This window comes from Schistocerca piceifrons, chromosome 7 (genome assembly GCF_021461385.2).
Source record: "Schistocerca piceifrons isolate TAMUIC-IGC-003096 chromosome 7, iqSchPice1.1, whole genome shotgun sequence".
In the NCBI taxonomy this organism is placed as follows: domain Eukaryota; kingdom Metazoa; phylum Arthropoda; class Insecta; order Orthoptera; family Acrididae; genus Schistocerca; species Schistocerca piceifrons.
In genome coordinates, this window is record NC_060144.1 from 106,153,752 (window position 1) to 106,399,759 (window position 246,008).

Here is a 246,008-nt window from a genome sequence, read left to right on the forward strand (position 1 = left end):
CAAAAGAAATTTTTATGAGCGCGTAATGGAACAGGTATATGTAGATTTTAGATGGGTCTAATGCATATATACCTACATAAACAAGTATTGGGAACTCTACTACATGACATCCAGTATGACGAATTATTTATTTAATACTGTGACTCATTTAAAATTTGACCTATTGACGTCAAAAGCCTAAAAGTAGGTTAAATTAGAATGTGAGTGGTGTTTTGCAGGATTATAGTGCGAGTCGTCTATGAGATATCGTATTTTGAAAAGTTCCCACATTGACCATTGTACAATACCTGTGGCAGACGCAATAAAGAACAACACAAGTGCATACACTAGTCATGTGGAGTCTGACCAGTAACGAGACAATTGACCGTCACTGGTTGTGTTGAAAATGACCACTGTCAGCAGCAATACACGCTTCCAGTCTGGTATCCTGAGGGATAAAGCTCCTTCCAGTGTGTGACTAAGCGAATTTCGCAGTGGCCTCTAACATTCTACATAGTTTACCTGAAACATGCATTACTCATATTTATAAAAAAAATTCTAAAATAAACACATCAGGAAACTTAACATTTGGTGTTTACATCAATGTATTCTTCAACCACGGATGCTGATTGAATGAAGCAGTGTGGGTGACTCTCTGCAGTTTCAACGCTAACTTGAGGCACCGCTGAATATTTCGAAATATACTAACGCAAAAAAAGGTCATAACACGAAGAAGATATTGCACAACATAAACGAAAGTCGGTCGTCGTCCTACTATGAGGATGCAAATCAGGTTTTCTTAAATTCACGTTCGTGAGCGTTAGTTACCTTTGAGACTGCACATTGTGAATTGATGTTAGAGGATGCCTTTAAGGCTACAAAGACGCCATTGTCGACACCTCACTGAGTTTAAACGAGGTCGTGTAATAGGGCTATGAGAAGCTGTATGTTCCTTCTGCGATATTGCAGAGAAACTTGACAAAAATGTAGCCACTGTACATGACTGCTGGCACCAGTTGTCACGAAAGTCTATGGCCGCAGGAAGACTAGGCTCTGGATGGGCACGTGGCACTACCTAGAAAGAAGGCCACGTAGCACTACCTAAAAGGAAGACCATCGTGTTCGGTGTATGGCTCTGGCGGATTGTACTGTATCTGCATCAGCAATCTGAGCATCAGCTGGCACCACACTGACACAACGAATTGTTAAAAATCGTTTACTTCAAGGACAGTTCAGAGCCAGATATCCTGTAGCATGCATTCCATTGACCCCAAACCACCATCATTTTCGACTTCGGTAGTGTCAAGCGAGAGTTCACTGGGTGGCAGTGTGGAGGTCTGTTATGTTTTCTAATGAAAGCTGGTTCTGCCTCTGTGACAGTGATGTCCATGTGCCGGTCAGGCGGAAGCCAGCTGAGGACCTGCAACCGACCTGTACTTATGCTCTGGGAATCGATTTCGTACAACAGCAGGAGCACTCTCGTGGTTATAACTTGGACAGGATTTGTGATTGGTGTAAAGAATGGCAGCTAACTCTAAATATAGATAAATGTAAATTAATGCAGATGAATAGGAAAAAGAATCCTGTAATGTCTGAATACTCCATTAGTAGTGTAGCGCTTGACGTAGTCACGTCGATTAAATATTTGGGCGTAACATTGCAGAGCGATATGAAGTGGGACAAGCATGTAATGGCAGTTGTGGGGAAGGCGGATGGTCATCTTCGGTTCATTGGCAGAATTTTGGGAAGATGTGGTTCATCTGTAAAGGAGACCGCTTATAGAACGCTGGTGCGACCTATTCTTGACTACTGCTCGAGCGTTTGGGATCCCTATCAGGTCGGATTGAGGGAGGACATAGAAGCAATTCAGAGGTGGACTGCTAGATTTGTTACTGGTAGGTTTGATCATCACGCTAGCGTTACGGAAATGCTTCAGGAACTCGGGTGGGAGTCTCTGGAGGAAAGGAGGCGTTCTTTTCGTGAATCGCTACTGAGGAAATTTAGAGAACCAGCATTTGAGGCTGACTGCAGTACAATTTTACTGCCGCCAACTTACATTTCGCGGAAAGACCACAAAGATAAGATAAGAGAGATTGGGGCTCGTACAGAGGCAAGTAGGCAGTCATTTTTCCCTCGTTCTGTTTGGGAGTGGAACACAGAGAAGATGATAGTTGTGGTACGAGGTACCGTCCGCCACGCACCGTATGGTGGATTGCGGAGTATGTATGTAGATGTAGATGTAGATGAAGATAACACGTACCCTGACTGAAAATGTGTTCGTCAGTCTGCTGATTCGACCTGTTGTGCTGCCATTCATGTATAGACTGTGTGATCAAAAGTATCCGGACGCCTGTCTGAAATGACTTACAAGTTCGTGGTACCCTCCATTGGTAATGCTGGAAATCAATATGGTGTTGGCCCACCCTTAGCCTTGATGACAGCTTCCACTCTCGCTGGCAGGTACTGGAAGGTTTCTTGGCGAATGGCGGCCCATTCTTCACAGAATGCTACAGTGAGGAGTGGTATCTATGCCAGTCGGTGAGGCCTGGCACGAAGTCGGCGTTCCGAAACATACCAAAGGTGTTCTACAGGATTCAGGCCAGGACTCTGTGGAGACCATTCCATTACGGGGCTGTTGTTGTCGTGTAACCACTTCGCCACAGACCGTGCATTATGAAGGTGCTCGACCGTGATGAAAGATGCAATCGCCATCCCCAAATTGCTCTTCAACAGTGGGAAGTAAGAATGTGCTTAAATCATCAGTGTAGACCTGTGATGTGATAGCGCCACGCAAAACAACAAGGGGTGCAAGCCCCCTCAATGAAAAACGCGACCACACCGTAACACCAGCACCTCCGAATTTTACTGTTGGCGCTACACACGCTGGCAGATGACGTTCACCGGGCATTCGCCTTTCCCGCACACTGCCATCGGATCGCCACATTGTGTACCGTGATTCGTCACTTCACACAACGTTTTTACACTGTTCAATCGTCCAATTTTTACGCTCATTACACCAAGCGGGGCGTCGTTTGGCAGTTACCAGAGTGATGTGTGGCTTATTAGGAGCCGCTGGACCATGAAATCCAAGTTTTCTCTCCTCTTGCCTAACTATCATAGTATTTGCAATGGGTCCTGATGCAGTTTGGAATTCCTGTGTGATGGTCTGGTTAGATATCTGCCTGTTAAACATTACGACCCTCTTCAACTGTCGACGGTCTCTGTCAGTCAACAGACGAGGTCGGCCTGTACGCTTTTGTGCTGTACGTGTAACTTCACGTTGCCACTTCACTATAACATCAGAAACAGTGGACCTAGTAGGTGTGGATATCTCGCTGACAAACGTATGACGCAAGTGACAACCAATCACCTGACCACGTTCGAAGTCTGTGAATTCCGCGGAGAGCTCCATTCTGCTCCTTCACGATGTCTAATGACTACTGAGGTCGCTGATGTGGAGTAGCTGGCAGTAGGTGGCAGCACAATGCACCTAATACGAACACCGTATGTTTTTGGGGATGTCCGAATCCCAGAGGGTATTTTCCAACGGGAAAACGCTAGCCTGTATAACTCTGTTGTAACCCAATGTCACAAGTAGCCTTGACCTGCTCGATCACCAAATCTGTCTTCAGTGGAGCACACATGGGATATCATCGGACCACAACTCCAGCTTCATCCAGAGCGAGCATTAAAGTTTCCTGTATTGACCGACCAGTTGTAACAGGTATGGAACTCCATTCCACAAACTGACACCCGGCACCTATGCACGTCTGCGTGCTTGCATTGAACATTCTGGTGGTTAAACTGATTATTAATGTACCATCATTTCACATTTACAATGGCTTATATCACGCTTACATTATCATGTGATCTTGCCATGTTAATCACCTAAATATGTTACCTAGAGAAATGTATTTCTAAAGTGTCCTTACTCTCCATAAATCAATTTTTGTGTTGTGATTTTTTCCGTCAGTGTAATATAATGCACCTTGCTTTTCCCTCCAGTGTTGCCAGGAGTTTGGGGTGGGAGGCGTTTTGCAGATTTTTGTACTCTGGACAGAATTTTAAATCACTGTGCACATTATGCAAACTATGAGGATACATTAAAATTACCCCTGAAACGTATCCCACTTCATAGTCGCCTCCACAGATAATAAATCACATTATATGACGATGTCATCATCAGACAGCCTTCCAATTTCTCCAGTAGGTACAGATTGTCGTATGGCATGTCCATATAATTTTTGTTCACCTAAGTGCGTCATTTAACTTAAATATCTGGAAGCTGAATCGAATTGGTTATGCATTTGTGTTATTTCCCTTTACGTGCCTATGGTCAGATTGACAAAATCCCCCACGAATTCCTTTGTTGAAGAACAATAGCATATAGACACCAGTTAAGATTTCAATATTGACACATGTGAGTTTCAACATGACATCCCACCACGTAAGACCTGGTAGTGTCAAGTGCAAATTCTAGAGAGAATATATTTCCAGGCATACACTCTGCAGCCGCTCAAAACTGTCACCAAGTATGCATACGTCTGTTTCCATGTGCTACTGCGCATATTCCCCTAAATGAGAGATGTTAAATTATTGCCAAACACCCACTTTATGCCATCACTCCGCATCCAATGAGGCCATTTCTCTAACTTTATTGGGGATGTGAGTATGTTGGGGAATTTGGTTTCGTTGAGCTTCTCCACTGAATCCAGATATACGTATTGGAACACCCCATTGTTCATCATGAGCTGAAACTTAACATCACAGGCAAACGCAGCTTGAGTGTGGTGTTAATCCTCCTGATGCGTTGTTCGAGCAATTTTCTGCAGTGGCGTCTGCATGAATCTCACCAAGTCCAGTATGTTCAGTGTAATTTTTCTTGGTGATTCTCTTCGAAAACGAAATATATTTCTCTGTGCTGTCAGGCTGGAACAAACCTGACTATTGGGTAGAGTGAAATCAGCAAGGACTCTACACGGAAATGAGTCCCATACACACATAAAGAGTGGATGAAAATAAGTATGTGTCGATAGCGTTTGTAATTCACATTGTATTAATTGTGTGTAGCAGGATCGAATTTGCTGATTAGATGGCAATGATCACTATACAGTGTTTCAGCTGTATTAGATAATGTCTGCCCACAGACATGGCAATCAACTGCATTCTTGTAGAGTGTATTGTTTACCTGCGTGTCAATCGTAGGAATGCATGTTCAGTAAACTTTCCTTCCAAGCTCTTCATACACAGAGATAACCATCTCGCACGATCATTTCGAATGTAGGGCCCAAAATATGTAGGACTAGTTTACTGCCACAAAACATATGTGCCGTTCTGTAAAAGTAATCTGTGAGACAGTGTAGTCACCCCTACATCCCACCACAGAAGCGAGAAGGCACTCAAATTTGGTGTGTAGAGCAAAGGGTGCTCGCTCCTTATAGAGAAATTCATTAAACTTTAAGAATTTAGTCAGTGGACATTTATACATATACCAGGACTTGGGTAAGTGCGTCCTAGCTGATACTGTACTAATTGAGTCCAGGCATCTAGGACAAAAATTTCGTTTGTAACATGTTTTAATCATTAAGTGGAAAAGAGGGATGCTCATGTTTCTGACCCAGCAGTAGCGTTGTTTCTCATCCCTGGATAATAACAACAAATCTGCATGTGATACAATCTGTCTAGCAAATATGAAGAAGTGAAAAGATCCAGTAACTTTATACAAAACATTTCCAACATTTTACTTGCATTCCTTCAGGCTGTCTGTATGAAATGATACATAGGGATTCTCCCTCTCAAATTTACCTATATCCTTAATGCTCGTGGGGAATTCAACACCATCATATTTTTAATACTCATGAATATCCACTTAGTATTCATTGTAAGCTTTGTATGTTAGCCGACAAAGCAATATTGTCTATATTTTGGACGTTAATAACTCTCTTTCTTGCCGCTACATGCTTTGGGAGAGGGATATCGGAAGACCGCCCATGTATTTGACCAAACACAAGCACATAAACGTCCAAATACAGGACTCTCCGAAGATCATTTCCAGCATCACTTTCTTGGCATTCTGAGTCAGGCGTGTGATGGTTTCAGGATAAAGCACTGACTCTCTCGGTAACTAAGCTGCCCCATAATCATCTCGGAATTATCATCTGCTTAAGGCAACGGCGGCTTGGAGACACACTCCTTTGGTGGGAGAACAAACACGCAGCATGTTGTTGTACTAAACTTAAAGACGACATACCGCAGATTGTTTAAGATCTTGGATATTTCCCTCTCCAAAATTGGCAGGCATGCACTTAGGAAAAGCGTAACGTCATGATGCGAAACCCTATTACAGATGTTGTTTGTTGTTGTGGTCTTCAGTCCTGAGACTGGTTTGATGCAGCTCTCCATGCTACTCTATCCTGTGCAAGCCTCTTCATCTCCCAGTACCTACCGCAACCTACATCCTTCTGAATCTGCTTAGTGTATTCATCTCTTGGCCTCCCTCTACGATTTTTACCCTCCACACTGCCCTCCAATACTAAATTGGTGATCCCTTGATGCCTCAGAACATGTCCTACCAACAGATCCCTTCTTCTAGTCAAGTTGTGCCACAAAATTCTCTTCTCCCCAATCCTATTCAATACTTCCTCATTAGTTATGTGATCTACCCATCTAATCTTCAGCATTCTTCTGTAGCACCACATTTCAAAAACTTCTATTTTCTTCTTGTCCAAACTATCTATCGCCCATGTTTCACTTCCATACATGGCTACACTCCATACAAATACTTTCAGAAATGACATCCTGACACTTAAATCTATACTCGATGTTAACAAATTTCTCTTCTTCAGAAACGCTTTCCTTGCCATTGCCAGTCTACATTTTATATCCTCTCTACTTCGACCATCATCAGTTATTTTGCTCCCCAAATAGCAAAACTCCTTTACTACTTTAAGCATCTCATTTCCTAATCTAATTCCCTCAGCATCACGCGACTTATTTCAACTACATTCCATTATCCTCGTTTTGCTTTTGTTGATGTTCATCTTATATCCTCCCTTCAAAACACTATCCATTCTGTTCAACTGCTCTTCCAAGTCCTTTGCTGTCTCTGACAGAATTACAATGTCATCGGCGAACCTCAAAAATTTTATTCGTTCTCCATGGATTTTAATAACTACTCCGAATTTTTCTTTTGCTTCCTTTACTGCTTGCTCAATATACAGATTGAATAACATTGGGGAGAGGCTACAACCCTGTCTCACTCCCTTCCCAACCACTGCTTCCCTTTCATGTCCCTCGACTCTTATAACTGCCATCTGGTTTCTGTACAAATTGTAAATAGCCTTTCGCTCCCTGTATTTTGCCCCTGCCACTTTCAGAATTTGAAAGAGAGTATTCCAGTCAACATTGTCAAAATCTTTCTCTAAGTCTACAAATGCTAGAAACGTAGGTTTGCCCTTCCTTAATCTAGCTTCTAAGATGAGTCGTAGGGTCAGTATTGCCTCACGTGTTCCAACATTTCTACGGAATCCAAACTGATCTTCCCCAAGGTCGGCTTCTACTAGTTTTTCCATTCTTCTGCAAAGAATTCGCGTTAGTATTTTGCAGCTGTCACTTACTAAACTGATAGTTCGGTAATTTTCACATCTGAACATCTGCTTTCTTTGGGATTGGAATTATTATATTCTTCTTGAAGTCTGATGGTATTTCGCCTGTTTCATACATCTTGCTCACCAGATGGTACAGTTTTGTCAGGACTGGCTCTACCAAGATCGTCAGTAGTTCCAATGGAATGTTGTCTACTCCGGGGGCCTTGTTTCAACTCAGGTCTTTCAGTGCTCTGTCAAACTCTTCACGCAGTATCGTATCTCCCATTTCATCTTCATTTACATCCTCTTCCATTTTCATAATATTATCCTCAAGTACATCGCCATTGTATAGACCTTCTATATACTCCTTCCACCTTTCTGCTTTCCCTTCTTTGCTTAGAACTGGGTTTCCATCTAAGCTCTTGATGTTCATACAAGTGGTTTTCTTACCTCCAAAGGTCTCTTTAATCTTCCTGTAGGCAGTATCTATCTTACCCCTAGTGAGATAAGCCTCTACATCCTTACATTTGTCCTCTAGCCATCCCTGCTTAGCCATTTTGGACTTCCTGTCGATCTCATTCTTGAGACGTCTGTATTCCTTTTTGCCTGCTTCATTTACTGCATTTTTATATTTTCTCCTTTCATCAATTAAATTCAATATACTGTTACCCAAGGATTTCTACTAGCCCTCGTCTTTTTACCTACTTCATCCTCTGCTGCCTTCACTACTTCATCCCGCAAAGCTACCCATTCTTCTTCTACTGTATTTCTTTCCCCCATTCCTGTCAATTGTTCCCTTATGCTCTCCCTGAAACTCTGTACAACCTTAGGCTCTTTCAGTCTATCCAGGTCCCATCTCCTTAGATTCCCACCTTTCTGGAGTTCCTTCAGTTTTAATCTACAGGTCATAACCAATAGATTGTGGTCAGAGTCCACATCTGCCCCTGGAAATGTCTTAAAATTTAAAACCTGGTTCTTAAATCTCTGTCTTACCATTATATAATCTATCTGAAACCTGTTAGTATCTCCAGGCTTCTTCCATGTATACAGCCTTTTTTTATGATTATTGAACCAAGTGTTAGCTATGATTAAGTTGTGCTCTGCGCAAAATTCTACCAGGCGGCTTCCTCTTTCATATCTTAGCCCCAATCCATATTCACCTACTATGTTTCCTTCTCTCCCTTTTCCTACTACCGAATTCCAGTCACCCATGACTATTAAATTTTCATCACCCTTCACTATCTGAATAATTTCTCTTATTTCATCATACATTTCTTCAATTTCTTCGTCATCTGCAGAGCTAGTTGGCATATAAACTTGTACTACTGTAGTAGGCGTGGGCTTCGTATCTATCTTGGCCACAATAATGCGTTCACTATGCTGTTTGTAGTAGCTTACCCGCATTCCTATTTTCCTATTCATTATTAAACCTACTCCTGCATTACCCCTATTTGATTTTGTGTTTATAGCCCTGTATTCGCTTGACCAGAAGTCTTGTTCCTCCTGCCACCGAACGTCACTAATTCCCACTATATCTAACTTTAACCTATCCATTTCCCTTTTTAAATTTTCTAACCTACCTGCCCGATTAAGGGATCTGACATTCCACGCTCCGATACGTAGAACGCCAGTTTTCTTTCTCCTGATAACGACATCCTCTTGAGTAGTCCCCGACCGGAGATCCGAATGGGGGACTATTTTACCTCCTGAATATTTTACCCAAGAGGACGCCATCATCATTTAACTATACAGTAAAGCTGCGTGCCCTCGGGAAAAATTACGGCCGTAGTTTCCCCTTGCTTTCAGCCGTTCACAGTACCAGCACAGCAAGGCCGTTTTGGTTAGTGTTACATGGCCAGATCAGTCAATCATCCAGACAGTTGCCCTTGCAACTACTGAAAAGGCTGCTGCCCCTCTTCAGGGACCACACATTTGTCTGGCCTCTCAACAGATACCCCTCCGTTGTGGTTGCACCTACGGTACGGCTATCTGTATCGCTGAGGCACGCAAGCCTCCCCACCAACGGCAAGGTCCTTGGTTCATGGGGGGGATTTCAGATGTAAGGAAAGAATATCCTTTCCACAAGTACACCGAAACGTTTAGTATGGCAATTATGCATGGCATAAATAATCACCTTCCTCCTATCAGGACAGGCAGAGATGCCTGCATCTGACCAATAGTTAATCATCACTAAAGCTATGGAGATTCCACAAGATTGTCCGAATGTCAGTAATGGTGCTGCTGCTCGCAGTGGTCCAAGAGTTGGCGATGATGCCACAGACGTTCACATCCCTCACGCTCGCTGCAGACCAGGAGTTGGTTCCTGACAGCTGCCGTAGTTCGGGCACGTCATGTGCTGCAGCCGCAGGTGACACCGCTGGTATTGTCGACAGCGAACTCCAAGGTGCTGGTGTAGGCAATGGAAATAGCAGTTCCAATTCATCCAGCATATCTGAAACAACAAACTCTGAGCACTATGGGACTTAACTTTTGAGGTCATCAGTCCCCTAGAACTTAGAACTACTTAAACCTAACTAACGTAAGGACATCACACACATCCATGCCCGAGGCAGGATTCGAACCTGCGACCGTAGCGGTCGCACGGTTCCAGATTATAGCGCCTAGAATCGCTCGGCCACCTTGGCCGGCTCTGAAACAACACAACAGTCTATTAGTATCATGCGAAAAAGTTACACATGAGTAGAAAGATAGATATATACTTACATAAAAATGATAACTCTCCAAAATCAGTCATACATGCACAATCCTACTATTCCTTCTCTGGTATATTCGTTCATCATCTGTGACATTCGGTTGCCGATCATCAGCATCCAATAAACCACCATGAAATGTTGTGAATTGATACTCTGGGATGTAGCGATCCATCTGCCCTGTGTTGGAAGTTTCTGGCTCACTAGAACAAACAAAATAACGACTCTCACACATATATACAGAGGCAAAGATATATATTACTTGCCATCTTCATCATTAAGCGCTGGAATGGTGCGGCCAACACCAGCATACATTAGGACATCATTCCTCTGATACTCACGATGACAAGAACGGAACTGTTGACACAACATCAGCATTAATCGATACTAAAACAACGACACAAATGAAATGTGATAAATAGTCACTAACACAGATATGTATATATGACATCCTGAAAGGGTGTTGCCAACATCTCTATGCGCAGATTAATGTTGGTTGTGGGCGGAAAAACATCAACATTAATCAATCGTAAATCAACAATGACAGAGAATAAGTAAAACGCGAAAAATATATGCACTAGCACAAACCATGTATACAGGTCACTCACCTTGAGATTTTGTGACCATATCCGCAGGGTTTTCCATAAAAATTATCACTATCAAATGTTCCTGAAACAGCATGTAGGGAAGCAGCCTACTCACGCTGTAGTAAATTCACATCAGTTTCCATTGTGTGCCAGCCAGTCTGCTGTAACTAGCTCTGACGTCATAAATGTTGCGCAATACCTTAAAAATCAAGCAAATGAACTAAAACTTTTCTAGCATGTCAGAAATAATACTAAATTAATGTGTGTTAAATATCAGTTCGATAACTTCAGCCATTTCCGAGATTTGGACGTTCTTCTGGAAAAATCATTGGCGCAACAGAAAAGAGCTAGAGACTTCAAAATTTATATTTAGATTCATCTTTCATAATGATTTAATAAAAACAGTACTTTGGATTTCACAAATTAAGACTTTAGTGGAAATTCATGATTTTCTGGTTTTCGTCTCAAAACTGAAGGAAGCAAGATAGATTAAGTAGGCTAGTAAATAAGGCTAGGATGTTTAGATTTAAATAGGTTGGAGGTCCGCTATGATTATGAAGATGTGTAAAGTTTCCTTTTAATACCTATAAAATTATAACGATAGCGGATCTCAAAAGGGACAGTTCAGAGCTCATCTGCTGCGTGCAGTGTAATTTAATTAATTCTCTCGCTCAAAGTATTTAACTTAGCCACGTCAAAATTTTATTATCAATACTTACCTGCGTGCTGAATGCACGTTTAAATTAAGAGATTCTTCGGCCATCAGCCAAAGAAGCTATAAATTATTATGTATCTTGAAGTGGTGCGTTACTAGCCCAGCGGCTAGTCGGGAGAGCGGATTTGATCAGGCGATCCCTCAGCCGTCCGCACCGCGGCTTTATATATAAGAACACTGCGCGAGGAAGAAAGGCCCCAGTTCTCTCCAGACGCTGAATGACACGCCATCTGTGTCGGTAGTCGCGTCGCATCAGTGTATCTGCTACAAACAGCCTCGGGTGCCGTATTAAGTTACTAGAGATATGCGGAACCATGAAAACATTTTATGTGAAGTGTTAATTCTGGAATGATTTTCATTATCTAGCTTCAGTTTGCGCTTTGTCGTATTTTCACGTGCCGTCGCGGGACAGTCATTCTACCAAATATTTAGCGTGGCGTTTGATGAAGTATTTTCATCAAATTATGGCGAGCATTCTTTTTAACATTTGATTCGGACATTTATAGTTGCATCAGCGCATTAGACTCTGAACTGCTCTGTTAGTTAGGTTGTAGGGATACTTGTGGTTTTTTTGAGTGAATTTCAGAATATACTCAACTATTTTGGAAAACCGTTTTTGATTAGAAATCCCGGACAATCTCCTAATTCCTCAGAGCTATAAGCTGCAGCTATAAGAACATTCTCAGGTAAAGTGGGCACTAGGATATCTATTTACTGGCTCCAAGTTTTATTAAATCACTTTCTGGGGGTCACGGAGTAAATAGAGAGCCGGTGTTGAGAACGGCAAAAGACAGCAATAACAACATTCTAAAAGCTAGAAACTGATTCAACACGCAAGCATATATACAGCAAGTTATATTTTTACAAACTTTTATCCGCCGCCCCACAAGCAGTAGCCTATAAGTATCAAAAATTGACACTCACACGCACACAGATTTAGAAAATAACTGCTACTAACGTGCAAGATCCTTGTCTGCACACATTCCGTATGTGTATTCATCTAAGAGGAGTGACTGGATGTTATTAGCATCGTCCCCCTAGAAATGAGAACACTTGTTGCCACTGATGCTGCGGCTGCCGGCTACCTTCATAATTATGGTGTTTCTGATGCTAACGACACACATGAATGCTATGAGCAAACTGAAGTGCAACATGCCCTGCTGGCTGGCCATACAAAGCCGATGCAGACAATCAGCTGTGTGAACTGTTTTCAATCAGTAGCAATGTAGCTTTCAGTGGGGATTGACTGAAGTTGCTGCTGTTGCAGGCGAGGTGAAAGCATGTAATGTACATTTGTGAAATGATAAGATAACGAAGGTTGTTTTTATAATAAAAAATCATTTATTTGTCATCTAATTTAATAGTAATTTTATATTATCTGATACCTTCTTCATCCTAAAGATATGTAGAGAAGACATCCACATCTAGATACCTTACTCTGGCATTCTAACAACTTTCATCTACCCATAAGGTTGGTTATTTGATTTGGGGGAGAGGAACAAACAGTGAAGTCATCGGTTTCATCGGATTAGGGAAAGATGGGGAAGGAAGCCTCAAAGGAATCATCCCGACATTTGCCTGAAGCGATTTAGGGGAATCACGGAAAACCTAAATCAGGATGACCAGACGCGAGTTTGAACCCTCGTCCTCGCGAATGCGAGTCCAGTGTGCTAATCATTGCGCCACCTCGCTCGGTATATCGATAAAGATTTGCCACTACCTCTCTTACTTTGTTATGCTAATTATTGCTATTCTGATCAGATGAAGTGCCATCTGTCGGACATTTTTTGAACTTGTCTTTTTTTGGTTCTAATAAAACCCCATGTCATTCCAAGCATGTGTGTCAATTTGTACCTCTCTATCTACATTATTCCGTGATTTATTCAGCTTTCAAATTTATACAGACTTTTTGATCACTCGGTGTATCTTCTCTCATTTACGTGCTAAAGTTTGCTCAAGGTAACAGTGCAGCGAGCACGAGTTCTACCTTAAAGTTGTCACCACACGTCTGCTTCCTCTGGGCAACTAGCTGCGACTCACGAATTTTTTACTACGCGCGCCTGGCTCTCTTAACCATCAAAGATCCTCCTACTCAAAGATATTATACTCATTCCACCTTGCGGTTGGCAACTACCGACTTTATTTTCTGGATCCACCCTGATCAGACCTTAGCATGTGACCCAACTGTCATACGAAATCGAACCCCAGACCATAACTCCATTGCGTTCAGCAAACAGACAGGCTGGTTTCAGATCAAAAAGTGGTCAACTTCTAACTAGCACATGGTAATCACTGGGACCGAGGCACAACCAGGTTTCATCAGAAAAAACAACAGACCTACACCATGCCCTCCAATAAGCTCTCACTTGGCATCACTGAAGTCCCATGTGGCAGGGGTTTGGTGTCAGTGGACTGCACGCCACAGGGCATCTGATTCGGAGCTCTCCTTCAAGTAACCCACTTTTAACAGTTTGTTGTGTGATTGTAGTATTAACTGCTGCTCAGATTGCCGCTGAAAATGCAGTATGATCCGTCAGAGCCATCCGCTGAACATGATTGTTTTACCTCTAGGTAGCGCCGTGTGGGCATCCAGAGCCCAGTCTTCTAGCGACCGTACATTCTCATGTCCACCACTGCCAGCAGTTGTGAACAGTGGCTATATTCCTGCCAAGTATTTTTTACAATATCGCAGGACAAATATCCAGCTCCTCGTACCCCTGTTACACAGTTTCGTTCAAACTCAGTGTTTATAATGGGTCTTTATCGCCTTAAAGGCAATCCTTACTACCATCAGCTTATTACGTCCAGTCTCGAAGATAATTAACGCTCAAATTGTTACAGCATGTATTTTAAGCTTTCTAATAGTGGTGCTACTAGCAACACTCTTATGCGACAGGTGCGAAATTGAATAGATATTATTCTCACATGTAGTAACAGGCCTACTTTCGTTCATGTTGCACAAATCCTTCTTCATGCTGCGATTTTTTTCTCTCACTCTATTTTGGGCTCGTCTTCTTTTAACATATGCGATCCAGCGAGTTCCAGGTTCTTCCTGAATTTCTAAATAAATCTCTTCAGTGCAGATGCACATCAGTCTCGATCTCTTACTAGAATGGGCGTGATGTCGCGAGCAATGAAGATAATAGAGAGGGGCACTTCATCAGTAGTGCGTGGATGAACTGACAATTTGGGTCTATCGGCGGGCGTGCTAGGATAGTCCATGCAATGACCACTGCGTCCAGATCGCTTAGTGGTCAGAGCAACTGCCTAGTAAGAACGAGACCCAGTTTCGAATCCCAGTCTGGCACCAATTTCCAACTTCCTCCATTGATTTCATTCAATACCCACTTGCTGCCAATGTCTCTAAATCCTTTGCGTCTTAATTCTTAATGGCGGCTAGATCAAGATCTGAAAGAACAGACACTGGGTATCTACAGGGTGGTCCATGGATAGTGACCGGGCCAAATATCTCACGAAATAAGCATCAAATGAAAAAAATACAAAGCACGAAACTCGTATAGCTTGAAGGGGGAAACCAGATGGCGCTATGGTTGGCCCACTAGATGGTGCTACCATAGATCAAACAGATATCAACTCCGTTTTGTTCTAAATACGAACCCCCATTTTTATTACATATTCGTGTAGTACGTAAAGAAATATGAATGTTTTGGCTGGACCACTTTTTATCGCTTTGTGATAGAAGGCGCAGTAATAGTCACAAACGGATAAGTACGTGGTATCACGTAACATTCCGCCAGTGCGGACGATATTTGCTTCGTGATACATTACCTGTGTTAAAATGGACCGTTTACCAATTGCGGAAAAGGTCGACACCGTGTTAATGTATGGCTATTGTGATCAAAATGCCCAACGGGCGTGTGCTATGTATGCTGCTCGGTATCCTGGACGACATCATCCAAGTGTCCGGACCCTTCACCGGATAGTTACGTCATTTAAGGAAACAGGAAGTGATCAGCCACATGTGAAACGTCAACCACGACCTGCAACGAATGATGATGCCCAAGTAGGTGTTCTAGCTGCTGTCGCCGCTAATCCGCACATCAGTAGCAGACAAATTGCACGAGAATCGGGAATCTCAAAAACGTCAGTGTTCAGAATGCTACATAAACATCGATTGCACCCGTGCCATATTTCTATGCACCAGGAATTGCATGGCGACGACTTTGAACGCCGTGCACAGTTCTGCCACTGGGCATAAGAGAAATTACGGGACGATGACAGATTTTTTGCACGCGTTTATTTAGTGACGAAGCGTCATTCACCAACAACGGTAACGTAAACCGGCATAATATGCACTATTGGGCAACGGAAAATCCACGATGGCTGCAACAAGTGGAACATCAGCGACCTTGGCGGGTTAATGTATGGTGCGGCATTATGGGAGGAAGGATAATTGGCCCCCATTTTTATCGATGGCAATCTAAATGGTGCAATGTATGCTGATTTCCTACGTCATGTTCTATCGATGTTAGTACTTGATGTTTCACTGCACGACAAAATGGCGATGTACTTCCAACATGATGGATGTCCGCCACGTAGCTCGCGGGAGGTTGAAGCGGTATTGAATAGCATATATCATGACACGTGGATTGGTCGTCGAAGCACCATACCATGGCCCGCACGTTCACCGGATCTGACATCCCCGGATTTCTTTCTGTGGGGTAAGTTGAAGGATATTTGCTATCGTGATCCACCGACAACGCCTGACAACATGCGTCAGCGCATTGTCAATGCATGTGCGAACATTACGGCAGGCGAACTACTCACTGTTGAGAGGAATGTCGTTACACGTATTGCCAAATGCATTGAGGTTGACGGACATAATTTTGAGCATTTATTGCATTATTGTGGTGTTTACAGGTAATCGCACTGCAACAGTATGCGTTTTCAGAAATGATAAGTTCACAAAGGTAAATGTATCACATTGCACCAACAGAAATAAAATGTTCAAACGTACCTACGTTCTGTATTTTAATTTTAAAAAAACCTACCTGTTACCAGCTGTTCGTCTAAAATTATATGGCATATGTTTGTGACTATTACAACGCTAGCTATCACAAAGCGAAAAAAGTGGTCCAACTAAAACATTCATATGTCTTTACGGACTACACGAATATGTAATAAAAAATGAGGGTTCCTATTTAAGAAAAACGCATTTCAGTTTTTATGTTTCAGTTCAAACATTCCAGTATATCTGCCTACATCTGAGAGACTGTGATGTATTCCATATCGTTTCATTACCATCTTGAAATATCTATGATAAACCTCGCCACCACTATCTGTGTGAAGATTGTCTGGGTTGGAACTGGTTGCTGTCTGCAGTAATTGATCAAACACCTATGCTACTGCCATCACCATCTTTGTTTTCACAGATAGCACCCACACAAATTACATTTAGCTCTCAGGGTACTGCTATTCTGTCTTTCTTATACACTTCTGTCTTATGTATATTTGTACATTCTTTGGTGAACAGTCGTCGAGTTTTGTAGTTTATAAAAATATCAGATTCAGTAAACCAGGTGTTCTTTCAAATTCTCCATCACTGATATGTAGTGCATTAGTAGCTGAAGTTAGAGTACCCAGCATATGTAGTTTCTCCCTACTTACTCCATTGTTTTATCTGAATATTACTGTAATTTTAATGAAATCTCCAATAGCTTCTTCAGAGTCGTTTGCCTTCGAGAGTTAGTTAATATATTCTGTAACTGGCCAAAAATTTTCCCTGAGTGACTTGTCTCTTTGCAAACACTGTAGCATCAGCAATCATAATTTCTCTTGAGTAGCCTTGCCTGCTTTAACAACTTTGTTGACATGTTGTTGTGTAATAACCAAACTTTGGATCAGTATCAACTTACACACTCTAATTTTCTTCTTCTCAATCATATCAATCCTTGCATTCTATTCACAGATTAATCTCAGAATGGCCTGATGACGAGTATTTGCTCCCTTGATATTTTTGCTGAGTGCTTCAAGTCTAGCAGTATGGCATTTAATACTATAGTCGAAAGTGTGAATTTTTGCGTCAATGTACAGACAAATCTGCCTAGTGCTCTCTGACTAATTGTGGGTGGATTTACACACAAATTTGTCCAGAACATGTTGTATAATGATATTATTACCAACTTTTGGATCCTTGAGTGCTTGAACTCCTCTGTGTTGGCATAAACATAAGTATTTTCATATTTGATCTTGATTTACACTACCATATCATCAAATATAAACACAATATCTGTATCGACATCCACATGCATACTTCACAAGCCACTGTATGTTGCATAGTAAAAGGTACTCCGTATCACTTCTACTCATTTTCTTTCCTGTTCCAATGGCAAATAGAATGAGAGAAAAATGACTGCTACATGCCTCTAGCTTATGATTTCGGGCAGGAGGACACAGTAACTTTCAGATAATGTTTCCTATGTAATAGCAATACCTGGAAGTATGTATGTATGTCCTGTAGTGACTGGTACTTGAACTCTAATAGTGTTTTTGAAGATACATATAGATTCTCAAAGAGAACACCTTCTCGCTGTTTTTTGTGGTATTCTCAGACCAGTCAGTTACCAAAACGTTTTGTGAAGTGGATGTGTCGCCTAACAACTCTGGCCAACATTGCTTTTTATAGGATCGAAAATGAAACATAGATGTTACACAAGAAACTCATTTATTTTTACATGAAGCTGGGGACACATACATACACGCTAAGAATGCAATTCCGTATCTACATCAAGTATTGTAAACTCATACATAATTCCATGTATTGGCTGGCAACAGACATCGAAATATTGGATTAAATCTTCTTCCATGGAATTTGTTATTTACTGCTGAAACGGTAAGAAGTATGGAGGTAGGGGAGTTGAAGGTGCTGGTGGTTTCGCTGGACAAATTTAACTTCATCACTTATTAATAGAAACTAAAACTGAACTTTACACATCATTGCATGAACAAATTCACGCTGACTGATCACAACAATTAGATCACAGAATATGTTTATGACACTTGGCTGCAAGACAGCAAATCTTTACACCTATAACATATATGAAAACATATGCCTGTAATCTTTCATACACATTATATTAAAACAACGAATAACGAACTCAGGTATACACATATTTTCAAAACACAGTTATAGAGGAAACAAGATAAGTAAGTCCAAATTAGCAATATTAAAACCCAAAAAATTAAGACAAATGTTTCAGCAAATTCTTTAAAGTGATTATCCACACAGAACTTTACATCAAAAGAGACATGGCATGTACATCAGTGCACTTTGGACATCTAAAGATACTTGCACACTCCGGCACAAATGGCGTACTAAACTTAACATGTTCACAGGAAAAGTCTACCTAAGAACATACACAGTATACACACTAATTAACTTGAGACACATAGGTCTTCGCATCTAACCTAAGCATGATAGTTCTTTGCAGCAATTAAACGCCTGGTTACAGGCAACATACATGACAGCTTGCACCTAACACTAATTTTAATAAACAAGAGCAAACGAGAGCGAAACTTAATATGCTATAACACGCCCCCCTGGCTTATATGAGAGACCAACAAACTGACATACTCAGTTTAACAAGACACAGACTCACGTGCAGCAGGCAACACCAACACAACTCAGTGAACATGACATAGAAGATTGCTAACCCCCTCCCCCCCCCCCCCCCAAAAAAAAACATATTTGCAAAGCATAATGACCGACAGCACAAGGTTTCTCATATACATGATCGACCAATAACAGTCTCAGCAAAGCATCGTTATACGTCCCCAGTGTTCTGTAATCCATACACAAAGCAGCTAGAAAATGGGAAGCCCACAGCTTATAGCTATTGCTGATGAATCCATAGCGTCCATCCAGACACAATATTCAGTACACGGCATTGAGATAACGATAGGCCAACAGCATGCTCCCGATGCCTATTACTCCACGACATCCACGCTCGCCCTGTCCTCCGTGCATGACAGACAAATAGCCTGCACTCGATGAGCAGAGCACAAAAATCTCCAGCATGCTCAGCGATCGCGGCCACAAATTCAATAAACAGGCCAGCCGTTACTTAAGGCACTGCCGCTTACCATGTGCTTCCTCCCTCATTCCCAGGCACGCTCGTGAATGAGGCCGCTCACCAGCCAACGCTACTCGACTTCCACCTCGGCCACAGATCACCAGCGGCACACCACACTCGCAGCAAACCACTGTCAGAGAAGCGCTGGTCCGTTCAGCCATAAAAGGTCTAGGAAGACATAAACATAATGCTTCCAGAGCGGTCTCTGTTCCAGCGCATGCTGTAGGTATAACTGCTTTAAACAACCCTGTTGGAAGAACATCCGCAACTGAGCATTATAGCAAAATACCGCTTCAGTTGTAAATTACTTTATTTTTACACGACCGGTATCGGACTGTTATAAGCCCATCCTCGGGTGTCGTAGCTGTGCTGTGGTCCCCGAGCGCTGCGTGTACCAGGCGCGGTGTGCTGCCAATGAGCACAGAACTGTTCTGCGCTCATAGGCAGCACACAAGCTTCCAAGTGCATTCATCGCGATGTCGCCAAACACGGATGCGACCATCATGATGCGTAAACAGAACCTGGATTCATCCGAAAAAATGACGTTTTGCCATTCGTGCACCCAGGTTCGTCGTTGAGTACACCATCGCCGGCGCTCCTGTCTGTGATGCAGCGTCAAGGGTAAACGCAGCCATGGTCTCCGACCTCATAGTCCATGCTCCTGCAAACGTCGTCGAACTGTTGGTGCAGATGGTTGTTGTCTTGCACATGTCCCCATCTGTTGACACATGGATCGAGACGTGGCTGCACGATCCGTTACATGCGGATAAGATGCATGTCATCTCGACTGCTAGTGATACGAGGCCATTGGGATCCAGCACGACGTTCCGTATTACCTTCCTGAACCCACCGATTCCATATTCTACTAACAGTCTTTGGATCTCGACCAACGCAAGCAGCAACGTCACGATACGATAAACAGCAATCGCGATAGGCTACAATCCGATTTTTATCAAAGTCGGAAACGTGATGGTACTCATTTCTCCTCCTTACACGAGGCAACACAACAACGTTTCACCAGGCAACGCCGGTCAACTGCTGTTTGTATATCAGAAATCGGTTGGAAACTTCCCTCATATCAGCACGTTGTAGGTGTCGCCACCGGCGCCAACCTTGTGTGAATGCTCTGAAAAGCTAATCATTTGCATATCACAGCATCTTCTTCCTGTCGGTTAAATTTCGCGTCTTTAGCACGTCATCTTCGTGGTGTAGCAATTTTAATGGCCGGTAGTGTATGTTTTACTCAGGTAACATGCAACGACTAGTCCACGTTCGATGTCACCGAGCTGTCCCGACTGATCCATTCTGCTGATACTGCTGACGATGGTCGTCAGCACATTTCACACTGGAACATCCGCTTTTTGTGACATCTAGTGGTCCAGGAGTTTCTGGATACTTATGATCAGACAGTGTAATAACAGTCCTTCTTGGTTCTGTAGACAGTCCAAACAGAGGGTACAATGGGCACTTAAGTTCTCGGGCACAGTCACATACAGTCACTTACCTGTTATGTCCTGAAGCCTTTGGACCACGCCACTTGATACAGTATCTGACCGCAGTTTGTTGTACGGTTTCTCCCTTTTAGTACTCTCTCTGGATTGATCTTGTACGCTTATGGTGACGTTGCTCTGCTCTGGACTCCTTTTTCTAGCTAGTAACTCATGGTGTGAACTTGCTCGTTAGCAACCACTTACAACTGCCACCTGTTCCACCATTTCGTGCTATGTGATAGTGAACTTCTGCTGCATATGATTAGCAGAATAGTAAATTAGTGAAAGAATAGAATGAATTCACTAGTCATCGTTTTTTTATCATCTTGGAGATGTCGTTAACTGGGACTCCTGAATAGAACAGCTACCATTGCACACCGTTTGAAGTTCACTAAAGGCCAACATCTTGCGACGTACTCCGCAGCTTTGTGATCTCTGGTATGCCTGACACACTGTAGGAAAGAATGCATAAGTAGCGTGTGCTAATCTGTCGTAAAGGCATAAATTCGTCGTGATACTCTGTACGAAACTTACTGACTGATAGTATGTCCATTGGCTGATTCCACTCTCAATTTTATCAGTTATATGCGTCAGCTTTTGTTCTCAAGAAACCTAGTAGTGAGCCTATTGAACCTTTGAAGTTCACTGTCTCTTGTGTTGTTCTCATCTCTGTTTCAAACTATTAACAGTTGCATGTAGCTCAAATCCTTTTACAAATCCTTTTATGTCTGCACTTGAATCGTCAATACTGCCTAGGAGCCGGGGCGTATTACCACAACTTCCTCACTCCCTAGATTCTGTCTATTATTTACCTGAGTGACATAAAGCTATGCTGTTGTATGTTTCCAGACCGATCAGTGCTGTACTCCGCTTCCACGTGCTCAGGTCTACTGGTAGAAAGTAGTCTGCTTTTAATTTAGGTGAATGTTCTTTTAGAGTTAGAGTGAAAAACATAACATCTCAGATGATGCAATGATGTGCATCCTGCTTATTCACATGCAATTGTCAGGAGAAAAATTAGACAGATATGGACATAGAGGAATGACCTGGACTCCTGGTAGCGTCGAAAATTGTACAACAATCTGTAAAACGACTTAGTCAGTGAAATAACAACACAATTCTTAAGGAGGTCTTAAATCGCTGAATGAGTCAAAGTAGTAAATGGTATTCCGTTTTTTTTTTTTGTTTTTTTTTTGTGACATATGTAATCTAATGAATTGCCTACTCTCCAGAACATCTAAACTGACAATCTCACATTCTTTGGATTTTTGGATTTCCAAATTGCCTCAGACAATGTATCCCACATAAACACGCCGCTAAATCTAGGATTTTGTATTTTCTGACTAGTTTAAGCACATCTATTTTTGTAAATGGTCCATCTGATAGTATCGTTATGAGCTTTTTTTCTGTTTTTGTGCCATATTGTGTTTTGAACTTCTTTTAATTGCTTCTCAGCATTTTGGGCATTCTTTACTTCTTGAGTTATGGCAGCAGCTGGCCTCGCAAATGAACTAGCGACCAAGAGCTCAAAAAACGCAGGGATCAGAAAAGGAACTATTCCACCGGTTGTGTGTGGTACTGGCAAAATACTGGGTGTTTAAACACATTTTTCCTTCTTCTTTTCTACCTCAAGGTACTTTTCGCCACTGTCACTACTGATTCAGTGCAATTTTTTGAATATCTCATAGGTTTTTTCTTCTTCTTTAGTGTGCGATGACCTGCATTCATTATTGGCTTGAGGGTTAATTCAAAACCCTGTTTAAGTGTGACATGCATTGCCTTTTCGAGCACAAATGCAGCATTACGTTTTCAGATACCAATATCCCTTCTTCAATGTATCTGTCTAGCCTTATCAGCTAATATTTGGTCTGCAGTGCCGTGAGCTTTATTTGTAACGTAAGCGATGTTGTTCTTCTTGTGCGCTTTATCTAGGATATTAATTCCCCTTATCACCACGAGCTAGGCACTGTTTCTGTTTCGTTACAGGTCCACAAAAATTGTATCCAGGGCTATGAAGTCTGAAAGATAGATTCTCAGGAACAACGCCTCCACGTCTGTTGATATATTTCCTAGCACTCATATCATGTTACTGCGTAGTTTGAGGTTTGTGATTCTGATTATATAGCAAAGTGTGAGTGTTCACGCTTTGATGAGAAGCCCATCCATTTTATCAGTCCCCTGTTCCCTGAATGTGGTACGACGCGTTCTACAAGGAACGCATTTGTTTCAGAGCTTTTCCGTAATTCCTCCATGAAAAAAAAAAACTTGCTGCAATTTCTTCAGAGTCACTGTCTTTAAAAGTGTTCTCAGGTTTGTGTGCTGCACCTTGAAAACAGTGAATATATCTGTTGACGAGTTCGGTAGCACCTCATCTTCGTGGTGTAGCAATTTTAAAGGCCAGTAGTGTTGATGTTAATCCTGAACCCGCGGGTCGACATGGTTCAAATGATAACAGTTTCTGTAGAACATCCTAATGTACATGTCCTATGAATGTGAGCGCCCTGTCTATAGTGTTTTAAGGTACTTTGTTTTTCCTGGACAAATTTCTTCCTCAGATTAAGACCTATGTTTGACACTACCAGAACAGGAATGTTGTTGTTTCCTGTGTTAGTCTACTTTTTATCCCGTCCTTGCTTCGTCCGCCAGTGGCTTTTTGCTTCCAAGGCAGCAGATTCTTAATTTTACCTATTTCATGATCACCACTTTTGATATTAAGTTCTAGGTATTCTATTTTCTTCGGCTTCTAATTAATTTCGTCTTTCTTTTATTTACTGTCAATCCATATTCTGTACTTATCAAACTGATCATTCTAATCAACAGATCCTTTAATTCTTCTTTACCTTCACTGAGAATAGCAAATGTCAACAGCGAATCTTGTCACTGATATCTTTTCATTCCAAATTTTACTCCCACCCTTGAAAATTGCTTATATTTCATTTCTTGCTTCTTCGATGTATAGATTGAAAAAAAACACCCCTGTCTTATGCTGTTTTTAATCCGAACGCTTATTTGTTAGTCTTACTGTGCAGTTGTTTACTCTTGGTTCTTTCGCTGTAGCTCACTCCAATTTTTTTTCAGAACTCCCCAGGCAACGTTAAATAATGGTCACAGAGTTAGGTGCCAACAGGAAAGTTAACCATAGCACATATCGCATAGAGTAATGACTTAAGTACTAAGTTTGAATCATACTACTGGATATTCATACTTGTATTTGCATACCCACTCTGCACACCGAGAAAAAAATAATGCGATTCATGTTTCTAAAGAGTTTGTTGCGCAACATTCTAGAGTAACTCTTGAAGTGCTCTTGCTGCGTTATACACAACACAATCACATATACGGCACGTTATTCTTCATCGCATTTTGAGAGGAGAGATAACGAAGTTCGGCCCAAATGCGAGTTATCTGCGGTACTCGTCCAGAGAAGCGCGTGACCGCAGGGACTGTGCAAAGATAGTCTGACATGTTCGCACGCTTCGCATTATCCTGTCTCTTGGCTGTATTTTCCGTCTGTGCGGTAAGTGCCAGATCCATCAGAGATGACTTTGGTGCAATAAGTATATCCAGGAGAGGAAGGTTTTGCATTAAATTTGCGTCTTAAATCAAATTACTGACATACAAAATACATTCCACGCGTAACTGGTTGAAGTATCACTTGCCCATGCAGAATTTTTGAGTTTCGTACTTCGTCGGGCAATTGGATACCGCAATGGAACGTGGTTTTGTGAGGTGTTAGGTGCAACTCTGTTCTTCTTTCAGTCAAGTAGCCTCTTCATCAGCAGATATGGTCCCAAATTTTGTGTATTCTATAAAAAAAAGTCTTTTCTTGAAGTTTTGTCTATGGTTTCAATACTTTTTTTGAAAATTGATCGAATTATCACATTTAAATAATATAAGGGAATAGTTGTGCCGCTTCTTTTCTGAAAACTATGTAGCTCACATTTCCTCCCCTTTGAGGTACAACTGTAGACTTGGACGACCCCTACCACAATACGATGGATCAAATATGAACCCGACGATGATCGCGATTTGGTGGTAAAAGCGACCGTGCATTTATGACCCCCTTACGAGTATGACCAAAATAAGTAAAATATTTCTGATAGAAAAGTAAATTTCAGTTGAGCTATTAATACACAAAGTGTTGCACGATTTTTAAAAACGTTGTAAATAAAAACCAAAAGAAATTGGTAAAATTTAAAACAAAAGTAAAATGATGAAAGGGTAAAAATTGTAAGGCAGTGATGTGATTCTTCAATTGCTCCAGGCGTATTTTATGACGAAATAAATCTCGGGTGAACAGCCTGGTATGAGTGTGCATAGGACACAATATTTCTGCAATCGACCACGTTGCCATCATCAGGTGCGTTGATGTACTGACCGGCGGTAAAAATGGGAGGGGGATTGCCTTATATATACATGGCGCAGGCCCTCCGCCGGTCAGTACATCAGCGCACCTGATGATGGCAACGTGGTCGATTGCCGAAATATTGTGTCCTATGCACACTCATACCAGGCTGTTCACCCGACATTTATTTCGTTGTAAGGCAGTGATTTGATAGTTATGGACTGTTGACCAGTGACTGAAAAAAGTGTGAAGCAGCCGCAGTGATGCGGATTATAGTATCCCGTCTAAGAATTCGGATGAGAGCCTAAGCCGCACACTACATATACCGGGGTGTTCCACAGTTTCTATTGCAGGCCTATTGAGTGGATTTAGTTGATAAAGTTTTGACCAGATATCCATTGTTGGAAATGTACCATATGAGTATAAAATAAGTTTGAATAGTAGATCACTTCAAAATATGCTGCTTTAAGGTCCACAAACAGCAGAGACATCGAGACGAGACAAGTGTGCTCTACAGGAGCCCATGGCATTGTCAACGTTTCGAGTAACCGTCATTGGATTTTATTCAACTTTTCGTAGCCCCCGGCTGCTTTGCCCGAGCAGCTCTAGGCGCTTCAGTCTGGAACCGCGCTCCTACTCCAGTTACAGGATCGAATCCTGCCTCGAGCAAGGATGTGTGTGATGTCGTTAGGTTGGTTAGGTTTAACTAGTTCTAAGTCTACGGGACTGATGACCTTAGATATTAAGTCCCATAGTGCTTAGACCCATTTGATTTTTTTTTTCGGAGCCTTCTGGTTGCGAACGTAGTGGTTTCTCACTGCTGTTGTTGTAGTCGGACGAGGATGGTGCGTGATGTCACAAGCAGACAGAGACTGACGACGGTGACTTCTTCTCAGTTTGAGTATGTACCGTGAGGCGGAATTCTCGAAAGTGATCCAGTTTTCAAAATTATTTTATTTCCAGTTAATACGTTTCCGGTTATGGATACCTTAACTTTTATCTACAACCACTAGAAGCCTGTAACAGAGTTTGTGAAACACGCTAAATACACTACTGGCTATTAAAATTGCTACACCAAGAAGAAATACAGATGATAAACGGGTATTCATTGGACAAATATATTATACTAGACAGACATGTGATTACATTTTCACTCAGTTTGGGTGCATAGATACTGAGAAATCAGTACCCAGAACAACCAACTCTGGCCGTAATAACGGCCTTGATACGCCTGGGCATTGAGTCAAACAGAGTTTGGATGGCGTGTACAGGTACAGTTGCCCATGCAGCTTCAACACGATACAACAGTTCACAAACAGTAGTGACTGGCGTATTGTGACGAACCAGTTGCTCAATCACCATTGACCAGACGTTTCCAATTGGTGAGATATCTGGAGAATGTGGTGGCCAGGGCAGTAGTCGAACATTTTCTGTATCCAGAAAGGTCCGTACTGGAGCTGCAACATGCGGTCGTGGAATATCCTGTGAAATGTAGGGTTCCGCAGGGATCGAATGAAGGGTAGAGCCACGGGTCGTAACACATCTGAAATATAAAGTCCACTGTTCAAAGTGCCGTCAATGCGAACAAGAGGTGACCGAGACGTGTAACCAATGGCACCCCATACCATCACGCCGGGTGATGCGCCAGTATGACGATGACAAATACACGCTCCCAATGCGCGTTCACTGCGATGTCGCCAAACACGGATACGACCATCATGATGCTGTAAACTCGATTCATTCGAAAAAATGACGGTTTGCCATTCGTGCACCAAGGTTCGTCGTTGAGTACACCATCGCAGACGCTCCTGTCTCTGATGCAGCGTAAAGTGCACCGCAGCCATGGTCTCTGAGCTGATAGTCCATGCTGCTGCAAACGTCGTCGAACTGTTCGTGCAGATGGTTGTTGTCTTGCAAACATCTCCATCTGTTGACTCATGGATCGAGACGTGGCTGCACGCTTCGTTACAACCATGCGAATAAGATGCCTGTCATCTCGGCTATTAGTGATACGAGGCCGTTGGGATCCAGACCGACGTTCCGTATTATCCTCCTGAACAGACATTTGATCTCGACCAACGCGAGCAGCAATGTTGCGATACGATAAACCGCAATCGCGATAGGCTACAATCCGACCTTTATCAGAGTCGGAAACGTGATGGTACGCATTTCTCCTCATAACACGAGGCATCACAACAACGTTTCACCAGGCAACGCCGGTCAACTGCTGTTTGTGTATGAAAAATCGGTTGGAAACTTTCATCATGTCAACACATTTAAGGTGTCGCCACCGGCGCCAACCTTGTGTGAATGCTCTGAAATGCTAATCATTTGCATATCACAGCATCTTCTTCCTGTCGGTTAAATTTCGCGTCTGTAGCACGTCATCTTCATGGTGTAGCAATTTTAATGTCCAGTAGTGTAATATCCCCATACCTAACTTGCACGTTGTTGTCCTCATAAGAAAGTTCTCTATATTCTTACCTAAAATGGGTGGAAGTTCGTTTCCAAGCGAAAATATTGTCCGGTTTTCGGGATATATATTTAATCGGCTAAAACTTTGCGCGCCGAAAGTAGACCGACGCAACCTGCCGTGCCGTCGACTAATGAAACTCAAAGCCAGAGGTTGACAACCGCAAAGAGGCTGTAAACCAGAGCAGCAATCCGTGCAGGCCTCACGCCACTCCCCTCGGATTTCCCAGGCGCCACAGCCGAGCAGAATTCTAATGATAACGGCGGCAGTGGACAAGTAGTTCTTGTGTTCTGCTCCGTAAGGTAAGGTGAGCTATAGATTGGTGCTGCAGCTAATGTCGTAGGAAGCTAGACAGGAGCAGAAATGATCAGCGAACAAGTAAATACATGAAACAGAAGTCTTACTGGTAGCTTTCTCCAAGCGTACGAAGACCTTTTACAAACGAACACGTAAACAGGTAAGTCCAGCGAATACAATAGCAACAAGGACGAACGATGGTGTTAGAGTTGCAACTAGGCAACGTCTGTGTAGCATCAGGCAACGAAGTGGCTCCGAGTGTGAGTGACCTGTGGAGGTGCCATCAGCCGCCCTACACCAAAGCAGCAGGGGCTAAAGGTACAGAGCCATTTGGGGGGGGGGGGGGCGTGGGTTCAGCGGGCGTGCTCCATCGGGTCTGCCAGATCCCGCAAGACTGCTATCGCCGTCTGATGGAAACTTGCAGTTCCATGGCCAACTTTAACATCTAGGTAGGGTCGTGTCAATATACCACAGTTATAGTGTATTGGAAATTCACCTCGCTATGGATTTATGTGTTGGACGCTAGTGTGTGTCTCGAGTGTCGTCAATTAGTTACCATAGTCGATCCAGTTTCAGAGTACTATTCTCAGGCTCATGAATGGTATAGGTTCTTGCTGTGCATCGAACGTAAAGTTCTGAGAAGTGTTCACTGTACTACTGTATGTTACAGTACTGGCTTCAGAGTATTCGTATTTACTGATTCTGAACTGTTCATCCACAGTATCGGGGTGGACTTGTCTTACTATCCTTACCTCGCAGCAAGGTCATTTGGGGCTTGAAACCGCTTCCCGAAACTTTTGACATGCCACTGTTCTTTGGCTAAGGAGGTTTACGGACAGTTCTCAGACAATGTTTTCCTCCTCCTGTAACTGTTTTCATTGTATTCAAAAGCTGTTTTTCCTAATATATTACACTACTGGCCATTAAAATTGCTACACCACGAAGTTGACATGCTACAGACGCGAAATTTAACCGACAGGAAGAAGATGCTGTGATATGCAAATGATTAGCTTTTCAGAGCATTCACACAAGGTTGGCGCCGGTGGCAACACCTACAACGTGCTGACATGAGGAAAGTTTCCAACCGATTTCTCATACACAAACAGCAGTTGACCGGCGTTGCCTGGTGAAACGTTGTTGTGATGCCTCGTGTTAGGAGGAGAAATGCGTACCATCACGTTTCCGACTTTGATAAAGATTGGATTGTAGCCTATCGCGATTGCTGTTTATCGTATCGCGACATTTCTGCTCGCGTTGGTCGAGATCCAATGACTGTTAGCAGACTATGAAATCGGAGGGTTCAGGAGGGTAATACGGACCGCCGTGCTGGATCCCAACGGCGTCGTATCACTAGCAGTCGAGATGACAGCCATCTTATCCGCATGGCTGTAACGGATCGTGCAGACACGTCTCGATCCCTGAGTCAACAGATAGGGACGTTTGCAAGACAACAACCATCTGCACGAACAGTTCGACGACGTTTGCAGCAGCATGGACTGTCAGGTCGGAGACCATGGCTGCGGACACCCTTGACGCTGCATCAGAGACAGGAGCGCCTGCGATGATGTACTCGACGACGAACATGGGTGCACGAATGGCGGAACGTCATTTTTTCGGATGAATCCAGGTTCTCTTTACGCATCATGATGGTCGCATCCGTGTTTGGCGACATCACGGTGAACGCACGTTGGAACCGTGTATTCGTCATCGCCATACTGGCATATCACCCGGCGTGATGGTATGGGGTGCCGTTGGTTATCCGTCTCGGTCACCTCTTGTTTGCATTGACGGCACTTTGAACAGTGGACGTTACATTTCGGATGTGTTATGACCCGTGGCTCTACTCTTCATTCGATCCCTGCGAAACCCTACATTTCCGCAGGATAATGCACGACCGCATGTTGCAGGTCCTGTAGAGGCCTTTCTGGAGCAGAAAATGTTCGACTGCTGCCCTGGCCAGCACATTCTCCAGATCTCTCACCAATTGAAAACGTGTTGTGAATGGTGGCTGAGCAACTGGCTCGTCACAATACGCCAGTCACTGCTCTTGATGAACTGTGGCATCGTGTTGAAGCTGCATAGGCAGCTGTACCTGTACACGCCATCCAAGCTCTGTTTGACTCAATGCCCAGGCGTATCAACGCCGTTATTACGGCCAGAGGTGGTTGTTCTGGGTACTGATTTCTAAGGATCTATGCACCCAAATTGCGTGAAAATGTAATCACATGTCTGTTCTAGTATAATATATATGTCCAATGAATACCCGTTTATCATCTGCATTTCTTCTTGGTGTAGCAATTTTAATGGCCACTAGTGTAATTCCGTTCTTTTTCGGCACTTTAATGCTATTTGCTTTTGGCAGATGGTATGTATGAACTGCTGTATCAGTTCGCAGCATTTCCTGTGTATTTAATTTATTACCTATTTTTATACCTCTGTAATTAAGCTCAGTCTCTTGTTATAGGAATTTTCATTGAACTGTTTTCTTAATTTGCGCCATGCTACGGGACCCTTAGGTGGCGACTGCTGCGCTGTTTGCACGTAGCGGTGTAATCACTTGACGAACTTTTCAGTTTGAGTGTTGCGTTTACAAGATAACTTTTACTTATTTGAATTGAGCACTGCAGCTTATACAGTTTTGTTACCTCTCCATGCAATGTGAACCTATGCAAGTACTACCAGTTCTGATTTTAATACTTCTTGTGCTACTTAAGGTTTCTGATACTTTTGTTTTCCTCCTATGTTCATAATTTTTTTATAGGTAACTATACTTATTCTGATGCAGATACCCTTAGTCAGTATCGTGAATGCAGTAAACTTTGTGCAACGGGTTGGCTGTTTTTGCCCGTTGAAACTTAAATACGGTTACTGAGCGCCAGACATGTTCGAGGCTGATTATATTTACCACCATAACTGACTGATTAGGATAACTGCGTAACATGATGATGCAGAAGACGTAAACCTTCCGACAAAAATTGGGTCTCATGGCTCTTCTCCAGGGACAGATGACAGATGAGCCCCATGCCACACTGTATGATTTGGAATCTCCACACATGCTGTATGATCGAAGGAAATCTACTATGATGTCGACTAGAGCCCCCAAATCTACAGTTCGATGAGGGCGCAGATAGAGGGAACATACTGCATACTGTTAGATGGTAAAGGGAAAGAGTAGAAGAACCGTAAGTAGCATTTAAAAATATGGCAGTACCTTCAGCTTTCACCACTGATGACGTCCTTTCTACGTTGATTTGTCCATGCTGATCTTACCCTAAAGGAATCATTTGATCGGTGAGGTTCTCCTGCCCTTCCGCCTAGGTGGGGATCCTGCGACGGTGATGGCTTGGTTGAGGGTCAGGATGGTTCTGGCAGGGATACTTGCTTTCCCTGGTCTTTGCAACGTAACAGAGAACCGTAAAACATAAATGGATCTACCTATTATGAAAGTTTTTGAGGTCTTTTATTCTACGTCTGCTTCTCCGAAGGAGACACTGGAACTTTCCCGACACTGGCAATGCTTGCATGTTTCCTTGAGTCTGTCTGTTAGCTGTCAGAAGCTTTATTATGCTGTTGCCCACGATCTCTACGCTCTTCTAGATGTAGAGAGGTCATTCTTTTCGAAGCTGCGGTCTCCTCTTTTTGTGTTTGAGTATAGTAACATATCACACACCGGCAATTTTCAGTTTATGTCATTGAAAAATGAATATGAAATTCCTCAACGTGCACGAAAACCGCCACATCTGTATCTAGCAATATTTTCCACGTCAGGGCAGTTTGTTGTAGACTACTTCATGATTCGCCACGGCGAGAACAGTATCACTACTATCTGCTCCTGGCAAGTGTGCGTCGGTCATTCAAGAGTAGCGGCGCATTCTAAATTGGACACTTTTCATGTATAAAACAAATTGAATGCAATTTTTAACATCATTGATTATTACAAGTGTGTGTCTATACAGTGTTTGTATCGTACATTACAGTGTCCTGCTGTTTTGTCGATTACAGTTATTGTAGATATTACGAATTTCGTGCCTTGCAGCATACAAGAAAAAAAATAGCAATTTCTACTATAAAGATAGTTCATGCAGAATTCAGTCTCTCGGCGAAAAGCATTACTACGTTATATAAGCACATCATGATTCTATGTTTTCGTAAATTGTGTTCTTTAAATTGTATCTAATTGATGGTCCTTATTAAATCATAATTTTGCATCTTGCGTTTTTCTAATAAAAGAGTATCAACTTGTTTTTCATTTCCAGTCCTAACTTAAGCTCTAAATTTTGCCCGATGGAGATTCGAATGTCGTACTGTATTACAGTAAACAGATATATATATATGGTTGGCCCGCTGTATGGCGCTGAGATAGGTCATAGATCAAACGGATATCAACTAAGTTTCTTTTTAAATAGAAACCCTCATTTTTTATTACATATTCGAGTAGTACGTAAAGAAATATAAATGCTTTAGTTGGACCACTTTTTTAGCTTTGTAACAGATGGCGCTGTAGTAGTCACAAATGTATGGCTCACAATTTTAGACGAACAATTGGTAACAGGTCGGTTTTTTTAATAAAAATACTGAAAGTAGGTACGCTTGAATTTTTTATTTCGGTTGTTCCAATGTGATACATGTACCTTTGTGAACTTATCATTTATGAGAACGCATGCCGTTACAGTGTGATTACCTGTAAAAACCACATTAATGCAATAAGTGCTCAAAATGATGTCCGTCAACCTCAATGCATTTGGCAGTACGTGTAACGACATTCCTCTCAACAGCGAGTAGTTCGCCTTCCGTAATGTTCGCACATGCATTGACAATGCGCTGACGCATGTTGTCAGGCGTTGTCGGTGGATCACGATAGCAAATATCTTTCAACTTTCCCCACAGAAAGAAATCCGGGGATGTCAGATCCGGTGAACGTGCGGGCTATGGTATGGTGCTTCGACGACCAATCCACCTGTCATGAAATATGCTATTCGATACCGCATAAACCGTACGCGAGCTATGTGCCGGACATCCATCATGTTGAAAGTACATCGCCATTCTGTCATAAAGTGAAACATCTTGTAGTAACATCGATAGAACATTACATAGGAAATCAGCATACATTGCACCATTTAGATTGCCATCGATAAAATGGGGGCAATAATCCTTCCTCCCATAATGCAGCACCATACATTAACCCGCCAACGTCGCTGATGTTCCACTTGTCACAGCCATCGTGGATTTTCCGTTGCCCAATACTGCATACTATGCCGGTTTACGTTACCGCTGTTGGTGAATGACGCTTCGTCGCTAAATAGAACGCGTGCAAAAAACTGTCATCGTCCCGTAATTTCTCTTGTGCCCAGTGGCAGAACTGTACACGACGTTCAAAGTCGTCGCCATGCAATTCCTAGTGCCTAGAAATATGGTACGGGTGCAATCGATGTTTATGTAGCATTCTCAACACCGACGTTTTAGAGATTTCCGATTCTCGCGCAATTTGTCTGCTACTGATGTGCGGATTAGCCACGACAGCAACTAGAACATATACTTGGGCATCATCATTTGTTGCAGGTCGTGGTTCTGTTTCACATGTGGCTGAACATTTCCTGTTTCCTTAAATAACGTAACTATCCGGCGAACGGTCCGGACACTTGAACGATGTCGTCCAGGATACCGAGCAGCATACAAAGCACACGCCCGTTGGTCATTTTGATCACAATAGCCATACATCAACAAGATATCGACATTTTTCGCAATTAGTAAACGGTCCATTTTAACAGGGGTAATGTATCACGAAGCAAATACCGTCCGCATTGGCAGAATGTTACGTGATACCACGTACTTATACGTTTGTGACTATTACAGCGCCATCTAGCACAAAGCGAAAATAGTGGTACAACTAAAACATTCATATTTCTTTACGTACTTCACGAATATGTAAAAAAAATGGGGGTTCATATTTAGAACAAAACACAGTTGATATCCGTTTGACCTATGGCAGTACCATCTAGCGAGCCAACCATAGCGCCATCTGGTTTTCCCCTTCAAGGTAGACGAGTTTCGTCCTTTGTAGTTTTTCCGTTTGAAGCTTATTTCGTGAGATATTTGGCCCAGTCACTATCAATGAAAAACAACTTAAAGAACTAATTAGTTAGTACATAATAATGCTTCACATTCGACGAGAAAAGAACTACATGTCCATATTACTATTTATAGAATACAATGGAATTTACTGCCAAAAATACTTACTTGTAATTTAAACGAAAGCTCAGGCTATTTCAGTATACAACTATTTAAGTCGAGTGTTGCATTTGCGAGTTGTGTCACCGTTCTTGCCGCGATGCGATGTGTTCTGTTAGTCTTTCTTGAACCTTTCTTTAAACCAAATTTTCTGAATCCATAGTTACATGCGGTCACAGTTTTGAAGATGGCAGCTAACAGCAACTTTGACTAAACTTCAATTGCTAAAGTAACCAGCCAGTCAGTTGCAGGAAGTTTATTTATCTAAACTCATTTTTGATACTACTTTGAGCATCTTCTTCAAAAGCACATGTAATGCAAGCAAATGACATCATGTTGGCTGGTTACTATGGTAATTGAGGCCTCTAACTTTATTATATGCTACACTGTGGTACGCCCATCCTACCAGGAAGAATTCCATGGATCCATCTCGTTCCCATGAAAAGCCGTGAGAATCACAAGTTGAATCAAGCAGAATTTGGCATATTTTGGCAATTTTTCGACAACTAAGATGTAGTAGATACTCCAGAGGTTGCGCACTAACGAATGTTTCGTTTCAACAGTCATTCCCTCCGTCATGCAGTACACCGTGATGTTGTGAGGTTTGCCCTTATACTGGTTTTTCAAGATTCTCATTCGCTGTGACACACAACGTACCAACGCCTTGCAGTACGGTGGTGGCTGAAGCGCGCCCAGAGCTTGCGGTCGCGGCGGATTGATGAAGCTCACCAGTCCCAGTTCAACTGTCCTTTGCTCGCTGGACCAGTAGGCTACACAACCAATAAAGACGTAACTCTCTGAGATACTCACCGTTTGGCATGACCCAGGAAGGATGAGTGGTTTATGAAATTCTGTGTACGTGACGAGCATCACGTGCATGGCTGCCAATACACCGATGATGTGTTTAATAATTGGGACCTGGGCATAAAAATGGTGAAGTGTACTTAAAATAAGGCAGGTTGAGTCTGCATTGTTTGTCAACCAGCTGTTACTGCTGTACACGCTTGCAGATTGCGCAGTTTGGCTCCGCAACAGCAACAGATCTAGTACTTCGTCTAGCCATTCATTTCAGGACAGTTCTCGCATACAATCAACGAAAACTTTGTTTCCTTGCAGCAAGACAATAGGACCACCGTTTCACTGTCATCTGGTCTGCAGATTGTTGGCTTAAAGACGACAACCGTGAGGGGAGTCCCATACTTCAGCTTTCGTGGGATTCCTTACGCCGTTCCTCCGACTGGAAAATTGCGCTACACGGTAAGTTCTCGCATGTAAGCTGCAATTTCTCTGAGATCCACTGGTAAGCCAATATATTATGAACAGCCTGCTTAAAAGCATGTCCCTCTGCCTTTGTAATGCAATAGAGCAAGGATTCAGCGTACCACGGATTCGACAAGCCATTGGTAGGTTTTGGAGCTATGTGGCATCAGATATCTGCGCACAGATCAAGTTACTCCCGTAAGTGCGGGCCGGTGGTTTCATCGGGTACAAATCAACCAAATTTGGTAGCTGAAGCATCAGTTACTACGCTTCTTAAACCAGTGTAGTACAGTTCTGGCCTTGTGACACGGACGCTTATCCTCCTGGAAGATGCGTGCGTCACTGGGGAAGACATGAAGCGTAAAGACATGGAAGTGGTCCACAATAATGTTCACAATAGTTCGTACCTGTCATGGTGCCTACGACTACTGCCAAGTCCTCGTGGGAGCCCAGCTGACTGTCTCCCATAGCATAATACTGACCCCAACAGTCCGCGTCCGTGCAGTGCATGCTTTGAGTAGCTGTTCGCCTTAATGACGTCGTATCTGGACACGACCGTCGACATGGTATAGCAAGACACATGATTCCTCCAACGAGGGTTCAAGTTTCCGTTGATCCACGGTCCAGCCTCGATAATCCCGTGACCAATGCTGTCGTAATTGGCGGTGTCGTTTCATCAAGTTTGAAAATATTGAGGTCGTCTGCAGTGAAGCCAGATGTTCATCGAGAGAAGGGTCTGATACGTGAGTCACCGACTTTGATCAGTTTTTGTAAGGATTTTTTATACTGAAAATAAAGTGACAAGTGTTTCGATATTTTGCTAGTAACTACTTAATTTTTGAAAAAATTTATGTAAAAGTCGGTGACGAAAAATCGTAGTTCAAATGCAATACATCGAAATATATTCTGAAAACAGATATTTTTTAATATGCAGTCAGGCCTAAAACTAATAATGTTCGAGATACTAACGTTACTGTATTTTACGCTGTAGCTAGGGCATCCGTGATTCTACATCTCTAGTAGATCGAGGGTGGCGGCCGAGTGTTCAATGCGTTACACCACAAAACCGCTGGTCTGTGTTCGAGTCTTCGTCGTAGCACTTTTATTGGACATTTTTTCAGTATATCTGATAATTATCTTTTGCCTTTTTTGGAGTAAAACTCGGGAGCTATGATTAATAATGAAATACGTATATCTTATTATGAATTGACAGTTATTTGCATCATGATACAAGATGCACTAGATAAAGCTTTATAGATAATGATACTTAAATGACCTGCATTGTGAAACAGATACCACCTAAATGTACCTTTCTTTGCGAACCGTGTGACATTTACTTTTTGAGACAAGTAAGGAATTTCATCGCTCAACTTCAAAATCATGGAATGCACAGTAGAGCAGAGAATTACAAGATAGGGCAGAAGTAGTGGAACACAGAGAGAACTGTGGCAGTTGTAATTTATTCAAGATGGCGGCTCTCCCTTTGGGGCGGGGGGTCCTCCCTCCTCCCTTTATGTAGATGTGTGCAAATCACGTTGTTGAAATCACCACCCCTATTCCTTCCCCCCTCCCCTACTTCCCCACCCCTCCCTCCCCATTTCTCCTTCCTGCCCCACTTGTGAAGTGGTGGAAAAAAGATGCAGTCTCTGCTGAGCTACTGGAGAGGAAGAAGGCACTTACTCTCTTTATTTATTTACTTTAGTTATTTTGAGGGAGTTATCCGATTTGTGGATATTCCTACACGTGCCTCCACTCACCCCACATGTGAATTGGTGAGGAAAAAGACTGTATTGATCTACCAGAGTGAGGGAAAAAAATGGGAGGTAAATTCGAGCAACATATTGTTTATTTACTTAAACATTAATTAATTAAATGGTGGGAAATGTTGGGTTGTGGCTCTATTTATTTGGGCAGTAAAAATGGCACACTCTCATGACATCACAGAACAAATGGGTAGCTGGCACATTAGCAATATCAAAAATGACAGGAAATAGTACATTTGCACTACCCTATCAAATTAACTATTTAACAATTTACAGGAGACAAGATAGGTAAAAGAGATCTGGAAGGTGTAAGTCAAACAGATCGCTTAAAACACTCACCACCACCTTATGATGATTCATTTTCATGATAAAATATATATGAGTACTTCAACATTTGAGAATGACACACACGCATTCACACATACAGTTTGCAAATTAAGTAATTAAACTCTCACCACAAACAGAAAGTAGCGCTAAATACATCAAAAGTCTTGCATGTACCAGCGTTTGAGAACACAAGCACCCTCCGCCACACGTTGTCCGGCTCACCACCACCACAACGTTCCCACTTTACATTAAACATACGTGGGGAAAAAACCTTCCTATCGCACACACACGTGATCACGAAGCATCGACTGCAGGAGCCTGGGGGGCTACAGCCGCTTTGGCTGGGAGACTACTAGAGGTTTGCACACGTGTTGGCCACACCAGCAGTTGCTCGTGCATCTCACGTTATCCACATACTGGCCGTACCAGGCGCACAGAGCCCGGAGAGAGTGTCACGGTGACTACCCAGCCGTCAACCGATCAATTTACATGGGGGCAATAATCTTCCAGCATATTGAATCCATCTTGAATCTTCTCAAACTTCCATGTAAAAATTCGGAGAGTAAATACGAGTCCGCTTCTGTCGCCGCTCAGCCAGCATACTGGTTAGTTTGCTATTCAGCCACGAAGAGGGCACTGTGATCACCGCCGCTAGGTCTTGTCCCCGTGGCTGCAGGCAAGAGCCAATAGGTCATAGCCTTTCTTTATAACTGCCAGTAGCGAGAGGCTGAGCCGTGGCTTCCAGTCATCCAAAGCATCGTGACCACTCCTGCCACTGGCTGCGAATGGGCATGCCTAAACCCCAACACACTTAAGACAGGTGCAGATTGGACATATAGTTCTAACTGCAATTCCATCTCGATATTGACTCTCCAGTTTAAAAATATCTCCTTTAAACAATCCAAAATGAAAATGTTGTCCACACACCCCGAATTTCTCATACGAAGTGTAGATTCCTCATTTTTATACGAGTTATTTTCAAAGACAGAAGAAACTGGAGGATACGCACGTTTCCACGTCGCTGAAGTATCGTTACTTGTGAAAATCCTCTACAATAGTGTAGCATAGGCTATATTTCCACTTAGTACTCTTTCATCAGCTAAAATATTTGTTCTTATCAGCTTAATATGTTACACCCTGCATCGCAGGACTATAATATCAAACTCATTTTTGACTCTTGACAGAGTGGTAACCTGTCACAGGAAGCCACGTTTTTGACTCTTGACAGAGTACTAACAGCGTGCCCTACTTGTGTCACAGGGTGCCACGTTACATTCGAAATACCCTAAGGTAGCTAAATGCTTGGTCACCTGCGAAATCTCTTAAGGAAAGAGCAGCATAGAGGAGTTGGAAATATCATGTTCACACGATCACTTCATAACTTAGGTAACGTAGTTGATTTTTTATGATTGCCATCTCTCCCTGTGTAGATGAGCGATTGAAATTTCCTTAAAAGACCTCACTGCAACGAAAATACATCTGATTCTGCTCCAACTCGCGAATCACAGCTGTGATACTGTTGCCCTCACTTCCACCAATCCAGCAGCGCGTCATTGATATCAAATTGATTGACTAATTAATTAAATTAATCATGAGAGTCCCTTTGCAAGATGAGAATCTTTTTCCTGCAGTTGTATTACACTCGCCAGGTAATCATTAGAGACGCTTCTTTGACATCTCTGGAAGCTTCCCACAGGCTAGGTAGTCACTTCCTCTGATGCCAAAACTGGTGGTAACATTCGTTATGTAGCATGTGGATATCCAATACTAATTATGTTCTCTCTGTTATTTGCCTTGAAGTCGCTTAGAATTCCACTATACTGCCCCTAAACCAATCCTGCTGAGATGTCAGACTGTGGGGGCAGCCAGATGCTTCACTCTCCTCTACACCATGATGCCTCCACCCCCATTCCCTCCTCCGCCTCCAGGTCGCATGCGAACAGTTGGCACCACCGTCACCGGGTTGCAGACCTCTGCGCACACATTAGGGCTGGATCATTTCTGGCCTACAAGCCACATCTCACCTTGGACAACTGTAAATGACTCCGGGCTCAAAAAAGTTGTCCTATCCTTCTCAGAAGAATTGGTTGCTTAAACGTCGCTGACCGTAAATACCAAGATATTGAACAATATGCTTCCAATCCTCCCACCTGCAATCCGAAACGTTGTCAGATGTGATTTTGAAATATGCTGGAAGGGTAGACCCATTGAGCAAAAGCAGAATATCTGTTCGCTGACGACCCCATCCCAAATGTGTGTGATCCCTGGGTTTCTCTGAGAATACAGCTCGGAAGAAACGTTCCTATTGGTTCTCGCCAAACTAGTGGACGGATGCTTCGAGAACTAAGATAGGAAACCCTGGAGGGAAGGTGATGTTCTTTTCGAGGAACACCATTGAGAACATTTCTAGAACGGACATTTGAAGGTGACTACAGAGGATTGTGAAAATTACCGAACTATCAGTTTAATAAGTCACGGCTACAAAATACTAACGCGAATTCTTTACAGACGAACGGAAAAACTGGTAGAAGCCGACCTTGTGGAAGATCAATTTGGATTCCGTAGAAATATGGGGACACGTGAGGCAATACTGACCCTACGACTTATTTTAGAAGCTAGATTAAGGAAAGGCAAACCTACGTTTCTAGCATTTGTAGACTTAGAAAAAGCTTTTGACAATGTTGACTGGAATACTCTCTTTCAAATTCTGAAGGAGGCAGGAGTAAAATACAGGGAGTGAAAGGGTATTTACAATTTGTACAGAAACCAGATGGCAGTTATAAGAGTCGAAGGGCACGAAAGGGAAGCAGCGGTTGGGAAGGGAGTGAGACAGGGTTGTAGCCTCTTCCGGATGTTATTCAATCTGTATATTGAGCAAGCAGTAAAGGAAACAAAAGAAAAATTCGGAGTAGGTATTAAAATCCATGGAGAAGAAATAAAAACTTTAAGGTCCGCCGATGACATTGTAATTCTGTCAGAGACAGCAAAGGTCTTGGAAGAGCAGTTGAACGGAATGGACAGTCTCTTAAAAGGAGGATATAAGATGAACGTCAACAAAAACAAAACGACGATAATGGAATGTAGTCGAATTAAGTCGGGTAATGCTGAGGGAATTAGATTAGGAAATGAGATACTTAAAGCAGTAAAAGAGTTTTGCTATTTGGGGAGCAAAATAACTGATAATGGTCGAAGTAGAGAGGATATAAAATGTAGACTGGCAATGGCAAGGAAAGCGTTTCTGAAGAACAGAAATTTGTTAACATCGGGTATAGATTTAAGTGTCAGGAAGTCGTTTCTGAAAGTATATGTATGGAGTGTAGCCGTGTATGGAAGTGAAACATGGACGATAAATAGTTTGGACAAGAAGAAAATAGAAGCTTTCGAAATGTGGTGCTACAGAAGAATGCTGAAAATTAGATGGGTAGATCACATAACGAATGAGGAGGTACTGAATAGGATTGGGGAGGATTTTGTGGCATAACTTGACTAGGAGAAGGGATCGGTTGGTAGGACATGTTCTGAGGCATCAAGGGATCACAAATTTAGTATTGGAGGGCAGCGTGGAGGGTAAAAATCGTAGAGGGAGACCAAGAGATGAATACACTAAGCAGATTCAGAAGGATGTAGATTGCAGTAGGTACTGGGAGATGAAGAGGCTTGCACAGGATAGAGTGGCGTGGATAGCTGCATCAAACCAGTCTCAGGACTGAAGACCACAACAATGATTCTACGGCCACCAATATACATTCCGTAAGATATGAGAAATTAGTGCTCATATGTAGGTATATAGACAGTCTTTGTTCCCTTGCTTTATTTGGACTGGAATAGGAAAGGAAATGACTATTAGTGGGACAGGGTAGTCTCACCCACGCACCGTACGATGGCTTGGCAAGTACGCATACAGATGTAAATGCAAATATACGCTACCTATGAAGATGTTGTTTCAACCATTTATAGGCACACAAGACTGACGGATGAATGTGTCTCTTATTTATCGAGAAAATAAGAGACGAAACTTTTGCTACCGATTGTTTCTCGGTGAAAATCTTCGTATTAGCCACTAATTCTTCACTTTGCGAGATTTATGGGAGAAGCCCACAAGACTTAGCAGCGTTATACAGTTCACTTCTAAACTCCCCTTTCCTCAGAGTATTACTTACCTGCCTAATTCTCACGAATCTTCCAGTCTTCGATATATAGCATTTGAATCCACCTCATTTCCACGAGTAACAGATGTCCACCATGTCCTCCCGCTAAGTTAGAGACCCCTACTAATTCTCTCGAAACTCCATGACGTTCCGACAGCACTATTCCGTTAGATAGAAGGCTGTCTAGTTCACCACCAGGCACTAACTAGATAGAGTTCTATCACAACGAGAAAAATAGCGCACTAACGTACAAGAGGAAAATCGCAGCCATGTTGGATGTAGGCGGACTCCACAAAGAAATTCAGAAGAATAACACCTACAACTCATTGATATTGTATGGTTGCCTATAAATATCCCCCTGTACATGTCATAATATCCCTTGTCGTATTCCTATGGTTACTACATCAGAAATACGACAGTTTAATGGGGTCAGAGTCTTCGTTGCTAGCATAGTTTTTAGTGAGAAATACATCACCTTTTTTCAGATGGAGCATAACTCCGTAATACGAATCTAACAATATCACAGAGCTTCCAGTACGCTATCCATTGAATGATTTAAATTCGTGCAACAGCCTTCCATGCGTATTTCACAACTACAGGGGGAGATTTGGGACTTAATCACAGCATTGCTCAATTTTTACCGATCATGACACTGTATTCTGTCTAGAGCAAAGTATATCGAAACGGGTAGTACTCATAAGCGTAATGCTAGTTCTTTATTTAAAAGCACACCCTCTAGTTACGAGCTTATCCAACTACTGTACATCGCGAACCAATTACCCACCAAGAACAAACAGAACAAATCAGGGTCAATGTTTCCACAAGCAAGAGCAGTCGCCTTGGTACTTTCTACACCTCCATCTGAATTGTAGTGCAACAATCCGTATTGTGACATACTGATGGGATTCGTGGGCACTCGTCTCCTACACCATTACATCTTAGTAGGCGGATCGCATCCTCCATAAAAATCCATGCAGATGAGTTTGAGCCTGACATACTCTTCCGAATTAGTTCACCGACCTGTCAGTTGTTAGTGTTTGGATAGCTTCCCTTAAAATTCTGGCAAATGAAACCGAACCCGACATTTGCATCCTACTTCAGTTCGCCCCAGTTGCTTACTACTAGGCGTTTTACGGCAGTTAACGGTTCCAGTGACAATTATGACTAAAACAAATACACTGCAAGCGGATGTTATGCGCATGGTAGAGGGCACATCTCACCTATATTAACGATTACTCAGCTATCCCAGTCTCACATGCTGATCGAGTAAAACATTGACTTTACACTTCCATATATACTCTAATCCATCTCTGCGTTTCCGGGAGAAATACGTCGTCTTTTCCAGAGAATTTCTTCCCATCACATATTAGAATGGAGTATGCCGGCAATTACGATACTAGCAGCATCAACATGATGCTCCTTCTGCGGAGATCAGTCACATAACATGAACAGATGTGGGCTCACAGGATTGGTAGACAGCGACTATGTAGGATCGAGTTGTCGAATCGATGTTACTGTTCGCCAGCGTGCATGCTTTAACCACAAATGGAACTATGTGTGTTAATGTTGGAATAGGAGCTGACAATGACCTCAGAGCTATAGTGGAAATTAAGAATGTGTAGTGCGGTACGAAGGTGGGCTAGTTCAAATAAAGGGAGAGTAGCTGTGCACCAAACTGACATACTTATCAAAGTGCAATTGACGGTTAAGAACGACACATCCTATCTCGGCATTCTTGTCTTCGACAGCAGCAGTGATAGTGCATCAGTACTTACCATGCTTGGTGTTGCTACATTAAAAGTAACAGCTGGAGAGTCATTACAGCACTAATTTCTAAAGCAACAAAATTCTGTAAACACACATGGTCTGCAGGAAATGGTATGCGCTGCGGTGGAGCGAGAGTAGATCTGTGGTATTGTAGTGGGACAATCATTCTAAGATCAACATAAGTTCGTTGCAAGATGGTATGCCTACTCCAACAGGTTTTGGTTGAAATAAATGTTCAATCTAAAGCGAAAAAAAACAATTATTTGCGAAATACTGTGGCGTAGTTTAGACACATCGCTCAGTGATGCTGTGTGAGTAACTCACGCCCGCCATTAACAAATATTCCATTAAAACTATATTACATACATGCAACTATATTATATACATGCATATAGACTCCATCCTGATTTTGAAATGTAATCTGCTGACGATAAAAATACAATCCATCTAGCGAAGCAATGAAATCAAATATCTGTAACATAGTTACCAAACGTCTTTCAGGACTATTTAAGTAACGCTGTGTGTGGTACTCCCTCCCACAATTAGCAAATGTGTTATTACAACTACAGTCTTCCATGGCATAAACGTGTATATAGATACCCTTCTGATTTCGAATTTTCTTAGGAAGAAAACCCAAGTACCCAGTAATGCAGCGATGCAATGGAATTAGATATGTGTAACTTAATCTCCAAACGTCTGTCAGGGGTATTTAAGTACAGTGATTGCTCCATGTTACATACACGCATACAGACTCCTTTCGAATTTCGAAATGTAATTTGCCTATGAAGAAAAAAATATACGGTAATCCTGTGATACATTGCAATCACATGTGTGTAACATAGGTCCAGAACGACTGTAAGAGCTATTTAAGTACAGTGATACTATGTAGGTTACTCCCTTCCATAATTATTAAATTTTCCATTAAAACTACAGTCTTTCACACCACATACATCCCGTACTGATTTTTCATATGTACTTTCGCATCGCTAACATTCTGACAAAATCGATCTCGAACATTCCATTTCCGTAGATATAAATTAGTTTCTTATATGTACTTTCGCATCGCTAGAATTTTGACAGAATCAGTCTCGAACAGTCCATTTCCTTAGGTATAAATTAGAACTAAAAACCACATTCTTTTTAGCGGAGGAAGATATACATGTTTCCTTCAAACGTTATGTAGTCGCACATATTCATTGTGATTATCTGAGTCCATAAGCCAGTAGTCATCCGTAAAAGGCCATTGCAATAGTATGGGGCATTTCAACGTCTTCAGTTTTGCTTTATATGAATCTTTTATATTCCCGCTGCATCCATACCAATATTTCCTAATATATACCATGCTCCTGACTATGAAATATGGAACAGTTCCTCTAGAATGCATAGCCCTCCCCTATTAAACTACTAATACATGACGTCATCCTTCCATCCAGCATATAGTTCATACATTAGGAAAACAAGCTTCTTCTACCACCATTTCCAATTACATCAGCAGTGTAACGTTTTACACTAAAGTAATACGATGCATGGCAGGAGGCAGCACTCAGATTTTTTTTTTTCTTCTTGCAACACACCACAACACAAAATCTAGTAGTTACTAGTACATGTAGCAAAGCATTTGCTACCGAATCATATGGAACCTTATAGCACACATCTTAACAATAGTACTCTGCTGCGGGGATGAAATGTTTTTTTTTTAACCGCATGGAAGACAGCATACGTTGACAGAATCATAGTATTGTATGTCAGTTCCATGTTTCGACAAAGATCAGGGGATGTTAAGATCAGTGTAATCGCGGCTATCATATTAAGAGCAGATATAAGTGTGATTGATCTAGGAAAAAACTAGAGAAGAGCGCATTTTTACGATAATGCTTCATGCTGCACAGTGTGTGTTAACGAAGTATAAAAAGTACATCATAAAACAACAGTATCTCTTACAGCGTCGTTGCCTTCATCAAAAATGTTCTTACCGTAGGTAATACAGGTCTCTGACACACATCACATCAAGTAAGGGTAGCTCCACATTTAACACGAGCAGCGATATGTCTGCACGGAAAGAATACTACTTTCACGTCTTCTTCGAAGCAGATTTTACACAGGTGAGCATTGTCAGAAGCTCTCACAATCACATGGTGTTCTGTTGGTGCTTTCAGGAGATTTAACGGAGTTTAACATCAGCTGCAACTTGTACTGTCATTTTTTGCGTCTCTTTTCTGACAGATATTATTCACAAAACCCTTACCCCTCACAAGAAGCACAAACAAGCGCTTAGGAAACCACACAACATGTTCAAGCCATGGGATATTCGTTTCATCCCAATATTTCAACCCTCCAGCCACAACGGAAATACGTGGCTTCTTCTCCATCACCAACAACCAAAGAATCCAGCTTAGTTTCTCAGGACGTTGCTTAATTGCTAATGACCAATCTTCGAAAGACGCCAGTCTCACACAGTATCTTCTGTATTTAGGGTGAGCTAACCTAGTCTCCCAAACGTCACACCTTCAACTGCTTAACGATACTGATTCAAGAGATGAATGTGATTGTATCTCCATTCAGCACAGGTTACAAGTGTTGTGCTAGATAAACAGTTCGACCCACCGACATATATCCCCAACACCCTCAGACATCCACTATGTTACAGAGCGTCAAGCTTTCAGAGCTCACTTTATATACATCCAACACTAAAGATCGAAGACGCTGACACTTCGGCTCGTGCGATCATGAAATCACTACTGGCCACATATTCAAAATTTGCTTGTAAATGTAGTACAGTTGACTAAACATAGCGCAACTGCGCTATCTTTCTGCATGTATGTATTTCAGTTTCACATGGAAAGGCTCCCTAAGCCTACTCCGGACCTACCATTGGTGAATCCACATTCAGACATCATCCCAAGCCGGCTGGTGTGGCCGTGCGGTTCTAGGCGCTTCAGTCTGGAACCGCGTGACCGCTACGGTCATAGGTTCGAATCCTGCCTCGGGCATGGATGTGTGTGATGTCCTTAGGTTTGTTAGGTTTAAGTAGTTCTAAGTTCTAGGGGACTGATGACCGTAGATGTTAAGTCCCATAGTGCTCAGAGCCATTTGAACCATCATCCCAAACACATTGTCTGTAGGTTCATCTTCGAACCCCATCCCAAACATTACACGTGGTGAATCCACTTATGAGCTCTACCACGATTCTGTCCTGAACATACCGTTTACCATGGTGGCCCCCAAGTGAAGACAAAACACGTACATGTAGAAAAATAGCGCATTTGCGCTAAGTGTTCACGAAATCATTTCGTACCTCTTCAGGGTACTATTGTTAACATCTATGCTGTAGAATTCCATCTGATCCTATAACAAGTGCTTCTCGACGTGTACACACCACTAAGCTAGTAGCGATTAGATTCTGTATTGGGGTTTATTGCAGGGAGAAAAAGAAAATATGAGTGCTGCCTATGACCATGCATAATATTACTTTAGTATAAAGTCTTACACAGTAGATGTAACCGGAATTGGTGATTGATGGTGCTGGATGGCGGGATGATGTCATGTATTATTACTTTAATAGGGCGAGTCTACACACTTAGAGACATTGTAGCATATTCCACTATCAGAAGGAGAAACTGGTATGGATGTAGTGGGAATATACAAAAAATCATCTAAAGCAGGACGGATTATGCTGAAATGGACCATCACCCGTATTATTGCAGTGGTCTTCTACGAACGACTACTAGTTTATGTATTCAGATAATCAGAAGGGATATGTGTAGCTACATAATGTTTGGGAGAAACATTTATATCTTCCTCCGCTAAAAAGGAACTGGTTTTTAAGCTCTGATTTATAGCTACGGAAATGGACTGATTGAGTGTGATCCTGTCTAAATGCTAGCGATACAGAATTACATTTCAAAAATCCGTATGGGATGTATTTGGTGCGGCAGGTTGTAGTTTCAGTGGAACATTTGTTAATTATAGATGCGAGTAACCTACACAGCGTCACTGTATTTACGCAGCTCTGACAGCTGTTTGGGACCAATGTTACATGCATCTGATTCCAATGCACCATAGGATTACTGGGCATTTTTTCCTCAGGCAGATTACATTTCCAAATAATATTGGAGTCTGTAGGCATGTATATGACATGGAACACTCCGGTTTTAATTGAACATTTGTTAATGACGCGAGGGAGTACCACATACAGTGTCACTGTCCTTAAATAACTCTGATGGGCGTTTGGAGATTAAATTACACACATCGCATTCCATCGCCCTGCTGGATTACTTCCTAAGAAAACTACTTTTCGAAATCAAATGGGGACGCATATGCGCCACGGAAGACTTTATTTTTAATAGCACATTTGTTAATGTTGGAGGGAGCATCATGCACAACATTACTGTATTTAAATAGCACTGAGTGACGTTTGGATACTGTGCGACAGTATTTCGCAAATAACTGTGTTTGCATGCTTTGAATTCCACAATTATTGCATGCGAAATCTGTTGGAGTAGATATACCATCTTGCAGTGAATTTTCATTGATCCTAATTGAGTGACTGAAATCACTAACAGCACATCCCCATCTCAGTGCTCCCACTATCTTAAGCAAAACAATACCACAGATCTATTCTCGCTCCACTGCAGCAAATAGCACTTCCTGCAGACCATGCGTGTTCACGGCACTTTGGTGGTTTGGAAATACGTCCTGTGATGACTCTCGAGCTGTTAATTTTAACATAGCAACACCAAGCACAATGAATATTGATGCAATAATACTGCTACTTTGATAAAGAAGGGAGTGCCGAGACAGCCATCAACTGCTCCTCGACAAATATGTCAGTATGCTGCATAGATACCTCCATCTTCTTACCTCACTACATATTCTCAGATTTCACTATAACTTTGAGGTCATCGTCAGTTGCTGTATCAATAGTGATACACGTAGACCCGTTTGTGATTAATAGATACATACTGGTGATCAGTAACGTCTATAAGACAGCTCCACGCTGCGTAGTCTCTGTCTATCATTCTTGTGAGCCAGATCTGTTCATCTTACGTGGCTGATCTGTGAAGCAGAAGCATCATATGGATGCTGCTAGGATCGTATATGTTGGCATATTCCATTTGAAAGCGTGATGAAAAAAAAATCTCTGGAATTTTTCCCGGAAACGTAGCGGTTGTGATTACGATATGTATCGAAGTATACAGGGTGTTACGAAAAGGTACGGCCAAACTTTCAGGAAAAATTCCTCACACACAAATAAAGAAAAGATGTTATGTGGACATGTGTCCGAAAACGCTTAATTTCCATGTTAGAGCTCATTTTAGTTTCGTTAGTATGTACTGTACTTCCTCGATTCACCGCCAGTTTGCCCAATCGAAGGAAGGTAATGTTGACTTCGGTGCTTGTGCTGACATGCGACTCGTTGCTCTACAGTACTAGCATCAAGCACATCAGTACGTAGCATCAACAGGTTAGTGTTCATCACGAACGTGGTTTTGCAGTCAGTGCAATGTTTACAAATGCGGAGTTGGCAGATGCCCATTTGGTGTATGGATTAGCACGAGGCAATAGCCGTGGCACGGTACGTTTGTATCGAGAAAGATTCCCAGAACGAAGGTGTCCCGACAGGAAGACGTTCGAAGCAATTGATCGGCGTCTTAGGGAGCACGGAACATTCCAGCCTATGACTCGCGACTGGGGAAGACCTAGAAAGACGAGGATACCTCCAATGGACGACCCGAGCGAGGTGGCGCAGTGGTTAGCACACTGGACTCGCATTCGGGAGGACGACGGTTCAATCCCGTCTCCGGCCATCCTGATTTAGGTTTTCCGTGATTTCCCTAAATCGTTTCAGGCAAATGCCGGGATGGTTCCTTTGAAAGGGCACGGCCGATTTCCTTCCCAATCCTTCCCTAACCCGAGCTTGCGCTCCGTCTCTAATGACCTCGTTGTCGACGGGACGTTAAACACTAACCACCACCACTCCAATGGACGAGGCAATTCTTCGTGCAGTTGACGATAACCCTAATGTCAGCCGGTTCTAGGCGCGCAGTCCGGAACCGCTCGACTGCTACGGTCGCAGGTTCGAATCCTGCCTGGAGCATGGATGTGTGTGATATCCTTAGGTTAGTTAGGTTTAAGCAGTTCTAAGTTCTAGGGGACTGATGACCATAGATGTTAAGTCCCATAGTGCTCAGAGCCATTTTTGAACCTAATGTCAGCGTCAGAGAAGTTGCTGCTGTACAAGGTAACGTTGACCACGTCACTGTATGGAGAGTGCTACGGGAGAATCGATCTGTTGTAGGGTTTTAGAACATCTTTTTTGCTCGCGTATCATGTCATTTCTGGAAACCCAGAATCTACTCTGTAGGAATCAACATTGATTCCAGAAACAGCGATCGTGTGAGACGCAACTCGCTTTATTTGTTCATGAGACCCAGAAAATATTAGATACAGACTCCCAGGTAGATGCCATTTTCCTTCACTTCCAGAAGGCGTTCGATACAGTTCCGCACTGTCACCTGACAAACAAAGCAAGAGCCTACGGAGTATTAGACCAGCTGTGTGGCTGGATTGAAGAGTTTTTAGCAAACAGAATACAGCATGTTATTCTCGATGGAGAGAAGTCTACAGACGTTAAAGTAACCACTGGCGAGCCACAGGGGAGTGTTATGGGACCATTGCTTTTCACAATACGTATAAATGACCTAGTAGATAGTGTGGAAAGTTCCGTGCGGCTTTTCGCGGATGATGCTGTAGTATACAGAGAACTTGCAGCACTAGAAAATTGCAGCGAAATGCAGGAAGATCTGCAGCGCATAGGCACTTGGTGCAGGGAGTGACAACTGAGCCTTAACATAGACAAATGTAAAGTACTGCAAATACATAGAAAGAAGGATCCTTTATTGTATGGTTATATGATAGCGGAACAAACACTGGGAGCAGTTACTTCTGTAAAATATCTGGGAGTATGCGTACGGAACGATTTAAAGTGGAATAATCATATAAAATTAATTGTTGGTAAGGCGGATGCCAGGTTGAGATTCATTGGGAGAGTTCTTAGAAAATGTAGTCCATCAACAAAGGAGGTGCCTTAGAAAACACTCGTTCGACCTATACTTGAGTATTGCCATCAGTGTGGGATCCGTACCAGGTCGGGCTGAGAGAGAAATAGAGAAGATCCAAAGAAGAGCGGCGCGTTTCGTCACAGGGTTGATTGGTAAGCGTGATAGGGTTACGGAGATGTTTAGCAAACTCAAGTGGCAGACTCTGCAAGAGAGGCGCTCTGCATCGCGGTGTAGCTTGCTGTCCAGGTTTCAAGAGGGTGCGTTTCTGGATGAGGTATCGAATATATTGCTTCCGCCTACTTATACCTCCCGAGGAGATCACGAATGTAAAATTAGAGAGATTCGAGTGCGCAATGAGGCTTTCCGGCAGTCGTTCTTCTCGCGAACCATATGCGACTGGAACAGGAAAGGTAGCTAATGACAGTGGCATGTTAAGTGCCCTCCGCCACACACCGTTGGGTGGCTTGCGGAGTATAAATGCAGATGTAGATGTAGAACAGCACATGGAGGTAAAAAAAATGAGCAGTGCAGTGATTAAGTGGCGAATCTCCCCCTACTCTTGTAGTAGCAGTGATTTATGCGTGGAGGTGCGAAGCTGTTGCTGCTATGTAAATGATTCAATTGACGGTGTATTTGAAGCTTTGTGACACTGTTAGAATCGTACAATGGAGGTATGCTACATGTGAATACGATAGGATTAGGATACGAGCAGGAGGACATTTATAGACATACAATCGACATCGATAAATTGTAGATGTTATGCTTCAGAACTTCTTTTTGCAGTCCACCTACACTCTACATGGTTGTGATTTTCACCTATTCTCTACATGGTTGTGATTTAGTGTGTTATTTTTCTCGTTGTGATGGCTCTCTGGTCAGTGACGGATGGAGAAGTAGATAATCTTCCAGCTAATGAAACAGTGCTGTCGGAAAGTGATGGTATTTCGAAGAATTAGCAAGAGTCTGTGACCTAGCGGGGGACCTCTATTATTCGTCGAAATCAGGTGGTTTCAAATGTCATATATCGAAGACTGAAAGATCGTGAAAGTATGGCAGGTAAGCGATACTCCCATGAAACGAGAGTTGAGAGGTGATTTCTATACCGCTTATTCTGCGTGTTGTGGACAAACATATTACAGTATCTAACATACGACTTCCGAAGTGACTGTAGTGGGAAAATAAGGGGCTAATACAAAAATTTTCACCGGAAACAATCAGTAGCACAAGTTGCGTCCTTTGTTTTGTCGGTACATAAGAGACAACATTCTTTTATGAGTTTTCTGTGCCGACATATTAATTGTTAAGGTAAATTTACACCTTCACCTGTTCTCGTACTTGATTAGCCATTGTGTGGTGCGTGGCGGAGGGTTCTCTGTACCGCTATTAGTCATTTCCTTTCCTGTTCCGCTCCAAATAGTGCGACAGAAAAAAGACTATCTATTTGCCTCCATATGAGCACTAATTTCTCATAGTAAATCTTTCTGGTCCTTACGGGCTGGTATCTTCCTTTTGTTCACTGGGTCTACCTCTCTGGCATACTTCGAAAATACATCTCGGAACCTTTCGGTTTGCAATTGGGAGGACTGGTAGCATATTGTTCAACATCTTGGTATTTACCCCCAGCGACATTTAAGTGCCCAGTCCTTCTGAGAAAAGCAGTACAATTTTTGTGAGCCTGGAATCATTAACAGATGTTCAGCACAGGGAGCGGTGGCTTGTTGGCTGGGAGCGGTATAGCCCCAACGTGCGGGCGGCGGTGTGCGACACAATGGCAGTGCTTGCAACTACTCGCAAGCGATCCGGTGGCGGCAGTGGGGATGTGGGTGGAGATATTGTGGCGGTGGAGGAGGGAGTGAAACATCCAACTGCCCCCATAGACTGACGGGTCTCAACAGAATTAGTTCGAGAGCAGTACACTGAAATTGTAAGTGCTTGCTTCTACCAGCTAGACAAAGCAACCGACTAACAAACCGTAAGTAGCGTTGTTCATCTTCAGCTATTCGACAATGGTTACTACCCAGTTTGGCATCGTATCAGTGACATATAGACAGGTGGGTGGAAGCAAGGGCAACAGTATCACAGACTTCGTTCGCGAATCGGAGCAGCAACTAGGTGGCTTTCGTTGCAGCGAAATCTTTTAACAAAAGTTCAGTCTCCCGTCTACGCAGGGAAAGATGGCCGTCGTAATAAAATCACCTATATTATCGAATTTATACAGTGATGGTTGGTATTAACCCCATAATACAACTCCTGAAATGGTAAGTGCTTACTTCCACCAGCAAGACAAAGCAACCGACTAACAAAACGTAAGCAGCGTTGTATATCTTCAGCTATTCGACAATGGTTACTACCCATTTTGGCATCATATCAGTGACATATAGACAGGTGGGTGGAAGCGAGGGCAACAGTATCACAGACTTCGTTCGCGAATTGGAGCAGCAACTAGGTGTTTTTCGTTGCAGCGAAATCTTTTAACAAAAGTTCAGTCTCCCGCCTACGCAGGGAAATATGGCCATCGTAATAAAATCACCTATATTATCGAATCTATACAGTGATGGTTGGTATTAACCTTATAATACAACTCCTCTGTCCTGCTCTTTGGCTAACCTAAGAGATTTCGTAAGTGGTAAGGCATTTGGTTACCTTAAGAGAGTTCGAAAGTGGCGAGGTATTCTGTGGCAAAGTTAGTGCATGTACTTAGCACTCCGTAATGCGCCAAAAATGAGTTTATTATTCTAGTCTTGTGACGTAGAGCGTAAAAGTATAAAGCTGGTAAGGACAGATCTTTTTACCTGATGATGGAATACTTGGAAGAAATATAAACTATGTTATACTGCAATAGAGAATTTTCACAACAAGTAACGATACTTTAGCGCTGTCTTTGAAAATAAAACGTATAAAAGGGAGGAATCTACACCCGCACGAGAAGTTCGAGATGTATGGACAGCAAAATTCACATTTTGGAATGGGTGAAGTGGATTTTTAAACTGCATAGTCAGTATCGGGGGTGGAAGTGTAGCAAGAATACTTTTGAGAAAATGTTTGAAGGTTCTGATGAAGGTAGAGTGAGGCAGCTGATACCCCACTTCTTCGTCACTGTTTCTAATAAGCAGGAAGAAATTTGCATTTTTTGTGCTCCGACAGCAGCATTTTTCCGCTGGTTTTGATATCGTCTTGTGCCATTTTCTATAGATTCTGTGTCTCATACTTCGAAGAATGGCACTGAATTTCCCTTCAGTCTTTTGTTGTAGATAAACGATAGGTGGCAGTGGTAAAATACAGGGAGCGAAAAGCTATTTACAATTTGTACAGAAACCAGATGGTAGTTATAAGAGTCGAGGGACATGAAAGGGAAGTAGTGGTTGGGAAGGGAGTGAGACAGGGTTGGAGCCTCTCCCCGATGTTGTTCAATCTGTATATTGAGCAAGCAGTAAAGGAAACAAAAGAAAAATTCGGAGTAGGTATTAAAATCCATGGAGAAGAAATAAAAACTTTAAGGTTCGCCGACGACATTGTAATTCTGTCAGAGACAGCAAAGGACTTGGAAGAGCAGTTGAACGGAATGGATAGTGTCTTGAAAGGAGGATATAAGATGAACATCAACAAAAACAAAACGACGATAATGGAATGTAGTCGAATTAAGTCGGGTGATGCTGAGGGAATTAGATTAGGAAATGAGACAAAGTAGTAAAGGAGTTCTGCTATTTGGGGAGCAAAATAACTGATGATGGTCGAAGTAGAGAGGATATAAAATGTGGACTGGCAATGGCAAGGAAAGTGTTTCTGAAGAAGAGAAATTTGTTAACATCGAGTATAGATTTAAGTGTCAGGAAGTCGTTTCTGAAAGTATTTGTATGGAGTGTAGCCATGTATGGAAGTGAAACGTGGACGATAAATAGTTTAGACAAGGAAACAATAGGAGCTTTCGAAATGTGGTGCTACAGAAGAATGCTGAAGATTAGATGGGTAGATCACATAACTAATGAGGAGGTATTAAATAGAATTGGGGAGAAGAAGAGCTTGTGGCACAACTTGACTAGAAGAAGGGATCGGTTGGTAGGACATGTTCTGAGGCATCAAGGGGTCACCAGTTTAGTATTGGAGGGCAGCGTGGAGGGTAAAAATCGTAGAGGGAGACCAAGAGATGAATACACTAAACAGATGCAGACGGATGTAGGTTGCCGTTGGTACTGGGAGATGAAGAAGCTTGCACAGGATAGAGTAGCATGGAGAGCTGCGTCAAACCATTCTCAGGACTGAAGATCACAACAAACGATAGCCTGTGGGTCATGAGAGCCTCACTTTGCAGTTCAGATGTCCCGACAGAAGCCTGACACGGAAGCAGATCCCCGTTGTGGAATGTGAAATACACACCTTCCGAACCATGTTGAATAATTTCTGTCGATTGTATTTAACCTGACTTTTATAAGATGAGATTGCCCGTTACTAATATCAGATCAGTGGTGCAACTTCCACACAATTGTTCATTCACAATATAATGAATAGATAGTACAGTGTTCTAAAAGCAGCAGTGAGAAACATGTTCGTTAGCACGTCTTTGCCTCCCAGTACCGATAGTATCGCTGGTACGTGGAAAGCACTCTTTATCTGTGATTGATGTGCAGCTGCGTGTTTGACCACAAGAACGCTGGTCGGAAACGGAGATACGTTTAGCGCAGCACATGTGGAGGAAACTCAGATAGAAAGAAAGTGTTGAGACGTATTGCTCAAACGCTGTACCGAGTAAACCCCTGGGAATAAAATTGATGATCGAAAGAAAACAGTTTTTTCTATTCATTTTACATTGCGAAACAAACCCATAAAACGCTCGTAGTGTTTGCAAGTGTTATCACGGATTCTTCTAAAATCTTCGTCGTTATATACAAGCTTACTTCTTTGTGTAATATATTACGCTACACCTCGCATAATTTTGCTGCAAGATTTTTCCGCATTACGTACTTTCATTCGACAGAAGGCTCTCCATTAAACATTAATTGTATTAATACCTAGAAGATTATACAAGTATTGCTGTATAAACATTTACGTCTCTAGTAGTCAGCAAAACCTCAGGCAAATTAGTAGGCTGGTTCACATTGTAGTTAACGTTTTTATAAATTTACTGATTCCTGTCGACAATTTTTACACCAAAATGAAGTGTTCACTATCTCTTCGCAGGGGTGATATGGTGTATCCATCGGACGTATTTAGAACTAATGTTGCATATAGCGTTCGATATTAATTTTTAGTCTCTAAATAGTTGCAGATTATTTTATAGACTATGTAGAGTGCTACTCTAGCCATCGGATCCTTGGCTGTTACTAATCTAGATTATATCCCTTAAGCTTTTTGTGTAAGTCTGACAAGGATCTATCACAGCGCTCTTGACCCTGATGCAGTGTACTTTTCTCCTAGACAGTCATCCTTATCATTACCTTGAGTATGGTTATGTGAATCCTTGTTTTTGCAACGATAACAAGTTATGACCATGGTTAGTTACTTATATGTATACATCTCTGTGAGTGACACGCTTAACAAGCCAAGCCCTTAAAATGTTCATTTCCTGGACACAACAATAATTAGCAATAATGGCAATCACAAGTTTGACATTTACAGATGACCAACAGCAACAGGCACAAAATCTGCCACAAAACCATAAGCTAGCAGCTCTCCAACGCAGGACACATAGACTGGATGAAATCCCACATAACGCACAAAAACATGGAAGACGGGTGGAAACAATTCTACAAATAAACCAAACCAATGGACATAACTGCCATATTGCACTAAAACTCGATTACAGGACCCAGATTCAAATAAAGTTAAACGATAACATGGAAAAGATAAGAGAACCACAAAAGACAAAAGTCCACAAGGATAACGAATACTACAGTACACACAGTCACAGAGAACAGAACCACCGATTGAAAGATAGATCAAAATCAGTATATAAATTATCATACACACACAGATCGTCACACAGATTATTAAATGAACTAAAGAAATAATTATGAGGGTTGGAACTTAAATAGGGGCAACTATTTATTCACAACCGATACAAAAGAGTTACGTAATGAGATATTCACTCTGCAGCTGAGTGTGCGCTGATATGAAACTTCCTGGCAGATTAAAACTGTGTGCCCGACCGAGACTCGAACTCGGGACCTTTGCATCTAGCGGGCAAGCGCCCTACCATCTGAGCTGCCGAAGCACGCCCGGTACTCACAGCTTCACTTCTGCCAGTATCTCGTCTCCTACCTTCCAAACTTTACAGAAGCTCTCCCGCGAACCTTGCAGAACTAGCACTCCTGAAAGAAAGGGTACAGCGGAGACATGGCTTAGCCACAGCCTGGGGGATGTTTCCTTTCTTTCAGGAGCGCTAGTTCTGCAAGGTTCGCAGGAGAGCTTCTATAAAGTTTGGAAGTTAGGAGACGAGATACTGGCAGAAATGAAGCTGTGAGTACCGGGCGTGAGTCGTGCTTCGGTTGCTCAGATGGTAGAGCACTTGCCCGCGAAAGGCAAAGGTCCCGAGTTCGAGTCTCGGTCGGGCAAACAGTTTTAATCTGCCAGAAAGTTTCAAAAGAGTTACGTGTTTGCACCTGTTACTGTCCTTCAAAGTAGTCACCAGCGTTGTGTAGAACCCGTTGCCAGTGATGTGGATGGCGTAGTGTTCCGTTAGCAGTTCCTGTTCTGTTGATGGTGCGAATGGGACGGTCTACTGCCTGTCGAATCTCTGAAACAGTTCTGAAGCGAATGCTGCTAGTGGTTCCTTCATCTTCGGAATCAAATCAAAGTCACAAGGGCTTACGTCCGGGGAGTATGGTAGATGGTACAGTACTTCCCAGTCCCAACGATCAAACAGAGCAGCCACAGTTTGGGCTGTATGCGCCCCCGCATTGTTGTGCAAAATAATGGGTGGGTTGCGCAGAATGTGTCGCCGTTTCTTTCGCAAAGCTAGTCTCAGGTGATGCTCCAAAAACGAACTGTAATACTATGCATTGACGGTCTGCCGTGGAGTAACGCAATCCAAGCAACATATACAGTGTCTATAATAATTAATAGTGAAAAAGACACATTTGCCATTATCTCACAAACGGCTCGTTTGCGAATCTTATTTTATTCGATTATTTTGCTTTTGTTGTATATTTTCACCCATGTCAGTATTCAGTATTAATTACGATACATCCTACACATTCCAGTGAGTGTGTAATCAGTATATCTGGGAACGACAAGCACAAATTATAAGAAATAACGTATAAGAAGCTGAACGTATGAAAATAGACCTTCAACCTTTCCTGTGCCTCTGAAAACGATTGTCCATCAAGCACCAATCCTGCAACAAGGTAAAATTATTATAATAAAGAAATATAACAGAAAGCTGCTAAATATACAGGGAACTTCCATTTACAAGAGGCCTTTAAATGAATAAGAAAGCAATTAACTGCCAAATTAATATAAGTAATAACTTAGTCTCCATGTAAGCCAGAGAGACAACATAAAAACCACGAGAAATAGAACAAAGCTATATGAAACTATAGCTCATACAATCTCACCAACACCACCATCACCTCCTCCATACTTACATAAAAATAAAGCACAGACTACTATAAAACCAATATTATCAGTTCCCAGATTGAGATTTTCACCCTGCAGCTGAGTGTGCGCTGATATGAAACTTCCTGGCAGATTAAAACTGTGTGGCGGACCGAGAATCGAACTCGGGACCTTTGCCTTTCGTGGGCAAGTGCTCTACCAACTGAGCTACCCAAGCACGACTCACGGCCCGTCCTCACGGCTTTACTTCTGGCAGTACCTCGTCTCCTACCTTCCAAACTTTACAGAAGCTCTCCTGCGAACCTTGCAGAACTAGCACTCCTGAAAGAAAGTTTCCATCGTCCAAATCCCCCACCTTACCCAATGCGCCCCTCCCGCTAAAACACATAAACAATAAACAAATGAAATAAAGGAACCGTGTACTCCCAGCATTATGCATCGAAAGGCTACAGAGTAACGGTAGTCAGCAGTTGGTAATACTACAGACGGTATACGCACAAACAAACTAAAAGTTTTAGAAATACCTTCGTGAAAAGGAAATATAGATGTGAAACGTGTATGCAGGTGTCAAGAATAGGACATCGTGAACTGTACAGAACAACCAAGTAATAATTCCATAGTGGTGCATATAGTTACAAAGGACTATACTAAATCGTAATCGGAACAAAAATCTGTTGAAAGCCTAGCGTAACATGTGCTGAGAAACTTGCTGTTAAAGTACATATAGCCAAACAACTATAATGCAATAACATATTTTGCACTGTTTCATAACATACATAATATTTAAATATAGTGAGGAAACCAATATGTAAAACAGGTTGCTGGGGATGCATAGAAAACAAAAGCAGAGAAACATGTTTGGCAACAAAACAGTAAGCCTTTTAAAATACTCATACTGTATTTCACAATAAAAATTGTTGTTGAACTCATATTAATTTTGACCAGTTATTGTCCTGAGAATGATTGCCATTTCTTCAATTTATGTGTTTGGTGGATTCCCTTGCTTATTCCATTTTTGATTATGTTGATTCATATATTGGTTTTTAAGAATACACTGACGTGATATCAAATGACATAAGGCTTTCTTTCTACGCCTGGAATTTCTATGTCTTGATCCTCCTATTTTAACCCTGAAATTTTCTAGGTTTTGTTATTTTCAAAGATGTACATCTTACATAGTATTGTGTGTGTGTGTGTGTGTGTGTGTGTGTGTGTGTGTGTGTGTGTGTGTGTCTGTGTATGTATGTGTGTGTATATATGTGTGTGTGTGTGTGCACGCTCGGTGAAGTTATAGGGTGCAGCATTTCTAAAATTATTGACTGGTCTTAGAGGAATATTTTGTCTCTTTTTATGAACGTGTTTTTGATATTTTTTAGTGTTCGTTGAATGATACTCTGGTATCTTACAGTTGGATCATTGGTCATCTTGGTAACGTAGTTATCAATCAAGAAACCCAGGATTTTGTATGTTTATCCCTTTTCTTTCACGACCATCATTACATTATTATTATCTACTTTTGTCAGTATACATTTGTGTTATTTTAGTGGCTGTTGTACCTTCTTGCATGGTCTTCAAGTACTCTGCTTTCGTTTCTTTGATTATTCGTTTCATTTCTGCAACAGCTCATTTTGTTGTCATGTTTCCATTAAAATTTGGTGTGCTGAGCCTTTCTTTTCCTTTATATTGTGTTCATATTCCGTTTTATATATATATATATATATATATATATATATGTGTGTGTGTGTGTGTGTGTGTGTGTGTGTGTGTGTTCCCTTGTTTGGCGAGATTTATGTTAGGTGTCGATTCTGTCATGGATATTATGTGATTCATTCTTGACTTTTTTATGATTGTGTTGAGCTTTTGGCTTTGTTTTTCCTGTTTGTGTGTGTGTGTGTGTGTGTGTGTGTGTGTGTGTGTGTGTGTGTGTGTGTGTGTTCCCTTGTTTGGCGAGATTTATGTTAGGTGTCGATTCTGTCATGGATATTATGTGATTCATTCTTGACTTTTTTATGATTGTGTTGAGCTTTTGGCTTTGTTTTTCCTGTTTTTGTTACAATTCCACTTACGGTTGTGTGCCTTTACTCTTTCTGTTATTTCGCCATGTTAACTGATATTTCCCACAATTTAGTCTTCAAAAACCGCTGATACTACAGCTTCAAAACAAGACATTGATTGTGTCGAAATTTTTTATTAGTGTCAGAGATGGAGTTCATACACTATTAAGGTAGTAATAAGGAACGACGGAAGATACATAAATGTATGAAAAAATAGTCTTTGAGTGATTTATGATGCACTTATTTCCGACCAACCTAACCAGGCCCCAGTTTAAGTCTCCTTCGAAAACATGTAGAAATCTTTGCAACATTTTTTCTATACAAACTAAGAAAACATGTGGACAAGATAATAAAGAGTAAAACACAAATGTTATTTTACCAACATATTTGTTTAAGAAATGGCAATTACATATTTTCTATGGAATGAGATAGTATGAGATTTGGTAGATTCAAGTTACCTGTTATACCATGTTGCGATTGTCCAGTGTGTGATAGCTGAAGAAAACTGTGTATGAAGCTACCAAAATATTGACGAAAAGTTATCATACTGAGCCTAAATTCATAGTATGAACCTGTTTCGTTAGATATCCTAAGACGACACAATTGTATGTGAGACACTTGTCAAGCCAGGAGCGTTGAATGTCGACACAGACAGACGTACATACGCCACAGTGATTCAGCGTCTTACCAACACTACGAATTACGCTACACGGGCCATTAGCGCTACACATGCTATTGTTTGAAATTTTATGCTATGATTCTCCGCTACCTTCTTGTCGCTACATACGATCCACTTCTGTCTATTACGTTCACGCATACGTCTCCACCGTAACATTAGGCCCTGCAAGAATCAAAATATCGCTGTACGGTAAACATATTATTCTGAGTCCCAGAATTGTTTTGTGTTAGAATTCACTCACAAGCTGAAACTGCACCCTTGGATGTCGACGAGACATAAAAAAAGCACTAGCTTTCACTTCACCACTCCACTTGACTGCGTAGTTGCGTTTGGCTTTTGTTGAACCAAAAGGCCGCTGCAAGGTTTACGACTAAATCAATTAACTTATTACTGTTATACATTCTTTACGCTTCGAGTCATGCGAACAAATCTAGTGTACAGTTTTATGTCAGTACGCCTCGTGATTCAGTTGCTTCTGTTTACGGTAATGGTCTGTGTGATTTCTGCAGGATCCCATACCTTACTCGTCTAATGGCAGCGTGGAGGCACTGGAAGACGCGCCGCACTGCGCCCAAGAGAGCGGCGGAAAGGAGGACTGCCTCTACCTCAACGTCTACACACGGCAGGTCAGTGCCCTGGACGAATCTCTGACAGCATAGTGTTTAGTTCAACAACATTTTCGTTCAAAGCACGTGAATGGTGTTATTTGCTAAGTGGTGAGTGCTGAAATCTAAAATGTTTGTTTTTGGCTTTTGAGCTGAATTTTCTTGAGACACACTACTCTCTTCCTATAGAAACCCTCACTAACGTTGCATATTACTTACTCTTCTTTATCTTAACTTAAATATTCTGCAGATTTAATTGTCAAAAAATAATCGCAACACATACAAGCAATTACCACATATGACTTTCAGTTCTGAAATCTACCTCCAAAAAATGAAGGTGGTTTGGCAGCGCTGCCGATGAGTCATGCTTACGCCGTCGGCACACGGACCGTGCTGTCGGACGTTAACGTTGACCGTGCCAAGTTCAACGTGCTGCTGAACGCTCAGGAACGATGCGACTTGTGCATACGGTACGTGGGCCCCAACGTGGTATACGCTATCGCAACGCACTCCTGTGGCAATTGAGGGATGTTTCTAGTTTGTAAATCACACAGTTTACTCAACGGGCGCGCGTAAAATTCCCACGTTAGCTGCATTAAAACGCACATTTCCTCCATCGTCCACGAAAAGGAAAGTACCATGTCCAGTCAATAAGGAAACAGGTGTACAAAAGTTCCATTACAAACAGTGCGTTACAAATTTGGAATACTTCTGCGCGTAAGATAAACATTATTTCATCATTCCCACATTTTAGTAAAGCCCCAAGGTCAGTCTTACTTGATCACTGTTCCTACCCAGTAGCAGAATCTTTGCAACATGTAAATTACGAAGCGTAAAAGAAAAAGGAGCAAAATATCTTTATACAAGTAGCGCAAGCTGTCTTGTAGATTAAGCCAATCGAACAAAGTCACACCAAAAAAGGTGAACTGATATTTACATAACATCAAATATTATAGTATAGACTTATATTAAACTAATTTATTATTAGTTTAATATAAGTCTATACTATACAGAACCTAATGAAAACGCGAATGTTAGGAAAAAAACCCTGTAAGACTCAAGACGCGAACCACAACTCCACCATTCAATTTTTTTACAGGATAGTGACGCTACCCATCACGCTAAACCAACATCACGCCTGCAGAATCTAATCATATTATGTTACCTGTCACTGAAAACTTTAATCTTAGATATGTTACTAATTGAAATTTAATTATAAAAAATTGTACGAAGAACAGTGCCTTTTGGGTGGATCGTCAGTGTGTCGCTGCCTTCAAATAGCCTACTCTCATAATACGGAAGTTACAATTATTCTTTTGCCACGAATATGATGTTTCTCAATATTTTACCGTAACGAATCACACAGTTAACAACGGGTTTTCCAATGATTCTCAGTTTGCTGGTGCTCAGAAACGGCATATATACATATAGGCTTGAAATGAATGCCGTTATGGCGCCTCACAACTCTGTACTGAAGGAGATGGCGTGCTTGTGACGTAGGTGGCGTTGTGGCATCTCATTGGTCAACGCTCAGACGCACTCTCACAATATCTGACACGCCAGATACCGCTCTACACGTTCGGAAAGACCCCCCGAGCGTGCTATTCCACGCTATGACGTCAGAAACTCGGCACGCTCAACGCTCATCGTTCGGATGCACGGTCCGTGTGCCGACGGCTTTAGAAACGTATTATCACGTTTGCACTTGCATATCAGCAGCAAGAGATCGCAGAATTGTTAGAAGTAACTGGCTGCTGTGCTAAATTCGTGAACGTTTGTGTTAACTCAGAAGAAGAAACGCCTTGTAACTGTGTAAATAGCGCAAATTTATTTTATTATATCTGTGGTAGTTAACTATGAAATTGAAAAAACAGGAAAATCATCTGTTGTAAAAAGGTGCTATGAACTTTATTTCGTTGTAAGGTTTGTTACCTGGACAAGAAATGGGCCATCCCCCTCTCCCCCCTCACCCTTAATGTGCTACACCCCCTACATGATTTAGAGGGAATCAATGGACCACACAACGCACTATTAGCGAAAACACGGAAAATTGTGAGATACCGTAATTTACTATCTGCTATCAGATCTGTACATCACAGTGAAGAATTTCCGATACTAGCTCCTACTGAGAATGTGACAGGCGAAAGCAGTGACCAAACGTCGAAGAGAGCAAAGGAGATGTGCGTGACGTCCTTACGTTTCAGCGCCACTGTGAATCAGATGGCTCACACTTCTTGTCTCAATGATCTTGTTTGTGTTCAAACACTGTCGAAGCTACGGGATGAGCTCTTATGTTATTGATTAAAATGGTGGAACCTGCTTCTTCAGAGTTCACTGTAACATCCATGCTGTGTTTCTTCTGAATACTTCTCCAAGAAAGTTGCCGTAGTTCTTTGTAATGTCAGTTATGGAGATTCTTGACCATGATGAGTGGTGCTTTTTCATAGAATTCCTTTATAGTCAGAAAACGGTACTTCTCCACAGTGGGATCAAGTTCCTTTCTATTCCGATTGTCTTTCGCTTAATGTAGAAGAAACATGAGAACTTTAAACAGCTGTTCACACTTATTCAGACTTTGAAGTACAAACGGGGTGTATATGAAACTCTGAAAGTAACTGCAATTCTTCTCGAGATTAAACTTGAGTATACAAAGCACTGCTGCATTCTATAAAAACCAATAGCAGAAAAATCACTGTTATGAGAAAATATTGCTTGCTCGAAATTATCTACTCACTGGGCTCTCGTTAACTCCAAAAATGTATATCTAACTCTGCTGCGCATTAAAATTGGGTCTCCTCAAAACAAAACTCGACAAAACCTCACGCGGATTCATGAACTTGGGAGAGAAGATTTCATGGGTCCCTGATGCAAAAATAAAGGAAAGAGTATTTATAATAGCCTAAATTATGGAATAATGTCTCATGATTTATTTCTTGATATGTTGAGTAAAATAATGAGTTAAGTTGAGATAATGGCATGACTGATTTTGAGAAGTGTCTGCCGAAACTTTTTGGGCAAACTTAGGACAAACAACTGTTCCGATATTGTACAATAACTATTGAGATAATACCACCTTATGGGATTTTAAATGTCACTCAAACTACATTTCTTGAATGTTAATTTGCATTTCTTGCCGGACAAACTTGGCGCCGTTAGTGACGAATATGGAGAACTGTTGCACCAGAACATCTCAAACTGGAAAGTGTTATCGAGGCAATTGGAACACCACAATTTTGTCCAGCAAATGCTGGTCCTTACAAAATGACGTTCGTGTAACAAAGTATAACAGGAAGTCAGGAAGGAAACATTTTTAGGTACGATTCTTTTCTTTACTTGTACGTTACTCGTTTCTTAGATTCCTTTACGTAATACCAGTGATTTTTCTTTCTGTTGGCATTTGCAAGTCTTGTTGCGAGAGTGTCTCATTTTGTTGGATACATGTAATACATATGTTGTCTAAACAAATCCATTATTTCGGAAAACTGAGGCCGATACACAAATTCTGAAATTAGATCCGGATTCAACAGCGAATTATATACCAAAATGTGTTTATATTGTTCTTGTAAATAAAATAAAACAGATTTTTTGTTGATAATTGATCTTAGAGCATTTGACGGCAAATTGAAGCGAATTTCTTGCTTGAACTGGCTACACGTATGTTCATTCAATCGTTCAAAAGCTTTAATAATACCACCACATTTTCGGGTGACGACTTCTCGGATAACTTCAGAAGTAGTGAATTTTGAGCATCTCATTCTATAATAACGGCGGATTCACAGGCCGTCAGGTGATAACGTTGGTTCGTAAGTATCATCTAGGCGCATTATATATAGTAAGGAGGACTGCTTCGCTTCTGAACGCCTCCCGTTTTCCGCCAGAAGCTGTGCTGGGATTGAAATAGTCAGCTTCGATGCAGTGTCGTTGTTCACAAAGGTTCAGATTTCAGCTTTGTTTGAACATGTCTTCACCTTTACATATCTTTTATTCCACAACGAATTTTATGAACAGACTGACGGTGTCGCCATGGGTAATCCTTTGTCGACCTTTGTGGGCAACTGCTTTATGGAGGACTTCGAGGAAGAGGCGCTGTAATCTGTTAGCTTGAAGCCCACAGTATTTTGGAGGTGTGTTGATGATACGTTTGTAGAGTGGCCCCACGGTGAAGATAAATTAAAAGAATTTTTAAATCATCTGAATTCCATCCATAGACAAATTCAGTTCAAAATGAAAATCGAAAAAGAAGGATGCCTTCAATTTTTGGATGTTTTGTTATGACGCAAAGATGATGGCACTTTGGGACATGCTGTATATCGGAAACCGACCAGTAAAGATTTCCATTTGCTTGCAAATAGCTGCTACCACCCTTCGCAGGCAATGAGTGTTCTCATAACTCTGGTACACAGAGCACACGTCATTTCTGACGAGGTCTAGAGAACGAGCTTCTACATTTGAGAAGAGTTTTTGAAGCCAACGGATATTCTCCACAGTAGATATGTAAGAGACATGAATGAAACCAACAGTGGGCATAAGGAATGCTGGACAAGACACGGCAAGTTTTAAATCCATGACTTTTCTAACATACATGGGTAGCCCATCGACAAAAATAGGACTGATCCTCAGAAAATACAAAGTGAAAATGATTTTTCACCCTCCGCCAAAGACAGCAACACTCCTGGGTTCCGTTAAAGATGATTTGGTGCGTCGGAATCCAGGCGCTTACAAGATTCCTTTCGAGTATGGCCGTTCATACATCGGACAAACGACCCGTAAGTGCATGAAGCATGCTCGGAGCACCGCAGGTATACCTGGCTCTTACAACCTAATAAATCGGCGGTGATAGCACTGTATTAACATTGGGCATTGAATGGTGTACGATAACGTCAAAAGTTTAGCTTCGACTACATCTTTCTGCGACTCAACAGTGAAAGAAGCAATTGAAGTTCCGTTGGCAACGAATTTCATTAATAGATATAGTGGCTTCAGCATGGACAATTCATGGAATCCGGCACTTTCTGTAATAAACTCACAAAGCTGTCGCAACGGTGCAGCTCGCAGTGATACATTGATACCACTGTGCGCAGCCATAGATCTGATTTCATGCATGTGTTGTACCTCTTTGCCGCCGATCAACGTCCCTGGCACCTTGCATACCTGTGGCCGCATGCGTAGTAACGCGTTCCGCAGGTTTAAATACACGTTGCAAGTGCTGGAGTGTCAGTCACCTCGCCTCACTCTGAAGATGGCTGGACGGTGTACAGCCGAAATATCAGAAGATAAAGTGAAATTTATGCGGCTGCACGCCCGAAATTTTATGGAACAGAAAAATTGCCAGTAATTCGACGCGCATATCGCCGAAGTGGCGTCAAATCGAAAGACTTGCACCCGGCGAACGGTCTTCCCGACGGGAGGGCCTCGTCACACGACATTTAAATTTTACCAGTAATGCTATGGAACAATGAATCGGTCCGTTATAAAAGAGTCTTTCCTCAAAACTACTGAAAAAATTATCCGAAAGATAAGACATAGAAAGTGCTAGGCCCAGAATGTAACTGCCACAAAATTACTCATACATCTACACAATTTCTGGATACAACTTCTTCTGTTGACTCTCTCTGGACAGAAGTGGAAGACAGAGGCCAGTTTCATCAAGAAAAAGATTAAAGAATAGGTCGAATGTGAAGTGGTTCAGCACCTAGGGACAATACGTCGTGCAAACTGCCCGGAAATGTGTAACGGTTTGAATGAAGTAGTAAGAAGACAGTGGTACCAACCTAAGACTGTTGCCCATTTGTATGTAGTAATATGACCTATTTTGAAAATGGTATCGGTTTATAGCCTCTTCGTTAATACCCTTCATTTATATATGCCAACTTCTTTGTTTAACTTTTTTGTTCGTGTATTGTAAAATTATATAACTTGCTTTGTTTTACGCAAAACAATATCTTAATATATTATAATAAAATCTAGACCATAAGGCTGCTCTAATAATAAAGTGAAACACTGTACTATTTCCAGCTCCTACGGCTAACCTTCGAGTTTTGGAAGCAAGTTATGGCATGTTTGACGCTAACGCTCCCTTCGAAGAAAGGAAGAAATATAGACTATAGTCCTATGTTCCGTCGACGAAGTGGTCTTAAAGAAGGAGTACAAGCTCATATAAGACAAAAATATGGGAGAAAGTCTACTGTACCGTTTTTGAAGGAACAAGATCAACATAAGCCTTAATCAACTAACGGAAACCACAAAAAAACTGAACCCGGTTGTTTGTATAGGGCTTTGAACTCTTCTTCTACGGAATTTGATGACCTAATCACTGTTCCACCTGGCTTAATGTTGACTGAGAGATATGTGAGGGCACTGTAATATCTGAAGAAAGCGATTTACAGGATATGATAAGACAGCAGTCGTTCGATCAGTTACTATGATAGCTGATACCTCTGGGAACTCCACACTGTAATCTCACGACTGTTGACTCCTTTCTGAACGTCGAGTGGCAATCGAAAATTAGAAGACGTCATTCATGAGCAACTGTAGTCTGAGAGGATCGTTACTTCTTCCTCACAGCACGTCGTATCAGTTGGGAAAAGATAAGAAGGGTGAACAGTGTCATCCCAAATCGCCCTCAATCGGCCAGACGAAAATTACAGTTATGTATCTGGTTTGTATCCCATTAACAACGCAATAATGTGTAGAGTGAATGTCTTTGATGGTCATGGTTTACTGCTAACTCAGACAACCCAGACGGTTATATCTACATAGATCGAGAAACACTAACTTACCGTGTATTTGTGTGTTGTATATGTCCATTATCGTGAAGTCATGCGTATGGCGTAGGCAGGAATCAGCAGAGGTAGATGAAAGGCTCTCCGAGTCATTAGAAATGGTTCTTTAATGTGTGTGGGATTACAATGTAAAAAAGTCTCGATAATTAGTACTCAGTTAAGGTGGCAGACAATTATAAACCTGAAATCAGGTAATGTGATAGAGGCAAGAAGCAGCGATGCTAACAGCGTGTTTGCGAGATGTTCCCCGGCACAGAGAAAATGTTGCTAATAGAAGACACCTACCCGTCATCGAAATTAATCCGCATTGCGCCTGGTCACGAATCGAAAGCACCTCAAAACTGCTAACAGGGAAACAAAGTGGTCATGTATGTGACTGCACTATTAAGACCATTATGTAAGCATGTCTTGTAATGCACGAGGTGTGACAAAGGTAGAATGGTACAGTACGTACTGCAATACGAGAATAAGCATGTTACAGATAGGGAAAGAATATTGTATGATGTCTTGAGCATGGTACCTGTATCTCAGAAACTGACCACTTGATATGGAACTGTATTCATCAGGGAAACTGACGAAAGTGGGAGAGGGGATCTAGAGGACATTGTGTGGAGGACAGCAAAGGCAAAGGAGGCAGAAACCGACAACACAGAGTAGAAATGTAATTGAAGATGGGGGGGGGGGGGGGGGGGTTTGGAGGGAACGAGGAGGAATCACATACAGGTATTACGGTAGAATGGCAATAGGCGGAACCTCAGTAAGCCTAGAAAGTTTATGTCGGTGCCTTGATGATATCGAAGGAAAACAAATGCAGTGATGGCCTGAAAAACTGATAAGTAAATTGGACACCATAAAAACAAACAATTCCTTCATGACATTCATTCGAAAAAACAATTTCCATTTTCAATAGGCCTGTCAGAGATGGGAATAAACAAAAGCTGTTTGTCTTGTATGTCATTCCTTGTATCACTTAAGAATGTAAGACGCTATAAAATGCTAAATTTGGTGGGAAAATAAGTTTCGACGAGAGCAAATATCACATCATAGAATCAGTACATAGAGTACGTAGGAGATGAGGGAGCACGAGTGTCCCTGAGGGTTTTCACAGGATTACAAGACTCTCTCGTTGATACCGGCACGAGATGTTCAGATATGAAGTAGCTAGTACAAAAATATTAAGATGCAAGATTAATGTACTGGTGTAATATTAATTTAATAAAATCTGTGTCCCCAGCAGATTTTCCATATCCAATCATTTATTCAGATTAGTTGCTCGTAAAACTTAGCGTCAGAGAGAGAGAGAGAGAGGCATGCTAGACCATGACCGAATCCGTTGCTACAGAGAGCGTTAATGTGTTCCACCGCCAAGCTAGATGTGGTTTCTCGACAGTTTTCTTCTAGAATACCTTTCAGATGAGAGTATACCCAGAAATACAGTACACAAGATTGACAGAGACATGACGCAAGTAGCTTAAATGCCTTAGAAAGCCTAACAACTTTTATTGTAACTGACGTTTGAAGCACCTAAAACGGCACTCAGCCATAGATTTAAAATAAAGAATGAAGTGTCATCCTGCCCACGATTCTCTGACACAGCTACACCTGGTGTGGACTCTGATTAACAGATGTATTAGTATTTGTCTGACCATCATCTAGAACGTGTTATAAATTTTTCAGAAACCATTTGGTCCCAGAGAATTTTACTTAGCTATCCACAGCAACCCAAGCCGCCTAATTAAAACTCAGAAATATCTTACACTAACAGTCGATCAAAAATTAAGATGAAACTCTCGTCTGCCGATGCTAAAAAAGAAATAAAAACCCAAAACAGACTGGCACTACTAACCGACGAACATGGGTATTACATATAGAACCGTCAACCGTCACAACCTTACCTATGTTAATGTAGCATCAGCTTCCACTCCTCCCAAGACTTATTGGTTCAATCAGATCCTGGAGCGGCATGTACTCCGCCTCGTATCTTTTACAGCCCATAAAGTTCCCATACCTCCTGAAACAACAGAACACCTTCGCCTTTTCTATATCTCCATAAGTTTGAGTCCCAACATCCTGCCGTCCCTCACATCCATGAAAGCTCTGGTTCACTGCTGCACCTCTATCAACACATCCCACCTTTCCCTTCATCACCAAACACTCCATGACCCTTCCCAGCATAACTCAGTCGCCTTTCCTTCTCAGACGAAGAACTCATCCCTGAAACCTACCATTCCCTTCAACCACAACCTACCATACCCATCCCAAATGAAGTCTAGAGCAAACCCTATGCTTGTCTAGTTCACATCCCACACACATTGAAAACATCAGTTCCTTCACACACAGACACCCCACATCCTTTACCATATAACATCATCTCCAGTGCTTTCTACATCACAATCCCTAGCCACAGTTCAGAGGAACCTCATCATATCATCTTCATAATAAAAAGATTGTACATCACAACATCATCATCTTGTCATAAACACCCTTCCTTTAAACTCTTAAATTAGTGTACCGGGTGATCAAAAAGTCAGTATAAATTTGAAATCTGAATAAATCACGGAATAATGTAGATAGAGAGGTACAAATTGACACACATGCTTGGAATGACATGGGGCTTTATTAGAATCAAAAAAATACAAACGTTCAAAAAATGTCCGAGAGATGGCGCTTCATATGATCAGAATAGCTATAATTAGCATAACAAAGTAAGATAAAGCAAAGATGATGTTCTTTACAGGAAATGCTCAATATGTCCACCATCATTCCTCAACAATAGCTGTAGTCGAGGAATAATGTTGTGAACAGCACTGTAAAGCATGTCCGGAGTTATGGTGAGGCATTGGCGTCGGATGTTGTGTTTCAGCATCCCTAGAGATGTCGGTCGATCACGATGCACTTGCGACTTCAGGTAACCCCAAAGCCAATAATCGCACGGACTGAGGTCTGGGGACCTGGGAGGCCAAGCATGACGAAAGTGGCGGCTGAGCACACGATCATCACCAAACGACGCGCGCAAGAGATCTTTCACGAGTCTAGCAATATGGGGTGGGGGGCTATCCTGCATAAACATGGTACGTTCCAACAGGTGTTTATCATCCAGGCTGGGGATGATGCGATTCTGTAACATATCGGCGTACCTCTCACCCGTCACGGTAGCAGTTTTGCTGTCCAGCGCCATCTGTCGGACATTTTGTGAACTTTGTTTTTTTTTTTTTTTTTTTTTTTTGTTCTAATAAAACCCCATGTCATTCCAAGAATGTGTGTCAATTTTTACCTATCTACGTTATTCTGTGGTTTATTAAGTTTTCAAATTTATACTGACTTTTTGGTCACCCTGTATATTAATTCCGACACTGTCCATCTTAAATGCTAGAGGAGCGATTCTGGAGATAAGTGTTCTGGTTGTTTATCATATACAACAGACACATGTGAGGACTTAATCTACAGCTACACGTTTCCTTCGTCAAGCTCCTTCTTCTCGCTGCCTGTGTTCTACTCTTCACACACTCTCACTTAAAAAAGCACAAAACAGAAGTAAAATCAAAGCAATTAAAGATATTTGGACATCAGGTCCTCGAGTTACTTTAAAACAAAAGCCCAAAAGTAATAATCACACTTCGTTTTTGGATCTTTAGGTTAGGCATATAAAATCTTTAGAAAGCGAACAGCAACAGATCTGATTGTTAACGAGTCATGCCACCAGCATATTTATGAAGAAGTGGCCTTCAGAATTTTAGTAAACAGAGCCATTAGTGTACCAGTGAGCTCAGCAGATTAACTGAATTAAACGCTATTAAACATGCTGCAGTAACCAGTGGATATGATATAAGTATCGTGAACCGACTTATCTACAGGAGGAGAGGAACGAGCTAAGTATAAAATGATCGTTGCTGTACCATGTAATCGAAAAATATCAGAAAAATTTGTGAACATATTTAAAACATTCAATGTCCAGTAGGCATTCAGAGTGAAAAAAAGTTGTATGTAGTTTAAAGCATGAGATTGGGAGCAAGATAAGTAAATCAGAACAAATGGTTGTATATCAAATAGAGTGTACATCCTGTAACACGAAATATATAGGGTAGGCGGGAACATAATTTGCGATTAGGTATAGAGCGTACTACGACGCCTTCAGACTGGGCTGACAGCCTAACTTATACCCTACTAATAGGTTTTATGCAATCCGCATCATCTTCAAATACCACATGCAATGTTTTCATATTCTCTCACTCACTAGGTGCAAAATATTAGCACTACACAAAAAATGAACAGGACATTTATATAGTAAATTTAATACCGTTAAATTTTGTACTGGGATACATTTTCACAAAAGAATCAAAATATAATCAACCTAATAAAGATTTTGGACACAAAGTTCTTGTCTTATTTTAAAATAAAGAAGCCGTAGTTTTCGAATTATTCAAGAAATACGTGCAAAAGTGACCTTATAACGCGTTTTTCTTTAATAACTCGAAAACCGTGGCCTCGAGCGAAAACGTATCACAGTACAAAATCTAAAAACGTTAAATTTCCTACAGAAAAGTCCTGTTCATATTTTTTTCTGTATGGACAACAGTTTGTGCGTAATGAGCAAGACAGTATGAGATTTTTGCAATTGGTATTAGAAGGCGTTGTGGGCTGCATAAAACCCAGCGGAAGGGGCAGCTGAATCCCACCGTGTATTAGGATTTAGAGGTGATGCACTTAAAGAAAAAGAGGAAATAACTTCTTCTAATTGAAAAACTCAAAACTGCAATTCACCAGATAGATTTGATAATGTACAAACAGAAGAGAACAGTAACGCTCTGTTCCGCAGGTTTATTGATCTTTTTTGAGATCAGCGGTAATATGATAAGCCTATCAGCTTCGTTTTTTTAAATAAGAACCCCCATTTTTATTACATATTCGTGTAGTACGTAAATAATTATGAATGTTTTAGTTGGACCACTTTTTCCGCTTTGTGATAGATGGCGCTGTAATAGTCGCAAACCCGTAAGTACGTGGTATCACGTAACATTGCGGACGGTATTTGCTTCTTGATACATTACCCGTGTTAAAATGGACCGTTTAACAATTGCGAAAAAGGTCGATATCGTGTTAATGCATGGCTATTGTGCTAGGTATGCTGCTCGGTATCCTGGACGACATCATCCAAGTGTCCGGACCGTTCGCCGGATAGTTACGTTATTTAAGGATAAACAGGAAATGTTCAGCCACTTGTGAAACAGAACCACAGCCTGCAACAAATGATGATGCCCAAGTAGGTGTTCCAGCTGCTGTCGTGACTAATCCGCACATCAGTAGCAGACAAACTACGCGAGAATCGGGAGTCTCTAAAACGTCGGTGTTGAGAACGCTACATAAACATCGATTGCACCCGTACCATATTTCTATGCACCAGGAATTGCATGGCGATGAATTTGAACATCGTGTACAGTTCTGCCACTGGGCACAAGAGAAATTATGGGACGGTGACAGATTTTTTGCACGCGTTCTATTTAGCGACGAAGCGTCATTCACCAACAGCGGTAACGTAAACCGGCATAATATGCACTATTGGGCAACGGAAAATCCACGATGGCTGCGACAAGTGGAACATCAGCGACCTTGGCGGGTTAATGTATGGTGCTGCATTATGGGAGGAAGGATTATTGCCCCCATTTTCTCGATGGCAATATAAATGGTGCAATGTATGCTGATTTCCTACGTAATGTTCTACCGATGTTACTACAAGATGTTTCACTGCATGACAGAATGGCGATGTACTTCCAACATGATGGATGTCCGCCACATAGCTCGCGTGCGTTGAAGCGGTATTGAATAGCATATTTCATGACAGGTGGATTGGTCGTCGAAGCACAATACCATGGCCCGCACGTTCACCAAAAACCTGTTACCAACTGTTCGTCTAAAATTGTGAGCCATATGTTTGTGACTATTACAGCGCCATCTATCACAAAGAGGAAAAAGTGGTCCAACTAAAACATTCATACTTCTTTACGCATTGCAAGAATATGTAATAAAAAATCGGGGTTCCTATTTTGGAAAACGCAGTTGTTATCCGTTTGACCTATGGCAGCGCCATCCAGCGGGCCAACCATAGCGCCACCTGGTTTCTCCCTTCAAGCTAGACAAGTTTCGTTCTTTGTAGTTTTTTCGTTTGACGCTTATTTCGTGAGATATTTGGCCCAGTCACAATCAATGGACCACCCTGTATACGTCTGCCCCCGTCAGAGGTTCGAGACCTCCCTCGGGCATGGGTGTGTGTGTTGTCCTTAGCGTAAGTTAGTTTAAGTTAGAGTAAGCAGTACTTAAGCCTAGGGACTGATGACCTCAGCAGTTTGGTCCCATAGTCCTTACAACAAATTTCCAAATTTGAATATATACTATTGGTATGTTGTTTTCTTCAAGTCCCCTGAGATTTCTCTGGAATACAGTGGGATGATTGATGACTCAGTGGAGTTACTTGGCCAGTGCATGTATAGGAGCGAGTGTGACTTACAGCAGATGTAACTGGTGTTACAATTATATGAAAGGAGGACGTTGTTGGTTAACGGCCGGTAGAATAGAGAAGCGAAACAAAGGATCAGCTGTTGCCAATTTTAAAATAAGACAAGAAATTTATGTCCGAAATCTTTATTTGTTTTTGTTTTGATTATTTTGTGATTCTTAAGAGCTTTTGTCTGAAGGGTAGAATACAAATACCCAGATGACTTGGGCGCAACTGTGGATTACATTCCTCACATTTGTGGGTCGTAAGCTAAATAACGATAACTATTGTATGTAAAGCTTTAGATTGTGGATAATACCCCTTACATTTTTGTGCTGTAGGCTAAATAATGATGACGGTTGTATGCGAAATTTTAAAATTGTACAATAAAGGTCATAAGGCAGCAAATTAGGCGATGTCTGCCCACTTGTACGAGGGACACTCCAAAATAAATGCACACTATTTTTTTTAATCCATCTTTTATTCTACATGTTTGAAAGTTTTGCAGTGTGTAGATACATCCTTTAGGAATAATATTTTCATTTCTCCATATAATTTCCATCCCTCTCAACTGCCTTACGCCATCTTGGAACCAGCGCCTGTATACCCGCACGGTAAAATTCTGGACTAACCTGTTGGAGGCACTGTTCGGCAGCGTGCACAAGGGAGTCATCATCTTCAAACCTTTTTCCACGAAGTGAGTCTTTCAGTTTCCCAAAGAGATGATAGTCACATGGAGCAAGGTCAGGACTGTAAGGCGGGTGTTTCAGTGTTGTCCATCCGATTTTTGTGATCGCTTCCAAGGTTTTTTGACTGACATGTGATCGTGCATTGTCGTGCAACAGCAAAACATCCTGCTTTTGCCGATGTGGTCGAACACGACTCAGTCGAGCTTGAAGTTCCTTCAGTATCGTCACATATGCATCAGAATTTATGGTGGTTCCACTTGGCATGATGTCCTTCGGAATCGAAAAACCCCATAGCCATAACTTTTCCAGCAGAAGTGTGGTTTTGAATTTTTTTTTTCTTGGGTGAATTTGCGTGATGCCTCTCCATTGATTGCCTCTTCGTCTCTGGTGAAAAATGATGGAGTCATGTTTCATCACCTGTCACAATTTTTCCAAGGAATTCATCTCCACCATTCTCGTACTGTTCCAAAAGTTCGCTGCATACCGTTTTTCTTGTTTCTTTGTGAGCCACTGTCAACTTCCTGGGAAGCCACCCGGCACAAACCTTTTTTTAACGCCAACGCTTTCAGTATTCTGCAAACACTTCCTTCCCCTATCCCAACGTAGCGTGACAATTCGTTCACTGTGATGCGTCTGCCAGCAGTCACCAATTCGTTAACTCTCTGCACATTGTCTGGAGTGTGTGCAGTACGAGACCTGCCGCTGCGAGGACAATCCTCAATATTGCCGTGCCCACTTTCATCACGTAACCTGCTTACCCACCGACTAACTGTACTGCGATCGACAGCAGCATCTCCATACACCTTTTCAACCTTTTGTGGAGGTTTCCCACTGTCTCGTATTCACAGCACAGGAATTCTATGAAAGCACGTTGTTTCTGACGAACGTAAGTGTAGCAGCCATTTTGAAGACATGCTGTGACGGCGCCACTCTCGGGAACAGGTTGAACTAAGTTTGAAAACAAACGGGAAACTTTCACACATGCAGAATGAAAACTGTATTTTTACAAAAATAGTGTGCATTTCTTTTGGAGTGACCCTCGTAGTAAGGGAATATAAAAAACATTTAAATAATAATAATAGCAATAATAATAATTGTTGTGACGTAACAAGACTGTTACGCCACACGGTAGTAGCCAAAAGAAAGACAGGCACGCGTACACACACACGCCGACGGGCGTGAAGTCTGGAACATGAGAACTTATAAATGAATAAGAAGAAAAGTAGGTAGATGCTTTTTACTTATCTTTTATTTATCCTTGGAATACATCTGTCTTGAATACTCGTAAGCTATAGGCACTGATACAAATGGCTCCTTGCTAGTTCGTTGCCATTAACTTAGCTGATGGCTATTCTGTCTCTCGGCTAATGAGAGAGAAAGGCTTCGTACAACTTGGCGATAGCTAGGTTCGCGTACAACTGGGCGGTAGCTTGGTTCTCGTACAACTGGGGCGAGTCCACTCTCGTATCACGAGACCTGCCTAGGTGGTGGCGCTAGGTCTGCGATCACAGTGGCGACACGCGGGTCCGACATGTACTACAAGGACCGCGGCCGATTTAAACTACCACCTAGCAAGTGTGGTGTCTGGCGGTGACACCACATTCCTCCCCCGCAAATCGGCGAACGGTCGTGTAATAAGGCTTCCGCCCGCCGTGGGGAGGACCACATGTTGACGTATGCGATGAGGTGGGGAGCCTAACAACAGGCGAGGCTGTGCCACCCGCACCCGGCCATCCGGTCCGAGGGGAGCTAGGAAACGCCTGCAAAACTAGTCCAGGGTGCACGTCAACATGCGGTGTATGCGCCCGTGAGAAGACATGAGGGACCGAAGGGTCTATTTCCATGGCGTCGGGGTAGCCGACGCGCGATGACGTCATGTGGTCCGGAGCGGGCTGGAGTTCCATGGCGGAGGACAGCTGGTCACGGGAAGCGATCGGCGGCGCGTGACCCTGGGAGGCGCCTGGCGGCTGCAACGAAGCGTCGAATGCGGTCGGCGGCGGCGGCGGCTGCTGCTGCTGCTGCTGCTGCTGCTGCGGCGGCGGCGGCGGCGCGTCGCCATGGGGCAAAATGGAAGGCATCGTCGGTAACACCTGGGGATGAGGCGAGCCAGTAGATGGGTCCCCAGGGCGCTGACCGGACGGCACCGTCGCTGAAAGCAGACGGGGAGCGGCAGAACCCGAGCGACGACAGAGGCGCAGCTGATTGAGATGCCGACGCACCTCACCAGAGGCCCCCAAAACCAAATACATCGCGCGGCCGAGGCAGCGAAGAATGCGCCCTGCGAGCCAACGCCGTGAACCTCGATAGTTGCGATAAAATACAACGTCGCCTGGAGCAAAAGCAGGAGTCTGCCGCTGCGCAGGAACCTGATGCGGCGGATGCAGCAAAGACATCAAGGTGCGATGAGGACGACCGTGGAGCAACTCAGCCGGCGAGCGACCATCTCGGGGCTGAGAGCGATACGAAGACAAAAAGAGCAACAATGCGTCCTCCCGAGAATGCGACTCTTTCAGTTTCAACATCTGCGACTTGAAAGTCCGGACCAATCGTTCAGCGGCACCGTTGGACTGAGGCGAAAACGGCGCGGATGTCAGATGTTGAATACCATTGGCCTGGCAGAATGACTGAAATTCTGCGGACATGAATTGTGGGCCATTGTCGGAAACAATAGTCTGCGGAAGACCTTCAATGCAAAAGATAGCAGACAACGCTTGGATGGTGGCGGAGGACGTCGTGGAAGACATCCGGACAACAAAAGGAAAATTACTGAAGGCGTCGACCAGAACCAACCATCGAGCATTCCAGAATGGACCAGCAAAATCAATGTGCAAGCGTTGCCAAGGGGAAGTGGCTTTGGGCCATGCAAAGACTTTCCGCGGCGGTGCGGATTGTTGTTCGGCACACGCCGGGCACGAAGAACACATATTCGTAATCGCAGCATCGATTCCGAACCAAGTACAGTGCTGACGAGCAAGTTGTTTCGTTCGCACTATACCCCAATGTCCTTGGTGAAGAATCCGTAAAACAGAGGACTGTAACGAACGTGGGACCACGACTCTGGACTGATCATTATCAGAACGCAACAACAAAACACCACGTCGAACAAAAAGTCTCTCCTTGTGAGCAAAAAATCGGCGAACCAACGGATCCTCGATCCGAGACTTTGACAAAGGCCATTGCGTAGCAACAAAACGTAAAACAGTAGCAAGGACAGGGTCAGCAGCTGTGGCTGTAGCGACACGACGAAAATCAATCGGAAACGATTCGACCACTTCATCGGTTTCCGAATCAATGAACATGCAAGCAAGTTCGGAAGAATCGAATGCTTTATCCTCAGCAACAGGCAAACGGGACAACGCATCGGCGTTTCCGTGCTTAGCAGTGGACCGATACAAGATATCGTAGCGGTACTGCGAGAGGAAAATAGACCAGCGAATGAATTTCTGCGCTGTACGTGGAGGTACAGGCTTGGACGGATGAAAAAGCGATGTCAAAGGTTTGTGGTCTGTGATGATGGTAAAGTGACGACCATACAAGAAATCATGGAACTTAGTAACACCAAACACGAGAGCCAAAGCTTCTTTCTCTATCTGTGAATAATTTCTTTGCGCAGACGAGAGCAATTTGGACGCAAAGGCAATAGGGCGATCATGTGAGCCAACTTTGTGCGCAAGCACAGCACCGATCCCGAAATCTGATGCATCGACCATCAACAAAAGGGGTTTCTGGGGATCGAATGGCGTAAGGCAAGTATTAGAAAGCAACGCCGATTTCAACTGGCGAAAGGCGCGTTCACATTCCGTCGTCCAGACGAACGGAACACCTTTACGGCGTAAGCGATGAAGCGGAGCTGAAATGGAAGAGGCATTGCGCACATATTTATGGTAATAATTAATTTTACCCAACACACTCTGTAGCTGTTTCACATTTTGTGGGGAAGGCAATTCTTGTATGGCACGGAGGTGCTCTGGACTCGGATGTATGCCTTGGGCATTAATGACATGTCCCAGGTATGGTAAGTCACGAGCAAAAAACACACATTTGTCCTTCCTCAAGCGAAGACCATTTTGCCGCAAGACCTGAAATAATGTTCGTAAATTCGCAAGATGTTCTTCTTCTGTCTGTCCGGAGATCACTATATCGTCCAGATAGTTTGCTGCAGTAGGGACCGACGCACAAATAGTTTGTAAATATTGCTGAAACAAGGCAGGGGCGGATGCACACCCGAAAGGCAGTCTTTTGAAGCGGTACAATCCAAGATGCGTGTTAACCACCAATACGCGCTGGGATTCGTCGTCCACCGGTATTTGCAAGTACGCATCGGCTAGGTCCAACTTTGAAAAATATTTTCCCGGGCACAGTTTAGCAAAAAGATCTTCCGGGCGGGGCAAAGGAAAAGTAGCAGTCACTAGCTGTGGATTCACTGTGGCCTTGAAGTCCACGCAAAGTCTCAATTTTCCGGAAGGTTTTGGCAAAATTACTAAGGGAGAGGCCCAGAGAGCAGCTTGCACACGTTCAATTACACCCTGTGATTCGAGATCGTGTAACGTTCTTGCGACCTCATCACGCAATGCGTGGGGAACATTGCGCGCCCTGAAAAATTTCGGTTGCGCGTGTACCTTCAGTTCTAAATGTGCTTCATAGTTTTTAGCGCAACCTAAGCCCGGTGCAAAAATGTCTGCAAATTCGTCACACAGCCGAGAAACACTGTCTGTAGGCACAGTCTGATTCACGGATAGGACCTGATTTACAATAGACATGTTAAACAACTTAAATAAATCTAGACCAAATAAGTTCACTGCAGAAGAAGAACGAAGAACGTAAAATGACACAAGTTTTGTTTGTCCCTTGTATGTGGCAAGAAGGCTGCACTGTCCTAACACAGGAATTTTCTGTCCGGAATATGTAGTTAGCTTAACATTTGCGGCACGCAACGGAGGTGCGCCCAGTTGTTTGTATGTGTCGTGATTGAGCAATGAAACTGCAGCTCCGGTATCGAGCTGGAATGGTATCACTTTGCCTTCAAAGTCTAAGTCCACAAAAAGTTTATTGTCCTGCTGACGACAAGAGCGACTGTTTTGTGCAATTGGAACAGACACTGGTACAGAATCACTTGCTAATTGACGTGATTTCCGGCGACGTCGACGCACAGTTTTTGTGGGACGATCATAGTCACTGTTAGAGAAAGTGTCACTGGACGAAGTGGAATTAACGACATGAATGTCCATAGGCGAAGGTCCACGAGCCTGAGTGTCCTTGGTTCGATTCCGGCGCGAAGCAAAGGGCCTGGAATGATTGTGATTGTCTGATCTGAGCTTTTTCTGGCAAACACTTTGAACATGTCCTTTCTTATTGCAGAAAAAGCAAATAGCTTGGCGTGACGGGCAATGTTCACGCGAATGTCTAGTAGCACACCGCGGGCATGATTTCACTGCATTTGCGGGCTGGCGCGGCACACCTGGCTTAGCACGCGGCGGTCGCTGTGTGTCCGTGCGCGAGGCCCGGTTACCGGGTCGCACAGCGCGTCCAGCGGGCCGGTTAATGTTACACACGGCTGGCGAAGTTGCAAAAGATTCCTGAGCACAGTCCAGTGTGTCCTGTCTATCCAATATGTCTATCACTTGTTGAAGGGAGGGATTAACTAGTTTCAAAATTTGCTCCCGTATGCGAACATCAGAAACGTTCTGTGCAATTGCATCACGCACCATTGTATCTGAATAAGAAAGACCACAGTCACATTCAAAGGCACAGTCCCTAGTAAGTCCTTGCAATGTTGCTACCCACTCCCTATTAGTTTGACCGGCCGTACGTTTTGTACGAAAGAACGTATACCGTTTTGCAACCACATTAACTGTTTCTTTGAAATAGACATCTAATGCAGACAAAATTTCCTCGTAGGACAGAGTTGCTACGTCGCGTCGGGGAAACAATTTCACTATCACACGGTATGTGGACACACCGACACAAGAAAGCAAAAACGGCTGCCGCTCATTACCTTGAATTCTGTAGGCAGCCATGTGGAATGCGAACTGACGAGACCACTCTTGCCAGGTCTCATCGGCTGCCACGTATGGTCGAAAGGGAGGTGCAACAGCTGGTTGTGGCGGCGGTAGCGGTGAAGCGGCTGCGGCCGCATCGGTGTGCAGCGCACGTTGACCCTGGACGAGCTGTCCAAGGGCATCCAGTAACGCCTGCGTCTGCTGATTCTGCAAGCGATAAAATTCGGACAGTACATCTGGAGAATGTGGCGAAGCCATGACACAATGAAATGTAAGCAATCAGAAATAAGTTTTTACTCGTCGCCAATCTGTTGTGACGTAACAAGACTGTTACGCCACACGGTAGTAGCCAAAAGAAAGACAGGCACGCGTACACACACACGCCGACGGGCGTGAAGTCTGGAACATGAGAACTTATAAATGAATAAGAAGAAAAGTAGGTAGATGCTTTTTACTTATCTTTTATTTATCCTTGGAATACATCTGTCTTGAATACTCGTAAGCTATAGGCACTGATACAAATGGCTCCTTGCTAGTTCGTTGCCATTAACTTAGCTGATGGCTATTCTGTCTCTCGGCTAATGAGAGAGAAAGGCTTCGTACAACTTGGCGATAGCTAGGTTCGCGTACAACTGGGCGGTAGCTTGGTTCTCGTACAACTGGGGCGAGTCCACTCTCGTATCACGAGACCTGCCTAGGTGGTGGCGCTAGGTCTGCGATCACAGTGGCGACACGCGGGTCCGACATGTACTACAAGGACCGCGGCCGATTTAAACTACCACCTAGCAAGTGTGGTGTCTGGCGGTGACACCACAATAATAATGAAAAATATATGTCTGTCACATTGTAATACCACAGCTCGACGGATCGGAGGGAGGTGCAGCAGTAATGGTGTATCTCCATGGGGGTGCACTCACCAGCGGTTCTGGAGATTCGACTGTCTACGGTCCTGATTTCTTCCTCGAAGTGGACGGTATCGTATTCGTCACCCTCAACTACAGACTCGGCGCAATAGGTAAGTACTTATGAAACATTTCTTACGTCATGCAGTTTAACTTAGTTTCAATATTCAACGATCATTGCGCGTTGGGTGTGTTTCCTTCAAAATTTCGCAAGCAAGAATCCCCATGTCTTCGAATATTTTCACTTTATTCCAAATATGGAGAATATTGATATTCACATCCATACTTCAAAATACTGATTTTCACTAGCTGCGACATAGTCGTTTAATATAAACAGTGATCCAGGTACTGTTAAATGTTTTTTTATTCCAGCCTTTGATCACAATATTAAGTCCTTCGACAATTACCGGTTTTAGGCAGTAATGCCCATCTTCATTACTACATGTTGTACAACAGATCTGAAGATGGTCATTACTGACTGAAACCGGTCATCGTCATCGTCGAAGGACTTCATATAGTGATCAAAGACTGGAATAAAAAATATTTGTACTGATTTTCTTTAGTTGGATAGGGCTCAAATTATGCCTTATTAATATTTCTTGTTGTCACTGTATGTTTTATATACCTGATGTTCAGTTGCTTGAGCAAGGGGTATATCTACAATCTACATCCACATCTTTCCTTCACAAGCCAATTTACTATCTTTTCCGCCTTTCATGTCCCATTCACGGACGATGTATGGAAAAATGACTCTCAGTAAAACTCCGAATAACATCTAATTTCTCTAATTTTCTTGTCAGTATCCCATCGCAAGACGTATGTGGGAAATGTAATGTGTTGAGCGATCCATCTTGCGACGTACGCACTCGGAACTTCAACAGTAAACCTCTCTGCGATGCACAGCATACCTCTTGCAACGTATGCCATTGGAGTTTGTTGAGCATCCCATACCGCTCTCCAACCGACTAAATGATCCCGTATCAAAACACGCCGCTCTTCGTTGGAACTTCTCGTCTATTGAAACTACTCGGTAAGACAACCAGACTGATTAACAGAACAGAAGAATTCCAATGAACGTTTTATCAACCACTTCTTCCACGGGTGAATTACATTCGCTTAAGATCCTCCCAATGAATCTCAATCTGGTATCTGATTCTCCTTCTGTCTATTTGGCCACTCCACATGTTCTGGATGGTTACTTTTGCGACGTAGTAAATTTCGCGCCAGTAGCGTAACCGAACAGTAGTGGATCTCTGCACCTATTTATGAACAATACCTTGCATGTTTTTCCGTTCAGGCTCCACTGGCGATCCCTGCGCTTAACTTCGATCCTCGCTACGGACTTCTGGCGTTACAACCTTCCTATAAACAACGGCATCGTTCGCGAGTATCCTCATAAAGCTTCGAATGTTATCCACTAGATCATTAACATTAACTTCTGTAAGCAGTCCTATAACTCTCCCTCGTGATACTACCTTTGAGGTATCTGTTGAACCGTTTAGCATACTCGTAACGTGGTACAGATCCGATACCTGGTGATCTACTGGAACTGGAAGCTCCGTATAAGATCATGCGAATTTAAGAGAAACAGTTTCATGCAATGAATAACGTCTTCTTAAATCAAAATTGGTAAGAATTGATCTGTATTAACGATGTATGAGACAATCTGAGTAGCCATCTTAGATTGTGTGCAGATGATCCTGTCATTTACCGTCTTGTAAAGTCATCAGATCATCAAAACTACTTGCAAAATGATTTAGATAAGATATCTGTATGGTGCGAAAAGTGGCAATTGACCCTGAATAAGGAAAAGTGTGAAGTTATTCACATGCGCACTAAAAGAAATCAGCTAAATTTCGATTACGCGATAAGTCACACAAATCTGAAGGCTGTAAATTCAACTAAATACTTAGGGATTACAATTACAAATAACCTAAATTGGAACGATCACATAGATAATATAGTGGGTGGAGCAAACCAAAGACTGCGGTTCATTGGCAGAACACTTAGAAGGTGCAACAGGTCTACTAAAGAGACTGCTTACACTATGCTTGTCCGCCCTATTCTGGAGTACTGCTGTGCTGTGTGGGATCCGCATCGGGTGGGATTGACGGATGACATCGCAAAAGTACAAAGAAAGGCAGCTCGTTTTGTGTTATCGCGAAATAGGGAGATAATGTCACAGACATGATACGTGAATTGGAATGGCAATCATTAAAACAAAAGCGTTTTTCGTTGCAACGGAATCTTCTCATGAAATTTCAATCACCAGTTTTCTCGTCCGATTGCGAACACATTCTATTGGAACCCACCTACACAGGGAGAAATGATCATCACGATAAAATAAGAGAAATCAGGGCTCGCACAGAAAAATTTAAGTGCTCGTTTTTCCCGCGTGCCGTGCAACGGTAGAGAGACAGCTTGAAGGTGGTTCTTTGAACCCTCTGCCAGGCACTTTTTGTGGATAGCAGAGTAATCACGTAGATGTAGCTGAGTTGTGCATGAAAGTACGGGTACCACACATCACATGGATATGCAGCGTGAACATTAATAAAACCTAAACACCCTGGAAAGGATTCCTGACTGTAAATGTAGGAAGAAATGTCTTATGGACATGTACCGGAAACGCATCATTGCCACCGTTGATGGCACTGACGAATGACAGTTCCTCTGACCGAATGCCGTGTGTTCCTCGCGTGTTGGAGGTGATAGGGATAGTAGCGATTGTCACGCAGGATACGCATAATCGTACTTTGGTTTGCACTATGTTGGCTGGCCACTCGCCTGGACCTTCTTCTATTGTTATTCTCAGTATTCTGTAGAACCCAGTCCTCCAGATCACACTTTCTGCAGACTACTGGCACGACCGTCTGTCTGAAAGAGCCCCTGATCACACTTCTTCTTCTTCTTTTGCTGGTGCCTTGTCCCGCGGTTTCGCAGGGTCGGCACGGTTAGGAACGGATTTGGCAAGGTTAGTTTTAAGGGGTGGCCAGATGCCCTTCCTGCCGCCACCCCGTACCTCCCGGGCCAGAATTAGTGTACTCCAGCTATCTGCGTCTAGTGTAATCCATGGAATAATGCGAACGTGTTCAGATGTCTGCGAGTCATGTAACTGAGGCGGAACGTGGGGACCAGCCCGGTATTCACCTAGCGGGATGTGGAAAACCACCTAAAAACCATATCCTGGCTGACGGCTGACCGACACACCGGCGGACGTCGGTAATCCGCCGGGCCACCTACCCGAGTCCAGGAAGCAGCGCGTGTCTGTGAGAGCAGTTTCTTTCTTTTTTTTTAATTTTTTAATTTTTTTTTTAGCTTAAAGTACGCTGCGACGATCACACTGCCTGCAACAGACAAGGAACACTGACCACTTTGTCTGAGGAACTGTCATTCGTCAGCGCCATCCATCGTGGCAACGGTGCATTTCCAGGCACGTGTTCATAGGACATTTTTCCTCTATTTCCAGTCAGGAATCCGTCCCTGCAGTTTGTCGGTTTTGTTAACCTTATTGGTCTCCCTCTACGATTTTTACCCTCCGCGTTGCCCCCCAATACTAAATTGGTGACCCCTTGATGCCTCAGAATATGTCCTACCAATCGATCCCTTCTCCTAGTCAAGTTGTGCCACAGATTCCTCTTCTCACCAATTGTATTCAATATCTCCTCACTAGTTACATGATCTAACCTTCTAAATTTCAGCATTCTTCTGTAGCACCACATTTCGAAAGTTTCTGTTCTCGTCTTGTCTAAACAATTTATTGTCCACGTTTCACTTCCATACATGGCTACACTCCATACAAATACATTCAGAAAAGACTTCCTGACACCTAAATCTATACTCAATGTTAACAAATTTCTCGTCTTCAGAAACGCCTTCCTTGCCATTGCCAGTCTACATTTGATATCCTCTCTACTTCGACCATTTATTTTGCTCCCCAAATAGCAAACCTCATTTACTACCTTAAGCGTCTCATTTCCTAATCTGATACCCTCAGCATCACCAGATTTAATTCGACTACATTCCATTTTCCTCGTTTTGCTTTTGTTGATGTTCATCTTATATTCTCCTTTCAAGACACTGTCCATTCCGTTCAGCTACTCTTCCAGGTTCTTTGCTGTCTCTGACAAATTACAATGTCATCGGCGAACCTCAAAGTTTTAATTTCTTATCTTAAGGCTCATGAAATATTTTCCGGATCAGTTTCATTTAGCATATTTTGTACGTAATCCCTATCGTATGTTCCTCGACTTCTCAGAACATCCGCTACTACTGTGTAGTCCCTATCGTATGTTCCTCGACTTCTCAGAACAACCGCTACTATTGTATACTACACACTGATCAGCCAGAACATTACGACCACCTATCTTGATATGGATACCAGCAGCGACGAGTCGAAACATGGAAGCAATGAGGCCTTGTTAGGTCAGCGGAGGGAGTTGGCACCACATCTGCACATACAAGTCACCTACTTCTAGTAAATTCTGGGGAGGGGCCGATGAGCTGTGATGCCTCATTCAGGCATGTCTCAGAAGTGTTAGATTAGGTTCAGATCTGGCGAGTTGGGGGACAGCTCATCAATTGGAAATCGTCACTACTTCATCATGTCCCTAGCCTTGTGTCACAGAGCATTATCTCGTTGTAAAATGCCTCTGCTGTCGGGAAACATGATCGTCATGAAGGGGTGCACGTGAGCTGCAACGAGTGTCCGATACCCCCTGGCCGTCACGGGGCCTTGCACGAGCTCACCTGGACCCACGAATGCCCACGTGAATGTTCCCCAGAACGTAAAGGAGACGCCGTCAGCTTGTCTCCGTCTCGCAGTAAAGGCATCAAGGATCTGTTCCCCTGGAAGACGACGGAATCGCGCCCTCCCATCAGCATGATGAAGAAGATATCGGTCTTCACCAGTCTGTGCAATGCTGTGCCATTACGTAAACGTCCAGTGCCGATGGTCACTTGCCCATTTCATTCGTAGTTGCCGATGTCGTGGTGTTAACATTGGCACACTTAATGGGTCAGACTGCAGAAGACCATCGTTGTTCACCGCACTGCGTGTTCAGACACATTTTTTCTTTGCCAGCATTAAAATCTGAAATTATTTCCGCCGAATTTCACCACCTGTGCTATTTTACCAATCTGCCCAACCTACGACATCCGACATGCGTAATGAAGGGTTGCCGCCCAACCCCACAACGTCTCGACGTGGTTTCACGTTGGTTTCGCCACGTTTTGTAGACACTCACCATAGAGACTCACCACAACACTCTTCAAACACCCGGCAGGTCGTACAGTTTCCGAAATGCTCGAGTCTTGCCTCCGGGACATCGCAATCTGCCCCTGGTCAAACTCAGATAGAACGCGCGCCTTCCCCATGCTACGCACGGACACCACGCTCACTGATACTACACTACTGGCCATTAAAATTGCTACACCACGAAGATGACTTGTTACAGACGCGAAATTTAACCGACAGGAGGAAGATGCTGTGATATGCAAATGATTAGCTTCTCAGAGCATTCACACAAGGCTGGCGCCGGTGGTGACACCTACAACGTGCTGACACGAGGAAAGTTTCCAACCGATTTCTCATACACAAACAGCAGTTGACCGGAGTTGCCTGGTGAAACGTTGTTGTGATGCCTCGTGTAAGGAGGAGAAATGCGTATCATCACGTTTCCGACTTTGATAAAGGTCGGATTGTAGCCTATCGCGACTGCGGTTAATCGTATCGCGACATTGCTGCTCGTGTTGGTCGAGATCCAATGACTATTAGCAGAATATGGAATCGGTGGCTTCAGGACGGTAATACGGAACGCCGTGCTCGATCCCAAAGGCCTCGTATCACTAGCAGTCGAGATGACAGGCATCTTATCCGCATAGCTGTAACGGATCGTGCAGCCACGTCTCGATCCCTGAGTCAACAGATGGGGATGTTTCCAAGACAACAACCATCTGCACGAACAGTTCGACGACGTTTGCAGTAGCATGGACCATCAGCTCGGAGACCACGGCTGCGATGGTGTACCCAACGACGAACCTAGGTGCACGAATGGCAAAACGTCATTTTTCGGATGAATCCAGGTTCTGTATACAGCATCATGATGGTCGCATCCGTGTTTGGCGACATTGCGGGGAACGCACATTGAAAGCGTGTATTCGTCATCGCCATACTGGCGTATCACCTGGCGTGATGGTATGGGGTGCCATTGGTTACTCGTCTCGGTCATCTCTTGTTCGCATTGCCGGCACTTTGAACAGTGGATGTTACATTTCAAACGTGTGGCTCTACCCTTCCCTGCGAAACCCTACATTTGAGCAGGATAATGCACGACCGCATGTTGCAGGTCCTGTACGGGCCTTTCTGGATCCAGAAAATGTTCGACTACTGCCCTGGCCAGCACATTCTCCAGATCTCTTACCAGTTGAAAACGTCTGGTCAATGGTGACCGAGCAACTGGCTCGTCACAATACGCCAGTCACTGTTCTTGATGAACTGTGGTATCGTGTTGAAGCTGCATGGGCAGCTGTACCTGCACACGCCATCCAAGCTCTGTTTGACTCAATGCCCAGGCGTATCAAGACCGTTATTACGGCCAGAGGTGATTGTTCTGGGTTCTGATTTCTCAGGATCTATGCACCCAAATTGCGTGAAAATGTAACCACATGTCAGTTTTAGTATAATATATTTGTCCAACGAATACCCGTTTATCATCTGCATTTCTTCTTGGTGTAGCAATTTTAATGGCCAGTAGTGTACATGCACCGTGCGCGTGTCTGACTAGCAGTGACTCCTCGCCAAGTGACACTGCTATCGCGTTGACTGGTTTAGCTGGTTTATATCGATAGTAGGTCTTCGGTCATAATGTCCCGGCTAGTAATGGTATAGAGACAGACAGCGGAATAGCTCCTGTTCTTGGGGATTAAGAAGCTGCTTCAGCTGTAGTCTTTTTTATTATCAGATCAGAACCTGTTTCGTGACACTGAAAACCACATCCTCGTGTGACATGTAACTAACGAGGGGAAGAAGATAGTGGTGGTCGTGATTTTTTAATATCTTTATTGCAGATCGATTTCAGCTACTGTCTAGTTATCTGTGAAACCTACGTTCGTTATCTGTAACGTGAAGTTGCATCATGTGTCGTTTATGAATCGTCGTGACTTGGAGAAAACGCACTTAACATAGCTACATGCCGGCCCGTGTGGCCGAGCGGTTCTAGGCGCTTCAGTCTGGAACCGCGCGACCGCCACGGTCGCAGGTTCGAATCCTGCCTCGGGCATGGATGCGTGTGATGTCCTTAGGTTAGTTAGGTTTAAGTAGTTCTAAGTTCTAGGGGACTGATGACCTCAGATGTTAAGTCCCACAGTGCTCAGAGCCATTTGAACATAGCTACATAGTGGCTGAAATCCATCTACAATAAACAGATTAAAAGGTTACGACTGGTGCTGCCCTTCCACCTACCGCGGATCTCATTAATACGGCAGTTGAGCACGCTGTTCGTGATGAAAACAAGCCTTAAGGTACTGCCATTTAGTGATTTATTAGTTGGGACCGACAACGAGTATTGGATACCATGCCCTAGGCTACTAAGCTCGTATGACTTACTTGTATGTTAGCTGAGGATGTGGTTTACAGTAACACGAAACCGCTTGTGAGCTGATAATAAGCAGTTAACACCAGTTGAAGCAGCTTCTTAATCCCCAAGATTATTAGTGATAGCTTTGGTTGCCCTGTCTACAAGCTTCTCTGCTTCTGTTCTGTTTTAAGCCAAATTGGGGTACTTCTGGCTGTCAGCTCGTTCTGAATACTACAGAAATTTATCGGTAACGTCCTTCTATCTGCTGTGGCGACTCTGATACACGAACTATTTCCTTCAGCTTATGCCGGCTGGTGTGGCCGAGCGGTTCTAGGCACTACAATCTGGAGCCGCGCGGCCGCTACGGTCGCAGGTTCGAATCCTGCCTCGGGCATGGATGTGTGTGATGTCCTTAGGTTAGTTAGGTTTAATTAGTTCTAAGTTCTAGGCGACTGATGACCTCAGAAGTTAAGTCCCATAGTGCTCAGAGTCATTTGAACCATTTTGAACCTTCACCTTATAGAATGATTGCTTGGGAAATGTTTCTTTTATACAGCGATTCGGGTGCAACTGCAATGGTTTCGTGCACTTTTTTGAGTGTAGTGTGCTTACCCCTTCTAGAGTTTGTCCAATTTTTGTGGTGTAAGTACCCTCAATGATGTCAGTACCGACTGAGATACGATGTGACCGTCCTCGTAACAATCGCCTCGGACAACGTTCCTGCTGGGGGGACAGCCATAACAGGAATTACTCAATTTGGATCCTCATCTGGAGTGTGTTGCCTAAAATTTCATTTGGCTTGGTTTCAGCAGTCTTACCTCTTCCTCTCTGCGATACACTTCACTTTCGCTTCACTTATCTGGTCAGTACAGCTGCTTCGGAAGTAAAGGAACATTCATAACGGCCAATAAATGTTCTGTCTTCTAAGTGTCCTCATAAGAAGGCTAATGACGCTGTTGCTTGTGTATCAAGTGACGCGCGTCCCTTGCAATTGAGTATCTCGCTACTGCCTGCCTTGTTGGACGCATATCTCTCTAGCTGCAGCTAATACTGTGAGGATGTTTTTTCCACTGCACCTACACGTACCTTACAGTGAGTCTAATGACGCTTCTGCCCTGCGCGGCAGGTTTCTTGAGCACCCAGGATTCCGTCATCCGAGGGAACTACGGCTTCAAGGACCAGATCGTCGCCCTACGGTGGGTGCAGCAGAACATCGCCGCGTTCGGCGGTGATCCCGGAAGAGTGACGCTGATTGGGGAGAGTGCGGGCAGCGCGTCCACCTCCCTGCACCTGATGTCGCCTCTCTCTGCAGGTAATCAGTACGTCCACACTTCTTTCCAACTTACCGTCAGATCCTGTTTATAATTAGGAGGTGACCAGCTCGTAGTCGACGGGCTAAAAAACGCGTACAATAGCAACATTCAGAGGAAAGCTGAAACAGCATTCCAAGCTGTATGGCTTGTAAACGAGCCCTCATTACCCTACTCCTAGGCCCGCCCGGTTGGCCGTGCGGTCTAACGCACAGCTTTCCGGGCGGGAAACAGGGCCGGTCCCCGGCACGAAGCCGCCCGGCGGATTTTTGTCGAGGATGGTTTTTAGGCGGTTTACCACCTGCCTCGGCAAATGTGGGCTGGTTCCCATTATTCCGCCTCAGCTACACTATGTCGGCGATTGCTGCGCAAACAAGTTCTCCACGTACGCGTACAGACTCTACCACGCAAACATAGGGGTTACACTCGTCTGGTGTGAGACGTTCCCTGGGAGGATCCACCGGAGGCCGAACCGCACAGTAACCCTGGGTTCGGTGTGTGGCGGCGGAGGGGTGAAGTGGACTGCGGCGGTCGTCGTGGGATTGTGGACCACTGCGGCTGCGGCGGGGACGGAGCCTCTCCATCATTTCTAGGTCCCCAGTTAACATAACATAGCCCTACTCCTCTCCTGACAGTCTCTAAAACATGAAATTCATTTCCTACAACAGGCGATTTTCGCGCTTTTCTTCACAATGACAATGAACTACAGCAGATGTAATGATAGATCAAGAACAGAAGGGGCTAGACCAACTCCACGTAAATAAGAATCGCCTATTGACTCAGTAAAATTGGAAAGCTCCGCAGAAATATAAACGATGAAGCTCGCACTATTGGCAGGATAAAATGACACTGAATTACGCGTACCTAAAGACTGGAAAGTTGCGCAGGTCACTCCATCCGATGAATTACAGACCCATACCACTGTCGATTTCCAGTAGGCTTTTCGAACATATACAGTATTTGATCGGTATGAATTACCTCACCGGGAAAACAATCTGTTGACACACCGTCAGCACAGATTCATAAAATATCGTTCATGTGGAACACCGCAAGAGGGTCTCAGATTTATTTCATATTTCCAGATTCCAGAAAGGCTTTTGATACCGATCCTCACAAGTGGCTTCTAATCAGATTGCCTGGCCACAGACTATCGTTTATATTGTGTAATTGGATTCGCGATTTCCTGTGAGAAAGGCGACAGTTCGTAGTAGCTTAAGGAAAGTCATCTAGCTAAACAGAAGTGATACCTGGCCTTCCCCAAGCAATCTTTATAACTGATTTAGAACACACTCTGAGCAACCATCTTAGATTGCTTGCAGATAATGCTTTCATTCACCATCTAATAGAATCATTAGAAAATCAAAACCAATTGCAAAATTATTAAGACAAAAAGAGGCAATTAACCCTAAGTAACGAAAGTGTAACGTCATCCACGTGAGTACTAAAGAAAATCGCTTAAATTTCGGTTACACAACAAATCTAAAGGATGTCAATTCAATTAAATACCTAGGAATTACATTTACGAAGAACTTAAATTGGAACCTACACATAGATAATGTGCGGTGTAATATGGGATCGTCACCAGATAGAATTGACGGAGGACGTGGAGAAAGATCAAAGAAGTGCAGCTTCTTTTGTGTTTCATGAAACAGGGGAGATACATGGATATGATACATGAGTTTGGTTGGCAATCGTTGAAACACAAGGCGTTTTTCGTTGCGCCGAAATCTGTACACAAAATTTTGAATCACCAACTTACTCCGAATATTTTATTGGCGCCCAGACACATAGGGAGAGGCGATCATTGTAATAAAATAAAAAAATCAGATCTCACTAGAAAAGATTTAAACATACGTTTTTACCGCGCTCTGTTCGGAAGTGGAACGGCAGAGGGATAAGAGTGAAAGGCATTTAAAGTTTTCATGTAAAATATTCATGTAAATGTAGATAAAAACTGCCTAGGAACAAGATAGTTATTTCCGCACTGGGGGACAATAATAGGTCACTCAAGAAAGACAACACTTAAGTTATTTGGGTACACAAAATGCAAGTATAAAACACGTAATTGAGGTCGATCAAGATATGTACCGTATTGGGATGGCACATGACATTCGAATGTGGCAGATTAACTTAGCGACAGCACGGGGGCGTCGCTGGTCCGGATGCTTTAGTAAATAAAGTTCGCGACCGTAAACCTGGAATGATCTGACAGTCGCAGCTGGGTAGCAACAAGGTCATTAACTGTTCTCCCAGTTAACCGACAACGTTTTTTCGACCTTATAGCACCTGTAGCACTCAGTTAAACCGTCTCAGCATGGCACCTAAACAGTAGGGCCAAGTGGTCTGAAGACTCACTGTACGAGCTACCGAAAATACGTCTTTGTGGCCGAAGAACTCTGAGCTCAGTCAGGCAGATCTCCTGCTGCGGGATTATTTAAAACCTCCTGTTTCGAAGAAAACAGTCGACTGTGTAGAGGGCATTGCTTTTTACAGCCATTCTAACTCTGTTCATTTGCACACTTTTGAACAGGGTGATTACTAACGTTAGGTTAGTAGAGACTGACTTATTCCAACGGCAAGAACCACTCCTCTGGCGCCTCTCGTGTATCCATACGCGAAGAACTGTTCAAATTCAGACCCTTACAACGTAAAACCCGGTCTTGGTGAAAATTACTAACTTCTGAGTTAATTCCAATTATGGTCAGCAAAAATTCTGGACAATACCTCTATATTGGCGCACCGTTACTGTCATTCGGTACCTTGTCCACCTTAGCAATGCACATAAAATCACGAATCAGATTAAAATCAAAATTAATTACTTCATATAGGACTGTAATTGCTGGGCTCTCTAATTAATCTGATTATGACGTTTTGATAATGATTTGCTGCCGTTGGACGCTGTGGCACCGCAATTATATGTTCAGGTTTTCGTGGAGTACTGCATGATGTATAAAATAATGAGAAATTATGTCTCCTGTGCTCGCTTTTGAGCTGAAACGTAGGACTGACGGCGCAGCCCTCCCGCTCGTGTTACAAACGCGTTGCGAACACTGCCGCAGCAAATTCACGTGGTTGCCAGAGATGCACACTTCTATCACGCCCCCCTGTAACCGACACCGTGCCACACGTTCTGCTTTATAAACGCTAGGCACTGACGACAGCGATGCTCTACCGTTGCCTTTGAGACCTGTTCCACATTTTATTCGGGTTAAAACAGCTATCACAATTAGGCAAATCGTTCATCACAAGGATTTTCATGGCTTCCTGAATCACCTAGTTGGATAATGCAGACATTAGCTCATCAACGTTTTAATTTCGTAACAATCACTATCACGTCCTCAACTCCTGTTTGTCCTATCAGTTTACTTGTTCTTCTGTCCCTTTTTGATATGGTCAGAACGCTTCTTTTCATGGCTCGAATGGGGAGTGTCAATCTTTGAACAGTTTGAACATTCAGTGTCAATGTTTCATTTCTTTGTCTTACTCTGGCAGTTTACCGTGGTCAGACACGCTCTTTAAGACACGTAGCGAATTCCAAATCAACTCGAAGACCACTCCTATTTATTCGCAAAGTCTCCATCCTCTTGTTCTTTTTACTTATTCCAAGTATGTTCATTTTTCCACTATTCTTATAACTTTAACAGTAATTTTTTTGTTATAGGGAAAGTTGACGAGTTTATATATGCAGGAAAACTGGAAACACAACAACACTTAAATAAGTAAACAGGAGGATAGAAATGGCATGCAATTCATTTGGGAAACTGAATGCACGAATCAGATTTATATTTCTAAAATGTCTCAAAAGAAAAGTCTTACTGTGTTGGGACATCCAGTTCCTAAAAATTATAAATTAAAGTTACGCGGTGGTAATATTAACAAGAGTACTCGCAAATTTTTCAGAATTCATACAATTCTAGAAATTAAAGAAAAGACTGAGATCTTGTTTTAGTACATTTGTGATTAATATGCACACAACTTTTGTTAGTAAGTAGCTACATGGTAGTGCGTAGGGAATTCCTTGGACATAGCTACTTCCTAAAATTACAGGTTACAAGTTGAAGAAAAAATTCATATACACTACTGGCCATTAAAATTGCTACACCACGAAGATGACGTGCTACAGACGCGAAATTTAACCGACAGGAAGAGGTGCTGTGATATGCAAATGATTAGCTTTTCAGAGCATTCGCACTAGGTTGGCGCCGGTGGCGACACCTACAATGTGCTGACATGAGGAAAGTTTCCAACCGATTTCTCATACACAAACAGCAGTTTACCGGCGTTGCCTGGTGAAACGTTGTCGTGATGCCTCGTGTAAGGAGGAGAAATGCCTACCATCACGTTTCCGACTTTGATAAAGGTCGGATTGTAGCCTATCGTATCGCGACATTGCTGCTCGCGTTGACTGTTAGCAGAATATGGAATCGGTGGGTTCAGGAGGGTAGAATGGAACGCTGTGCTGGATCCCAACGGCCTCGTATCACTAGCAGTCGAGATTACAGACATCTTATCCGCATAGCTGTAGCGGATCGTGCAGCCACGTCTCGATCCCTGAGTCAACAGATGGGGACGTTTGCAAGACAACAACCATCTGCACGAACAGTTCGACGACGTTTGCAGCAGCATGGAATATCAGCACGGAGACCATGGCTGCGGTTACCCTTCACGCTGTATCACAGACAGGAGCGCCTGCGATGGTGTACGACGAACCTGCGTGCACGAATGTCAAACCGCCATTTTTTCGGATTAATCTAGGTTCTGCTTACAGCATCATAATAGTCGCATCCGTGTTTGGCGACATTGCGGTGAACGCACATTGGAAGCGTGTATTCGTCATCGCCATACTGGCGTATCACCCAGTGTGATGGTATGGGGTGCCGTTGGTTACAAGTCTCGGTCACCTCTTGTTCGCATTGCCGGCACTTTGAACAGTGGACGTTACATTTCAGATGTATCACGACCCGTGGCTCTACGCTTCATTCGATCCCTGCGAAACCCTACATTTCAGCAGGATAAAGCACGACCGCATGTTGCACGTCCTGTACTGGCCTTCCTGGATACAGAAAATGTTCGACTGCTGCCCTGGCCAGCACATTCTCCAGGTCTCTCACCAATTGAAAACGTCTGGCCAATGGTGGCCGAGCAACTGGCTCGTCACAATACGCCAGTCACTACTCTTGATGAACTGTGGTATCGTGTTGTAGCTGCATGGGCAACTGTACCTGTACACGCCATCCAAGCTTCTTTTGACTCAATGGCCAGGCGTATCAAGGCCGTTATTACGGCCAGAGGTGGTTGTTCTTTGTACTGATTTCTTAGGAGCTATGCACCCAAATTGCGTGAAAATGCAATCACATGTCAGTTCTAGTATAATATATTTGTCCAATAAATACCCGTTTATCATCTGCATTTATTCTTGGTGTAGCAATTTTAATGGCCAGTAGTGTAGTTTCATGGTAACATAGCTTTGTGATCGCGATAAATGAGAGGATGTGGTAGTACTGGTGGTCCTCAGGTCTGTTCCAGAGGGCTATCATGCAGTCGAGCAGCGCCCTCGGACCGCGGGGAGTGGCCACGACTGCTCGGGACAGAGCCTTCCGGTTGGCGGCCTCCATTGGCTACCGGGGCGACAATGGGTCCTCAGAAGAACTTTTGGCCTTCCTACGGGACGCAGACGTTGCTGACCTTGTCAGAGATGATGACCGTGCTCTCTCGGATGAGGTAAGTCGCGGATCACTACCTTGCTAGCCAATAAATTTGCAGCACCGACAACAATAACAAATTGCGAAATTTTTTATTTGTTGTACCTACACATTGCTATACAGGAAGTACGCATTACAAAGTTTGTAAGTGGGTTAGGGGTATATAGGGTGTATTAGTACACAGAGGTGCCACGTTTGGCAGCGTAAACAGCTCTCACGCAGCTGGGCATCGAGTTGAACAAGGCCTGGATGGCAGTTATCTACGCCACTCGCCACTCAGTCGTAGTGGTTTGTGAGCGGTGGCTTACTAGTTTCTCGGCTCCCTTTGATCACATATTTTCATTTGGTGAAAAATTTGGGGAATGTGCTCGCCTGGGTAACAATCTCTGTATTGAGGTAGGTCAGAACAGTACAGGCAGCACTCTTGCGTTATCTTGTTGTAAAATAATATCACGGAAACCTCGAAGGTAGGCCAGAGCCTTAACACGTCTCAAATGTAACAGCTGCTGTCCAGATTATCGGTTACGGGAGCAAGTGGTGATAGTTTCGTGTACTCTATAGCACCTCATACCATCACACGATGGGCCTGTCCGACGATGAATGACGTTTGGCAACGCTCGTTCTCTCCAGTGCGTCCACACACAGATATGTGCAACACAGTGCTGCACACAGACACTAGACTCGACTGAAAAGACGACGTAATGTTACCTCAGTGTCGAGAGCGGTCGTCGGTTCGTACCCTGTTACCGTGTCAAGGGGACTGACAGTCAGTAGTGTGGCTGTAGGCTGGCTCTTAGGATAAAGAAAAGGGTGGAACCTACTGACTCAGTTAACTTTGTAGCAGTATTCATTTACTGATAACAGAAAAACAAATGTAATTTGATTTACAGTGACTTACACTACTTAAGCTCGTGAAAATATTAGGCCGAAACAAAAAATGATAACAATGACAGAATAACAGTTGATTAAATATCTGCACTGTCTTCGATATTGCAGCATTAAACGTTCATAGATAGCGTTACTCCAAAATTCAAGACCTAACAAGACGCTTATTAAATTTTTAATTTAAATTCAGCACTGTTTCCAGTATTATAGCATAGGGGACAAACTGGTGCATCAAAGTCACAAGGGGAATTGAACCGAGAGCATCAGTATTCGCTTTGTGTATAATCAACGAATAAAGAAGAATTTTAACCAATTAAGGAGAATAGTTACAACAAAGACAATAATTAGGAATGACTCTTCTCTTGGCAGGAGCCCAATTATTTCCAACCAGAATAGCGCCGTCACTTAAGTGTTGGTACTGGAACCTCAGTCCACAAGTAAACACGCACCTAAGGAAAAGTCACAGGCTACCCTGAAACAACGGAATGTTAACAACAGGAAACTAGTACTAGTTTAACAAAAATGGTTCAAATGGCTCTGAGCGCTATGGGACTTAACTTCTAAGGTCATCAGTCCCCTAGAACTTAGAACTACTTAAACCTAACTAACCTAAGGACATCACACACATCCATGCCCGAGGTAGGATTGGAACCTGCGACCGTAGCGGTCGCACAGTTCCAGACTGTAGCGCCTAGAACTGCTCGGCCAACCCGGCCGGCCCTAGTTTAACAAACCAACTGCTCATCAACCATGTGCCATCCCACAAGGCTTCAGTTATAAAATAATTATCGAACAGTTATTGAACAACATCAAAATATCCGTCTAATTCAAAGACGTTGAAGATAATCGTACAACTTTTTTGAATAGATGAACAGTCTTGGCTGCAGAACAGGATTCATTATTTTATATTTTGCCAATAACGCATTTCGCCTTGTTTACGATACACTATGTGATCAAAAGTATCCGGACACCTGGCTGAAAATGACTTACAAGTTCGTGGCGCCCTCCATCGGTAATCCTGGAATTCAATATCGTGTTGGCCCACCCTTAGCCCTGATGACAGCTTCCACTCTCGCATGCATACGTTCAATCAGGTGGTGGAAAGTTTTTTGGGGAATGGCAGCCCATTCTTCTCGTAGTGCTATACTGAGGAGAGGTATCGATTTCGGTCGGTGAGGCCTGGCACGAAGTCGGCGTTCCAAAACATCCCAAGGTGTTCTATAGGACTCAGGTCAGGACTCTGTACAGGCCAGTCCAGCACAGGGATGTTATTGTCGTGTAACCCCTGCGCCACAAGCCGTGCATTATGAACAGGTTTTCGATCGTGTTGAAAGATGCAATCGCCATCCCCGAATTGCTCTTCAACAGTGGGAAGCAGGAATGTGCTTAAACCATCAATGTAGGCCTGTGCTGTGATAGTGCCACGCAAAACAACAAGGTGTTCAAGTCCCCTCCATGAAAAACACCACCGCCCTCCGAATTTTACTGTTAGCAATACACATGCTGGCAGATGACGTTCACCAAGCATTCGTCGTACGCACACCCTGCCCGTGGATCTCCACATTGTGTATCGTGATTCGTCACTCTACACAACATTCCACTGCTCAGTCGTCCAATGTTTACGTTCCTTACACCAAGGGAGGTGTCGTTTGGCATTTATCGGCGTGATGTGTAGCTTATGAGCAGCCGCTCGACTATGAAATCCAAGTTTTCTCACCTCCCGCCTAACTGTGATAGTACTTGCAGTGGATCCTGATGCAGTTTGGAATTCCTGAGTGATGGTCTGGATAGAAGTCTGACTATTACACATTACGACGCTCTTCAACTGTCGGAGGTTTCTGTCAGTGAACAGACAAGGTCGGCCTGTATGCTTTTGTGCTGCACCTGTCCGTTCACGTTTCCATTTCACTATCATATCGAAAACAGTGGACCTAGGGTTCAGGAGTGTGGAAATCTCGCGTACAGATGTATGGCACAGGTGACACCCAATCACCTGACCACGCTTGAAGTCCGTCAGTTCCGCGGAGAGCCCCATTCTGTTCTCTCACGATAACTAATGACTACTGAGGTCGCTAGCAGTAGGTGGCAGCACAATGTACCCAATATGAAAAACGTGTGTTTTTGTGGGTGTCCGTATACTTTTGATCACATAGTGTACTTCTGTTTGACTGGCACAACAGGCGTTAAATACATAGGCTGCCGTCCATGAAAATGTCTTAGAAGGCAATCACCTTTGTCAATATCGTAAGAACGATGTGTTGAGCATATGGGAAGTCACGTTTCAAATACATATAAGACCTCAGTAGATACTTGGCCTTGTCGAGTTTTAAGAGGCTTCGGGCTGTGCACTTGTAGAGCATAAGGTGCAGCCTGTTTTTAATGCCTGTTGTGCCAGGCAATCTGAAGATGCCTTAAACAAGGCGAAATGCAATATTGACAAAATATAAAATAATAAAGCATCTTTTGCAGCCAAAACTATTTATCTCTTGAAAATATTTATCGCTGATTGATATATCATCCCGCCATGAATTGGAAAATGTTTTAATCATACAACACTCAGGCAAGGTCCGTCGTCGCATAGAACTCAAGGACAGAATATTCAGTCAAGTCCTCTCGGCGCACGATCTCTGAATAGCAACTAGAAAATGATGCTATATCCACACCAAGACACAATACTTCTTTCAGTCAGGTGCATACATGGATTTAATCCATGCTACATACCTGAGTAGACGCGCGATAGTCACTGCACAGTAGTCACTGCACCGCCTCCAAGCCCCATACAACTGAAAGGAATGGAAAAAGGTCTTCCTGAGAGAGCAAACAACCACGTTTCGTCTCAGGGCACCGATCAGCAACCATCTCACCCCTTTCTATGTTGTGTCCGCCACCACATAAACACTTCCGCTTCCAGAGAGGGAAGGGATAAACGACTATGAAGTATAGCCAACATACGTCTGCTAATACCAACCTAGGCATCTGTGTCATAGATGGCATAGTGACGCCACAAGATTCGTCACACTGTCCATGTACGTATTTGTTTTGCTGCAAACAAACGCAATTGCTGACACACGGTACATGACGTCGCTGTATGATTCTACACAGATGAGCGAACAGTATATCTGTCCTCTTGGGCGCTAGTTGCACTGGGCTGTTGAAATGGCCTTGAATATGGTCTCCCTAAACCCATCGCTCCAATATCTTCATGACAGTCCGGTGATCCCGACGAACCAATATAGCAGAATGATAAACTACAGACTAGGTAGGCAACTGATCTGCTGGTAGAGAAGAAGGAAGGGATGTGCAGAGAGTGTAGTCCACACCAGGCACCAGCTCCATGGGAGTGACAAAACTTGCTAGGTTCTGTGGCAAGAGTTGTCGGAATATTTTAATGGTCATTTCAGTCTTGACCCTTCTGAGAGTGAGTGGACAACTAGAGAACATACGAACTGTGCCGCCTGCATGCGCGCATTTTACTGCTAAAATAGCATACATGTCTGGAACAGTGTAACTGGGGTCATTATTGATATTACTGTTTCACATTAAACCGCCATTATTGTGCTTGTGACATTGACGTAGGTGTTCACATCCTTGTGTTGCTATGCGTGACTGAATGCGTGTGTTTTCTTCCGCAAAATATAGCTTACAGAAGATCGAATTAAATATTTATTCCTTTGTTCTTAAGTTAATAGAATCATTTTTGACAAGTTTTCTATATATCTGTCTTCTTCTCTTAGTTGTAAGGAAGATGACTAGAGGGCTGATAATTCTTGCAGAATTACATTGCGACAACGACGATGATTATGATGAATCTCTGAGGTTTCTCTGATCTTAAACGTAATACGCTTTTAAAAAACGTGAATACGAAACTTGTTCAGATATTATCACCACTCTTGTTGTTGAAATGGTCACTGTGAATAATGGTTCCTTTTCTCTGATCTGAAAGGTAAAATCAAATAAAATGAGCAACCATTTAGCCAAAGGAGCCCTGCTAAAAAACACGATATTATTACCACACATTCACCTGGAGCTAGGGCGACCAAGTGTTCAGATGTGCAAAAGCAGGATACAACGATAAAACTAGTTTAGAATATATTGTATAGTCCAACAATAATATAGTGAAAATTACAAAAGTCAAATAGTGGTGTATTTGGTATTTACGTATTATGTATGTGATATGAAATGAAGAAATTTGTCCATTAATTTTAGTCATGTTGACCACCACAGCTGATACTGTTGGTCTATTGTTTGCTGTTTGAGAATTTCTTACTCTTATAGTAAAATAAAAAAATAAAAACATGGAACCATATTCTCCTACAGAATACCTGACGAGTGAATATTAACTCACTTCATTTCGAAAGCATTGCTGTTTATGCATTATTTGCCTAAAAAGCCAAAGAAATTTGGAATCAAAGGTGGTTGCTAAAGTAGACCATAGAAATTTCTATTTGCACGCATTTCAGGGGTACGCAGACATGCAGTCTGGCGGTTTGTTCAGGCAGTCTAATCGTCTTTCAGGTGTTCTTAAACATCTTGTTACTCACGTAAAAGATTTGAATGGGTAAAGGTCAGAATGGTACAAATAGCATAAAGGTTATTCCAAGAAAAACGACCTTAAACGTTTCAATGTTAATATAAAGTTACAGATTACACAAAATGAAACAAGAAATTTCACAAATTTTTCACTTAAAGTACATACAGAAGGTAAGTAGCTAAAGGTCCATGATGTAAGGCATCACTGCTTAAAAAAATTAATAAACTTCGCTTGTACCATTATGACTTCAAAATGTCTTCATAGAACGTCACTTGTATCACTGTGCTTCTAATGAATACATCCTTCCACTTACTTTCATTCATTTGCTGACTTTCACAATTATCAGTGTGGCATTCTTCATTACTTGATTGTGCAGAATCATTTGGCTGGGAGATGTACTGCGAATGTATGAAACATATTGTTGAGCTCTACCGCGATACAAGGACGATTGCAAAGTCCTGGTCGGATCTGAGTTCTGTGTTGCTAATAGATTCTCGTAGGAGTTATAGTACACTGGAGGAATAAACTGTAGCAACGACATCAACTCATCAACTTTTTTTTCTTTCTGCAAACGTACTGGTCGATATTGAAGAGGTGGACGATGGTCAGGTATGATATCAGGCCTACATGGACACTCAAGGTTTACTTTTCGAAATTTTATGTCTTCATTCAACGTTTTCTTGAAGAAGAAATCCCTCCGTTCATCTTTTCCGAACTGCACCTATCTCATTGTCAACGAGTTAACCTTTTGCTTCTCAGTGTCTATTTTTCTATTGATCAGAAGTTCTGCAATTGGTTCCATAGATAGAAGACCATCTTTAATCATTTTATACACATGAAATGTCGTCCTGGCATTTTTACAAGCTTCATCCAACTCGTTTGGTACAAGTAAAAATTGAGTTTTCTTTTTCTTCCTCTCGATGTGAGAAAAATCAGCAGCAGTGTCAAGGTAAGTATGACGAGGCATGAGAAACTTATGATCAATAGTTTCAGTACGTGTATAGCGATTATTTGATTTCTGTTTCGCCCACCACAGCTATCACTGAAGGCAATAATATGTTTAATTTCAGATGGAAAGGATTTTACATACTTCAGTAAGCATGACCTATTTCAGAAGGGGCATGTGAAGCTATATTCTCAGAGTACGAGTATATACATACGAAAGTGTGTTCTGGGTTATAGTCATGATTCCAAGATTAAATGTCAACACAGTTCTCTCTTGTTGTACATAACACAAGACGTTAGCGTTGGAGTTGACCATGCTTTTTTAAAATCGGAAGTAATTACATGTGTTGAGCCTCTTGTTTGATCGTCTCTTCTTAGTTGAAGCTCTCTCTCAAGCATTAGACTGTTTCTTTTAATGCCGTCTACCTCCGCTTTGATTAAATTTTCTTATCTGTCACAATTATTGCAGTTGTCACTTCTTAGGCTATAGAATAACAGATTAAATTCAGAAATGAACATCTTACGGTAAATGCAGGTCTTCACTGGCAAAAGATTTTCTTCTTCACACTTATCAGTATTAAGCTTATACGTTTTTGAGATATATAACTCCAGTGACATGTATTTCCTGTTAGGGTTATGTTTACGTGAATAGTGACTTGTGTAATTAGCTACGCTTTTTACTCAGTCGCTTATGGTTTTGAGCATGTTTATCACGTTTGTCAACAGGAGATATGCTTACCATTCTTGGTTTGGTTAATGCAGATGTGGTAAACCGACTATTGCTTATAGGTCCTAGTTAGTGCCTTAAGGAAGAACTCCTTACACACTCGCTTACCATCCAGATCAATCACAGTAAATTGTGTTTTTGACTTCCTACTATTTAGTTTCGATTGGTACGGTAGATGAAACACATGTCACTATGAAGGACGTTTGTTGCTGCAAAGAACCAGTTTTCCAATACTACTCATGGAAAATTGTTCGTCTTTCTTATAAGAATGGCGGCTGGTCCCGGCGGAGGTTCGAGTCCTCCCTCGGGCGTGGGTGTGTGTGTTTGTCCTTAGGATGATTTAGGTTAAGTAGTGTGTAAGCTTAGGGACTGATAACCTTAGCAGTTAAGTCCCATAAGATTTCACACACATTTGAACATTTCTTTCTTATAAGAATGTCTTTTATTCATATCGGCAGGTACGTTGAAATGGCTGAATGACTCTCCCACGCATAACATTTCCTCTTGTAGATGTATATTCTTGTACAAGAGTCCTTAGCGTTCTCCGTTATTCACTTTCCAGGACTCCACATTTCTGTTTCTTCTTCTTGGAACAATGTTTTCTCCAGTTTCTGCATGACGTGCTTCTAAGCAAAACGTTTCAGCTGTAGTTTGCATTTTGCCGTTGCTATGTTTTGTTTGTCGGTTGCTGTTACCTTCGTTTTCATCCTGAGATGATGCGTCTGGGTAGAAGACATACTACGTAGGGCCGACATAAAGCGAAAATCAATATAAAAATCTGTTTCACACATAAAATGCACTTCACAATCATGTCATTTTGGCGAATGTAATTACTTCAAGTGAATGTCAGCGTACCTTAAAGATGTTAAGCATATCAGTAACACACCAGTGTAAGTGACAATATTTTCGTGACAATAATTTTCATGAGGAGCATAATTATTGTTGGTAACAGGGAGACGTTATCATGCTAGTATAAAGTGTGGTAGTAAACTAAAAAATAGTTCATGTCCTTTTCATCTTCCTCAAAAGTCATTAATAATTTGGGAACATAACGTTACGCAATTGCTAAAACGTTAGACAAAAGGCATTCCCTTTAATTACCTTGATCAGGAACATAACTTCATCTGCGACTGAATAATTATCTGTTACATCTTCGTCAATCGTTTCTGAACAGCACTGAATATCTTGCAAGGTAGAATTACTCACTTTTTTACGAGAATACGTTAATAATTCAGAATTTAACCCGTCTTTCTTAGGAGCGTCAACCATGTCTAGCTTGTACCATACTGACATTGGCTATCCGTTTTGATTCTTTAAATGTCATTATACCACATGCCGCTAGATGGCAGAAGTTAACGGGTGGCAGTATCTTTCTGCTACTAAAGTGTATCCCTTCGTTCAGGTTCTGAAGTGAACTTTACTTACTTTTTCAAAAAATGTTACTTACGCCGTAGTGGTTTTCTCCCATTCATTTGTGACAATCATAACCACTCGCCAGAATATTGACCTTTGTTGGTATCTTTAGCGAGAGTGTTACCACAGTCTAACATAACAATCATGCCACGTCCCTATTTTGTTACCTACTGCGATTGCAGCGCACCATGCAGCCACGAAGTTATATTGTTGAGTTTGGCATGATCTTAATGAAAGCGAATGCGAATCGTAATTGTTCACATTGATCTGTAAAATGGTTTTTACAAACTGGAGCATTTGTAGGACAATAAACTTCAGTGACAACAAGAAGATGCCACATTTGTATTTTTTTAGGTTTCCTAACGATCTTAGGAAGTGTGAACCGCTAGATTGCAGAACCGTTTATTTAAGATTTTCTTACAACCTAGAAAAATTTACGGTACTGGAGAATGCCGTGTCCTTTAAGAAAAAAAATTGCTAGTAAACAGCTGGAGACTTGATATTTTGCAGAAAGGCGTCGTCCATCTACTCAAAAACAATACCAGTCAAATCAGTGAATGCGGAACATAGGTAACGTGTGTGGGATGCAATATCTCCGTTATTCAACGTAGCCGATAAGCTACCACAACTGTAACTAAAACAAAAACCTCACAGACGAGAAAATAAAAGAACAAAAGCAATAAAAGTGTTAAAATGATAACTAACTAAAAACCTCAGCTGCCGACAGGTGTTGTTGATATACGAGGGCTGTCCAGAAAGTAAGTTACGATCGGTCGCGTAATGGGAACGACTATGAAAATCCGATAAAGCTTTGCAAAGATGTGTTGGGCAGTGTATCTTGTATGACTCTAGGTAGAATTATGTCGCTCTTTTCATTCCTGAGCTCTTAGTGAGCGCGTAAAGATGTTATAGAAAATAGTGTCTCCCGCCAAGTACGAAGGCCTGGTGAGAATTTTCCCCTGAAGCTATGCAACCAACATAACATAACTGTCGTGCGGTTTCTTCTTCAAGACAATTCTCAGCCTCATTCTGCAGAGGCAATGAAGATGTTCCTGCTTCGTTTCAATTGGAAATGTTTGGTTACCCACAATACAGCCTGTAATTGTCTCCCACTGAGATTCATCTCTGCTCAAACGAACTGCTGGCTATGAAGACAACATTTTGGCACAGACAACGAGCTTTAGGCCAGCGTAGAGAATTGGCGGAAAGCACTGGCGGCTGCCTTCTATGATGAGGGTATTGGAAAGTTGGTACAACGCTACGACGAATGTCTGAGTCAGAACAGCGACTACATAGAGAAGTAGCTGAAAGGTGTAGCTAACTGTTCCAAATGAAACATTTCTGATTTTCACTGTGATTTTCATTTCGCGATCAATCGTAACTTACTTTCTGGACAGCCCTCGTACCTCGATGTGGACAGCTGAAAATGTGTGCCCCGACCGGGACTCGAACCCGGGATCTCCTGCTTACATGGCGGATGCTCTATCCATCTTTTTTTTAGACAGTCCCTTAATAAAATGGAACTACCAAAAAAAAAAAAAAGAACCTAAGTGCCACCGCCACTTTTCATCCTATAACAAAAAAATCTGGTCCACTTCAGGCGTTGGCTCTTGACTAAACCTACTCCAGAGAGCTACCTATATACCAGGGGAAATACGGGAAGTCAAGGTGAAACGTCCCCTTTTAACAATTTATACACGAGACTTCCCCTTAGAACAATTATACACGACTGTGCTTAACCTGACACACAATATTTTTAGCGCAACGCAATCTGACTTTCAAAATTCCCTACAAAACAATGGCCCTGACTAACATTTAACTATACCTTTCACAAATCACTTACCTCACAAAAATCTTCGCTGCTCAAGCTACTGCAATACAGCGAGCGCCACTACTGCCAGCTAAATAAAAGATTCAAACTATGGAAGGCACTAACTACTGATAGGGATAGTTAGCAAATGAAAGATATTAATAGAGAACGAACAATGTATTTACCTTGATATCATCACAAGTCATAATATATATATCAGTTCATGACAAATTACAAACCTCCGCCATCTCTCTCCTCACATCCACCACTGCTGGCGGCTCACCTCCAACTGCGCAACGCTACGCGCTGTTCACAGCCAGCTGCCTCTGCCCAACACTACAATGGCGAGTATTACAACAATGCAAAGCAGCCACAGACTGCACACAGCACAGCCAGTGATTTTCATACAGAGAGCGCTACTTGGCGGCGGCGTTACCAATATAAGAACCTAAACAGCCTACTTACATAAAGAAAACATAAACAGCCTACTTACATAGCCCCCATGCTCCCCACAAAAAATTTTTACAAATGGTGTTGGGCACTGGCCAATACAGATTTGACAAAAATTTTTCACAATTACAATAACAAAGAAATCAAATGCACACACTTATTGATACAATGTTGGTCAAAAGCTAAAAATATCTCACAGTCCATAAAGACAGTCCTCATCATTCGTCACAGTAAAATTGCAGTGTTTTTCTCAAAGTCTGAGCAGTAAAAGAAAATGCACACGGAAGTAGTGGATTTCCATGCAGTCTTGAAGAAATAGTGTTGTCCTTCCAACGGAAAGACAGTGCTGACTCTTGACATGCTGACAGATAATGGGCCACAACAGAGCAAACCCACAGCAGAGTCAGTCGTAGTTTGGAAGAATATTGGTAGGTAGGTCATCACAGAGCAGACCCACTGTAGTCCTGGTAGAGAGTATGGTATTGGTGGGCCACCAGAGGTGCAGACCCACTGCAGACCTTGTAGAAATAATGGCGTTGGTGGGTCATCAAAGATGCAGACCCACTGTAGTCCTTGTAGAAATAATGGCGTTGGTGGGCCACCAAAGATGTAGACCCACTGTAGTCCTTGTAGAGATGGCCAGCAGCCATCTGTTGTGACTGTGCAGGTGCACAATCACCATTGAAGAGTCTTGCGGATAATATAGCAAGTCCATAACCACCACTTGTGCACTCACAAAGTTTTTGGAATTGTCCTTAGAACCAGCAATGCTGTTATCCAGTCCCTTGCTGAATTATTAACACACGTGCAAAAACTAACAGTCTCAACTTCTCACATATTGTCCATATACTATGACCAACAGAAACGTGTGCAGTGAAATGTAACTTAATTTGAAGAACTGGTGTCTATACAATTATAAATTTACAATATGAAAATACAATTACAAAGGTACAAAATACATCATTTAAGAACATAATAGTACAGATAACATTTGTAGTAATATGGGCTTTACAAAAGAATCGAAATAACATATACATCAGTGTTACAGGAATTATGACATAAGTGAATATATAAAATATTGAGAATAGTTTTCGAAACATTAATTTCACATAATATATATATATAGCAGTTCATGACAAATTACAAACCTCCGCCATCTCTCTCCTCACATCCACCACTGCTGGCGGCTCACCTCCAACTGCGCAACGCTACGCGCTGTTCACAGCCAGCTGCCTCTGCCCAACACTACAAAGGCGAGTATTACAACAATGCAAAGCAGCCACAGACTGCACACAGCACAGCCAGTGATTTTCATACAGAGAGCGCTAGTTGGCGGCGGCGTTACCAATATAAGAACCTAAACAGCCTACTTACATAAAGAAAACATAAACAGCCTACTTACAAAGGTTAGGGCTAGCCTTCCAACAAAACACTATCTTCCTTTTTCTGAATTTTATTTTTATTGTTTTTATTTTGATTTTGATTTTTACTTTAATTTTGTTTTTTAAGTTTTGTTGTGTAATTGATCAGAGGCCTTCTGCGCCCCGCTGGTAATATGCTGAGTCACGTCTTCTCGAAATTGATGTGTCCATCTGAGCCACTGAGGACGCAGATGAATAGCGTGACTGCAGGGACTTATCCCTTGCACGCTTTCCGTGAGACTCACATTCCCAGCTGTCCACAGTTCTACATATGTATTGTACCTTATAGACATTTGCCCACTCACTCATTACTCGCGCACGCTTTGGCGATTCCCGTAAGAGTTTGGGCAACCTGTGCGCATTCGCACAGACGAAGGTCAATTGCTGGGTAGCCTTTTAAGTAATGCGTGAGTGGGCAAATGTCTATAAGGTACAATACATATGTAGAATTGTGGACAGTTGGGAATGAGTGTCTCACGGGAAGCGTGCAAGGGATAAGTCCCTGCAGTCGCGCTATTCATCTGTGTCCTCGGTGGCTCAGATGGATAGAGCGTCTGCCATGTAAGCAGGAGATCCCGGTTTCGAATCCCGGACGGGACACACATTTTCAGCTGTTTACATCGAGGTATATCAACAAAACCTGTCAGCAGCTGAGGTTTTTAGTTAGTCATCATTTATTCCAGGGAAAAGCGGCACGGTCATCAACAGTAACTGTTCTTTCGAGAACAAGTTACTGTCTACGTATATATAATAAAAGTGTTTCCCAACACAAAAGAAACCAGTTCCACAATTGTTGCTGCATTTGAGGCACAAACGGAAGAATCTTCAACATATTCGCTTTTGGAACAAAGTAATTACGTTTACAAAAACAAATATGCGTTAGAAAGTCGAGTGAAGCGCAAGACTGTGCGATACATTAAGCACCCTAAAAAATTTTACGTGTCATTAAAAGTGCCTGTCATAATACGAACAGACAAAAAAAGAAATATATTTCCCTTATGCGTGAAATATGTGTTTATACTTTTTCCTTTTTAGTGGAGTACTCTGCAATTATAAACATATTCGAAAGTATTTCATCACAATTAAGTTGTAGCTTATGTCACTGAACGAAGGAGAATCGGCTGTTTTTACATATGTTTTATGATCATTCATATCGGCTGTTAATTTAATATCGTTTAGAACACAAAAATTTAGAAACTATTCCGCTAATTAACTAGAAAAATAATTAAAAACTGACTTTAATTTTACGGCTGCTTTCTCACCGCTTGATGTGCATGCGTCGAACCAACTCTCAGATGACAGCAGTTTTCACAGCAGTGAGCGTCGCGACTGTATGTGTTAGACTGTGGAATTACGTAAAAATAAACGTGAAATGCCTACTGAGCTCCTGCCCAATAACCACAGAAATGAGTGTAGAATTCACTACGTTTTTGACTGAACAAAATTTTCCATTCCGTAACCACAGAGGTACATGCTGGCAGAAATGAAAGGAAATTTTTTGCAGCTGATAAAGACTGTTATCCAAATGTGACGCTGTGCTAAGGAAAAATTTGATCACACTAAAACTGGTTCCTTGGTTTTACGAGGCAAATGTGTAGTGCACTGCAAGGAAGTCATAGCGTTTAGTTCTAATATAACCATACAACGTAACGTCAACGTAAATGAAGATACATATGCCCATAAAAATATGTGACTTTCTACAATTGCACTCAGGGAGGATTGGATAAATGAGGACATTTATGCAGCAAGTAAAGCGTTGGGCCCAAAACAAGCACACGGTCCCTTGCTGTGTTCTAATCTTTAAATGTCTGCGCATTGAACGTCTGTGTCATTTACAAAATGAACTCTAGTAAATATACGCAAAGAATAATATTTCTCAAGGAGACTAAAACCAATATAACATAGAAAACGTTGTCAGGAAACTGCTAATGGCCATGTATCGCATATTATTAGGGTGAATGAAGTTGTTTCTGATGGGCAGAGAAACGGAATTACCTACTTAGCAGCAGTAGGAAGAGCAAAAAAACACGAGGAGAACAGCGTCAACATTCTACACCCACACAGCTACTATACAAATCATACTGAAGTGCCTGGCAGAGGGTTCATCAAACCAGCTTCACACTGTAGAAAATGAAGAGACATCTTCCCTACACAGGTGTTAACCAGTGTTCACCATAGTGTGGTACTTTCGAAGGAAATGTGTTTGAAATGCTTTCCAAAGTTATATACACCAAATGCTTAGCGAACTGAAGTATATTAATGTAACAAAACATATTGTTCTACAATGCTGAAACACTGTTTGCGTACTAAGTTAGATTTTCTTTGTTTTGTACTTAATAATTTCAGTATTATTAAATGTTTACAAATAAATGTTGTTTGTACTTAAGGAATCAACAGTTTTTATAATTATTTCGTTTTCATCATTGACCTATAATTGTTCTGAGTGATCTGAGTGACTGCAATAAACAAACTCTTACATAAAATTTCTTTTTCTTTGTAGAAATATGACTTAAAATATATACACAAAACTGAAACATCAAAGTCCAATTTGAGGACGTGTCTGACGACGTGATAGAAGAAGAAACGAGAGTCGACATGGAAGATGTAGGGGATCTAGTCGAAATGTCACGATAGCCAGGAGCTAGGTAGTGGAGTGGTGGGGGACTGGGTAACTAATAAACACATAATAATTTAAAATACATTTATCACAGACTAAATTTCCTGTAGGATAAACCGAATGTTAACTTCACATTTAATTGATCCACAGTGGACTTAAACAAGTGAGTATTTCAGAAGAAAACTCTGTCGCAACTTCTCATTTAAGCCTTGAAACACTCAGTTTTAAACTCCAGAAAATTACTGTGGCTACAAGTAATGAGCTCTTCCTGCGACAAAGTTTATAGTATAACTGCAAGAAAGTAACTAAGTTAAAAATTAAGTAAAACCTTACACAGGATTTTATTAAATGTATTACCTTTTGACCCACTTAAAGACTTAAATTTTACACGTCCGTAATGCTGCACGTTGTCTCAAGAATTACAGTAATAGCACACTTAGGCAGCACGCCCAGAGCTAGTGGGCGTAGCTACTGTCATCTGTTGACGGAATTTAAGGATTGATTGTAATAAGGGGCCACTGAGCCATGTCATACACAGCGCTCGTCAGCCGTCCGTAGAAGCTTCAGGATTCACAAGCACAATTATTAAGCTAGATGAAACACATGAAAGGAATATAAGCATTGGCTCAGAACAAATTAAACCAAAAAGGAAACCCTTCAGATATCCACAAATAACGAAAATTTAACCATTTGGACTCTAGCAACTGTCGTGCTGATGAAGGAACCGGTGACTCAAAAAGAAAAGAAAATGTACCGACTCGACTCATAAAAACCCTTTGAATGTATCAACGTCTGCGACCACTATCTTACACATTTATGTAATTATTTAACCACTCAGTCACCACACTTGCCCATGCTCAGCACACTTCAGTTACTTTGCAAGTCTCAGGACAATTGTTGTCACAGCCCTGATAACTACACTCATCTCGTTCTCACATTTTCCACACTATCTCCTTAAAAACAAAACAAAAAACAAAAAAATACGGTGGCAGAAAATGAGAGTGCGATAAGACTGGTAGATTTCTCCATAAGACTAACTGCTTCCCGGTGAAATTTATCAGAGCTCACCAGTAAACGAAGGAACTCTCCAAAAAAAGCACACAAATCAAACCAGATTCACAGGATTTTCGTGATCCAGGTAAGAAGCTACCATCGCACTTTCGTGATAGCAATCACAACACAAAAAACAAAAAGAAAATAACATCTTCCATACAATCCCCTTTCTAGGTAACATTTCATACCAGATTGCCAATGTCTTCAAACGAAAAGGCATAAGCATATCCTTTACAACAGACAACAAGATTGGACAGAAGTTACCCCACAACATGGGCACACGAAACCCACTTCATCACACAGGTGTGTACAAAATTGAATGTTTGGACTGTGTCTGCTTCTCCATAGGCCAGACAGGCAGATCATTTGAGATTAGATTCAAGGAACACATGGCAGCACTAAAAAACAAAAAATACCACACATCAGCAATAGCTACCCACCTATATGAAACAAAACAACATGTTAACAACACAAGTATTAGCATCCTACACATCCAACCAAAAGGCAGAAAACTAGACATCCTCGAAACACTTCAAATATACAAACACCAAACGAAACAACCAGAATCCATCTTATATGACAAAAATGACAATATTTACAATAGTATCACCTCTGTTTTCAGCAACTGCCTACACTCTTAAAAATGCGCGCGCGCACACACACACACACACACACACACACACACACACATGTGCACACATCTTGATATTTACCATAAATATTGACAGCCACCAAGAGTACAAGAGATTGACCACATTTACAGATAATTCATCACACCAACAGCTTGTACCCCTTGTCAGCTTGAAACTGTATGTACATCAACTACTGGCACAAATTGTATATCTATCTGGATATTTTATAGCATTAACCAATGTATTACCTCAACCTGTAGGCAACTAATATATGCAACATGTAATCTTAAGACTCTTTGCCATGTAAATGTTTGCTCTCATACAATCACTCTTTCCACCCTCTCTCTCTCTCTCTCTCTCTCTCTCTCTCTCTCTCTCTCCTCACTTTCTCTCTCTCTTTCTCTCCTCCACCAGCCTCTCACATCTGTTTATTAATCCCAATCAAATAGTGTCATTTATGTATGATTTTACTGCTGTAGCCAATATGATTATTGTACTTCAAGTCTGTAACATTTCACCTGATTGTTATTAAAAAGTATGACTTTTAAGCCATTTTAACATTTCACCTGATTGTATAAACGGTTACGAATGTTTAGCTGTTTTAATTTGTCAAAATTGGATTTATATACCACCTGAAGTACACGCATATGTATTCGACACCTCAAAACAAACACCTCCAAATGCTTTAAACAATTATTATGTAATAATGTTGTTACAATGTATATTCTTTGCACTTTGCGAATATGTCTTCTCTTCTGCTATACAAACCTTGCACCCAGCAGATTCCAGACGCCATATTTGTTTACAAATGTGACAGTATACTTGTAATGTGTTACGACAGCGAAAGGAACCTGTGACCACTGGAGGTACTCTAGTTTACTTCTTTTATGTCTACCATTAGATATCAGTTTAATTTTTTGTCAAAAGTAATCCTAAACCATGTTTTGAAATAGTGTCTTGTTTCTCCATTAGGCAGTGCCACAAGTTCCTTCAAAAAATCGTAACACAACACACACACAAATATCAAACTAACTAATGTAAATCCATCCGATGATGGAGGTTTAAACCTTTGATACGAGTCGAAAATAAAAGACATAATAAATAAAACGGTGACTGGTAACAGTAAACTTGTTGTTTCATTTAATGTAAGTAACAGTCACGGTAAAGCCTAACCCTAAAATGTTCGCATTTAAAAATAAAGAGCTAGTTGTGTTTCATAGGAGGATAGGGAACAGCAAAGGGCCTATAACACTACCCTGTGGAACGCCAGAAATCACTTCTGTTTTACTCGATGACTTTCCGTCAATTACAACGAACTGTGACCTCTCTGACAGGAAGTCACAGATCCAGTCACATAACTGAGACGATATTCGATAAGCACGCAACTTCACTACGAGCTGCTTGTGTGGTAAAGTGTCAAAAGCCTTCCGGAAATCCAGAAATACGGAATCGATCTGAAATTCCTTGTCAATAGCACTCAGCACTTCATGTGAATAAAGAGCTAGTTGTGTTTCACAAGAACGATGTTTTCTAAACCCATGTTGACTGTAAGTCAATAGACCGTTTTCTTCGAAGTAATTCGTAATGTTCGAACACAATATACGTTACAAAATCCTGCTGCATATCGACGTTAACGATATGGGCTTGTAATTTAGTGGATTACTCCTACTACCTTTCTTGAATATTGGTGTGACCTGTGCAACTTTCCAGTCTTTGGGTATGGATCTTCCGTCGAACGAATGGTTGTATATGATTGTTAAGTATGGAGCTAATGCATGAGCATACTCCGAAAGGATCCTAACTGGTATACAGTTTAGACCAGAAGACTTGCTTTTATTAAGTGATTTAAGTTGCTTCACTACTCCGTGGATATTTACTTCTACGTTACTCGTGTTGACAGCTGTTCTCGATTCGAATTCTGGAATATTTACTTCGTCTTCGTGAAGGTATTTCGGAAGGCTGTGTTTAGTAACTCTGCTTTGGCAGCACTGTCTTCGATAGTATCTCCATTGCTATCGCGCAGAGAAGGCATTGATTGTTTCTTGCCGCTAACATACTTCACATATGACCAGAATCTCTTTGGATTTTCTGCCAGGTTTCGAGACAAAGTTTCGTTGTGGAAACGGTTATAGGCGTCCCGCATTGAACTCCGCGCTAAGTTTCGAGCTTCTGTAAAGGATCGCCACACTATGCCGGGACCGTGCTAAGCATAGCTGTGGCCAGATACAACACTTCGCTGCTGTGTGGTCTGTGGGTCGAAGTCAACCTTCCAGCCCCGCCTGAAGTAGGCCTGAGTTGTGCTACGAACTGCTGGGTGTAATAAACGGATTATATAGCCTCGGAGGGGCTTCTGATCCACTCCGACCCACCATCTTCCACAAAAATATACCCACACTCTACAAACCCTTGGTTAAACACAACACAGAAATCCCTTCGGCAACTGTCGCTATGGAAGCATAATAGGCGTTCGAGACAAGTAAGGGAACTTACAAGGAACAGTAAAATACGGCCAGACTGCAAGACAACAGTTTGTCGTTAAGAGGAAAATGGTTCAAATGGCTCTGAGTACTATGGGACATAACTTCTGAGGTCATCAGTCCCCGAGAACTTAGAACTACTTAAACCTAACTAACCTAAGGACATCACACACATCCATGCCCGAGGCAGGATTCGAAGCTGCGACCGTAGCGGTCGCGCGGTTCCAGACTGTGGCGCCTAGAACCGCTCGGCCACCTCGGCCGGCTAAAGGATCGCCAATCTTGGGGATTTTGAGTCTGTTTAAATTTGGCATGTTTGTTTCGTTATTTCTGCAAGAGTGTTCTAACCCGTTTTGTGTACCGAGGAGGATCAGCACCGTCGTTTGTTAATTTTTTTGGTATAAATCTCTCAATTGCTGCCGATACTATTTCTTTGAATTTAAGCCACATCTGGTCTACACTTATATTATTAATTCGGAGTGAGTGCAGATTGTCTCTCAGGAAGGCATCAAGCGAATTTTTATCTACTTTTTTGAATAGGTATATTATCCACTTATTTTTCGAGGATTTGGGGATTACAATATTCAATCTCGCTACGACAACCCTGTGTTCACTAATCCCTGAATCGGTTTTGATGCTCGTTATTAACTCAGGATTATTTGTTGCTAAGAGGTCATGTGACTTTCCACAACCGTTTAATATTCTCATGGACTCATGAACTAACTACTCGAAATAATTTTCAGAGAATTTAGCACAATATCGGGTGATATTTTATGTGTACCTCCGGAATTGAACATGTATTTTCGCAAACATATCGAGTGTAAATTAAAGTCACCACCAACTATTATCGTATGAGTCGGGTACGTGTTTGAAATCAAACTCAGTTGTATCAACTGAATTGGGAGGTCGGTAAAAGGATCGAATTATTATTCTATTCCGGTTCCCAAAAATGACCTCTGCCGATACTAACTCACAGGAAGCATCTACTTCAATTTCAAGACAAGTTAAACTACTACTGACAGCAACAATCACGCCACAGCCAACTGTGTTCAGCCTATCCTTTCGGAACACTGAATTGGGAGGGCGGTAAAAGGATCGAATTATTATTCTATTCCGGTTCCCAAAAATGACCTCTGCCGATACTAACTCACAGGAAGCATCTACTTCAATTTCAAGACAAGTTAAACTACTACTGACAGCAACAATCACGCCACAGCCAACTGTGTTCAGCCTATCCTTTCGGAACACTGAATTGGGAGGTCGGTAAAAGGATCGAATTATTATTCTATTCCGGTTCCCAAAAATGACCTCTGCCCATACTAACTCACAGGAAGCATCTACTTCAATTTCAAGACAAGTTAAACTACTACTGACAGCAACAATCACGCCACAGCCAACTGTGTTCAGCCTATCCTTTCGGAACACTGAATTGGGAGGTCGGTAAAAGGATCGAATTATTATTCTATTCCGGTTCCCAAAAATGACCTCTGCCCATACTAACTCACAGGAAGCATCTACTTCAATTTCAAGACAAGTTAAACTACTACTGACAGCAACAATCACGCCACAGCCAACTGTGTTCAGCCTATCCTTTCGGAACACTGAATTGGGAGGGCGGTAAAAGGATCGAATTATTATTCTATTCCGGTTCCCAAAAATGACCTCTGCCCATACTAACTCACAGGAAGTATCTACTTCAATTTCAAGACAAGTTAAACTACTACTGACAGTAACAATCATGCCACCGCCAACTGTGTTTAGCCTATCCTTTCGGAACACAGTTAGGTTCTTCGCAAAAATTTCGGCTGAGCTTATATCCGGCTTTAGCCAGCTTTCAGTGCCTATAACGATTTGAGAATCAGTGCTTTCTATTAGCGCTTGGAGCTCTGGTACTTTCCCAACACAGCTACTACAATTTACAACTGTTATACCAATGGTTCCCATATCTACGTTCTCCCTGTGTTCAGCCAGCACCCTTTGTGACTGAAGCCCTTCTTGTGTTTTCCCGAGACCCTCTAACCAAAAAACCACCAAGTCCACGCTACAGAGCCCCTGCTACCGGTTTAGCCGCCTCCTGCGTATAGTGGACACCTGACCTATTCAGCGGAACCCGAAACCCAACCAACTTTTGGCGGAAGTCGAGGAATCTGCAACATACACGGTCGCAGAACCGTCTGAGCCTTTGATTCAAACCCTCCACTCGGCTATGTACCAGAGGTCCGCAATCGGTCCTGTCGACTATGCTGAAAATGGTCAGCTCTGCTTTCATCTTGCAAGCAAGACTGGCAGCCTTTACCAGTTCTGTTAGCCGCCCAAAACCAGAGAGAATCTCTTCTGATCCAAAGTGCCACACATAATTTATACCGACGTGAGCCACCACCTGCAGCTGTCTGCACTCTGTGCTCTTCATGGCATCCGGGAGGACCCTTTCCACATCTGGAATGACTCCACCCGGTATGCACACGGAGTGCACACTGGTTTTCTTACCCTTCTTGTCAGTCAAGTCCCTAAGGGACCCTATAACGCGCCTAACGTTGAAGCTCCCAACTACCAATAATCCCACCCTCTGCGATTGCCCGGATCTTGCAGGCTGAGTGTCAGCGACATTGTCAGCCACACAGCACGTGGAACCTGTTTGTCAGACCAACTGGGGAGGCCTTACGTGCGGTCGCCTGGGAAGTCTTTCACCGCCTGCTTCGCCCTGAGGCGACCTCCTACTCTACCACAGGTGAGGGATCAGTGCCAGTGCTGGGTTGGCCGCCGGCGAGGACAGATCGGAGGGCTCGGACGTGCTGGACGTCTGTTGGATCCCCACAGCCGGCCCACAACGGTGGTGCCCATCCACTACAGCCTCAAACTTGTAACCGAAGCCATCACAGCCTGAAGCTGAGAGCGAAGTGTCACCAACTCAGCTCGCATCCGCACACAACACTCCCACTCCCTGTCCATACTAAAGACCGTGTAAAACTAAACTATGCAGATAAATTGACTATCTGCACTTGCTGCGCAACTCTACTCTAGACCCTGACGAAAACGCAAGAACTGTGTCTAATAATACGTATATTCAAAAACCTAACTACCGAAGCACTCAGGTGAAACTAAATAATTCGCCCCTGATTAAGAACTTGTAAATCGGTTTACTTTCCGACGCAAACGAAAACACGAGAACAGTGGCTATTAGATACTAAATTTACACGCAGAAACTCAAGAAACTAAACTATTAAAGCACACAGATCATATAATAAAATTCGCTCCTGGTTAGGAACTCGTAAATGTCACAAAAGCGGTTACTTCCCTGTTGCTGCGTCTGTCTCGATCGGCTACTACTACTGCCTTACATAAAAATTGTGTAATCTAAATGGTATTTTCTCCGTCAAAACAAGCAGCCGAAGTAGTAAAATCAACTAACACAAGCGTGCCTCAGCGGCGGACAGGATGTTTTCGTGATGCTGAAAGTGACTTTACGGGAAGATGATGAAGGGAAGATATATCAACTAGAAATCGAAAATACTGGTCCGGAAACCACTTAGCCAGAAAAAAATTACAATTTGCATTGAAATGCTGGGGATAGTGAAATTCTAACAATACTCGTACACCATTTCTTCCACATTACTCAACGTAGATCTTCGTCAGTCCGGCCATTTTTTCACGCTTGCTCCCCTAGCACAAGAAGTCATATTCACAACAGTTGTTCAAGTTGACATTCAAAGATTCCCCGTAGGCATCATATTGTCATACAAAGCAACAGGCAGCGAGAATTTGTACCAGGAAATCTTCCTCAGTAGCAACATGTGTGTCGCACTTAAGACTTCGCATGAGACCACAAGAAGATATCAAGTAGGGCCAAATTAGATGAACGTGCTGGCTCTCCTCTCACCATCCACCATTCAGAGTACATCTGACGTAGGTGCTGAGCTGCATTACGTGGGACTCCATCGAGTTGGAACAACTAAAGTGCATGAACATTGAGAGAGATATATTCCAACAATGTGTGGAAACTACATACGCAGAACATCGACCAAAGAACGCTCCAACGCCCTGTAACGACACGAACGTAGTCAGATGGACTCAGTGCCGTAAAGTGGGCCACTTACAGCGATACGCACACCCAGAGTTGCTCAACGGGCGTCGCCGGCTGACCTTGACACTTTCGCACGCAGTATACGACACTTTTGCAGCCACAAAGCCACTACGGGACCGTTTCCACACAAAGAAATACTGGCCCTCCAGACAGGCTGAGCATGCGTGGAAACAGCGAGTCATTGTGTCGTCATAGTGGCGTCATCCACCGTGAGGTCGCTGCCACTCTTCCGTCATCCTGACAGGACTGCCTGCCAAGCGATCCAGACACCGCCTGATGGGTCGAGGGGTGAAATGAGGCCCTCCCGACAACGGACCCACTGGGTCAGTGGCCAGGTCAGTCGCCGCCTGTCTGCAGCTGATCCGAGGTTCGCTCCCTGAACAACTACGCCCGTCATTTGCCACGGCCAGGAAGAAGTCAGTGTCCCACACTCAGCCGGCCCTGTCAGCCTGCCGTGTCAACCATGATGTTGCTCAGCCATGTCTGGGCCGTTTACTACACCTGGACCTCACTATGCCGGGACCGTGCTAAGCATAGCTGTGGCCAGATACAACACTTCGCTGCTGTGTGGTCTGTGGGTCGAAGTCAACCTTCCAGCCCCGCCTGAAGTAGGCCTGAGTTGTGCTACGAACTGCTGGGTGTAATAAACGGATTATATAGCCTCGGAGGGGCTTCTGATCCACTCCGACCCACCATCCTCCACAAAAATATACCCACACTCTACAAACCCTTGGTTAAACACAACACAGAAATCCCTTCGGCAACTGTCGCTATGGAAGCATAATAGGCGTTCGAGACAAGTAAGGGAACAGTAAAATACGGCCAGACTGCAAGACAACAGTTTGTCGTTAAGAGGAAAATGGTTCAAATGGCTCTGAGCACTATGGGACCTTACTTCTGAGGTCATCAGTCCCCTAGAACTTAGAACTACTTAAACCTAACTAACCTAAGGACATCACATACATCCATGCCTGAGGCAGGATTCGAACCTGCGACCGTAGCGGTCGCGCGGTTCCAGGCTGTAGCGCCTAGAACCGCTCGGCCACTCCCGCCGCCGGCCGGAGTGGCCGAGCAGTTCTGGGCGCTACAGTCTGGAACCGCGCGACCGCTACGGTCGCAGGTTCGAATCCTGCCTCGGGCATGGATGTGTGTGATGACCTTAGGTTAGTTAGGTTTAAGTAGTTCTAAGTTCTAGGGGACTTATGACCTCAGTAGTTGAGTCCCATAGTGATCAGAGCCATTTGAACCACTCCCGCCGACCCTAGATTATATGAAGGGAAATATGCCACAGCATATCGACCGCCAAGCGTTGGCATTTCTCACATCAGCCAGATTTAAAACAAACAAGATCATAAGCAGGGAAACATTAATCCAGGAAAATCATATCGAGATCGGATCCTGTAAAGGGAAGTTTAGAGTGTGGGCTACTGTCTGTGCGTTAGTAGCTTAGCATTGCACACGGGAGACAAGGTTCCGAGCTTGTGTCTGATTCCAGCACACAGTTTTTATCTGTACCGTTGTTTAAAAAAATGTTTTTCAACTAGCTCAGCCACAATTCACCGCGAGACCTTGGAAACGACAACCGTATACGTTGAAGTGGTTCAGTACTAATAACAGTGACGATACATTGGAGCCAGAGAGCCAGACGTCCATCCATAGTTGTGGAAGGAGTATTACAGCTGCACAAAACCTGCTGCCGAACGTAAGAACATTGACTTGGTGCAGAAAATTGCTAGGGAACCATATGTACGAAGGTGAAACACCGCATTAATTTGGACGATAAGGAAGGAATCTGTCTCAAACTGATTATTGTGGACTGAATGTGATAGATTAGGTTCTCAGACGTGATAAGAAAATATCCAGCCATCTTACCCTAGAGGTAAACCTGCCCGGATAACTGTGCATGTTAGAGTGCGGCTTCTGGGATGAGGAGATCCACTGGTCCCAGATCGAATCCTGCCAGCAGATTAATGACGAGGGTCGGTGTGCCAGGATGTGGTTTTTAGGCGGTTCCCCACATAATAATAGGTGAATATCGGGCTGGTAGCCAAGTCCCGCCTCAGTTACACGATTCTCAAACACTGCCAGCAGACTGTTGGAGTACACATGACGTGTCCCGGGGGATGACGGGGTGACTATAGGAACGAAATCCGGCCACCTCTTAAACTCACCACGCCACATCCGTTAATAATCGTGCCAACACTGCGCCTAAGCAGGACAAAGGCACAAGAGAAAGAGAAACAGGAAACCTTAGACAAGCGGTATGGTAGAAGAATTTCAAGTAGTTGACGAAAAATGTGAGACCCTGATATTCTGCAAAAGGGTAGCAACAGACAAATAATTACGACATATGGCAGCGAGTGAAACGTAAATACTCCCGACTTCTGACGAGTTTGTACCATAAAAGTACGCGCATCGAACGAAATTCTGAATATGGATTTTTTTTGGGTTCTTGTCTAAAGAAGATTTTGGATAACAATACATGTTTGTAATGTTCGAAGAAATCTCTGGCTTTCAACCAGTCGCTGTCAACTGCACTCCACAATATTTTAGCTGAAACATGCTAGTCATCCTCAGGTGAGTTCTCGGAGATTGACTAATATTTGTATTAGTGGATGGATTTGGCGAGAATATGAGTCTGTACCTAAATGAACAATTGTGATTATCTGCTGCCGACCACTGAACGTTCACTCCAATGTGGTGCTATGGACACAGGTTTTAAAGCTATGAACGTTACTGCAGAGTGATGATGGCAGCAAGGAGAAACAAACCGCATAGTGATTAGAGGTGTATATACAGGTTGGTCAGTTGATCGTGACCGGGCCAAATATCTCAAGAAATAAGCATCAAACGAAAAAACTACAAAGATCGAAACTTGTCTAGCTTGAAGGGGGAAACCAGATGGCGCTATGGTTCGCCCGCTAGATAGCGGTGCCATAGGTCAAACGGATATCAACTGCGTTTTTTTTTTTAATGGGAACCCCCATTTTTATTACATATTCGTGTAGTACATAAAGAAATATGAATGTTTTAGTTGGGCCACTTTTTTCGCTTTGTGGGAGGAAGGATAATTGCCCCCCATTTTATCGATGGCAGTCTAAATGGTGCAATGTATACTGATTTCCTACGTAATGTTCTACCGATGTTACAACATGATGTTTCACTGCATGACAACATGGCGACGTACTTCCAACATGATGGATGTCCGGCACATAGCTCGCTTGATGGCGCTGTAATAGTCACAAACATATGGCTCACAATTTTAGACGAACAGTTGCTATCAGGTAGGTTTTTTTAAATTAAAATACAGAACGTAGGTACGTTCGAACATTTTATTTAGGCTGTTCTAGTGTGATACATGTACCTTTGTGGACTTATCATTCCTGAGAACGCATGCTGTTACAGCGTGATTACCAATAAATACCACATTACTGCAATAAATGCTCAAAATGATGTCCGTCAACCTCAGTGCATTTGGCAATATGTGTAACGACATTCCTCTCAACAGCGAGTAGTTCGCCATCCGTAATGTTTGCACATGCACTACAATGCGCTCACGCATGTTGTCAGGCGATGTCGTTGGATCACGATAGCAATTATCCTTCAACTTTCCCCACAGAAAGAAAAACCAAATTGGCGTGAGGTCTGGAACAGTTAAGGGAATTAATAGTAGCAAATAAAGTACGTAGTTGATATAATACTTAACTTTAACCCATACTTGGAGATCATCGCTCTTGTTTAGACATTATTACAATCTCAATATAACTGGTAATGGCGCCTTGCTAGGTCGTAGCAAATGACGTAGATGAAGGCTATGCTAACTATCGTCTCGGCAAATGAGAGCGTAATTTGTCAGTGAACCATCGCTAGCAAAGTCGGCTGTACAACTGGGGCGAGTGCTAGGACGTCTCTCTAGACCTGCCGTGTGGCGGCGCTCGGTCTGCAATCACTGATAGTGGCGACACGCGGGTCCGACGTATACTAACGGACCGCGGCCGATTTAAAGGCTACCACCTAGCAAGTGTGGTGTCTGGCGGTGACACCACACATAGCACACGCCCGTTGGGAATTTTGGTTACAATAGCCATACATCAACAAGATATCGACCTTTTCCGCAATAGGTAAACAGTCCATTTTAACACAGGTAATGTATCACGAAGCAAATGCCGTCCGCACTGGCGGAATGTTACGTGATAATACGTACTTATACGTTTCTGACTATTACAGTGCCATGTATCACAAAGCGAAATAAGTGGCCCAACTAAAACATTCATATTTCTTTACGTACTACACGAATATGTAATAAAAATTGGGGCTCCTATTAAAAAAAAACGCAGTTGATATCCGTTAGATCTATGGCAGCGCCATCTAGCGGGCCAACCATAGCGCCATCTGGTTTCCCCTTTCAAGCTAGACGAGTTTCGTTCTTTGTAATTTTTTTTTCGTTTGATTCTTACTTCGTGAGATATTTGGCCCGGTCACTATCAATGGATCATCCTGTATACCAAGTGGATCTGGGAATGGGAGTGGCAGCCACAAAATCTATCATTACACAGCAATAAGAAACAGAAGATCCTTGTAGTAGTCAGAGGTAAATTTATTCCGGAACTCAAATCATACGACTGTGACGTGCCTTCCATCCCGATTAAACGTTTAAATATACCCTATGGAAAAGTTTCTGACGCGGGTGATGAGTATAGGTAGACACATTTTCAAATATCCTGCCTCACTGGCGATATGTAGACAGACTCGGTGAATAGCGGCGACACTCTTTGTACTGCGCGTAGTTCCGCCTTCGGAAGCTGCGAATCCAGGCGTCACGGCAAAACGTCTATTGGCAAAGGCTGTTAGCTCTCTATAGAAAAAATGTACCCACCCAGCGAGTTTATTGGCAGCTCAAATCTCGTCGTCTAGGTTTCCGTTAAACTGATTGTCAAATGTACCGTAAGGAAAAATAAAAAGAACTACTGATCATGAAGGTATTATCTGAGACGGAAATCGTATGATGTGATGTACTCGCACATGTACAAACATACAAATGATTACAGTTTCCTAAAAACTGTATAATTTGTTCAAGGAAAAGAGCTTCACAAATAGAGCTAATCAATAACGCGTGGGCCACCTCTGGTCCTTACGCAATGAGTTATTCGGCTTGGCATTGATTCATAGGTTGGTTGGATGTCCTCCTGAGGAATATTATGGCAAACTCTGTCCAAATGGAGCGTTAGATCGTTAACTGCCAAGCTGTTTGTAGGGTCTTTCCCGTTCTCAGTTCGGGAGAGATCGTGTGACCTTGCTGGCTAAGTACAATTTAGTAAGCATGAAGACAAGCAATAAAGATTCTCGTCCTGTGCGAGGGGGTATTATTTTGCTGAAATGTAAGTCCAGAATGATATGAATACCGATGGCGTACCGCTGTGCTCTAAGTGTGCAGCGGATAACGACCAAAGGCGTCCTGCTATGAAAAGTAATTTGCACTCCAGACTATTGCTCCCGTTTGTCGGGCCATATGGCGGTCGACAGTCAGGTTTGTATTCCACCACTGTCCAGGTCATCTTCAGACACGTCTTCGCTGGTCGTCGCGGCTCAGTTTCACAAGCATCGCTGAAGACAATTCTACCCTGGTCAACAAGATACTCTCCAATTAAGAACGTATGGAGCATTATAGGCAGTAACGATTTAACACGAAAGCTGGACAGAATGCGGCACGATATCCTTCACGACACCCGGCAATTTTGTCAATCAGTGCCAAGGCGAATAACTGCCTGCTTAGGGGCGAGAGCTGGGCCAATGCGTTATTGACTTGTAACGCTCTTTCTCTTGAATAAATCGTCCAGTTTTTCTGAAATCGTAAACATTTCTTTGTCTGTATATGTACGTCACATCCAACGTTCTTTTTTTGTGTACAGTAGTTATCTCACTTTCATGCCTTTTCAATGCAAAAAAGTATACAGCCAACCTGCTGGATAAGTTTACTGCAATCGGTTGACTGTATGCTTTGTAATATTGAAAATTTGTTTACGGTTTCTGCTGTCAGCTATGTTTACAATTGTCTGTCTTATGTACCTAGACTTTTCTGGACTCGGTTTGATTGAGTGTTGTTGGGAAAGACGATTCCGACTTTGTGTCACTTGTACTTATTCGGGCTGAGGTAAAGGGCAATCTTGACGCCGACTTCCTACAGTACTCTCGGCCATCGACTTAGCGTCCAAATTGGTTTCCACACGCAACGTGGTTCGCAGTGGTGACCTTCATTCTTAAGTCGTCGGCACACGGACCGTGCATCCAAACGTTGAGCGTGCCAAGTTTCTGACGTCATAGCGCGGAATAGCACATTCGGGAGTCTTTCCGAACGTGAAGAGCAATATGTGGCATGTCATATATTCTGAGCGTGCGTCTGAGCGTTGGCCAATGAGGTGGCACAACGCTACCTACGTCACACGCACGCCGTCTCCCTTCAGTACAGAGTTGTGAGGGGCCATATTGCCATTCATATCAAGCCTATATGCACATATACCGTTTCTGAGCACCAGCAAATTGAGAATCACTGGAAAACCCATTTTTAATTGTGTGATTCGTTCCAATAAAATAATGAGAAACAACATATTCGTGGCAAAAGAATTATTGTACCTTGCGTATTATGAGAGTAGGCTATTTGAAGGCAGCGACACACTGAAGATTCGCCCAAAACGCATTGTTATAGTACAATTTGTTATAATTAAATTTCAGTTAGTATCAAATGTACGATTAAGGTTATCAGCAAGGTTAAAACACTATAATTAGATACATAAGGAGTGTTGTTGGTTTAGCGTAATGAGTAGCGTCATTGTCGTGTATAGAGTTTGTTGGGGCAGTGTTTCGCGTATTGACACTTCTAATTTTTTTCCTAACATTCCCGTTTTTATTGCGTTCTGATTCTTTATTATTAGTTTAATACAAGTATATATCACAATATTTGATGTTATGTAAATATAAGTTTACCTTTTTTTTGAGGGGTGACTTTGTTCGATTGGCTTAATCGACAGGACAGCTTGCGCTACTTGCATAAAGATATTTTGCTCCTTTTTCTTTTCAGAATTCATATGTTGCAAAGATTATGCTACTGGGTAGGAACGGTGATCAAGTAAGACTGACCTTGGAGTTTTACTAAAACGTGGGAATAATGAAATAACGTTTATCTTATGCGGAAAAGTATTCCACATTTGTACCGCACTGTTTGTAATGGAACTTTTTTAAGCCTTTGTCATGGACATGGTACTTTGCTTTTCGTGGACGGTGGAGGAAATGTGCGTTTTAATAGTGCTAACGTTCGAATTTTACACGCGGCCGTTGAGTAAACAGTGTGATTCACGAACTAGAAACATCCCTCAACTGCCGCTGGAGTGCGTTGCGATCGCGTATACCATGTTGGGGCCCACGTACCGTACGCACAAGTCGCATCGTGTCTGGGTGTTCAGCAGCACGTTGAAATCGGCACGCTCAACGTTAACGTTCGACGGCACAGTCCGTGTGCCGACAGCTTTAGGCTACGGTAAGAAATGTTGATCAGGTTAATATACCTCTGAATCTCATTCAGAATGTCCGTCTTCTGCGTTCCAGGACAAGAAACGGTTCAGCACATTTGCTTTCCTGGCCGTCGTGGAGGAGGAATGGGAAGGTGCTTTCATCACGGACATGCCAACTGGAATCCTGGAAAGCGGACACGTCAACCGCGTGCCGCTCATCGCTGGCTTTAATTCTGCCGAGGGTCTGGCCACCGTTAACGGTCAGTACTTATTCCCGTTATCATCGTGCTGCTGATTCAGATATTACGCACAGGATATGTGTAATTTATGGAGTCCGACTGCATCATCTATATATTCTACAGATTCCTCAAAATCTGTCCTAGTTATTAATTCGAGTGCGAAAGTTATGTCCCAGTTTCATAAATATTTGTGGGACATACTGTATATTGAAAACTCTATGACGGACATCCCACTAGCTACAACGTGACGTGCTCTCTTACCGTGAGACACTGTGCAACATGCTAAAAGTAATTCACACAAAATATGTTCTAACATGTGCTGTCTCTTCAATAAGAGTAATTTTGACGCTTCCCATTTTAACCCCTGACGCTGATCTTGATTGCTCCAAAGCCCAACAGGCCATAACCAATTCGACTTTCACCTCTAAACTTGCCCATAACAGTGTACTTGTAGTTGTTGTTGTGGTCTTCAGTCCTGAGACTGGTTTGATGCTGCTCTCCATGCTACTCTATCCTGTGCAAGCTTCTTCATCTCCCAGTACCTACTGCAACCTAAATCCTCCTGGATCTGATTGGTTTAGTCATCTCTTGGTCTTCCTCTACGATTTTTACCCTCCACGCTGCCCTAAACTGGTGATCCCCTGATGCATCAGAGCAAGTCCTACCAACCGATCCCTTCTTCTAGTCAGGGTGTGCCACAAATTTCTATTCAGTACCTCCTCATTAGTTATGTGATCTACCCATCTAATCTTCAGCATTCTTCTGTAGCACCACATTTCGAAAGCTTCTATTCTCTTCTTGTCCAATCTATTTATCGTCCACGTTTCACTTCCATACATGGCTACACTCCATACAAATACTTTCAGGTACGACTTCCTGACACTTAAATCTATACTCGATGTTAACAAATTTCTCTTCTTCAGAAACGCTTTCCTTTCCATTGACAGTCTACATTTTATACCGTCTCTACTTCGACCATCATCAGTTATTTTGCTCCCCAAATAGCAAAACTCCTTTACTACTTTAAGTGTCTCATTTCCTAATCTACTACCCACAGCATCACCCGATTTAATTAGACTACATTCCATTATCCTCGTTTTGCTTTTGTTGATGTTCATCTTATAACCTCCTTTCAAGACACTGCCCATTCCGTTCAGCTACTCATCTAGGTCCTTTGCTGTCTCTGACAGAATTACAATATCATGGGCGAACCTCAAAGTTTTTATTTTTTCTCCATGGATTTTAATTCGTACTCCGAATTTTTCTTTTGTTTCCTTCACTGCTTGCGCATTATACAGACTGAATAACATCGGGGAGAGGCTACAACCCTGTCTCACTCCCTTCCCAACCACTGCTTCCCTTTCATGCCCCTCGACTCTTATAACTGTCATCTGGTTTCTGTACAAATTGTAAATAGCCCTTTGCTCCGTGTATTTTACCCCTGCCACCTTCAGAATTTGAAAGAGAGTATTCCAGTCAACATTGTCTAAAGCTTTCCCTAAGTCTACAAATGCTAGAAACGTAGGTTTGCCTTTCCGTAATCTGTTTTTCTAAGATAAGTCGTAGGGTCAGTATTGCCTCACGTGTTCCAACATTTCTACGGAATCCAAACTGATCTTCCCCGAGGTCGGCTTCTACCAGTTTTTCCATTCGCCTGTAAAGAATTCGTGTTAGTATTTTGCAGCCGTGGCTTATTAAACTGATAGTTCGGTAATTTTCACATCTGTCAACACCTGCTTTCTTTGGGATTGGAATTATTATATTCTTCTTGAAGTCTGAGGGTATATCGCCTGTCTCATACATCTTGCTCACCAGATGGTAGAGTTTTGTCAGGGCTGGCTCTCCCAAGGCTATCAGTAGTTCTAATGGAATGTTGTCTATTCCCGGGGCCTTGTTTCGGCTTAGGTCTTTCAGTGCCCTCATAACGTACATTATCCAAACAACTGAGACGCATCGCTCATAAAAAGTTAAGATCCACCTGATAGCACTGTTATGCTCACTATAGTGAGAAAGAATTGGGGGGGGGGGGGACTCTGAATGAAATAGTCAGTCTAATGAGCATAGGATACGGGCTGTGGGTAAACCGGAAAAGAACGAAAGTAGTGAGTAGTCGCTGAAATGAGATAAGTGGTAAGCTGAACCTCAAATTTTGGGGGAAACGTCGTATATGAAGTGATGGAATTCTGCTACGTTGGAAACAAATGACCCATGATGAATGAAGAAAGGATGATATGAAAAGCAGACTAGTACCGGCAGAGAGGGCTTTCCTCGCTAAAGTAAGTCGGCTAGCGTCAAAGAGGAAATTTCTGAAAACATACCTCTGGAGCATAACATTGAACAGAAGTGAATCAAGGCCTCGGGGAATACCGACAAAGAAGATTCTTATATGTGGTGTTACTGAATATGTAAATGAGTCTAAGAACGTTTCTGTTCATCGCTGATTCATTCTTGCTGTCTTTTAATGATTTCGTTATTTAACAGGATTTATAAGACAAGAAATGAGAAACGTATCTACAGGATAGTTAGGTAAGGATTATGTGTAACACACTGACAACAAGAAGGGCAAGGATGATTGGATATGTGTTGAGACATCATGGAATAATTTCCATGGTGGTAGAAGACGAAGCTGCAGAGGGTAAAAACTGTAGAGGAAGAATCTCTGAGATGAGGAGATTTGCAGAGAAACGGAAGTTGTGGCTAGCTGCATCAAACCAGTCAGAAAGATCTTCCCCCTCCTATCCCAAAAAAAGTTTACCTAGGCTTTCTGGTACACCAAATCTACTAGCTAAACTTGAGAAATTATGTCTCCGCTATACAGCTGTAAATCCTAACTATACCCGCCTTTATTTCAACCAATCTCCTCTGGTTATAATATGACCACAAAGTAAATTCCATTGCTTATCAGTGGATCAGACACATCTTGCAGATAACAATAAAGAAAAAAAAGCTTACAAATCTCAGGAGTGCTGTGACCTGTTTCTCAAGCTAATGTACATAAAATTGCCACTCGAATGAGAATCCAGAGTGAATAATGAAACACTACGAAAATTTTTCTTCTTCCTTTTATACGTAGATGTTATGATACAAATGGGAATAAATATATGAAATATACTATAATAATACGTTATATTTCATCTCGACCTTGGTGCAGATGAACGCTAAGTCCACTCAGCACTAACATATTGCAATCTAGTCATCAAACTATTTAGCCTGCTCCCACTAGTACACTACTGGCCATTAAAATTGCTATCCCAAGAAGAAATGCAGATGATAAACGGGTATTCAAAAAATGGTTCAAATGGCTCTGAGCACTATGGGGCTTAACATCTATGGTCATCAGTCCCCTAGAACTTAGAACTACTTAAACCTAAGTAACCTAAGGACATCACACAACACCCAGCCATCACGAGGCAGAGAAAATCCCTGACCCCGCCGGGAATCGAACCCGGGAACCCGGGTAAACGGGTATTCATTGGACAAATATATTATACTAGAACTGACATGTGATTACATTTTCACGCAATTTGGGTGCATAGATCATAAGAAATCATTACCCAGAACAACCACCTCTGGCCGTAATAACGGCCTTGACACGCCTGGGCATTAAGTCCAACAGAGCTTGGATCGCGTGTACAGGTACAGCTGCCCATGCAGCTTCAACACAATACTACAGTTCATCAAGAGTAGTGACTGGCGTATTGTGACGAGCCAGTTGCACGGCCGCCATTGACCAGACGCTTTCAATTGGTGAGAGATCTGGAGAATATGTTGGCCAGGGCAGCACTCGAACATTTTCTGTATCCAGAAAGGTACGTACAGGACCTGCCACATGCGGTCGTGCATTATCCTGCTGAAATGTAGGGTTTCACAGAGATCGAATGAAGGGTAGAGCCACGGGTCGTAACACACCTCAAATGTTACGTCCACTGTTCAAAGTGCTGGCAATGCGAGCAATAGGTGACCGAGACTTGTAACCAATGGCACCCCATACCATCACGCCGGGTGATGACAAATACACGCTTCCAATGTTCGTTCATCGCGATGTCGCCAGACACGGATGCGACCGTCATGATGCTTTAAACAGAACCTGGATTCATCCGAAAAAATGACGTTTTGCCATTCGTGCACCCAGGTTCGTCGTTGAGTACACTATCGCAGGCGCTCCTGTCTGTGATGCGGCGTCAAGGGTAACGGCAGCCATGGTCTCCGAGCTGATAGTCCATGCTGGTGCAAACGTCGTCAAACTGTTCGTGCATATGGTTATTTTCTTGCAAACGTCCCCATCTGTTGACTCAGGGATCGAGACGTGGCTGCACGATCCGTTACAGCCATGCGGATAAGATGCCTGTCATCTCGACCGCTAGTGATACGAGGCAGTTAGGATCCAGCACGGCGTTCCGTATTACCCTCCTGAACCAACCGATTCCATTTTCTGCTAACAGTCAGCGGATGTCGACCAACGCGAGCACTAATGTCGTGATACGATAAACCGCAATCGCGATAGGCTACAATCCGACCTTTATCAAAGTCGCAAACGTGATGGTACGTGTTTCTCCTCCTACACGAGACATCACAACAACGTTTCAACAGGCAACGCCGGTCAACTGCTGTTTGTGTAAGAGAAATCGGTTGGTAACTTTCCTCATGTCAGCACGTTGTAGGTGTCGCCACCGGCGCCAACCTTGTGTGAATGCTCTGGAAAGCTAATCATTTGCATATCACAGAATCTTCTTCCTGTCGGCTAAATTTCGCGTCTGTAGCACGTCATCTTCGTGGTGTCGCAATTTTAATGGTCAGCAGTGTATATGTGAAATACACTGTAATAGTACGTTATATTTCATCTGGACTTTGATGCAGATGAACGCTACGTCCACTCAGCAGAAACACATGCATATTGCAATCTAATCTTCAAATTATTTCGCCTACTCCCACTAGTAAAAGACAGTGTCTCAGTGTTAGAATGACGCTTGTGCTTTATGGTATTGTATAATTTTCCAGCAAAAAACGTGTTCTTGGACGAGGAAACGATCGCAGCTTTCGACGCCAGCTTTGTCGATACGATCAGCTTGGACGTCACCGCAGGCGATGAGCAATACCGTCAGGAGGCCGCACTGAAGATCCGCGAATTCTATTTTGGCCGTGACCCAATCAGCAGTGAGGACTTCAACCGTCTTGTTCAAGTGAGTAAAACACGAAGTGTTCACTTAATGATCATGTTATTGGAAGTCTTTCTTATCAACATTCATGTTGTCACACACGGCACAGTCACATTAATATGACGACCGCGTACGTTCGACGTAAACGCGTAATGACCACCCACAAACGGCAGGCGGCAGTATTAGCAGTGGAGGTCATGCAAAGCGTGTCTGGGGGACGGATAAATAGTGCAATTGCCTTAACTCTTCGTATTGTGCGTGGATGCTATTTACCGGGTGATCAAAAAGTCAGTATAAATTTGAAAACTTAATAAACCACGGAATGATGTAGATAGAGAGATAAAAATTGACACACGTGCTTGGAATGACATGGGGTTTTATTACAACAACAACAACAAAAAATTCACAAAATGTCCGACAGATGGCGCTGGACAGCAAAACGTCAGTGACTGCGCATGACAATCGTGTGTAAAAGGAGCTGTAATGAGAGAGAGAAGCAACACATCTACCGTTATCGGGCCTTTTTTCTTCGAGGAAATGTGTGATTTTGGTTTTGTAACTGCTACCGTGACGGGTGAGAGGTACGCTGATATGTTACAGAATCGCATCATCCCCAGTGTGGCTGATAAACACCTGTTAAAACCTGTTGTAAACGTACGATGTTTATGCAGGATGGCGCTCCACCCCATATTGCCATCTAGAGGGTTGGATCCCCTCCTTCGAAAGCGTGAGATTGCAAAGCCTGGGCTACTCTCAGGGTGGAATCTCCGTCTTCGAAGATTGTGTTTGTTTGTCTGTCTGTCTGCCCGCCGCTTGCTGCTGTCGCTGTTCGTTCGTCCGTCCGTCCGCCTGCCTGCTCGCTATCCATCGCCGCCGCCGCCGCCTGCTGTTTCGCCCGTCTGTTCGCCGCCGGCCGACGCCGCCGCCGCCTGCTGCACGTCCGCCTGTCCGTCACCGTTCGTCTGCAATGAGTACTCCCACCTCCACCGTCATCTACACCTCCCCCTCCCCCTCTCCCACAGTCACTTCCTGGAGTGCCGCCCCTGGCCTCCCTCCTTCCGCCTCCCCTTCCCTTCCCCCACTTGCCCATCCCCCTATCTCCTCCCCTGCTGTATACCCACACCTCTACACCCTTCCTCCAGCCTCCACACCCTCAACAACTCCCACTACTACCCCCGCCCTCACGTACGCCTCTGTTGCCGCCTCTGCTGCCGCCCCTCAGGTGGTTGGCTTCCCCTCTCTCACCGACCCCGTCGCTTCGTCATATGCATCTCCTGCACGCATCACGTCGCGCCAAGCCACCATCGCCACCACTGAACCAGCTGCTTCTCCCGGTGCCTCCACTACGCCACAGGGATCTGCCACCCGCCACCTCCCTCTCCTCCCCGTCCCTCTCCCCTCCTCCCAGCCTCCAGTCTCCAAAAAACCCCAAAAGCGCGTCCTTACCGACTCTGCTCCTGCCACTTCCCACAAAAAATCAACACCACCTCCCCCTCCCCCTGCCGTCACCATGGACACCACCCCTCCTCCTGCCACCCATACCTTGACCCCCACCCTCCACACCTTTGACCTGTCGACTCCCGATCCTAAGTTCCTCGACACTTGTACCCTCACCAAGGAAATACGAAAGTACGTACCTGGTGCTCCCATCTCCCAACTCATTCCCCGCAGGGACTCAGTCCTTATCAAGTCCCCATCCCCATCCTTTCACACAGACCTCCTGCGCAAACTCCCACGAGTAATGTTTGGCCCCCACACCTCTTTGACATCCTTCCTTCCCGCTTCCACTCCCCATCAGCCCCAGCCCCCCCGTCGCCCCCCCCACCTACACCGCTGTGATCACCAAGCTCAGACCGGTGATCACAGAGGATGAAGTGTTGGTAGAACTGAACTCCCTCCCGGACTTGGAAATCCGCTCTGCCCGCCGTATCCACAATGCCTCTGGTCCCACCTACATCATGCGGGTATTCTCTGAGTCCGCCCCATCCATAGACCATCTCCTCACCCAGGGTGCCCTGATATACCACCGTCGCCACCTTGTTGAATCCTCCAAATCCCCTCCCCAATCCTACCATTGCCAGCGGTGCCTGATGTACAATGACCACCTGACTCCCAACTGCAAACCCCCCCCCACCTGTCCCCATTGCAAGGCCTCCCACTTTCTTAAGAACTGCCCCAACCTCGCTGCTCCTCCTTCCTGTAATACCTGCAATGGCCCCCATCCCACATACTCCCACAAGTGTAAAGCTAAACCCCCTCCAGCCACCCCTGAACTTACAGTCCCAGTTCGTCCCGTCAATCCCCCTGTCCATCCCAACAATTCCCTCCGTCCACCCCCCACAGCCGAGGACATCATCCGGTTCATTACCGTTGTACTCCAAAACATTCACCCTTTTCAGTGCCCCCACACCTTCCAACAAATCTCCCTTGCTGCTCGCTCTGTTTTCCACCTGAACACCATCGCCACTTACTCCCACAACCAAGCCCACTTCATCTTCACCCGCCTCGACACCCTAGTTTAAGTCTCTTCCCTCTCTTCACCCCCCTTCTTCCCGTCATGGCGCGGCACGAGTCTCGCATCCTCTTCCAGAACATTCGCTACTTCCACTCCAACAAATACCTCCTCATGCACACCCTCTCCCACCACCAGGTCGACACCTTCCTCTTGAACGAAACCTTTCTCCAGCCCCACCATTCTATCCACACCTCCCCCTATATCCTCCACCGCACTGACGCTCCTGGTCCTCGTGCGCAGGGTGGAGTTGCGATTGGCCACCTTAAGCGTATCCCCGTCTGGCCACAACCTCTCCTCAATGACCCCACTGAACACCTTATCCTTAGTGTCTTCTTCCCCTCCCTCACCATTACCTGTGCTACCATCTATGTCCGCTCCACTGCTCCTCTTCCTTATGACTTCATCTCACACATTGACCACACCTTCTCCACCTATGTGATTGATGCCGACCTCAACATCCATAGCTGCACTCCTGCTGCCCTTCGGCGGTAGCATCAGTTCCTTTCCACAATCCAAGGTGACCTTGTTCCCCTTCCCCAGCACACCCAACCCAAAAGTGACACCACCCCCAATGTTGTCATTGCCTCCGCCAACCTCCTTGGGCGCATATCTGCCGCTGTCCTTGACCCCACAGGTAGCGATCACCTCCCTGTCCTTCTCACCATAACGTCTGCTCACCGCCCCCCTCTGACTCCGCACCCTGCACCCCCTCCCAAAGTCGTCCATGACTATTGCTGTGCCAACTGGGATGCCTACCGGGATTCCATCTCCACCCAGGTCGAAAGCCACCCTCTTACCTATCGCCATCCTGACGACATCATCCACGCTTCGTCCTTCCTTCAGAAGGTAATTACTGACGCCGTGGAGGCCCATGTTCCTACTAAAACCATCCAACCACACCGTCCCACTCTCCCTCCGCAGGCTGTCCTCCTCCGTGAATCCCGCCGCCTCTATCGCTCCTCCCTGCGCACTCATGACAGGGATACACTCCAACGCCACCGGCAAATACTGCGACACATACGGAACCTTATTACAGCAACGAAACGCCGCGACTGGCGCCAGACCTGCACGTGACTCAACGCCACCCTCCCTATCAACTCCTCCAAGTACTGGTCCGCCTTCCATCGTCTTACTGGTTCCCTTTCCGCTCCCCACTACCCCCTTCTCCATAACGATCGCCCCCTTCCTGACAACCTCAGTAAGGCCAACCTCTTCGCTTCCCACCTTTCCGAGGTCTTCTCCATCCCCGATGATCCCCACTTTGATTATTCTCTTTCCCCCACAGTCATGGAATGTGCCGATACCTCAGTCGCTCCACTTGCTCCTAGTCTCCAGTACTTGGGGCAGTTGCCCCCTCCGACGTAAACACTCCCATCACAGCACAAGACATTACACTTATCCTCCGGTCCAAACGCAACACAGCCCCTGGTCACGACTGTGTCACCTACCGTCACCTTCGTGAAAGCCCCTATTCCTTCCTGACTGTTCTCGCCCATCTCTATAATGTCGTCCTCTCTACTGGCTTCTACCCTGACCTGTGGAAGACCTCCCGCGTCCTCTTATTCCTCAAACCCAACAAACCCCCTTCTGCCGCCTCTTCCTATCATCCCATCTGCCTCACCTCCATCTTCAGTAAGGTCCTTGAATCCATCCTCTCCCACCGTATCCATCAGCACCTTGCTCAACACCACCTCCTCCCCCTTACCCAGTGTGGCTTCCGACCCTCCTTCTCTGCTGACGACCAACTCCTCAACCTTGTTCACCTTCTGTCCCTCCAGCTCAACTCCCGTCGCTCCGCCATTTTTGTTTCCCTTGACCTCCAAAATGCCTATGACCGTGTATGGCATCCCGGTCTCCTCTTTAAACTCCAAACCTACGCCCTGCCTATCAATTTTGTCCATCTGGTCGCTTCCTTCCTCTCGCACCGTCCTTCCTATGTCACCCTCCACAACACCAACTCCCGTATCTTTTATCCCACGATTGGCGTCCCCCAGGGTTCTGTACTCTCCCCTCTCCTTTATCTCTTGTATACAGCTGATAAATATGCTGATGACACCGCCTTCCTGGCTCTCTATCCTACCCTTCAACGATCTCAACGTACCCTCCAAACCCACCTTAACCAGTTCACCACTTGGTGTAACCAGTGGTTCCTCAGTCTCAACCCCTCCAAAACCCAGGCAATCATCATAGGCCGCACCACTCGCTCCTTTCGCCTCCATGATTTCTACCTCACCCTTTATGGTCGTCCTATCCAATTCACCCCCACACTGAAATACCTTGGCCTCACCCTTGACCGACACCTCACCTGGACCCCTCATCTCCTGACCATCCAGCAGAAAGCCCATTCCCACCTCCACCTGCTGAAACTCCTGTCTGGCTGGACATGGGGATTGCATCCTTCTACCATCCTCCACACCTACAAATCCCTCATCCGTCCTATCCTCTGTTATGCCAGCGTCGCCTGGATCTCCACCCCCACCCGCTTTTACAAGGCCCTCCAAATCCTTGAACGCCATGCGCTCCGCCTTGCCTTCCATATCCGCCTTCCTTCCCCCACATAACTCCTGTATGAATTGCTCCCCTTCCCCCACCTCCTCATGTTCCTCCAACATCTCCGCATCCTTTACATTGTTCGCAGGCTTGATCCCCCCCACCCTCTGTTTTCCTCCTTCCTCTCCACCCCCCGCCCGTTGCCGCGCCTCTATCGCTGTATCCCTCCCTCTCTCCACCTCCACACCCTCCATCTCCTTCATCAGGGCAATTTCCAACGCCTCCCCTTCCCAGATGACGAACTTCGTCGTGACATCTACCCTTCCTTCCAACTATAACCTGGCCTTGTTCCCCCCCCCTCCCCAGGGCCCCCTTTTCCTCTTTCCTCCTTCTCCCAGAGCGGATTTTCCTCCGTCCCCCCCTCCCCTGAGACCCTGCACCCCATACTTGCCTCTCTCCTTCCCACATCCCTCCCTACCTGGCCCTCTTCCACGCGCCCCCTGCTCCCCTCCCCCATCTCTTCCCCTCCCTCCCTTCTTCAGGTCTCGCTCATCTCCTTGCGCCTGGCAGATCCTCTGTATTGATCATCATCAGTGTGCCACATCAGTGTTGTGTTTAGTGCTGTTTCTCATGTACGTCAAGAGGTGTGATTTTAATTGTGTATTGCCTTGAGGTTCGCCGTCAGTGTTACGTTATGTGCTATGCCATCCGTCGCTACCTTTATGCTCCTGTCGTACTGTGCCTTGTGTTCTTTTAACCATCGCAGTGTGTGGCTTTTTGTGTGTGCTCCTTTTAAACAGTTTTTTATCTCCATTTTACAGTCACCCCGTTTTTTGTCTATTGCCTTCCATGCTGTTCCCCCTTTTTTATATCTATGTTCGCCTTATTCTCTCCTTTGCTGTTTTTAAATGTCTTCTGTTGTTTTGTTCTATGTCTTTCGGCTGAAGAGCAGCGCCTATGCTGCTGCCAGCCCGCCCCGATGGGTAATTGAAATAAAATAAAGAAAAAAAAAAACCATATTGCTAGACGCGTGAAAGATCTCTTGCGCGTCGTTTGGTGATGATTGTGTGCTCAGCCGCCATTTTCGTCATGCTTGGCCTCCCAGGTCCCCAGACCTCAGTCCGTGCGATTATTGGCTTTGGGGTTACCTGAAGTCGCAAGTGTATCGTGATCGACCGACATCTCTAGGGATGCTGAAAGACAACATTCGACGCCAATGCCTCACCATAACTCTGGACATGCTTTACCGTGCTGGTGACAACATTATTCCTCTACTACAGCTATTACTGAGGAATGATGGTGGACATATTGAGCATTTCCTGTAAAGAACATCATCTTTGCTTTGTCTTACTTTGTTATGCTAATTATTGCTATTCTGATCAGATGAAGCGGCATCTGTCGGGCATTTTTTGAACGTTTGTATTTTTTTGGTTCTTTTAAAACCCCATGTCAAAAAAAATGGTTCAAATGGCTCTGAGCACTATGGGACTTAACATCTATGGTCGTCAGTCCCCTAGAACTTAGAACTACTTAAACCTAACTAACCTAAGGACATCACACAACTCCCAGTCATCACGAGACCCCATGTCATTCCAAGCATGTGTGTCAATTTGTAGCTCTCTATCTGCATTATTCCGTGATTTATTCAGTTTTCAAATTTATACTGACTTTTTGATCATCCGGTATATTCAACGCTCTAACCGTTAGGCTATTAATTCTGGCCACCGTCCCATGCGGCTCGTTGTAGCCTCATGATTACCTCGTCAGCTGTCTGTGAAATGGCCGTTTATTGCAGAAATACGTACACAATCAACTGTGTACTGGTGTTTAGCAGTGTACGATTCTGTGTCAGGGTTGCTCCGAGGCCGGATAGCGAGGGAGTCAACAACCTGCTTGCGTAGCACCTGTCTGCTGGACCTGGGACTTGGATACCGGGGCAAGAGTGTGGCTGGTGCTGAAAGCCTGCAGATGGCCGATCAGTAGAAAGCCGTCAAGACCAGGGAGGTGGTATTGGTGCTAGAAGATGGTTTAGTGGTGACTTGCCCAAACTCGTGGTGGCTACTGGCTGACCCATATGAGTCTAGTGCCCTGCACAGTCTTCTCATTGTGGTAGGTGCTGCAGGATTATGAATACCTCTGCCAGAATTGACGGTTATTTATACTGGTCAGCAGTTCAGTTGTTGTCGCCGGATGACGAGGGAGTCGATACCCTGTGTGCGTGACACCAGTCTGCTGGATCTGGGAGGAGTTTTGTCTGCCCGCCCTACCAGCAGAAATCTCGTTAGCTTACCGCACACACCGAGCGAGGTGGCGCAGTGGTAGGACACTGGACTCGCATTCGGGAGGACGACGGTTCAATCCCGCGTCCTGCCCTCCTGATTTAGGTTTTCCGTGATTTCCCTAGGTCACTCCAGGCAAATGCCGGGATGGTTCCTTTGAAAGGGCACGGCCGACTTCCTTCCCCATCCTTCCCTAATCCGAGCTTGTGCTCCGTCTCTAATGACCACGTTGTCGACGGGACGTTAAACACCAATATCCTCCTCCTCCTCCTTACCGCACAAAGTATTAGCCACCCCCAAAAAGAACTCACTGGTCGCTTTGGAGCAAAGTAGATTTCACATGAACCTCCACCACTGATTTAGGTCGTGCCAGTGAAGCGGTGCGTATGTACCAATTGGTTATGTGGTATTGGCATTACGACTGTGCAGCACATAGTGCACAGCGTACTCAAGATTGTCTCCAGCTACTGTATCCTAATCGTTGCAGTAGACGAAGGAGACCTGCATGAAATTGTCCGGGATGAAGAGCCACTTCTGTGTGGACAGGGTGTGGTAGTAAGTCGTGGCCATGGGTCAGGCCGTTGGCAGCGCTAGAGAACAACATCAGAAAGTTAAATATTTCATTAAGAATCATGCTACTACACTCACAGCGCTGCAGCGCGGCGGCCACACCCCTTTTATCACCTACCATGGTTTACTGATGGTGTGCAGTCGTGGCTAGTTGTCAGTCAGGAGGCCACCCGTGAAGTCCGTGCCCAGGAGCATTGACGTCCAGAAGCCTGCTGAGCAGTACGTGCCTCAGTTAGGTGCAACGAGGCTGCTCGCGGAAAACGACAGCGATGTGGAAGTCTGCTTGAATTCCTGAACGGGATGACAGCCCACAGTTGAGGAACTACGCGATCAAAGACACGAGTCGCCATGTCGCCCTCACCAGCATAGTAGGGCGCCTGTTGTAATGCCCCAGACAATATCGGCTGCCACCAGGGCAGGAGTCTGGATGCTGTTGAGGGTCTGGAGTCATTCCACCAGAGCTAGAAGATGGTCCAGTGGTGGGAGAGGCCCAAACTCGTGGTGGCTGCTTTCTGACCCATATCACTCTGGTGTCTGGCGTATGTGCTCTCGTTGTAGCAGGTGTCGGTCGACTGTGAGTTCCCCTACGAGAATTGAAAACTGGTTAGCAGTTCATTTGTTGTCCTGATGAACTGCTTCCAGCCACATACAGAATACAAATCCGTTACTTGGGACTCCCACGAGAGCCTCGTCTTTCCGCTAATGAGATGGGATTTCGGTGCTCAGCCTGGCTCACTTTTCATTCTTTAAACAGTCCTGTTCCTGCAACCAATATTCCGACACCTGAGTACCCAATGGCTGTTAATGGCTTCTTCAACTGCTGCAGCTGCTGCGCTACCATTGTCCACAGTAACTCCCAAATAATGGTGCTATATGTATCATCACCAGCCTCTTCAGAAAATTTGATCCACTCCATTTTTTTCTCTGAGGAAAGTTAAAAGAGAGTGTTCCCAAGGACGTAACAAGTACACCAGATGATAAGAAACGAGGTATTATTTTTGCCTGCACTGAAATTTCTGATGATATGTTGTGGTGTCTGCATCAGTCTTAATTTGGCAGGCTTGTATTGAAGCTAATGGTCAGTATCATTGATACTATACCTTTGGAGGCCAGTTCTTTTCCTTCTCCAGAACCCATAGCATTTGTTTATTCATTCCTTTGGTTAAGTTCAAAAAATGTTCAAATGTGTGTGAAATCTTATGAGAGTTAACTGCTGTCATCAGTCCCTAAGCTTACACACTACTTAACCTAAATTGTCCTAAGGACAAACACACACATCCATGCCCGAGAGAGGACTCAAACCTCCTCCGGGACCAGCCGCACAGTCCATGACTGCAGCGCCTAAGACCGCTCGGCTCATTCCGCGCGGCCTCCAAGGTTCGACCGACTGTGTGGGCAGTTGCTCCCTTTGTTGAAAGTATGTCTTTCCCTGTTCCGTTAACGCTGTCGCAAATTTCAAAATTTTGGCAATCTAAAGCGCCGAAGTCAGCGCCTGATGAAAAAAGATGGGACCAACAATGCCGCGTGCACACACTGCACACCACTCCCCAAGCTTCTGATCATGCAGTGGTGTTTCGTGGAACTTGTGCCGAGTCTCCGCTGCCCAGAACCTGTGATTATTTGAATTTACATGCCCATTCAGGTGGAACCAGGCTTCATCAGACGTAAAAAACAGGTCCATATCCTAACCATTTATTGGCATCTCAGTGAACAGCTACTCACAAAATTGGAGGCGCTGAGGAGCATCTGCTGCTTTTATTAGATGAGCAACAGACACTCGGTAGGGATGCATCTGCAGGTCCAAGTGGAGTATTCGTCCTCACGATCGAAGTGGTATGCCGATTTCTTGCGACAGGCGTTTGGTTGGTGTGGTAGGACTCTGGAGCATTTTCTGGTAAATTGCAGCCAAATTTTCTGGTGTGTGGGCACATTTCAGAATGTTGTTTGACTTGTTCAAAAGAGATTCTGTCTGACGCCATTTTCGGGCTAAACGTTGCATGACACTCTTTACTGGCACTTTGACACCATTAAACTTCTCAGCAAACAACTGACCTCACCGTTTCCACCACTTCGTTGGCACGCAACTTTCCACAACGAACTCCTGCTGCTCCACTGTGAGTACCATCGTACCCTTTTCAACGCTCCACTTACGCTGACACAGCCCGCACTACTCTCTGAACCGGTGTGGATCACGTGGTGGGTGTACACGTGGTGTGCAGGTCACGGGGTGTGGTTATATGCCTACATTCACGTCCAATGGTGTCCTCGTCTGGGCCACTTTTATTTGCCCTACCCTGTATAACTGTGCGACACTTGTTTTGCTATATTATTATATACGTGAGAATTCGATTCTTTAAATATTCGAAGGTGTCCTTTAATTATATTTCAGCAGCAAGCTGTTAGCTCTTGTAGAATAGTGGAAACTACAGTCGATCCTAATAACGTACTGAACCGTAAAACCACTCTCATTCAAACTTACTGCTCACTTACACCAGTTAAATATTTTTCTTTCAATTCTTGGCAGCTAAGGACCACGTGACAACTTCTTTCTTCTCGTTTCCTCTTTTTTTCTAGAATTCTCTTCCACATTTTCACTCAACCTCTCTGCCTCGTGTCCTCATGTTTCATTCTGCTGCTGCTGCTGCTTCGTCTTTTATGCTGCGTATTCCTGGATCTTTTCTAACTTCTCGAATCAAACTTTACTTTTCTGTGTGCTACTTGAAAAACTGTTTTATCACCTCTTGTCATCCAATCTGTATAAATCTCCAACAAATACCGGTCTTCTTTTCTTCATTATTTCTATCACTTTTTTTAAATATTTTGATATATTTTATCGGTGCTTCGGTATTTACAGGCTTCTAGGCTTCTTTGATTCTTATTCAACCTAAGATTTTCTTCACGATTCTTCCCTCTAACGCTTTCTAGTTTGCCCACGTTTGTATTTCAGTGCTAGGCATTCACCAGCGTTCAGGCATTATTGTTTCGCTTCTCTATTACAAGGAATTACTTTTACATTCCCTGTTGTACACTTTTTAATTCAAATTCCCTTTATTATTTCATTACAAGTGTAATTTTATCTTCGCAGCTAATCAGCGACCTCTACTACAACGAACCTGTCGACATGACTGTACGTTTACTGGTCAATGAATCGGCTGACGTTCCTGTTTACGAATATAAATTCTCATACAAAGGCGAAAACAGCGCATTTCCACAATACGAAGGTAAGATTTAGTACAGAGTATACTGTATAATGATAAGGGACGCTATACGCTACTTTGTGTCTCATAATTAAAATGAATAAAGCGGCAAGATGAACATTTTTCAGACTAGCAGTGAAATTGTCAAAAATGCATCAACGTTTCACTTGTAGTCACTCTGTGCATCTCTGTGCTATGTCCGTTGTCAGTCCAATGAGTAGATCTTTTGACGGTCTGCCACATACCCACCCGCGGCTACCGCGAAGCCTGAATCAGCTCGTTCTTTAGAGGTACTGCCCGAAATCTGTTTAATGCAGAGAATGATGCAACAATTCGTAAATTAAAATAATCCATTCCTCCCATTCGTAAATTTGTGAGTAATTTTACCGTAGCAATGGAAGTTTCTCTCCTTGCGAAATTCGTTAGCTTCTCACCCTCTTCCCCAAAAAAATTTGCTTGAAATTCCTTACAAAAATATTCAGTTTGCTTTCCATTGCAAAAAAAGTCTGTAGCTATAATCTTTGCCCCATACGAAACCTACTTCAAGATTTTCCACTGCGTTCACTGCTATTCCGTTTGTGTCGTGAAGTCTTAACTCAGCGTCCTGAGGGAGTTGAAAAATACACGCTGGACATTAATTGGATTACTTTTGATCTGGATGTGGAATATTTGTGTATTTGGCACCAACGTCTCACAACGCTTTTTAATATATAATTCTTGTATTCTTCCTTGTGATATCCGTAAAGCGCCAGCTGTTTCATACACATTCAATCGCCGATTGTCCAATGCCCTGTTGTACAATTTCTCTACGCTGTGGTCTGTGATTGCAGTATTTTGATGTCTGTGTTATGGACGATATTCGAGACAAGTAAAAGCACTTCCGAAAATTGCCGCTCGTTCCTTAGCTTGCTGAAAATAAAGGAGCAGTCTCCTTCCAAACATTCGCCTTCTTTTGGCGAATTTCTGATTGCGGAACATCGTCCAAAACCAAGAATTTTATGACGGTACGGTATTCCAACTTATCCATTCGAACAAAACTCGAATATAATGAGACCACTTTAAAAACTCTATAAAATTATTTATCAGATCAGTTTACTACGTTATTGCATCGCATGAGCCAATACAACGAGAACAGAATTTTGTTCCAGGCATAGATGAAGACATTTTCATTTTGAAACATACTGCGAGATCAGTACTGTGTGCCTGAACGATATTTGAACGTGGGCTTCTTGTCTTTCGCGGGACAGTAATCTTCCGGCTGAGCCATGCAAGCATGACTCATGAGCCGCTCAGTGGTGGTGCAGTGAATCAGTAAAAATAGAATATTTAAACAAAAAGGATTCGGTATGCATCAGGAAGTACGGTGTTGAAAGAAACTCGCTAAACGCTACTGTGATGGATGCATATGCCCCAACAATCGGATGATCTAACGCAAATCCTATTCTGCACTGCGCCTCCGAAGTTACCCATCTCATCAAGCAAACGAACGTACCGACACAACATAGGTATTCGATAAAGTTCTGAAAATGCTGTAAATACCGTTATGCAATACGAACCAGAAAACAGGGAAAGAGCTACAGCGCTGGATGTGACAATGAACAACAGATTCTGACTTCAGTTCTGCTTAAGTCTAATCCAACCGTAATGCCGTCTCACAACACATGTTGATGCCGATTGTCAACTTCCATCGAGACCATTCTTTCTGCGTTAAAACTAAAAGTTCCCAGAGTGCAGTGCTTTCATTCTGATCGGCCGCCGGAGCTGCCTCACCAGAGTGTTTTCTTCCTTAGATACTCCTAATAAGTAAGTTAAAGACAGACATGCTTTCAGAGATCGATTGCTCGGTACAGAATATAGCTTTCCAGAGTGTCTGCTATTTAGAATACGTGAAAAAAATCAGTACTGAAAGTTATGACTTTGACAGACAACTTTCAAGCTTTTTTCTTGGTAAAATGCGTTTTAATGTAAACTTTAAACACCAACTGAATGGTGAGTTCCTCATTCTCTGATGTGATGTGACGCCTACTTCGTAATATCAGATTGCAAGATTGTATAAAATTGGTATCACTGAACAGAGCTCTCAGAGCAGATCATTTTTGCCTGAAAAGAGTTTTAAATGTTATACCGAGAAGACGGAATCACCAAAATATCACCCTGGATGTGCTTAAAAATAACTATGACGAGCGTAAACTGGGATTCGGGGAAAGATAGGGCGCGTCCCTTTCATCAGCGGAACCACATCGTCATTAAAATTAAACGGTTTTCGGAAACCACAGAAAACTTTAATTTAGAAGAGCGAACGGGAAATCAAACCTGGTCCTCCCACGAGAAGGAGAGAGTCTTTTATAGAGATGAACGAGCCAATTCGGAAAGCATGCAAGTCATTACCAGCAGTAGCCAAACTTTCTGAAAACAAAATGACTGTGCTTAGAATTAACAGGAAAAATAAAACACCATTGGGAAAATTCTTGAAGGCCCAACGGTACTGGCCGGTCGCCACGTCAACCTCAGTACCTAGGCGTCACTGGCTGCGGGTACGGGGTGGTCAACACACAGTTCTTCTGGCTGTGGTCAGTTTTCGTGACTGGTGCTGCTACGTCTCAATCAAGTAGCTCCTCAATTGGTCTCACAAGGGTTGAATATACATCGCCTCCCAACAGCACTTGGCAGACCTGGACGGTGACCCACCCCAGTCATGGCTTAACTTCGGAGGTCTGGCGGGAACCGGTGTTACCACAGCGAGAGCGGCAATTAAGGGCAAAACACTATTTAATATAATATTTTTGTCTGCATTACCATCTTCCACAGCAGTTGTTAAAATCAGCTGTTATTTTTTTTCGCCTAACGCTTATTGCAATTTAATGAAAGAGAACTTTACACCACTAAGCTTAAGACGAAAAAAACGACAATAACTGACTATTTAATTTCTTTTTTTAGCGAACTGAATACATTTAAATGTGATATTATGCAACAATTTCTTAAGAAAAATTTTATTTCTAATGAAAAATTACATGTTTCATAAGCAAGAAAAGGTGTTCACTCGAAGAAAAAAAGTATCACAAAATTTTAAATTATTCTTTCCTTTAAGTACTAAACAGCCCGTCACGGCCAGAAAGATTTCTGGTAGTATCATCAAATCGCTCCAACATAATAAAAAACTTATCAAACCAAAACGACTAGCTTTGTAAGCTCTATTCAACTTCCTTAATTTATAAACCTCTGTCCACTTGAAATTACCAAGCTGACATAGCAGCTAGCAGTTACTAACAGATTTATGGGATATATGACGTTTCCTTTTAACGTTTACCTGAAAGAAATTTTACTCGAGGAGGTTGAGTACCGCCGTTTTCAAGTAAATGGTTGGTGCGGTACACTAGGGCTTACGAAGTCTCACTGATGAGCACTTGCATTGAGTGAGTGTCTCTCTCTATGTTTCCCACACCACCTTGTGTTTGTATGTATGAGTGACTGTGTGTGCTCTGTTGTGTTGAATACCTACACCGTTTGTTTGATACAGGGCGATGGGTGAAACTGCTTTTACACTACACGCTTCCGTTGTTGTAGCGATCTGCTCCAGCTGCTGCTAACATTGCTGAATGTGTTAATCAAAGTTGTGGGGAAATATTCGTCTAGGCTCTGTTGCTTAGCAATCAGATTTGCTTTCAATTCCTAGAAATGTCCAACATTGTTGGATTTAAATGATCCGTAAAATTACTCCTTTTCCGAAGAAAAGCATCAAACTACTTAATTAGAACTGAAAGCTCCCGTCGGAAATGTTCTCGAGCTGGTATTCGTTAATTGATCATAACTGAAGTACACGTCAATTGTAGAATAAACGCATACCTTCTTAAAATGAACAATATTTGTGTCAATGAGATTCTTCTCATAACATGAATTATCTGTTCACTGGCTTATATACAGATATAGAATACAATTTCCTTCAAAATCTAGCAATGGCGTCGATTTCTACTTCACAAGAATAAAAACTCCTAATGAATTACTTCTTAACAAGAACAAAGACTTCCTACACTAAGAATAATTATCTGAGCGCTAAACACCACAAAGTAATAAAGAATATCTTTGTCCCTCTCTCTCACGCTGCTTTCTCTCGTATTGCATGATACATCATAAATGCCCCCCTTGTGAACGAACGTTTTTGCGCAAAAACAAAAACGAGCGTTCACACAACACTATGTCGATGATTGCTCTTGACGCTGCATACTATTGATGTATGCTATATAGAAATAACTGTAGTAACATTTTCTTATTAGTCCATTTACTATCAATTCAAAACTGAACCTAAATTATACAATGGGGTGCATATACTATAATGAAGTACAATATCGTGCTAACAAATCTGCGCTGCTTGAAAATTACTGAAATACAGCTTATATGTATAGCTCATTTAGCTTGGTTTAATTCGTTTCTTGAGGATGGCATGATATATGATCAGAATATCTTTTCATTGTCACTCAAAGATTCTGTCACGCGCCTTGGAATGACTCAAACTTTCAATCCAGCCGTTCGACCAAGCCCCACGAAAGGGAAACCAAGGGTAACCTCGGGCTAGATTCACCATCCTCGTATTTCTCATTTGCAAAAAAAATTAACTGAATAGCAATGGATAACAGAATATTTGCAATGTGAGTATTTTTCGAAGTAAATTTAAAAACTTTTCGCAAAAGAAACACAACACTGTTAATCTTCTGTGTCTTGAGGTGAACAGTCGACGCGTTGGGTTACGTCCATCCACGATTCTCTTCTATTTGTCATCTCCGGGTAACTAATCTGATTTCTATTCCCATTTCATCGTATCCTCGTGAGTATTATTTTTTCGGCATAGGGTTTACATTAAATAAGAGTCAGTGTAAGTTCCGTGAAAATGGTGTTTGATCTGTGGTGAGCTGAAATAGAATCTAATCTAAAGTCCTTTCGAATTCTCTGTCCCGAATTCTAAATATTTGGACGTTGTAAGATGTTCTTGATTCTTATCAATAACCATAGGATGCACTATACACCAAACCAACTGGTGATGCCGTCTCAACTTATGCTTGTCATCTTTCAGATGCAGCTTAATACTTGTTGGTGTGCTTGTAACTGCTCAGCATTCGCTTAGTTGGTAACTTCGCGAGTAACAATTGACATGATAAAATTTACATACACAGGTATGTTACAACAATAATACAATTACAAAGAAAATGTCCATTACAAAAGATTGAAACAAAGTATTAGCGGGATTTTAGCTGAGAACGGATTACCCCTTCTGAACAAAATGACTTCAGCTCAGCGAGTTAAAAATGATACACACATACACTGACATTGTCAAATTTGACGTAAGCAAAAAATATCTTGCCATAGACCAGATTAATTTGAATCACTAACCCATGGTCATTATGAATGGTGAGACATGAATGAAGTTATTATTAATTAATTAATTAAAAATTAAAAGAAATCAGTCATACTATAGCTAAATATTCGGCATTCTGGAAAGAAAACTTAGCCCTACATTGAAAAACAAATACATAATGTCTGCATACATCTCGAACATTATGCCTGAAAAGAAAAACTAACTACTAAATTGCAAGAAGAAACAAATATCCTAAGTATGGTACATAGTTTCAATGTAAAACTGTCTAATAAATGTTATTTGATATGAATAGTATCTTCAATATTCAGAATCTTCAGGCATCGTGAAATTCCTTCAACAAGTGATGAGGATACATTCCTTTCACCTTTTCATTCTTCATATCCTTCAAAACATAGGCCCCTGGATGAGGTATTTTTTTACTCACAAATGGTCCTTGATACAATAACTGCCATTTTTTGTTCCTCCTCTGTATAAGTGAAGCCTTAGGATGAGTTTTTATTACAACTTGGTCTTTCACTTTATATGTTTTTATTCTTCCTAGTCGATTGTCAAAATAGATTTTTCTTTTCTTTGCCTTGTCCATTATATTGAGTAAGGCTTGGTGAGCTTTAGTTTGTTGAGACATTCTGTCAATTGCTACTTTTGGGATTGGTCGAATCCAGTCATTCTGTTCCTGTTTTCCAAACATCAGTTCGTACGGAGTGTACTCTGTCGTAGTGTGTGTGATATTGTTTACAATTTCTTGAAAATCGTCAAGATAATATATCCATTTGGTTTTCTGGTTGTGGCAATGTGTTCTCATGAACCGGTGTAATTCACGAAAGATTCGTTCCCCAAGATTTGCAGAAGGGTGGTACACTGATGTTAGAATTTGTTTTATACCCCAACTGCTTAGTGTTTGCTTCCAACGAAATCCAGTGAACTTTGACCCACTGCCAGAAAGAATAGCCTCTGATTTGCCTACATTGACTATATAATCTTTTACCAGTTTCTTGTCTATGGATGCAACAGTAGCTGATTTTAGGGGATGAAATTTGACATATTTGGTGAATATATCGATAAAAGCTACAATATATTTGCATCCTCCTCTTGATGACGGTAGCGGTTTAGTAGGTATAATAGGCTGTAGGAAATCCATCACACAAAAATTTCCTGGTTTGGCTAGCTGACAAATTTTACATTTCCTTAACTGTTGGTGCACTTTCCTGCGAATATTTGGGAAGTAGCAACATGCTTCAATCTTCTGAGCACATTTTAACACTCTAAAATGTCCCCAAGTGATGTGCATGTGCCAAATTAAGTCATCCTCATTCTTCTCGGGAATACACACCTTCCAATTATCTGAATCAAGATGCCCTTTGAAAAATAAGACGTCGTCCTCAACTTTGTACAATCGCTTCAGATCTTCGTTTCCGGGTTTTCCTAAAGCTTCTTTTGTTGAAAGCTAACGAGGATCGTCATTTTGTAGTTTTCCCATGTTCTTCCTCATTTTAAGAAAATGTTCCCTATGTATTTTATCAGTCATTAACAGAACTTTGAATTCGGATGGATTGTCCGTGATTTGATTGTTGACAGATCATCGTCTGGCATTCTTGACAGTGCATCGGTGATAAGATTATTCTGTCTGCTTATGTATTTAATTTCAAATTGAAACTCTTGGAGTGAGAGCGTCCATCTTGCTAGTCTGGGATGTAATAATTTACGCGTTTGTAAAAGACTTAATGCTTTGTGGTCACAGTATACTGTTGTCTTTGCTCCGTATAAGTAATAGCGAATTACCAGACTACGGCCAATGCTTCCTTTTCGGTAGTCGTATACGTTCTTTCACAAGCAGTTAAGAGTCGACTAGCGAAAGCTAGTGGACAGAAAGTTGGTTTTCCATCTACAGTTTTTTCTTGGAAGAGGCAGGAACTGATTCCGATTTCCGAAGCATCCGCCTTTAAACCGAATTCTTGACTCATATCTGGATGATATAATATTTTTGAGTTAACTAAGGCATGTTTTAATGCTTCAAATGCATTCTGGCATTGTTGCGTCCACATCCAAGGAGTATTTTTACGCAACAGGCTGTACAACGGTTCTGCATTAATAGAGTAGTCGTAAATGAAACGCCTGAAAAAATAGGCAACTCCGAGGAATCCCTTTAATTGCTTATTAGTTGTTGGAACTGCTAAATTTTTTATTGACTTTAATTTCTCGGAGTGCGGTAAGATTCCCTTTGCAATTATAAGATGACCCAGAAATTTAATTTTTTTCTGGAGCAAAAGAGGATTTCTGCAGATTTGCAGTTATGCCTTCTTCCTTGAAACGTTCCAACACTCTCCTCATTAAATCGACGTGCTCCTTCCATGTGATCGTAGCTATGAGCATGTCGTCCACAAACAAAGTTAAACTGCTTCGAAGTGCAGGTCCCAATGCGTAATCTAGAGCATTTATAAAAACTCCCGAGCTCACGTTTAGCCCGAAAGGTAGAACCTTAAATTGGTAGCTTCTACCTGCGTGTACAAACGCAGTGTACCTTCTTCATTGTTCGTCTAGCGCCCTGCCAAAATGAACTCCTAAGATCAGTATTCGGTAAGTGTTTTATCTCTTCGAACTTTTGAATTAACTCATCGATATTTTCCGGATGTGTTCGCACGGGCACGATAATCTTATTTATTTGTTGTGCGTCTAGCACGAGGCGAACTTTTCCTCCCTTTTTCGGGACAACATGAAGAGGACTTAGTATGGACTCGTCGAAGGTTCGATCAGCTCCCATTCAAGCATCTGTTGGATTTCCGAATCAACCGCCTTTCGTAGATGCCACAGTATTGGATGAAAAGTATGGCAGAAAACTTGGTGTGGAAGGAATAACATCTAAATGACATGTGTATCCCTTGATTACACCAGGCTTTTCTTCAAAGACTTTATGATATTCTTGTAGAAGATCGTATAATTCCTTTCTTTGATGCTGCTGCAAATATTCAGATTCTTGAACTCTTCCATATACCACATCTTCAGGTTTTAAGACTGGTTGCAAATAATTAATTTGGTATTCCCATGCAGGTTTGCAATGTATCCATTGGACTTGCAGGTTTCGTCCATGACAATACTTTCCATGGCTACTATGTTCCCTGAGAAGATCCACCTGATGTCTTTGATCCATTATTGTAAAACTGGCACGGCCCAGAGAAAAATGGATATGCCATTTCCTCTCTCTAAATTCATCAGTTCCCAAGATACAGTCCTCAATCAATTTTTCTATTACAAGGAATGTGCAATTTATAGCTACATTTCCTATACCTAACTGTATATGAGTCTGCACTTTAACCTGAGAAGACCTATGACCAGTTGGGCCTACAATCCTACAACACTGAACAGGGAAAATCGGTGGATTTACTTTCTGCAGTATTCTTTGAAATAACTTCTCAGAAACGACATTTACTGCTGCTCCCGTGTCTGAAGTAATGCCTTCAATTTCCGCCTGAATTTTCGCAACAGGTTCAGTGGTATATTCTTCTTGAAAAGGCATCATATCCTGCTGAAGTTCTTCTATTAGTAATTTGTCATCATTATACCGGAAAAAATTGACGCTGGAATTTTCGCCGCTCAAAACTTCCTCGACTGCGCCGTCGGGGCTTCTGACCGTCGAGTCTAGTTTGACGATTGCCCATTATTGGTAGATGTTTGCTCCGTTACATCAGATATTACTGGTGGTTGGTTTCGCCATTCGTTTGCATTGAGGTTTGGCTCCCAACCTGAAGTTTGTGGTTGGTTGTGATACTCTTGGGTTTGTCGCTGATACTGGCGTTTTGGCTGATAAGTCCCCTCTTGATAATATCCTTTCCCTTTCTCATTATTTTTTCTCAATTTCAGTTTATAAGTTTTTCACATTGTTGGTCATGATTACTCTGTTCTGGATTTTCGTTACAAGATTTCACGTTTTTCTGGAAATAATTCACCTGTGGGTTTGTTGAATTGTGTGCAAAAGGTTTGTTTCCATACCCTCTATTCTCTCTGGTTTGTTTATCATACGGTTTGTTGTTGCTGTTATATTTGTTAGGTTGGTAACTTGGTTGGGTATAGCGAACACGTGATTCTTCGAACGGGATGTCTATTGAATCCAATGTGATTAAAAAATCTTCCACATTTTGTTCAGGCACATGTAGAAGTTTTTCCTTTACTTCAAGTGGGTGTTTGGCCTTTAATATTCGAATGACATCCTGTGTCGGGATTGGTTCATTCCAGTATTTACTTTTATTTATGTACTCTTCGAAATAAGTCCTTAGAGACCCATTTTTGAAAGACAATGGTTGTGGATCAAACACTTCCTTGCTTAATCTTTCTTGCACTCCCTTATTCCAGTATTTGTGCAAGAAAGTGTTTTCAAAGTACTCATATTCTTGACACCATTCGGATGCTTCTGACTCCCACATCGATCCATCCCCATGTATAAATCCTGCAACGTAAAATAATTTTTTGTTGCTCAGTCCACATTCGTGGCAGTATCCCTCTAAATTGCTTGATAAAGACCACGGGATTGATCGACTCCCTTTCGGGATTAAATATCAGAAATTGACGATATTTAAGCATTCTCTCTTCATTCATAGTCACAGGTGTATTCCGGTGACTATTTCATGGTGGATGATATTCCTGTTGATTACATAAATACGCACCAATACATGGATATTGTTGCATGGATTCGGTTTAACTGGTTTCGTCAGTAATAATGTCTGCTTTTGATAAACTGCAGGTAACAGGTGCCCCTCTAGTATTAACTAATGCTGGCATGCTTTGAATGTATTTTCAATCTTTGCCTTCCAAGCAGGAAATTCGTCTCCTGTATTCTCCTTAATCTCTTGAATTTCTGATTTAAGTTGTCCTTGTGCAGTTTCGTTGTTAACTTGCACGTTAGCAACCGTTTGTCAATTGATCAACATAATTTCACACCGTCTCGGTTTGCACTTTCGCCCAATCCTCTATGTCTTTGGAAAATGCGATCTTATCTTCGTTGAAAAGTTTCTCTATAAGTTTCTCACCTTACAGACTAAGACTGTCTATCCTTCGAGTAAGACCAATGATTGCTTGCTCGTTGTCTTCCTTAATTGTATTCACGTCCTGTGCAATGGTGTCCTGCACATGGACAACTCCTTGCACTTGATTATTTAGCTTATCTTGACAATATAAGATATCATTGTATTTGGTTGTTAATTCTTTGTATTGCTGTTCTTGCGTAACGTAACACAGAAGCATACCGACAATCCTTCTTTCCACGAACAATACGAGACTGGAATAGAAGGGAGAACCGATAGAGGTACTCAGGGTACCTACACTCCGCCACACACTGTCAGGTGGCTTGCGGAGTATGGATGTAGATGTAGATGTAGAACCTATACGATTCTAGCAGCATCTACATGATGCTTTTTCCTCGCAGATCACTGACATAACACGAACATACATAGGCTCACAGGATTGGTAGAGGGCGACTATGTAGTGTCGAGAAGTCGAATTAACGTTACTATTCACCAGTACGTATCACTTAACCACAAATGGGTTTACGGGTGTTAATGTCGGGATAGCAGCTGACAATGGGCTCAAAGTTATCCTGATAATTTAGAACGTAGAATGAGGTCCGAAGGTGGGGCTCTCTCAAATAGAGTGGAAGAAGCTGTGCGCGATACACGGTAGATATCGAAGGACAGTTGACGGCTAAGTACGACACATTCTGTCTCGGCGTTATGGACGTCCTTCTGAAGCAGTAAAGTGCTGTGAACGCAGGAAGTGGTATGTGCTGTGTTGGAGAGAGAGTAGATCTATGGTGTTGTTTTGTTTAAGCTAGTGAGGACATTGAGATAGAGATGTGCTGTTCGTGATTTCGGTCACTCAATCATTGTAAGCTCAACAAATATTCATTGCAAGGTCGTATACCTATCCCAGCAGGGTTTGCATGCAATAAAAGTAGAATTCAAAGAATGCAAAAGAGAGCTGTTTTTGCGAATTTTTTTTGCGAAATTCCGTCTCGTAATTTTCAAACGCCAATCAGCGCTATTTAAGTACAGTGATGCTGTGTATGTGGTACACCCTCCCATGGCACACCCTCCCACCATTAATAAATGTTCCTTTAAAACTAGAGTCTTCCATGGTATATACTTATATATAGAGTTCATCCTGATTTGGGAATGTAATCTGCTTACGATGAAAACACAGCAAATCCAGCGTAGCAGTGGTATCAGCTGCCTGTAACATAGTTACCAAACGTCTGCCAGCACTATTTAATTAAATTGATGCTGTGTGTGTTACTCATACTCACCATTAACAAATGTCCCATTAATACTACGCTCTTCATGTCTCCTAAATGCAATTTGCTTGTGAGGAAACAAATACCCAGTAACCCAACTGCACAATGGAATGAGATGCGTGTAACCTATTCTCCAAACGTCTTTCGGGGATATTTGATTATAGTAATGTGTGTAGGGTACTCCCTTCCATGATTAACAAATGTTCCATTAAAACTACAGTCTTCCGCACCATGTACATCCCATACTGATTTTTGAAAGTTACTTCCGTATCAATAGCGGTTGAGGGGCTCAGACTCAAACATTAGATTTACATAGTTATAAATGAGAGTTTAGAAACCAGGATTCTTTTAGAGAAGGAAGATGTAAACGTTTCTTCCGAACGTTCTGTAGTCGCACGTATCCATTCTGATTATCCGAATCCATAAGCTAGTAACTATCTATAGAAAGCCATTGCAATAGCGCAGGCTGATGAGCCATTTCAACGCCATACAACTCTGCTTTAGATCGAAACTTTATATTTCCGTTGCATCCATACCAACTTCCTAATATACACCACGCTCCTGACTATGGAATATGGTACAGTGTCTCTAGAATACATGCCTATTAAGGCCCTGATATATGACATCATGCCTTCATCTGCCTACATTATGAAACCAGTCACTTTCAACCACCAATTCCGATTATATGTACTGTGTAATGATTTATACTAAATTGATATGAGTCACAATCGTAAGTAGCACTAGGATTCTCTTTTTCAGCCTGTAATACTCCCCAATGCAGAATCTAGTCGCTACTAATTTATTGACGTGTACATGTCGCAAAGCACTTGTTACTGGATCATATGGAACCCTGTAGCAGAGGTCTTAACAATAGTACTTTTCTGTGAGGAGATATGATGTTTTTTAACAGCTTACGTTGGCCGAACGATGGTATTGTATGTCCGTTCCATGCTTTGACACTAAAAAATCACGATTCTTCAAAACAGATCAGGAGATGTTAAGATCACTGCGTCATCACAGCTATCATATTGAGAGAAGACAAGAAAAGGAAGCGTTTTAACGATAATACTTTGTTCTTCGCAATGTGTATTAACAAAGTATATAAAATACATTATAAAATAGTAGTATCTCTTGTATCCTTACCTTCGTCAAAAATGCTGCTACGGTAACTAGAACAGGTTTCTGACATACAGAACATGAGGAAAGGGTAGGTTTACATTTAACGTAGGCACCAATATCTCTGCAGGGAAACAACAGCGCTCCCGCTTCTTCCTGGAAGCAGAATTTACACAGGTGAGCATTTTCAGAAGCTCTCACAGTGACATGGTGTTCTGATACCGCTTGCAGAAGACTGTTAGTATTAGTTGCAACCTTTGCAGTAATTTTACATCTCTTTTCTGACAGATATTATCAACAAACCCTTACCCCTCGCAAGGAGTATAAACAGGCATTTGGAAAAAACATGCAGCCTGTTCAGCCCGGGGGTTATTCGTTTGATCCTAATATTTCAACCCTCCACCACAATGGAAACACACGGCTTCATCTCCATCACATCTATAAAAGAATATAGCTTCACTTAGTCTGTCAGCACATTGTTCAATAGCTTAAAGATGCCAGCCTCGGATCATATGTTCCGTATTTCGTGGAAGCTAATCTGATCTCCCACACACCACACCTTGAAAGGCATAATGATGCTGACGCATGAGGTTGGAGTACCTCCATTCTGTACAGATTACAAGCATCACTGTGTTCAAATAGCCCGATCAGATGACTGGAGATCAGATTACGCACATCTCATTCCATTGTACCGCTGGATTACTGGGTATATCTTTCATCATCAGCAAATTACATTTAGAAAACATGAGAGCGTAGTTTTCACGTCACATTTGCTAACGGTGGGTGGAACTACCACACACAGTATCACCTTACTTAAATAGCCCTGACAGACGTTTGGTAACTATGTCACAGACAGCTGATTCCATAGCTTCGCTGGATTTGCTTTGTTTTCATCTTAAGCAGATTACATTTCCAAATCAGGATCGGCTCTATATACAAGTATATAGCATGGAAGACTCTAGTTTTAAAGGAACATTTGTTAATGGTGGTAGGGTGTGCCACACACACATCATCACTATACTTAAATAGAGCTGACTGGCGTTTGGAAGCAATGAGACAGTATTTGGCAAAGGACTCTCTTTAGTATGCTTTGAATTCTACATCTGTTGTATGCAAAGCCTGCTGAAATAGGTATACGACCTTGCAACGAACTTTCGTTGATCTTAGAATGATTGAGCGACCGAAATCACGAACAGCACATCTTCATCTCAATTCCCTCACTATCTTCCGCAAAACAACACCATAGATCTACTCTCTCTCCACCACAGCACATACCGCTTCCTGCGAACCATGTGTGTTCACAGCACTTTACTGCTTCAGGAGGACATCTATAACGCCGAGACAGAATGTGTCGTACTTAGCCGTCAACTGTCCCTCGATATATACGTGTGTATCGCGCACAGCTTCTTCCACTCTATTTGAAAGAGCCCCACCTTCGTACCCCACTGCACATTCTAAATTATCAGGATAACTTTGAGCCCATTGTCAGCTGCTATCCCGACGTTAACACGCGTAAACCCATTTGTGGTGAAATGATACGTACTGGTGAATAGTAACGTTAACTCGACAGCTCGACACTACATAGTCGCCCTCCACCAATCCTGTGAGTCTACATATGTTCGTGTTACGCGACTGATCTGCGAAGAAAAAGCATCATGTAGGTGTTGCTAGAATCGTATAGGTTAACATACTACATTCGTCTATGTGATGGATAAAAAATCTCTGGGAAAAACGACGTATTTCTCCGGGAAACATACGGATAGATTAAGGTATATATGGAAGTGTATAGGCAATTTTGTACTTGATCATCGTGTGTGGTTGGAGTATAGGGGTAATCGATAATAATGGCATGATGTAGGTACTCTCCAACATGCACTGTACAGCCGCTTGCAGAGTATTTGTTTTATATGTGAGATGTTCGTAGGTGATGGAGTTGTCTGCAACCAGGCAGAAAGAACGGTGGTGGAGCTGGTTGTTGACCTGAACGTTCCGCCTCATTTGCTCGAATTTTAAGGAAAGCAATCAAAACGCTAGGACGTGACAAGGTGGTGCGCTAAAGTAGAAGAATACTTCAGGATAAAATTCATTTGCTTAGATTTTTCAGGGGAGTGTGATCCACCCATTAAGAAATGACGGTGTAAAAGGCGATTGACTGCAAACCCCGGTGTATATCTCCTGGAGACTGTGGCACTACAATTCCGATCAAAGTGTGAGAGGTAGTAAGGTGACTGCTGTTGCAGGAAGAAACATTGACATTGATTTGGTCCGGCCTGTACTTGTTTGTTGTCTCTCGAAGTATGATAGTTGAATAAGCGTCTAAGTACTGGGTTTGCTTCTAAATAAATGACTACACTAAGTATGTGCATGGAATAAAGTATCATGGTCAGTCCACTATCGAACAGCGCGTAGGAGTAAAAAATGAGCAATGCTGTGATTAAGTTCTGAATATCCTCCTACTTGTGCAGTAGCTCCGCGTTATAAGTAAAGTTGTGAGGCTGTTCCAACAAATGTAAATGCCTCAATGGATAGTGTGATAGAAGATCTGTGAAACTGTTATTACAGGAGGTAGTCTCACCTTGAAGAAAAAGTGATTTATTTCTCATGAAATATTATGCGTCAATGGAGAATCTGACACCGTTACTCCGTCGTAATTCTAGCACAGTAATCACAGAAATGCGATAAAAGAGAATAGAATACGTACAGGGACATATTTATAAGCAATCATTCGATATCTATGAATTGCAGATGTATCAGATTTTCTTTGTTCAGTCATCGTAGAATAAAGGTGAAGCAGTAAGGCTTTATTGGTCATTAAAAAACGTATATCTGGCGTAAAGGTCATACAGGATATTTTAGGATATATGCAGAAGCTACAGATACGCTATTTTAATTGATCACTATGTATGTGACTGGACAAAGAACGAAGAAATCGATAATATTGTTACGACATACTTCACACCGTGCAGTGGTTTGCAGAATACGTATTTAGATGTTGGCTCCTGTCTACAGCACGGTTGCGACACCGATGTATGATAGCGTTTTCCAGAGGATTTAGGATATGTGTGCGTTGATGCTGAATGTAGATAAATCCAGTTATTGCGTCTAAAATAGCCGAAGAGGCATGCTACTGTTCTACTACGACTATTTTCTACAAATCTCTGGAAGCAGTACCAGTAGTAAGAAATATATGGTTGCGAGCGTCCGCATGGTGGTGAATTTTCCTCTTAGCGTTAGTGTACTATTTTTCCTCATTGTGATATCTCTGTACATGGCCAGTGACGGGTAAAGGGCTATACAGCCTTGTAAGTAACGAAAAACTGCTGTAGCAACGAGATGTTACTTCATGAGAATTAGCACGGATCTGTGATTTCGCTGGGGTAAATATCGGTACATCTCGAAGACCGGAATATTCGTGTGAATATGGAGGGTAAGCGATATTCTGGCAAAAGGGAAGCTGAGAGGTGATCTCTTTACCGCTTCTTCTAATCGTTGTGAGCAAACATATTACTATCTCCCACATACGTGTCGTGTAGTGACTGCAATTAGAAAATTAGTGGCTATACTTCGACTGATTGAGGAAGTATAAAAATGTTCATGGAAACAAGGTAATACGGCAATGTAAATAGCTTAGGAAGGAGATAAATATTAAGTGCAGAGTAGCCACGGTGATACGGCTACGGGAAAAATTTGTGATGTGCTGTTTTTTCTCGTTGCGACAGCTCCCTACCTTGTCGGTGATGGGTGGGGGACTATACAGCCCTTAACTAATGAAACAGTGCTGTTGGAGCGTGATGGGATTTCGTGAGAATTAGCAGGAGTCTGTCTGTAACTTACCGAGGTACAACTCTTACTTGCAAAAATTAAGTGGACACAAATGTTATATATCAGTGACTGGAATATGCGTGAGAATAAGACGGGTAAGCGAGACTGTGAGTTGACACATGAGCTACATACCCCTTCTTCTAAGTGTTGTGGGCAAACATTATAGCATCCCACATACGTCGCACGAAGTGATTGCAATAGGAAAATTAGAGGCTAATACGATGTTTACTGAGAGAAAATCTGCAGCAAAAGTTCTGTCTTTCATTTTCTCGGTAAATAAGACAGAACGTGAAACTTCCTGGCAGATTAAAACTGTGTGCCCGACCGGGACTCGAACTCGGGAGTTCGAGTCTCGGTCGGGCACACAGTTTTAATCTGCCAGGAAGTTTCATATCAGCGCACACTCCGCTGCAGAGTGAAAATCTCATTCTGAACTCGGGAGTTCGAGTCTCGGTCGGGCACACAGTTTTAATCTGCCAGGAAGTTTCATATCAGCGCACACTCCGCTGCAGAGTGAAAATCTCATTCTGAACTCGGGAGTTCGAGTCTCGGTCGGGCACACAGTTTTAATCTGCCAGGAAGTTTCATATCAGCGCACACTCCGCTGCAGAGTGAAAATCTCATTCTGAAGACAGAACGTTCTTCCATGAGTTTTATGTGTCTATAAATGGACGGACTGGTAGAATAAATTTACATTTACGTCTATATGCATCGTACGGTGTGTGGCAGAGGGTACTCTGTAGCACTAACAATCATTTGCTTTCCTATTCCCCTCGCAAATGGCGTGATGGAGAAAAAGACTTTCTCTATGCCTCTGTACTAGCGCTAATTTCTCGTATCTTATCTTCGTTGCCCTTACGCGAAACGTACGTATGTTGACATTAGAATCCTTCTGCAGTCATCTTCAAATGTCGGTTCTCAATAGTAATCGTCGAAAAGAACATCGCCTTCCCGATAGGTATTCCCATTTGAGGTACCCGTCGAGTGCAATCCGATTGCAGGAAGAAAAAAATTACTCACCATGCAAAGGGACTCTCATGATCAATTTAATTAATTAGTCAGTCAATTTGATATTCATTACGTGGCGCTAGGCAGTTGAAAGTGAGAATGAGATTGCCCCGGATATGATTCGCGAGTTGGCGCGGTAATCAGGCTGTTTTTGGTTGATGTGAGACCTTTTAACAGAATTTCTACCTCCCACCTACGCAGGAAGAGATGGACATAGTAATAAAAACAACTAAATTAAGGTGATATGTAGCGTTAACCTCATATTTACAACTCTTCTGCGTAACTGTTTGATGACTTACCAGATTTCGTTGGTGACGAGGGATTTGTCTGCTTTAAGAGAGTTCGAACGTGTGGAGACATCCTGCGACAGGCACACAGCATGTTAGCAGTATGCACCAGCTCAGAATAGTCTGGGTCTTTCTCAAGCCAATTCACTGGTGGGGGAGGGGTGGGGAGCGGAAGTGGAGAAGGGGAATGGAAGACAACTGACTGGCGCCCTCTCATTGGCATGATGAAGAAGGTATCAGGATTCATCAGACCATGTAACACTGTGCCAGTGCACCAACATGCAATGCCAGGGGCCCTGTCCCCATTTCAGTCATAGCTGCTGAAGTCGTGTTAACGTGGCCGGGAGTGTTCGGTGCAATGTGTGTTCAGGTACACTTGTACTCTGCCCAGCATTAACGTCTGATGTTAGTTCCACCACAGTTCGCCGCCTGTGCTGTTTATCAGTCTGTCCAGTCTGCAATGTCCGACATCTGTAATGATGGGTGGCTACCCAACTCCTCCCCTCCCCACCCCCACCATCTGGTTGTGGTTTCACCATATGATGAAGACACTCAAAACACCACTCCCCGAACACCCAATAAGTCGCACAGTTTCCGAAATGTTCATGCCAAGCCTCTGAGCCATCACAATCTGCCCTCGATCAAATTCAGATAGATCGCACATCTTCCCCATTATACACAAGGAGAGCACACCCACTGACACTACGTGTACCAAGCACGTGTCTGACTAGCAGTCTTTCTCCACCAGGTGACGCTGCTACCACTTAAATGGATTAATATCAATAGCATGTTGGTGGCCGTAATGTTCTGGCTGATCAGTGTGTAGCTCAGTATGCATTGGGGTGTCTTCACATTCGACTGTCTTGCGTGGATCGCAGGCTGCACTGCAGGATGGTACTTGTGTTATGAAATATCGGTGCATACGAGACCAAAGATACATTTAATTACCTGATTTGCAAAATGTATGTGTTTGATCTCCAATCGCTGAAAATATGTTTTATTACGAAGAAGAAGCATTGTAAGGTATGGTGAGTGGTTTAAGCGATCTATTTGATTTACACCTTCCAGAGCTTTTTTATCTACGTTGTCTGCTGTAAACTGTTAAACAATTACTTTGATAGTGTAGTGTAAATAGACTATTTTCCATCATTTTTAATGTCACATTTGCGATGTCAAGAGAGTGGGCTATTATTCCTGCCCAAATAAAGAGAACCACATCCCAGCATTTCCCACCAATTTAATTAATGAATTTAAATATTAATTAATTAATTTAAATATTAATTGATTAATTTAGATATGAATTCGTTATTAATTAATCTAAATAACTAAACAATATATTGCTCGAATTAACCGCCCATTTTGTATTTCCCCCCCCCCCCCCCCAGTCTGGCAGCTCAGCACAGACTGAGTCCTTTTCCCACCAGTTCACAAGAGTGGGAGACGATGTGAGAAGCACTGTCTTCCACAAACTGATTTAATAAAGAACATGCACAGTGAATTGTGTACATAAACATTATATTATTATGTCCTCTGCAATGTAATTGACATTGATTTGAATTTTGTGTCATGAGATCCTTCCTCTCCAACAGCTCAGCATAGACTGAGTATTTTCCCCGCCAATTTCCAGATGGTGGAGAAGAGGGTGAAGGGAAGGGGAGGGGCAAATGAGGAAAGGGAGAGGAGTGTTGTGGGAATTTCCCAGGATGCAGAAAATTGGCTCTGAACTGCATTGGGGAGGAATGACAGAAAGTGTACTTTTCCCAGAGAGGTGGTGAAGGAAGGAGGGCAGTAGAGGTTTCTCAGAGGGATGGCTGACACCCAGGGGGCCATAAATTAATCCCACAGAGACATAAACCACTTAGCAGAACATAGGTTAAGGGGAAGGGGAGGGGTATTTTAACTGATCAATTAATTAATAAGTACACCAATTTCATATCTAAAGTGAGCCAGGATTTTCTTTGCCCCACTACTTTCACTACAACATACACTGAGAGCCAAAGCTTTTTATGTGCTATATATACAGGTTGTTAAAAAGAGTGTCGAATTTTTTGAGAGGTGGTAATACTCATCCAAACATGAAAAATAAGTTTAATAAACAAGGGCCCAGAAACGCACATTTTCTAAATCCAAAAAACATGGGCCCAGAAATGCATACTTTCTGTGATACCCACGTGTTTACAGAAGGTGTTCAACCTGGCATCCATTGATGACAATACACCTTTCTGCCCTCCAGCATATGGAACGACACACCCTTCGAAGTATACCCAGTTGTTGATGCACCTGCTGGCACACATTGAAGATGTGACCTTGTAGTGCCTGCATATCGTTGATTCTCATGCACTGATCATGCACGAACCACATTTGTATTCGTTGCTGCAATGGTACAGCCTCCAGCAAGGTAGGCAATACATCAATGAGAAAGTCCAGATAATGAGCCCTAGTTAACCTTTGCGGTAGCATATGTGGCCCTGTTACTCTATCAGCAAATACACCTGCTCATACGTTGGTTGATAATTGGTGTTGCTGTCCTCTTTCCTGAACTGCTTGGGGATTTATATCTGCTCATACATGCTGGTTACAGAAATTCACAACACCATCTCTTGTGAATCCTGCCTCATTGGTAAATAAAATCTTGGATGTGAACAGTGGATCTGAGGCACAGTTCTGCAACAGCCATTGACAGAACCTCTGTCTGCCATGATGATCCTGTGGCCTTAGGGCCTGAAAGCGCTGTAGATGGTATGCGTACAGCAAGTGTTCATGAAGTACCCCCCAGATAAGAGAGTGAGACACGCCTTCTGCTGCTTCCAATCGTCGCACACTGCTCCCAGAGGCTTCTTCCACCGAACGTAGCACACGCTCCTCCATGTCAGGCGTGCGGACTGTGTGGGGCTTTCTGCTGTCAGTCTTCCGAGGTGTAAGGGTACTTGCGTCCCTCAGACGCCGAAAAAGTGTCCCGAACAGCTTATCAGAGGGCACTCTGCAGCGTAGAGGGCTCGGGCTCGCAGGCTACGTCCATTTGCTAAACCATAGCAGAATATCATATCCGCCATTTCACTCGTCGAGTAGTAGGCTTCCCATGCTAACAAGTGGTATGTACAAACAGGGTGTTTGGAACAAGGTAAAACACCGTGGTATGTACCCAGGGTTGACAGTACTGTACAGTAAGTAACTAACGTAGCCTACAACACGACTCGAACACCATAAATGACAGCAGAGCACCTAAAGATAGGTGGAGTATTGTGAGTAAAACATCATAATACTCTGCCGACACATTTCACGGGCGACAATGCAACGACTGTGCTAATATCCGCAACCAAGCGTCGAGCAGCCCTTCCTATAAGCATGTGTTTATCCAGGAAAGTATACGTTTCAGGGTCCATGTTTACTGGACTTATTTTTCTTGTTTCGATAAGTATAATCACGTCTTAAAGTATTCGATACTTGTTCCAACATTCTGTGTATGCAATGATGTGTAGATTCGCCAGAATCGAAACGTCACTTGGTTTACACATTACACTATAGCCATCCTTTCCCAGTTGGATAAACTGGCTAGGGGACATATAAGTCCCCTAAGTGACACCCAATTTGAGACCTCAACTTTTCCCGGCGAATTGAATGTTCAAATAACTTACGGGTTTGCTGCTGGGTGACGTCGTCGACCACCGCCGATATTTCGACAGGAGCACACCCAGCCATTCTCAAGGCACAACTGCAAGGAGGAAGCAATGTGCAAGGGAATTTAATACCTCGGTTCACAGACGAGAAAAACAAGGAAGATACCACACACAGAACAAGCAACCGCAGAGTCGACACCAAACCAAAGATAACGAACATCAGAAATATCGATAGTGATTATTAACCAACAGGTGAGATAGCACTAATTCTGTCCCTCTGTTTTTTTATGTGGTTCCTCTTTTCACTAGCGTTCCGCTCTCTGATTCATTGCAGCTAAATAAGGTTAACAAATTTGTTTTGACATGTGCTGACTTCCACTTACTTTTTATTCAATGGTCAGTACTACGAACAGACTGATGGAGTTGAAATTGGAAGCCCGTTGTCACCTATTGTGGCCAATTTGTTTATGGAGAACTTTGAGGAACGTGCATTGGAGTCAGCGACCTAGAAACCTGCGTTTTTTTTCAGATATTTAGACGATATATTTGTTGTTTGGCCTCATGGTAGTGAGAATTTAAACCGGTTTTTGAAACACTTTAATTCAATCCACCCGAATATTCAGTTCACTATTGAGGTGGAAAAGAATGGATGCCTTCCCTTCCTTTGTGTGTTGGTCAGAAGGAAGACTGATGGCATGTTGGGACATTCTGTTTGTAGGAAGCCTACTCACACTGACTTGTATCTGTGAGCTGATAGTTGTCACTATCCTCTCAGCGTGAAGGAGTGCTTCGTACCTTGGTTCACAGGGCCCACGTTATCTCAGACCCTGAAAGTTTGGCAGCTGAGCTGTTACATCTCGAAGTCACCTTTCATCAGAATGGTTATAGTGAGAGGCAGATCAAACGTGCGTTGCCCTATCAGCCTTCTGTGCAACGGGTGAGTGGCGATAGCAACGAAGTGGCACCTAAGTCTACGGCCTTTTTGCCTTACGCAGGAAGCATTTTCAACAGGATTGGCTGTATTTTGCGGAAATATGATGTGAAATGTGTTTTTGGACCACCCTCTAAGATTAAGGCCCTGTTGGCGTCCGTAAAAGATGACCTTGGTTTGCATAAGGCTGGTGTCTATCGTATTGCTGACAGTTGTGGCATGCATATATTGGTCAGACAATCAGGACTGTGGAAGACCAGTGTATTGAACATAAGCGTCACCCACGATTACAACAGCCGAGCAAATCCGCTATTGCAGAACATTGCCTTGACACCGGTCATCCTATGGAATACAACAGCATGGAGATTCTGGCTCGCACGTCCAGCTATTGGGATAGTATTAGTACGGAAGCTGTTGAAATCAAACTATCAAGCAACCTTATAAGCAGAGCTGATGGATTTTGTTTAAATGCTGTTTGGAATCCGGCTCTGTCTCTCATCAAAAAGCAGAGGGACAGAATTAGTGCTACGTCACCTGTTGATTAATAGTCACTATCGATATTTCTGATGTTGGTTATCTTTGGTTGGGTGTCGACTTTGCGGTTACTTGTTCTGTGTGTGGTATCTTCCTTGTTTTTCTCCTCTGTGAACTGAGGTATTAAATTCCCTTGCACATTGCTTCCTCCTTGCAGTTGTGGCTTGAGAATGGAAGGGCGTGCTCCTGTCGAAATATCGGCGGTGGTCGACGACGTCACCATAAGTTATTTGACATCCAATTGATTGCTATTGTTTCAGAACAAGTGCATAAAGAAAAAGTATGTGAGTCCAACACCTGCGTTTTTCACTTATTCATGCAACGAGTAAACGTAGCATGGGATGCAGCTTTATTTCATTTATATAAGGAAGTTTTACAGCAGCACAGCAGATGACTCAGCTTTCAGCTTTCTGGTTTCCGAGAGTCAAACATGGGTGCGAACACGATCCTCTGCGTGGTGGAGTGAAATACATTATTTGACTGGACACTTTCAAGTTATGCAGGAGACTGGTAAACAAACCTCCACTGGTGAGAAAGAGATTTAGGAATTTTGAAGATCATAAAGACATGGGCACGATGGTGAGAAAGAGACTTAGGAGTTTTGAAGATCATAAAGACATGGGCACTATATTCTTCAATAGAATTCAGAAATTTCTTGCGTATGAATACACGAGATTTCAAAATAATTCCTCAGATGGTTGAGGAATGCATTTCGCAAAATCAGGACAATTAGTGCTTACCTCAGATTACCAGGCGCGATTCGCCGTCTTAATTCACTGAAAATTTTCGAATAGAGGGCGATACTCATATGACCAATAACGAAAGGATAACCACCTCATCATCAGACTGGGATATGAGAGTTACAATTTTAAATAATCTAATATTCTAACCAATGTTTCCCGGCAATCGTTTAAGAACAATTCCATAGCCAAAAACATCCGAATCCAAAAAATCTGGGGTTTTAATTTTATGCTTCCAGTAAAACGATTTTCCGAAAAAGTATTTCAGCAACTTTGATTCGTTTACATACTTGTATAGTACGTTCTTTCAGCAGCACCGCAGATGACTAATCTTACAGCTTTCTGCGTTCCTTGAATCAAACCTAGATGTGGAAACGATTTTTTGCGAGGTACAGCCAAGAAGCCTTAAACGATCCACGACAAAGAATTGTAGTAATGAATCTCAGCAATGCATCACAGTATAAGCTAAGCTTCACAAGAGCAGTGTTTTTTTGTGTGCCACTTCAGTCAGCCTCCGATACATATTGAAATATTTACAGAATTAAAAATGGCCACACAGTGACGGACATCTAGACCTGCAGTAAACTTCCCTTGCGGCTTGTAGCTGTACCCTTTACTACTTGACATCCCCCCACGATTCGCGAACGGTATTTACATTGGCTGTACTCATACTGCTTGGATCACGATGTGCTCCCAGCACTGCCATGGCATGTCACGCCAAACGCCATTTCCATATGAACACATAACGTCGGTGCCTCCTCACAGTTTACCTGGCGCGAGCTGCCTACATCACGTAAGTCATAGTTATATGAAGGTGATGGCATTCACTTTCTTATCGTTGTTGTCTGATTGTGCCCACCCCCCCCCCCCCTCACCCCCAAAAAAAAATACACTACACCAGTCAATCAATCTGGCCATAGTTACTTAATGCTACCAGTGCTACTACATATACAGGGTGGTCCATTGATAGTGACCGGGACAAATATCTCACGAAATAAGCATCAAACGAAAAAACTACAAAGACGAAATTCGTATAGCTTGAAGGGGGAAACCAGATAGCGCTGTGGTTGGCCCGCTATATGGCACTGCCATAACTCAAACGGATATCAACTGCGTTTTTTAAAATAGGAACCTTCATTTTTTATCACATATACGTGTAGTTTGTAAAGAAATATGAATGTTTTAGTTGGACCGCTTTTTTCGCTTTGTAATAGATAGAGCTCTTACAGTCACAAACGTATATGTGGTATCACGTAACATTCCGCCAGTGGAGACGGTATTTGCTTCGTGATACATTACCTGTGTTAAAATGGACCGTTTACCAATTGCGGAAAAGGTCGATATCGTGTTGATGTATGGCTATTGTGATCAAAATTCCCGACGGGCGTGTGCTATGTATGCTGCTCGGTATCCTGGACGACATCATCCAAGTGTCCGGATAGTTACGTTACTTAAGGAAACAGGAAGTTTACAGCCACATGTGAAACGTCAACCACGACCTGCAACAAATGATGATGCCCAAGTAGGTGTTTTAGCTGCTGTCGCGGCTAATCCGCACATCAGTAGCAGACAAATTGCGCGAGAATCGGGAATCTCAAAAACGTCGGTGTTGAGAATGCTACATCAACATCGATTGCACCCTACCATATTTCTATGCACCAGGAATTGCATGGCGACGACTTTGAACGTCGTGTATAGTTCTGCCACTGGGCAAAAGAGAAATTACGGAACGAAGACAGATTTTTTGCACGCGTTCTATTTAGCGACGAAGCGTCAGTCACCAACAGCGGTAACGTAAACTGGCGTAATATGCACTATTGGGCAACGGAAAATCCACGATGGCTGCGACAAAAAAAAAAAAAAAATGGTTCAAATGGCTCTGAGCGCTATGGGACTTAACATCTGAGGTCTTCAGTCCCCTAGAACTTAGAACTACTTAAACCTATCTAACCTAAGGACATCACACACATCCATGCCCGAGGCAGGACTCGAACCTGCGACCGTAGCGGTCGCGCGGCTGCGACAAGTGGAACATCAGCGACCTTGGCGGGATAATGTATGGTGTGGCATTATGGGATAATTGGCCCCCCCATTTTATAGATGGAAATCTAAATGGTGCAATGTATGCTGATTTCCTACGTTATTTTCTACCGATGTTACTACAAGCTGTTTCACTGCATGACAGAATGGCGATGTACTTCTAACATGATGGATGTACGGCACATAGTTCGCGTGCAGTTGAAGCGGTATGGAATAGCGTATTTCATGACAGGTGGATTGGTCGTCGAAGCACCATACCATGGCCCGCATGTTCACCGGATCTGATGTCGCCGGATTTCTTTCTGTGGGGAAAGTTGAAGGATGTTTGCTATCGTGATCCACCGACAACGCCTGAAACACGCGTCAGCGCATTGTCAATGCATGTGCAAACATTACGGAAGGCGAACTACTCGCTGTTAAGAGGAATGTCGTTACACGTATTGCCAAATGCATTGAGGTTGATGGCCATCATTTTGAGCAATTATTGCATTAATGTGGTATTTACAGGTAATCACGCTGTAACAGCATGCGTTCTCAGAAATGATAAGTTCACAAAGGTACATGTATCACACTGGAACAACCTAAGTAAAATGTTCAAACGTACCTACGATCTGTATTTTAATTAAAGAAACCTACCTGTTACCAACTGTTCGTCTAAAATTGTGAGCCATATGTTTGTGACTATTACAGCGCCATCTATCACAAAGCAAAAAAAGTGGTCCAACTAAAACATTCATATTTCTGTACGTACTACATGAATGTGTAATAAAAAATGAGTGTTCCTATTTAAAAAAACGCAGTTGATATCCGTTTGACCTATGGCAGCGCCATCTAGCGGGCCAACCATAGCGCCATCTGGTTTCCCCCTTCAAGCTAGACAAGTTTCGTTCCTTGTAGTTTTTTCGTTTGACGCTTATTTCGTGAGATATTTGTCCCGGTCACGATCAATGGGCCACCCTGTATATCGTATTCTCAAACGACAAAATTGTGTGGCATTCACGATGTGAAGTACGATCTGGCCAGTTGAGCATCAGTCCTTTCTACAGAAAAGTTACATCTCATACAGGGAAATACCGAAACGTGTAGACTACTTTCGGAGAAGAAGAAGAGTTCGAGAAAAACATTCTATATTATTGTACGTAGAATGTGGTTAACTTTAATTTCTATTTGAAATAAGTGAAATAAACCGTGTGGGACATGGACCAAACATGTAATCTCTGACCCAAGGGTCTGATACATTACGATCTAACGTACGCAGCCAACAAGTCGAATACGCAACAAAGTTGTCTGTGGTAAAGTTTTTGAAATTAGTGCCTATTACACTATCGAGCTGAAACGTCTTTTTATTGAATCAGTTTATCTTCTAATGATACAGCAGATCAAAATATTGAAAACTGACTAGCGATCTACAAATGGATACCCAGACTCGGTATCATGGAGTAATCTACACTTTGTACTTTGCATACAAAGGACTGCCCTTAAAATTTGACATTACAGCTTGTTCATAAAAAATTATCTGTCTACTTGCTGTAAGCCAAGTTTTGTAATGTGAAAACAGATTTCATTAAATTCTTCAACAGAAAGATGTAGAAAAATAATTAGTGGAAAAATGGCTACCGCAACTGTCGTAACTAAATCAATTGCTTTAAAATCAGGAACTCGTACAGAAAAGACGTAATTAATCATAATAGGTTCGCAGTCACAAAGCACTTACGAACTTATGCTTCCGAAGCTCTTGATACGTAACAAACTATACTGCAAGCATCTGTCCATACTCTCCATCGACAAAACTTTGGGAATATCATATTTTTTAACGCCTATGACAAGGTGGACATGAATGAAATAAGCTTTTTACACAAGGACACACATACATCAACAATACAGGAGCGAGACGTATGGGAAAATACGTACAGCAATCTACAGTATTTTTTCTAGATATGCGCGTGACTTTATACAATGAGCACACAGTAAGAATGATTTCTACAATAAATTCAGTAATTGTGTAGTTTTTAAAACCGTACACGAACTCTCTCGCTTTCAAAACGACTGCAAAATGGTCACGTAAGATACCGGGCCAGCCTGGAACTGCTGTGAGTGCTGAATAACGTGCAAGAGCGTCTTGTTTATTCTCTATTTCTTTGGTACACACAGAAGAGAGATAAAGAACAGAGATAGCTTTATGCGTGTGACGTTTGTGATTGCAGGAACCCAACACCGAGCCCTGTGGACGGCGTGACGTGGCAGCCGTACGGAAGCGACGCCGAGCGCCACTACCTCATCGTCGACACGACGCTGGTCGCTGCCAACGACGTCTACAGTGTCAGGATGGACTTCATGCACTCGGTCATGCACCCTCCTGCAGATGCGCCAGCAAGCACGTCGGCAGCACTGTACAAGAGGGACATAACGGCTTTTATGCTGCAGTTCGTAATATTGCTGTGTATTTCGCTTTAACGTAATAAAGGCAAATGACACGAGGCTAATAACTTATGATTTAAGTCAATAAGTTATGTTCAGTAACATCCACGAATTTACACAGTAAATGTGAGCCACTGTTTAATTATTGTCTATTGTCGACTAAAACTTCCTGACACTTTTTCCTCGTTAAAATATGTCACGAGTGATAATAGTTCTCCTTCCATGTTGTCTTTCGCGGAGGTACCTGAAATATTTTTAAAATTCTTGATGACTTTCTACTATTAAAATTAAATTTGTCGTGCGACCAGTACGTAAGTTTGTTGACAGGTGATGCTGCATCATTGGAATGTATAAAAAGCTGTGAAATGAACCCCAAAATAATATGCCAACATTGCATTAAACACCGAGAAAATAACCCCTGAATTACACGAAACATTGACATAAAAGTAGTCAGTTTAATAACCTCATGCACTGAACATCCTTCAAACAAAAATGCGCGAGGATATGGGAGTTACACGCACTCAAGTGTTCTTGCACGCCAAGGTGCGCTTATCACGAGGACGCGTATTGACTCGTCTTTTTGAACTGAAAGATGAGGTAAAATATTTACACACGCAACTCTGGTGTAATATTCTACAATATTTATTACTTATTTCACAACCCACTTTTCGGCTGTTAAGCCATCATTACAAAGATGAGTATATGGGGCAGTGAAATTTTGCTGGATAAAAGATTTTAAACTAGTGCATTTACAGAGTATCTCCATTTCCAGAGACGAAAATGTTAAGTTTAGGAATAAAACAAGAGGGACTATTTCAGGTTAAATGCGATGTAAGATTATTTAACTAAGATAAAATACGTGACACAGTAACTAATGAACTATATAGAAGATAGCAACAGTTGTTCTTACAATAAAAGAAATTGAAAAATAAACTTTGGTGGCCTGATCCAAAGGTTTGGCTGAACAAAATAATTTTTTCTTTAATAGGTCTCAGATTCCGAACAGATAAAATATACTAGCGAGATTAAACAGGTAATTGAAGCAGCTGTAATTACACAAAGTAAAATTGTTAGTACAACAAGAGAAATTATACTAACGGAAACAAAGCAAAATGGAGCAAGTCAGTGAGAGGGGTAATTTGAGTCATGGTTGGCTGGGATTGTGAGTAATATCTGCAGTTATAAGTGGCGAGTAAGGAAATTGTGTCTGGTCATTCAGTACTAAGCTTGGGCTGCAGGACATTTCCTTTAATTTTTCATTGTATCAAGATTTCATCTTCCTTCCTTTATGGATATGATGTAATAATTAATGTTTCACCATGTAACTATGGCCTCTTTTGAGCAGGTGGTGTGCAAAAGTAGGGTCTCCTTTTTCAAGTTTCTTCTGGCGCGGCAGTTTGCATCAGCTACCACGGAAGTTATTAACTAATGCATCACTGATGCTTTAATCAGTACACCTGGAAAGACGACGTCGATTTTGATCCGATGGCATATGCCACAAGGGAAATGGTAGATGCACTGATAATGGTTTCAACGTCGTCCGCCTATAGATAGCGTAGTGGCGTAGCTACCAGAGCGCCAGCTGTGCCTACCCTTTAATAAGGAATGCTCACAGCCATAGGGCTCATCGCGAGGCAAACGTGTGAAGCAAGCGCGGCAACCATGCCGCGGAGGCACTCTCGTCCTTCTACAGCCAGCTGAACGAGTTTGAAAGGGGCCAGATTGTGGCCTTCCGAGTGGCAGGATGGTCCTTTCGGAGAAATTCCAAACTAGTTGGGCATGCTGAAACAGTTGCGCAACGATGCTGGAATTAGTGGTCATGTGAACTTTCTCACACCCATGGACGAGGTTCTGGACGTCCACTCAGTATAGACGCCTGCCAGCATCGCCGTATTGCAAGTGCAGCTGTAACAGATCGTACAGCTACCACAGCACAGGTAAGGGGCTTGTAAACCCCGACGTGTCATCACAAATAGTTGCGAAATAGTTATGAGCACTAGGACTAAAGACACCCACATCTTTAGCCCGTCTACTACTCACGCCACAGCTTCGAATTACACGTACATTGCTCGACTGGGACCGTCAAACGATCACTTGAAAGATGAAATGCCGCGTCCTGGGCTTCAGCGGTGAAACCAGATTCTGCCTGCATGCAAGTGATGGTCGTTTGTGCGTTCAATGTAGACCTGGTGAAACTTCCTGGCAGATTAAAACTGTGTGCCGGACCGAGACTCGAGCACTTGCCCGCGAAAGGCAAAGGTCCAGAGTTCGAGCCTCGGTCTGACACACAGTTTTAATCTGCCAGGAAGTTCCATATTAGCGCACACTCTGCTGCAGAGTGAAAATCTCATTCTAGACCTGGTGAGCCTGTCTCGTAGAGTACATTCGTCCAAGGCACACTGGTCCCACCCGAGGCTTTACGGTCTGGGGTGCCATAAGCTACAACTCTCCTTCACTTGTGGTGTTTGTGGATGGGCGCTAATCAGCGCTAGCTAAATGCAGAATGTTGTCACACTGGTTATTTTGCCATCATTGTCAAGATGATGTGTTGCTCCAACAGGATAATGTTCGCCCTCACACTGTGGTTGAAACTGTAAGATGGCAAGAACTATGCCCCTTACATGAAGTCATTAAAGATCACCAAACTCACATTGAGTGAACAGTAGGGCTGAACAAAAATGGCTGACAAGGCATAATGCATCTTGTAGAGGGTATAGTATGGACGTATTGGTTCATGGTTTTAAAGTAATCCACGAGACATGAAAACATCGTGGAAACGCGTCGATTTACTGAAGGCTAGTTTATCCCAAGGAAGTGTTCATAGTTGAATGCGGCCGGGCTGGGGAGCGGCGAAGGGAAGCGACAATAGGCAGCTTAGGATGACTCAAACTCTGAGAAAGCGGTAACGGGGCGCGGCCTCCAGCTGCCTTAAGACGAGGGATAGTGAGGGGGGAGGGGGGGGGGGGGTTGACCCCATGCTGGTGTACCGGGAAGCAGACGGAGAACTTGTACGCCTGTTGATAAATGTCCGTCGTCCCGTTTTCAGTGAAACATGCGAGAAAGCCGCGCAAAGCTACGGTGGAGCGGTCAACAGAGGCCAAAATATGCGTATTTGTGACTATAGCAACTTCACGCTGAATTCACGGTCTGCAGAGTCTGAAGCAAATCAGGTGAAGAGCGACAGAATGAAATACGCTGGCCTCCGATGGGAACATAGGATCAAGGAATTTGAAGTACTCTCCTGTGAGTCAGAATCCCGAAAAATTGGTGTTTTGTGCAGACGCTAACCTTGATGGGGGGCCTGGGAGGAGCTAAATAGCAGAAGTGTAGAGGCAGGGAAATGTTGTGGGAATTTGTTCACTTCCCAGAGCAGGCATTGGTCGGCGCTGGGAAGCGACGTATAATTAGCGCGACTTGCGCTGCAATTGGCGTAAGTGATTTTGCTGGAGGGGAAACTGAGGCAAAGAGCGGACTGGCAGAAGTCTCCGTAGAAGTTTTTTGTTCCCAGCTTTCCTAGAGTGCGGAAGTGGCGTTCTTTACTCAGCTTGCCTGAGAGAGAGTGAGCATCTCTGCAGTTTAGGACTTAGCAAATGGAACGATTGAGCTTGGACATAGGAATTTTCGGTTCAACTATGTACTGAGCAAGATAGCTAGGAGTGAATAGGTGAGCGCAACCTTGCAGCACCACAAGGTCGGCCGACGTCCACACAACGACGCCTCTCCACCACGCTGAATTCGGTGATATTGTGTCCGCTCTGGCTTGAGTTAGGCCACTGATTAATTTGTTGGATCACGTCGACAAAGCTTCCACGAGGGTTTCATGGTCCGTGTATTGTAGAATTCTTCTCGTACTTCGCATTACGCCTGGATCAGTCGATAGGAATTAATTTTGATTTATCGCGCTTTACTCCACGCAAACGCAATTTATTACCACTGCCTGTTACGAGAGTCATGTAATGTGATGATTGAAGGTCGTGAGTTAAAATAAATTTGTGCTAATCGACTGCATCTGTTTTCAATCAAGTAGTTGAAATCCTAAGTCACTTTCTTAATTAATTTTATGTTCAACATTTGCATCTGGTGTTCAATAGCTGAATATAACATCAATGTGCATCCCTTTTTAATTAAAAGGGATCAATTCTGAATCAATTAATGTCAACACTGCCACCGCAGTTCAATCTGGAGTCACAGGGCCTTATTACTTTCTTTGCGTTATCCGACATTGCGGAAGTTTTGCACTCTCTGTTGACCTGTTAGTCAATTACCTGGGGTGAACACACGCCAAAACCAGATAAGTTATGTGTGGGGTGTTACAAAACTCATCGTGCTCTGCAAGACATGCAGCAACTTTCCTGGTCAGCACGATCTCGTAACTTGCCTGCAATCGAGTAGCTGTGGGATATGAAGGGACGAGATGTGCATCGTCAAGCGACAACTCTTACAGAACTTCGTGAACAAATCGAGAAGGTGTGCCATAACGTATCGCAGGGCAGTATTCACTATTTGTGTGATCGACTGGATGCCAGAGTCAGCGCGTACTGCTGGCTGTGGAGGTGGTTCAGCATCGGTCGATTCGTAGCACCTCAGAACCGCTTGTGATACTGGTCTGTAAATGTTATCCTTTCATGTAGTCCGTATACACTGTTGCAACAATAACTCTTGAGTGAATCGGAAACTTCTAAAACTGTGTACTAATTTTTTTCCCGACAGCATAGTCAATGACAGTTGAGAACTGTCATGCATTTCTGTGGCAAAGGACTGTATCAAATTAAGTAAGTCTTTTTATAATTCGTGTAATAAAATGAACTAAAATTTCATCTGTTGTAATTCCGATGAGCCATCTCTCAGAGCAATCAAAGAACCCACAGTTACGGCCGGACAATTGTAATTTCGCGCTTTAAGAGTTCGCCTACCCAATGATACACCTTATTTACCACACAGCTCCATGCGACCCTGAAGGTATTGGAGCAGGCGAGGCCTCTTCATAACGGGAAGAATTGTGACATTACCATTCATTTGTTTACGAAAATTCATTTACATTCGTTTCAGTTTTGATAACATTGCAGATGGTGTAACTGAACATATCTTTTATGCACACCTTAGCCAGAAGCACTGAATAGTGACGCACAGCTAAATCGGTATCTCAATGAATACTTACATTCGGGAACATATTCAATCATCCTAGGTGTTCCTTTTGTAGATATGCAGCCCAACCTAGGTGTTCGTTTTGTAATGAAGTGTAATAACCCTTACGGATATTTGAGACTATGTCTATTCTTTCATTTCCAGCAAAACGTAACGAAACTTTTGTACAAAATTTGACTCACCCTTGAACCAAAATGTGATTAACCTAGACTCACATGACTCATAATCGGGCTAAAATACTGGGACTGAGACTGACTCTGATACGTGGCAGACTCTGCCACCTGTGTATTTATACCGTGAAATTATTAAGATGTTTTTCGTGCATTGTACTCTTTAAACCTGATGAAAATCACACTGCATAATCAACTCTGAGAAGATCCGATGACGACAGACTGGGAAACATCAGTTAGTACTCTGTTTCCGGACGATATAACGCTGGAAGACAGAGATCTCCATCAACATCTTCGCTCTGAATTACTAGAGCAGCTTGTGAATGACAGTGTTGTGATTCCATTTGTCCACGGGGAAGTAAGACCACAATGAGCCCCTCGCCGTACAGTTTCAGGAAAGGGAAAGCCGCTGCGAATTTGTTAAATCACGCGATGAATATTCTGAACACCTCAGACGACAAGTAAGTTACAGGGAAGCCCGCCCGGTTGGCCGTGCGGTCTAAGGCATGGTTTTCTGGGCAGGAAGGAGCGCCTAGTCCCCGGCACGAATCCGCCCGGCGGATTTGTGTTGAGATCCGGTGAACCGGCCAGTTTGTGGATGGTTTTTAGGCGGTTTTCCATCTGCCTCGGCGAATGCGGGCTGGTTCCCCTTATCCCGCCTCAGTTACACTACGTCGGCAAACAAGTTCTCCACGTACGCGTACACCACCATTACTCTACCACGCAAACATAGGGGCTACACTCGTCTGGTCTGAGACGTTCCCTGGGGGGGTCCACCGGGGGCCGAACCACATAATAACCCTGGGTTCGGTGTGGGGCGGCGGAATGGAGAAGTGGACTGCGGTGGTCGTCGTGGGGTTGTGGACCACTACGGCTGCGGCGGAGATGGAGCCTCTCCGTCGTTTCTAGGTCCGCGATTAACGTACAATACAATACAATACAAGTTATAGGGATACTGACTGAAAATGCCGACCCGTTTGATAAAATGTGGTGGCCTGCCCTGTTCAAAAGACTGAAACTGATAGACTGTCCAAGGTGTCCCTATAACAGTCTACGAGATTATTGCACAGACATCCAGGTGCAATTAGAATATCCTGGGAAGAAAATTGTGAAATATGTCACCAAATGCTGCCCACAGTGCTCCCTCCGTTTGTGGTCCAGAGTTCTGGGTTGTTGTAATAGAGTCATTACTGAACCAACTTCAGAATATAACAAACACTAAAGGCTGGATCGCCTACGCAGACGATCTTCTAATTCTAGTATGTGCTAACAATAGGGTTAAGTTTGGAGGAAAACAGTAGAGTACTTCTTGAAAGTCTAAGTAACTGGTGCGTAGAAAACAAACTAACGATAGCAGCACGCAAAACATTATATATGTCAATAAAAGGAACATTATCAAGAACAAGAAACCCCACGATCAGTATAAATGACCAACCTCTGTAAAGAAAAGAAGTACATAGGAACCGTGGAATTAACATCGACGAAAAGCAAAGCTTCCTTGTACATGTAGAAATCGTCCGCCAGAGAGGCATTAAAATTTTAAATGAACTAGCAACAACTGACCAAAGAAGTTTTCAAGTGCCACTAGGTGCAATAAGAACGTGCCACAACGCAATCTTACTCGCTATTGTGGGCGACAGGTCGGCGTTTGGGCTCATAGAGCCAGAAAGGTGAGGACAGCACAGGCTCTACGGCGAGCACAGAGGAGTATACTCCTGCGGCTGACGGAGCGGATAGAGCAACACCGACTGAGGCGCTGCTGGCGATATTAGGCTTCCTACCTTTAGACCTAGCAGTAAAAAATAAAGATGCACAATATGGGCTGAAAAAGTACGAATATAACAAGGTAATGGAGATACTTGGCACAAGAGCCATATAGAACAAGGAAATAAAAGCAAGCATTGATAGACAGCGTCCAAAAGTCTCAGTCAGGGCAGAAACCGGGAGAAGAACATACCAGTTAGTTCCTAACACAGAAGAAAGAATAAGAATGACATACTTCGTTCCGACCAATGGAGCTATACACCACCTGTCAGGACATGGTACGTATGCCAGTTGTTGTTGTTGTCTTCAGTCCCTGCTTACTAAAAACACGACAGCCCACGGACACTTGTGATTGTGGAGCAATCAGTACCACAGATCATATCGTCTGGGAGTGTACCGTAAGACAAGATGTAACAGACCACGACAGGAACGTGTTTGAAAATGCAACAGTCTATAATATACACTACTGGCCATTACAATTGCTACACCAAGAAGAAATGCAGATGATAAACGGGTATTCATTGCACAAATATATTATACTAGGACTGACATGTGATTATATTTTCACGCAGTTTGGGTGCATAGATCATGAGAAATCAGTACCCAGGACAACCACCTTTGGCCATAATAACGGCCTTGATACGCCTAGGAATTGAGTCAAACAGAGCTTGGATGGTGTGTACAGGTACAGCGGCCCATGCAGCTTCAACACGATATCACAGTTCATCAAGAGTAGTGACTGGCGTATTGTGACGAGCCAGTTGCTCGGCCACCATTGACCAGATGTTTTCAATTGGTGAGAGATCTGGTGAATGTCCTGGCCAGGGCAGCAGTAGAACATTTTCTGTAACGAGTAAGGCCCTTACAGGACCTGCAACATGCGGTCGTACATTATCCTGCTGAAATGTAGGGTTTCGCAGGGATCTAATGGAGGGTGGAGCCACGGGTCGTAACACATCTGAAATGTAAAGCCCACTGTTCAAAGTGCCGTCAATGCCAATAAGAGGTGACCGAAACGTGTAACCAATGGAACCCTGTACCATCACGCTGGGTGATACGCCAGTATGGCGATGACGAATACACGCTTTCAATGTGCGTTCACTGCGATGTCGCCAAACACGGATGCGACCATCATGATGCTGTAAACAGAACCTGATTCGTCCGAAAAAATGACGTTTTGCCAATCGTGCACCGAGGTTCGTCGTTGAGTACACCATCGCAGGCGCTTCTGTGTGTGATGCAGCGTCAAGGGTAAGCGCAGCCATGGTCTCCGAGCTGATATTCCATGCTGCTGCAAACGTCGTCGAACTGTTCGTGCATATGGTAGTTGTCTTGCAAACGTCCCCATCTGTTGACTCAGGGATCGAGACGTGGCTGCACGATCCGTTACAGCCATGCAGGTAAGATGCCTGTCATCTCGACTGATAGTGATACGAGGCCGTTGGGATCCAGCACGGCGTTCCGTATTACCCTCCTGAACCCACCGATTCCATATTCTGCTAACAGCCATTGAATCTCGACCAACGCGATCAGCAATGTCGCGATACCATAAACCGCAATGGCGATAGGCTACAATCCGACCTTTATCAAAGTCGGAAACGTGATGGTACGCATTTCTCCTCCTTACACGAGGCATCACAACAAGGTTTCACCATGCAACGCTGGTCAACTGCTGTTTGTGTATGAGAAATCGGCTGGAAACTTTCCTCATGTCAGCACATTGTCGGTGTCGCCACCGGCGTCAGCCTTGTGTGAATGCTCTGAAAAGCTATTATTTGCTTATCACAGTGTACCGTATCTTCCTTCGCCGTCGGCGTTGTCGTGGTTACCGTGAGACACCGTTATACCAAGAGGAAATGCGCGTCGATCTTAGAGCATGAGATATGATGACCTTAAGCCATTGACAACACACAACGGTCACGGTAGCACCTGATTCCAGAATAGCTGCAGTAGTTAAGATCTACGAACTATCCCCTGTTGACCAGGTCCCCAAAACTTCACTCGTAACGAGACCCCTTCAAAGCAAATTGTCATAACGATCGTCTATAAAGGCTTCGTACAACGAGAAGAAATGTTACGGTTTATGGAATAATAACAGATACGACCAAACTGTCTTGTCTCTTCTGCTTTATTTAACATAACTTCGTTCACAGTTTCATTTCGCATTCACCACTCATTCACCGAAACCCTTTGATGAACAGTTTTGGTTGCTTAACACCAACAGTCAATGATAATGATACAGCTTTTCTCCTTTTTATAAATTGAAGCCCGCTCTCCGTGATATAATTAAAAAAAAAAAAAAACGGGTCTCAATACCGCGTCCCTCGTGAGATGCGAATAGACTTATCCCGGAATTGACCGCCCTGTAGGTGTACTCAATTTAATGACCACACTTCGCTGTCCGCTATTTCGCGTAACTGAATGTCCATTTGTTAGTCTGATTATACACTGTAGCTATTTAAAATTCACCCCTATATTTTTCACAACGCACAATTAGCACTTCGTTACTTGTTTTTTTTTTTTTCTAAGAGTAAACGGAAAAAAAGACCCTGTATCATCGGCTTAGTCGACATAAAGCAAAACACCTTAATGTGCCCAATTTCACCTCTTCGTATAGGATCGGCTACCTTACTCATTAATTTACTACATATTGTGTCCAATAACACTAAACAGGTATCGCCGTTATATTTTAATTGTATTCAAAAGCATGTTACTACTATTATGACCAACCAAATCGTCACAAATCGCGCGGCGTGCGTTTTTAATGATAACTTTACGCTATTCAATTTCCATTACAGCTATCTTGACTCGTAATGTTACAACAGCATCTTCTTCCTGCCAGTTAAATTTCGCGTCTGTAGCACGTCATCTTCGTGGTGTAGGAATTTTAATGGCCAGTAGTGTAATAAAGAATGAGGAACTATGGCATAAGCTGAACTCACACCCAGAGATCAGCTTATGAACTGCAAGCCTACATGAAGACAACCAAGAAGAGGCGTTACATCGTGACAACGAGACGCGTCACAGCAGAACACACGCGTACAACAACCTTCTGGGAACAGTGAGGAGATGAGCCTCGGGGAGGACCAGGAAGGACAGCCATTTCCCAATCTCGACACTTCGGGTGGCGGTCCTTGTGAATCCTGAGTTGCATCTCAGCGCGCCAGGAGCTAGCTATCCAGACAAATACAGTTTGGTTGTAGTACTAAGTACAGTAGTGTAGTGAACAGTTGTGTAACGTAATACTGTGTAGTATAGTCTTGTAGTAGTATAGTACAGAATTATAAATTACAAAATTAAATGATTCCCTGAAACATTTTTATCTACGATAATGATCGAAGCACAAATTTTAATTCATTTCGTCTGCTTCGATTATTATCGTAGATAACAAAAAGAGCCTCAAATGTCTCAGGGAATCATTTAATTATAAGATCTATAAGATCACCAAATGGTACAAGGATGTCCCATTAGGTCCAATGCTGGGGTGCTTGCCAATATCGGAGAGCCCTGGCAGCAGTGACAATATGTAAGGGGAAAATGAATTGAAGTTTGTGTTGGGGAGGGCACTCAGCTTAGGTAGTTCGTGCAGCAATGTTGACCATCGTCCTGCAGTGGTGTAATGGTTAGCATTTCTGCCTCGCAAGCAAGCCACAGCACAAATTTTAATTCATTTCGTCTGCTTCTATCAGTATGTATTCTTGTTAAATGAAACCTGATGTTCTAATTGTTTTTTCCCTTTTTAACATTGTTATTAAGGGTGTCTGAGCTCTTAGCATAAACATGGGTGTAATGTGGTGTATCCCAATCTGTAAGTAGAGGGCGGCAGGCTGTCACTGATCTTGTGCTAATGGCAGTTACGAATAATTGCTACTAACATGCTTTTATGGTAAGGCTTTAACAGCTATTCCTGTTCACCGTTCACTAAATCAACAGGTGAAGTTTCATTCCATTTGACATATAAATGATTAATTGATTCTTACTCTGTGTGTTCTACTGACAACTTTTCCCCTTAATTCCAGTACTAATGAGTGATGTGTTTCCAGCTCTTTATCGCTACAACAACATTACTGGAGACATTGAATGATGCAAGACAAAACGATTACAAAAAACTCCAATCCCTTCCCATTAACATATGACATCCTAACTTCTATTACAAATGATTGCCAATACTTATGGATACCTACAAATAACATGGACAACTTTAATGAATACATTGCAATGACGGCGGTTTCCCGTCATTTAATTCTTTTGCTTCACTAAAGACTTTTCAAATTAAATACATGGCATGCTGGACCTAGTCCCTGGATCGTAATCCATAGGGGTGTTTTGACCTTAGAGCACATCTAGGTCGCGCTTTAGGCGGTTGCGCTACTTTCTTTCTTGTCTTCTTGGCTGGGGCTACTTGTGTAGCAGGCTCTGCTTCACTGTCAAGCGGAGGTGGTTCGGAACCCTTATACAACTTTAACCTGTCAAAACAAACGATCACTGTCCGTTCTGCTAACTGAATTTTTGCATTTACCGGCGAAGTAAGCCGCATGATGGGGTATGGACCTTCATACATAGGGGTAAACTTCTTCGTCCACCCCTTCTTAACTACTGGATTGCGCAACATCACTAAATCTCCTACCGTGCACTCGGGCATTATTCCTCTCTCATTATTCCTTTTTAACTGTTGAGCCATAGCTTTTGCATTGTTTCCTCTTACTTTCTTCCAAATAGCTTTTAAACGGCGTGCCAAACCTTTCACGTCCGTGGATCTAATCCCTGAGGGCAGTTTTTCAGTCTCAAAATGTGAATTCATGGGTCGGCCATATACTGCTTCATAGGGGGAGTATCCAGTGGCCTCATGGACACGGCTATTATATGTGACGTGACGTGTTGGACGTACCTGTCCCAATCAGAATGCTTTTTATTGATATAATAAGAAAGCATACGCGTAACTGGGCTGTGCACTGGTTCTAAGTATCCGTTAGCCTTAGGGTGAAACGAGGTCGTTCTCCACTTTTTGATTCGCAATAGTCCACAAACCTCTGTAAATAATGCTGACATAAAGTTCGTGCCTTGATCTGTAAGTACAGCTTCAGGACTTCCATATGGTAATACCAAGTGGGTGACAAATGCTCAGGCTACAATTTCTGCTGACATGTCCGGTATGCGGTCAAGAATTAGGAATCTGGAAAAATGATCTATAATTGACAATATGTACCTGTTTTTCTGTGGACTCAAAGGTAAAGGACTGACAATATCTGCTGCTACTAAGGCAAAGGGGTAAGTGGCTTCTGGCACTTGTTGTAAAGGCACCTTCGTTTGAGGCGGCAATGACCTCCTAACGCAGGGCAAACAATTTTGCATTTACTTTTGCACGTCTCGCTGTCTGCCTTCCCAGAAATAACGGGCGGCTATTCGACAGTTGGTGGTGTAAGGACCATTATGACACGCTTGCAAGCTATCATGACATTGTGCTATTATCTTAGGACATAATTCTTTCGGGATTACTACTCGTTTACCCAGTGGAGTTTTTTGATACAAAATTCCATCTTCGACAGAAAATTCGGGCAAAGTTTCATACCTCTGGCACTCAACATCTCTTTGCTGCGCTTCCCTCAATTCTTCAATAGAAATATCAATCGCAACAATTACTGTAACCTACCGGCTTAACGCATCGTCGTTTTGATGCAATTTGCCTATCTTATGTTTTACCTCGTATTCAAATTCGCTCAATTTTAAAGCCCAATGAGCTAACCTGCTGCTGGGATCTTTCAAGCTTAGTATCCAGTGTAATGCGGCGTGATCCACAATGACAGTAAACTTTCTCCCGTACAAATAGTATCGAAAGTAGGTTACACCAAACATGAGCACTAAAAGTTCCTTCTCAGTCGTACTGTAATTTAGTTCCTCTTTGTTAAGCTGTCGAGACGTATAACCAGTTGGTCACTCTTCTCCATCCATTTCTTGTGACAAAATGGCTCCTACGGCATAATCTGAGCCATCTATCAACAGAATAAATGGTTTTTCAAAATCTAGGTAGGCTAGTACAGGGGCTCTAGTGAAAGCATGTTTAATTTGTTGCATCGCTTCATCACATTCCTTGGTCCAGGTGAAACTATCTCCTTTCGTCTGGGGCTTAGCAATAGTAGCATAATTGTTCACAAAACGTCTATAATAATTTTTAAGGCCTAAGAATGACTATAATTCTTTGGTACTCGTTGGTGTTGGAAAGTCCTTTACTGCTTTGGGCAAAAGGGGATCCGGTTTGACACCTTCCTCACTTATTATATGTCCTAAATATTGTACATGCGATTGGGCAAAGGCACATTTCTCCGGTTTCACACTCAGGTGGACTCCTTTCCACCTTTACATCCCTCAATCTCTCTGCATGTTCCTTTATGTTCTTAGAAAAAATGACGTCATCTAAATATATTAAACATGTCGTGGGTTTCAGTCCGCGTAACAAGTCGGCAAGTTTTTGAAAAGTGGCGGGTGCATTCCTCAAACCAAATAGCATTCCTACAAATTCATATAGTCCCGTAGGTACAACGAAAGCAGTTTTATTGTGGTCCTGAGGTGCAACAGGGAATCTGTTGATATCCAGAGCGCAAATCAAGGGTGGTAAAAAACCTACAGTTGCTTAGTCAGTCCAAGGTTTCATCGATATGCGGTAGGGGGTATGTGTCTGGGAGTAGTTACTCGGTTCACCACCCTCATATCTACACACCATTTACTGACTTCTTCGACACGACGACCAAGGGAGACGCCCATGAGCTTGAGGAAGGCTGAATAATTCCTGTTGCTAACTGCTGCTGAATCGTATCTGCGACTACTGATTGCAAATGATACAGTAAACGATATGGCTTTTGCGCAATCGGCCCAGCTTCACCGGTTGGAATTTCGTGCTGAACCAAATCCTTTGCTGGAAGAAACTGCCTCTCTTCAAACAACCAAGAAAACTCCTCTAACACTGGCTGTAACATCTTTTTCTCCTCAATGCATAAAATACTTAACTGACAACTGATTCCGTAATGACCAGTTCTACATAACACACTTCTCTGACTATAAATTTCTTTTTCTTCCATTCTTTCTAGTCTTTACCTTTCGGTATTATAATATTTTTCACGCCAAAATTATCTATACTCACAGGTATTACAAAATCTTTCTGTTTTCTTTCTGGTCGATAAATACTTCTCCTAATATGAATTTGTTGATGATCTAACACATCATTCTGGGTGAGAGGATCCACCAGAATGTTTGTCTTCGGCTGCCTCCGATTCTTGACATGTTTTTGTTGTTGTTGTTGTTGTGGTCTTCAGTCCAGAGACTGGTTTGATGCAGCTCTCCATGTTACTCTATCCTGTGCAAGGTTCTTCATCTGCCAGTACCTACTGCAACCTACATCCTTCTGAATCTGTTTAGTGTATTCATCTCTTGGTCTCCCTCTACGATTTTTACCCTCCACGCTGTCCTCCAATACTAAATTGGTGATCCCTTGATGCCTCAGAATATGCCCTACCAACCGACCCCTTCTTCTAGTCAAGTTGTGCCACAAATTTCTCTTCTCTCCAATTATATTCAATACCTCCTCATTAGTTACGTGATCTACCCATCTATCTTCACCATTCTTCTGTAGCACCAAATTTCGAAAGCTTCTATTCTCTTCTTGAGACTTGACATATATCCAAAGAATTTTTCCACTTCCGGCTGGTCGGTGGTTCTTATCACCCGTATTCACGGTTTTATGGGAGACTGTGAATGGCGCCTTACAGCTTCCTCACATCTGATGGGTTGGTGCACTGCCGAAACGATGAATTGCTTCACCTAACTGCACAGTATGAATTTGATAATTCACTATCCTCTGATAACGGTGCGGGAATTCATTCCCTAATATGATATCGAAATCGCGTTTCTTTAGCCACCTACTTCCATCTCCTGACTATAACTATTCTCATCTATTTGCAGGTTCACCACACACGTACCTGCATGGACAATTGTTTCTTCTCCAAGACCACTAATATGAAATCGGGGTGGCTGCAGCACCCTTCGATCACTTTTATCTACAAATATACAAATAACACACTAACTTCTGCACCAGCATCGATTAGAATCTTAACTAAATTGTTCCCAACTATGCCACTTACACTAATATGTTCCACCTCTCACCGGGATTATTATTCTACACTACTGCCATTAAAATTGCTACACCACGAAGATGATGTACTACAGACGCGAAAATTAACCGACACGAAGAAGATGCTGTGATATGCAAATGATTAACCTGTGGCGACACATACAACGTGCTGACATGAGGAAAGCTTCCAACCGATTTCTCATACACAAACAGCAGTTGACCGGCGTTGCATGGTGAAACGTTGTTCTGATGCCTCGTGTAAAGAGGAGAAATGCGTACCATCACGTTTCTGACTTTGATAAAGGTCGGATTGTAGCCTATCGAGATTGCGGTTTATGGTATCGCAACATTGCTGCTCGCGTTGGTCGAGATCCAATGACTATTAGCAAAATATGGAATCGGTGGGTTCAGGAGGGTAATACGGAACGCCGTGCTGGATCCCAACGGCCTCGTATCACTAGCAGTCGAGATGACAGGCATCTTATCCACATTGCTGTAACGGATCTTGCAGCCACGTCTCGATCCCTGAGTCAACAGATGGGGACGTTTGCAAGACAACAACCATGTGCACGAACAGTAGACGACGTTTGCAGCAGCATGGACTATCAGCTCGGAGACCATGGCTACGGTTAGCCTTCACGCCTCATCACAGGCAGGAGCACCTCCGATGGTGTACTCAACGACGAACATGGGTGCACGAATGGCAAAACGTCATTTTTTCGGATGAATCCAGGTTCTGCTTACAGCATCATGACGGTCGCATCCGTGTTTGGCGACATCGCGGTGAACGCACATTGGAAGCGTGTATTCGTCATCGCCATACTGGCGTAACACCCGGCGTGATGGTATGGGGTGCCATTGGTTACACGTCTCGGTCACCTCTTGTTCGCATTGACGGCACTTTGAACAGTGGACGTTACATTTCAGATGTGTTACGATTCGTGGCTCTGCCCTTCATTCGATACCTGGAAAAAACATTTCACCAGGATAATGTACGACCGCATGTTGCAGGTCCTGTACGGGCCTTCCTGGATACAGAAAATGTTCGACTGCTGCCCCGGCCAGCACATTCTCCAGATCTCTCACTAATTGAAAACGTCTGGTCAATGGTGGCCGAGCAACTGGCTCGTCACAATACGCCAGTCACTACTCTTGATGAACTGTGTTATCGAGTTCAAGCTGCATGGGCAGTTGTACCTGTACACGCCATCCGATCTCTGTTTGACTCAATGCCCAGGCGTATCAAGGCCGTTATTACGGCCAGAGGTGTTTGTTCTGGGTACTGATTTCTCACGATCTATGCACACAAATTGCGTGAAAATGTCATCACATGTCAGTTCTAGTATAATATATTTGTCCAATGAATACCCGTTTATCATCTGCATTTCTTCTTGGTGTAGCAATTTTAATGGCCTGTAGTGTAGTTGAGGGCGAGGGTGGATGACGGAGCGTGCCCCCAGCTCATTTACCTGATTTGACCTCGCATTGCGGCGGTGGCCGCGCATGTGATAAGAAAATAGCGACTTTGTTGGAAAACATTATTGAGATGGTCTACAGTCTGCGGAATGGTGCAGAGAGGTGAGTGACAGCGCATTGCCGCGTAGTTAGGTCTTCCACAACGCTGAAAAATTACTTCCCTTGCTAATACTGGTAATGGTTCTGGCGGATGTGGTGTGGCAGCACAGAAGCACAATACATCTTAGCGTACTACTACCAAACGTATGGCATCAAACAGAGAGGTTGGGGAGGCCGCTTTAACTTCTCCACCAATTCAGGGGTCGATACAGCGAATAAACACATCAATAGCATGAGTTTCGTCTTCCGAGTCCGAAATCCTATTCTTACTGGCGCTTTCGCCGAGCTTGTAGGTACGGCAAGATACGGTTTGTAAGCGATCTGCAAAAGCATCAAAATACTCGTTAGGCTTCTGTCTAAGAGTTGATAACTGATCTCAATAATATCCGATACCTCTGGTGTCGGAATAACGCGTAAGTAATCCGCGGGCCAAAACTTCAAAATCATGAGTATGACGCAATTCGTCCACTGTCTCTATGAACATTCTTGCTTTCCCTGTCAATTTCAATCTGGCTGCGTTGGCCAATAGATAATCCGGCCAGGCACAAGTACAACTCACATCACGAATATTCTGTACGAACATAATCACATTTTCAGGGGACTTCCCAGAAAAGGTGGAAGTGAAAGAAGCATCAGGAAAATTGGTTGCACTTGCCATATTAGCTGAAGTTGTGTTAGTTGTATTAGTGACAAAATTAGTATTAGCTGTCACAGGTTGTACAGTTGTTACGGGTGTGGAGCTAGCCACAGGTGCAGAAGTTTGCACGATGGCTTCGACCGTCTGTTTCAAGACACGGTTTTGCTCGATTAACTCTTGATTTTGTACGAATGATTGGTTCATTCTAGTATTGATAACCTCGAGCGGGGCTTGTGAGGCAACTGCCTCTCCAGGAGTATCCCGTTCCATTGTTTGAGTTCCTATCGCCCGGAATGTTTACTAAATCAGGGGGCTCCAGTGACCATGAAATGAATGTTACAAAGAAAAGAGGGGCCACAAAATAACGAAGTCCAGTGGTGGACAGCCCACGATGTTAAGGTTTGAAGCGACGCTGCAACTTACGTTGAAGTTGAGTCGGCACTACGTGCTGGCAGCGGCGACAGCGTGATGAAGTGGCGGTCGGCAGGTTCGTCGGCGGCTGTCATAGATACAGGCTGGCTGCTGCTGAACCCTCGGGCGGCGGCGGATGTGCTGGTGGCTGATGATGGTGGCTCACCCGGCACTCGGCTGCATGCCCCTCACCCGGCGGCGGAGGGCGCGATGACGTCCGTCTCACATCACTGGTTTTCTCGAACTCAAGTGGCTGCGCCACCGCAGCGTGCGCCCTCTGTGTTTCTACTGACACAGCCATGTCCCGGGCAGTGCGATCGTGACGGATGGCTGGCACATTCTATACGCGCGAAATGCTCGGCGCTAAAATCGTAATGAAGTGGAAGCGTCCCGCCACGGCGGACCGCTCATTGTCCATAGAAAAGTGCTAATGATGTTATGGCATGGGGCTAGTGGCAAGTCGCTATGGGAACGAAGTCCGATTCTGACACCAATTTGTGCGGAAACGGCTCTGTTAGGAGCCGCTAAGGCGGTGGGAGTATGTGTCGAAAGAAATTGTTCTGATACCCTTTCTTGAGATGTTGTTGTTGTTGTTGTTGTTGTGGTCTTCAGTCCTGAGACTGGTTTGATGCAGCTCTCCATGCTATTCTATCCTGTGCAAGCTTCTTCATCTCCCAGTACCTACTGCAACCTACATCCTTCTCAATCTGCTTAGTGTATTCATCTCTTGGTCTCCCTCTACGATTTTTACCCTCCACGCTGCCCTCCAATACTAAATTGGTGATCCCTTCATGCCTCAGAACATGTCCTACCAACCGATCCCTTCTTCTGGTCAAGTTGTGCCACAAACTTCTCTTCTCCCCAATCCTATTCAATACTTCCTCATTAGTTATGTGATCTACCCATCTAATCTTCAGCATTCTTCTGTAGCACCACATTTCGAAAGCTTCTATTCTCTTCATGTCCAAACTATTTATCGTCCATGTTTCACTTCCATACATGGCTACACTCCATACGAATACTTTCAGAAATGACTTCCTGACACTTAAATCTATACTCGATGTTAACAAATTTCTCTTCTTCAGAAACGCTTTCCTTGCCATTGCCAGCCTACATTTTATATCCTCTCTACTTCGACCATCATCAGTTATTTTGCTCCCCAAATAGCAAAACTCCTTTACTACTTTAAGTGCCTCATTTCCTAATCTAATTCCCTCAGCATCACCCGACTTAATTAGACTACATTCCATTATCCTTGTTTTGCTTTTGTTGATGTTCATCTTATATCCTCCTTTCAAGACACTGTCCATTCCATTCAACTGCTCTTCCAAGTCCTTTGCTGTCTCTGACAGAATTACAATGTCATCGGCGAACCTCAAAGTTTTTATTTCTTCTCCATGAATTTTAATACCTACTCCGAATTTTTCTTTTGTTTCCTTTACTGCTTGCTCAATGTACAGATTGAATAACATCGGGGAGAGGCTACAACCCTGTCTTACTCCCTTCCCAACCACTGCTTCCCTTTCATGTCCCTCGACTCTTATAACTGCCATCTGGTTTCTGTACAAATTGTAAATAGCCTTTCGCTCCCTGTATTTTACCCCTGCCACCTTTAGAATTTGAAAGAGAGTATTCCAGTCAACATTGTCAAAAGCTTTCTCTAAGTCTACAAATGCTAGAAACGTAGGTTTGCCTTTCCTTAATCTTTCTTCTAAGATAAGTCGTAAGGTCAGTATTGCCTCACGTGTTCCAGTGTTTCTACGGAATCCAAACTGATCTTCCCCGAGGTTGGCTTCTACTAGTTTTTCCATTCGTCTGTAAAGAATTCGCGTTAGTATTTTGCAGCTGTGACTTATTAAGCTGATAGTTCGGTAATTTTCACATCTGTCAACACCTGCTTTCTTTGGGATTGGAATTATTATATTCTTCTTGAAGTCTGAGGGTATTTCGCCTGTTTCATACATCTTGCTCACCAGATGGTAGAGTTTTGTCAGGACTGGCTCTCCCACGGCCGTCAGTAGTTCCAATGGAATATTGTCTACTCCGGGAGCCTTGTTTCGACTCAGGTCTTTCAGTGCTCTGTCAAACTCTTCACGCAGTATCATATCTCCCATTTCATCTTCATCTACATCCTCTTCCATTTCCATAATATTGTCCTCAAGTACATCGCCCTTGTATAGACCCTCTATATACTCCTTCCACCTTTCTGCTTTCCCTTCTTTGCTTAGAACTGGGTTTCCATCTGAGCTCTTGATATTCATACAAGTCGTTCTCTTATCTCCAAAGGCCTCTTTAATTTTCCTGTAGGCGGTATCTATCTTACCCCTAGTGAGATAGGCCTCTACATCCTTACATTTGTCCTCTAGCCATCCCTGCTTAGCCATTTTGCACTTCCTGTCGATCTCATTTTTGAGACGTTTGTATTCCTTTTTGCCTGTTTCACTTACTGCATTTTTATATTTGCTCCTTTCATCAATTAAATTCAATATTTCTTCTGTTACCCAAGGATTTCTACTAGCCCTAGTCTTTTTACCTACTTGATCCTCTGCTGCCTTCACTACTTCATCCCTCAAAGCTACCCATTCTTCTTCTACTGTATTTATTTCCCCCATTCCTGTCAATTGCTCCCTTATGCTCTCCCTGAATCTCTGTACAACCTCTGGTTCTTTTAGTTTATCCAGGTCCCATCTCCTTAAATTCCCACCTTTTGGCAGTTTCTTCAGTTTTAATCTACAGGTCATAACCAATAGATTGTGGTCAGAGTCCACATCTGCCCCTGGAAATGTCTTACAATTTAAAACCTGGCTCCTAAATCTCTGTCTTACCATTATATAATCTATCTGATACCTTTTAGTATCTCCAGGGTTCTTCCATGTATACAACCTTCTTTCATGATTCTTAAACCAAGTGTTAATTATGATTATGTTGTGCTCTGTGCAAAATTCGACCAAGCGGCTTCCTCTTTCATTTCTGTCCCCCAATCCATATTCACCTACTACGTTTCCTTCTCTCCCTTTTCCTACACTCGAATTCCAGTCACCCAAGATTATTAAATTTTCGTCTCCCTTCACAATCTGAATAATTTCTTTTATTTCATCATACATTTCTTCAATTTCTTCGTCATCTGCAGAGCTAGTTGGCATATAAACTTGTACTACTGTAGTAGGCGTGGGCTTCGTATCTATCTTGGCCATAATAATGCGTTCACTATGGTGTTTGTAGTAGCTTACCCGCATTCCTATTTTCCTATTCATTATTAAACCTACTCCTGTATTACCCCTATTTGATTTTGTGTTTATAACCCTGTAGTCACCTGACCAGAAGTCTTGTTCCTCCTGCCACCGAACTTCACTAATTCCCACTATATCTAACTTCAACCTATCCATTTCCCTTTTCAAATTTTCTAACCTACCTGCCCGATTAAGGGATCTGACATTCCACGCTCCGATCCGTAGAACGCCAGTTTTCTTTCTCCTGATAACGACATCCTCTTGAGTAGTCCCCACCCGGAGATCCGAATGGGGGACTATTTTACCTCCGGAATATTTTACCCAAGAGGACGCCATCATCATGTAATCATACAGTAAAGCTGCATGCCCTCGGGAAAAATTACGGCTGTAGTTTCCCCTTGCTTTCAGCCGTTCGCAGTACCAGCACAGCAAGGCCGTTTTGGTTATTGTTACAAGGCCAGATCAGTCAATCATCCAGACTGTTGCCCTTGCAACTACTGAAAAGGTTGCTGCCCCTCTTCAGGAACCACACGTTTGTCTGGCCTCTCAACAGATACCCCTCCGTTGTGGTTGCACCTACGGTACGGCTATCTGTATCGCTGAGGCACGCAACCCGCCCCACCAACGGCAAGGTCCATGGTTGAGATGAGGCCATTTATTGGCAGAAAAACCAACAGATGTGAATTCAAATTGGCAACATGAGTCAGGCCTAGGGATGCGAGGGTGAGCCAAGACGTAGTGGTGGGCGAAACACAGTTCGCAGCAAACGTAGGCGAAGTTAGGCGTGGCGGCTACAGAAACAAGGTCCTTGGAGCCGCAGCACTGGGAAGGGAAGATAATGTTCACAGCCTCCGGGCGCGCGGCAGAGAGAGAGAGCGTTTTCGGCCGACGGGCGGCAGGGTACGTCCAGCATAACCACGCGATTTCCTCCGCCCTGATTGGCCAGGAGCCAAGAAAACCACAGGCGGGGCATGGAAAGTTCCGAAACGTGGCCTGGTCACCTTCGCCTAAGCGGCGTTATCTCGTTAGTACACAAGGGAGGCGCGTGATCGAGATTGCCCACTTCGGTGCTGACTTGCTGCTGCCAGACCATGGGACGAGAAAGTTACAGGCAGCTGAAGCTACTGAATAATGCCTGACCATAACAAGGAAATGACATAAACCTTTTGAAAAAACAATGAAGCTAGTATCCCCTACTATCTGGCTCAACCTTACATTAGTGCAATGATAAACTATGAAGTGTATTGTGTTACACTCAGGAAACTGAAGAAACGACTTCAGCTTGTTGTTGTTGTTGTTGTTGTTGTGGTCTTCAGTCCTGAGACTGGTTTGATGCAGCTATCCATGCTACCCTATCCTGTGCAAGTTTCTTCATCTCCCAGTACCTACTGCAACCTACATCCTTCTGAATCTGCTTAGTGTATTCATCTCTTGGTCTCTTTCTATGATTTTTACCCTCCACGCTGCCCTCCAATGCTAAATTTGTGATCCCTTGATGCCACAGAACATGTCTTACCAACCGGTCCCTTCTTCTCATCAAGTTGTGCCACAAATTTCTCTTCTCCCCAATTCTATTCAATACCTCCTCATTAGTTATGTGATCTACCCACCTAATCTTCAGCATTCTTCTGTAGCACCACATTTCGAAAGCTTCTATTCTCTTCCTGTCCAAACTATTTATCGTCCATGTTTCACTTCCATACATGGCTACACTCCATACGAATACTTTCAGAAACGTCTTCCTGACACCTAAAGCCATACTCGATGTTAACAAATTTTTCTTCTTCAGAAACGATTTCCTTGCCGTTGCCAGTCTACATTTTATATCCTCTCTACTTCGACCATCATCAGTTATTTTGTTCCCCAAATAGCAAAACTCATTTACTACTTTAAGCCTCACATTTCCTAATCTAATTCCCGCAGCATCACCCGATTTAATTCGACTACATTCCATTATCCTCGTTTTGCTTTTGTTGGTGTTCATCTTATATCCTCCTTTCAAGACACTGTCCATTCCGTTCAACTGCTCTTCCAAGTCCTTTGATGTCTCTGACAGAATTACAATGTCATCGGCGAACCTTAAAGTTTTTATTTCTTCTCCATGGATTTTAATACCTAATCCGAACATTTCTTTTGTTTTCTTTACTGCTTACTCAATATACAGATTGAATAACATTGGGGAGAGGCTACAACCCTGTCTCACTCCCTTCCCAACCACTGCTTCCCTTTCATGCCCTGCGACTCTTATAACTGCCATCTGGTTTCTGTACAAATTGTAAATAGCCTTTCGCTCCCTGTATTTTACCCTCGCCACCTTTAGAATTTGAAACGGAGTATTCCAGTCTACATTGTCAAAAGCTTTCTCTAAGTCTACAAATGCTAGAAATGTTTGCCTTTCCTTAATCTTTCTTCTAAGATAAGTCTTAAGGTCAGTATTGCCTCACGTGTTCCAATATTTCTACAGAATCCAAACTGATCTTCCCCGAGGTCGGCTTCTTGGTCGCCACAAAAATTCAAACGAACTTCTCCTTCTCCATGACAATCCAAGGCTTCACACAAGTCTGTGCGCCAGAGAGAAGTGCACAAAACTTCACTGGACTGTTCCTCCTCATCCACCCTACAGCCCAGATCTGACATCTTACAACTTCCATCCCTTTGGCCCGATGAAGGAATCACTCTGCAGGAAGTAGTACGTGGATGATGGTGATGTTACTGATACAGCAAGGCGTTGGTTCCAACGTCGACCAGCAGAGTGGTACGATGCAGGCATACAGGCGCTCCCAGTGAAGTGGCATAAGGTCATCTCACTGAATGGAAATTACATTGTAAATTAGTGTATATTGGAATCCTGAATAAAATCAATCTGCTCTTAGAAGCAAGAAATTTGCAATACTTACTGAACGCCCCTTGTATATCACCAACATGGAATTTTAAAGTTTTCTCCCAAAGCCCTGAAAATCTGATAAACATTCTTACATATCAGCAAAAATACAATTTATCTTGGAAATTTTAATTTTAATTTTAAATGTGACTGTGCTAAACAACAACTGATTATTCTGTTTTTGTTTTATAAGTGGAGGTATGACAGCCACAGCATATGTAGGCACTAGATGTGTAAATGGATCCGAAACAACTGACCACATATTTATCAACAATAGATGTGAACATATCACGCCGGCCGATGTGGCCGAGCGGTTCTAGGCGCTTCAATCTGGAACCGCACGACCACTACGGTCGCAGGTTCGAATCCTGCCTCGGGCATGGATGTGTGTGATGTCCTTAGGTTAGTTAGGGTCAAGTAGTTCTAAGTTCTAGGGGACTGATGACCTCAGATGTTAAGTCCCACAGTGCTCAGAGCCATTTTTTTAACATATCACTGAAGTAATAGACAAAGGATTCTCTGATTGTAAAACAGTTATATTGTGCTTAACACTATATCTAGTATGGATCAACTAGTCAATGATAGATATGTAGGATGGTAATTATTAATGAAGATAACATAATGACTCTTAACACATGATAAAAATTTAATTTTTAGTAGGGATCAACTTTTGATGTAACTAAAAAGTTTCAGACAATTCTTGCAAGTTAGAAGCGTTGTCATGTCATTTCATTACCTGTTAAATAAGTCGAAATTAAAATTAATACTAACACATAGGAAACCCAGGGAAGAATGGAACTGGCAGAAACCCTCAGAAAGTTGAAACGATATCCAAGTAATATCATACTGAAACTGCATTTGAAGATTTAGAGAAAACTGCAAAGGAAATTTATAACTCGAGCTAGGAAACTTGATAATGACTCATGTATCAGGAAAGGCAGTAAGGAAGTAAAATCTATATAGGAGGTAATGACCATAGAAAAATTAGAAAAAATACTTTATTATTAAAAAGGGATATAAAACTCTGATGAACCCACTGCAGATAGCTAACATGTTCAATAAACATTACATAAACAAAGCAATAAATGTATTTCAAACTAAATGTAATTCCACTGTGAGAACACAGCTCCACATTAACTAAAGGACCATATCTATATCTTATAGTAACATTAGAGCTACAAAAAGCTATAAATAAAGTTAATAATAAAATGTCATGTGGCAATAATTGGATTACAGAAAAAGCAATAAAATATAGAGCACATTTTGCCAAAGTTGTTTCGACTGTGCTGCATACTTTCATTGTGAAATCATTCCACATCCTCCATACAGTCCTAATCTCTCCCCATGGGATATCTATATTTTTGAAGGTCTGAAGAAAGACACCCATAGCTGTCGATTTGCTTTGGATAAAGAGGCAGACACATCGGTACAATCATGTTTCTGTAGACAACCACATTTTGCCATGAAGGCATTGATCATCTTGTTTCACAGTGGAATTCATACATAACAGTTACGGCTATTAAATTTTAAATAATAAATTGCTCTTTTCCCTCCTCTCGTTTTCATTTTACTCTCTCTTCTAGATGGATTTCAAATTTTATGCCAAAATATTAGAGAAAGGTAGATCTCAATCTCCATAGCTTCCAAATACCTTTTAAAGAAAATGACAAAAATAAGTTGAGTAATGCTTTCAAATCAGGCTTCATGGGATTAGTTTCTGCAAGTTATGTCTCAAAAACATGTTATATCATTGTAAATAAAAGATGCTTCTGATTACCATTAAACAGAAGTAACATTGTGAATAATTCCCTAAAAGTAGACTAAAAGCAATAGCTCATATGATACAGTGAGATAAGATAATTTAAATTTAAGTATAATTTCTGGTATTAAAAGGGATTTCACTTAGTTCTATGTTTTAGCCAAAAGTGTCTGTTCTGTTCCATTAGAACTAACTTTTACTATGTGAAAGCCTTGATTATGATAAACAAGGAGCTTTCCATATGAAGAACTTGATTAGATGTCTTGTATTTGTGCGCTACATAAAAACCCCCACTCACCAATTCGCAAAATGTGTCATAAGTGACAGACTCAAAACTTTTCAAAACCAATCTAGTAAACGATAGTTAAAAATTAATAAGAAATTAGTTATACTGGCAAAAGAGATAAAACTGCAGTATTATAATTAAATATTAATAAAATGGAAAAACAGTAGTTTCACTTCTGCCCTAACATTTTGATAAATATATGTAACATATGATAGAGAAATTTTGATAAATTTCAGTTAACAAATATCAGTTGTACTGCAAATGGTAGCTACATAAACATTATTATGTGATCGTAAGGCATATACATTGTTAATAATGTTACTCTAATCCAAAAACTGTACATGCTATCATGCAAACATTTTTGTGTCAATTTCAACAGAAAATAAAATAAAACTACTGATGATAGTAAAACTTTTGTGAGTATTAAACAAGAATCCTATTTCCACAATATTATATTGGAAAGACAATGCAGACAAAAAATGAGCTTCAACCACTCACCTACAGTGATGCAACAAATGTAGTGTTTCATTTTGTTTTGTAATATGACAGAAAATTTATCGGCAGAAAACAGTTCATGAAATATTGTAAACATTAATTATAATCTTACTTTTTTGCACGTCTTCTGGGATGTATTAGAGAACCTTCAATTAGTGTTGTGAATTACATAGAAGGTCACAACATTTAATGGCATATCTGTAGGATTCTGATTTAAACTAAACTCGCGATTTCTACCCATTCAGTAGAATTTCCCAACAGCCCAGTCTCGATTATCCATATTCTGTCCATTATTTCTGAAGAGTCAATTCTTACATATAGCATTATGTACATGGAAGTTCGTTGTTTGTACTGTACTGATAAGATCACAATTCAGATGTGCCTTATAGGTCAAAAGATTACAAGATGATGCTCTTGTAATGCTTAATAATTATAAAATTTGTTAGGGTAAAGTTTCAATGTTTTTCTCAGTTGGAAAATTGTTATTTAATCCAGATGTAATCAGTTTGTATATCACCACCAACAGTGTAACCCCCCGGGAGCATATTTTACTTTCTCAAAAATCTGATATCACTGAAATTTTTCTTCCCTGTCCTATATTTCAGTTTAGTGGATTGTATCCCAATCATTTTAAAGAAATGAATGCCAATAATGCCACGGAGAATCCATAACTGATGTCAGTTATTTTCTGAGAACAACTGTTGTTTAATGTGCTATTGAAAATATCAACAACTGAATTTTGATTTGATTTAAAACATTTTGATTTAGAGAAGAAAACTGGCTAAGAGCTGTAGATGAACAAATTTTGTTGAAATCTTTTCCACATCAGCACATTGTTGGGTTGCCTAGCTCTGTAATTTCTAAGAAGTTATTAATAAAAATGTTTCTAAACAAAAACTCTACCCAAACAGGTCACAAAGGCCCAAGGGTACTGACCAGCAGCAGTGTTATCCTCAGCCCACAGGTGTCACTGGATGCAGATATGGAGGGGTATGTGGTCAGTGCATCACTCTCCCGACCATATGTCATTTTATGAGAACAGAGCCGCTACTTCTATATCAAGTAGTTCTTCAGTTTGCCTCACAAGGGCTGAGTGCATCTCACTTGCCAACAGCACTCGACAGACAGGATGGCTACCCACCCAAGGGCTAGCCCAGCCTGACAGCGCTTAACGTTAATGATATGATGGGAACCGGTGTTACCACTGTGACAAGGCCGTTTGCTAATAAATATGCTTCATAGCTGTAATTATTCTGCTCAGTTCAATTGTGATTTTATCTTGCCTATCGCCTGTAATTATCTCGCTAGAAAATGTTTCATATAGAAATAAAATACTTGTTTTATTCAATTTTGAATAGTAAGCATAGTTATATATCGTCAACAATAATTTCTAAGAAGTTTGATCGTATTTATTGGCCGGCCAAAGTGGCCGTGAGGTTCTAGGTGCTGCAGTCTGGAACCACAAGACCACTACAGTCGCAGGTTCGAATCCTGCCTTGGGCATGGATGTGTGTGATGTCCTTAGGTTAGTTAGGTTTAACTAGTTCTAAGTTCTAGGGGACTAAGGACCTCAGAAGTTGAGTCCCTTAGTGCTCAGAGCCATTTTTTTGTATTTATTCTATGCATGTAACGTAGGGTGTATGCTTACTCTTTTCAACATACAAGTTTGGTCTTCCCTTAGAAGATACTTGAATCAGACTACTGTCTTTACAAACTTTTTTATAGCTCAAATAAAAGATCTTCATTATCAAAGGATGTCTATTGTGTGGGTGCGATTGCCGAGCAGGATTAGCCAAGCAGTCTAAGGCTCTGCAGTCATCGACTGTGCGGCTGGTCCTGGCAGAGGAGTCCCCCTCAGGCATGGGTGTGTGTGTTTGTCCTTAGGATAATTTAGGTTAAGTAGTATGTAAGCTTAGGGACTGATGACCTTAGCAGTTAAGTCCCATAAGATTTCACACACATTTGAACATTTTTATTTGTGGCTGCCATTACTGGTTACTCACATGTTCTATACCATGTATCCTGACTTGACCAGCAAGGCTCTGCCAAAGCTTACAGTGCAAATAATACAAGACCATGGAGACAGGCAAAGTCCTGTGGTTGCCTGATGCCTGGACCCTATCACCCAACTTGCTAAGAAGTCTGTTAAAAAGTTATTTTAATCAAGGTATATTTCGTCACTAACTAGCCCACTGAGAAGCTATTTTCAAATAATGACACAAATTTACAATTGTACACAAAACCTCACAATTGGAGTGTCATGCCCTGTCAATTTCATCCCACTATAGATCCAAAACAATATTTTTACAGTCTTTTGTATGAATTTATTTCCTTATGCAGCTTATGGCCTTTTTGTTTATTCCAGTTGGGTTAATATCAAGTGTCATTTGTAACTACCTTAACTGGATATCTGTTGAATATGTCTCTAGAGTATACCTCACAGCCTCTATAGTTAATGCCGTTTGGAGGGCTTGCATGTCAAGTGTTTAAATCTAGCTTTATTTTTTACATGACTATTGAGTCTGTGTACAGTGCGTTGTTACTGCTAAAGGAAGAGTAGGTAACTGATTATTCTAACTGAAAGCTGCAGTGATAGTTCTCAAGGAAATGGTTTGATGTGCCCTATCAAAAGTAGACACAATTTGTTTTTATATTTGTAGCTAATATCAAATAAAGCCCACATGCAAAATTTAACCTAGTTTTATTAATTAGAGTTTAATATAATTCATGATAAGATAAACAAAAATGAAGTAACATAATATAATAGAGATTATTGCAGAATTACTGCAAAAATAACAACTATTTACAATGTAAATGTGACAAGTATTATTTACAAAATTATTCAAACAATGATGATATTTCATCTACAATTTTAGTGCTGAAATTGTATTTGATATTTATCTTTTCACTTAATAAACTTTGATCATTACTTATGAAATAAACATTAGAGCTCTACATGAGGGCATTTTATGAACTATTTTGTGTGATATTTTAATGTCTGTGTAGAAATTTATTTTGACTTTGGATGGTTTAAACGATTTTGCAAGTTGACATAAGATGTTACCAAGGAAAGTCATAGACGTGTATTTAGTTTCTTCTGCTATTGAGGAGTGTGTTATTGATGTTGATTACTGCTTCTTATTTTTCAATTAATTTATTACTATGAATTGGTCATCAGCATTGTTGTGGGTTATTGTTTTTAAAATGTTAAGTTCTTTGGTTTTCACTTCGTGTTAACCATAAATTTTGCCTACACAGTTCAGTGTTGATCTAAAAACGTTACTTTGTGTTTATTCGATGACATGCTGTGATCAGGATGAGATTTTCACTCTGCATCAGAGCGTGCGCTGATATGAAACTTCCTGGCAGATTAAAACTGTGTGCCGGACCAAGGCTCGAACTTGGGTCCTGGGTTCGAGTCTCGGTCCAGCACACAGTTTTAATCTGCCAGGAAGTTTCGACATGCTGTGATGTTTTTAAACCTCACAAAGTCTAAATATGTTTGTGCACAAACAACAAAATACAAAACAAAACAGTTCATAACACTAGCACAGCCACCCCACATTTTCACAAATCGGTAGATGTTATAATAACCTGTGGTAGATGCTCCTGTCACTACACAGATCATGCAGTAAGAAACTCTCAAATTCGATACACCCAGCATAAAACTGTCATTCAACAATAGACATTAAAACAAATCACAATAACCTACACACTGCAGACAAAGGAATAAACATGAATCTCCTGGAAAAATTAGAGATTTGTATTCATAGCACTAAATTATACCATGCCATCTTAAATGAAACAACTGACTTAGCAAATAACCCATTTTGTGATAATTTCAAAGAATCTTTAAGCTTGAAAAAATAAACAAACCCTACATAGAAACTCACACATACACACACACACACACACACACAAGATTAATTCCCCATATACTGTCCTTCAAAACGCTTATAAAATTTAATGTTACATTTAAAATACAAAAAAAGCCTCAAGCAAAGCTCTAATAGTTATTTAATGAGTGTTGATCAACATTTATTAAGTGAAAAGATAAAATCGGTACAAAAACTGTAGATGGAATATCATAATTGCTGGATAGATTTTGTAAATGATCCATGTCAAATTTGTAATGTAAGTATATTTTATTTTTGCACATAATAGATTATATTTATTTATCAGCCAACCGCAACAGACGCAGCAACAGATAAGTAACCGCATTTGTCATTTACGAGTTCCTAACCAGAAGCGAATTTTATTATATCATCTGTGTGCTTTAATTGTTTAGTTTCTTGAGTTTCTGCGTGTAAATTTAACATCTAATAGCTACAGTTCTCGCATTTTCTTTTGCGTCAGAAAGTAAACCGATTTTGTGACATATTACAAGTTCCAAATCAGGGTCAAATTATTTGGTTTCACCTGATTGCTTCGGTTTTAGGTTTTTAAATAGCTGCGTATTATTAGACACAGTTCCTGCGTTTTCGTCAGGGTCTACAGTAGAGTTGCGCAGCACGTGCCGATAGTCTGTTTATCTGTATAGTTTAATTTTCCACGGTCTTTAGTATGGACAGGGAGTACGATTGTTGTGTGCAGATGTGAGCCGAGTTGGTGACACTTTGCTCTCAGCTTCAGGCTGTGATGGCTTTGGTTACACAGCTTGAGGCTGCAGTGGAGGGCACCACTGTTGTGGGCCAGCCGTGAGGTTCCAACGGACGTCCAGCGCGTGAGAGTCCTCCGATCGGTCCTCACCGGTGGCCAACCCAGTTACTGCTCGCACTGAGACTGACCCCTCACCTGTGGTCGAGTGGGAGGTCGCCCTGAGGCGAAGCAGGTGGCGAAAGACTTCCCAGGCGGCCACACACAAGGCCTCCCTGGTTTGTCTGTGACTGACACTGTCGCTGAGCCAGATGCTGTCGCCTGTCCTGTTTCAGAGGAAACCACTCAGTCTGCAAGATCCGGGCAATCGCAGAGGGTGGGATTATTTGTATTTGGGAGCTCCAATGTTAAGCGTGCTATGGGGCCCCTTGACTTCACTGACAAGAAGGGTAAGAAATCCAATGTGCACTCCGTGTACATACCAGATGGAGTCATTCCAGATGTGGAAAGGGTCCTCCCAGAAGCCACGAAGAGCACAGGGTGCAGCCAACTGCAGCTGGTGGCTCACGTCGGTACCAATGATGTGTGTCACTTTGGATCAGATGGTTCTGTGACCGTGTAGGCTGCACATTCCTCGACTTGCGCCAAAGGGTGATTGGGTTTCGGGTTCCACTGAATAGGTCAGGTGTCCACTATATGCAGGAGGCGGCTGCGCGGGTAGCAGGGGCTGTGTGGTGTGGACTGGGCGGTTTTTTAGGTTAGAGTGTCTCGGGAAAACACAAGAAGTGCTTCAGTCACAAAAGGTGCAGGCTGAACACAGGAGGACCGTAGATACACGAACCATTGATATAACAGTTGTAAATTGTCGTAACTGTGTTGGGAAAGTACCAGATCTCCAACCGCTAATAGAAAGCACTGATGCTCAGATCGTTATCGGCACTGAAAGCTGGCTAAAGCCGGATATAAGCTCAGCCGAAATTTTTGCGAAGAACTTAATGGTGTACCGAAAGAATAGGCTAAACACAGTTGGTGGAGGCGTGTTTGTTGCTGTCAGAAGTAGTTTAACTTCTGGCGAAATTTAAGTAGATACATCCTGTGAGTCAGTATGGGCAGAGGTCATTGGTGGTAACCGGAATAAAATAATAATTGGATCCTTTTGCCGACTTCCCAATTCAGGTGATACATTTGCTGAAAGCTTCACGGGAAACTTGAGTTTGGTTTCAAACACGTAGCCGAATCATACGATAATAGATGGTGGTGACTTTAATTTACCCTCGATATGTTGCCGAAAATACATGTTTATTTCCGGAGGTACGCATAAAATATCATCCGAAATTATCCCAAACGCATTCTCCGAAAATTATCTCGAGCAGTTAGTTCATATGAGCCCACGCGAATAGTAAACGGTTGTGAAAACAAAATTGAACTCTTAGCAACAAATAATCCTGAGTTAATAACGAGCATCAAAATCGATTCAGGGATTAGTGAACATAGGGCTGTCGTAGCAAAATTGAATACTGTAATCCCCAAATCCTCGAAAAATAAGCGAAAAATATACCTGTTCAAAAAAGCAGATAAAAATTTACTTGACACTTTCCTGAGTGACAATCTCCATTCATTTCAAATTAATAAGTGTAGACCAAATGTGGCTTCAATTCAAAGTAATAGTAGCGGCAGCAATTGAGAGATTTATACCAAATAAATTAACAAACGATGGAGCTGATCCTCCTTGGTACACAAAACGGGTTAGAACACTGTTGCAGAAACAACAAAACAAACATGCCAAATTTAAACAGACGTAAAATCCCCAAGATTGGCGATCTTTTACAGAAGCTCGAAATTTAGCGCGGACTTCAATGCGAGATGCGTATAACAGTTTCCACAACGAAACTTTGTCTCGAAACCTGGCAGAAAATCCAAGGAGATTCTGGTCGTATGTGAGGTATGTTAGCGGCAAGACACAATCAATGCTTTCTCTGCACAATAGCAGTGGAGACACTATCGAAGACAGTGCCGCCAAAGCAGAGTTACTAAACACAGCCTTCTAAAATGCCTTCACAAAAGAAGACGAAGTAAATATTTCTGAATTCGAATCAAGAACAGTTGCAAACATGAGTAACGTAAAAATAGATATTCTCCAAGAAGTGAAGCAACTTAAATCACTTAACAAAAGCAAGTTTTCCTGTCCAGTCCGCATACCAGTTAGGTTACTGCAATCGAGAACAGTTACCAAAATGAGTAACGTAGAAGTAAATATCCTCGGAGTAGTGACGCAACTTAAATCACTTAATAAAAGCAAGTCTTCTGGTCCAGACTGTATACCAATTAGGTTCCTTTCGGAGTATGCTGATGCAGTAGTTCCATACTTAACAATCACATACAACCGTTCGCTCGACAAAAGAGCCATACCCAAAGACAAGAAAGTTGCACAGGTCACACCAATACTCAAGAAAGGTAGTAGGAGTAAACCACTAAATTACAGGCCCATATCGTTAACGTCGATATGCAGCAGGATTTTAGAACATATATTGTGTTCGAACGTAATGAATTACCTCAAAGAAAACAGTCTATTGACACAGAGTCAACATGGGTTTAGAAAACATCGTTCTTGTGAAACACAGCTAGCTCTTTATTCATATGAAGTGGTGAGTGCTATTGACAAGGGATTTGAGATCGATTCCGTATTTCTGGATTTCCGGAAACCTTTCGACACTGTACCACATAAGCAGCTCGTATGAAATTGCTTGCTTATGGAATATCGTCTCAGTTATGTGACTGGATCTGTGATTTCCTGTCAGAGAGGTCAAAGTTCGTTGCAATTGACGGAAAGTCATCGAGTAAAACCAAAGTGATTCCTGGCGTTCCCCAAGGTAGTGTTATAGGCCCTTTGCTGTTCCTAATCTATATAAACGATTTGGGAGACAATCTGAGCACCCGTCTTCGGTTGTTTGCAGATGATGCTGTCATTTATCGACTAATAAAGTCACCAGAAAATCAAAACAAACTGCAAAACGATTTAGAAGAAATATCGAAATGCTGCGAAAAGTGGCAGTTGACCCTAAATAACGAAAAGTGTGATGTCATTCACATGAATGCTGCAAGGAACTCGTTAAACTTCGGTTACACGATAAGTCAGTCTAATCTAAAAGCCATAAATTCATCTAGATACCTAGTTATTACAATTACGAACAACTTAAATTGAAAGGAGCACATAGAAAATGTTGTGGGGACGGCTAACCAAAGACTGCGTTTTATTGGCAGGACACTTAGAAAATGTAACAGACCTACTAAGGAGACTGTTTACACTACGCTAGTCCGTCCTCTTTTAGAATACTGTTGTGTGGTGTGGAATCCTTAGCAGATTGGAATGACTGAGTATATCGAAAAAGTACAAAGAAAGGCAGCACGTTTTGTTTTATCGCGAAATATGGGAGAGAGTGGCACAGAAATGATACAGCATTTGGGGTGGACATCATTAAAAGAAAGGCGTTTTTCGTTGTGATGGAATCTTCTCGCAAAATTCCAATCACCAATTTTCTCCTCCGAATGCGAAAATATTTTGTTGACACCGACTTACATAGGGAGGAACGATCACAAAGATAAAATAGGGGAAATCAGAGCTCGTACAGAAAGATATAGGTGTACGAGATTGGTATAATAGAGAATTGTGAAGGTGGTTCGATGAACCCTCTGCCAGGCACTTAAATGTGATTTTTATTCATGTAGATGTAGATGTAGATGTAGATCCATAATGTGCAAAAATAAAATGTATTCACATTGCAAATTTGACAGTTGTCATTTACAAAATCTATCAAGCAATTATATAATTAACATCATCAATGTGTGAGTGCTGACCGAGGAAACTCTCTGCTCCAATACAAACGCTTTGAAAATAATTTCAGTCATTCTGTTTGGGTTGTTCATGTTATGTAAAGCATGTGGAAGTTTTTACATGTGGCAAAGTTTGTGAAGTGCTATAAAATTAATGCCACTGAAAAACATACATTATGCACATACATGCATACCAAGAACAAACGAAGACATGGTAGTAAGTGTAAGTAATGCATCTAAAGGCATGGCCACACGGAACACGGTCTGCCAGCAAGGTCTGCGACTTTGAACCGAGGCGTGCTGTCCACGTCATTGTAATGCATGTTATTCCTTCGTGTCGGTCACACAAAGGACGATCTTGCCGCCATGGTGACCGGCGAGCCGCAGCAGGCAGCGCCAATCTGTCTCTAAATTCAGAATCGTTGCTGCGGTCGGCAGCTGTGCATGCATGCAAGTGCATGTTTGGCTGTGCTCTCACACTGACAGCTAAGCCAGCAGCAGCGGGAGACAGATTTGTCGTATCGGCGAGCATGCAGTGCACTCAGGGGAAATCATGCAAACACAAAAACTTAGTAAATAGGTGAGCAAGAAGCACTTCTTGTATGATACAGGTGATGCAGATGACAAGAACACTTTGAAGAAGGCCGAAGCATCCAGATAGCTGCTAAATTTGTTTAAAATGGTAAATGTTTCTGCAAAAATTTTAATTTTCACACATGCAATATGTTACACAAAATGAAATACAATATTAAGTGCTGGAAATCAGTTGGTGTGTATTACATCTTAAAGCATCTGAAAGATAGCAAGTATGTAAGCAACCATGTGATGAAAATGGACAGCAATACGTATAAAATCGAAACTTCATACAAGCAAATTATTCTCATTCAAACAAAAATTAATTGTCTAGATGAACACGGTGTTTCTTATCTCAAAACGAATTATTTCTGTCCTTGCTTCTAACTATCGAGGATGTTATTCTATACACTTGTTTTATAACTCACTTTAATGTAATACTTTCTGTCTTATGAGAAATTGTATACTTAACATTTGCTGTCAGTGAAGAGTTTACCCATTCGCTAAAACTGAACAAAGCCCAGAATCAAATAGCAACCCTATGAAATTTTCCATTGTGCCTGAGTTAGTCCTTCTGTTGATTATAATCTGTCGCAGATCCTGCGAACAAAAATCCATGCCCAGTAGGCGATAAAGCACAGGTCACTTTCATCTATAAGAAAGGTGGCAGTAGTGATCCTCAAAATTACCGTCCCATATCCTTCACGTAAATTTGTTTTGTAGTATCTTAGAACACATTCTGAGGTCAAACATAATGAGGTATCTTGAAGGGAATGACCTCCCACCCACCTACCAGCATGAAACTGAAAACTTCGATTTTGTGAAAAATGACTCACATTTTTCTTACATGATATACTGAAAGTCACAAATAAAATCAGTCATGTAGATGCAGTATTTCTTGATTTCCGCAAAGTATTTGACTCAGTACCACACCTATTTTTACTATCAAAAGTGTGGGGTATCAAATGGAATTAGTGATTGGATTTACGAATTTTTGTTAGGGAGAATGCAGCACACCATCTTCGATGGAGATTCACTAGCAGATGTCAGCGTAGCTTCTGGTGTAGCCCAGGAAGTGTGTTGAGACCCTTGCTGTTCATTTTGTGCATTTATGACCTTACAGACAATATTAGTAATAACTTCAGATTTTTGCAGCTCAGGCAATTGTCGGTTGTGTTGTGTTGACCGAAACAACCGGCGTAAATATTCGTTCAGATATTGCTAAGATTTCAATGTGGTGCACACATTAGTAACTTCCTTTAAATGTTCAGAAGTATAAAATTGTGCCCTTAACAAAACGAAAAAATGTATCCCATGACTGCAATATCAATAACTCACAGATGGAATCACCCAACTTGTACAAATACATGGATGTTAACACTTTGCAGGGATATGAAATGGAACGATCACATAGGCTCAGTCATGAATATTGGGCTTTGGTTTGTTGGTAGAATACTGGGGAAATGCAATCAGTCCACAAAGGCGATTGCTCACAAATCACTCATTTGACCCATACTGGAATATTGCTCAAGTGTGAGGAACCCATGCCCAACAGAACAAGGGATATTGAAGATATAGGCTACATAGAAGGGCAGCACAAACGGTCACAGGTGCGTCTGACTTGAGGAAGAGTGTCGCTGAGATGTTGAAAGACGACTAATTACAGCACACACAGAGGCATTTAAACAATCATTTTTCCCACAATCCATACGTGAATAGAACGGGAAACGTCCCTCACTACTGGTACAACAGGACATACCCACTTCCACGCACCTCACAATGATTTGCAGAGTATACATGTAGATGTAGACTTATATCTAGATACACAAAATAGAAATTAGATCTTAAACACAGTTTTGCAGAGGTGTCGCTTGGTTCTCTTTCCTTTAAAGGTATTTATTTATTCAAATGTAATATTGTAGTAGCCTACGAAACTGCCCTTTACTGAAAATGTGTGTGTGTGTGTGTGGTTTGAGGTTTTCGGGCGCTAAACAGCGTGGTCATCAGCGCCCAAACGCATAGAAACAGGAACACATGCGGTGAAGGGAAGAAGACGGACAGCGAACAAGGAGAACGGCTAAAAGACACAGACCTGACGCAGTTCCAAATCCTCACATACAGAGGCAAAACAAGAGGAGAAGAAACGCGCTAAAAAAGGAAAGGAAACACAAGGAAAAGAGAACAGAAATCGAAGTGAAACAAGTAGGTAATCGTGACTGGCGGACCTCTTACCTAAAACCTGGGTGAGCCAGTCACCCAGCAGCACATTAAAATCCTCTCCCTAAAATCTGAGGCAACAAATTGGACAGGACACAAAACCGTAAGACCTTAACCACAGTCGTTGCGTCATCTTGCAAAATAGAGGGCAAATCCGGTGGCAAGAAAATGCAACGTAGCTAGTTCTTCAGTGAACAGCGTTATGAGATACTGTAGAGAATGCCTCTCTGGCTACGACAGGCCCAGCTCGATAATTGTTGACATAGTTCAGATAACTTGTTATGCACTCGAGCAAAACGTACCACACTTTGATACAAACTTGCTTATGCGGTAGAATGCTCTACCAGAAGTGAAAATCCAGCTGTCTGGCTTTTGTTTATATTTACCAGAAGAAAAACACCATTTACAACAAAATAAATGATACACAAACCACTGTAGACTTCCAAGTATTTTGACTGTGCTTATTTTAGTGTTACAGCCAAATTCGCGTCAGGTGTTATTGGATACAAATACCTATTTGATGAATTCTTCCGAAAAGCATCTTAGACCTGATCTAGGAAATAGTTAAACTGAGAAACATTTACCCTGAACAACTCACAGAACCTTGTCTTCGTTCAATAAATGACGGCTGACAAGTGTCGTAAACTAAACTTTTGTCAAGTCTTGTCTTAAAGATAGGACATGTTTCAACTTTTCGATTATGCAACTGCACAAGTACCAGAAATTGACCTTGATCACGTGATGTCAGTCTTGGATTCTCAAATGATTCAAGAGTGAACAACCACAACAATAAGAGTGCAATCTTCTCCACCTCCACATAGTGATACAACCACTGCAGCCTGAGAGATAATAGAATACATTATGTAATGGAGCCAGGACTGCCTCCCATACAAAATTCGCAGTAAAAGGATCATGGACAACCTGAATTTAACAAAAGAAAGTGAGACAACAAATGGTATTACTTAGGATATTATGGAAATGTAAATGGCCACCAAACTAACAATAACAACAACAGATGGGATTCTCCTACAGGGGACCATGACCAACTGCAAATCTATAACCATAATAACAGTAATAAAATGCATGAGGCGCCAGTACATATCCATACTACTAAAGGTGACTGTCGAACGCAAGACTTGATAGTAGATATAACTGAGGTGGTAGATAAGCCACGCCACTCCAATATTGAGTCAACAAACTAGATTTGAGCACATTAAGCCTTTAAATGCTGACCACTGCATAGGTTGGTGGCAATGTAGGAACTCCAATAACTATACTACACTACTCGCCATTAAAATTGCTCACCACGAAGATGACGTGCTACAGACGCGAAATTTAACCGACAGGAAGAACATACTGTGATATGCAAATGATTAGCTTTTCAGAGCATTCACACAAGGTTGGCGCCGATGGCGACACCTACAACGTACTGACGTGAGGAAAGTTTTCAACCGATTTCTCATACACAAACAGTAGTTGACCGGCGGTGCCTGGTAAAACGTTGTTGTGATGCCTCGTGTAAGAAGGAGAAATGCCTACCATCACGTTTCTGACTTTGATAAAGGTTGGATTGTAGCCTATCATGATTGCGGTTTATCGTATCGCGACATTGCTGCTCGCGTTGGTCGAGATCCAACGACTGTTAGCAGAATATGGAATCGGTGGGTTCAGGAGGGTAATACGGAATGCCATGCTGGGTCCCAATGGCCTTGTGTCACTAGCAGTCGAGATGACAGGCATCTTCTCCGCATGGCTGTAACGGATCGTGCAGCCACGTCTCGATCCCTGAGTCAACTGATGAGGATGTTTGCAAGACAACAATCATCTGCACGAACAGTTCGACGACGTTTGCATCAGCATGGAATATCAGCTCGGAGACAATGGCTGCGGTTAGCCTTGTCGCTGCATCACAGACAAGAGCGCCTGCGATGGTGTACTCATGACGAACCTGGGCGCACGAATGGTAAAACGTAATTTTTTCGGATTAATCCAGGTTCTGTTTACAGCATCATGATAGCCACATCTGTGTTTGGCGACATCGCGGTGAACGCACATTGGAAGCATGTATTCGTCATCGCCATACTGGCGTATCACCTGGCGTGATGGTATGGGGTGCCACTGGTTACACGACTCGGTCACCTCTTGTTCGCATTGACGGCATTTTGAACAGTGGACGTTACACTTCAGATGTGTTATGACTCATGGCTCTACCCTTAATTCGATCCCTGCAAAACCCTACGTTTCAGCAGGATAATGCACGATCGCAAGTTGCTGGTCCTGTACGGGCCTTTCTGGATACAGAAAATGTTCGACTGCTGCCCTGGCCAGCACATTCTCCAGATGAACTGTGGTATCGCGTTGAAACTGCATGGGCAGCTGTACCTGTACATGCCATCCAAAATCTGTCTGACTCAATGCCCAGGCGTATCAAGGCCGTTATTACGGCCAGAGGTGTTTGTTCTGGGTACTGATTTCTCAGGATCTATGCACCCAAATTGTGTGAAAATGTAATCACATGTCAGTTGTAGTATAATATATTTGTCCAATGAATACCCGTTTATCATCTGCATTTGTTCTTGGTTTAGCAATTTTAATGGCCAGTAGTGTATGTTATAAGGATGATACAGATATCAGGGTTGAATTAGCCACAGATCAATTTAAATACAATAAGAAAAGTAAAGAAATGTATAGTAGCTTGTATCTACTATACACAAATTGGTAGGAGGTATACCGACTGCCATTTTGATTGAAACAGTTGCTATAATAAGCATTATGTAAACAAATAGATACAATAAAATACACAAAGATGGAAAGATACCTAAGTATCTCATCCACAACTGTAGAATCAGAAGAGCTGTTGTTAAATTGTGTAGTGTCAAGATACGTAAATAGTTAGAAGTAAGGCTGGGAAATGGAGTGATAAAATGCCCATTCTTATTCAGCGACGTAATTCTGTGTATACGACTCAAATGATGTTTTACAGTTTTGTTCAAGAACCATTCTGAGACAATTTAAAAAGAATATAAATAATTTTGAAGTGTGTTGTAACTGACGTAGGTGACGAAGTCTACACATGGTCATATGTCAAAAGAAAATCATTTATAAAAAAACTTATGTCGTTACACTACACCGTGGCGACCTTAGAAACAGGACTTGTGTACAACTAAGGCACACAGGTACGAAACAATTAAAACATCAAGAGTCCTTTGGAAGTCAACGCGAGTCTTCGTGGAGACTTCACCAGCCAGCGGCGACTTCGCGGGTGTGGGCAGCTGACGGATCGCAGCCAAGCAGTATGGTCACGCAGTTATCCCATGAGAAGGTGCATCTGTTGGGCAGCAGCTGAACGCTGCAAACCCCGACAACCTTTTTCTCCCTAAACTAACAGGCCCAGTGCGTCAGCTGGGGAGCGTTCCTCCAACTGGTATTAGAGGTGTTGCTGAGGCCTTCGCCTGTCAACGGTGGGCCGGGCGTGGTTGCAGTCAGTGACGCCTCCGGTGTTCGACTCGGCGTCCTGCCGGTTGCGGAAGCGGGGTCGCAGCATCTCATCGGCTGCATCGATGGCTGTTACTTCTGCAACCCATAGCAGATCACCAAGAACTACAAACTACAATATTAGTGTCCGGTGAGTCTGTTTTAAGTTGGAAGTGGAGTGTTGTACATAGGGAGTGTGCTTTTAATAGGATTGTTGATTACAAGTCTGCGTGTGTAACTAGTTAATATCTTACAGTAATGTCGGGAAGTGAAATGTCAGATTAAGAGCAATCTGTGTCCGATAGAAGCATGAGATCCCTTTTTAGGGCGATCGCTAAATTAAAACACTCTAACGAAGACTCTATTGCTAGATTAAAAGAGGAACTAAAACAGGAATTAAAACAATCTAACGAAGAATCTATTGCTAGATTGAAAGAGGAACTAGAACAGGAATTAAAACAATCTAACGAAGAATCTATTACTAGATTAAAAGAGGAACTAAAACAAGAATTAAAACAATCTAACGAAGAATCTACGGCTAGATTAAAAGAGGAACTTAAGGGGGAACTAACAAAATCGACAGACAGGTTACAGGAACATCTTAATGAAACCAGTCGAGAATTAAGTGATAAAATAGAGGCTTCTAAAGTTGAAATGCAGGAAAAACTAGTAGGACTTAGTAATAAGATTGCTGATAATTTTAAAAGGTTAGAAGAACATATCCAGGAATTACGCGAGGAAAAAGCTCACATGCGAAATGATATTACTGACTTAACCAAGAGACTGGATAATGTCAATGTCTTAGTTGTAAATGAAGTAGAGAAAAATAACGATAAGTTACGAGATGAATTTTCTATGCAAACAGAAACTGTTCATAGAGAATTACTAGAATCTATTAAAGAGGTTTCTACCAAACCTGTAGAGATTTCTTCAATAGATAATGTAGAATTAGAGATATTAACTCATCGAGTAGAAAAAGATCATATTGAAATAGAAAACATGAAATTTTCAATTACCGAAATATGCAGTAACCTTGAGACTTCCAAAGATAATAACATTGACGAAGGTACAGAGCATTCACTTCGTGAACACGGAGAAGAATCGATATTAGCTAATCGCGTATCCAATACAGAAATGTGAATACAGGAAATTACTAAACGGTTATTGGAATTAGATAATAATGAAAACATTTCAAGTAGTAGAAGTAATAATGTAGTCAGAGACAACAGTCGCATCGTGTTTGCTAGCTCAGACGACAACAACACAAATAAAGAAATCCCAGCAAGCAAATCCGACGCAACTCTGTCTCTGCAATCTAAACAAAATCCAACTATGTCTCTCACAGAATGTTGGGATGATATAACGACAAATTCAAATGTAGCAAGTCGATTTCCTGTATTCAAACCAGGAGGCGAACTTCACCCTATAATCTTTATAAAAGCTTTTGAAACTTCATTATCTCCTAAATGGAGTAATGAAAAACGGATTCAATTTGTAATAGGACATTTAGAATAGAAGCGGAATGGGCAGTACATCTACATCTACATCTACATTGATACTCCGCAAGCCACCCAACGGTGTGTGGCGGAGGGCACTTTATACGTGCCACTGTCATTACCTCCCTTTCCTGTTCCAGTCGAGTATGGTTCGCGGGAAGAACGACTGTCTGAAAGCCTCCGTGCGCGCTCTAATCTCTCTAATTTTACATTCGTGATCTCCTCGGGAGGTATAAGTAGGGGGAAGCAATATATTCGATACCTCATCCAGAAACGCACCCTCTCGAAACCTGGCGAGCAAGCTACACCGCGATGCAGAGCGCCTCTCTTGCAGAGTCTGCCACTTGAGTTTATTAAACATCTCCGTAACGCTATCACGGTTACCAAATAACCCTGTGACGAAACGCGCCGCTCTTCTTTGGATCTTCTCTATCTCCTCCGTCAGACTGATCTGGTACGGATCCCACACTGATGAGCAATACTCAAGTATAGGTCGAACGAGTGTTTTGTAAGCCACCTCCTTTGTTGATGGACTACATTTTCTAAGCACTCTCCCAATGAATCTCAACCTGGTACCCGCCTTACCAACAATTAATTTTATATGATCATTCCACTTCAAATCGTTCCGCACGCATACTCCCAGATATTTTACGGAAGTAACTGCTACCAGTGTTTGTTCCGCTATCATATAATCATACAATAAAGGATCCTTCTTTCTATGTATTCGCAATACATTACATTTGTCTATGTTAAGGGTCAGTTGCCACTCCCTGCACCAAGTGCCTATCCGCTGCAGATCTTCCTGCATTTCGCTACAATTTTCTAATGCTGCAACTTCTCTGTATACTACAGCATCATCCGCGAAAAGCCGCATGGAACTTCCGACACTATCTACTAAGTCATTTATATATATTGTGAAAAGCAATGGTCCCATAACACTCCCCTGTGGCACGCCAGAGGTTACTTTAACGTCTGTAGACGTCTCTCCATTGATAACAACATGCTGTGTTCTGTTTGCTAAAAACTCTTCAATCCAGCCACACAGCTGGTCTGATATTCCGTAGGCTCTTACTTTGTTTATCAGGCGACAGTGCGGAACTGTATCGAACGCCTTTCGGAAGTCAAGAAAAATAGCATCTACCTGGGAGCCTGTATCTAATATTTTCTGGGTCTCATGAACAAATAAGGCGAGTTGGGTCTCACACGATCGCTGTTTCCAGAATCCATGTTGATTCCTACGTAGTAGATTCTGGGTTTCCAGAAATAACATGATACGCGAGCAAAAAACATGTTCTAAAATTCTACAAGAGATCGACGTAAGAGATATAGGTCTATAGTTTTGCGCATCTGCTCGACGACGACTGCATAGATCTGAATTTAGGGACTGGGATGATTTTGTTAAGCAGTTTAAACAAAATTATTGGTCAAGAGGAAAACAACAACACTTAACTTTAGAGTTGTTAGACCCTCCTCCATATTCTAAACAGTGGGGAGGTTATAGGAATTATTTCGAATGGCATTTAAACCATACTAAATTAATTGAAGAACCAATTATTGAAAGTCATCTAATACGAGTCCTAATAAGTAGGTTGACGTATTATGTAAAAGAAAGAATGATAGAAAGGGAATGGTCACAACCTTGCAAATTATTAGGATATTTAGAACAGTTAGATATACTTAATAGAGGAAGGGAAGACGAGAAATTTAGATTTGGTAGAAATGACAATCCTCGAAATAATAATAATTCAGAACCACGAAAATTTAACAACAACAATCATAGCCAGTTTTATTATATAAAACATCAATCCAAAGATAAAGAGAGCCAACAAAATCGTGGTAATAACTCTAAAATGCGGAAATTACACAGTAACGATAGTGAGATAAATCATCCTCAAGTAATTAATGAAGTTCAAGTTGTAGGTGACGTTATCATAGAAAGTTCGGAAAACTAGTAAAGTCCTTTAGTACGGGTCAACTAAAGGGAACTGTCAGTCAAAATTATACAAGACCCAATTGCAATTTATCATTAAGCTGCCAAAAGGAAGGTGATTGGCAACAAGATTTACTTCAGGAAGACTATCAGATAAGGGAGAATATAACTTATAAACCCGTTATTAAAGGTTATATTAAAGATACCGAAGTAAATATTATAATCGATTCGGGTAGCGAAGTAAGTATTTTATCGAAAGAATTATTTCAACTTAAAAGAAAATATTGGAATTTCCCAACCTTACCTGTAACTGCGGTGAAAATTATAGGAGTTACTGGTAAAAGAAGTCAAAATATTACTGAGGAAGTTTATTTAACTTTTGAAATTTCTAAACAATTAATTGCTCACTCTGTACTTGTCGTAGCCAACTTAAATGTGGCCATAATTTTAGGTATAGATTGGCTGTGTAAATATAAAGCTATATTAGATTTTAAAGACTCTTCCTTAACCATCCATAAGGAGGCATGTGCTTTTAAAGTGAGGTTTTCTAATAATCAAGTACCTGAAAATTGCTATGAATCCTTACAGATTAAGTACACACAGACCATGAACCTATTAATAAATTTTAGTGATCTTGAATATGAAGTATACCAATGTGAGGCTAGTAATAGTATCGAAACTGAAGTGAAAGAAAAATGTTATTCTACGAATTGTCTATCCGAACGAGAAAAGGAAGAGTTGGAATCTTTATTGTTAAAATTTAGAGCTGTCTTCTCAGATGAACTGGGGAGAATCAAAGATTACGTTTGTAAACTTAAGATTAAAGATCAAAAACCATTCTTTAAGAAACCTTATCCTATTCCAGTACAATTCAAAGAACCGGCTAGTAGAGAAATAAGTAAGATGCTAGAACAAAATATTATCGAACGATCATGTAGTGCTTTTAACAGCCCTTTGTGGGTAGTTGAGAAAGCTACTGGTGGGGTACGACTGGTTCTGGATGCTCGTGAATTAAACAAAATTATAGAGATGGAAAGAGACAGACCTATTCCTATGGAGGATGTACTTCTTAAGATTGCAGGTTCTCGTTATATGAGTACAATGGATTTAACTGCTAGCTACCACCAAGTAATATTACACCCGGATTCACGGCAATATATAGCTATTTTTTTTAAGGCAGATCATATCAGTTCCAAGTTTTACCCTTTGGACTTGATATATCAGTGTTAATTTTCATTAGGGCATTAGATTCTGCTTTGGGTCAGCAATTATTACAAAAGATTATTTTATTTGTAGATCATATTTTGGTAGCCATCAAAACGTGAGAAGAACATGTAACGATATTACGGGAATTGTTTAACCGTTTAATTGACAGAGGAATTACTTTAAAATTATCTAAGTCTTACTTTGGAAAGGAGGAAGTGAGATTTTTGGGGCATATAGTGGACAGTAAAGGTATTAGGCCAGACCCAGCATGTATTGAAGCTATTGCTCGATGCCTGAGTTCTAGAAATCGGAAACAACTGAAATCATTCTTAGGAATGGTAGGATTTCTGAGAAGATTTCTTTCAGGGCAGGATATTGTTAATCCTAAATTACTGGATTTATTAAGAGAGAAGTCAGTATGGCTCTGGGGAAAAGAGGAAGAGGAAGTTTTTAATAAGATAAAGGGAGTGTTAACAGAAGCCAAAATGTTATACCATCCAGATTTCAATCAGGACTTTCGTATTTGTACGGATGCCTCTAATTATGGTGTGTCATGTGTAATATTCCAAGGTGATCTGATCAATGAAAAGGGATTCGCTAGTAGAACTTTAAATAAACATGAAAGAAATTATTTTGTAACCGAGAAGGAAGCTCTCGCAGTGGTATAGGGTTTTCAAAGATTTAGAGGATTATTAATGGGAAGAAAAACATTTGTGTATACTGATCATCAGGCTTTAACCTTTTTGAACAATTGTCGGTTACTTCACAGTAGATTATTACATTGGGTATTATGCTTCCAAGAATTTCAGTACGAAATTAGCTACATAAAAGGATCTCAAAATGTAGTTTCGGATGCTTTGTCGAGACTTCCAGTAGGAATGGAGAATATTAATATTGCAGAAGAACCAGAAACAAATTACCGTGTTTATTTCCTTTTAACTCAGGAGAACGAACGTAAGGTTAAACGGATAGTAACTGCTATTAGATGCAATCAAAGAAATGGCGATCAATATAGGGACCTTATACAAAACATTAATAATGGGGACGAAACAGTTAACACCCAGGGTGTGTGGTTATATTTCAATGACTTGCTGTATTGGAAAGCACAGAGGGAACACCAGAGATGGAAAATCTGCATCCCGGAAACTGTTGTGTACGAATTAATTACTTATATTTATGAAGGTTACAGGCATTTTGGAATTCATAAATGTATTAAACACCTAATGAAGTATTATTATTTCAGAAATATGTCCCGTATTGTGAGAAGTATTATTAGGACTTGTGAAACCTGTCAAAAGGTTAAAGTTAATAACAAATCTAAGCGTTATAAATTATATGCTGTAATTCCTCGAGGTCTGTGGGATCTACTGTCATTAGATTTTTTTGGCCCTTTGCCTCATAGTTCAGGAGGATTTACTTATGTGTTTGTTGTAATGGAATGTTGGCCCAAACATGTGAAGCTATATACTTTCAAATGAGCAAACACAGCAAGCGTTATACGCTGTCTTACTCGAAATTACTTTGTTAACTGGGGCATTCCTAAACGACTTATGTCTAACAACAGTAGTGCCTTTATTAGTCAAAAGTTTCAAGATATGATAAAACAATATGGAATCAAACGTATCTTAATTTCGAAGTATCACCCTCAAAGTAATTTAGTAGAAAGAGTCATGAAAGAATTAGGACAATTATGTATAACTTATTGTGCATATAAACATACTCGGTGGGCCAAACTAACGCCTGAATTCGAAAAGATATTACATGAATTGCCTCATCTAACGACAGGATTATCACCTATAGAAATTTTAGGCAAACGAATTATAGGTGAGCCTTTACTAGCTGCTCTACCTAGGCCACCAGTAAATGAGACCCAACAATGCATTCCAAACGAAAAAATTTGCGAACAGATTGTTAACAATGCTAAATGGAGAATTAAAAGTTATAATCAACATGCTATAGAACCCTCATTTCAGGTAGGAGATCTTGTATTAGTACGATCTCATCCTAAAAGTTCGAAGATCAATAAGGAATGTAGAAAATTCTTCTTTATCTTTGAAGGTCCATATGTTATACATAAGATTGTACATCCCAAAGCGTTACTTCTTATGGAACCTTCATCAGGTGTAATTAAAGGATTATATAGTGCCGATCAAATGAAACCCTTCATTCCTAAATAAGTTAATATTTAGTATATGTTACATACGGAAGAGCATTCATAGTTTATTCATGTGAAGTTTTCGTGATAGTTACGTGTTATTTTAAAGAAATAACAGAAAGCTTAAACAAGTGTTCTACAATAATCTACCGGTACTTCAAAAAGAGAAAGATAACCAAAAGGTGATTTATATGGAGGAAATTTTGTTATTAGGTCAGAAGGAATTTTGTATATTTTATACAAGGTGATTCAAAAAGAATACCACAACTTTAAAAATGTGTATTTAATGAAAGAAACATAATATAACCTTCTGTTATACATCATTACAAAGAGTATTTAAAAAGGTTTTTTTTTCACTCAAAAACAAGTTCAGAGATGTTCAATATGGCCCACTCTAGACACTCGAGCAATATCAACCCTATACTCCAACATGACAAACTGAGCTTGTGGGTGGGGTATGTAGTGGGACGCGAAATTGAAGCGTCACCCATCCACCAGTGTCAGCCCAGTTTGCAGGTGAATATAAGTTTAGTTTTTGTTTATGTATTTTGTAATATTTGTAATGGTTGTGAATTGTCTAAAGTTTTTGTATTTATTTTTTATGTTTCATGTACGGAGTGGGCGGCGCAACGAATGGAGACAGCATCTTCACTGCCGGGACCAGAGAGAAAATTGCTGGCCACTATATGTCGCGGGTCAACAGCCAAAGAGCAACAGAAGATCCTGAAACCGAGTTATTGCGTCGTGCTTCTAAAAAATGGAAAAAAAATAAGAATTTGTAATGTTTGTACAACAATGACGTCATAGAAAGTTAATCATTTTGTAAATGTTCAGTCCAATCTTGTCGAGGCTCAGGTACACGTCTATATGTACGAAGATAATAAACTAGTGGATGCTACAAAAGTTTAAATACGTGTTCCGAGAATTTATTTATGAAGAATTATGTGAATGAATTAATAATATATTTGACAAGATTATTAATTTTTGACAACATTCATCGCGACTTTGAATCTCGAAAGTTTATTCAATGTGGTTCTAATATTTATTAAATCACATAACGTGCATTAATATAATTTCTGAGGAGAAACAAACGACATCTAAATTTAAAAAAAAGTTTGTGCAAACCAATTGGACTGAGTGACGTAATTCTGTTCGACTCAAATGATGTTTTACAGTTTCGTTCAAGAGCCATTCTGAGACAATTTAAAAAGAATATAAATAATTTTGAAGTGTGTTGTAACTGACGTAGGTGAGGAAGTCTACACATGGTCATATGTCAAAAGAAAAACATTTATAAAAAACTTACATCGTTACACTACAGAGGGTTAAGTTTATTGTTCACGTAATTATCTCTACTGGAATAACACCTGGCCCTGATACTGCTAATGCCATCAGTAATTTCTCACATCCTTGTACCAAGAAACAGCTTATATAGTTTTTTGGTTGATGCTCATTATTTCGTCGACTTGTACTCAATCAGCTTTTAAACAGCACAATCTTGCCATATCTTTTAAAGAAAAATGAACCTTCAGTCTAAATGAGTGACTGTGAGAATGATTTTAATACAATAAACAGGCCTTAGTAGATCTGACATGTGGTACCATACTGATATGGCTAAGGATTTCTGTTTAGTTGATGTATGAAGCTAAGGATTTCTGTTTAGTTACTGATGTATCATTTTTTGGACCAGGAGCTTGTTTATTTCAGGTGCATAAAGAAGAAAGAAAACGGAATATTCGAGGCATAAGTTTTGCTAGATCTACCTTATCTGAATGCAAACACTCATTCTCTGCTACTGAGTTAAAAACATTAGCGGTGGTTTGGACCTTCAGAAAATTCAACTATTACTTTTATAAAGGGAATATTAAAGACCATTAGGTTTGAGCTTCTTTCTTAAGGCATGCAAATTACTGCACCCTCATTTGGTGTCCTGGTCTTTGTTCCTTCAGTAATACGAGACAGCTTTGTAGCAGACACACTTTCATGATTACCATAAGGTTTGTCAGAATACACAGAACTAACAGACTATTGAGAATTATTAGTGTAAGATTGTAATTATCGGCAGTATTACTTAGACATGTCAGGAATGCAGCTGATTTACAAAATGCAGACAATCGTTAGCAGAAGGTAAAGATTCATTAGACGTACTGAAATAACAGTATATGATACAGAATGATGTTCTATTCTATATACGGTGTCCTAATTCTGACACTTGGTGTGTTTGCATTCCTGCCCTAATCACGTATATGCACAATGCTTGAGGGCATTATGGTGCATATAAGTGAATACAGAAGATTAATCTATATCATTATTTGCCAAATACATGGAAATGAACACAACAACTCCTAAAACTGCCCTATTTGTCAAAAATCTAGACCCACCAATAAATTCTGTCACACAGAGTTAAATTCCATCGTACTGACACAAGCACTTCCAATAGTCTGTAGGAATATTGCAGGATTCCTCCCCTCTGAAAAAGGTGGAGTTAAGTATCTCAAAGCCTTATATGATATATTCACCAAGTATGTTAAGTTATATGGTACAAACCCTGCAGCAGAAGCTCCCACTATCTAGAGAATACTAAACCATTACATCACAACAGTTGGCAAATCTGCTGCACTGTAATCCAACAACACATCTGACTTTACTTGTTACACTTGGAAAATAGTTTTACATGAAGATGACATAAAACATATATTAATCTCACGTTGCATACAGAAGGAAATCCATGCAGAAGTGTCTACAGAGTGTTCAACAGATTCAACAGAATTTATGCATATGCAGGTAATCATGGAATGAAATGAATGGAGGATCTATAATTCTTCAAACAGGTAGTAAACAACCTTCCTCTACGTAACTCACGCTTCACACCAGAAGCCCTCATAAGTAAATGCAAAAAGAAGGATGAATGGATAAATCCACTTCTACAGTTATGCAGAGAAGAGTCTTTCTTGGTGGAGAAGGTAAGGAAAGTATTAGTTACACTCACACAAAACGCACAGTTACATGCTATGATAGGAAGCTACAACTGTTGCAAAAATACTAGGTGCAGGATTCACCTGAAGTCATCACTCCTGCAGAAGAGAAATTGTGAACAGTAACTTTTATTGACTGTTCTTTATAAGATTGAGATGAAACTTCGTGACGTATCATAAGAGTGATAAGGTAAAAGTATTTGAATAAGTATTTCCACAAATAACTGATCTTATTTTCTTATACGTAAGGGAAAATGCTATTATGTCACAGAACCTAATATTCAGGTTCTCCCAAGAACACTTAAGCGGATTTAGTTCTGATTAGTTCTTTGCTATGCATCTTTAACCGTTTGTCAATTAATGTACATGTATGTCAATATATGTACATGTAAGTCAATAGTAGTTATAAGCATTATCAGTTAAGAGACACTGTAGCACTAGTCTGAGCATCAAATGAACAAAGGCTCTATCAAAAACTAGATCAGCAGATTATGATGCTATGGGGGATGAAATATTGAGTTAAAAGTTAAGTGAGGATTATCGCCATTTCTTTATATGTGCTTACAAGAGAATTATACCCCATGGAATCTTACTATATCTATAAACTGAGGAGTTAACAGATATTAACAACTGAGTGTGGGCTGACCTTTCACAGTTCAAGCTGTGTATAGTAAAATTTGTTGTACTAAGCAATTAGATTGATGACTCACACTCATGTAAATATTTGTTGGTACTTCTGAGACAACTCAGCGGCAAGACTCACCAATAAAAGAAGAAGTGACTTAAATATCTAGATTTACACATACTAAATATTACTAGTGTTACTCAAATCAAAGCTATATATATATATATATATATATATATATATATATATATATATATATATATATATTGACATGAGAATAAGAGAGTAAGTAGGCTTTGAATGAGTACCACACTTCAAGCTTTTGCATGTTATATATTCTGTTCAGCTTTGAGTATTGTTTCGTTCTATATCTTGTTTTTTTTTTTAAGTCTGCTTGTGGTTTGATCTAACAATCTAAGCTAATGTTGAATTTTACCCAGTAATATAGCGTGCTACTCAATTACATGACAGTCTTCGGACTCAGTAGGCAAAAGTCAATGGCGTTATTACACTGTTATTTCATGCAAAACGTGGGTTACAGTCCTTCTTGCTACCCAACTTCTTCTTCTTCCTCTTCTGTCTATAAACGTCAATTTGTGTCTCGAAATTAATTGTGAATATTAATGTTGATATTCGATTAAAATTAGTTATTGTGTTATTAGACATGTACCTTAACCATCAATAATTTGCTGTACAGACATATTTTATGTTTCAGCATCTTAATTCCACTGGAAAGATTGCTGATGTGACAGTTATGCGGCATCTGTGTCTATTACAGGCATGATTGCATCTTTCCTATTACAACTTGCAGTTTATATTATTTCATATATGAATTCCATTTATTCATGATGTACAGTGCAACGCATTTTGTTGCATTGTACTGCATAGAAACACAGTACACCATCACCCAAATTATTGTTCTTCTACAGTGATATCTGTCCCTGCTTTAATCATAACAGGAAATTTAACAGGTAAGAAAGCACAGATTCATTTTAAGTGTATGGTGTTGTTTGACTACAATCCTAGCTGCAAACTAACCTTGATTATTTACACTCCTGCTGCACCCTTTGTCTCATCTTTGTTATGGTTTCTATGGTATAAAATCACACTATGAAAAATTATAAGTTGCATCTCGATTTGCCCTGATTAGAATGAGAATTTTTCTGGCAGTAAAAAGCATTTTACAGAACATTCACAGAAATGACAGATCACTATTTTTTCAACTCTAATTTGTCCCAACATTCCTAAATTCAGGTCAGTAGAGCATTATGAGTATTCATCTACTCAGCTTAAAAATTTAATCAGATATGCTTACCATTCTTCAAAACGCATAGACATGTGGATAGACTGATACCCAGCTCCAGCCTAATTTTTTGGGACAATACAGAAGTGTTCAATGACTCATACGCCTGTGAAACATGGCGTTCATTGTATGTTCATAGTGTATAAGAAGTACACGCATCAAACAATGTATCAATATTTCACATTCTTGTTATAGTTACAAAGGATAAATATTGAGATGTTGGTAATATTTTATTTATTGTATATATTTCTCACTAAATTGGAATGAGCATCATAGAAACAATGCAGGTTTTATTTATCTAAGAAAATTTAGTAGTCTTTCAATTATTCCAATTTAATGAATTCAAAGCTTCTCCTTAAAAACAAAAGTATATATATATATATATATATATATATATATATATATATATATATATATATGTGTGTGTGTGTGTGTGTGTGTGTGTGTGTGTGTGTGTGTGTGTGTGTGTGTGTGTGTGTGTGTGTGTGTTTGTGTTTGTGTGTGTGTGTGTGTGTGTGTGTGTGTGTTCGTGTGTGTGTGTTAAGTGATTTAGAATAAGCATTTGCAGCAATACATAAAATATTTTAGTCCTGAAATGAGGTGAAGAATAGTTTCCAGTTCATGTTAATAACTAAAGTTTGTATAGGGAATGTCCTCAAATGTAGTGACTTGGGAGAAAAGCTAAATTTCGATTTGACTGGTTGGGCAACAGCTTTGTCGGTATCATGAGAGCAGTTAGGTAACATAACTGGCCATATATTGTTACTAGAGAAGATACCCATTATGAAGCAGTTGTTTTACAGCTACCTTGAGATTTATCTACAAAAATATTATGAGTCATGTTTCTAATTGTTAATCTATAAGCAGTACTGTAGCCATGTACCTTACACCAGTAATGCTCCTTGAAAGACTTGTTAAGATGAACATAACCCACAAATGGTGGTTACCAGAGTGGATGATAAGGAAAAGAAGCACGTTTATAAGTTAAACTGATGAACATGAATAGTCATTCGTTATTATAATCAAATTTTAAGCTATTATACTTCTTACATTCATTAATTATGTGAATAAGCGCACAGTAACGAAATGTTGACTTTTATACCCAAATAACAAGGGCATAAGTCGAACTGAATCATCTACTGTACCTCTTGTCACATGAATTTACAGATCTTTTATTGCTTTTATGGTCATATTGTACTATCATTACAAGAAGTGATTCACTTGCATATGTTCTCATTTAAGGAAGATTTTTTTTACGCTTTTGGAATGAACTAGACTCGAAAACTTACAAGAGGCTCTCTGTATTAATAAGTCAATTATAGTTATTTATCTGCTAGGTTATTAATATCCAACAAATACTGTCAGTAGATTGTATGATATGAACCACATACAAATTTAGCATATAAAACCATCATAATGTTTTCGTAAGAGTAATTAATGCACTTGTAACTGTCAGAAAGTTTATAAATAGAATGAAGAATGAGCATATCATGCATTGGATAATAATTTTGTTGGCATTATTAATGGATTATTATCACACAATAAGAAACACTCATCTTTTTATGTATCAGGGGTATAGTAATAACCAATGAAACATTCATTCACTTCACAGAAATTACTTGATTGTATTTTAATAATTTTTAATACACATGAAAGGAAGGGTGTGGGATATACATTTCTAAAAGCATAATTTGTTCTGGGGAGAACTGTGTGAACAAACTGAATAAGTCGAGTCTCATACTATTCTGAATAAATAATTCTTTCTGTTGTCGGTTGTGACTTACTATTAAAACCAAGATAGATTGACTGTGTTTCGAAACACAACCACCTAGCAGCAGTCAATAGCAAGAACAAGGTATACTGCATTGTTTAGGAAGCTGCTATGAATAAATGAATGAATGGACGAATGGACGGTATGAAAGGCTGTGTTCAAAATAAATTTTTGTTCTGTGACATGATAACTCCAGTGAAGTGGCCCATAGTTCATAGTACGTCAAGTGATGAGGACTCTGACAAATTTCTAAGAAGTTTTGTAGGCATATTCAATTAATCATTCCAACCTAAGATCTGCACAATAAAGGCAGTAGCAAACATAAAAAGCATCTAGTGAGAGAAAAATAGAATTACATAGGGAAATAAAATGCAATAAACATCCAGACTTTGATGACTATAAGATACATTATAAATTGTTATGAACTCTTCCAAAAAGGTTAAATAATAGGTTTATTTTATGACACAATGAAATGCATTGTGACCACTTCTTAAATCAGAATTAGTTGCAACAGTTAACTAATAAGAAATTTAAATAATTATATAAAATAAGAACACTACCATTATCCCTCCCCATATATCACAGTTTTTCTTTAACATTTTCAGAAATGTTACAAAATCTAATGCAGAAGTGTTCACTTATCGTAACAGCATACATTTATTTGTAACAAACCAGAATAATTTCATAGAGTTTCCACTGAAAATGTAAGACAATAATATTTTGCCATTGAAAACTATCATGAAGAAATGGAATACTCACCAAGATAATTAAGATTATGCATGATAAAACAACACATCCTTTGTCTTTAATAATGAATCAATCATTTGAACAAGTAAATTTACATGACATATGTAGGTATGCAGAGGTGAAAGCATCATACAAAGAAAAATGATCAAAAGAGGATGTGGCAAATTATGACCCAGTCTCTATCCTCTCATACTTGCCTGATGTGTTTAAAAGTGAAAGTAAAAAACTATTACCAAGTATGATGTTTTCAAAAACCAACATGGATTTCAAAACAGGAAAAATCACCTGGAGTGTGACCAACCAATTTATTTTTTTAAAAAATTCAACTCCTCAGTGGACAAAACCAATAAAATTGATGGCAACTTCTGTAACCATATGTAAGCATTGCATTCAATGAAACATTCTATACTCCCCTACAGACTGTTCATAGATGTAGTGCACTGAAGTGGCTCACATCTTACCTGAGAAAAAGGTACCAAAGAGTAATCACAACATCTAATGCTATTAATTACGCAAAACGAATCCCTCAAGGCTTTTTATCTACCTCTCGTTATCAGTAGTCAAAAAGAAACTAAGAAGATAGTTTTGGTGATACCACAAACACACTAAGTAATCTAGAAGCATGGCTCCAATGACTGCTGCTTACATAGCATAAGTGAACAGGCAAAACTAACAACTCTGGTATCAAGCATAAAAATCGTGATTCTTGGAGCCGAATTTGGACGAAAGTGTAAGCCGTCAGATACACATTTCTTATTCAGTCACTAAACTAAGAAGTCTTACATTTGCATTGATTGTAATATTTGAGGTAACAGATATGAACAGCTAGATAACTGTATACCACAGTTTCTTTGAATCTGCAATTAGATATGATTTAGGTTTTGGCGTAAATTCAAGACATATGTCATGATTCATGCTACTATAAAAAGTAATCATTAGGAAAATATGTGCAGCACCTCAAAGAAAACAGTCTTTTCCATTATTCCAGAACTCAAACTTATTACTTTCTCCTGAACTGCACCTCTTTGTAATTATAACCATTTTGTGCCATAAAGTTGAGCTAACTGATGAAGCTCATTTCGAACATATGTATGTACAATAAAAGTCATGCTTTTAAAATAGCCCTTAAAATTGTAGAAATAACTTTCTACTATAGGGGAATGAAAATTTACAAAAATTGACAAGTACAGACACACTGAGCATGCAAATAGATTCACTGAAGAGATAAGTACATCAACTAGTAGAAAAATGCTGTTCCTGAAGGACGAATCCATGAATGACGAAACGATCATTTGAACATGGTGATTGATCTATCTTCAACAATATTGCAATGTCAAATTAACACTGTGTTTATAAAATAATGTTTTGAAAATTTAGAAAATATGTACATTGCAAGAAAAACAGTTTCATAATATTGTTGTTGTTGTTGTTGTGGTCTTCAGTCTTGAGACTGGTTTGATGCATCTCTCCATGCTACTCTATCTTGTGCAAGCTTCATCTCCGAGTAACTACCGAAACCTACATTGTACTGAATCTGCTTCGTGCATTCATCTCTTGGTCTCCCTCTACGATTTTTACCCTCTGTACTCCCCTCCAGTACTCAATGGATGGTCCCCTGATGACTCAGAACATGTCCTACTAATCGATCCCTTCTTCTGGTCAAGTTGTGCCGCAAATTCCTCTTCTCCCCAACTCCATTCAGTACCTTCTCATTAGTTACATGATTTACCCATCTAATCTTCAGAATTCTTCTGTAGCACCATATTTTGAAAGCTTCAATTCTCTTCTTGTCTAAACTATTTATCGTTCACATCCATGGCGACTCTCCACACAAATTTTCAAGAAAAGACTTCCTGAGACTTACATGTGCACTCGATGTTAACAAATTTCTCTTCTTCCCATTGGCAGTTTACACTTAACATCCTCTCTACTTCGATCATCACCAGTTGTTTTGCTCCCCAAATTGCAGAACTCATCTTCTACTTTAAGTGTCTCATTTCCTAGTCTAATATCCTCAACATCACCTGCTTTAATTAGACTATATTCCATTATCCTCATTTTGCTTTTGTTGATTTTCATCTTATATCCTCCTTTCAAGACACTGTACAATTCCGGTCAGCTGCTCTTCCAATCCCTTTGCTGTTCTGGCAGAACTTCAATGTCATCGGCAAACCTCAAAATTTTTATTTCTCCTCCATGGATTTTAATTCTTCTCCAATTTTTTCCTTTATTTCCTTTACTGCTTGCACAATGTACACTGAACAACATCGGAGACAAGCTACAACCCTGTATCACTCCCTTCTCAACCATTGCTTCTCTTCCATGCCTCTCGACTCTTATAACTGCCATCTGGTTTCTGCACAAATTGTAAATGGCCTTTTGCTCCCTGTATTTTACCCCTGCCACCTTCAGAATTTGAAAGAGAATATTCCAATCAACATTGTCATAAACTTTCTGGAAGTCTACAAATGCTAGACATGTAGGTTTGCCTTTCCTAAAGCTATCTTCTAAGATAAGTTATAGGCTCAGTATTGCCTCATGTGTTCAAACATTTCTGTGGAATCCGAACTGATCTTCCCTGAGGCCAGCTTCCACTAATTTTTCCATTTGTCTGTAAGGAATTTGTGTTAGTATTTTGCAGCCATGACTTATTAAACTGATAGTTTGATAATTTTCAAACCTATCAACACTTGCTTTCTTTGGGATTTGAAGTATTGTATTCTTCTTGAAGTCTGAGGGTATTTCGCCTGTCTCATATATCTTGCTTGGCGAATGGTAGAGTTTTGTTGGGGCTGGCTCTCCCAAGGCTATCAGTAGTTCAAAATTGTGTTAAACATAAAACTGTAGCTAATTTGAAATATCTCCTGTGCAATATGATCAGATTATCCGTAAAATATGTATTGTAAGACTAATAAAATACTGATAACAATAGTATCATCGTAAAAGGTAACACCACTGGAATGTGGGTGCTGTCACATCAGTTGCAAGTTGAAGCATCACTTTAGATGAAATAAGTGATACATTTTAAGAATGATTTTTCAAACACACATTTTTATATGCTGCTGTTTCACCTGTCATGTCAGGTCAATGTGAGGTTGTAATCACACTGGATGTCACATCATGTTGGTTCACTTAGCCTAGTACCAGATTGTGATAGTGAGGTTATGAGATACCATACTTGACAGAAAAGGTCAAAGTATAGTAAAGGTAAAGTTTATTAATGTCCAAAGTAAACTTCATAATTGATATTTTTGATCAAGTTAATATATTACATTTCTGAGAAGTAAAACATTTCCGAACATCAGTATTTGGTTCCTAGCGAAAATATGTAAAGCCAAACACATCAAATAATTTTTATAAGGAAAGACATGTAGCCAATTTGGCTTATCCATTTTGTGTACCTGGCAGTTCATGTCATAAACGACTATACCACTGTTTTTCAATAGAGCAGACTTTTGCACGTGATAAATGGTTATTTAATGAAAATTGATTCATCAGTTTATGTACTTATTTACATACAATGCAAGCATCAGTTCTGTTCTGTTACTACAAAAACTAAGCAATTTGTAACAGAAACAAAGCATGACAATAAAATAAAGTTTAAGTCGACACAAAAGCACAATACACTACTATAATATGAGTCAGTGCAGAAAAAATACCTAGGTTAAAGGCAAATTCACAATGACCATTATGTCACGTCATCACACCATCACATCATGCTGTGTTCACACTGTGCATCAGGTCACATCACATTAATTTGCTTAGCCTAGTAGTAAACGGTGAATGTGATGTTCTGAGTAAACCATCTGAGATACAAAAAGTGGGAGTATAGTACTGGCATTGCGGAACTACACTGATGAGCCAAAGAAACTGGTACACCTGCCTGATATCGTGTAGGGACCCCAAGAGCAGGCAGAACTGCCGCAAAACAGCATGGCATGGACTCGACTATTGTCTGAATAAGTGCTAGATGGAATTGACACCATGAAACCTGCAAGACTGTCCATAAATCTGTAAGAGTAGAAGGGGTGGAGATCCCTTCTGAACAGCATGTTGCAAGGCATCCCAAATATGCTGAATAATGTTCATGTCTGGATAGTTTGGTGGCCAGCAGATGTGTTTAAACTCAGAAGTGTGTTCATTGGGCCACTCTGTAGCAATTCTGGACGTGTGGGGTGTCACACTGTCATGCTTGAATTGCACAAGTCCGTTGGAATGCACAATGGACATGAACGGATGCAGGTAATCAGACAGGCTGCTTACGTATGTGTCACCTGTCCGAGTCGGACCTAGATGTATCAGGTGTCCCATATCACTTCATCTGCACATGCTCCACACCGTTATAGGGGCTGCACCAGCTTGAACTGTCCCCTGCTGACAGGCAGGGTCCATGGATTCATGAGGTTGTCTCCATACCCGTACATGTCCTTCTGCTTGATACAATTTGAAATGAGACTCATCCAACCAAGCAACATGTTTTCAATCATCAACAGTCCAGTGTCAGTGTTAAAGGGCCCAGACAGGGCATAAAGCTTTAGATCATGCAGTCATCAAGGGTACACGAGTAGGCCTGCAGCTCCGAAAGCCCACATCGATGATGCTTCATTGAATGATTTGCATGATGAAATTTGTTAATGACTCAGCACTGAAATCTGCAGCAATCTGTGGAAGGGTTGCACTTCTGTCATGACTGTAGCGCCACCACCGTTTAGGACAGGGAAAGTTAGCTTTGTGCAATATTTTGAGCACAAGTTACAGCCAGGTGCAGGCCACATTACAGTGAGTTACGCATACCAAGAGTTGCGAAGTAGAATAGAGGCCACAGGGCCGTCAAATTGCTGAAAGAATATACGTAGCGGTTTTGCTTGTCGCAAATCACAGGCAGAACGGGCCCACTGGCCAACATAGCGTGTTATGAGTATGTGACGAGAAGCGGCTCTTATGGCAAAACAGAGGCATACAGCCATGTATAAACAGGTGAGGGTTTCTAACGAGATTCATTCAAGTGTGGCAGCTCTCCTGGGTGGCAGGGCATGTCACATCACCAGTTACACGCAGCAGCAGATGTGGCAGCAGCGTTGCAGTCCACAGTGGGTCACTGGTTTGACACTCTGAGGCTGATGCAAGGTCCGTAGCCAGCCAGCAGTGGGCCACTTCACGGCTTGCTACCGTAGGCAGGCGTCCTGGGTTCCAACAAACGCTGAAGGCATCCCGAGGCGAGGGCCACAGATTAAGACATCGGATCGTGGGCGCTATGGTCGCTGCGATCTCAGCCACTTCGGCGACAGGCATGCAGCTGGCCGCCTGCAACTCACTCTGAATCGCACTGAGTTGGCAGGGACGCAGACTGCTGAGTCGACTGCCAGCACCCTGATGATGCCGCAACTCCACTGGCGCACAGGGCCAGCACACAGTGCGTGCATAGGTCGCTGAGGCAGCCATTCGGCGCCAAGCCATTTTGCAGACAGTGAAGTGGTGTCCTCAGCATTGCGGTACCCAGTGATGCAGATCGAGAGGAACAGGGGCACTGTAACTGGAAACAATAAATCAATTGGAAAGCTCGGACAAGTCTTAATATGGTGCCTTCTGCCTCTTCCCACTACATTTGGTGTTGTGTTACGTTTGGTGGCAGAAGTTGCCACTAAATTTGGTGTCAGAATAGTGGATGTCGTCAGTGCAGCACGACGTTCGAGCCCACCACCTGCATTACAGTCACAAGATGTGGTGAGTTTCGACCAGGTTTCTTTTCAGTGTTGGACGTTTCCTTTCTTTTTTTGTTTGTGTTTTGAGTATGGATCCTGGCAGCCAATTTTGGGTGTTTTGCGTAGGCACATTATGTTTTTGACAGAATAAGTGTTAGTGTATTTGGGGCAGTAAGAGTTATTTTTTTTCGTGGCATTTAATTACTTTTGTTTTGGTTTGAGTATGATGTTACCGAGTATGATGATACTGAGAAGTAGAGATTTGGGTTATTCTTGTACTTAAATGTTTTGTTTCAGGACTAACTGGGAACTAAAGCAACACAATGGCAGAGTCAGGCATGTGAGGTGTGTTCGAACCAGAAACGGTACGGATTTTGTTGGCTAAAGTAACACAATTTAAAGCAGACAATACACATTTAAGAAATGAATTAACATCTAGAAGTGAGTGGGAAACCGCATCTGATCAGTCGTTGTTGCCTAGGGTGCAGGAGATCCAGCTGCCGCAAGTCTAATTATTCTGTTTTCTGGAAAGGCATCTGAGGTTGTGCGTTTGTTTGTGGAGGACTTCAGTGGTGATGAATGATTGGTTTGATGAACAGTTGTTACATATAGCCAAGATTAGATCAATGGGTGAAGTGAAAACATATGTAAGGTGTTCTGAGGCCTTAAGGAAGGCAGGACAGTTTAAGCAGTTAAAGTAAGGGCTTTCACAAAGGTACAAAAAACAGAATAGCGCTCGGTACTTTACTCAGAGGTTAAATACAATGTCAAAGAGACGTGGGAGATGATGGAGAAATTTGCGGACAGGATAAGGGAAATTAATGAGTATACTTATGAGTTGGGTCAGAGCGATGAAGCGAATAGTGTTCTGTTGGAGGAGGGCGAGCAAAGGGCACTTGATGTATTTTCGAGAGGGTTACTGGCGCATATGTCACGGAAAGTGCATGAAGATTTGTATTTGGCCATTCGGCTAGCAATTCAATGTGAGGAAACAGACGTAGGAACAGGGGTACGCGAGAGGCAAACTGTGTTTACAGCGGGTGTGAAATGTTTTAAGTGTGGTCATACAGGACATGCGCAGAGGCAATGTACCCAGTCGCCAAGGAATAAAGGAAGGGGTGGAAATCGGCAGCGGGGAGGATGGAGAAGTGGAGATAGGAGAGGTGGATAAGTGTTAAATGGCAAAGGGGGCCCAAGAGCCACCTAAGGGAGCTCCCATTTAATTTCAATGCTACAAATACGTATGCACAGGTGGAATGTTCAGTGGTAGGATCCATAGGAGCTAAAAAGTTTAAGATTTTGTTGGACACAGGGGCGCAAGTGTCAGTGGCTACTAGGAATATAATGGGATGAAGGAAGCTAGAGGCACTACGTTGTAGGTTGTGTGGAGTGGGGCATAAGGAGGTCACACCTTTGGGGCCGGTAACAGTTGACTTTCGAATAGAGAAAGCCCGATTTAATGCACACATGGAGGTAGTACCACGGGTAAGGGAGGGCTACAACATGATCCTAGGAGTAGATTTCTTGCATCAACATCATGCCTAAATAGACCTTGGTCAATGAACTGTGGAACTTGGTGGAATGTTATTTCAGCTAGGGGAAACAGCTGTCAATGCAGAGCTGTCACGAGCGGCGTTCAACGTAATAAACAAACCAATTGACCCGCGTACATTAGCATTAAGGCTTAATTCCCATGAGTGTGTGTCTGGTGGCACCGGGAAGTCGCTTTGGGTAAGTGTGGAGTCAAATCTACCTGTGGGTACAGTATGTGTCATTGAACCTTTGGGGGATAATGAAGTTTTGGGTCGATTTGGTTGTTTTGTGAAACGTAGTGTTGTACGCGTCCAGGAGGGCAACGACGGGCGAGTAGTTCCTGTGAACATGGATAATTTTAGCACTGTAAACGCAAATTTGAGAAAAGGAATTTTAGTAGCAAATTTGGATGTGCTAGATGATGAAGACTATTGTTCGAGAGATAGGCAAAGCGATCAACCACTAACTGCCGATAGAACTGCATTGCATGACAAAATTAAGAATTTGAAAGGAGAAAGAGAGAATATGGAAGAACTATTGTGGGAATTTAAGGATTTGTTTTTTCCACAAGGGCCGTTACCAGCAACTCCATTAGTTCAACATAGGATAACAACAGGGGATGAAGCACCTGTTTACCATAAACCATACAGAATACCGAGGTATTTGCAGCCGATTGTGGAGGATTACATTGATCAGCAGCTTGCAGACAGTATTACAGAGCATAGTAACAGTTGCTGCGGAGTGGGCATTGTCATTGTGCCTAAAAAATCTATGGATGGAACTACGAAATACGGGTTCAGTTCTTACTACCGATACCTCAATAATAAGACAGTAACGGACACATATCCCATTCGAAACATATCAGAGACTTTGGATCATTTAGGACAGTGACAGTACGTCTCTACGACGGATTTGACAAGTGGTTATCATCAGTTAGAGGTGGCTCCAGAGGATCGTTCAAAAACTGTTTTCTCTACTCCTGGAGGCCATTACCTTTACATTAGAATGCCATTCGGTTTGAAAAACTCTCCAGCAACGTTTCAGAGATTGCTAGACGGTGTATTGAGGGGTTTGAAACTATGGCAGTGTCTTGTCTATTTGGATGACATTACAGTGTTTTCAAGTAGTATGGAGCAACATAGACAGCGGTTAAGGGAAGTCTTTATGAGGTTAAGATCAGATTGTTTGACGTTGAGCCTGGAGAAGTGTCATTTTGCATCCATAAGGATGTAGTGTGAACAGATCCGAGGTTGGTACAGGCTGTAAGGGATTTTCAAGGACCGAAACCAGTTAGGAAAGTGCAGTCATTCATCGGAATTTGCAATTTCTGTCGAAAGTTCATGAAGGGTTTGGCAGATTTAGCACAGTCGTTGATGCTATTGTTAAGGAAGTGTGTGAAATTTGAGCCGTCAGAAGAGTGTCAGAAAGCGTTTGACAAACTGAAGAAAGTGTTAACATCAAGTCCTGTTCTTGTGTTTCCAGATTTTGGAAAGGAGTTTATACTATCATGCGATGCATCAAATCAAGCTTTAGGGTGTGTTCTTAGTCAGGAAATTGATGGGAAAGAACATCCTGTGGCCTTTGCGTCTAGGCAGTTGAATGCAGCGGAGAGGAATTACTCAACAACGGAGAGAGAGATGCTTAGTGTAATCTATGGAATAACATATTTTAAATGTTATTTATACGAGAGAAGATTTCGGGTATTGAGAGATCATGCTGCATTGAAGTAGTTGTTGGGATTGAAGGATCCGTCCACTAGGCTCGCTAGATGGGCCATGAGGCTAAGTGAATTCGACTACAAGGTGGTGCACAAGCCTGGGAAGAAGCACGGTAATGCGGATGTACTAAGTAGGATGGTGGCAAAAGCAGAAGTCATAGGTTATGACATAGCAGTACAGCAAGAATTACAGGTCACGGACAACGATTGTAAATTGTATCAGGCACAGCCACAATTTAATATGTACAATGGTCTTCTGTGCAGGGAAACGAAGTTAGGGCCAAGGGTAATAGTGCCATCGAAGTTGAGGGATGAGGCTTTAAAGGAAGAACATGATCACGTGTTATCTGGTGGTGGAGGGTGTAGAGCGATGAGTAGGAGAGTGGCAGAGAGGTGTTGGTGGAGAGGTAGGAAAGTAAATGTGGATCAGTATGTCAAGAATTGTATACCATCTACGCAGAGAGCAGATTTGAACCAGAAACAGATACAGCTACAACGATTGCCAGAAGCGATATGTTCATTCTTTATGCTGGGTATCGATGTCTTAGGACCTTTCGGGCGAACGCCATCAGGGAACAGATTCATTCTGACGATAACAGACCAGTTTTCAAGGTATGTGGAGATGGTGGCTATGCCGAATCATCAGGCAGCAATGGTCGCGAAAACGTTATTAAACAACTGGATTTTGAAGTTTGGTGTACCAGAGACAATAATTACTGACCAAAGGACCATCTTCAGGTCGGATTTAATGAAGGAGCTGTGTGAATTGTTGAACGTAAAAAAGTTGAGGATGAGCGTGTTTCATCCACAGGCCAACGGAAGAACAGAACGGGTACACAACAATTGGGAAGATGCTGAGTTTTTATGTGGATTCTCATCACCATCAGTGGGACGAGTATTTTAAACATATTGTACGTACATACAATGCAAAAGTCCATACAAATACCGGTTTGTCTCCATATGAGGTAGTGTACGGGCGAAAAATGCCATCACCGTTTGATTTGGTAAGGCTATAAAAAGGAAGGACTGATGGATCTGTACGTCAATTCACAAGAACAATTCGGTATGTTTGGAAATTGGTACAAAAGGCGAATACAAAGGCTTTGGAAAGGCAGGAAGACGCAGTAAAGCGGAAAGGAAGTTTACTGCAGTATAGAGAGGGGCAATGGGTAATGCTGTCCAGCCTCTATAAGCAGAAAGGGAAAACGAAAAAGTTCCTCACAAGGTATCAAGGGCCATAGCATGTTGTTGAAACCACATCTCCCGTTAATGTTAAGCTTCAGCTGCCAACTAGAACAACAATAGTACACATTGGGCAGTTACAGCCATTTTAGGGTTGCCCAGATGTGATTCCAGGCATGTCACAAGAAGGAAAGAGGAAGAAAGAGAGAGTGAAGAGAAGTGCTAACCACAGAGAAAACCAGGAAGATAGAGTCCAGCATGAATTACAGTATGCTTTGCGATCCAGAAAGTAGTAGAGTATTTGTAGTTTTTTTTGTTTTCATGTCATGTATCATTGGGTTTGTATATAGTAACTAGGCATGGTATTTCCATTTGTTGTGTGTATTTTCGAGTATAGCCTGCTGCGGACAGCAGTCCTTTTGAAGAGGGAGGAAGGGTGAGGTGATCCCTTTCCTCAAGTCATTGAAAGGGGGAGCGTTGGCTTCCTCATCAGGGTGAACGCCTTGCAGGTGCAGCACCTGGATGGGGATGTGCTGTACTCAAGGCAGGAAGATATGGTGTTGTCGAGTCACCTTTGGGGATTAAGGTTGGTATGGAACATACGGGAAATGCGGAATGAAGTAAGGAGGCTTGAGGAAGTGTTCGAAGAGCTTAGGCAATGTGCAGAGAGCAAGGGAATGCTGAAGGAAGTTGCAGGGGAGTATAAGAAATTGCATGAGGCTTGTAAGACGGTATGGAAGCAGGTAGGACAAATGGAGGAAGCAGTGCCACGGGTTAGACAGAAACGAGGATGGCTGAACGCAGGAGGAATAATTTTAAAGACAGTTTTTGGAACTGCAGAAGAAAGCAATATAAAAGAACTAAACAACACGGTGGAATGGTGGAAGCAGAGAGGCAACTTGCAGAGGAGAGTAGGGCAACAGAGGCTTGGCATGCAACTCAGATAGGGACATTGGAAGGGGAAGTCCTGAATAATACACGGTTGCTCCACGCATTAGCAGGGCAGGTAGTGGAACACGCTAAGGCGTCGGAAGACGTAATAAATCGCAACTTGGGAACCCTACAGGGGCATCTATAAGTACTGGATAGCAGAGTGGTGTTAACCAGACTTTTGCAAGGAGTAGCTGCAGTGTGTGGGATGTGCAGGGAGTAATAACGAATCTGGAAGAAACGCTGAATCACGCATTGCAAGGCCAGATAAGTATCGATTTGTTAACGCCAGACCAATATTTATGCGGGTTGCGCAAGGTGCAGAAAGGAACTACCATCAGAGTTATATTTAATAATGGAGCCCAGCGAGCAAAATTTGCCGTTTTTCTATCATGTCGCAATAGTAAGGGTAACAACCGACCGCTCACAAGTGTGGATTTGATGTTTTGCCAGATTCCTGATATTCACGGTACACCAATGAAATGGTCGTACAGGAAAACGCCCACTTATCACTACCTTGGAGATGCTCTGTCTCTTCGATCCTGCGCCGACTATAACACCACATTAAACTCACTTAAATCTTGATAAGCTGCCATTGTAATTGATCTAACAACTGCACCAGACACTTGTTGCCTTATATTTGTACTGCCAACTGAAGGGCCGTAGACTGACTTTTTACATATCCCTGTATTTAAATATCCATGCATATACCAGTTTCTTTGCCACTTTAGTGTAACAACAATAACGATTAGTAATGGCCAAACAAAACGTCTTAATGTGTATCTCCGATAACGTTTGTGTGGTAAAATGCTGAGAAGTGCAACAACATTTAAAACATCGACATTTATTTGCTACCGAAAATATATATACCTAAACAAATCAAACAATATTTGTAATGGAAAAAAACAGACCTTGTTTTTCTTATCTGTAATGTTTTTTCCTTGCATAGCTAATAACGTGAGAAAACTGTGTTTTTCTCTTTCATTAGAGCTCGCTTTTTCACTTAAAGTGTTATTTACTGAAAATTGCTTATGTTCCTGTTTATATACAGTGTAGAAGCCAGCCATGTTGTTCTGTTGTTAAACCCACATACTTTTTCTCTTTCAGATCTTATCTCGCTCGTGGAAGAACATATTGTGAAAAAAATAACCAGATCGCACAGAATATTTGCAGTTTGCCACGAAAACATAGCACACTAATAAAAATAAAGATTAAGAATCCGCAAAATCATAAAATTAACTACTATAACATGAGTGAGTGCGGTGAAAATGGGTTAACTTTCGATTTTAGCGAAAGAGCCACCGTCAAAACTTTCTTCCCAAGAAACCTTGACAGGATGTGATTTTACGGTCTTTTGGCGACCTGTGTGATGCCGTCACTGAAATGGATCATGGTATCTTTTGATGTGACATGATGGCCTATATGATTTGTCCTTAACTCTCGATATTTTCTTTCTTCCTGAGCCATGATGGTGACGTGACATGACATGAGGTGGCACTGAGAGCCTGTGAGAATTCTGCCATTTGAAGTGCACTGAGGAATGCTTTTTATCTGATGTGACGCCAACTGTGAACTGGTCTTTAGCACTGTCAACTTCATTAGTGTATCATTGTTGTATTTTTATTCTCTATAAAGCTCATTATTGTGTACCATAGTCACTATCTCAGTCTTCTGTCTGTTTTCTCGTTTTAATGGGATTAAAATGTAATTATTAAAATATCTAACAAAAAGGCTACATTATCTCATAAAAATAGCTACATTGCCTAACAAGAAACTTCTCAATGTAGTCTAAATTCGCAGATTAATATCGATTCACACTAGAACATCACATCACACTGAATGTTACATCATATCATGTCTTTCACTTATCCCAGAACTGAACAGTGAAAGTGAGAGTATGAGTTACCCCCCATGATGCAAAAAGTCGGAGTATAGCGTTAGAATAGAAAACAACGGCGATAACGTTTATTAAATGCCAAAGCAAATTTCATGGCGGTATTTGTTGATCAGTTTTGTATGATGAATTGCTGAGAAAGGAAACAACATTTCAAAACATCGACTTTTCCTTGCAAACGAAAATTTATACATTCAAACACATCAAACAATATTTATAAGTGAATACATGGAGACTGTTTAGCTTGTCCTTACAGATTTCCTTTCCTACATAGCAAATAACGCCATAAACAGCAGTATTTTTCTCCAAAATTCTGACTTTTTCAGTGAACAAAAGCTAATTTCTTGAAAAATGTTGCATCAACTTACTTTCTTATTTATAAACAGTGTAGGCGTCAACTCTGTTTGGTATTGTGAAACCTAAACCATTTCTCACTTTCAGATATCTGTCCTCACTTATGGAAGAATACTCAACGAAAAAATATCCAAATCGTCATGAAACTTCAACAATTTGTCATGAAAACGAAGCAAAGTAAGAAAATAAACATTAAGAAGTAACAAAAGCATAAAATAAAGTACTATATCTGGTGTGAGCGTGGGGAAAATAAATTAAAATGCTCATAACATGAATGAAAGATATAACACATTCATGGAGAATGTCAGTACCATGTGTGAAAACTGTTTTCCTCTAAAAGTAACTCAAATTAAACAGAAGTCTATAATAAAACCATGGATTACACAAGGAATAAAGATTTCATGTAAGACAAAACTGAAAATGTATCTGTCGACCAAGAATAGCTCCAGTGCTGATGATTTAGCTAAATACAAGGAATACTGTAAAATATTAAAAAAAGTAATTCAGACATCTAAACAAACGCACTATGAGAAGAAGATAGCAATGTCAGAGAACAAAATAAAAACAACATGGGATATAGTGAAAGAGGAGACTGGTAGAACCAGAAAAAAACAGGAGCAAATAGCACTAAGGGTAGGTGACACATTAGTAACCGATGGGCATAGTGTGGCAAATCTATTTAACAAATACTTTATATCCGTTACTGATAAAATGGGATTGTCAGGATCAGTAAATAATGTCCTTGAATATCTGAAACTAGCATTTACAAATAGCTTCAGGTACATGAATATGTCACTCACTTCACCAAAAGAAATAACTTCCATAATAAAATCTTTAAAAACAAAGCATTCTAGTGGTTACGATGAAATATCAGCAAAGTTAATTAAGGCATGTTCTTGTGAGTTTAGTACAATTCTAAGTTACTTGTGTAATCAGTCAATTATAACTGGGACATTTCCTGACTGGCTAAAATATGTAGATGTTAAGCCTCTATTCAAGAAAGGGGATAAAGAGATACCATCAAACTACAGACCGATTTCACTTTTGCAAGCATTCTCAAAAACTTTAGAAAAAGTAATTTACAGGCAGCTTCTCAACCATCTGACCACAAATAACATTTTATCAAGAACACAGTTTGGATTTCTGAAGGGTTCTGATATCGAGAAGGCTATTTACAACTTCAGTGAAAATGTACTTAATTCATTAAATAACAAGTTACAAGCAACAGGTATTTTCTGTGATTTGTCAAAGGCATTCGATTGTGTGAACCACAACATCCTTTTAAATAAATTAGAATTCTATGGTGTCACGGGCAGTGCTGCAAAATGGTTCAAGTCATACCTGACTAACAGGAAACAAAGGGTGTCAGTGCAATGGACTAGTGAATTAACACATCAGTCATCATCAGAATGGGAAGATATTACATGTGGTGTCCCACAAGGATCCATCTTAGGGCCATTGCTTTTTCTTGTGTACATTAATGATCTCTCATCAGTTACACTGCCAGAAGCAGAGTTCGTTTTCTTTGTAGATGACACAAGTATTGCAATAAATAGTATGTCGAGCGTAGTTCTAGAAAGCTCTGCTAATGATATTTTCATGGATATTAATAAATGGTTTAAAGCCAACTCACACATTAAACTTCGAAAAGACTCACTATATGCAATTCAGAACCTGTAAGAGGTTTCCACCCAGCATATGCATAAAGTATGAAGAAGAGCAGATAGAAGAGGTTGACAGTCTTAAATTCCTGGGATTAAAACTTGATAATAAATTCAGTTGGGAGGAGCAGAAACGCCTTAACAAATCTGTATTTCGAGTGTTAGCAGACATAGGCGACACAAAAATTAAAAAGCTTGCATACTTTCATTCCATAATGTCATATGGTATAATATTTTGGGGTAACTCTTCAAGTCAAACAAAAGTTTTCAGAGTCCAAAAGCGTGTAATACATATTATTTTTGGAGTAAATTCATGGACGTCCTGTAGAAACTTCTTCAAAGAACTGGGTATACTAACTACTGCCTCTCAGTATATTTACTCCTTAATGAAATTTGTCCCAAATAATATTTCTCTTTTTCCAACAAACAGCTCAGTTCATACATACAATACCAGGAACAAAAATGATCTGCACAAGGACTTAAAAGCACTTACTTTAGTTCAAATAGGGGTCCACTACTCAGGAACATTCATCTTCAATCATTTACCAGCAAACATAAAAAATTTAGTTACAAATAAAGATCTGTTTAAAAGGAGCCTGAAAGACTTACTAGTGGCCAACTCCTTCTACTCCATTGACGAGTTTTTTAATAGAAACAAATGATGTATTGTATATATTCATACTATTAGTATTGTTATTTCAGCTTTAAAAAATTGACATGTTCCACATCCACGAGGATCTCCTCAGCATGGATCTATGGAACGAAAAACTAATCTAATCTAATCAGTCTGTTAAGCTCTACTCTCGGTGTAGTGCGGAAAACGCGTTGTACCGACCTGGAAGAATGCCTAACAGGAGCACACACTCAGGATAGCTTGAGCACCGATTTTGGGCTGGGTTAACAAGTTGAACTGCAGTATAACTTCTGATGACGGCAGAAACAGTGACATAATCAGACAGTGATGACAAGAATTTGGCCAAATTATTTGTCAGAATGAGGAAGGAGAAGAAAGTGAGACGTCACCCCAATTACTTTGAAGAATATCACAAATCTGAATTTATACTTTCGTTTCGTCTATTGAAGCAAAACGTAATTCGTTTTTTCGATCTCGTATGTAACAAACTGGAGCGTATGACTGACAGTTGAGAATATTTCTGTGTATCCTAGCACATATTGCTTATTTGTAGTAACATGAATTTGATATCACTACTTTGTGAGTGATCTACTCCCGTGTTATTTATATACACTAGGTGCAAATAACGATATTTCATGCAAAAATAGCCTCTTTTACCTGGCATGTGTTACAACTGCTGCAGTATTAGAAAAACTACTTCGTTTCATTTAGCAGATATTGCCAAAATTGGCCCATTCAAATCGAAAACAGCGCCGGTCTTGAACACTGTTTGTATTAACACTTTACTCAGTGTTGGACAACAAGTTTACGATTTTTAATGTTACAAAAAGTTTTATAGTACACTAACAACCCGAGTTCACTCAGCCACATTGAGACAACAACTTTCCATCTTTTAGTGAATGCTCCACAGCAACAAATTTGTCTCCCACCTATCATTATTCCCATAAACATGTAAATTATTTGTCCTTACTTAGGCTAATTTTAACACACTAAAATTAGCAGGAAAGTCAGTAACTTAAAAAAAGCTGTAGGTTACAGCTGGCGTGTTTCTCAGTTATTAATATTATCCACATAACCACATCCACGTTTAGCATAAAATAATTGTTATTGCTGTGTTATAAGAACATAGGTATTTCTCATTCAGGTAACAGGAATATATAGTTACTTATCTGCATGTTTTTAATTTTTCTTGAATTGTCACATCAACTGTCTAATGTAATTCTTTTCCTTTTTACGGAAATGACTTGGTTCTGCCAACAAATCAGCTACTGCTGCCAACCTTTGGTGGTTTCCTTCTGATTTCATTGATACTGTTAAGGAAATGGCCAGCAGGAGTACTAAAAGTATGTGTAGACACTGGACAACATGGACATGGACAATTTTGTTAATAATTTCAGTTCTCTGCTGTAATTAAATGAAAATAAAATAAACAAATGTACATGGATTAATATATTTTATTCTGAAATCATTTGGCATAATTTTTATTTTTGGTCCTCATCTCCATTTTGACACATATTCACTTTTTTTTTTTTTGTATCAATACAGTTCTTCCTTCCTTCTCTGTCTCTTGTCATGTTGCTAGTGAAGCAGCACCATTGCAACTCTGCTAATTCTTTCACACATGAGGATAGTTACTTTTTATTCTGAAAACGAAATTGACAGTTTTAAGCTCAGATGATTGCAAAAAAGAAGAAACAACACAGTGACTGTGTCACATCTCCCGTTACTTCCCCTTTCTTCCCAAATTACATATAGCTGCTAGAGATGATCACACAAGCCAAAATTATCTGTTAAATAGTTAGTTTTCCTCAAACATTTAGGGTGAGCTACGATAACAGCTTCCAGTTTGGATATGTGCCAGGATTATAAAAAAAAGATTATGGCTGTCCACTGTAAATGCTGGCCTCTTAGTTTTCGTACATGCTCTCAATATAATTATTAATAATCATCCCATCATAGACACTGGCTTTATATACGCCCAAGAACTGCAAAAGTAAACATACAAAGAGTGTTCAATAATTCAGTTCTATAGAACTTTCATTGCTACTGTAATGAATTAGTCATTCTAATAAGTAAATTTAACAGCGGGCTAGCCAGTAAAACCTCTCAGAATTGTCGGTCAAATCAGTCTCCATGAGGTCTGTGTTGTCATAGTTTTTTGGAGACTCTGAAAAAAAAAAGCTGCTATTTCACAAAACAGGCCACACCTCACAGTTGCTTCTATATTAGATGCATATTTAAAATTCATTATCTACCATACAGATACAGTTGGTGGAATATTCTCGTGTCTAGAAAGGTTGCATCTCAATCGAACTGACTGCGGCATCCCTCCGTTGACAACTTTATCAAATCGTGTATTTCAGTATACACAACTTGGAACGTACATTCCATGTATGGGGCGCCACAAATTTAGAGCCTCTGCTGCCTTCTCTGGTCGCAATATTTACGTGTTTCTTCCTTGGAAAACATTTTTAGGTAGCTGCTCTGTCGATCTATGTGAAATTGTTTGTAAATAGAAACTGGTGCGTATTTTTTCCGTAAATTTGGACAGATCTCTTACTGGTCAAACAACAAATACCTGATCCTTTCGCTAATTTCAAGATAGACTGTGGTGATGTTATACATACAAGTGCTTTAGGAAGGTAGTTAAAAGTTTTATGCTATTATTTTCATTGAATGAGACCGCAGAACGAAGTGACGTGATGGCAA

General features: G+C 42.0%; 1 protein-coding gene across 1 annotated transcript; it reads left to right on the top strand.

Annotated features, from left to right (window-relative positions):
- Positions 1-24,580: 24,580 nt before the first annotated feature.
- On the top strand, positions 24,581-172,354 carry LOC124805487 (juvenile hormone esterase-like). Its single transcript, XM_047266051.1, has 10 exons — positions 24,581-24,678; positions 35,621-35,761; positions 61,624-61,740; positions 82,538-82,694; positions 91,282-91,467; positions 96,981-97,186; positions 127,809-127,974; positions 132,952-133,133; positions 157,052-157,098; positions 172,105-172,354. The coding sequence occupies exons 1-10, from the start codon at positions 24,625-24,627 to the stop codon at positions 172,352-172,354; spliced, it is 1,506 nt and encodes a 501-aa protein (XP_047122007.1). The 5' UTR covers positions 24,581-24,624.
- The last annotated feature ends 73,654 nt before the right edge of the window (positions 172,355-246,008 follow it).

What these genes read in the sequence shown, in the direction of transcription:
- LOC124805487 (XM_047266051.1), top strand. Translation starts at nt 24,625, where the DNA reads ATGTTCGCACGCTTCGCATTATCCTGTCTCTTGGCTGTATTTTCCGTC. An exon ending in CTACAGACTCGGCGCAATAG is followed by an intron (nt 82,695 to 91,281) that starts GTAAGTACTTAT and finishes CCTGCGCGGCAG; the next exon opens with GTTTCTTGAGCACCCAGGAT. An exon ending in TGGAAGCAGAATTTACACAG is followed by an intron (nt 157,099 to 172,104) that starts GTGAGCATTTTC and finishes TTGTGATTGCAG; the next exon opens with GAACCCAACACCGAGCCCTG.